A 254,501-nucleotide genomic window follows, 5' to 3' on the forward strand; every position below is an offset into this window, starting at 1 on the left:
ATCATATCAAGTTTAGGAATCGTTGCATGATAGTGATCTACGACGCTGGGTGTCCCTGTCTGCTTGCGGCTTTACCGTTTGTACTATATACAGTCCAGACAGTGAAGCTGAGGGCAGGCCGGAACACCCAGTATTACAGATCACTAGGAGTCCTGATCTCCTGACCAGGTTTGGGTCATGAAATCCCGGCCAATACACATACTGGATTTCTCAGTCCGAATTGTCACAGATTTGGTTGCAAAATCTGTGCCGAAAAAAAAAAAAGTTTTGTGAATGTGTCCTACAACAAAGCATTGGCACAGTGACTCAACATTTTATGCAGATCTAAACTGGGATCTCATATAATATGCTTTACAGCAGTGGAGGTCAAGCTACTATTTAAGGGGCTCTCTATCATGCAATTTAGGGTCTTATGTGCATGACCATGTCGATCTGTAAAAAACATGGCCATGTACATGGGGCCATAGAAAAAAATGGGTTTATATACTAGTTGTGACTTTGAATAATATTCGGAAAAGAAAGTACAGGTAGGGTGCATGGTGACTTAAAGGGGTGCTGCAACCCCATATTGATATTTCATACTCCCGAGGATAGGTCATCAGTATGTGATCTATGGGGGTCCAATAACCGGACCCTGCACAGATCAGCTGTGACAGAAGCAACTGGACCCCAGAAGTTCCAGCAGTGGTGGAGAAGGGGAGTGTGTGTAGGCCCTATTCAAGTAATCGGCATGGCGCTGGGTTTCCTCAGATTTACAACTCTGTAGTGTATGGGGCTACTGCGCTGGGCTCCCCCCTTACAGGATTATCTATCTAGTGGATAGGTAATAACCAGAAAAAAAATCAATTTGGGGATGGACAACCCCGTTAAGAGGTGCCAGAATTCAAGATGGAATTGAGAGATACATAGATAAGTGAACACACAGACTGGATTCACACTAGTGTTGGAGAATCCACCTAATATCGGCGGAGAGAAAAGCCCAACAAGGACGAATTTTCTCTCTGCCATTTTCAGTATAAAACCAGTGGACTCTGGAGCAACACGGTGGCTCAGTGGTTAGCACTGCAGCCTTGCAGCGCTGGAGTCCTGGGTTCGTATCCCGCCAGGAACAACATCTGCAAGGAGTTTGTATGTTCTCCCCGTGTTTGTGTGGGGAGAAAAAAAAATGTACATTGTGATCCCTATATATGGGGCTCCCAATCCCTATACGGCCCCGAAGGACAGAAACCTGAACGCTAGTGTGAACCTAGTGTTTCCATATGTCCTGTTCACTACACACTGTGGACACCATATCCCGGTTACTGAGATAGGCAGTAGATCAAGCAGTTTGGCTATCACAGAAAGAATATTTATGGCATTTTGTAAGGGCAGAGGTCTACAATGGTTGGCTCAGATTGGCAGTGCCATAAGTCTGAATAGTGGGGAAGCCTATATAGTAGGATATACAGATGGGGAGCCATGGGCTACCAGTTGACCACCACTGCTATAAAGCATATTGGTACACAAATACCTATGGTTGTGTACTAACATAAATTAATAACTCACTGGAAGTTATGTATTCAGGGGCTTTACCAGGGCTAAGAGGCACAGCTTCTTCATAATACCCTTCAGGAAGTGATGACGTTGGCAAAGGCGGAGGTCCATTGTCTGGAGGCTGTTGCAAAAGAAAGATATAAAACATTAAGGACTCAATGAACGCCATTGAAATGAGTTTTCCTACCCTAGAAAGTAACTGAGCTATAAAGCTCCGTTCCCACAGAGTAACGCGCCGCTCATTTAGACACGTATACACATGTCAGAGCGCGGCACTTCAAAACAGATCCCATTAATTTCAATGGGTGCCGGCTTAGGCGCGTAAAATATTGAAATCAATGGGAGTCTTTATAACCCATTGATTTCAATGCGTTACGTGTGTAAGCCGGCACCCATTGAAATCAATGGGATCTGTTTTGAAGCGCCTCGCTCTGACATGTGTATACGTGTCTAAATGAGCGGCGCGTTACTCCGTGAGAACGGAGCCTAAGAGTCTGACCAACCATCATGAGAACATTTGTAGTTTAACCAGTCACAGTGCCACTCTTGTTCATAGGCAACATCTGGTATTGCAACTGAGTACCGAATACCAATAAAATATTTCTGCCCTACCCCAGAACATTAGCCATATGCTCAATACAAGCACCGTGTAGTATTTAACTTGATGCTTTCCACCATTTTTCCAGAATTAACATATGGAAAAGGGAACCATTAGCGATGCAGGTCCTAGCCGCGTTCTTACAGTAAAGGCCCCCTACTTCTTAAGGTTTCACTTTACATAACACAAATACTTACAAAGAAAACTAAGACCTAGCGCTCGCTCCTGGACCGGGAAAGCCATTTTATAATGAATTTGTAAGTCAATATTTTAAGTAAATCTCCCCTTGTTTTCTTCTATAGGGAAGTCATACCGAACTCTAGCAATGAAGGAAATGAAACACAAATGGTTCATGTCTGAGTCAGATACCTTTACACCGATGGTTACTACAGGGCAGGGCCGAGCCGCGCTGTTTCGCCAATGTCAACACAGATGGAATCAATTTACGATTGTACTAGTTGTTCTTTCAAGCTGACTAGCAATGTTTCACTGCCTAGAGGTCTGTCATGGAAAAGTCCATATAACAAACATGGCTGTGTTATTACTAAAATATAATGAAGGAAGGGAATTGTAAGATAAACACCCGGTAGTGATAAGACTCAGATCGGTGCATGATTTAAAGGTGGTCTCCGGAATAGGAGAATCAACTTTATATACCTTGTTAGGGCATTCTGGTTTAATGGGGTGAGGGTTCTGCTCAGGATCCTCATAGAAAGTGGTTACAAAGAGTGTGTCTCACTCTGGAGGACCTGTCCTGTCCTCCAATACCGTTACAACCCAATGATTTAGATGGACATTGTGTAATGCTTCACTTCCCCTGAGGGGGTGCTGCAGGGAAATTGAGCAAGCCTAGTAGAAGACACCTTGTGATACAGCTTCTTGTCAAATATAAGGGTAAGTTCACAGGGGGTTTTTTGGTCAGGGTTTTGAGGCCGTATCCGCCTCAAAATCCTGACCAAAAAGACGGTTCCCATTGAAATCAATTAAGTAATTAATTAAGTCCCTAAAAAAAAATTCAAGACTACTCTGGCCCCATGGTTTCGTTGAGAAATAGATTACATTGGTTGGTGTTTTTTCCCAGTGGAGAGAGTGTATGCTTATTATAAAGGGATTGTTCAACTCAAAAGAAAGTCATCAAGTAGGCTGCAAAATATATAGTGTAAAAAAAACAAAAAACATGCCATTAACATACTGATTGTTGCGGTTACTGGTCCCCAATGGGTTCTTGACATGTTCCTTTTCTGTTCTGGTCACAGTTGCAACCACTCATTGACCGAGCGGTGACCTAACCAGAAAAAGAATGTCACAAAAAGTCTACGTGATGATTTTGATCGAGTTGGACAATCCCTTGAACAAACAGTCAAGTCAATGGAAAGGAAATAAACTGATCCGCTGGTTGGCCGTAACAAATTTGTCCAAAACCGAAGGATTTGCAGACAGGCATGGAGCCAACGCAGTGGCAGCAGGTGGGACATCAACGGGCTAAAGATCTACATTGGAATTTACTGTTCTGTAGTATTTGCAGTTAAAGAATGTAAAATCTCTTGACGTAAAGGGATTGTCGGCTTTGAAGAAGTATTTGGGCACAAATTCCAAGACATGTCCCATTGCTGGTCGCTCCTATTACCAGCTGTTAGTGGCAGGGAAATCAGAGCACTTTAGCTTTATCAAACAGAGGAGACCCTGGAAAAGGAATTTTAAGGCCCAAATCTATATGCATGTTCGCGGATCTTTTTATACTTATCTATCTTTTGTCTTAATTTAAGCTCACGTCCTTCCAATTTAAAGGATTATTACTTAGCAAATCTGTATCGGGGACTACATAGTTTGAGCTCGTAATAGACCTCACTTTAAGAACCCGGGATGCTGTACACATGAAGCTATCATCAAAAATGGCTCCCAGTCTAGTGTGCAAGCTCACAGGTCTTACTGTGCAAGCGGCCATTTTTCTTGTGGCCGCGGGCATGAGCAGTCAGCTCTACCCAAGGCCTAGAAGTTTGACCACCGAAGCGTGAAGAGGCCTTTCCTAAAGAAGATGGAGGCAGCTCTGGAAAGTTCTCTCACAGCATTGGAGACGCCCCCAGTGCCGTTTGAGCACTGGGGCCCACCCTCAGTGCTGCGAGAGAACTCATTTGCATACCGACGGAAAACGGGATTTATACCGAACAGCGGGGCGGAGAAGATCTAAACGTAGGAGAATAGCCTTTCTTAAGGCTATTCCTACGTGTCAACGAGAAAAAAAATGTGATTTTATTGGTAGAATCCCTCATGGCAAAAATTAAATTTTACTCATAACCCTTTATTACCTTTTCCCCATAACTATATAAACTTACCAATTCAACCGTAGCCATGGACATGACATGGAGGAATACATAAAAATAAAGGTCAGGCAAGTGTTGGAAAAATCACGTACGCCCCAGCTGGCTTAGCCTTAAACCAATTGTGTAAAGTCACACCACAAGATGAACCACATACGGTTCAGGTTATTCCAAAAATAATTTGCGTCAGGATTCCCCCTCCAAGAACCAAAAGGTCAGGTGAAATCCCTTCTACGTTCTCAGCAGCCGCCATCCTACATTCTTCACCTTTCATCCAAAAACTATAGCCCGTTTGGCTGATGGAGGTTTCTTGTCAGCAAGCTTGTGTGAAAGCCTGGATCACACTTTCTTCTTCTGGCTGCATTATTAATGAAGACAGCATAATTTGCCTACAGAGACCTCACAGAACTAGATGTTGAAAGGGACTCGAGAGCATTTGCTTCAGTTTGATGAGGGTAATGAAATGGAAGAGGAATTTTACGAGGACTGCAGAGGTGGAATATTTTGGAAAATCTGATAATCCAAAAATGAACCGTCCTTATGTTCCTCTATGGAACCCATCCTCTAGGAGTCAAAGAAGAGAGCAGAGGCTATTGTTCTGATCTGAATCCCTATTATGTAATATTATGAATCCCCTCATGTGACCACTGGCGAAAGACCAAGGAAAGAACACAATTGACGTTTAATGACGTGACCTTCGGATTGAAGCTGGACCTCCTATAGGGAAGGCAGGGATGGTTTATTAGGGTAAGTTCACACGGATATTTTTGGTCAGGATTTTGAGGCCATATCCGCCTCAAAATCCTGACCAAAATTATGGCTCCCATTGAAATCAATGGGAGTCGCTTAGGAGTTTTTTCCGGGAGACGTTTCTTCCGGCTCCTGGAAAAGAGAAGCGAGGTGCTCATTCTTCAGGCCGAGTTGCCTCGTGATTTGGCCTGAAGACACTCCCTCCTCCGGACTAGGCCCATTCATTGCAAAGTGCGCGGCTGGATGCCGATGCAGTGCGCCGGCTTTCAGTCACGGCTACCCAGCTTTTGGACCGGACCCTGAGGAGACCTCCACCTCAGGTTCCGGACCAAAAATCTCTGCGTGAACTTACCCTTACTGTCCCTGCCTTCCCAATTGCTGGTGTACACAGTGCTCAAATAGCCGCCATTAGGAGTTGCTGGGTCCTAGAGGACCCAGATCAACTCTACAATATATCGTAGGAGACTGCATTCTGCCTATAACTGGGACTAAAATCAGGACAAAAAAAAAGTAGTAATATTTAAAATATTAATATTAAAATATTGAATTAAAATAATGTATCAGATAAAATCAGAACAAAAAAAAGGAATATTAAAATATTGAATTAGAATAATGTATCAGGTAAAAGCGGGACCAAAAAAAAAGACGTAATATTTAATATATTAATATTAAAATATTGAAAGATCTATTAAGATCATATGGGAAGCAACGTGTAAAAAATAGACAGAACCAATTTAAAAAAAAAAAATTAAAATAAATAAAACACACACCACTACCACATGCAAAAATTACCATAACAAAGGGGGGAAAGTATTTAATTCTTTTTCTTTAGCACTATTTTTCAATGGAAAAAGATGTAAAAATTAGGCTACCGGTATTCAAATTAAGGAAAAAATAAACAACAAATTATAGTTCTAGCCCTCAAAACTGCCTGTCTGTTTCAGGAAAAATGCCCCAGTCGTGAACTGGTTAACCGCCATAGCTAGTTGACATTTGATAGGACGCGCCGATATTAAGAAGTCGGGTGCTGAGGAACCTAGGTCTTGCCCTCCATGTCAAAATACGAATATGCTGACCATCTCAAACAACAGCTGGAAACAAAAGCAATGTTTTTCCAAGCCTATATGCCTACTAAAGATTAAATCAGCTCGTGAAACGTTGCGCCGTCTCGCTCCCTTCTGCAAACATCAGACACCTCTGAATGGCTCGGCATTAGTGAGTATTGGAACGCAGTCCGGCTACTTTTGCTTTCCAAGAAAAAGGAACAGGACAGAGATGTGCATTGAGATAGTGCTGACGCGATTACATCTGCCCGGTTACCGTCTACACTTGATATATCCTGTGGGGATTGTACGACTTGGGTTACTCTCTAATGTACCGTGGTTATTTGCTTAATGCACAGTAGTGAGTCCTAAGATGCTAGAAGTACAGATATCTTACCAGCCACTGTTGGGGGATTTCTGGGAGAGGCATTTGAGGAGGGGCAGGTACATTGCTCGACGTCTCCACTTTGTGCACATGGTTCTTCAGCTCGAATTCTGTAGAGAACAATATGAAGGCTGGCATTAAAACAATATGTTACTGTCATCTGCAAGACTACAAGCTACAGGATAGTTTATGGGTCTCTCCAGTATTAGGACAGTGTGCTGTCCGAGGGGGGCGTCCGACGTTCAGTTCCGTTCCGATGATTATAGACCAGTTCCTATCTTGATCTCATGCAGTGTCGAGTATGCAGGCAGAGGTTTTTCCAATGGGGGGCTGGCTAATGCTCTGTTTAGTTCTGATGATTATAGAACCGTGATGGCGAACCTATGGCACGGGTGCCAGAGGTGGCACTCAGAGACCTCTCTTTGGGCACCCATCCGTGGAACAGATTATACTGTGTGGGGGCCACCGTGGAGCAAATTGTACTGTGTGGGGACCAGTGTACAGCAGATTATACTGTGTGGGGGCCACTGTGCAGCAGATTATACTGTGTGGGGGCCACTGTGGAGCAAATTGTACTATATAGGGACCAGTGTGCAGCAGTTTGTACTGTGTGGGGGCCACTGTGGAGAAGATTGTACTGTGTGGGGGCCACTGTGGAGAAGATTGTACTGTGTGGGGGCCACTTTGCAGCACATTATACTGTGTGGAGGCCACTGTGGAGCAGACTGTACTGGGTGGGGGTCACTGTGAAGCAGATTGGACTGTGTGAGGGTCACAGTGGAGCAGAAAGCTCTATAAATTCACATTTGTATGACCATATTTTGCAGGTCTGTAATTGTGTGCAATTGTAGATCCGCACATTATTAAGGTTAAACTGCTGTGTTGGCACTTTGTGATAAATTAGTGGGTTTCGGGTTGCGGTTTGGGCACTCGGTCTCTAAAAGGTTCAGTATAAAACTGTTATAGAATTATCCTGCTCGGTGACATTGGAGCCAAAAAGTACCTCCCATTTAAGTCAATGGAGGATGGAAGTCATTCAGATGTCATCTGAGTGCACTCCACTATAAAATCGGCCGTGTGCATGTAGCCTAACATACACGTTCCATTTTCGACTAGGACCATCCTGCTCCTCTGCATAAAAAAAAGAAATTAAAAAAAAAAAAATTCTGTCTGAAAGGGACACATTGCCTCTATCCCTATGGCGGAAACAATCACTGTGTAACGATACACGAGGCCCTATTCTTTGTCCACATTGTGATCGGTATTGATGAGGACGGATGAACGATTATATATATATATATATATATATATATATATATATATATATATATATTATATACACTCACCGGCCACTTTATTAGGTACACCTGTCCAACTGCTTGTTAACACTTAATTTCTAATCAGCAAATCACATGGTGGCAACTCAGTGCATTTAGGCATGTAGACATGGTCACGACAATCTCCTGCAGTTCAAACCGAGCATCAGTATGGGGAAGAAAGGTGATTTGAGTGCCTTTGAACGTGGCATGGTTGTTGGTGCCAGAAGGGCTGGTCTGAGTATTTCAGAAACTGCTGATCTACTGGGATTTTCACGCACAACCATCTCTAGGGTTTACAGAGAATGGTCCGAAAAAGAAAAAAACATCCAGTGAGCGGCAGTTCTGTGGGCGGAAATGCGTTGTTGATGCCAGAGGTCAGAGGAGAATGGCCAGACTGGTTCGAGCTGATAGAAAGGCAACAGTGACTCAAATAGCCACCCGTTACAACCAAGGTAGCCAGAAGAGCATCTCTGAACGCACAGTACGTCGAACTTCGAGGCAGATGGGCTACAGCAGCAGAAGACCACACCGGGTGCCACTCCTTTCAGCTAAGAACAGGAAACTGAGGCTACAATTTGCACAAGCTCATCGAAATTGGACAATTGAAGATTGGAAAAACGTTGCCTGGTCTGATGAGTCTCGAATTCTGCTGCGACATTCGGATGGTAGGGTCAGAATTTGGCGTCAACAACATGAAAGCATGGATCCATCCTGCCTTGTATCAACGGTTCAGGCTGGTGGTGGTGGTGTCATGGTGTGGGGAATATTTTCTTGGCACTCTTTGGGCCCCTTGGTACCAATTGAGCATCGTTGCAACGCCAAAGCCTACCTGAGTATTGTTGCTGACCATGTCCAACCCTTTATGACCACAATGTACCCAACATCTGATGGCTACTTTCAGCAGGATAATGCGCCATGTCATAAAGCTGGAATCATCTCAGACTGGTTTCTTGAACATGACAATGAGTTCACTGTACTCCAATGGCCTCCACAGTCACCAGATCTCAATCCAATAGAGCATCTTTGGGATGTGGTGGAACGGGAGATTCGCATCATGGATGTGCAGCCGACAAATCTGCGGCAACTGTGTGATGCCATCATGTCAATATGGACCAAAATCTCTGAGGAATGCTTCCAGCACCTTGTTGAATCTATGCCACGAAGAATTGAGGTAGTTCTGAAGGCAAAAGGGGGTCCAACCCGTTACTAGCATGGTGTACCTAATAAAGTGGCCGGTGAGTGTATATCAAAAAAGCTTTATTGGCACGTCCGAATAGGTATTTGGCATTGCCAAAGCTAGTAAAGTGGGCGGTGGGGGGGGAGTTGGATTCGGGTGGGTGAGTGGTGGGTATAGGGGGGTGGGGGGGTGGTTTGGGTTATAACAGTCCATGGAGTTCCATCTTCCTCTTCGTTGGTGGCCGCTATATGGGGAGGTGGGGTGGGGTGGGTGGTTTGGGGTATAACAGTCCGTGGAGTCTCATCTTCCTCTTGTTTGGTGGCAGCTGGACACTTATTGGGCAGCGATCTCCACAGTGGCCTCTTCTTCTCCCAGTAGGATGTAGAGTTTCCTCTTCTCGTCTGCAGATATGAAGTCTGGGATGTGGGCAGAGAGTCTTTGGTAGTAGACGGCCCTCACAGCTGAGTATTTGGTGCAGTGTAGCAGGAAGTGGGTCTCGTCTTCTAGGGCCCCCTGGTCACAGTGCTGGCACAGTCTGTTCTCCCGTGGCTTGTACGTCTGCCTGTGTCGCCCCGTCTCTATCTCTAGGTTGTGGGCGCTCAGTCTGTATCGGCTCAGGGTCTGTCTGTGTTTGGGTTGGCGTATTCTCTCCAGGTAGGTGGCCATGGTGTAGTCCCTTTGTAGGGATTGGTACACGGTGAGTTTCTTGGAGTTATTTATTTCGTTTCTCCATTCTTCAATGTACCGCTCTGTTTGCCTCTGTGGTCGCCTTTATTTCGGCCTTGGTTATCATCTGTTGGTGTTTTTGGTTTGGTGGTTGGCTGTTGTTTGGTTGGTGAGTGTCTGGTTTGCTCAGGTGGCTTAGCCATGCTTGGTGGTGTAGGAGTCAGAGTTGCTCCCCTGGATGTGTGCCTGGAAAGCTAGCGCCCTTTTCTGTATGGCGAGCCATAGGGGGAGTCTGCCTAGCTCTGCCCTGCAGGCCATGTTGGTGGTGTTGCGATGGACATGGAGCAGGTATTTGCAGAACTCCAGGTGGAAGTTCTCTGTTGGGCTGGAATCCCACTTTGACTGGTCTGGGTAGGTGGCTGGGCCCCAAACCTCGCTGCCATAGAGAAGGATCGGGGAGATGACTGCAACAAATATCTTCAGCCAGACCCTCACCAGTGGTTTGAGGTGGTACAGTTGTCTTCTGATGGCGTAGAAGGTTCTGCAGGCTTTTGCTTTCAGGGTTTCTATTTCTGCTTTGAAGCTTCCTGATTTGCTGAGCTCCAGCCCCAGGTAGGTGTAGCTGTTGGTTTTCTCCAGTGTGGAGTCGTTCAGTGTGAATTGTGGGGTGGTGGAGGCTTTATTCTTCTGAAATACCATGACTTTGGTCTTCTTTTGGTTGATGGGTAAGGCCCATGTGGTGCTGAATTTTTCCAGCACTGACAGGCTTTCTTGGAGGTCTTTCTCAGTGGGGGCCAGGAGTATATATAATTATTACACATATATATATATCCTTTTCATGTTTCTTATAAACCACTGACTGCTGCAAAAAAAAAAAAAAAACACTACGGATTTGGAAAGTGTCTGTATATTATTAGGCTTTGTTGCCTGAATGAAATTTGCAGGATATAGTATTTTGTTTTGACTATCGATAGTGACATGGAAATTTAAAAAAATAAATAAATAATATGTCAAAAATATTTTTATACATAAAAACTTGAGAATGCCCTTTCCTATTCATGCTTGTGTCCCCTAACCCTTGCTGGCTGTACACCAGTAGGACTGGAGACCTAATGTTCTTTCTCGGGAACCTTGGGTGTGTAAGTGTTCACAATTCGGTAGCTATAGCTATAAAAAACAAAAACCTGGAGAATAGAAAAAAATACAAAAAGGATGGAAACATTTACACAATACGGCTCTTATGTATCATTATATATGTATTAGCGCTGATTCTAGACCCACCAACCTGGACGTAACATCATAGCAATTACTAGAGAGCAAATGCAATATGTATAAAGCAGCCGGCAGCTATATGTACATTATTTAATGCACTTTGTTACTGTTGTAAACCAGAACCTAAAATAACCTAAAGTTGGAACAAATTCTCCAAATATTCTTCGTTCTTCTATTGCACAAGAACTAAGGAGAAAATTATTAAGACCAGCATTTTCCTGACAAAACCTGTGTAGGATGAGATGCGGGACTTGTCATAATGGTCCTGCATTCGGGTTTACCTGAAGGGAATACCCTTGTTTTTATAAAAGAGGTCCATAGATCATTGGCTGGTTGTGACAAATGTTTAAGGTGTGTTGGGTCATTCATCTATCCCCATTGGCAAGTATTAGGGAAAAGAAAGATCAGACATGTTGGTTTCCAACACGCCTGATCTTTTGTTCCCTCCGGAGATGAGCGACTTATTCCTCTCTACCCACTAAAAGAAACATGTAGGTTTGGTGGGGAGTCAGTCCAAGATGCTCTATCAGTAAAATTTTGCTGTATGAGCCCATATATGCGTGAATAGCCTTTATAAAGGCTATTCAGGCACCGCTAATCTTATTTTAAACCCCCGTCCCGTTTTAAAATAAAAATATAAAAACATATATGTAAATCAAACCTGAACGTGCACGGTGGGCGGTCGTGCACGATCCGACGTCATCTTCTGGCACGCCTACTCTTCTTTATTCTTCCAGCAACGCCCTCTGTTTCTAGCTCTTCCACGCCTTCAGCGTTCTCTTCTGCCAGCGTGACGGCTTCAAATCCCGCGCCTGCGTAGCAGTGCTCCCCTCCGGAGCGCTACTGCACAGGTTTCGGCGCCATTTTTAGCAATGGCAGTTTGCAAGCGTACTGCGCATGCGCAGTACGCTCGTGAAGTTGTAAGGGGAACTGAGCATCCTGAGCACCGAAGCCTGGGCAGTAGCGCTCCGGAGGGAATTACTACTACGCATCATGCCGGAAGAGGAGGACGCTGAAGGCGTGGAAGAGCCAGGACCAGCAGGCGTCGCTGCAAGAAGAAAGAAGAGGTAGGTGTGCAAGAAGATGACGTCGGATCGTGCACGGCCGCCCACCGTGCACATTCAGGTATGATTTACCTATATGTTTTTAGAATTTTATTTTAAAACGGGACGGGGCTTTAAAATAAGATTAGCAGTGCCCGAGTATCCTTTTTAAAGGCTATTCACACATATGTGGGGCTCATACAGCAAAATTTTGCTGATAGAGCCCCTTTAAGATACTTTATTTTGCACTAACCGTCCCCAATTTTCTCCAAAAATCTGATTTGTATTAATTTTCTCCTTCCATATTTCAGCATTTCAATGCGTAATAGTGACATTGTGTAATAGATGAATGGATCATGTGTCAGGCTGATAATACAGACTGTACGGAGATGTCATAACATAAGTGAATCATTGTGACATTCCCATCCTCTGCAAGGCTCGAGGCATTAAGACGTGCTGGGTTAACCACAGAGACAGCTTGACTTGGACAGCAGTCGTCTTACTGACCTTTGGATGACTGTATCCTTTGCAAAATGTTGCTTATGACAGTCTTTTTCTCCTTAACCGTCGTCGTAAGATATTCATGGTCCAGTAGTTGCAGAAACAAGCGCAGCTCCACGATCAGCTCCTCCATGTCTAGAAGACAAATGAAGACAGTCAGAAGCTATTTCATCAATACTGTCATTAGATACTTGTCATTAGAGGTAAACAGTGCTGGGGTGCAGTACCAGGAACAGCCACATCTGTATATAAGGTGCTGTGCCTCAATAAACAACCATTTATCTAATGTTGGCCATACACATTAGATAAATATTGGCTGAACCATTGGGTGGGATCATCTAAAGTTGTCCCATCTCTCCTCAGATGGCAGATATCCAGGAAAAAGGGTCCTGTTGGATTCCAACATGCACAATCCTTATGTTCTCCTGACAGAGGCCTACTTCCCCCTGGCTATTGAGCAAACATTCTTGTATGACCAAGACGAGTTTGTATAGCAAGAGAACTCCTTTAAGGATGGGCCATCTATTACAGTCTTGGACCACCCCTTTTAAAAGCAATGTCCTACTTCTTATTTCTGATACATCTTGGGTGGTCCTTTGTACTGGAATTATAATCTGCATCGGTTGGGGCCTGGCGTAGATTTCATGTGTAACTCATGCCTGTTTTTTGGAGAGAGGGTTATCGTAAATCTGAAGGGTTGAGGAGTCCCCGGTCTGCCTTGATCCCCACTCACTCTGTCTTAAAAAGTGGCAAGTGGGACGGAAAAGAGACAATGTGGCGCATCTTTGGTGCAAATCAGGACTGTGGGCCAAAGAAGTGCCACTTCTACATGTAGGTCCCTTGGTAAATGCCCCAAGGAAAGAGGTGACAAATAGAGAGGGAAGTCAAACGCTACGGGATCACAATAACAGCAGAATATGTAGTTATGTTTCCTTGTAAAGACAATGGAGGTATTTGTAAAAACTAGTTAATTTTCCCAGCATATCTATTCTGTATACGATGGTCAATAAGATCTATGACGTGTACACTGACCCAAGGACATGGTGATCTACAGAGACGGATATTACCACAGACAGGCGAGAAGTAGAAAGTTGCCGTCCTAAACAAGATCTAAAAATCAATGACCCCCTAGAAGGAAGAGTGTGGGCTCGTTCACACGGGGCAAGAGGGGGCGGATTTTGGCACTGAACCTCCTCAAAATCCGCCCCCTCACAATAGAGGTCTATGTAGACCGCTAGCGTTCTTATTTCCATTAGCGGTATGATCCCACTAGCAAAAAAAAGAAGTGAGCAGCCCTTTCTTCAGGCAGATTCAGCCGCGGCGTCCGCCTCGCGGCAGCACCCTCCGTACTAGGCCCATTCATTTGGGCCTACTCCAGAGTGGTAAGCCGCAACTGTCGGGAACCTTCCCGCATCGAAATCAGGACCAAAATATGCGGTCCCCAGCCCTAGTAAAGGCTCGGCCCCTCTCCCAGGATTTATCATTGACCATGAGAACGGGTCAAGCTTTCATGTCCTGGCAAAGTTTTGCATTTTTTACCAAGTTAATAGCAAAAAAAAATTTGTGGAAGCATAGTCTTCTAGTAAAAGTAGTGATGGAGGAAGTAGCTAGCTTCTCCTACTGCTTGGACTCAAACAGAAATATGGTTGACATCCCCACCCACCACTACCCCGACACCACCAAAATATGGTCAACTGCCTCACGTATGACTAGACGAAAGTTAGATAAGTCTAGTTTGGTATACTTGGCATTGGTCTTTGGCTGCCCCATAGGTCCATCATGGACTTCTACTGTAGGCCCTCCAGCCATCAGCTGATCATGGTTGGTGTTGAGCGTGTGGACCATCACGACCAGAAGTCCCTGGCATTTTAGCAAAAATGGAAATGCTCACCCTGTTACTAGGAAAGCAAAATATTACGGGACGAGACATCCCATTTATTATGTACTCCACATCTCCGGCTCTGAACATACAGTGCTAATAGATTGGCGCTCCTTAGTTTCGTTATTAGACGACTGCATCCAATTTTCCACACGAGACAGATGTAATAATGTTATCCAGGTGTCAGAGAATCATGAAGGCAAATTACACCGTCCATATGTTTTACATAAGGAGGATCAGCGAGAGTATTAATGGATTAGTAACTACACACGGTAAAATAAATACACAGCGTGAAGACCAAACATTTCTCTCCATGATATCAGGCCGGACATGGACCCTGCGCAGATTTAACCCCCAACAAACCCAGAGACAGATCGAAGGGCCAATAAGCATAATATTTCATTGCTCCAGTCCTTCAAAGTAAACTAAAGATTATATAATCTTTGTTCTAGAGATTGGGAGCGATCTCCAGGAGCCCCACCCATACCATCACCAAACATACTGTACCTCCATTAAAAGGGGTTGTCTGGTGTAGAAAACAAATTTTGAGATGATATACTGTATTTTCTATGGAAATTTTGATTTACTAAAGAGTGTCTCACTCTGGAGGACCCGACACGTCCTTGCATTACAGATTTCAATGGAAATTGTGTAATACCCAATTTGTCCTGCAGTGGTGCTACAGAGAAATAAATATTGGTGGAAGTATCCTCCAAAGGTTTATTTATACCATTGGGTACAACTGATTCTTGCGCACATGGCTATAAACATGGGGAACATGCCTTTGACCCCCAGAATGATTGTTTTGGTCAAGTGTACATGTATATTTCAATGGGAAGAGAGCTGCCTGGCTGCGGCTTATCTTCAATAAGAACAAAAGATCAGGTAGTTTGAGATTCGACATGTCCAATCCCTCTTTTCCCAAGACATTTGTTGCCGGGGAACAGTCAAAAGTGTTTCATACACAAAACGTTCCCAATCCTTTTGAAATCAACCAAATTTTTTATCCCACCCATACATATAAAATTCTGCAAATCCAAAATCAACTAAACTTTATGTCCCCATCAAATCTTATAATAAATATAATATTTAGGAAGAGGCACCATTTAGGACACAGTGATGTAACAGGGACGTGAAAACAAGGATACGGGCATGGCTCAGTGAATTCACCAACCAAAAAATAGGGCATTTCAAAAATTTCTGTCCCCAGTGTAAAAGTGGTGGCAACACGGACGATATTGTAGACAATGTCACCACTACTGGGCCCAGTCGTTGGCGTGGTCTGGAACAACGTTACCAATTGTGAGGTATTGTTTTAGAAGTCTCTTCGGCTTTAAGGGTGGGAAGGCCTGTTCTCCTCCATGAGAGGAGAGTTCTCTATAATTCTCCTGCTTTTTGGTGGCAAGGCTACTTTCTACACAGTGTTAAAGTGATCTCTTTATTTTGCAGCGAGTCATAAATCACAGCCATCATCTCACTTTACTGCTTTGATGTCATGTTAATCGAGATCTGAGCATTCTGGGCCCTCTGCTTCTCGGTAGAGATTAATTATGTGGTATGACCGATTTCCTCTATATCCTCTCTAGCCAAATCCCTTCACTGTACAGTAACACATCATCTAAGCTGACCTACTCCATGTAATGCAGCGTGTCAGCCCTGATAAAAACCCACCCGGACAAGGACTGCGGAGGCTTTACATGTTCCTCTAAAATACACAGACACTTCCAAAAAAAAATACAGAGATTTATGTCACAAGGAGTTAGTACAGCAGCTGAAGGAGGACAAAAGGAGCACCAGCTGTTACTTATTCCATGGCCTCAGCTAAAGAGAATATGGGACCCTATAAAAAAAAAGTACATACGAGTCCTCAAGTTATCTTCTTCCACCGCCTTAGATATATCAATTTTTGGAACATGGGTGAAAACCGATATGGCTTCTGGCCTCCCACAAGACAGACGTCACCCAGGTTTTCAAGATGCCATACTAGCTATATAGTGAGGGAGTTTTTATAATATGAATAGGGATGCGGGATCATAAAAGATCGGATTTCGATTGGCGATCGAATAAATTTCACAATTGCGATCGGAATTCCGATCCCGATCTTTTCCGGCGGGATCGAGGTCGGAGGTTATTTCCCACAATGCTTGACTACTGGCCAATCATTGTGGGAAAAGCTAACATTAGGGTTGAGCAATCAGGATCGAAAAAGATCGGATTCGCGATCGGCTGGAAAATGATCGAAAGTCAGATTTTAAAAACGATCCTGAAATCTCAAGATCGGCTCAAACCTAATTATGAACGCTAATGTCTTAGTTGCTTTTAGCCAAACCATGAGTGAACCCAAAAAAAGAAGACAAAACTACACAAGCATGTCAACTCATTTAAGACCGTATTAAAACTTAATTTTGGCAAGATCTCATGCCACTGGTCCTCTGAAAATAAGCATTGAGTATGTTAGGCTGAGGGCTTATTCGTATGACAGGGTTCCTCAGCCATGTGATAGCCCTTTTTTTAATGGCTAGCACATGGCCCCATAGACTTTTAATGGATCTATTAATACGACCATCGTACTAAAGGTCTTTGTGAATGGTCCAAGAAAAAAAAATGGAACACGTATCATTTTGGGCCAAGTTCACGGATCTCTCAATAGAGTCATGTCTATGAGTATGACCCCCGGGTGTGCACTCAGTACTTTTGAGTGAATGTAGCCTAAGGCAGTATTCATATCTGAATCAGAGGCTGATGCCAATGATATCCAATGAACCCCACTGACTAGTGATGGGGTTACAACAAATGGCTTCCACTGTAGATTCTATAACAGTTGACCTGAAGAAAAGCAATGCATGTAGGCTAATTTTCTAGTTGAGAAAGTAGACAGAACATGGAACCCAATGAACTCTACTGGGATTTGTGTGGGCACTGTTGGGCTTAGGTTCACATCTGTGCTTGGGCAAACGGAAATCTAATCCGCATAAAAAAGTGGTTACCTTAGGAAACCCACGGACTCCATAGACTATAATGGGATCCGTGTGGTTTCCACTCAGTTTCCACACAGCCTTAAATCTCTTTGATCTTTTATTTCCTTGAGAGAGCAAAGTAAGTAACCAGTTACCTGAAGAAGTTGTCTCATAAAAACAACCCCTTTCTAAATAGAGGTCGGCTTGGTGGTTAGCCGCTGGCATAGGTCCTACTTTTATAAGGCTACGACTAAGAGGAACAATCCTCGAAACGTGTCAGTTGCGTCTTTTGTAACAATGGATATGGAAACACCGTAATGGTGCTCATGTTTCTTCAATTTCAATTGGATTTTATACAGTGCAACAATAAATGTTAAGTTTTATTTAAAAAGACCTTGGAGTGGAGCTGGATTTTCTTCACCGATTTTTTGCATTTGTGTCCCAAGCCGATGGGTCGTATCCGGGCTTCCTCCAATCTCCAATACTGAAACGGCATCACCGTGGATAGATCTCTCAAGCAATTCAAAGGTCAAGTAAGTGGGCTGTGTTTTCCCCTCTCCTTTTCCCTATTTTTGGCCTACTTTTATAACCCTGAGCCGTCAGGTGTTCTATATGGACAAGACATTTCTGGCCAGACATTTTGACTCATTGTTTTGGCACAGTTGAGTTGAGTGCCAAAACAAGGTCTCCCTTCCCAACAGGACAAACAGATGGGTCGACTTCATAAGACAATCTGGCTACAGGCACGTTCCAGACAAAGACAGTGCCCTCTTGATGGGCAAAAAAATGAATCCGAGTAATTACATTTTCCCCACCAAATATTCATTACAGTTAAAATTGAATTAATGAAATAAGGCTTCATACACATGACCCTGTTTCTGGTAAGTGTATGTCCTTTTTTCTATGCTAGGTCCACGTGCACATGACCAAGTTTTTCGTGGATCTGTGTGGCGGGCCGTGAGCCCACATGTAAAACTCATGCCAGGTCCTATTCTTGTCCATTATGCAGTCTGGGCTCATTCACTAAAGTGTATGGGTCCATGGAGAACACAGATGTTACATGGACTAGTGCAGGGGACACGTGGTCGTGTAAATGTAGCCTAAGGCTGTATATGGACATCTTATGATTACATAAATTTATAGGCGGAAATCAGAAGTTTATGATCAGCCTTACATTTTATGTTCATCACAGATGCTTACACTCAAGTCAACTTCAAGGAACAAAAGGGTAACATACAATCTCCATGCAGATGGCGTCTGGTGCGCTCCACTGGACTTATCTCAATATGCTATCCCAAGCTCTTTAATTCTTATCTAAGGAAACCCATCTAAATGGCTCTCTTATCTCCGCTCTGCAGATACAGCGGCCATCAGAAAGACATGACTAATGAACCACAACAACAAACTACAACATAAATCAAATAATACACCATCCCTCCTACCAAATAATGGAGTCCTCGTGTTCATCTAGTCAATCTTCTATGGAGTCCATACATAAAAGAAAGACTAATATTAATGAATGCACCTTGCCTTAAATGTTGGCTTATCACTTGTCCTCCAATTGGGAACCAAAATGTTCCAGTAGGTAATTCATGTCTTAGCGGCAACATTGTGTGGCCATTGGCCCACCATGGATGTGTGGGGTTTCTAAGGATCACCCTAAGGGTTGTATATTGCCCATGTGCGGCTACTCCGTTCCTTTAGCCAAGCACTGTTCTCGGGTCCCATAGATTAAGAGTGGGGCACACATGATGAACTTGGCACTCAATTCAGATGGGGAAAGGGGAACCCAGCTATCATGATCAGTATGGGTAAGTTCACACAAGGTATTTTGGTCAGGATTTTGAGGCCGTATCCGCCTCAAAATCCTGACCAAAAAGAAAGCTCCCATATAAATCAGTGGGAGGCGGTCAGTTCTTTTTTCCGGCTTCCAGAAAAAGAAGCGAGGTGCTCATTCTTCAGGCCGACTCGCCTCACGATTCGGCCTGATGACACTCCCTTCTCCCGACTAGGCCTATTCATTGGGACTAATCCGGAGCGGAGTGCGCGACTGGATGCCAGTGCAGTGCAACGGCATTCAGTCGCAGCTACCCATGCTTTGGTCTGGAACCTGAGGCGGCCTCCGCCTCAGGTTCCGGACCAAAAACCCCATATGAACTTACTAAGAGTGCCCAGCTTTCTGACCTCAACCGATCCTGTGGGCCCAGAATACCCCTTTCACGGGTTTCTCTGAGACCTTAAAACAGAGTATATTCCATGACCCGCTTCTATAACCTTACAAATCTACCACCGCACTCATACAGCTCTTCGCCCCTTTCCCAGGCTGCAATAATCTGGGTTGAATTTTCTTAACAGATATTAAAATGAATCCAAATATCATATAACTTTAATTTTTTCCAGACCTCCACGAGAAAAGAAGTGTAAAACTTACACAAGAAAATGAGCTAATAAGATTATTTTTTCGTTTTTTTTCCCCTCAAACTGAGTGCACACAGATGTAGTACATATTGCTTTTACATAGGACTGCACATAAACAACTGAAAACATGCACCAACCACACAGCCTCAACCACGTGTTCAGCTCTGCTACATCTGTATAGTTTACAGGAACCGTGCTATTCTATAGACAGTCTATTCTTCAGTAAAAGACTCTTTTCTCAATAATAACTTACCCGTGAAAGACGAGATCAATGGTGTAACGTTAACCCCCTCCCTAGAAAAATGGTAAATGCAAGATCCGGGTGATACAAATCCCACTTTCACTTAATTCCACTCTTGCGGAATCTCCATAAGTTCGACAATTGCTCCTTATCAGGGGAGAATCATTGGCTTCCTCAGTTTCTAGTCTTCATCCTCCAGACAACCCGGCCTTATGTCTCACGCACTGACTGAAGTCAAATGTCCTGTGACAAGAAAGCAATATTCCCCTGGAAACTACACAGGGTTTGGATGTGTGCGGAGCGAGTCGCACATGCCCGAGGCAGACAGAGCATCCTCTGTAATAGGCCTCAAATCTCTGGTAGCAGATGGCAGCCAGCTATAGGCCCGGCCCCAAGGGACGACTAGTCAATGTTAATTTTGGTCAATTAAGGCACACACTGGGCATTATGTACAAGTATACGCCCTGCTCCAGGAATGGCCTTTTTTTTGCTGTTCAATTGTTTGACTTTCTGGTACACAATGCCTCGGTTGTAAGAGTCTGTGACAAGGAACAGGGCCGGTGGAGGTGCTATTTCTGTCATGTTTAGACATGGAAATGGCCGATGAATGAATAGGATGAAATGTGCACAGAGTGTGAAAAATTCTTAGCGGCTGAGAACATGCAAAACTTTTCCTGTTTTCTTTAGCTGAAACTAATTACGTTAAAAAGCTATCGGTACAGGAGACTGTAATATTCTGGGGGAGGACGGGGTATCCGGATGTACAGGCACAAGTCCAACCAAAATGACACAAAATTAGGGGCATTGACTCAGACGAGAATGGAAATAGGCCCATAAACAAACACTTCCCAGCTAAGAGACACCCAAAAAGTTGTGCAGTACATGATAGGGGGTATACATTTATAGGGGAAGCGGTCTTCTGACAGGCCACAGATACTAGGTAAAAGGGGTCAGGAAAATGCTGCAAAATAAGTCTACGTTCCCATCTGCGCTAGGGTTTCATTTGGAGACTCCATTGCACTGTACGCCTGAAAAACGGCAAAGGAAACAATTCCTGCGCGGAAAACTTTTTGCTCAGTTGGTCTCAGTTTTAAAACAATGAACATCCATTGTGTTACCACTACTTTAGCTGTCCGCCTCTCCATTGTTCTAGTCCTCCGTCCGACCAGAACAATAGACAGGCGACTCCAGTGTGAACCTAGCTAAGAAGGTTTTCAGAAATAGAAGGGTTAATAGTTTATTTTTGTCAATTATCAAAATGAAGTGAATAAAGAAGAAAAATGTAAATCTCGTCATTATTTGGCCTGACCTTTGCCTTTCATCAGTTCTTCAAAGTGTAAGGGCTAGTTTACACGGGGCAAAATGGTCAGGATTTTGATGCGGAATCCGCGTCAAAAACCTGCCGCCTCCCATTGAAATCAATGGGAGCCGGCCATTTCCTTTTTCCTGCAAGTGGTTTGTTCCCACTCGCGGAAAAAAGAAGCGACCCCTTTCTTCAGGCGAATTCCGCGGCTGATTCACTTTGACACCGCTCAGAGATTTCTAACAATGAAAAATCCAACACAACACTCTAAAGGTGGTCATACACCGTAGAGAAGACCCTACATAGCCATAGACAAGCACAGGGAAATGGGGAGGGGCAAACAAGATGCTGTCAGACACTTCAAGAGTGGGTTATCCACCTTGAGAATAAAGGATTGGGCATGTTGAAATTTTAACGTGCACAATTTTTCTTTTTCCCTTTTTCCATAGAGTCAGGACACCACTCGCACACAGTAGATAGTTGGTTGGGATGAAATTGATGAGTCCATCCAACGTGTATGACCACCGTAACTCTATGGCCAATTTTTTGAATTGAGACTTCACCCATGTGGCCTTCGCAAGGATCCACGACATAGAAATAAGAGGAGGATCAGTGTTCAAAACCCACTAATCAAACATGCATGTCCATTCAATGAAGATACAATAAATTTATGTGATCGGATCACCCCTTTAAGCTCCAGTCTAAGATTTCTAGTCTCTAGGAACACCTAGCTTTTAAGACTGTATGTAACCTGGTGAGATATCTGTCCATCCTTGACTAATAATGGTCAATTATGACCTTTAGCGGCATTTCCTACATCAGGTGTGGGGAGGCACAAGTTTCATGGTGGGAGATGAAGCTACCAAAACAACCAAATATAACACAAGTCTTGTGCATGGCTCCTCCAGATGATGAGAAGTGTGTCCTTTACTTTTCATTTTTCTTCCGGTCACCATAGTGGGATTTAGTAGATATACGAAAACTGGGCAAACATTGTGGTTGCCCTGTGTCGTACTATAGCCAAGTGTCTTGGATGTCATCTTCAGGGAAGTACAAGCTGTGCCAATCCAAGCTTGACCATTTCTTGGAGTTGGCTCAGCTTTTCACTGTGCCATGAGAACCTGGACCTGCCAGATCCGTCTGTGGGATTCCAGGAAAGTTTCCAGCTGAATTTCTGGGATGAGAAACCCCCTGGAAACCGAGCATGGAACAAGAGATAACACTGCCATGTACCGTGTAATGTCTTCCAATGTACAGAGGCAAATGGGGGCAGTAGAGTTGGAATTGGTATCAGCAACTTTAAGATAGTTTTAGACTCTTAGATTTCTCGTACTGGTTGGAAGTGATTCTATCACTAATGGTCTCTTCTAGAAAAAATTTATCCATGTTCACACAAAGCCTTGAAGGCGTAGGCTAGATGTATATATGCCCGTTACACATCTATTAGTAAATAAAGAGTCGTACTTTCAGACACAATACTCTAGTAGAACCAAATGGGGGGGGGGGGCTAAGACCATTGTGTATCTAGGCATAACTTCTCCCATTCATTCCCATTGGAGTGGAACAATTCACATCAACAGTATCCTGTAGGCTTTTTTTCAGTCATTTTTGCAGAAAAATAAACAAAAAGTCCCATTAATAGCCCCATTACAATGGGTTGTTTTCTAATGACTATTGCCTTAAGAGGGAAAGGAAAACACATTAGTGGGAATTGAAATGGGGTTTTCTGGGAAGTCTTATTTACTTATGGCCTGGTTCTTTAGGTGTTAAACCTCAGCCTTCCGGTGATCAGAACCAGCACCTCCTCTTCTTCCTCCTTCTGCTCCGTGTACAATGGCATGATGTGTACATGGGTGGCTGACACTACTATGGAGACTGCCAGACCCCATCTAGATATCGTACCATTAATCATGGAGTGGAGGGAGCCAGGTGCTGGTTCTGATCATAGCGTTGGGACCAGCCCAAAAGACCAAGGTCCAAACACATGAAGTACCCAGGCAGTAAGTGACTAAGACTCCTCTAAAAACCCTTTTAACATCACTGCCGTTTTCTGGTGTAAAAGAGTTAAAAAAAAATTTTGTGCAATTTTTGTGACTTTCTGCCATTTGATATCATGTATGCTACTTATCAAAAGTTGTCAAGAGTCTCCTGTAGCTGACACATGGAGGACATGAGATGCGTCTCTTAGGCCGGGTGCACATCACACAGTATTTTTGGGACCGGAAATTGACGCGGAGGCCGCCTCAGATTCCAGGCCAAGAAATGGCTAGCCACAACTGGATTCCGATGCACTGCACAGGCATCCAGTCGTGGCATTTTACTCCGGATTAGGTCCAAAGGAATGGGCGTAGTCGGGAGGGAGGTGTCGCAAGGCCTGAAGAAAGACAAGGTCACCGCTCACGGAAAAAGGAAATAACCGTCTCCCATTGATTTCAATAGGAGGCGTTTTTTTGAGTAGGATATTGACGCGGATTCTGCGTCAAAATCCTGTCCAAAAAACCCCGTGTGAACCCGGCCTTAATAGATTAGGGGCATTATATTCCGGCAATGAGGGGTCCAGTCTTGATAAATCTCTCCATAAGTTCTGTAGAAATTGTTGGGCCAACTTTTATCCTATACAAGGCTAGTGACTCGGTATTATTATTCCTATTTGGCGAATAGCCATTAATATATCTGGATTTTTAACACTCTGCAAAAAGTTTGGGCCTCATTTATCAAAGTCAGGACTAGACGGGGACCGCGACACAGGCCAAAAATGGCAGGGTAGTACTGTCTATCGCAAGTAATAATGGTAAACATGGAAGTCCGCGGCTGACATGTCACCTTAAGACTCAGGACTCTGTCAGGCAGTATATAATAGTATCTACAGTATATAATAAATCTACCTAAAAATAATAGAAACATGCTGCCGGGTAATGTCTACAGGTCTGCGGTGTCCTAATGTAAACCTTACAGATACAGACACAATTCGGCTGTATAAACTAATGACACAGTGTATATACTCTGCCCTGTATGTATGTATATACTATGCACAGATCTCAGCCCTGTGTCATTAAAGACGGCAACACTACTCCGACCACAAGAATGTTCCAAAAATCTTTATGATATTTTTAGCACTTAGTATAAATACCAGGATTCTTGAGGAATGGCACATTATACCACCAGGTGTAGGAATACAAGTGCAAGGGATGACGGATATAATTTACTACAGAATTACTTTCTAGTTAAATCCACCCAAAAACTTATTTACAGTTAGATAGTGCCTTGTGTGGTCCCTCCTGCTGGCATCCATCCTAATATAGTGTACGATCAAAGTATATACAAGTGACCCTCACCCCAATGCCATACATAGTCCAATTGTACTGTGCCCAAATTGTGGTGCAATGGCCAAATATCTAATACTACACTGTCTAAATACTACTACTACATAGTGCTACTACTGCCACACACATTATAAAAATTATGTAGCGTCCACAAGGTAACTACCGCCATATAGTGCTATAATAATACTACAATATAGTCACCAAATAACAGAGTGATCAAACTGCGGCATACAAATAGAAATCTAAAAGCTATTGGAAGTGCTCATCACGCTTCAAAAGTGAAAAAGGGGGCCCGAAGCCATGAACGGCCATCTGTCCTGGGCAGGGGGAGACTTGTATGTAGTGCAGCATGTAATATAGACATCACTAGGTGGATGTAACTGTGAGGAGCATTGATATATATGTGGGGCCACTGTGGGAGCCATTATGTTACATATGGGCACTATTATGTTTGACATGGGGCCATTATTCATGTTATACGTGCTGGTACTCTGGGGCCATCATGTTATACATGTGGGTACTATTGGGTCCATCATGTTATACGTGTGGGTACTGTGGGGGCCATCATGTCATATGTGCAGTTACTGTAGGGGCCATCATGTAATACATGCAGGTACTGTGGGGGCCATCATGTCACGCGTGCAGGTACTGTGGGGGCCATCATGTTATACATGTGGGTACTATTGGGTCCAGCATGTTATACTTGTGGGTACTGTGGGGGCCATAATGTCATACGTGCGGGTACTGTGGGGGCCATCATGTCATACATGCAGATACTTTGGGGGCCATAATGTTATACTTGGAGGTACTGTGGGGGCCATCATGTTATACGTGCGGGTACTGTGGGGGCTATCATGTTATACGTGCGGGTACTGTGGGGGCTATCATGTTATACGTGCGGGTACTGTGGGGGCCATCATGTCATACGTGCGGGTACTGTGGGGGCCATCATGTCATACGTGCGGGTACTGTGGGGGCCATCATGTCATACATGCAGGTACTGTGGGGGCCATCATGTTATACGTGCGGGTACTGTGGGGGCCATCATGTTATACGTGCAGGTACTGTGGGAGCCATCATGTTATACGTGCAGGTACTGTGGGGGCTATGACGTTAAGCTAAGCCAAGTGTGCGTGTGTATGTAAGTGTGTAAGGAATAGCTGCCAACAGACTGCCACAGCCCTGTGCAGGACCCTAATGTAGACCTCAGCCCACCCTGTACCACATTACGACAGTCTGAAATTGGCATAGGTACAGTATATTCTTACTCTACATTTCAAGGTCAACAAAAATGAACAACTTGGCTGACCTGGTATTTTCAGAAATATTCCTAATTGTTTCCTGATTCCGAGAAGAATAAAAGATGCAGCTTTGGCCCCGAACTACATTGTGTATCACAATTATCTGCGGCTTCAAGAAAACAGATGCAGAACTAGCGTCTCCATCCAAGAGCCACCCTATTAATTCTCAAGGGGTGAACAGATGGTGAGGAGGGGGATGCAGTCTCTATGCCAGGCCATTGATATCTTCTAACCTTTGTCTAATAAATCTGGGTATGCGATGGCGGAGTCGGTGGGAGGCCGATTTCACGAGGGGCTGCAGCCAGCTGGGGATCCAGAACAGGTTTTAGGTTTTTAAGGTTTAATAGCACCAAAGGAGAAAACTAGACGGTTCATGGACAAATCCTGTAAAGTGACAAGTGATGTATTAGATGGTGGAGGTGACCGCTCCGGGGGATGGCAAATTATCCCATTTTCTGAGACACTTCGCCCCCTCCCCTCAATTATCATTTACATACCATTTAATACATCTGATGCCTGAACCTAGGCCATCCTCACTGCGCTCTTCGGTTTCCTTCACTGCCAGACTATAAAAGGAGCAGTAAAGCACATACTAGACCGCTCGCCCCACTCACAATCTACCTCAGGTGGAGGCCCCACATTGCAGAAACGCAGCTTTTTTGTTGCAGATTTTGCTGCTGTTTTTTTTTTAGCCAAAGCCAGGAGTGGATTAAGCAGACCGTAGAAGTATAAGAACTTCCTATATATCTCCCATTCCTTTTGTAGCCACTCTTGACTTTGGCTCAAAAAAACCACAACAAAATCTGCAACAAAAAAAGCAGCTTTTCCACAACGTGTAAACTTAGCCTTTCTTTGGTCTTTTGGCTTGGAGGAACAGATCTTGGGTTCCAGGTTCAGCCAACCGATGGTGGATCACTGGATCTAGCATCGATCACCTATCCAGGAGACAGGTGATAAATAGATGTGAATGGAATACCTCTTTAAAGTTAAGACCCCCACGTTCCAGAAACGCAGCTTTTCTTGTTGCAGATTTTGCTGTGGTTTATTGAGCCAAAGCCAGGAATGGATGGAGCGGAAGGTAGAAGTATAAGAACTTTCTATATATTTCCCATTCCTTTTGTAGCCATTCTTGGCTTTGGTTCAAAAAATTACAACAAAAAAGGCTGCATTTCCGCAACGTGGGGCCACAGCCTAAGAGACAGCTACTTATTATTGTTCTTTTAACTCCCATGGAAGTGAATGGATGTAGCATGTTTGGAGTTGTAGTTTCATAGCAGTTGGAGTAGCAAAGGTTGCTGACGCCCACCTTAAGGAGTTGTCTGGCCATAAGTACATACTTTATACTCTCCATCCACTGCTGCTGCTTCTGTTGCTCATAGGCACCCACTTCAGCTGATCTTTATGGGGTCTGGGTGTTGGACCCCCACAGATCATATACTATCCTTTGGATAGGTCATCACCATGAAATATGTATTTGGAGCCAGACAATCCCTTTAAAGGGGTTGTGCCATTACAGACACTTATCCCCTTATCCACAATGATCAGGAAAACAGGGGCCCAAACGTTCCTCTGAAGCCTCCCCCAGAAGTGCCATTGAGCTTGCGCGACTGGCGCACCACAGCAAAAAAGTGTTGTGGCAAAAAAATTGTGTCGTCGACGTATTGCAACATTTCCATCGCAGCCAAGCCATGCTCTGTACGACACGAGGCCCGGGCTTTAAAGAGTTGACGGTTTTTGCTATTCAAGTTTTTAGATTTTTATTTATTGATACCATTTTTGCACAATAAAAACACTTATAATTATTTAATGTTTTTAGTGTCGCTGCAATCCAAAACCGACACCTTGTTTCTTGTCACTGACCCCATTTTGGGGTACAAATAACCTTTTGATTACTTTCTGGCCCTTTCTTTGGAAGGAGGAATTAACAGAAAAGGTTTTCCTGCTGTTTTTAATTTTTTTTCTTGCAGCTTTCATCATGCACAGTGAATAACGTGTTCATTTTTTAGTATGGATCCTTACGGTTGCAGCCATTTTTTGTTAGAACAAAACGTTTCTAAGGGAAACCTATGGCATTACAAGTGATTTATAGGATTTTTGCAAAAAATAATGCTTAAAAATCAAAAATGGTAACTAGAAAAACAATCCAAGCCCACCATGCAGTAAAATGTTGAAGATATGAGTTTACCAAGCCTGGATGATGTCATATTGCTCTGCCCTGTTACTTTGGAGGGGTTGCCGCTGACAGCACACGTGGGAATTCAGTATTTCAGGTCATTACATCAGTTTGCGGCACGTTCGGTGGTGAGATCACTGTTTCCCCCACAGCTGATCTGATCTCAGAAATCTGCAGCCTTCAGCATCTGGCACGGTGGATAGACCGGCACACTGAGCCATTCAGTCTTGTAGGAGTTTACGAGCATGAGGTAGTCACACTCCTGCCACCGTTTACACCGTTACCGGGACACATGTCACCTCGCCACATCACGTTAGGAAACAGAAAAGACTTAACAAGCTGCCTTGGGAATGTCTCACACTTTTTGCCCGTATTTGCAGTCATGTACAGGGTTATATAGGGAGTTGTGGTAAGAATAAATAACAGTCAGATTTGTTGTGTGAATGGTCACCAAAAGACAATATACTAAGTCTATCATAGCCCCTTAAAAGAGAACCAGTCATGAGTTTTGGGACAAGTAACCCACCAAATTACTGTGACCCGTCGCTGGAAACGAGAAGAGTCCGGGTGTCAGCATTCAACCTTCGAAATGCCAGGCAAAGACAAGATCAGGATCACAATCGTCGATGTGCATGGAATACACGGTAAAGGTCTACTGACCTCAACTTCTTTAAGCGCAATGCGTATGCGCAAATGCAACTCCGGGGCTCATCATCCAGGGAGTTATAACTTCATTTTCTCAGTGTCCCGGACTATAAAAAAAAAAAAAAAAAAAATACCTAGACGCCATTGGGCTCTAAACTGAAAACTTTAGGAGCCAAAGCAAACTTTTAGTTACCAAATCGTATAATGCTCCCCAGCAGCCCTCACACAAAGTATAATGCTCTCCCCAGTGGCTACACATACACAGTATAATGCTCTCCCCAGTGGCTTCACATACACAGTATAATGCTCTCCCCAGTGGCTACACATACACAGTATAATGCTCTCCCCAGTGGCCCCACATACACAGTATATAATGCTCTCCCCAGTGGCTACACATACACAGTATATAATGCTCTCCCCAGTGGCCCCACATACACAGTATAATGCTCTCCCCAGTGGCTACACATACACAGTATAATGCTCTCCCCAGTGGCTACACATACACAGTATAATGCTCTCCCCAGTGGCTACACATACACAGTATAATGCTCTCCCCAGTGGCCCCACATACACAGTATAATACGCTCCACAGTTAGCTCCAAATAATACAACGCTCTCCCCAGCACCCTACACAGAAATGCTTTGCCCAGTGCCCCCACAGTGTATAATGCTCCCCTGTGCCTCCCTCACAGTATAATGCTCTATTACACCTCCGTGTAAGCTTTCTCCATTGGCCCCCATACAAAGCATAACGTGTTCCCTGGTGAACCCACACACAATACAATGCTCTCCATAGTGGCCTCAGACAAAGTACAATATTCTCCTCTCTGATCTCAAACACAGTATAATGCTCTCCCTAGTGGCCTCACAAACCGCATAATGCTCTTACACACTATATAGTGCCACACACCCTACAATGTTGTCTCTAATGACCCACACACACAGTATAATGCTGCACAGTTTCTTTAGTCCAAAACAAAGGTAGAGTTTATTTTCACTCAAAAATACAGTGCAGCAACAAAAGGAAACAATACAAAAATAAATCCCTGCCCGGCTAGGCTCTAACTAAACATAGTATAGGTTACCTCACCTAGAATAGCAGAAATCAAAAAGCCAGTAGAATCATTCAGGACACAGCTCCAAAAATATGACCTCTCTGTTGGCTCTCCAGCCAAGCTCTGCCAAAGTGTTGCTGCTGGAGCTGGCTTCTTAAGCCTCCTTGACGAGGAGACTCTCTGCAGCTGAGTCACTGCCGGAACATCCCCAAAGTGTGGACTGGAGGATGGTGGAATGACAGGTCCCACTACCAACCTACCTGCCATTCCTAAAAATCCAGCCCAATACTGAGCATTTACCAAAATGCTCAGCAGACGAAAGTTGTCTGCTAAGGAACAAACATTCCTGGAGTTTTCTCATCTCACCCACCTGAGTAGTCTGGGTGAGATGTACACCCCCTCCATTACCTGACCAGCCATCGCCTTACACTAGGTACAAATATACAATGATACGGTTTATATCAAACATTGTTTTATGAATCTTATGGAGATTCACTCTCTGGTCTAATCCTCAAAAATTTTAGAAAATTCTTCTCACCCAAAGCATATCAAGCAATAAAATTCTTGTATACAGAAGAGTTTCGGAGTTTATGGGCCAAGCCACTGACTTCGACTGACTCCATAGCCCAAATTCAAGGGGAAAAAAAACAGTGATTGATTCCTATGAAAGTAAATATGTAACAACGATGCAACTAATTATAAAATATTAATAATTGTTTAATACAAAAAATAATTAAACATTTTATTTATTTATTTTTTCATTTTACCTATTGAGAGTCGGACTCCACAGCCCAGACCGGGCACCAGAGCGCTATAAGAAATGGAAGCTATAATGGTTGCTAGGATCAACAAAGACCATTTTTGTTCTAGACAGTATCACAAACACTACACTAACAAGTTGTTATTTATGTATTTCCTTAATACATTCTTCAAAGTGACTTTAAGTAATTGACTTCCGAGGCACGTACATTCAGGAAGGGCACTGACTTTAATGTCATCTCTTCCTTCCATGATATCAATCACAAAGTAGATTGCACGGGATATCTACACACAGACTGTCATACACACGCACAGTAGAGACGTCAAAAGCATCTAAAATCAGATCAAAGACGCAAACAATCAGCCTATCCTTATACCATACCATTTTATAGTTTATTTCTGTGTAAAATCTACACTAAAGTTGAGTAATCGGGCTACATTCATAATTCTGCTGGTTGCTATTGGAAACGGTCAACAATTTTGCTGACAGACACACCCCCTGGAGCTTATATAAGCTCCTATACGAAAGGGGTTACTGCTAAATTTACAAAATTGGTGCAATTTTTTTTTTCTTTTTAGAGCTGTGACAGTCAAGTCATACAGTGTTGGCCAAAAATATTGGCACCCCTACAATTCTGTCAGATAATACTCATTTTCTTCCAGAAAATGATTGCAATCACAAATTCTTTGGTATTATTATCTTCATTTAATTTGTCTTCAATGGAAAACCACAAAAAGAATTGTCAAAAACCCAAATTGGATATAATTCCACAGCAAACATAAAAAAGGGGGTGGACAAAAGTATTGGCAATGTTTGAAAAATCATGTGTTGCTTCTCTAATTTGTGTAATTAACAGCTCCTGTTACTTACCTGAGGCACCTAACAGGTGGTGGCAATAACTAAATCACACTTGATTGAAATCCAGTTGAAATGGATTAAAGTTGACTCAACCTCTGTCCGGTGTCCTTGTGTGTACCACATTGAGCATGGAGAAAAGAAAGAAGACCAAAGAACTGTCTGAGGACTTGAGAAGCAAAATTGTAATGCAACTTCAAGTCTACGGTAAAAAAAAAAAAAAGTTGCTCGCAACCTGCAACTAAAACCCAACAAGTTTGGCTATGGCTGTAGTGTTGCTGTGGCATGACGTCACCATGAGACACCATAGAGATGCACAGAAATTTTAGTCACACAACTTTGATACTACGTTTTGTCGAAAGACACGTCATCATGTAGCCCTAGCCTACAACTATATACAATAAAATACATATTTTCAATGGCCAAACTGTAGCAGAGGTCGAGCGATGTTACATGACAAGTATAAATGTGTGAACCAAGCGGCTGAAATACATTAGCTTGACCCCGGCTCTCCACTTAAAATTGTAATATGACATAGGTTATGATGGAGTATGGAGTCTTCCATGGACTAGTCACATGTGGTGGAATTAAGCCCTTAAATGGATACCTTTTGGTGCCCCGTTTTCACCTCCCTTTCATAAATCATAGAGTTTTCAACAGTACATTGTATAAAGAGGATGAAGAATGATGTGAAGAAAGTTGAGATGTCAACCCCGATAGAAAAGAGGAAGCATTACTTCACTAGTAAGCCAACACTCCGAGAGTCGCTCTACTACAAGTTACCATTACAAAGCTGTATCAAGTAACCCGAGCAGGACCAGAAAATATGTGGAAGATGTATGGACATACCAGTCAGGCCTGGGCAAGACAACATTGCTTGAAGCAATCCTCCAGGCTCTTCCTTACTACGGTTCTATTACCTTGGTATATGTGAAACAATGACCTTACATTCCTTGGTTTAGTATCTGTTCTGCTATGAGCTACATGGGAATGGCCAACCTACAAAAATTAACCAATATCTCCAATATGGCCTTTTAGCTGACAACTGAAACGATCATTGAAATGATGGATCTAAAATCCCATCCCATTCAGATGACTGAGAGGGCAAGTTGGTGACCACCAATACATATGGCTACCTGTAGATCGGTTACGGAAATTTGCAACCCACCCTGCATCAAAAGCCTCTTTCTCGCAACAATAAGGTTCTATTCACATCAGCATCCCATTGTAATATACATAAGGGCGCCATGATGTCCAAGCTGGATCCCAAAGAATCTTGAAATATCCAGTTGACTTTCAGTGGGGTCCAACACGTTTCAATAGGGGTTCTGATACTTTTGACAGCGCCTAACGCTGTGAATGAAGTTGACCTTGAAGCCGAGAGCAGACCAAAAGTGAGAAAATAGGTACAAGAGAGACCAGAAGACCAAACCTACTCATCTCCATCAGCAGACTTGCTTTTGCTATTCTGTCAGCGAGGAAAAAAAGAGGCACAAGGAAAAAGAAGGCGGAAAACGGGCCAAGTTAATAAGCCACAAGGTCATTGCAGCTAAACAATCTTTACTTTTATATTTCCCTTTAATTATGTATTAAACGTTCCAAAGTGGTATCCATCAAGTGTTCTTCTAGCAGCCCACAGACATGAGTCTTTCAAGGTCTGAAGATCACAGGCCCCGTTGCCAGCCCCTCACAGAGAAATGTCTACCCCCGAGCCAAGCGGTGTTATTTAAGCTTAAATATTGCTGCAATTTGGCATCATCTCGCTGTTCTTTTTATAGGCTGGAAAGTAGACTTTTGGCCTGAAAACTCATAATCTAGTAGAATTAGCATGGTAGCAATGCAAGTACAGAGGTTACAGAATTATTACGACTCGATATTGCAGTAATATTGCGTTGCTAACCACAACGCGTCTCGCTTACAAGTCTGTCGGTCATAATTCAATGCACATCAAAAGAAAAAGTCAAACAATAACAATAGAAAAATAATATAGGAATATAATCCATAGTAACAAAACATGAGTTTTCTTCGAGTTCGCCAAAGGGAAGAACGTAAAAATTTGCCTTAGTAATATTACTTGACGTGCTCACAAGCCAAGGAGTTGTTATCACGTGAAGGCTCCAAGTCTAACGTAGACAGGCTTCCATTTGGGTTCGAGGTCCTGTTGAGAAGGTGCAATATCCATAGTGGGACCAGGAACCCCCACATCTGAACAATGGATATCCATGGGCAAAGGGACTTTTTGGGATCCACTTCATATCAAAGGTTCCTTGTAACAAAAAGGGATTGTCCAAAATTGAGACCCCCTTTAATGACGTCATCCTATAATATGGTTCCAATTACATCCAATACTGAATCACTTCCTCGGTAACCAAGTATCTACCGATAAAGCTCTTCATACTTGATCTCTTAATATAGGTATGCTTTACTCTACGCCTAAGTTACTGGAATAATATTAAGGTCGATGAAACTAAATCTTTTCAGATTAAACACAGATGTCTCACGTTCGGTAGTTCCTTGTCTTCAATTATGATGTTCGGTTCATGTGGTTTGTATAAATCTCGTAACATGTTATCAAGGTGCAGCCAAAATAGTCTTGTTCTTTTCATACACATTTTACGAATTAGGTATAAGAAAACACTATACTTAGAAGGATTTGTTCATGGGAAATGAACCACCGAGGTCCAAGTCTTTGAAGATCTCAATTTTGCACATTCACGAGGACGATACCAAAAACCAGTGACCAGTTCCTGACTCTACTGAACCATAGTCTTGAACATGGCCCAGATATAAATCTCTCTTAGACCCGGTTCACATCTACATTTTGGGTCACACCTTTCCCCTCTCCGCAAGCAGCACTTTTCTCTGCGCATTTTTCGAGTGGAAACCGAACAGAAACCACACGGACCCCATTATAGTCTATGAGGTCTGCGGGTCTCCTAAAGTAACCACTTGTTTATGTGGATTAGGTTTACATTTGAGTGGGGTGGCCCAAGTGATCTCCCCATACGGAATCCCATACACAGATGAGAAGTGGCCCTTACTCAGTTATTGGATACTTCCATCATGGCCAAGTTACTTGCACTTGAGTCAAAATGCAGGGCGTTGCAGAAGAACCTGATCTAGTATTACGGAAAAAGCCCAGTTTGAGATGAGCAGAAAGTAGACAATATAAGAGAACAATAATATCGTTTTACGGTCACCATTTCTCAGGACCCGAAGTGGACATAGACATTAGTTTTCATTGCTCTTCCATTATCTAGAAGTTGGTTGAGATTCGTTCAATGGTGGACACAGTCCTGCATGTTCTAGTTGATATTGGCTGTTGAAGCGGATCAATGGGATCATACATGTTTAATTTTACTAGGCAATATAATACCAGGAGTAACATTTATTATAGAAGGACCAAAGATCTTTCAAAAACATTAAAAAAATACGTCCAACTGTTCCATGCAAAGTGTAGCGAGTCGGCTGAAATGATTGTTGATAAAGTGGTTGTTCCGCAAATTGACGTTATTGGTTGTTTGACAGACGTTCGACCTCTAAGGCCCGGCTTCGGTTTGGGGGTCCGCACCAAACGGAATCCTAATCCGAATAAAAAAGTAGTTACCTTAGGAAACCCTCAGACCCCATAGACTATAATAGGGTCTTTGTCGTTTTCGCTCAACTTCTGCACGAAAAACATGGAGAGAAAAGTGTTGCTTGCGGCGAGGCAAGGGGAACGTAATCCCCAAACGCATATGTGAACCGGACCTAAGGTGGATTTTGAAACAGATTCTGCCTCAAATTTAGCATCAAATTCCTACGTGTGAACATCCCCTTAACCAAATGATCAGATTTTGAAAGGATCAGCCAATGATTTCAAATGCATGAGGACCACTTGGTAGCCCTCCTATAGTAGCCACTGGGGGATTGTTGCTCAATCTGTTTCTTGAGAAGATAAGAACTTCTAGAGGCGTATGGATAATGCTTTTCCCCTAATTCTAGGTGCACGCTAGAATGCAGCTCCCCATCGTTCGGGTCCACATGGGTACCTGAAAGATGGAGGGCCTGTCCGCTAAAAAAGCAGTTACCTGAGGACACCCATGGAACCCATAGACTATAATTGGGTCCACTGGGTGTCCATTGGGTTTCCACCAGTTTTATACCGAAACCAGCAAAAACAAAAGTCCTTGCAGGACTTTTCTCTCTGTCGATTTTAGGCAGAATGTGCGTCGGAGTCTCCAACACCTTACTAAAATACTGGTATTCAGACATGTTTATTGTCAGATCAGTGGAGACATCTTAGGATGTCAAGAAAGGAAAGAGATATGGTGTATTGACAGCTGAATAGCAGGAAGGAGTGAAGAGAACGAAAAATAATTGGAGGCTGGAATGTGGATTATGTTGTCCTTCCTGGAAGATGTCCACCCGAGAGGCGGGCGCCAAATTGAAGGAACTGGACTACAACATAAACACGACTACGTTTACACAGCTCTTATCAAGTCAATTCCAAGGATATAATCAAATCAAATAAATGAACAATAAATGCAAATAAACTAAGATTCAGACAAGTCTATAACAAGACAGTAGACATAAGACTAGGTGGTCTCTCCACAAAACACCATGAGAAATAAACATCTAGAGCCCATGCTCCCAGCCCTCTAATTTTATGGTGTGCACGCTCATTATGTGAAGTGAAGCACGGCCTTAAAATCCATAGCAGATAATGAGTAGGGAAGTTACAACGTACGAGACAAATCTCTCTGTTTGTCGCAACAATGGAGAATAAAACTCGGATTAAACCCAATGAACTTCAATAAAACCGGATTTTGTAGAAACGTTCACATTTTGACCTCTGAAATAAAGCACAAATTGTGGTTTTTCGTCCTACACAATGACAGTACACAAGCCATTCCGCTTGGTTTGATATTAAGGACGTCGCAGACATCGAGAATGCTGATTAAGGAAAATCAAGTCCTGGCAGTGGTTCATCTAGGAGGTGGTCTAGAAAAGAATGTGCTGGGGTTAAAGAAGATGTGAAGAAGAAGAAAAGAAATAAATAAGCTTTATCCTAGCCCATAATGATAGCTCTGAGAGAGTATGGAGACGAACGTCTGAGATGACAGCCATTCAGGCCTCATATACACTGAGCCTCTAACAGAGTCCATTCACCGCCATATAGTGCACTGTAAGGACTAGTTCACATGAGGGCATACTTGCGGATTTGGTCCTGATTCTGACACGGGAAGCCGCGTCAGAATATGGCCAAAATCCGCCTGCCGCGACGTCCGACAGTCATGGCACTCCGGTCCAGCGTAGGTACAAATGAATGGGCCTAGTCCGGAGCGTGCTGCCACGAGGCGGACGCCGTGGCTGAATCAGCCGCGGATTCCGCCTGAAGAAAGGGCAGCACGTTTCTTTTTTCTGCTAGCAGGAACAAACCGCTAGTGGTCTACATAGACCACCATTGTGAGGGAGCGGATTATGACATGGATTCCGCACCAAGATCCGCCCCCTCTTGCCCCGTGTGAACGGGGCCTAACATGGCCTACCGTCTTCACAGACCTTGTGCCGTATTCATACAGAGGAACAACAGGCTCCTGCAGAAACTTGTGTATGCCCTAAAACTGTATGTGATTATACCAAAAATATAAAGACTACCTTTATAGAGGGTCGCCCCGGAACAGTAAGTAACAGTGGTTTCCTCACCTCCCCTGGCCCTCTGCTTATTATATTCTAGGGCTAAAGACACAGGATAATAGCAGTTTTAGTTTGGCCATGTTCGATCCAAACGGCCCTTGCAAGACGAATCTTGTGGGGCTTGCCCACACGAAATCATACTGTAAAGGGGTGTGGCTTAAAAGGGTCATAAACTAAATCGCCATTAATCGTAATTTACTACTGTAGAGTACCGAGCCCGACAGCAGTCCAAAACAGGTGATCAATGTGGGAGCATTTGACCCCCTATTTGCAAGAATAGGGGGTCAAATAAAATTCAAGGTGCCTTTCCAACCATTTCAAAAACCCCATAAGGCCCTACATTGGAGAAACACAGATTTTTTTTTTTGGTGCAGATTTTGCTGCAGTTTTCTTTTTTTTTACCAAATCCAAAATTGGCTACAAAATGAATGGGGAATATATAGGAAGTTCTTATACATCTACGTTCTGCTCAATCCACTCCTGGTTTTGGCTCGTAAAACCGCAACGGAATCTGCAACAAAGAAAGCTGCAATTCTGCAACGTGGGGCCTCAGTCTTATAATCCAGTGGCTCCCACCGTCCTATGTTGTATGGCATTCTATCGATGTGGCCCAGTGACACGACTTTTTGTTATTTCAGACCCAAAACATGTCTTCGCATACTAAAAGAAGTTCAAAGGAACAGAACAAATAGATCTTAAAAGGATCCCAACATTCCCGCTCTATCTCTTGAAGCATGCCTGAAAAAGCAGGAACAAGTTTATTAACCCATGCGAGGTGGGAAAACTCTTCACTATCCCGGCCACAATCCATCCCTAGTGCTGCATATCCATCTATAAAAGCGCCATACTGGGCTTCCTAGCCTGACGTTCTGCTCAATATTTAATATCATAATCCTATAAATAAAAGATGAAATGAAAAATTTAGAACATTTAACATTTCGAAAATGGACGTAATTCAGTTTTATACAAAAAACAGCCGTAAGTGCAAAGTTATAACGGCAAAAAAAAAAAATTGTAAAAAGGTTTTTGACGAGATTAAATGAAATTGAATGGAGTTGGCTCTGAAGAGGATTCAGAGACGTGATCATTGTGTATGGGACAGATAACCCGGCATTGGCGCCCATTGAAGAATGCAAAAAGTTGAGGTTGGTGAAAGGTTCTCTATGAGGAGTTTTCCAGCATTTTTCAATGATGGCCTACTCTTTTTGATCTTCAACGTGAGATCTGTAGAAGGTCCTACAACCAGGACTCCAACCAGAACATAGGGGACCTTCTCGTTTGCTGTAGTTTCCGATACATTTATAAGTGCATGGTTGTGTCCGGTACTGAAGTATAGCCCACTCAAAAGAACAAAGCTAAAAATGTATGGACGCCTTAATAGTCAATAACAACTTGACTGTCTATCCTAAAGATGGTCATAGATTTAAGATAGATGTTGGAGAGAGGATTCCCCTAACCCTGCGAAATGGGGAGAAGATACCTCTGGCAGAGCCTTACCTCCTCAAGAGCAAAAGGATCAGACATGTCCAAATCCAATTGCCTAATCCTTCTCTCCTCTACCCTCCATTGGTCACACATAGTGGTAATTCTAGCCAAAGCTGACCTAATATTTATGGCTATCTTAAGGCCAACCACAGTCCATCCCCATCTAATGAGATAAGATCAGAAGAAGATGGATCTCTTGTCCTTTGCCAGGCGTTATCAACAATGTCCAGGGGCTTAAAGGGATTCACCAGGAAGGACTTCACCATTTACTTTTTCAGTGGCTCTCTCCTGGATGACCCAGAAGTGATCTGAGCTGGATTTGACCCTACATCACATGATGGAACCAGCATGATGGACTCCCAAGTCACTCCACTTCCTCCCCCCTCTCCAATTCTCGTTATCTGTACTATGGCACTTGGCAGACTACATCTTTACACTAGGTAAGTGAACCCGTATAGTAAAGTATTTAGCAGGAAAAGGACATGCTGCTGGCTTAGGGGCCTCACACCTCAGGTGTTTCGAAAAAGTTCCTGCCTCATTCCAAGCCCATCCAAACACCAAACATATGCCGAGAGTCCTTTTTGCATATGCTGGGTTATATTAGCAATGTTAGCTATGCTTTTCTATGTAGAGGTATACAGTATAAAAACTTATACTGTGTTTTATGTTTTTATTTTTCCGTAAACATACGTGTGCCATATAGTACGCCAACCTGTGCCTTCCATTCAAGCTAGCCTACAAACACACAACCATGTGTACAGGCAAGAGGGGGCCATTTATATAGTGGAATACACTCTGAAGACATCTCAGCGCCTTCCGTCCCCCATTACCTTCAGTGGGGGTTCCACTCCATTTCACGGAGCAGGACGGGACTTGCTCTTTAACATGGGAATGGAGCATCGTACCGCCCACCCGAAGATCTTCGGTATACACACTCGGTCCAGTACATGAGACCTAATACATTTGGATATTCTCTCAATGTAAACCTCCATGGCAAGGCAATGATGAAGCTCCAACAAAGTCTCACATATTGGCTGGCCACTAAAAAGAAAATTATTCCGACTCCTGACAGAGTCAAATTGGTTCACGGAAAATCAGCAAAAATTCTGTAGTCTATGGCCAACCGACTAGACGTACAAGGTGATCTTCCAGTCACAATAACAAGGATATGATGTCCATTACCCTTTTTCCACAGGATTCTCGTAGACAATTTTTCGTTTCAGCCCGACCATCTATTTATCATACAGATTTCCAGGCTGACAGATGTTAGATCTTATCTATACTTTCAAAACATTTGCGCCTGTGCAGGGAAAGAGTCTTCCCAGTAACTTGGCCGAATGCCACCGACATGCACAATTTCAGTCCCTTGGGGCCCTCGAACAAGAGAAAATTTTCCAACACCCTCGTAAATGTTTTCCAGCAGATTTCTGTTGTTGAGAACTCATTTTGCTGTCATTGCCTTTGTGAAGGCCTAGACTAAAACAGGTCAGGAACCCCCGACACAGATGTAACATAAGAGTCTGAGATAAGGACAAAGCTTCTATTATATCTTCTGTACGTTCTATCGAAGACTCGGAACCCTAATTGGAGTCAGATTTGCCAGGTGCATCATGGGATACAGGCCCGTAAATCTGCGAAATGATGAAAGTCACATCTATTAATCATATAATCCCACTGGGAAGAAAGGAAGCATAAAGCACATCTTGGCCATATCTCCACCAAGGAGAGGAAAAGATAAAGATTACCATATGTAGGAAATGTAAGAAAACCTACCGAACAAAAGGAAATAGAGATAGAGAAGATATATACTTGAGACAAGCAGTAGACCAGAAATCTGGCCATGTATGACCCTTGTTTCCCTGGGAACCCATGAATATGGCCGCACTCATGTTAGGGTGATACTGACCATGCCATGTTAAGGATGAACGATCTGCATGGCCAAAGGGGCGCACACTGAATTCTTTATGGTTCAAATAGTAGATCTGTGGGAGTCCCAGGTTTTACATTTGGTCCAATATTCAATAGGTCATCCATCTTGTAAGCCAGGGAAACCCTTTACCACTTGTGATTAAAAAAGTTGCTCAGGAATTGGACAAATTATAGGAAAAGACCAGGGAAGGTGCAACTTAAAAATAAAAATCATACTAACCTGTCCCAAATGCTCTAGTGTCTGCTACTGCTTTCCATTCAGGTGCATGCCGCGCCTTCGACAATGGAAGTCTTGCACATAAGTTCCAGCGGCAATGGCACAGCACGAACCAGAACGGTGCAGCAGAAACCAGAGCACATGGTATAGGCGAGTTTGTCTAATTCCATGGACAACCCCTTTAAGCCTAAGTTTACATCAGTGTCAGAGTCTCCATTTGGAGCCTCCGATGCAGAGTATGCCAGAAATACAGAACGAAAAAGTCCTACAAGGCCAACTTCCCACCCAATGAGGTTAGTGAAAAATAAAAAGAGCACCCAATAGACCCCATTAGAGTCAATGGGGTCCCTGGTAATCATGATGGTGCCTGTCATTAGGTTACTGTTTTTCCATTCTTGTGGTCCTGTGATTTTTTACTCCTTGTGCAAAGCCCCCCATCCTCTGCAGTTCCATATAATCCTCCTACTAATATCCTCCTCCTCCTACTAATATTATTCCTACTATTACAAATGTGAAAGTTTGGATGTTTGTTCCTAAATCACGCAAAAACGGGTGAACGGATTTGAATGAAATTTGGCACATAGATAGATTGTAACCTCGATTAAAACCTAGGCTACTTTTTATCCGGTAAATCGGTAAATGACATTGCTTCACGACTGTTATGAATTTATGTTAACATACTAAATTACACTGCTCCTGCAGCAGCTTTATCTCAGGTCCCAGGACTTTTATCTCTCTGTGTAAACACACGCTAACCCTCAGTGTACACACACATGCATATTATCTGATCTGCTCCAGGCAGTGCAGACAAACTGACATGGGCAAACACCTTTAATCCAAATTGGCAGTTTGTCAATTTTAAACATGCCGGGAAAAAGAAAATCTAATTTGTCGCAAACAAAGAGAGCTATGAAGGAAGCCAGAAGTCACAGAGTTCTCCTCAAGTGGAGCTGAGAGGGATCATTGATGCCAAAAACACATGCATTATATGGCGTTCCAGCAAGCTGCTGAGATGCCGGAACAATTACAGACATGGTGCGAAGAACAACTTCAGTGCCAGGCCAACTTCAGAGCTGCCAAAACGCCGAAGCAGGCAGCTCATCAAGTTCAACAACACGCTCATTATATGGTGTCCCAGCGAGCTGCTGAGATGCCGGAACAATCCCAGGAACAAGACAGCTTAAGTGCTGCCAAAACGCCAGAGCAGGCAAACCATCGACGGCAGCAACTTACTGAATATAGGTGGACCATCCACTCCAACAACACGCAGATGAAGTCGCGGGCAGAGGCTAGTGTAGATATAGATATAGATATATATATATATATATATATATATATATATATATATATATATATATATAGATGAAGTAATGCAGATGGATTAAGGGAAGCCTAGTTATACACAGTATGAGATATTCAATATCCTTATAAGACATTCAGTGGAAATGTACATGTTCAATAAAACATATTAAAGTCTGACAAACCATGTAAGATGTATCAAGCTACAAGTCAAAAACATCCAAAAAAATAATTACAGAAAAGAGTGCCCTACATGCTGCAACTAGAGCGCCTATAAGTTTGTAATAAAGCAGAACTGAGATAACATAATCTTCATAGCCGGAATATGAGATCATCTGATTTGGCCCGTACAAATGGCAGATCTACCACACAAAAACATCACAAAGAGAGCGCTGACATTCCAAGATAAATCTTCGCCGGCTCCTCCTACACTGTGTTGTGTTTGCAGCTGCCTCTCCACTAACCCATGACTGTCATCTCAGCGCTGCCCCGGGGCAGCTGTTCCCATCTCAGCTCCTCCTGTCATCTTATATTGTATACACAGCACAATGATTTGACACGGATTCGGCAATCACATGAATAGTTTCTGTCTACACATGATCCTTATGGCACGCTTTTACTAACACAAAGTGAAGGCATCGGGAATGTACTGTCACAACATGAGGATTGTTCAGCAATTATTTCTGCCCTTTAGTCTTTGGTTCCAAAATTTTAGGCAATGACGACATTCACATTTAGGACGGCTGTGGATGATTCAACTATGAAAAGAATGGACGTCCACCAACAACAATGGCCGCCATATACCTTAACTGGAAGATAGGTATAGGGGCCCGTAGGGGCAGCTATTACCCTAGACAAGGTTCAAAATACCCTCTGCCACACACCTAAATCAAAGGTGTTTCCCCTTCAGAACCCGTACCTCTGTTGCAGTTTTTGATTCAGGTGACCTGAACCCATCTATCTGTAGGGCTGGGTTGACAAAGGAAATCTATGACCAGAACCCAGATTATGGAATCCATACAACATAGATCAGCAAAGCGTGCATGTGTTCTCAATGTGTAGAGGCCAATAAAGTTGCCCTAAAGATTAATGTTGGCCAAACCCACTGATTTCGACAGGACCCTCTAAGGCAGGGGTCCTCAAACTTTTTAAACAGTGGGCCGGAGGCAGAGCAGGTCGCACAGACATCGGGAGCGGTGCCCTCCAATACGTAAAGTGACGTGCGCTCCATGGCCTGGCCCGAGCTCCACAGGAGCTTCATTATAAATGCACGCCTGCCGGCGTTGTCGGCGGGGCCAGACAGAAGTGCTTGGCGGGCCGCAGTTTGAGGACCCCTGCTCTAAGGTATAAAGGGCTGTCCCTAGTTTCCTCGGAAGATCAGGCTGTTGGGTTTCTATATGCCCCATCCATTTGTTCTTAGGAGATATTAGTCACTGCCAGAGATGTCAGGTCTACTCCCCTCTCAGAACACAAGCAGAGCATACATGTGTATAGAGGGGGTCAGAAGGCGTAGCTGTGGAAGGAACAAGCACATAAGCAACTGCACCTTAAAGTTCATATATGCGTTTGCATCTCCATTCGGGGAGTCCGCTTGGGGACCCCCAAATGAAAATGTATCCACATAAAAAGATGGTTACCTTAGGAAACCAATAGACCTCCATCCTATCCTACTAATCTATGTGAAAGTTTGTGTGTTTGGATGTTTGTTCCTCAATCACGCCTACACCGCTGCATGGATTGTCCTGAAATTTCACACACACATAGAATGACGGCCGGAATAGATGATAGGCTACTTACCATCCTCTGTGGGTGACCGGGTGTCACGACCACGAGCACCGAAGTTCGGTTCGGAGTAAATTTGAGGACCTGAGATGACGTCATCACAGGCCCTTGAAGCGCACGCCGATTGGTGTGCGCTATGATGTGGGAAGATGCAGCCCGACACAGCGCTAAGTTAAGAAGGTGGCGCCTCATGTGCAGGATCTCCATCGCAACTCTGGCATGCTGGTATGGAGCGCCTGGCCCCATACCCTGCACTTCCCCGGTATACTCACACAGAGCCGGCTCATCCGCTCCATGCGTAGTATCCCGCAGATGGAGGCCGCTTGTCCGCTTGGGACCTGAGTGTCTGGCATCTTGTTTGGGGCGCAGACTGTCCCCAGCCGCTGGACTTGCCGAGCACTTCAATTTCCGCACGAAAAATGCAGAATGGCCCAAACGCAGATGTGAATCAGGCCTAAGCCGCTGCTAGACAACTTTGGGGGTGGATTATCTCCAACTGAAATCAATTATCAAGGGGAAGTCAGGACACCCCCCTACACATAGACGGTCCACCAGTCTTGCTAAATTGGCATTTTCGGCAGATCTCTATTGTGGTGCATAGGCACCTTTAGATTTTATCTTCTCTTATCCTTTCTTCCTAACATGTACGCTCGAACTTTGACAATTCTTGTTATTTTCTACGACACAGTTCTAGCTATCTTTGTCTCATTGTGTCTTCGTCTCCCCAGTATAAATGCTACCCTCCACTGCTGATCTCTAGGCCCTACTATTTATAGATCATAATCACAGGTTCCTTTTGTCTCCTACAGATAAAATAACTTCCTGAGGTTGTAAATCTTCGGCAGATGTGGTATTGCCAACCACAGGTCATTTCACTCCGTACTAAGGAATAATCTTCTTTCTGATTATGGTGGAAGGAACATGTAAGGAATTGATGGAAAGCAATGAAGGCATGAGAAGTCGAGGAGACAAAACCTCCCTCCACCCAACACGATTTTCAGAAGATGGGACAGAAATTTTCAACACGCCTAGTATGAACCGCAGATTTTCTGAAATGTAAGAGGTACTATAATTATATATTGGGCTGATATAATTGCATATTGCATGCCCTTTAAGCATGCTGCAAGCCCTTTAAATAGAAGTAAAGTCTGGTGACAAGGAGATTATTGTGGGTCCAGCCTCTCAAACCGTATATAGCCATACATTTCTCCTGCCTTTATATGAAACGTAGTATACATGCGTGCAGAATGGCCAACAATTTAATGCATGTACAAGCCAGGTCAACCCGGGCATTGTGATGATGTGTGGGTACCCATATGCAATGGTATATACCATTTGTACATACCTAAAAGAGTCCATGGTTTGGGTCTGATACATCTCTGGTAATCTTGACATGTATATCTGTGATTAGGTCAAGGTCGGTATACCTTGGCTTCACTACACATGCACCCAATGCTTATTGAGTGTCCATTAACAGTTATCAAAGTTGAATGGGCACCCATAGATCTTATGAACATGGCCTACATCAGAGCAGGTTCTTCTGACTGGTTATACTCACTCAGTAATCTTATTTTAGTCCTGCAAGATTCTAGGTGATCAAGGGAGACAAGCCCCTATGTTAAACTGTGGTTTTTGGATTTCCTCAATGTATTACTATACAGTATATTCTGAGGTAAACAGAATTCCAATGAAAGGTCCTTAAGGGGGTTGCCCACTATAAACAGTCATTTTGTTAGCAAGTCTAGTACCAATAAGCTGATCCTAGTCCTTGATCCTTCTGTCTGTTAGGAAATATACCGGCACTATCACAGTAGAACTGAATTATTATACAGCTCCAAATAGAAATAATGAGATGGGCACCACGACCCCAACGGGGCAAGTTACGTCAGCGGGAAGCCAACGGGGCAGACTACGTCAGCGGGAAGCCAACGGGGCAGACTACGTCAGCGGGAAGCCAACGGGGCAGACTACGTCAGCGGGAAGCCAACGGGGCAGGCTACGTCAGCGGGAAGCCAACGGGGCAGGCTACGTCAGCGGGAAGCCAACGGGGCAGGCTACGTCAGCGGGAAGCCAACGGGGCAGACTACGTCAGCGGGAAGCCAACGGGGCAGGCTACGTCAGCGGGAAGCCAACGGGGCAGGCTACGTCAGCGGGAAGCCAACGGGGCAGGCTACGTCAGCGGGAAGCCAACGGGGCAGGCTACGTCAGCGGGAAGCCAACGGGGCAGGCTACGTCAGCGGGAAGCCAACGGGGCAGGCTATGTCAGCGGGAAGCCAACGGGGCAGGCTACGTCAGCGGGAAGCCAACGGGGCAGGCTACGTCATTGGGAAGCCAAGGGAGAAGGCTATGTCAGTGGGAAGCCAACAGGGCAGGCTACGTCAGCGGGAAGCCAACGGGGCAGGCTACGTCAGCGGGAAGCCAACGGGGCAGGCTACGTCAGCGGGAAGCCAAGGGAGAAGGCTATGTCAGTGGGAAGCCAACAGGGCAGGCTACCTCAGCGGGAAGCCAACGGGGCAGGCTACGTCATTGGGAAGCCAAGGGAGAAGGCTATGTCAGTGGGAAGCCAACAGGGCAGGCTACCTCAGCGGGAAGCCAACGGGGCAGGCTACCTCAGCGGGAAGCCAACGGGGCAGGCTACATCAGCAGGAAGCCAACGGGGCTGGCTATGCCAGCGGGAAGCAAACGTGGCAGGCTACGTCAGCGGGAAGCCAATGGGGCAGGCTACGTCAGCGGGAAGCCAATGGGGCAGGCTACGTCAGCGGGAAGCCAATGGGGCAGGCTACGTCAGCGGGAAGCCAATGGGGCAGGCTATGTCAGTGGGAAGCCAACGTCAGTGGGAAACCAACGGGGCAGGCTACGAAAGCAAATGAGGCTTCTGCGGAACACCAAAGGGTCTGGCTGCATGGTGGGCCTCCTTTAAACCTGACAACCCCTTTTCTCTACTCAAGATAGGACGCTGAGGTTGTAACACCCACTAGAGAAAGGGACTACTATGATGGATTACAATCAGAGCCATGGAGTATAAATAATGGCTATTAATGTAAAAAAAAAAAAAAAATCAGTATATCAAATGGCGGATAAGACCATTTTGACTGTATTGCCACTGTGCAATACAGAACGGCTGAAACTGTCAAGTATCATGAAAGATGATCCTTCTCCAAATGCGTGTGCAATGACGTAACCCAGAATTAATTCCTTGTGGAATTCCCAGCTCAGCATAATTGCTTACTTCTGAACAAACTCTTCCAATTCTCTTTGTCACTTGGACATAAGGAATGTGTCTTATATGCATAAAAATCGACGATTTAGAAAAATCAGTCATGGTCGGGAAATATCAAGTAAAATTTAAGGAGCACACGGAACCTGGCCACCCCTTGGGGGTGTCTGTCGTTTTGAAACTAAAGGTAGCGGAGACTCTGATGCAGATGTTACACTAGTTTTTGCTAGCTCTAGAACCCACCATCGACACACCGGTTTGTGCTCCATCTGGGGATGAGTTGGGTCCTACTTATGGTAAAACCACACATTTCAAAAATTGCAGCACTATAAACAACTACCACCTTATGTGGATGTACTCTAAAAATGGTTTCCTGCGCTTATTCCCCACTAAACAATGGCCACCCACTTCCTCAGCAGGCACAACCATCTTCATATTTTTTGACAGTAGTCAATGCTGCCCCAAACACCCTTTGCACTCACAGAGACTCTACAATACACTTCACCAATTGCCAAAGCTGCGCCTATTTACCTATTAGCCTCAGAAGATACCCCACTTCACCAGTAGTGACAGATTCCACCTACAAATATAAGCATCCCCAATAGTCATAGCAGGTCCGACCTTCTTAGTATACACAACAGCCCCACTCTTCTCCCATTTTATCTTTTGTACGGCAAGTCACAATCCTCCCACCCCTTCAACCCAACCATCCTAACAGCAAAGCTGGTTCTAGATTTTTCTGCACCCAGAGCAACATCTGCAACGTTTTGCACCCAGAGCTTGTCTGCCCTACACCAACAGCTTGTTGGCATACCCTCGGCAGAGGCTCCTGTTGTCACCCCATACCTATGCCCCTACGTGCCATGCTGGCCCTGTTTTGCTTCCTCCTTCAGTGGCTGGCTGCTATTGGAGCTGAGATGGTCCTTGCTCTAACCCCTAGCTACAGCAAGGACCATCTCAGCTCCAACAGCGACCAGCCACTGAAGGAGGAAGCAAAAAAAAAAAAAAAAGGGTCAGTAGGACCAGCATGGCACCCAGGTGTTGTCCTGCCCTGGGGTGGTACATGTAAGGCCCACAAGTCTTTAATATACTTTCTTAGTGTTATGCCTTACAGGACCCTTTTGCGAACCCTGGCCATGTGCACATTGGCAATAGAGAATAAAGTATTTGAGTCAGCTGGTATTGGCCTATATTGGCTTAGCCTGGTGATGCACTGCAGGTCCGTACTGATGTAGTCCCAGCTGTAGGTCTGCTAGTTTGATGATCAAGTTTCCAATAGATCTTGGAGCTGGGAATAAAGAAGCTTTCTTCTCATTGATTCCATCTGTAACGTGATCCGGCCGCACAGAACAGCAGCAGTGAATATGCACCGACATGAATTTCCACAGTCGTACAAGAGGGTTCTGTGTTTACAGCCCTCATTTATTCCATGCCGAGATTTTCTACCTCGCACCTCGGTCACGTAAAGCAATTCTTGGAGGACATATGAACATTTGAGGCCTTCACGCCCATATTATGGATCTATAAAAGAATTATATACGCCCATACTGTATCTCCCCGTGCCAAACTACAGGACTATTCAGAACACAGTGCCTGACTATGAGAATGAATGAGTGTATTCATGTCTGAAGAAAGACCAATGACATTCATGTGGTTTTTTATTGTTTTTCTTAAGGGTCCACTAAAAAGGGTCAGAAAACGGAGGACACTCGGCGATCACGAACGGAAAGGAGGAAAAACGGATGCACAATGACTGTCGAAATCTGACCAGTTTGCACCACCGGAAACAGAACGGTCGTCTAAATGTAGCCTAGGGTAAGGCCTTGGAGGGGCGTCTCTGTAGGCCACCCCTATGGTGTACTGCAAAGGATGAAATCCATGGGAGAAACCTGCAGCAATAACGGATATGCTGTGGGACTAAAGGGGTTTTCTGAAAGTTAACTTTGTCAACATGACTGTGTGGAAAAAATGCTGCAAAGTGAGAATGCCTTCAGACATAAAAGAGTTAATAGCTTATTTCTGCCAATTTAGGAAAGCATAAAAGAGAAATAAAAATTCCATCATATTCGGTGTGACCTTTGCCCTTTGCCTTCCATCAGACCTTCTCAATACACAGTTCGGCAAGGAGGTTGTTCCCGCCATCTTGGAGAACAGATCTTCTGTGGATGTAGGCTTGTTCCAATCCGTCTATCTCTTCATGTCATCCCAGACAGACTGGATGACATTGAGATCATGGCTATATCATCACGTCCAGGACTCCTCTCCCAAACAGAAAAGGTTACACCATATATTGACTGGATTTACATTTCCCTTTTCTTCATTTTGTTAATTGCCAAAAATAAACGATTAACCCTTCTATTTCTGAAACCATTCTTCGTTTACAACATTCTTTTTCCCACCCCTTCCTGAAACTTTCAGGCAGTACTGTATGTGTATCCTAAATGGGGTCCATACGACCTAACAGAGTATATGAATAGACCTTGTGCCCAACCATATTCAGCAAATTCATGCTAATAAAATTCATCCAGTCTACATAAAAACAAACCAAATGTAAAAGTAATAGGATAGTCACATAAAAGTAAACATAAAACTGAAAAATGCTGGGGGTTTTTTGTTCCAAAGCCCACACTAATGAAGGGTTGTCTCTGGTTTTCGAGCACCTTCAATTAAGAAGACCACAATGATAGGTGGTAGAAGAAAGTAAGCGTGTCTGCCCCAAGTATATCTGCCTTCCTCAGCGTTACGCCTCACTTTTATGTGGACAGGTAATCCTTTAAAAAGAAAACTCAACCTGAACAACACCGTAGGTCCAAAATTCCCAAAGGAAGTCCTACTGAGCGGTGTGGTCAACCATATAGGTTTCTGGTCATCTTGTCTCGTCTGAGACCTGCAAACTGAGCAGAAACTTCTGACACTGACTAGTGTGGTGTCTCCGAGTATCTACCAGCTCCTCCAAGTGCCAGCTATGCACTTCAGATTGTGACATCAAGGAATACAATGTGAAAACATTGGAGATTGAGATGATCTGGGTGGTCCGCCATCATCCTTAATGAAAAAGAAAAACAAAGCTAACCTTGGATTCTTGGCTCGCCACAATCTTAGCCAGGAGACCTACGGTAAATTAAAGCTGACTTTCTTAAACTTTTTGAAGACAAAAAGTTCTGGCAGCAGCTTTTTTTCTCTCAAGAGGGATTGGATATGCTGAAAACTAACAAGCCCTAAGCTTCTTTTCCACTGTATTTGCCAAAGCGGGAGACTTAGGAGACCCCATACACATCTGATAGACAGTCAGACTTTCACCTAATGTTTACGAGCACCTTAACCTGTCATGATCCACCATTAAACATGCTCAAAAAGTTACATTACTGTTTTTTGGTCTCCTATACCTTAAGAAAGCCATACCACGCTAGAAGAACTTTGGCAGAACCCAGAGATATTGGATCTAATGTATAAGGAAATATCCACATTCCCTGAAACAGAAGAACGAAGGGTTGGGCAAGTCAGATATGAACATGCTCAATCCTTTGTTCTCAGGGGAGATGCCATAAGGGTAAATTCACACTGGGTTTTTTGGATCGGAACCTGAGGCGGAGGCCACCTCGGGTTCCGGTCCAAAAACCGAGTAGCTGTGACTGAAAGCCGATGCACTGCACCAGCATCCAGCCGCGCACTCTGCTCCAGATTAGGCCCAATGAATGGGCCTAGTCTGGAGGAGGGAGTGTCTTCAGGCTGAATCACGAGGCGACACGGCCTAAAGAATGAGCTCCTGAAAAAAAGACTTGAGCGACTCCCATTGATTTCAATGGGAGCAGTCTTTTTGGTCAGGATTTTGAGGCGGATACGGCCTGACCAAAAAACCCCGTGTGAACTTACCCTAAGGCTTCCTCAGAGGTGTCTGGGAAAATTTTTGTCCTGCCTCCGTGTTGAGAAGACATGTACACATGTCCAAGCCAAGCAACCATATGTTTAGGAAGAATCAGGAGTTATCTAAGCTTTGTGACCACCTTAAATCTAGAAGGTTGAAGTTCCACCAGAACAAAGCATACCAAGTCAATAATGTCTCAGATAAAGAAGAGTCTCAAGACATCTTGAATTGTGAGATTGGGACTGACGCTTTTTAGCCACATGGCTTACTCCATGCATTCACATCTCAATATCAAATTTTGAGACCTTTTTCTGAAGTGAGGGACTAACTATAGATAATATATCTTTACATTTCCTCTACTTTACTGTTGTGGGTGTATTTTTAGAAAACATGTTTAGTTGAATGTTATCCTAAAGGGTCATTACCCCCAAGAGCAAGTCGCATAGTCACATTACCATAAAATACAGTCAACATTCCTGGGGACATCAGTGGTGAGCAACAATAACATCCATCCTTCATGTGCCTTACCACATGTCTTGGTCAATGTCGCTCATATATTTTGAGCGCCCAATTTATGAGAGGCCAATGTCCCTTTTGTGGTTAAAAAAGTTAATTTTAAAGTTTTTAGCCAATTTTGCATTGCTCAATAGAGTAAAAAATAGTCTACTGAGGAGATAGAGCGATACATTAATAAACATGCACATGGGCAAAAAAGTGGCCATACACCAGTCTGGCCCCGGTGACTGGCTGTCTTTTTATGTGGAAGTTCTCACCGTTGGTCACAGGCAGCCCGGAGTAAACAATGGCGCTGCAGAACCAGACTGTGCACCAGAACACCGTGGATAGGCGAGTACGGTTTTTAGTTTTTAGTTTTCACCTCCTTGGACCCAATTAAAAAGGTTACCTTTAAGATGTCACCCAAAATCAGTTCTGTGGAATCGGAAGGCCAAACCAATGACAGATACTTTTTTTTTTCCCCCCCCAATTCCACCCAAAATTCTCCTGCCTCTGACTCCCCAACCCTGATACAGACAATTTTGACCATTTCAGCAGATGACTGGCCACGAATAAAGACCCGAGCGTCTGTTATGAACGGTCAACGGCAAACTCTTGCCTCCCCTAATGAAGATTGGCCATGCTGGATATTGTTCCCCTTATTGGAAAGTTTAGGTGCTATGCTTGAGGGTGAAATTCTTTATACAAATGATCCCATCATTGATGGGACGCCTGTCCAAAATCTAATGTGTAAGGCCTAATGCACAAATGCGAATATTTACTGACCCAGACTCCAAACATCATAGTCATCTACAATGCTAGGAGTAACAATCCTGTACTGTATTTGTAAAGGAGTCCTAGCATCATGGATGACTATAGTCCAGGTCCCCAGAGAGGGTCCGGGCCAGGTAATGTGGCCGATATACGAAACAGATTTTGCACAGGAGACCTAAGGGTCCTATTAGACAGCCCAACATTAGAGCAGGATGAGTACCAATCTGTACTGGAGTCCATTGACCTATTACACTGCAATTGTAAGCATTCTTCCACACTCCTGTTTATATAGGGCAAAAACAGGACTGTACGTACAATAAAGGCATGCTATATGGCTACCATGTCGAGACGGAGTACAAACACCTGGTCCTTCTGTCCCGTGTGTCAGAACCCAGCACTATAATGAGGTCCCCTCTTCTCTTCTATGTACACCACCGTCTATTTTTCTGTACGTAACTCACAAATGTCCCAATTTTTGTAAACATAAAGTCGCATTGAACGTCTGCAGATGTTTCCTCAATAAATGTCATTACTGTAAGTGCCTCATGTTTCATACAACACAATGAATGGGCTCGTCTTAGATCTGGAATACATAATGTGCCGCAACACCTAACAAAGGCAAAGAAGAGGATTTGTGACAAGAGTGTCGGGATGAGTGACAGCGGAAAGGGAAAATTCCTGTAATGATGGGGGTCTTACAAGATTAGGGTCTGTCTGCCTATTGTGCTCGGTGAATGGCAGCTAATGAGCAGCGTCTTCCATCACAAGACTGGTTGCCGTCGCTCTTCCTTTTCTTAGAGATGCTTATTATGTCTGACTGACTGGAGATACCCCGGGAGGTGACGTTTACTTCAAGACCAGTGACTCATTCTGTGTATATAGCGTTTGCCATAAAACGGCAAATAATGGCATAGTTGTGTAATGAGGGGGCATGTGGATACGTGTCCCATAGATGAACGTTATCGTGTTATAGACGTGACCCAAAAAACAAAATAACCCATTCAACGCCACAGTACCACAACATACATAAAGGGCCTTGTGGCATAATATGGGCGGAGATAATTGAATAAACTTGGCTCAAGTGGGCCACCAACAACATGGACACCAAACATACGGGAACAGTAAAGCTGGCCATAGGCATGAGAGTCGTATTATCTCCTGTGGGAACGAGATTTAGGACCAATCCTTTTTTTCCCCCTAAACATCTGCTAAAGGTAGAAACCCATACACATTAGAAAGGTGGAGAGATTACGCCAAAGTGGTCACGTTTATCTGAAGTATACAAGCTCAGTGTACAACCAAAACGTCTGCTGATATTTATACAGCATGTCCTATTCAGATCCGTTCTTGGTCCAAGCCACCCATTGAAATCAATGGAGAACGGATGGCACTCGAAGTCTTACACAGCGTTGTACACAATTGGCATTGAAAGTTTTGCCTTTGTTCTTTTAGTATCCTACCATAGTAAAAACCTCCTGAAACAAAAAAAAATAATTTTTTTTTTAGAACCATTGGGTAAACTGCGCAAGGGATTTGCCTAGATCTGTGTGGAGTCTACATTTGCCAATAGATGCCATCTAGAAACACGGTATGTGTAGATATGTACCAATGCTAGCGAAGGTTTGTGTGGTTAAACCGTTGCACTACAGCATGTGTACCCGTATGTACCCCGTGATTCCAGTGCGATTCACCAACAATCTAATATGTAAAGGGGTACCCCAAATCCATACAGTCTCTGACGCCAAATATCACCATGTCTGAATCTTTGGTTCTCAGGAAAGATAAGCTGCCACCAGAAATATCTGGAAATTGCCTATTCTGCGTATCTGTGTAATGGGGAGGAGGTGTCGGAAAGAACAGATGTCAAAAACACCTAATCTATGAAGACATTCTGAGCTACGCAGTGTTGGCAATGTCTTGAGGCAAAGTCATGGTGAAGGGGCTGAGGACAGTGTTTGGTCAAAATGGCCATGGAAGTAAAGACTATTGGGAACAAAACATACCTACAAAACATCCTCCAATAAAACGCCCATATAGTCCTCAGATAATATTCCCATTCCTAATCCCGGAAATTTTCATCTGTCTGTGGTGACCTGACAAATCCAAAATGCCTAAAATATTATTCACCCCCACAGACTTTTTCTGCACCTAGGCCCAGTTCACGTCTACGTTCGTGTTTCCTTCCGGGGAGTCCACCTGGGAACCTGTCCAAATTAAAAAGTGGTTAAATAAGGAAACCCGCGGACCCCAAAGACCATAATGGGGTCCGTGTGGTTTCAGCACAAAAAATGTGGAGAGAAAAGTTCTGCTTGCAGGACTTTCTCTCCGCATATTTCATATGGAGAGGGGTACGGAATGGCCCGAACGCAGATGTGAACTGGGCCTAACTTATATAACTTTTTTTATATATAAAAAAAAAACCACTCAAGTGCCAAGAGAACTGATCTACACTTACTTCAATTACCGTACTAACCACAAAAAATAGCTAAATGCATAAGTATTCACCCCCTCCAGTCAGGATTTAGTGGCGGTACCTTTGACAGAATTTACCGCCTTAAACCTGTGTAAACAGATCTCCCGCTTTGCACATTGCAACTTTTTGAAGTATAGCAAAAAAGGTTTATACCGTCTACAGTTCCATTAGGCACTGGCTTAGCAAAATTTATCAAAAAATAGATCTGTAGGCAGATAGTGGTCTGCTAATATCAGGCCCCCGTGCTACGATAGCTTCCACATCTCATGGTATAAGCAATGTGCAGCAGCCGGGATTCTGGGCCATGTCGGAGACTTGCACATTTTTGGATTAAGATGTTTATCATGCCTTGCAGACGGCAGTAATAACACTGGGTATTGTTTCTCGCCCCTCTTTTTGCCTTGATGGGCAGGTGATTTCTCTTCTGGGTTGAAGGTTAAATCCTTTTTCATCTCTTTGTAGTGCACAAATTAGCTTTGTATCATCGAGTTACAGAAACTGGATCCACCCCATAGTCATTAGCAGGACTGCGGGGACATGGGGAAGGAGGATGCGTTTTCCAATGGTCATGTAGTTCTACTCATATTTTGAGTGTGCAGTCCATGTTTTTAACACGGACCCACAAACACAACCATGTAATAGGGTCCATTAGCTATGGGGCAAAACTCAGTACAGGTCCTTGTCTTGTCCACTTTGCGCCCTGGGTTCACAATTGAAATATTTAAGTCCATGCAGGTCAGACGGCATACACCCGTGTACCCACGATAAGCTTCTCATGTAGACCCCTGATGGGAGGCTGAGACTTATCCATGGATACGATATAGGAAAACCGTAGGATACGACACACATAGACGACCATTACTTATTTACTGCCCCGGCAGAAGCCAAAAAGAACATTTTTACCCTCATTCAGGTGATCAGAGCCCTATAAATATCCTTTTATATACACTAGGGGCTTTTCTGGGCGTACATGACACTAAGTGTGCATCACTAAGGCCCCGTTCACATGGGGCGCAGATGGCGGATTTTGGTTCTGATTCTGACGCGGGAAGAATAGGGCCAAAATCCGCCTCCACGACTGTCACGACTTCCGACAGTCGCGGCTTCCCGTTCCGGAGTAGGCCCAAATGGGCCTAGTCCGGACAGTGCTGCCACGAGGCGGACGCCGCGGCTCAACGATCCGCAGAATCCGCCTGAAGAAAGGGCAGCCCGCTTCTTTTTCCCGTGAGTGGCAATATGCTGCTACATGGAACACCATTGTGAGGGGGCGGATTCTGACGTGGATTTCGCACCAAAATCCACCCCTCTTGCCCCATGTGAACGAGCCCTAACATGATAGGAACAGGGCCTAAGGCCTTATTCACACACATACACTTTCTCCATGATCGTCACAGACAGGACACAATCCCATTCACTTGCGGATGTTTTGCGGTCCACGGTTGATCCATTTTTCACCTCTGTGAAAATCAACTTATCACCCAGCTTTCCTCCAACACTGAACGTTAACAATATTTAGTCATGGAAAAAGACGCAGGGACGTATTACTACATCAGTGTAAATCTGCCCTGGAAATACAGGATCCATAATGGTGGCCATATTGTCTGACAGCAGCGCAGAGCTTGCGGAATAACACCCTATAATTGGTTCATTTACATGAGACCAAACACTAAATATTTAATATGGCGGACACCAACCCCCCAGTCTAGCGTATATTGTCCTCCACAACAATCCCCCCCTGGGATAACATATGTCACTGTGTGAATAATGACCCCTCCTCGATTGCCGTATGCTGAGCCCAGGAATGAACGATTCCCTCCCCATACTAACGTTATTCTGCTCTCTCATTGGGCACAGACTGACCGTAAACGCTGCAATAATTTAGCCGCTAAGACTGATAATGAGGCGACAATTAATATGGCGGTGTCTCGCCAGTATAAACCTGTCCCAACACCCACAAACTGGGAATATCTGTGATAGGAAACAAAGGTCTGAGTCTTGAAAGACGTAGAGCTGCAGTACCAGATACCGCCTGTAGACAAGAGTGGCGCTGTTTCTGAAAAGAAGTAGAACTTTGATTCTTATAATGGACAGAACTTTACATAGGGTACATAAGCCAGCCTTAGGTTGGTTGGTGACCTATACAGTACCTTCTATACTTGCCCCCTTATGGCGTATAATACAGTCCTACAGTGCACAAATAACACCGCCCTAATAACTATGTATTCTGTCAAGCTATTGGGTCACAGTTTAGGCACAAGGTCTGTCCTCAGAGTGTAAGCTCTGACATTCAACAGCCAGGGCCCCATTTACTACACCCATTTCTGCAACTACAGGAGGTTGTCACCCAGCTTTTCCAGAGTCCTGAAAGACAATTAAAGCCTAGTTATTGCAATGATGCAGGATTTAAGGTTGCGTATTCACTGTGATGAAAGCTATAATGATGGCTAGTGATCACTCAGCTTTCCAAAGTCGTGAAAGTCTAAAGCCTTTCAATACAGGAGTCTAGATTTTTGTTTCTGTACTGTGAGAAAGATGTATGACAACCCCAGTCATTGCTAGCTATATTGGTAGCCACACTGGATGTCACCCAGCTTTCCAAGGCCCTGAAAGTCTAATAAGCTTACAACCTAGAAATACAGCTACAAGGAAGGTTGAGGTAGATAACAAGACAGATTTTTGTTTTCATACTGTGAGAAAGACGTGTGATAACCGCAACCGTTACTAGCTATAATGGGGGCTGTGGATGTCACCCAGCTTTCTAAAGCCCTGAAAGTCTTCTAAGCCGTAAGCCTAGTAATTCAGTACTTTGGGGTACATAACTAGACAATCCATTGTCTCCATACTGTGAGAGTCTCCATTTCTAGCTTTAATGGGGGCTGTATTACAAATCATCCAGCTTTCCTAAATCCAGAAAGTCTAGTCAGCCTACAGCCTAGTAATACAGTGATACAAGAGATTGCAGTACATAACTAGACAGATTATGATTTCCGGACTGTAAGAAAGATGAGCCCCTGACATTATTGGCGAAACAGGAAGCCACCCAGCTTTGCAAAGTCCTGAAAGGCTAACAAGTCTAGTGACGCAGTAATGTAGGACTATGGGGTACATAACGAAGCAGATTTTCATTTCTGGACTGGGATAAAGCTTGTCAACCCCAGTGCTTGATGTCATGGCGGCCATATTGGATGTCACTCAGCTTTCCCAGAAACAAAGATGAAGCAACAGCTAAATTTTAGGTTTTTTGGGTATTTTTTTTAAGGGGAGAGGCCGCCGTATTGTTTAGGTCTACGACATAAGATCATGGCGGTTTCCAGCACGTTACCCGGAGAATAATTCGCTCCAGGCCGCAAACTCAAGGACACGAGGAAAACAGGATGAAGCACTTCATCAAACTGCAATGAGATTCCCTCCACGCAGCAATATACTGGCGAGCGGCATGTGATGAAAGAAATGAAAGGAGAGGCTGCTAATGGCATTACAATGGGGACACAAGAGGCGCAGGTCAGCTTAACCGCTTCACTGCCAGCCACAGCTGCAGCCTCCGCTTGGCACAAGACACAAGCCATTCAGTTACTTTCTCCCGCTGCAAAAGGAGGACGAAATTCCCAATGGAAGAAATTCAAATACGTCTTGGTGAGCTAAGCCTGAGTGTCCACCAATCACATCCGCACAGGAAATAAGTCTGTCAGGAGACGGAGAACCACTCACAGCCCAGAAATGCTAGTCAGTGACTATGCCAGTGCCAAGTATGCAGGGACAGGGTGGCATGGTGGGCGTTAGAGGCTGCGGGAGCATTTACTACAGGGCACAATTCACACACACAACACGGGGGAAGCAAACACAGACCCTATCCCTATACTTTATGATAACTGCATCCTGTAAGATGTTCTGCAGCAGCTCCTGCTCTTCCCAGGCATTCACAACAGCAGGTCTGTCTGTATAGGAGAGCAAGTGTGGAGCTGCTCCGAATCCCAATGAGCCCTCTGATCACAGGCGAGGTATATACCCCCTCCTCACCTGTCATGTCCATACTTACTGTATATAAGCGTATAGCCCCAATAATGCATGTAGTCCTATATTATCTAATATTTATATCCATATAATTCACATATATGATAATGTATACAAATCCATACAGCACACATAACATTATTCCAATGTCTATACATAATACTAATGCTCCCCTATGTCTATATACAGCCATATGTATATAACACACATTATATATATATATATATATATATATATATATATATATATTCTATACATACATCATATGTATGTAGTACACCACTATAAGATACACCTCCTATGGCCACACACCCCTTATATATTACACATATACTGTGATCTAACACACGCTGCTATCAGATCTGCCCCTTCATACCTCATATGTACATATTACACTCACCGCTATCAGATGCACTATATACCCCCATATATACATAATGCACATCTATGTATATACCATACACACTGCTATCTAGTTCACTTCCTATGTATATACCCCCATATGTACACAATGCCCCTATAAGTATTGCACATACTATAATCTAATGCACTCTCTATTACTATATACCTTTATATGTATCTAACAACATACTGCCATCTGATACAACCATTTCTATATACCCTATATGTACACAGTATAATACACACACTGCTATGAGATAACCCCTATGTCTATATACCCCATATGTATATAATACACACACTGCTATCTAGTGCACTTCCCTATGTCTATATACACCCCGTATGGATATACTGCACACAGGTCCAGCTAATTGACATGCCCCATATAATACACAGCTTATATAACACAATACATAAGGCACATATACTATCATGTACACATATCTACACATTATATATGGCCATGCCATGATACACACATATACAGTGCACATAGACCCATCTCATGCCCAGAAGCCCCATACAATGCCATACACAGCCGGCTCCGCTCTCCTCGTCTTACCTCTGCAAGACCTCTGCAGGACGGCCCCGGTACAGGCGGCTTTCCCAGGCATGGTGAGGAGCAGGACGGGATCCCGGAGCTGCTGTAACAATGGCAGGCGGCGGAGCACCGGAGCGGCAGCCACAGCCTGAGTGCTAGTGCACGGCCAGCATGTCCCCTCCAGCCAATGGGAGGGCGCTACAGCCGGGGGGCGGGGCCTCAGGAACAAAGAAGAGAGGCTGACAGTCAGTGACTACCGGCCGGAGCGGCTATGTGTACACATACAAAGGCTGTGCCCTCAGGGCATGTAGGGGGCAGCACTGGGCACACACTGCTCTGTGTGTGTACACATACAAAGGCTGTGCCCTCAGGGCATGTAGGGGGCAGCACTGGGCACACACTGCTCTGTGTGTGTACACATACAAAGGCTGTGCCCTCAGGGCATGTAGGGGGCAGCACTGGGCACACACTGCTCTGTGTGTGTACACATACAAAGGCTGTGCCCTCAGGGCATGTAGGGGGCAGCACTGGGCACACACTGCTCTCCTGATATTACATACTGAGCGATGGTCTGATGAACGATCACCACCGACGCCGATCTACACATTTAACTCCACATACGTGTTAAATGACGCCACCATTGCCGACTTCATTCCTTACCATGATGGTCTGTCTTTGGCCAGATTATATCAGCACTTTGCTTGAAATTATCCATTTTGTTCATGCCCAAGGAAGATCAATAACCTTTACTGACAGAATGGAATCTGTCCTAATTACGCAGCGAAACAAAGCTAAAAAATGTCGCGGAAATGTATCGTGTTTTTTTCCGTAGTGTTTTTCATTGCGATTTTAAAGAATTTTCTTTTCTGCGGACTTTCTGTTCCTATTATACCTTTACCAGAGGCCGCCTCGGGTTTCGGACCAAAAAACGGGTAGCCGCGACTGAAAGACAGTGCACTGCATCCTACCGCGCAGTCCGCTCCGGATTAAGCCCAATGAATGGACCTAGTCGGGAGGAGGGAGTTTTCAGGCCAAATCGCGAGGCAAAACAGCCTGAAGAATGAGCATGTTGCAAACAAACCAGCTCACGGAAAAAAGAACTGACTGGCTACCATTGATTTCAATGGGAGCCGTCTTTTTGGTCAGGATTTTGAAGCGAATACAACCTCAAAATCCTGACCAAAAAACCCCATGTGAACTTACCCTGTCTACTTATCATTCAGGATCCTCATAAAGCTTGGTGACTGTAATTGCAATCCAGAACTGCAAAAAAAATGCAGCAAACAAAATTTGCAACAAAAAAAAACAGATTTCCCCATCCTGGGGCCTAAGGCTTCATTCACACATGCGGGGGTTTTTTTTAGCTTGTGCCTGGAGTGAATCCAAGAGAAAGGAAAAGCATAAAAACAATAAAACTCCCCCTCTTTTAGGGATCCACTCTTGAGTTTGGCTCTAAAACTGCGCCAAAAATTTTGTGTGAACACAGCCCTAAGGCCGGGGCCCCATAGGCTGGAAATGCCGCAATTTGGCCACGTTGGTAAAAATCACGGCGTTTTACAGTACTTGAAAAGTGGATGGGATTCATGCGAATTCCATGCCCACTTTGCGGAAAAAAATTGCAGCGCGGACACCCGACGATTTCCAAAACCGTTGCAGTTTTGAAAATCGCAGCATGTCAATTATATCTACAGAAACGCTGGCAGCTTTCCCATAGATATAATTGTAACAGAACAGAGGAAAACTCCTCTTTCTTTTCAAAGCGCTGCGGGAAGAACCACAATGCGTTCATGCTGCGGTTGTTCCCGCAGCTCTTTAGTGTGGTGGTTCCAGCCTGTGCGGCCCTAGCCTAAAAGGGAAACACTTAGTTAAGCATCTGTAACGCTGGGTTCACACTAGCGCCCGGAGTCCGTTCTCAGGTTTCCGTCTTCTGCATGCAGTGCAATGAATGGGTGAGAAAGCTGTCCGGCCATGAGCGGCGGTGAGCGTTTTATGCTCCCCGCGGCTAAACCGTTTTTTTTTTTAAACCGGACACAGAGTACTGCATGTCCGACTCTGTGTCCGATTTAAAAAAAAAAACGGTTTCTCGGCGCAGAGCATAAAACGCTCACCGCCGCTCACGGCCAGACAGCTTTCTCACCCATTCATATGAATGGGTATGAAAGAATCCTGCAGGTTTCTGTCTCCTGCTCTGTTTTGTGCAGGAAACGGAAACCTGCAGAACGGGGACCGGGCGCAGATGTGAACCTGCCCTGAGGCAGAGCATGTTGTAATGGGGCTCTTGGAAAGAGGGTCCCTGCGTTGTTAGTGCTCCCCTCCTCCAGAGCTACTCCATAGTTAGCAGACAAAGGGTCCATTAACATGGAGGAAAATGGCACTTTATGGGGCCACACGGTGGCTCAGTGGTTAGCGCTGCAGCCTTGCAGTGCTGGAGTCCTGGTGTTCAAATCCCACCAAGGGCAAAAAACCATATGCAAGGAGTTACTATGTTCTACCCGTGTTTGCAAGGATTTTCATCCCATATTCCAAAGACATACTGATAGGGGAAAAAATGTACATTGTGAGCTCTATGTGGGGCTGAAATAAAAGCCTCCCATTGATTTCAATGGGTGCCGCTAGCTTCTCTATGTACACCACAGCTGGTGACCCCCAGATTGAGGGCCTGAGGCACTACCTATCCTGAAAATTTTTGGGTATATTTGCTGAACACCATCGCCCCCTCCCTCCCAAAGTAGGAACTGGTGAACGTCTAACCTCACAGGCTCCCTACTTATATTTTATCACTATCCTTAGTCTATACCTGAGGTCATGGTAAATCTATCTGTCCATGGCCCTGTTTACAGCAGAGTTCACACCATATTAAAATAATGATTAGATTCAGTAAAAAGTAAGAAGGTGTCGCAGGGGCAAACACTGAGAAGGTCATAGATCTGATCACCAGTGATTTCCTATGGGAATACCATTGACTCCTGGCACATTGAGACGCTGACCCCTCTGTTATCAGACTTGACCTCAAGTGTCAGCCATGAAGACGTTTGATTCTAGCGCACAAGTTCACTGACACTAATAGCATTATAGACCATGATAGGCGTAAGGACGGCACTATAGCACTGAGCAGTACGGCGGTCATTATATTCTTAGAAAGTAATTATGTATAATCAATAGCTGATGATTGTCAGTTGGCGCATGACCACATCATGTTTGGGGATGTGCATGTCAATTTTTTTGTCTCCACATAATCTTTTAAACATAGTAAAATTAAATTCGGGGAACAGCTCGAGACTTCCTTCTCGATCAGACATCGGAATAGCCTTAAAGGATCCTATCTATACTACTTGTTAATGTGGATGTAAGACTTTTCCTAAATACATTGCTTCAGCAAAACTGCTTTGTTTGTCCACTATCTTACTTTATTCAATTCATTGTTGACACAGCCCTGACTTATCTGCTCAAAAGTCAAGTGATGTATCTGCTGCTCTCAGGGGGGAAGGGGGGCTAAGTGCAGGGAGCGAGCCTGTGTTTCTAGCTATTCCTGTGTCTACACCACGTGACCTAGGTCCTGCACTCAGATAGAGGAGCTGCTTTCATTTCTTCTGTTCTCCCAGTTATCAGGCTAGCTAATACAATTGTGTTCATTATGGCAGAGACAGGCAGTCTCTGTATGTAACACAGAATGGAGTTGCTGCTGCCTGTACTTCATAGTCCAATATGGGTGGGCGGAGCTACACGTGAATTTGGGGCGGAGCTAAACGGCAGGGTGCATGTGAAACCCCGCCCACCAAATGATGCAAGAAACCAGGAAGAAAGAAGATTTTACAGCAGTAAAGACTGGTGAGTATGCGAGGTGGGAATACCCCTTTAAGAAAGGCTATTCTTCTCCTACCTTCAGATGTCTTCTTCGTGCCTTCATTCAGTAGAATTCCCCGTTTTCATCTGTATACAAATGAGTTCTCTCACAGCACTGGGGGCGGTCCCCGGCACTCAAACAGTAGGTGTGTCCCCAATGGTGCAAGAGAGCTCTCCAGCGCTGCCTCCATCGTTTTCAGGAACGGCCTCTCTGCGCGTCTTCTTCAGGAGCTGGGTTAAAACTTCTACGCATCCCACGGAGTAACGCGGCACTCAATCTGACACGTAAACACGTGTCAGAGTGAGCGCTTCAAAACAGAATCCCTTTGACTTCAATGGGTTCTGGCTTACGCGCGCTACACATTGAAGTCAATGGGATTCTGTTTTGAAGCGCTCACTCTGACACGTGTTTACGTGTCAGATTAAGTGCCGCATTACTCCGTGGGAACGGGGCCTCATATTGAATACTGCTTTTCTCTCTTGTGTACTTTGTGTTGCCAAATTGTAGTTTACGTCACAAAGGACACACAATGTTGTCTTATGAACCAAAACAAAATTTTTGCTCCAAAACACTATTTTACAAAATATTTTATTTTGTATTCAAAATTTTTTGTTTAAACAGAATTCAGAATTTCATACAATAAATCATGACGCACACAATAAAGCTGAGTTTGATTGGTTGCTAATGGCAACAAAGACAGTCATTTTCATGATAAATGAGGCCTAGTAGGCCATTTATCAATAGTCAGGCTGTGCTGTCCCTACCAACCAATTAGAGCTCAGCTCTAATCTCTTAAACCGCTCTGGAAAAATGAAAGCTGAGCTCTGATTGGATGTTATGGGCAACAAAGACATTATATTCCTAAATGAGGACTAGTAGGCCTCATTTATCAATAGTAAGACTGACTTGTCTCTAACAACCAATCAAAGCTCAGCTTTAATCTCTTAAACCACTCTGGTAAAATGAAAGCTGAGCTCTGATTGGTTGTTATAGGCAACAACTTTTTTTAATATAATTAAGGCCTATTGTGCCAATACATTACCGCAATATTTGATACCAATTTGTCCTCCCTCATATTTAGTCACCCAGAATACAATTTTGTGACAGATTCCATGTTTACAAGGCAGAGTTTGTCAAACAGAATTTTGTGTTGTACAATAAGGGTTTTGCACTATAAATGCTGTGTTTGCTCATGGGGTGTCCCCTGGGTGGATGTGAACATGTAGGGGAAACAAGAATAAGGCCGGTGATGAATGTTCTGAAAACAGATCTAATCTAATACAAACAGCAATTTTATATCCCATTCCCGCTACATGACCTTCCAAAATATCTAAATTTATTTTATTAAGTTACATTAGTTTTATCAGGTTCATCGAAAAACAATCAAACGTTCGACCCAAAAAGTTATAAAATCATAGAATAATAGAAGAGAACATTTCACACAAAAATAAATAAATCCCTTTCAAAACTACGATCTGTCCATTGGTTTTATTGGACATGCCAATTCTTCCAGGGCAAGCGCTGCTCTTTTTACTGAGTCTTCTGGCTAGTAGGACGTTTTAACCCTTGAAAGTATCAAAAGTCTTTTTTTCACCCATTTCTGGGATTTAGGTATAGATGACTAGCCGTAGGATTGCTCATCAATGTCAGATCTGTGCAGGTCATCTGGTGTCCCCAATAATCAGCTGAAGTCAGGAGTCTACACAGATGGGGATCAGCTGATCGATGGGGACCTAAGGATAGGTCATCACGTTCAGAAAATCCGGGATAGTTCACACGGGGACATGGACGCTGATTTTGACAGCAGATTTTGCGGCCAAATCAGCGTCCATACAATGTCCACACTATGTGAACTGCTCCCGCCGCGACCATCGCGGTCGCAGCTTTCACCTCCGCTGTCGGCTCAAATGAATGAGCCGACATGGAGGGCGCTGCGGCTGGGCGGAAGCCGCGGCTCATCGTGAGCGGCTTCCGCCCGAAAGATAGGTCATGTCGCTTCTTTTTCTGCTAGCGAGCTAGCAGAAAAAAAAAAGCGAGCAGTTCACATAGGGATACATTGTATGGACGCTGATTTGGCCGTGAAATCCGCTGTCAAAATCAGCGTCCATGTCCCCGTGTGAACTAGCCCTTACAGTGCCCATACACATAAGTGCAAAATGTCTAAACCCATCAATTTCAGCAAGACTAGCCTACTGTGACTGTCTATATATATGTTTGCGAAGCTGAACCATCCCCATGCAAATATTTGATATGCGGGAAAAGAAGAATCAAGTCACTGCTAGAGGTCTTCTGTAATGGCCGGAGAATGCATGCACAAGCCAAGCATGCATGTATACTGGAGAGCTGGGAGGAATAGCTGTTGGGCAGACAGTTGGGCAATATAGCATTCCTTCCTTTGCATACCCGTCTAAATGAACCATAAGCCCCCAATTACTCCCTGAACTTCAAAAATGAGGAAGCCACATCTTCTCCCAGCCCAACAATTTTCATAGGGTTGCTCAAAATCAGATATTGTTGACCTATCCTTAGTGTTGTACATTGTGGTAGTGATTTTGCTACTCTTAAAGGTCTCTGCATAGAGGTTGTTCCGTCTTTGGAGATGCAGTTGCCCAGTTTGGTACGCTGAACAAAAAAAAAACAGCCTTGGGTAAAATTTCTAGAAACACATAAGTATAATGATCTTTTTACTCCTAGGCCTGTGATAGAGATGAGAGATTCTTTACTGTAAGAGCAGAGAGACTATGGAGATCCCTCCTACAGGTTGTGGTGATGGTGGATTCATTGTGCAGTTTTTAAAAAGGCCTTGAAAAAAAAACTATTACAGGTTTGATCCTGGGTTTTATAATGACTGTTGGAGCTGGGGTCAAGAAAGATTTTTTTCTTCTGACTTGTGTCAATTGGCATTAGCCTCGTAGGGTTTCTTGCTTTCCTCCGGATCAACACTGTAGGGTTATAGGTTGGACTTGATGCACCTGTATCTTTATCCAACCTCATCTACAATGCTGCTATGATTTTTACAAAATTGGTGGAAGTATGGCTGATTTCATCATTGGGTTCACATCTGCACCAACTCAGATCTATCAGCAAAAAAACCATTCAGCCCGACTTTTTCATCCAGCAATATCAGCTAAACATAACAAACATCCGTCAGATCCCACCATAGCTATACTCATAGTCAGGCTCTGTTTGTGTCTTCTATTTTTGCTGCTTTTTTCCCCTATTTTTCCCTTCTTATGGTCTGCTGACCAATCAGAAGAATGGAAACCCATCTCAGATGCGACCCTAGCCCTGCACATAAACCAGGATCTCCCAGGATTGTTTGAGCATACAATATGAAGGTCTCTGACCCTGTGGTTATGAAATACATCAATCATCTGAAATATTAAAGATGACCTGTCCCTACTGAATGATCCCTTGGGTTCGATACAGTTACGGATGACGTATAAGGCCACCTTGTTTGCATTAGGACAGCGATATTGCATCAAATTACAGTAATTAGTATCTACACCCTGAGCTGTGTTCTCTACTAGGGGAGATAAGACTTATGGCCCATAAGAATTCTGAATCTGCACATCGAGAAGGTTTTCCATAATGACATCTGTGAATCATAACCCTTCGCTCCTCCTACACAAGTATCCTGGGAGAACGGCCTGAGGAGAACATCAAGCCAAGTGTTCCCCCCACTGTAAATAATTGTTCATTAATCTGCTTTCTCTTCTGACATAGATTAAGTTTCCTGCCTGCGTGGGGAGTAATCAGGAGCCCCCCGAGAAGAGGGAATAGGCAGATGTTAACAGATGTTTGGGGTGGTAAAGTCATAACACTTATGGATGAACTTAGCATTTACAGTATGTGCTCGCTCCGCATTCACTTTATCAAAGGCGAGCAATCTACATGAAAGCACGCAGAAGGCAGGAAGACAAATAGAGGGGGGCCTCGCATGTTTTACATTTTTAGCACCCTCTCAAATAATTTACTTAACGTCTAACATGACTTCCATCATGCATATTGCAAATGAAGGTAGATCATTAATAGTTAATCAGTTACTCCCTAGGGCACCCTAGCAAATGCTTCCCAGAAGCGAGAAGCTTTACAGACAGAAGTGGTCAACACACTATGATATAGCAGCCTTGAAGGGGTTCCTATTAACCCTTTGAGGACACAGGGTTGGCGATTTATCATTATTATTATTAATATTATTTATTTTTAGATCACCATTAATTCCATGATGTTGGACATCATTACATTATGATGCTGTATGACATTATATTAATCTCATGGTGTTGCACATTATTATATTAATTCCATGGTCCTGTACATTATTATTAGAGATGAGCGAACACCGTTCCATCGAATAGATATTCGATCGAATATCAGGCTGTTCGAGGTATTAGATTCCAATCGAATACCACGAGGCAAACACAGTAAAAATTCGAGTCCCCTCCCACCTTCCCTGGCGCTTTTTTTGCACCAATAACTGCGCAGGGGAGGTGGGACAGGAACTACGACAACGGAGGCATCGAAAAAAAATCGGAAAAAGGAATTGGTGGCCGAAATCAGGTGACCTCCAATTTAGACGAATGGTGTATTTAACATTCGATTAATTTGAGACTGTGAACTATGTGACTGTGAGACAGGGACAGATCTACAGGCAGGGTTAGCTAGGAATTACCTTTATTTAGGGGGGAATGTCACTCACCCAGCTCTTTGGGGCTCTATCTGGTCGGGATCCCTGTCAGCTTGCGATATGCGCAAGCTGACTTTTTCCCATAGGAATGCATTGACCAGCGTTGATTGGCCGAATGCCATACAGAATACAGCATTCGACCAATCAACGCTGGTTCTGCCGGAGGAGGCGGAGTCTAAGATCCATCCGCAGCAGTTTCCATTGTGGTCCAATCTCAGATGTAGCAGTACTGACAAAGCTCTGCTATACGGAGAAGCAGCTGAGCTCAGCACACACAGAGATGCAGCAGAGCTGAGTGTGCAGTATGGTTCAACGCACATTCAGCACTGCTACATCAGATGCAGCAAAGCTGAGTGTGCAGCAGGGTTCTCCGATGTAGCATCTTGGGAGTAGCAGAGCTGAGCGCGCGGACAGCACTGCTTCATCTCCAATGTAGCATCTTCGGAGTAGCCGAGCTGAGCACGCGGTCAGCACTACTTCATCTCCGATGTAGCATCTTCGGAGTAGCCGAGCTGAGCACGCGGTCAGCACTACTTCATCTCCGATGTAGCATCTTCGGAGTAGCAGAGCTGAGCGCGCGGCCAGCACTGCTTCATCTCCAATGTAGCATCTTCAGAGTAGCTGAGCTGAGCGCGCAGCCAGCACTGTTTCATCTCCGATTTAGCAATGCTGGCCATTTGTTCAGCTCGGCTGTATCTTCGGAGTAGTCGAGCTGAGCACGCGGCCAGCACTGCTTCATCTCCGATGTAGCATCTTTGGAGTTGCCGAGCTGAGCGCGTGGCCAGCACTGCTTCATCTCCGATGTATCATCTTCGGAGTAGTAGAGCTCAGTGCGCGGCCAGCACTGCTACATCTCGGCATAGGAATGCATTGACCAGCGTTGATTGGCCGAACGCCATACAGCATTTGGTCAATCAACGCTGGTTCTGCCAGTGAAAGCGGAGTCTAAGATCGGTCCACAGCAGTCTCCATTCTGGTCCGATATTAGACTCCGCCTCCTCCGGCAGAACCAGCGTTGATTGGCTGAATGCTGTTCTCTGTATGGCATTCAGCCAATCAACGCTGGTCAATGCATTCCTATGGGAAAAAGTCAGCTCCCACATATAGCAAGCTGACTAGGGATCCCGACGTAATACAGTGACTTGGGCTTGTTAGATGCCCCCAGACATGCTTCCCCTGCTGTCCCAGTTGCATTCCAGGGTGTTGGCATTATTTCCTGGCGTGTCATAGTGGAATTTGTGACCCTCCTGAGTCAAATGGTGGGATCCCCTGAAACGAAGTATTTTCCCCATAGACTATAATGGGGTTCGATATTCGTTCGAATAGTCGAATATTGAGGAGCTATTCGAAATGAATATTGAATATTTTACTGTTCGCTCATCTCTAATTATTATATTAATTCCATGGTTCTGTACATTATTATATTAATTCCATGGTGCTGTACATTATTATATTAATTCCATGGTGCTCTGTACATTATTATATTAATTCCATGGTGCTGTACATTATTATATTAATTCCATGGTTCTGTACATTATTATATTAATTCCATGGTGCTGTACATTATTATATTAATTCCATGGTGCTCTGTACATTATTATATTAATTCCATGGTGCTGTACATTATTATATTAATTCCATGGTTCTGTACATTATTATATTAATTCCATGGTGCTGTACATTATTATATTAATTCCATGGTTCTGTACATTATTATATTAATTCCATGGTGCTCTGTATGTAAGAGGGTGAAACAGCCCCTGTGTAGTGAATGTGCAATGTGTAATTGAGTTGGTGTTTTCATAACCTGACATTTTGTTGTTTGACCACAAGAGGTCGCTGTTGCGAGATAACAAGTAAAAGGAAAAAGGCTGTATGCCCCTGGAAGATTGATGTGGAGACCCTGATCGTTGTAGGAAGGTTCTAGGAGCCATTTTGAGTTAGAGTGTGCTGGACTCTAGAGGAGAAGAGAGAGCTGTGGAGACATCACTGTGCAGAGAGGGTCCTTGGAGGGAGAAGCCACAGCAAGAATAGCTGAGGATTTGAGACTTTCAGAGTCTGTCCAGACACCATCCTAAGGAGAAGATTACTGTCAGAGACTTGGCTGAGAAGTGAGACTGCCAGTGAGACCGCATGCTGTCCGAGGAGCTCCTCTTCAACCTGATGCTAACAGAGACTAAAAGGTACCCAACAGAAGTAAGCGTGCGCGCACCACACTGCAAGTTTGGCACCATATTGCTGGGACTGAGTAAAAAGCCTGTAGTTAGTTAGTTAGGTATAATCATCACCCCAGGCTGCAATACTGGTGAACTATCTACCTGTCTGGTAAAAGGACTAAGTCACAGAGGATTTCTACAGAGTTATATCTCCCAGAGAGGGACTTGTAAGGAAGTCTGGGAGCAACATTTAGTTTAACTTTACACTGTTTGGCTTGCAAGCTAACTAACCATTATACTTGCTTAGTTGTACTTGGTTTGGGGGAAATTTAGTAGTATTGTGATAAGATTGTAAACCCTGGTGTTACACCGCCGGTGCCTGTGTCACACACACTGAATTGTTCCTGTGTAATAGGGTAATAACAGGTAATAGGCAGCTGCATAGGCGCAGCCTGCAGGTAGGTAAAAGCTTGGAGTATATTGAAGGCCACACTAGTGGGCACCGTGCTGTATAACACCAGGGTCCCAGCCTCTAGGCTGTGTAAATGTAATACCTGGGAGTGTTCTTTTGGACAAAAGAGGTTATCTAAACTAAGTAAAGTCCTATCTTGGTTAAATTGAATTGGACTCACTTCCTTTGTTCGTGACTTCGCTGTATCCTGGGGAGCCTACCTCGGTACACGGCTTACATGTACATTATTATATTAATTCCATGGTGCTGTACATTATTATATTAATTCCATGGTTCTGTACATTATTATATTAATTCCATGGTGCTCTGTACATTATTATATTAATTCCATGGTGCTCTGTACATTATTATATTAATTCTATGGTGCTGTACATTATTATATTAATTCCATGGCGCTGTACATTATTATATTAATCCCATGGTGCTGTACATTATTATATTAATTCCATGGTGCTGTACATTATTATATTAATTCCATGGTTCTGTACATTATTATATTAATTCTATGGTGCTGTACATTATTATATTAATTCCATGGTGCTGTACATTATTATATTAATCCCATGGTGCTGTACATTATTATATTAATTCCATGGTGCTATACATTATTATATTAATTCCATGGTTCTGTACATTATTATATTAATTCCATGGTGCTCTGTACATTATTATATTAATTCTATGGTGCTGTACATTATTATATTAATTCCATGGCGCTGTACATTATTATATTAATCCCATGGTGCTGTACATTATTATATTAATTCCATGGTGCTGTACATTATTATATTAATTCCATGGTGCTCTGTACATTATTATATTAATTCTATGGTGCTGTACATTATTATATTAATTCCATGGCGCTGTACATTATTATATTAATCCCATGGTGCTGTACATTATTATATTAATTCCATGGTGCTGTACATTATTATATTAATTCCATGGTGCTCTGTACATTATTATATTAATCCCATGGTGCTGTACATTATTATATTAATTCTATGTTGCTGTACATTTGAGGGTTTACATACAGTACACAAAACAAGTACAATAATAAGGGTGAGTTCACATGAAGAAATTTGCTGCAGATTTGGAGCAGATTAAGTCCCCAAATCCATGGCAGATTCTGCCCAGATTTAAACCAATGGGAGGCGGTGATGATAGCAGGACACTGAAAATATAAGCGTTCTACTTGAACTTGCTGTGGATTCTGCAGCTCTAGACTCCCTGTGCCAAAGATCAAGGCAACTCCTGGAAACCCTACAATCTCACCATCCAAGGTGGTAAAAGTTGGGCGCTCCACCCTCCTAACCACCCAGATGCCGTGACCCGTGAGCACTATTGATCATGGCATCTGTGGAGTTAATCTGCTGGAGTCTGAGCGTTTTAAACTCCAGCAACTAGCCCTGGCTTTCAGCTGTATTATACAGATGGAACCTGGAAGCAATATAGCAGTCGCAGCTACTGTTACAGATCTGTATCATACTATTATGGCGCTGAGCATTAACTATAGGCTTTTTAATGTCCCAGGCCTGACCCAGGTGGTCATGCTAGATTATAGACAATGGCAGATACAGAGTAACTACTGAATCTGTAATGGGGCCGCTAATATGGGGCCCCCTCAGGGTTTAGGTTCGAGTAGTGCCTGCTAGAGCTGCACCTCCTATGTCCCTAGTGCCACATAATTCATTGGGGCACTCATACTTTTACCAATGTAGCCCACTACATTATAAGGTCCACAAATGTTCCATGCAACTTGACATCAGCAGAGAGATGGCCAGACTTCGGTGATCGTGCTTTATTGTATCTGTGAGCAATATAGAGTGAGCATGCTCAGTGTTTTTCACTCCGTCCCATTCATTGTAATGGAGTTAGACTGGGCATGCCTTTCCACCTCTATCAATATGCCCTAAAGTTAGCAATGAGAAGACTATGTTTTTATCATTATCCTATATGATAACTTAATGTGTTTGATTACTTATTATAAAATGTGCCAATTAGATGGGGGAGGGCAGAAGGAAAGGAGCCAGATAAGAAGAGAAAGAAGCATTTTTCTCTGATAAAAGCAAGTGGCCATAGAGATGAGCGAACACTGTTCGGATCAGCCGATCCAAACAGCACGCTCCCATAGAAATGAATGGAAGCACCTGTGACGCTGACTTTGTCGGCGGCCGGCGTCACAGGTGCTTCCATTCATTTCTATGGGAGCGTGCTGTTTGGATCGGCTGATCCGAACAGTGTTCGCTCATCTCTACGGTGCGGGCACTACTTGTAGAGGTGGGGCAAGCCTCTGTGTGTTGTAAAACATAGATTTAATTTTCCAATGTGAGTCTTATCCAACTATGTATCCTCGGGTGACAATGGAGTAATGTTTAGGTAACGTTAATTGAATTATCATATTTCCAGTAACCCCTTTCTGGCCCATCTCTATGACATTCCCATTATATCTATGACTCTCTTGCTATGTCCCACACCTAGCTGTAATCATTTGTAAAAAATATTTGCTGCCAATTTCATGAAGAATTCAATGCGAAGAAGCACAAGGGGACCATCACATGGGTGTGTAAGACACGTCAGTGAAACTCAAGCTTGCCAGTGTCATGGTGGCCACCACCCCTAAATATGACATGTACTAAACGTGTGATCTACATAGATACTACTGGTATAATATGTTTTGGGCTATTTGTGCAACACTACGGGACATGAATTGCTTTGAGATCAGTTGGTGAAAACAGAAAGTCCCATGACTCAAAGGTCCGGGAAATGTACTTCATGTGACTCTAGTTACATTGTACTCTTGTATCGGGCACCACATGCCAGGAGAGGCCACCTATAGTCAAACAATGCTGGCTCTTTAGAGGATTTTAGAGAGAGATTGGAAGGTTGACTCATATTTGCTGTAGAATTCGCTCTGCCTCTACCACCCCTTCTAAATAGGGCCATTAACTTTGGGTACTCAGTTGGAAAAACTAACCACACCCAATCTCCATATAAAAATTTAGTGCAAAATATAAGTGCCCAAAACATAGCCAAGTCGTCTGAATCTGCCAAATTTGGCAGGATCATTTCACCATGTTATGTGTATGAGAACCTTCTACTTCTCACTCGATGAGGATTTTGGGGGGATAGTGCTCTTGCTGTCCGGCGAGATAAACTACCACCAGAAGAGCGGTCACTTACTTTCCTGTCCTCATTCAGAATATGCTGTATAGAGGGACTGGGAGGAATAGCTGTGGGCCAACAAGGAATAAAGGAATATGGGCACCTTTACTGCATTTTTGTTAAAGGGGTTTTCCAGGCTGGAGGTGTTTTTTAATACGATGACCTATCCACGGGGTACATCATTCAATATGATGACTGGGGTCCAAAACCCCGACCACATAATGATCAGCTGGCTACGTCCCTGCACCTGAAGCTATTGCACAGGACAAAGTTGAAAGCAACTTGTCTCCTATTCAAGTAATAGTAGCAGAGCTGCAGTACCCCAGTGCCACTGCTATACGGTGAAAGGGCTGAAGCTTTGCTACTATTGCTTTAATAGGAGCTACGTCTGTCATCAGCAGTAGCTTCCAGCGCTGTGACGTGGCTGGATCAGCTGATAGTTGCAGGCATACTGATGACTTACCCTGAGCAGAGGTCATCAGTATCCAAACCACTTGGGGGGTCCACAAAACCCCTTCAGGCTAAGGCCCCACATTGCAGAAATGCAACTTTTTTTTGTTGCAGATGTAGTTGTGTTTTTTTGAGCCAAAGCCAAGAGTGGCTACAAAAGAATAAGAAATATATACGAAGCTCTTATAGGTCTACCTTCTGCTCAATCCTGTCCTGTCTTTGGCTCAAAAACACGCAATAAAATCTGCAACAAAAAAAGCTGTGTTTCCGTAACATGGGGCTTTAACCTTAGGGAGCCTTCACACGGAGTAAACGCTCCACTCATTCTGAACATAAACTCGTTCAGAGTGAGCGGCATTAAAACAGATCCCATTGATTTCTATGGGTGCCAGCATACGCATACTCCCCATTGAAATCAATGGGAGGCTTTTTTTTTTACCTATTCAATGTTGATATGCACGTATCACATTGAAAGCAATAGGTAAAAAAGCCTCCCATTGATTTCAATGGGTAGCGCGCGTATGCCGGCACCAATTCAAGTCAATGGGATCTATTTTTTACGCCGCTCACTCTGAACGAGTTTTAAGTTCAGAATGAGCGAGCGTAAACTTCAAGTGCAGGCTCCCTAAGGGCCCGTGCACACAGAGTTAATGCGGGCGCATTTTAGCATAATACACATGTATAGAATACACGTGTAATAAATTTCATTGAAGTCAATGGAAGTGTTATTTTTACACGTGTATTCTATACACGTGTATTCTGCTAAAATGCGCTTGCGTTAACTCCGTGTTTGGGCCCTAAGATGAGTCAAGTGTGCATGTGTATGGAGGGTCATGAGGAATAGTGGTTTAATGTTTATGGCTGGCTATATACAGGTTGACACCAGTTGAAGGCTGGCTCAGAATTTACAGCTTTCCAGAATTCCATAATACTATTTATTAGTGGCAAGACTCTTAGGGTAAGTTCACACGTAGTTTTTTGGTCAGGATTTTGAGGCCGTATCCGCCTCGAAATCCTGACCAAAAAGACGGTTCCCATTGAAATCAATGGGAGCTGCTCAGGAGTTTTTTCCGGGAGCCGTTTCTTCCAGCTCCCAGAAAAAAGAAGCGAGATGCTCATTCTTCAGGCCAAGTCACCTCACGATTTGGCCTGAAGATACTCCCTCCTCCGGACTAGGCCCATTCATTGGGCCTAATCCGGAGCGGGGTGCATGGCTTTCAGTCATGCCTACCCGTTTTTGGACTGGAACCAGCCTCTGCCTCAGGTTCTGGTCCAAAAATCTCTGTGTGAACTTACCCTAATACTCACCTCTCTTTTATGATACCGAAATCACCAGCGAAGTAGAAAACACCCAGCTCCTCTCTATAACTATGAGGACATCACCGAAATAGAAAACACCTACCTCTCCTCTATAACAAGGAGGTCACCAACAAATACAAAACACCCAACTCCTCTCTAGAAAACAAGATTAACACCGCAATACAACATACCAAGCTCCCCTCTAAAACATGGAGGTTACCACTCAACAACCACAAACAAAACATCCACCTCTCCTCTATAAAAATAATATAATAATACATTTTATTTATATAGCGCCAACATATTCCGCAGCACTGTACAATTTGTAGGGTTCAAATACAGACAGAAAAATACATTACAAAGAAAGTCATTTCACACAATGGAACTGAGGGCCCTGCTCGCAAGAGCTTACAATCTATGAGGTAGAGGGGGTGACACAAGAGGCAGCAGGGGCGGCATTGCTTATACATAAGTCAGACACTTTTGTAATAGAGGTTACTGTCATTACATAAACATAAGACTTTATGAGCCGTCGACAGTCGTGTCCTTTAACATGTGGATGGAGCTTGGACCTATGGAGTTAGCATGAGATGACATCATATAATGTGGGGAAATGTGGGAGCGGGGACAGAGGAGGGTTAAAGGTTTACGTTAGACATTGTGATAGGCCTGTCTGAAAAGATGTGTCTTTAGTTTGCGCTTGAAGCTGTAGAATTGGGAGATAATCTGATTGTCCGGGGTAGAGCATTCCAGAGAAGTGTTGCAGCTCTGGAGAAGTCTTGTATACGAGCGTGGGAGGTTCTGATAATAGAGGATGTAAGTGTTAGGTCATTGAGTGAGCGGAGAGCACGGGTTGGGCGGTAGACAGAGATGAGGGAGGAAATGTAGGGAGGTGCGGCATTATGGAGAGCGTTGTGGATGAGGGTGATAACTTTATATTTTATTCTATAATGAATAGGCAGCCAATGTAGTGACTGGCACAGACCGGAGGCATCGCTGTAGCGTCTAGCCCGATAGATGAGCCTGGCCGCTGCATTCAGAATAGATTGTAGAGGGGAGAGTTTAGTAAGGGGAAGACCGATTAGTAAGGAGTTACAGTAGTCAAGGCGAGAATGAATCAGAGAGACAATAAGTGTCTTTAGTGTATCTCTGGTAAGGAAAGGGCGTATTCTGGAGATGTTTTTGAGGTGGAGGTGACATGAACATGCGAGTGATTCAATATGAGGGGTGAAGGAAAGGTCTGCGTCAAACATGACCCCGAGGCAGTGGGCCTGCTGCCTAGGAGTTATAGTAAGGCCTGAGACTGCAATGGATATATCAGGGACAGATCTATTAGATGGTGGAAACAGTAGTAGTAAAAATAAAAGAATTAGATCACATATAATGCCTTGGCCCCATATACAGGTTTGATAAAAAGATAAATAGTAGCTTAGAACGTATAGATCCCTAAAATTCTATGAACTATGATGTCACTGGATAACTTACCACCTGACTTTGTATCTTAATTGGGTTATAACCAGTGATGACATAATAAGACTTGATAAAGCTGATTGATTCATTCACATTGACAAAATGGTGCAAAGAAGAGTAAGTAATGGTAAGCCGCTGTTCATAGTAGATACTGTCTGTAATCCTTCTAATAGTTAGGCTCCGTTTACACCGGTCAAGAGGGGGCGGATTTTGGTGCTGAATCCACTTCACAATCCGCCCCCTCACAATAGCAGTCTATGTACACCGCTAGCACTCTTTTTTGCCGTGAGCGGCAACATGCGAGCGAAAAAAGAAGCAAGCTGCCCTTTCTTCAGGTGGATTCCGCGGCTGATTCAGCCATGGCGTCCACCTCGCGACATCATCCTCTGGACTAGGCCCATTCATTTGGGCCTAATCTGGAGCGGAAAGCCGCAACGGGATGCCGTGCACTGCACTGGCATCCTGTCGCGGCAGCCGCGACGGAATATGCACTGCGGAATCCCCATGTGAACGGGGCCTTAGGACTCTCCTTTTACTGAATATAAAGTCACCCAGGATCTTGCCACACTTAGACCAGATATGGTTTTGAGCCTTCAGGCAGGAGGTATATGGCGAGAAAACATCCTATAACATATACCTCTGGTAGAAGGTTGCAACATATGAAGCTCTATAGGCAAACAGTGACATACAGCATGAATTGTCTCCCTTTGTACAAATATACTCTTAGAACAGCATAGTCTTACAGCAAGCAAAAAATATGTACATGGATATCTGCCTAGTGTATGGAAAAAGGACAGCTTTTTGGCATATGCTGGATGAATGGGCCCCTATGGACACAATTGGCATATGCGCTTGGAGTTTTCCTCATGCAGACGTCAAATGTTTTCTCATCGACAAAAAAAAAAATACCCCACCAAGAAGGAGTTGTTGGAATAGAAGGAAACTTTCTGTGTGCAAATGTAATGATGATATATAGAAGTGATCACAATACTAGAGCGAAAGGAGAAGGTTATTGGGGAAAACTGTACAATTTTGAGGAGGTTCTAGTGCCCTATCCTGGATACAAGGTGAGCATAGAAGTATACAGGTTCTATATGGTATCCTGCAGCAGATTTCCTGACAGATGTTACAGCTGGACCTATAGATCCTGCCCACTTGTAGGTTGGTGAAACTGTAGTCCCAGCTGGTCCCACAAATACTCAGCTGGTGATAAATCTGGTGACCAAAGAGGCCAAGGAAGTGTTGTAATCTGGCAGAGACATTCCTGGGAAACCCTTGCTGTGTCGGGGGAGCATTATCCCACTGAAAATTTCAGTTTGGAGCCCAGGAATGTATAATGAAGGTGTCCCGTGTCTGGGTAGTGGACAAAGAAATTGTAGAAGCTTCTCATGCTTGTTGGTATATGGCTCACATGATCCTCTCTACTGGTGGCTTGTCTGGACCATTCAGAGCCTGTTTGTCAAGTGCACATAACCAGTGCACCCAACACCTTCTAACAGCTAGGTCAGAATGGCCTAGATAACAATTTATCCAAGCAACCATCTTGTTTCTCTTAATCCAATGATGCGCCCCTTCTCAAAGTTTGTCAACTGGGCAAAATGTTTACGGCAAAATGTTTACAATGCATCATAGAGGCAAATCTAGTAGTTATCACTCTTTCACCTTGAGGTACGCTACCAAAAAGTAGACTCTGAGAGACTTTTTATAAGGCAGGCGGAAAACTGCTTTTATGTTATTTCATGACAAGACTCATTGTCTAATCAGACCTGAAATCATGAATGTGGGTCAGTATCTATGAATGGAGGCAGTTATGTATAAATATCTAGTAGGTATGGAGTATGAATGTATTGAGCCTTAGTATTACATTTCTATGATATGTGTGCTATCCATTATCAAAACTGACGCATATATGCAAACTGTCCTGAATTTGCCGGGACTGTCCTGAATTTTCATAAAAAATCCCAGGCAATTTTAAGTATGTCCTTGGTGAAAAGCGGTGAGATTACCAAAACACTGTCCCCCAAAAGGAGAGGTATTTGTTCAAGTCACACCTGAAATGGATGTTCTGGCATGGTTTGGGACAGGTTTAGGAGTGAGACTTAAAAGAGACCTTCCACTACTTTCACCAATTCCAGTTCTTAGCTTCTGTTAATAGTTGCCGCTCCACTAATTTCAACACTGTGGAAATTTTCTCCCCACCGTTCCCGAGCAACAAGCGCAGTTAGTTTTGGTGTCCAATATGCTATTTAAGTTCTGTAATGTCAGAAGGGCTTTGTCAGGCAGGGGGTGAGATTCAGAGACAGTATATCTCCCCCAGATTCCTGACATATGTGTGGTCCACGGCAGATCTTGAATAAACTGCAGCCCAGCTGTGGGCCATAGGCTCCTTACCGGGCCATAAAAGGCTGCTGAGCCTGCACTTCAGGGCAGATCCTGAGAGGAGAGGAAGTAGCTGGGTCTGTCCGGAAACTGAGAGCCCAGTGTTGTTTTGGATGATTCCTGTGGCTGGTAGTAAGCCTGACGTACAGTTAGCATTTTCTGCTTAGTCAACGCTCAGACGAGCAGGGTTTTGTTTTGCCTTTTTGCCTGAAGTTAAGACTGTATTTCAGTTTGCTTATCCTGTACCTGACATAAAGGTTTACTTATTTTGCTATTTTTTTTTTAAATAAACTGTTCTTTGCTGCAAGATTTGTGTCCCTGTCTCTGACTGTTTGGCTCCGCACCACTGCTTCTACTGAGCTACCTTCCTGCACACAGTATTATCCCCCATAGTGGCCCCTGCACACAGTATTATGTCCCTTACTGGCCCCTGCACACAGTATTATACCCTATAGTGGACACCCATAAACAATTATTATACCCTGGGGTCTTTTCAGACCCCAGAGTATAATAATCGGAAACCCGGGGGAATAAAAACATAAAAAATTACTGTTTCTTACCTGTCCCCGGCTCCTACGCGGTTTTCTCCGCTGGTGTCCTAATGAAATGACGTCAGACGTCACATGACCCGGGACGCAGGCCGGGTTCATGTGATGTCAGAGACGTCAGAAAGGACGTCAGGAATGAGGCCTGGCAGGATCGTGGAGAGGTAAGTAACACTGTTTGTTATGTTCCCTTACCTCTCCTGATCCGCCGATCATTATACTCGGGGGTCTGCAAAGACCCCAGGGTATAATAATTGTTTATGGGTGTCCACTATGGGCTATAATACTGTAATGATAGTACAGTATTTGTGGGGCCCGCGGTGTCACTTGCCGATCCCGACCCAGCCAGGATCGGCAAGTGAATAGGGCCCGTTAACAGCCTATTAAAAAAAAACAAAAAAATGCAGCGGTAGTGACTGTCACCGGGCCCCCTAATGGCCCGGGCCCTGTGGCAGCCGCCTCCACTGCCTCTATGGTAGTTACGCCCCTGCTACACTTGATCTAAGAGGAAGTTTCCCAGCTACTTTCTTCATCTCGCCCCACAACCTGCAGTAGTGACCCCTTCCCCTCACACCTTCTCCAATCTCTGTCCCCTGCTGTCACTACTTACCTTACTAAAATATTTAACCTCTCTCTCTCTTCTGGAATCTTCCCATCCTCCTTCAAGCATGCTGTTATAATCCCGCTACTGAAAAAACCCTCCCTGGACCCATCCTGTGCTGCTAACTATCGACCCGTCTCTAACCTCCCCTTCATCTCTAAACTTTTGGAACGCCTGGTTTATTCTCGGTTAATCCGTTATCTCTCTGCTAACTCTCTGCTTGACCCCTTACAATCTGGTTTCCGCGCTCTGCACTCTACTGAAACAGCTCTCACAAAAGTCTCTAATGATCTACTAAAGGCTAAATCCAATGGTGACTTCTCTCTTCTTATTCTTCTGGACCTCTCTGCAGCTTTTGACACTGTTGACCATCAACTTCTCCTCACTATGCTCCGCTCAGTTGGCCTCAATGACACTGCGCTCTCCTGGTTCTCCTCTTATCTCTCAGGCCGCACTTTCAGTGTATCATTTGCGGGCTCTGTTTCCTCTCCTCTTTCCCTTGCTGTTGGGGTTCCTCAGGGCTCGGTCCTCGGCCCCCTGCTCTTTTCTCTCTACACAGCCCCCATTGGACAAACCATCGCCAGATTTGGCTTCAGGTACCATCTTTATGCTGATGACACCCAATTATACACATCTTCCCGTGACATCACCCCTGCACTCATTCAGAACACCAGTGACTGTCTCTCTGCTGTCTCTAATATCATGTCCTCGCTCTATCTGAAACTAAATCTCTCTAAGACTGAACTACTACTGTTTCCACCATCTAACAGATCTGTCCCTGATATATCCATTGCAGTCTCAGGCCTTACTATAACTCCTAGGCAGCATGCCCGCTGCCTTGGGGTCATATTTGACGCAGACCTTTCCTTCACCCCTCATATTGAATCACTCGCACGTTCATGTCACCTCCACCTCAAAAACATCTCCAGAATACGCCCTTTCCTTACCAGAGATACACTAAAGACACTTATTGTCTCTCTGATTCATTCTCGCCTTGACTACTGTAATTCCTTACTAATCGGTCTTCCCCTCACTAAACTCTCTCCTCTACAATCTATTCTGAATGCAGCGGCCAGGCTCATCTATCAGGCTAGACGCTACAGCGATGCCTCCGGTCTGTGCCAGTCGCTACATTGGCTGCCTATTCATTATAGAATAAAATATAAAGTTATTACTCTCATCCACAAGGCTCTCCATAATGCCGCACCTCCCTACATTTCTTCCCTCATCTCTGTCTACCGCCCAACCCGTGCTCTCCGCTCACTCAATGACCTAACACTTACATCCTCTATTATCAGAACCTCCCATGCTCGTATACAAGACTTCTCCCGAGCTGCACCACTTCTCTGGAATGCTCTACCCCGGACAATCAGATTAACTCCCAACTTCTACAGTTTCAAACGCAAACTAAAGACGCATCTTTTCAGACAAGCCTATCACAATTCCTAATGCACAAAATTGTCTGAACACTGTATAAGCAATGCCGCCCCTGCTACCTCCTGTGTCACCCTCTCTACCTCATAGATTGTAAGCTCTTTTGAGCAGGGCCCTCAGTCCCATTGTGTGAAATGACGTTCTTTGTTATGTATGTCTGTATCTGAACCCTATAAATTGTACAGCGCTGCGGAGTATGTTGGCGCTATATAAATAAAATGTATTATTATTATTATTATCTTAGCCATAAGGCCGAGAAGCGAAGGAACTCTAGTGTAACAAATGATATTCAGGTAATAGATTTCCATATTGACTGGACATTGAACCACAAGTATATTTGTGCAGACATACCATTAACCTTATACACATTGTAACAGTAATCTAAGAGTCAGAGGGCGTTCCATCTTTATGTTTGGCCGTATTCCCAGAAGCCCAGCTAGGGCACACAGCAGGGAGAGGTCATCCTCCTCATCATCCTCCTCCTCCAGTCCTCAGCTGCTGCTTATCACCCCCTCTGTGCTGACTGCTTGCATCCTAGCCTTGCTGCTCACATACCTGACAACAAGCCCTTGATAAATCAAGAACTATACAAAATGTCTCAACTAGCTGCAGAGGGAATATACATTCTAATACAGTTCAATTGAGTTACAAAGTCAATGGTCGCCTTACAGATTCAGTCACGTAACAGATACGAAGGTGGCAAGTCCTAAAATATCCTCAACCCTATGGCAATTCCACCAGTCAAACCTCATAGCACATGGATGACTAGTCTCTATACCAATTTGGAGCAAGTCAGGAGTGGCTAGGGCAGGTGTAAAAAAACCCGCCATATTCACCTATGGTCCACATCCCCTTTTCCTCTTATGATGGGACCAGATCAATGGCCACAGCGGTTGCTGGACAGGGATCAGTGACATCACTCACATATGTTCCATACTAGTGACTGCTGAGGTCAATGCTTGGTCTCAGTGGTCATGTGAGCTCCTTGGCTTCTGGCGTGGCTAGTCTTGGCATAGGAGGCAAAGGAATACGGGATAGGACAATGGAAGATTAGGAATACATATGTCATTTTTTGTATTACACCCACCCCTGGGTTTGCTCCAAATCTTAGAAAACCCTTTATAGGGATCCTATCACTAAAACTCAATTTTTTGTGTGTGACTAACATGTAGGAATAGCCTTAAAGGGGCTCTATTATAGGGAAAAGTCATTTTTAACTAATTACATCCTTGCATAGCCTTTAGAAAGTCTATTCCACACCTAGCTTTAGTATGTAGATTGCCTCATTGGTTTCTGAATAAGTCCGTTTTTATTCATATGCTAATTAGACTGGTGCACGATGCATCGTGCACCCTCTTTGCTATTGTTTCCTATGGGTGTATACCGCACAGGCTGCTGCTGCTAATGACTCAGCTTCCTGTTTGCCTCACACACATAGGAGATAATAGCAGAGACCAGTGCTGCTTGGAATCTGAATAAAAACAGACTTATTCAGAGACCACTGAGGCAATCTACATACTAAAGGTAGGTGTGGAATAGACTTTCTAAAGCCTATGCAAGGATGTGATTAGTTAAAAATGACTTTTCCCAATGATAGAGCCCCTTTAAAAAAAGCTATTCTTCTCTTAACTTAGATGTCTTCTCCACATCGCCGTTCGGTAGAAATCCCGGTTTTCGTTGGTATGCAAATGAGTTCTCTTGCAGCACTGTGGGCGGACCACAGCGCTCAAACAGTATTGGGGGCGTCCCCAATGCTGCAAGAGAAAATTCCAGCGACGCCTCCATCTTCTTCAGGAACGGCCTTTCTTTGCGTCTTCTTCCGGTGCTAGCTTCAAACTTCTAGGCCTCGGGACTAGGGCAAAGCCGACTGCGCATGCCCGCTGGCCACAAGAAAATGGCCGAAGCCAGTGCAGGAAGAAGACGCAAAGAGAGGCCGTTCCAGGAGAAGATGGAGGCATCGCTGGAGATGTCTCTCGCAGCATTGGGGACGCACCCAGTATTGTAACACGTTCCGAATCAGCGGCGTTAAAACAGATCCCATACGCGTGTATCACATTGAAAGCAATAGGGAAAAAAGCAGCCCATTAATTTCTATGGGGAGCGCATGTATGCCTGCTCCCATAGAAAGCAATGGGATCTGTTTTAGCGCCGCTGATTCGGAACGTGTTACACATTCAGAATCAGTGAGCGTATACTCCGTGTAAAGGCACCCTATAAGTGTTTTTTTGTGTTAAACATTGAGGTGGAATATAATGAAGGGGGCCCATGAAACTGGGGGAAGATGGGGGGGGGGGAGGCATGACACTGGAGGCAGAGGTGGGGGACATGAAACTGGGGGCAGATGGAAGGGTGACATGAAACTGGGGACAGAGATGGGGAGACATGAAACCGGGGGAAGAGATGGGGAGATGTGAAACTGGGGGAAGAGATGGGGAGACATGAAACTGGGGCCAGAGATGGAGGGGGGACATGAATCTGTGGGCAGAGATGGGGAGACATGAAACTCTGGACAGAAATGGAGGGGGGAGGACATGAAACTGGGGGCAGATGAAGGGGTTATATGGAACTAGGGGAGAGATGGAGGGGGGATATATAATTTACGGGTGACTGTAGGAGGATTATACTCTGTGGGGGCACATGAAAAATGAATGAGAATTGGCGGACTCAACATAAAAGTGAACGGGGCTAATTCTGTTCCTTTTTCTACTCTTCTAAAGTTATTATTATTATTATTTATTTATTTATTTATATAGCACCATTAATTCCATGGTGCTTTACATTTGGGGGTTACATACAATACACAGAATATACAGGTAGATACAATGCTAACAATGACCGACTGGCACAGTGGGGTAGAGGGCCCTGCCCGCGAGGGCTTACAATCTATGAGGGAAGGGGGGTAGAGACAGAAGGAGAGGGGGAGACTGTACAGATGGCAGTGCGGTGATAGTGTTATTGGAGGTTGTAGGCCTTCCTGAATAGGTGAGTCTTCAGGGCCTTCTTGAAGCCTGTGATTGTGGGGGTCAGTCTTATGTGTCTTGGTAAGGAGTTCCAGAGTATGGGGGATGCACGGGAGAAATCTTGGAGACTGTTGTGTGAGGAGCGGATGAGAGCAGAGCGGAGTAGGAGGTCATTGGAGGATCTGAGGTTACGTGTGGGCAGGTAGCGGGAGATTAGGTCGGAGATATATGGAGGGGACAGGTTGTGGATGGAGGGGATGGCTTTGTATGTTAGCGTTAGTAGCTTGAACTCAATTCGCTGGGCTATAGGTAACCAGTGGAGGGACTGGCAGAGGGGAGCAGCCGATGAAGATCGGGGCGTGAGGTGGATTAAGCGAGCAGTGCAGTTTAAGGTGGACTGGAGGGGGGCGAGGGTGGTAGCTGGGAGTCCATGGAGAAGGGTGTTGCAGTAGTCTAGGCGGGAGATTATGAGGGCCTGGACGAGCATCTTGGTAGTTTCCTGGGTGAGGAAGGGGCGAATTCGGTGGATGTTCTTGAGCTGGAGGCGGCAGGAGGTGTTGAGGGCTTGAATATGTGGCTTGAAGGATAGGTCAGAGTCCAGGGTTATCCCGAGGCATCGGGCCTGTGGGACAGGGGTAAATGTGGTTCCATTAACTTTGATAGATGGGTCAGGTGGAGGGGCCATACAGGATGGGCTGAAGATGATAAACTCTGTTTTCTCCATGTTGAGTTTGAGAAAGCGGGAGGAGAGGAAGGAGGCTACGGCCGCTAAACAATCTGGAATTCTGGCCAGCAGGGAGGTAATGTCTGGTCCAGAGATGTAGATTTGGGTGTCATCGTCATAGCAATGGTACTGAAAGCCATGAGATTCAATGAGTTGGCCCAGGCTGAGGGTGTAGATGGAAAAGAGGAGGGGTCCTAGGACAGAGCCTTGGGGGACACCTACAGAGAGAGGGCGAGGTGAGGAGGTGGTGTGCGAGTGGGAGACGCTGAATGTGCGGTCGGTGAGATATGAGGAGATCCAGGAGTGGGCCAGATCTGAGATACCAAGGGATGAGAGAATTTCTAACAGGAGGGAGTGGTCAACTGTGTCAAAGGCAGAGGAGAGGTCGAGGAGGAGGAGGACAGAGTAATGGCGCTTGGCTTTGGCAGTTAGCAGGTCATTGGTGACTTTTGTTAGGGCAGTTTCAGTGGATGCCGGGGTCTGAAGCCTGACTGAAGTCTGTCAAAGAGCAGGTTGGATGAGAGATAGGAGGAGAGTTCGGAGTGGACATGCTGCTCAAGAAGTTTTGAGGCGTACGGGAGCAGAGAGATGGGACGATAGTTGGCAGGAGAGGATGGGTCAAGGGACGGTTTCTTAAGTATAGGAGTGACAGTGGCTTGTTGGGAGGTATGGATGGGCCAAGATCAGTGTTTTCTCCAATCTCGCATTCTATCATTCACAGACCCCTCCAGTTAATGTCACGGACACATCTTTTATCCTCATATCATCCTTTTCTATACATTTACAGCACTGATCCTTAAGAGGAGTCTTGCGCAACCAAAAACATATGCTATATAGGCCATTTGGTTAAAAAGAGCTTATTCAACAGTTGCAGTGTGTATTATACAATACAGTGAGACAGCTGCTGCGGAACATCAGGATACAAACCTTAGTTGCTACGCAACAACAAAATACAAAAACATACCTGAATCTATACAAAAATAAACCTTGAAGTGGTAAAAAAACTTGCAAAAATAGAAACACTTAACATATTTTCAGTGTAGGAGTAATTACAAGGATCTGCTCAATGACTCAGCAGCGTAACCATAAAAATACTACCGACACACTCCTCAGATACTGAGTACATGGATTCTAAGAAGAATAATGAAATCACAAGGGTATCATAAAAAGTAAAATAGCATCAGTATCAGATGTGACAACCAATTTTACAGTCCAGGATATAGAGGTTTAAAGAGATCCGTTCACCACCTCCAGCAAATCCAGGTCTTCACATCAACTAATAGCTGTTGTTCCACTGATTTTGGCACAGTTGGAATTTTTTCTCTAGCCCCCACCATTCCTGAGTAGTCAATGCTGTTAATTTTGGTGCCTGATATACTATATAGACCTTGTACTGTCAGGAGGGCGGTGTCAGGCAGGAACAGACAAGGGGTGTGACTCTGATCTCTGACACTGGCTGTCTCTAACTGGAGCTCGGAATCACGCCCCCTGCCTGACACTGCCCACCTGACATCACAGAGCTTAAATAGCACCTCAGGCACCCAAACTAACTGCGCTTGTTTCTTTCTGAATGGTGGGGGCTAGGGCGAAAATTCCAACTGTGCTGGAATCAGTGGCGCGATGACTATTAACAGATGCTAAGAACTAGAATTGGTGGAGGTCCTCTTTAAGCCTACTCTGTTTACTCTTATTTAAGCTTAAACGGGTTTTCTGGGCAAAAAAAATGTTGTTGTTTTTTTTTATTTTAAATAAGGTCTGTTAATGGGAAAATAAATGCACCCAAATACCTTTAGCAGTGTTTTGAGTGATCTCTGGGTGTGTCTGGGAGCTCCTGGTATCTTCTGCATTTGTTTACAGGGTGCAGCTTCCTGTTATGCAACTTCCACACTACCACCTTCTCACCTCACCCTTCCTCTCTACCTCCTGTACAACTCCTCCCTGTCTCTGTAGCTAGTAGCCTACTACTAGCCCTTATCAACTAACTCAGCTCACCCCCTGTCCCCATTATAAACACCTCTCTTCCGTTCAGGTTTCCTCCTGCTCACAATAGTCTCAACACTGCTCTTTGCTCTGCAGCTTACGATCCACCTCTACTGCGCAGGCGTTGTTGCTGCTCACACGCCTGTGCAGTAGAGGTGGATTATCGACTGCAGAGCACAGAGCAGTGTTAGGACTATTGCGAGCACAAAAAATCGGTGCTGTCCTGAGTTCTAGACTCAGTCCCTTCCTATAACAGACCATACACTACAGATCTCTTATGCAACTGATTCCCTCATACACAGCCCAATGGTGCGCAAGTATTGAATGGGAAGTGGGAAGAAAGTTACTGTCAGAAGAGGGGGCGTTACAAAGGTATGATGCAGGGGGGTGCACGATGGCTTTGGGAACGCCCAGGGAGCACAGAGAGGTTCATTTACATTTTGGTTTTACGGGAGCGGAGGGGGGGGGGTATGTTCAAAATCTAGTAGCAGCACCTGAATAGCTTTATTAAAGGCTATCCAGGCATATCACTATCTAAAAAATCACGATTTCCCAAATAATAGAGCCCCTTTAAAAGAATTTCCTTGTCACCGTGGCGTGGACTGATATGTGAAGGGTAGGCTCAGAACATGGCGTTGCTTCGCCCAACATCTGCATACAAACATAGGAGTTTATCCTCAAGGAGCAGGACATTCCTTACAGTTATCTTCTACAAATAAATCCCTTTATGGATATTTCTTGAAAAGTCCAATCATGTAATCCCATAAAAACCCCTATAAATAAGATAATACAGTCAGGCTTAGTTTCCAATATGTTTTTCATTACGTTGCAGAAACATTCACATGACATGTCAGCCGCCTCCTTTATGATGCTTCCATTGTGTAAATATACACTTTCTAAATCATTTATGTAGAAACGCCGCTGTTTATGGCCGTGACCGAGGAATCTCCAGTGCGATCCAAGTTAAACATACTCGTGTGGTTATACAAGCGTCGGTCCTCCTACCTGTTGTGATCCTACAATAGATAGAATGTATATAGTATGGCTGCCCCGCTGGGGTGTATTATAATATGACTGTGTATACGAAATTCCTAATCTATATAATATAGTGTACCCTATTAACTAATTATTTGGGATGTGCTATGATGTCACTGAACCCCATGAGAAAGTGAATCCCAATCACCGGCCTCCGAGACATGTGGCGCTGGTAGAGGATGGCGAGGGACGGATGGACGCTACAAGGGAGGTGAAAGAAGGTGAGTATAAGTGTTTATTATTATATGGCACCTCCACTTATTATATTCTGGGGTCTGAAGAGCAGGGCCGCCGATAGGGCATGTTGGGGTCATAATAGCCCCAGAGCTTATGTTGTTGTAGTTTCAAATTAAATAACAGGCCAAGATCGGCTAAAGCCGATCTTGGACCTGGAGAATCACACAGACACATGGTGGTCGTGTATCAAAATGGATTCTGATTTATTGTTACAGCGAGGTAGTTTAAATACAATACAGACAAAAGCAGGTTGGACTATTCTAATGACATAAGCTGTGGCACATGACTATTGGATAAGGTCTGCATATCATTATTACACTCCAACCTGGGATGACCTTTCTCATGTCATACAGAAGAATTTACAATATTTATGTGTAAACCAACATCTTACACTAATTCTAGATGTATATATCACAGCACGAGAGATAATGATCACATGCTATCTGTCCAGTCCGGTCTGTGGCTAAGGGTCAACTGGTTATAGAACCTGTTATGAGATTCTCACCACAAACAGATAAGGAGTTATAACCCAACCATCAACATTCCACACGCCTTATCCCCTAAAGGGGTCTCTTAAACTCTAAACAGACATCCTTATGAAGCTTATATAAGAAAAAGCTTACAAAATGGCTGACAGAATACAAGATGGAAGATGTGATCCTAACAGGCAGTACTACCGCTACTGGCGTCAGGGGCCCGGCCAAATTGAAAAATTGGGGGGGCCGGCCCCTGGCGCCAGCAGTCCAAGGGCTGGATTGGGGGACGGGGACCGATCGGGGCCCTGACATTTTGATTGGGCCCCCTGCAGTGCCCACTGCCCAGGTCAGAGGAGGTTGTTTAAGCCAGTGTGCCGCGGGGAAAGTTCCCCAAACGCGTGCCAAGATTGGCACGGGACACCTACTGTATATTGCAGGCACCACAGCAGCCAGTCCCCGTGTACTTGTAAATGTAGACGGAGCGTCCTTACACTGCTCTGCTAGAGCTCAGGTGTAGGACACGCCCCCTTCTCTCCCTGCCACCAATCAGAGGTGAGCCTCTCACTGCACAGGATAAGGGACCTGCTGCCACACGTGAGGAGGAGCTCCTGCCGTCTGCAGCCTGAGGAGGAGAGGAGGAGAGGAAGCTGAACAAAGTGAAAGTAAAAGAAAACACCAGGTTAGTAACTATTCTTATTAATGTCAGGCATTTGGGGTTATTAATTTAGTTTTAGTAACTCCATGTGCCTCACATTAATAGCAATTAACCCCATCATGCCCCTCATATTAACCCCTGTGTGGCTCACATAAGAGTTAATAACGTGTGACATATGGGGGTACTATATAATGAAGATATTTACTTAATTATTACCTCCATATGTCTCACATATCAGTGTCCCTTATGTAAAGCACACAGGGGGTTAATGTGAGGGACATGATGGGGTTCACTGCTATTAATATGAGGCACATTGAGTTGTAACCTGTAATATACATGACCAAACTTTTTATACACAACTGTGGATATAAATACAGACCTATACATTTCTAAGGACCCATATATACAGCCATTCTTTTTGTGGCTGTGTATCTGGGCCAAATTGAAGAGCTGAAAATTATAGAGCAGGCCCTATATCTGTCCTATACATCCCCTATATCTGTCCTATACGTACCCTGTATCTGTCCTATATATACCCTATATCTGTCTGCATTTGTGGCCCTGTCAATTAATTTTTAATGTTTATATCAGTGAAAACCACATGCGTGCCACTTGTATGCAGAAGGCGTAAGGCTGAGGCCCCACGTTGCATAAACGCAGCGTTTTTGTTGCAGATTTTGCTGCAGTTTATTTCAACCAAAGATTCAACCATTTAGAATCTATATTATTAACTATATGTATAATATGTAGTGTTTTAGTGTCATTTTGTGCCATTTTGGTTGGTGGTGTGCCCCGGGATTTTTGAAGTGTAAAAAGTGTGCCGCGGCTCAAAAAAGGTTGAAAATCACTGGTTTAATTGTCGCAAAATGAAGTAGTCTTAAAATGGTGTGTGTGTGTGTGGGGGGGGGAGGGCCCAGACATTTAGGCTGTATGGGGCCCCAAAATTCCTGATGGCGGCCCTGCTGAAGAGTATAATAGTGATTTGTGAGTGACAAACCCCAAAAGTTTCTGGTTTGTGTCAAGCCCAAAACTTTTAGAAAATTTGGGTTGAATTCCAATTGATGGGGGATGATAACACCCAGTAGTCAATGTATTCAATTCTACACTTCAAAAAGGAATAGCAATGGAATGGCAGACTAGTACAGACTTGTAAGAGCTCGTTCACATGGGGCAAGAGGGGACGGATTTTAGTGCTGAATCCACATCATAATCCGCCCCCTCACAATAGAGGTCTATGTAGACCGCTAGCTTACTTTTTTCCATGAGCGGCATGTTGCTGTTCACGGAAAAAAGAAGCGAGCTGCCCCTTCTTCAGGCATATTGTGCGGCTGATTCAGCCGCGGCGTCCGCCTCGCGGCAGCACGCTCCGGGCTAGGTCCATTCATTTGGATGAATCAGAATCATCAGAATCAAGACCAAAATCCACCATTCCACGCCCGTGTGAACGGGGACTAAGAGTAGAGGATCCAGAATTGTTTCATGGGGAATACAAATCCTTACTATAACAGATATGTCAGGAGAGCTAGCTATGAAAGCTAGGTAACAATCTATATGGACCCCATTGCAACTCACACATAGGGCATCACCAAGATTTTCTGAAAGTAGATTGGTCATTCAGGTGTGTGTGTGTGTGTGTGTGTATATATATATATATATATATATATATATATATATATATATATATATGTATATCCATACATGCGTCTGTACATGTACCCTCTGAATTCTAAAGTGTTGCAGAATAAGTATTTATATTGTGAGGAAAGTAGCTTGGTAGAGGCAATGATGCGATCCCAACCAGCCAGAGACAGGGACACAATGTCTGGTGCAAACAGGTTTATTTGAAAAATGGAAAAATAAATAAACCTTCACTTCACGTACAAAAAAGGTCAAACAAAAACCTGCTTGTCCGAGCACTAACTAAACAGGATAAGGCTATCTATATATGTGGCTTACTACCAGCCACAGGGAACAAACAAATATCACACTTAGGACTAACTGGTCTCAGGATTTCAGGACAGACTCAGGCGCCTCCTATCACTTTCAGAATCTGCTCTGAAGTGCAGGCTCCTCAGCCTTATATGGCCCAGTAACGAGCCCAGGACTGGGACTGAGGCCTACTCAAGACCTGCACTGGACCACACATAGGTCAGAAATATGGAGAAACTATACCGTGACTCCAGCACTCTGCCTGTCACCTTCTCGCAATATACATAACTCTTTCTATGCCTGTACCCCTTGAGCTAAAGAAAGAATACCCTGAGTGAAGGGTCCTAAGTCATGGTGGATGACCGTGTCCCTTTGTCTTTGTACTATGAATGTCTACAAAGCATCCTCCAAAACTGTTTGTGTCAGGACCCCATAGATCATAAGTGGAATCCTTCTACTATTACTGATTTAGGATCTGTGCTGAGATGTTCTCTCGAGTCATCTTAAGGAACTCTTCCAAAAGTTTATTGGCTTGAGATCACAATTCAAGCAGCGCAATAACTTAGATAACAAAGTCAGGAATGTAAAGTATGGTAAGACATGTCACAGAGCTATAAGGACTCACCTATCATGAGTGGGTGACAGGCACAACTTACAGGCCAAACTAGCAGTGGCCATATACCTACAATAGTTTTCAGCTGACAACTAATCCCCCAGCCCCATCTCACCAGCACCAGATCAGGGGCCCTCAAACTACGACCCACGGGCCGTCGCTTGGATTGCTCACTAACGGGGAATCCAATTCCCCATCATATAGTGGATCGCTGCTTTCAGTTGTATGTGCATTATACTCTGAAAAGACCCCAGAGTATAATGATACCAGTATTTGTAGAGTTTGCGGGCTCGCAGCCTCACTTACTGATCCTGGCTCCTGCTCAAAGCAGCATCTGCAGAAGAGGAACCGCAGGTGGCCATGAGCAGGAGTCAGGATCAGTAAGGAAATAGGGCCTGTTACCTGCTGGAGTTATATCAGCAGGTAACGACCTATTAAAAAAAAAAAAAAAAACATTAGGGGCCTGCCGGGCCCCCTAATGTCCTAGGTCCTGTGGCAGCCGCTACCCCGGTAGTTACACCCCTGGGCTCAATATTTGCAGCGTTGACCCTTATTTTTCAATACTTCTGCTACTATTCGTCCTGGCATGCTCAGTGGCAGCTGTTGGGCTAGATCCTGCCTGATGGCAAACTATTCCTGTCTAACCAGGGCTGAGAATTTATCACAGTTTCTGTGTTTTTGTTTGTCCACCTGCTTTTTGAGGATCTTTAAGATAGGCCATAAAAATATCTCATTTAGGGACAGGGCTGTTTCCAATTCCCCCTTCCCTTCCCCAGGGACAAACCGCATAAACATACACTATTATGCTCCATAGTGGGCCCTTGCACACACTATTATGCCCTATAGTGGCCCCTGCACACAGTATTATGCCCCATAGTGGCCCCTGCACACACTATTTTGCCCCATAGTGGCCCCTGCACACAGTATTATGCCTCATAGTGGCCCCTGCACACACTATTTTGCCCCATAGTGGCCCCTGCACACAGTATTATGCCTCATAGTGGCTCCTGCACACAGTATTATGTCCCATATTGGCCAATGCAAACAGTATTATGCCCCATAGTGGTCCCAGTACACAGTATTATATCCCATAGTGGTCCCTCCACACAGTATTATGCTCCATAGTGGCCCCTGCACACAGTATTATGCCCCATAGTGGCCCCTGCACACAGTATTATGCTCCATAGTGGCCCCTGCACACAGTATTATGCCGCATAGTGGCCCCTGCACACAGTATTATACCCCATAGTGGCCCTAGTACACAGTATTATACCCCATAGTGGCCCTAGTACACAGTATTAGGCCCCACAGTGGCCCCTGCACACAGTATTATGCTCCATAGTGGCCCCTGCACACAGTATTATGCTCCATAGTGGCCCCTGCACACAGTATTATGCTCCATAGTGGCCCCTGCACATAGTATTATGCCCCAAAGTGGCCCCTGTACACAGTATTATGCTCCATAGTGGCCCCTGTACACAGTATTATGCTCCATAGTGGCCCCTGCACACAGTATTCTGCGGGTGCTATTTACTGTAGCTCAGTTCCTATTGATGTCAATGCTGCTGCCCCCCCCCCCCCCCCCCCATTAATCCCAGACAACCCCTTTAACACATCAATGATTGACTATGTATACGAGGTGCTGGGAGTAATACCTGCGTTGACATCTATAGCCACCTTTTCCTTTCTGGTCCATTTTGGTCCTTGAAGTCCAGTGAAGTACAATTCAAATCCAAAAAATGCCAAAGGAATGTGAAGAGAACACCCCCAAAATATACACCTACTCCCAAGTGTACACATAGTAGCATGCAATACCAAAGGACAACACAAGAGGCAGCAGTGAGTGAAAGGTCTTTATTTTTGTAGCACATGGTCATTATCTGCACCGCAAAGTAATAGATCACAGAACCAAATATCAAATGCAGAACCTTATTGTGTTATTTACCTGTACAGTGGAAAGAAACAAAGCGCTTACATTGTATCCATAGGAAGATACGGACCTACTGCAGTAATGTGGACTCTGGGCTGTAAAATGCCATTAGTGCTATAGACTGTATATACCGTATACTGGGGTGTCATTGAGCCCATGCTCACAGAACAAGACTACAAAACAGACTGCGTACATTCAATGAGAGTAGAAAATAAAGTGTATCCAGAAATATACATTTCCTTTATATGTATGCTACCATCTCCTCGTCCAAGGCCAAAGTAACAATTCAGACGCTGATTTTCTTTACATGCTCGGGGGTGATACAGCATGAAATCTGCACACAGGACCTGGCGAAACGGCATTGCATTGCAAAAGGAAGTAGCTTCAGTCTCTTATCTTGTACATGCCGGGGGTTGCAAATGTACGATCGGCTATACACAGTGAGAACTTGGCCAATGGGTGGAGATGGCTTGGACTACTAAACCATGACAGATTTACAGCACTATAGGCCTAGCTAGGAGATTAAAGAATTTTTTTTAAATGAGAAAGATCCAAATTTGTGGCTTATTTCCAATAGGAACTCATTTCAGGGTTCAAATCCCTTATACAGATATACACTTAAAGGGAGTCTGCCACCAGAACCCAGCCCTGCAGATAGATAGGTTACAGTCACCAGAACCCACCATATCAACCCAGCCCTGCAGATAGATAGGTTAGGGCCACCAAAACCAGCCCAGCAGATAGATAGGTTAGGGCCACCAGAACCCAGTATATCAACCCAGCCCTGCAGATAGATAGGTTAGAGTTACCAGAACCATCATATCACCCCAGCCCTGCAGATAGATAGGTTACAGTCACCAGAACCCATCATATCACCCCAGCCCTGCAGATAGATAGGTTACAGTCACTAGAACCCACCATATCAACCCAGCCCTGCAGATAGATAGGTTAGGGCCACCAAAACCAGCCCAGCAGATAGATAGGTTAGGGCCACCAGAACCCAGTATATCAACCCAGCCCTACAGATAGATAGGTTAGAGTTACCAGAACCATCATATCACCCCAGCCCTGCAGATAGATAGGTTACAGTCACCAGAACCCATCATATCACCCCAGCCCTGCAGATAGGTTATGGCCACCAGAACCCACCATATCAACCCAGCCCTGCAGATAGGTTAGGGCCACAAAAACGCAGCATCAACCCAGCCCTGCAGATAGTTAGGTTAGGGCCACCAGAACCCAGCATTAAGTCAGCCCTGCAGATAGATAGGTTAGGGTGACCTCATGAATTTGCCAATAGGCAAATGCAATGAGGCCATTGTCTCTTATCCCATTGGAGACAATGACAACACCCTTGTTGCTCCAAGGAGCTCATCGACATATTGCATATCAACCAAAACAGCAATGGAGGCAGTGATTCACAGGGAGAAAACACTATTTGATTTAGGTGACCCTAGCCTATCTATCTGCAGGGCTGGGTCCTGTTGACAAACTCCCTTTAAAGGGGTATTTAAGTAATTACAAGTAATCCCCTATCAAACAATGCAAATCTAACTGCTCGGACTCCCACCTATCCTGAGAATAGGGTCCTCTGTGCCTCATCTAAATGAAGCATAACCCAACTTTCCATCTAGAACAGAGTCCAGCTACTCCTGGTAGCTCCATAGAACTGAATAGAGCACATGCTCAACTTACTGCTCTGTGCATAGGGTCACACCAGACCACCATTCTCATGATTCTTGGGGTTTTTAAAGGTTGGACCCCAATGATCAGACCCTATATTGTCATAAACACCTCCATAGAGTAATGCAGGGTATAAAAGAGAATATGAGAACTCCACAGAGTCTTCAGCTCATCCGACCTAAAGGCAATACACATTAGATTAGTGTCCACCAAACATGTTCTGATCAGGATCAGACGACCATCTACTGTGTATTGGGATGTCCAGGCTTCTCCAAATGACAGATATCAGGTCCACTGAGACGTTCCACTTTTTCCTTATAGAACAGCTGCATGCTTGGCCGAGAGTGCATGTGTATGTGTATGTTGGAAGGAATAGTATTAGAAGGATTAATATAAGTGTTTGGCCTCCACCTAACCAATGTGTATGGTCAGCTCTAGGCTATATTCAAACATAGGCCAAAAATGGCCAGGTGACGGCTGTTTTTGTCACATATCCAACTTGATTTCAATGTCTTTATTCACTTGGATTGCTAGGACATCTATATGAAACATGACGGATGAATGCAAATAAAGAAATCATAAAAACCTGACTTACAAACTTGAAGACGCAAAGATGGAGATATTCCGGAGAAATGTCATCTTGGTGGCACTGGTAGTAGTATACATGTCTGGCTTCCACGATAAAGAGTGGGGGAAGGGAAGTGACAACTATTCTTAGCACATTTCTGGATTAGAAAAATTGTCACCTTTCAAGGCCACTCAGTTAAACTGTATGTAGTATCTTGACCAACTAAATAGGGCCCCAAAGACAAGAACATTGACGGAGGAGACTATGATTGAGGAGACTATCCACATTGAGGAAAGGAGATGATTTCAACAACGATTGTACCAATGGTGACTCATACACCGATGATGCCATCCCCAGTCTGAATCACCATCGATTGCCACTGACTCAATATGTACCCACGGCCAACACACAGTGACGTCAGAGATTTTGATGGACAAACCAATATTACTCATAATTCAGTTATGTAAAATTAACACTAGAAAGAAATATTAGCTATTTTTAGCTATTGTTGAGATAGTGTTGGTTTTGTCAATAGGCAAATGTGCTCTTTGGAGCAATGAGGGAGTTACTATTGCTCCAAATAGCTCATTTACATATTGACAAAAACAGCACTATCTCGGCAACGGAGGCAGCAATTCACAAGGGGGAAACACTGTATGATTCAGGTGACACTAACCTATCTATCTGTAGGGCTGGGGTGATATACTGGTTCTGGTGACACTAACCTATCGATCTGTAGGGCTGGGGTGATATACTGGTTCTGGTGACACTAACCTATCGATCTGCAGGGCTGGGTTGATATGCTGGTTCTAGTGATCCTAACCTATCTATCTGCAGGGGATCTATCTGTAGGGGATACAAATGGTGGGATCCCCATTGATCATAAGAATGAGGGCCCTTGTAACCCCAAATGAATGGAGTGGCTGGCTGCACATGCATCTCACTTTCATGCAAATGCAAAAATAGAAGAGTTTCATACTATCTTTGGAAGTCCTATAGAGAATGAATGGAGTGGTAAGTGTGCTTGCCTATCCCGTGTGCATGGGCCTCCTGTTCGCATAACTGGTCAGCAAGCTTTCCCTATTCTGTGGATGGGGGGGGGGGGAGTAACTTGAACTATCCAAAATCCCTCTGTAGTGGTATACAACCTGTGGCTCTCCAGCTTTTGAAAAACTACAACTCCCACCATTCCTAGACAGCCATACTATATATGGAGCAATATCCTGTAAGCAATGATTAGGAAAACAAATCATTTTGTTCCTATAGTTTAACTGGAGTTTGGAGAGGACACGCAATTATTCTTCCTGGTTAAATACCACGTGAAGGGATTTAGAGATCCACTACCACATGGTAAATCTCACAAGTGCCAAGTTGTATTTGAGGAAATCCTAAAAGATCATATAGCAGCGGGTGATATAAAATTAGAATGAAATATTTTTACTTTCTTTTTTTATTTTCTACTTTTGTAGAAGTCTTAAAAGTATGGAGCAAAAGTCCAGATTGGACTTAGTAACTGATGGTTACAGAGTTTATACGCAACCATATAGCTGTTTCGAAGACCTTAGAAAAATGGCACCTACCGCTGGGTGGTCCTATATCCCTTGATACTAGGTGGCGAGAACCTGTTCAGAGAAGGTGCACTGGCAGGATACAATAAGAAAACATCACGTCATTCCATTTTGGATGGTCAAATCTGTTGACAATGAAGGGGTTTCTTCGATGTAAAAGGTTAAAAAACATGACCGCTTTCTTCCAAAAATAGTGCTCGGCTGTATCTGGTATTACATCTCAGCTTGACTAAAGAAATTAGAACAGGGCTGCAATACCATTCACAGACTGTGGACAGGTGTGGCGCAGTTTTTGGAAGAAAGCAGTCATGTAAAATCCCTTTAGTTCATAGCTTCTATTCACAGACCAATGCCATACTTGAGTAGTCCTCTCTACAGATCTGGAGTAAGGAACGTACTCACATATTCTTATGGCTAAGGTAAACTCAGGACACACAGGCAGGAATCGTCAATCGAATATTATGGAACGTATTCCAGATTCACGTGAACTTTGATGAGATAGTATAATCTGAGGAAGATATATATACGTGGTTTTTGGAAACGAGCTAGGCTTATTTGGCTTTGTCTTCACGTTCTTATTTACTGGTCCCTTCGAGGCAGGTAATAAGATTCTGCTGAAACATTCAGAAGACTTGTCTACGTTTCTATCTATAATAGAAAAATCTTTTAAGGTTATTACTTCCCATTACACATATGGTCAATGGCCAGCAATCCAATCCAAATTTTTCAATATCAACGGCACATAGAGCATGGACAAGACCAATTTCTATAATGGTGCTTCCCAATATCTGGGATGGGGAAAGCAGTGCATGGGCAAGGCCATTCCCCATGATGGCGCTTCCCAATCTCTGGGAGAACAGTGTACAGGCAAGGCCAATCCCGATATTGATGTTTCCCCATGTTTGGGAGACTAGTACACAGGAGAAGCCATTCCCCAAACTGGTGCTTCCCCTCGTCTGAGAGAACAGTGCACAGGGCGAGGCTATTCCCCATACTGGTGTTTTCAAACCCCTTTGGAATGTGGCATGCCCCCATTTTGAGTATGTCTCAGGGCTGTGGAGACGGTAGGCCAAACCAACGTCTCCTCTATTTTTCCAACTCCTTCACACATGGTTGTAATGTGGGCATGTTAATGTGTCGGTCGTGCTCCTTTTCCATGGCCTGACTGCCATATAATGTGCCCATATGACATATTAAATGACAGAAACCCCTGTGGAGGCAGGAGCATTTTGCCAGGCCTGGGGAATATGGGAGTTTGGCAGGTCACCCCCATTATCGGGAGCCTACCGGACATTCCAACAGAGTTGGCTAAACCCAAGACTGGCCTAATCTTTTTGTTCTCACGGAAGATAAGCTGCTCTCAGAGATGACTGGCAGTGGCTTCCTCCCCTCTCCCTACTGAGAACACCTTCATGCTCGACAAAGCCAAGTGTCCATATATATGGAGGGGTCGGAAGGCTGTAGGCTAACCAAGCATTGGTCCGACATCTATTGAACATGTATCCCATAATGTGGTTTCTAAAAGACCATCAACTTCACCCCAACCCTGAAACTTTTACATGAATATTAGGACCCTTCACCATAATTTATTATGTATTCCACAGATTATATAGCGTCAACATATTCTGTAGCACTGTACAGAGACTGTCATCAGATCCCCTAATCCCAATCACCCAAATTCATATCAAAACAACCTAAGTTTTTGGAGTGTAGTAGAAAACAGAGGAAACTCACCCACATATGGGGAACCTTTTACGAAATTTATGGTACCAGTTTAGCGCCCCATTAAGAGCGTAGCGGGACAGGCTTCTATTAGGGCAAGGGAGAGAATCACAAGGACCCTCATCAGTCATTACAGATTTCCACACGAGGGTCATTATTGATTTTTTTGTCAGACTAGAACCCACCCCTCCTTTAAGGGTTAACCAAGGCGGGGATAAAAGCCATGACGGCATTGGCAAATTAACGCCATTAAGGGAGTTAAATCCATATCTGATGGTCTTGTGCTTTTTGGGCAACACTCAGTAACATGCTTATTCCTTCCTCTCAGCACTTTCTTAGAAAACAGATTAAGCGTCTCCAGATGTGGTTCATCCCGCAGCTCCAGTCCCCCAGGTTATCTCATTAATATCCTTGTAACTTTATCCCGCTAGTTTCTTAAAGGGAATCTATCACATTACTTTACACGGCTGATAATTCTTATTATTTGTACTCATTTCTATACAGAGATTGTATGGTTATGCAAGGTAGGCAAATTAGGGTTTAGGTGACTAATATTTTATTATATTCAATACCGCATGTACTAACTCAAGTCAGGATATAATTTTAAAGGGGTTGTCTACTTTGGGCAACTCCTAATTACTAGAAGGACTCCTTGACAATAAGTTTTTACAAAGCGCCTCCTGCTGAGTCCCTCAGCATGAAACTGTAATCTATGGGAAACCTGATAATAAGTCATTTTTCCTACAGTGCCCCCACAGGGGAAATGAAGTATTACACAATATCCTTATAAATGAATGGATTGTATAAAGCAGGACAGGTTAGGTCCTCCAGAGTGAGAGATTCTCTTAGTAAATTTGGGAAGTACCTAATAGGGTGCAATTGATAGGGGGTACATATTGTATCTTATACGAATCACGACTGAATGGTTTAGGGGGTCACATGAATGAGTTTTTTGCACATTTCATAGGGGACTCTTTCATCTTACAATGAATGTAAATGAATATATATTATGAAGGACGCCTTATACACTTACAGAAGTCACATGGGTATCTTTTATATAATAGACATCGTACAATATGTGTGTATAGTACATATATATATATATATATATATATCTAGTATATTATATACACACTGGCTATTAAACTACATTTTGTTTCCTTTGACCACAGGCAAATACCATGGGGGATGCAAAACTTTTTCGGACTGCCCTTTAATATATAGACTCTAATATAGAAACCCAAATACACAGACCCTCAAAATGCCCTTCAATCATGACTAGCCCATGTGACTACTCATCCCCATGACGGTGGAAGCCACATTGCCCCCATAAAAGTGATAGGTACAGTGCCATCCACTGCTATCATGCTATTGTCAATTCCTTGATGGTCGCTGGGACTGCTGTCTGTCCTTGCTGCCTGCACCATAGATGGTCCTTGACGCCACCACTGAACCATCAGTCTCGGGGTAATCTGGGAGTCTAGTAAACTTCTTCAGGACCTTTCCTTTTCCCCAGAAGTCTCCTAGAAAGTCTGAAAAGTAGGGATGTCTAACAAACTATAACTGCCCTGCAAAAAGTAGTCACAGATAAAATTTCTAAAGCTGGCGCCAATATTTGACAGCTGACGTCCTCTATATATAAACTCAACATTAAGCATTTCTATCCCATTAAAGTATACATTGGAGGTAAACCCAATATTCAGTCTTACAGCATATAAATAGTTAATAATCATATTTCATTGTAAGAATTTTGTTTAAATTTTATTCATATTTTATACATTATTTTTCCTCTAAGAACATAAATTCTATAATAATAAATAAAATGATGATTGTGCGTCAGACAATATTCTGTATATATATATTAGTTGTATATCACACTATACTTTATATGTATATATAATAATTTAATTTATATATTTAGCCTTATAGGTTTAGTTCTATAGAATATTTCATTATTATAAATATAATAATATATGTATAAAGTATATATTATTATATATATATATATATATATATATATATATATATATATGATATAATATATATTTCAGGGTGGGTATCCATGGCACCTGTTCTCTGGTTGTTCCTACCCTATTGCTGTACGTAATACTGTATTATGGCCAGGGCACTTTCCATATTAATGTGGATTGTCCAGGCTGCAAAGTTGAGGTCATGCATATGAACTCAACTCCTAATGTCGTACTCGCCCACCAGGGTCCCAAAGGATCCTCCATTGGATCCAACCTCTAATACAATAATGGTCCAGCAGAAGACTCCAAATCCAAGGGGTACTATGGTCTATTTCCTAGGAGTTATTGGAGGGTGGGACCCCAGAATCATGTTATCTGGTGGGCCCATGAAACCCTAGTGTGACACCACCAAGTTCTACAGACTCTACAGTCTGAATCTGTCCTTCACAAAGAACATTCAGGATGCTTATACCCCTACCGATTATACTGGTGACACAACTGGCGACTGTGCTATAAACCAACTATAGCTGTGCCATCCATCTACTATGAGGCAGCGCCACCATGGCACCATTGGGCGACCGTAATGGCATTGTTACGATTGTCAAACTATATTTAACCCTCAAGGGTTGCACGATGTTGCAATTTTAGCGCAACTCATGGGCAACCAAAAACTCAATTTCTGAAAGGTTTACACTATGATATACTGGAGTATGATTCCAGACAGTAAAAGGTGGGTTTTCCATGCCCCTCTCCAAAATGTTAGGTTCTATTCACACAAATGTCCAAAATTTATAGGTAACAGTCATTTTTGCAACATGGCCATTCTTAAAATACATTGGGGCTTACGCATCAAATGCCAAAATTAATAGAGGCCGTGACTGGCACAGGGAATGAGAAATTTTATGAAGCGGCTGCGGAAATCTACACCAGATAGGGACAAAGGAGTCTGAATATGTAGGGGCGAGGTGTCCCTGTCTATCCACATTCGCACAATATGGTGAGCAAAGCGTGGAACAGGGGTTGTAGTGAAAGGGCCTTGCGCCACCATATTATTTGGTAGCACCAGTTTCCTGGCATAGCGGGATTGAGAAATTTGTACCGTTGCTTTCAATAGAATTATTCACATGTTCAATTACTGACAATGTGTTCTAATGGACATGTCCTATATCAGGCTGTTTTTCATGGATCCCTTCTAGACTCAAAGCATTTCATCCATTTATAGGCCTAGTCAGGAGGGAATCTTGAGCTGCGGATTCCTCCAAGATCGAGTAGGACGCTTCTTTTTTCTGCGTCTTGCTGCAATCTCAGCCTCCCATTGAAAGCAATGTGAGACGGATTCAAGAGGAATCTGCTCCGGATTCGGGGTTGAATCCACCGCCAAATCTGTGGCGAATTCCTGCGTGTGAACTGACCCTAACAATGCAACACTCCAGCGGGTAAACTAGGGAAAACTACTTACATAACATCCTTTGGCACACTGGGAGTTGTAGTTTGACAACAGCTGGAGACCTGACCCCATCATTATAATATAGATTGTAGTAAAAATAACCCCAAAAAGTAATAATGGGAGGTAAGATACAGTAGATAGAATAGAGGTAAGATATTATTTTTTTTTAACTATGTTGGAAATTGTGGCAGAAAAAGTTGTTGAATTTGTGTAAGAATCATACTTCCCCCTAGAGGATTTATAGGTGAATTGCACTCGTATTTGTGACTTATACCATGAAGCGCCTCAACCTATCCCTGTTGTACGTATTCCACTATCACATATGGACGAAAGGCTGAACTTGGTCTCATACAGTCCAAAACTGACTCAAATAGGAGTAATCTGACCTCTCGCCGCCCCAGAAGAGTGGGCAAATCTCCTGAACCCAGTGTCATCCCCCTCCCCAATATTGGATGAAATATCTACTGTGTGTAGGCCATGAGTACACCTTGTGAAAAATTCCTTTACAATGACCGATGCCACCCTTACACTGCCAACCTTTGTCCCTGTTTATAGACACTACGTAACTCCGCCTCTTCCCTCCCCCCAGTCAGAAACCTAAGCCCCACCCACTGTGGTGAGATTAAATGACGGGCCCCATGATGCATCATTTCAGACCTAACAACAAAACTAAAAACGCGTTAGCACATTTCAGTTCTGTAATTATTAACCCTATCCTATAAATGTTCCAATAACGGTGTCATGAATGTACGGTTACCTGGCGACTGGAGTGACTATTAAATTAGATTTGAGTTGCTTTGCGGTCACCGGACAAGCCAAAATGATGGAACCGAGCGGATTTCCAAGCCATATAGACTATAAAATAAATAATTATGGCCGCTAAGATGCCTGAGATAGCTTCTATAAAAAAGTTGGTTATGACATAATAATGGCGGTCTTAGTGTTAGTGGATACATGGGTGTAGCAAGCACAGGCTTATTTTGGTACATACTGTATGGATAGTTTTGTTATCGGGTTAGTCAAGCGTTCAGCTCCATAAGAAACCACATAGAAAAGATTGCAAACATGGCTTACATGCGAGTCTTTGGCCTCCGCGTCACTTGATTTGGATGAGAATTATGGATACATGGGCTATACATACTGTTGTACCCCTGACATACAGCGGTCGGTGTTACGGTGTTCCAGGGCACCTAGAAATACTGTAAATAAAGCAACACAGGCAGACATTGGCATGGTAGAAGATGAAGAGAGTACTGGCTGGCCCCATGGAACAGTCTTGCCTCGCTCTTCCCGGAGAAGAGTGTGAAGAAGTGGATAACACTACAGATGGCAGTTCTGTATAGCAGGTGGCCTAGACTAGAAAAGCAACGCCTTCTTCTTCATGTCATTCCTCTTCCATAACGCCAAGCGGTCAAATTCTTCGATGGTCATCCCAAAGACTTGGTGGAACTCCTCTGTTGACAGGTGTCTCTTCATTGTGGTCATGAAAGGAAGAAACAATGACAGAAGTCTTGTTAGGCATCACTTAGATCTAGAGAAATATAATATTCCTTCAAGGAAATCTTTCATCTTGATTTAACTTCTCCATCGGAACCTCACGGGGTTTCTCATGTATTGTCCAGGAATGTTTTTATAATGCCAAGCACGGACTCCACCCACCAAAAATTTCTATTATTCCTTGCGAATGAGGTCTTTCAAGTCAGGGAGGTGAAGAACTAACAGAAGAGGTCAAGTCTTTTATACACCAGCTCGGTCCCCCTGCCCTAGTCCAGCACTTGAGCTGATGTTAGCAAGGAACTTCAATAACCATTGAGGAACAATGTTGGGACATAAAAAGCTTGACTTCTTTGGTTCTTCCATTATTTCACCAATCCCCTGACATAAAAGAGCTCATTCATAAAGAATCAAAGTAATTTTTTGGAGAAAGGAAATAGAGTTTGGGTATTTTAAAGGGTTTTTTTTTACTGATGACCGATCCACAGGATCAGTCAACAGTATCTGATCGATGAGGGTCCAATAGCGAGATCCCACCCAATCAGCTGCCTCCCAGCACTAGAAGTTACAGCACTGACCTGGTAGCAGCTCTGCTCCTATTCAAGTCATAGGTTTCATAACTGCAGCACCATCCACAGTATAGTGGTGGTGCCAGGTTACTGCAGCTCTAATCCTATTACCTAAAAAGCACTAGGCCCCATCCAGTGCAGTAGTCTCTGGAATCAGGAGGTAGCCGGATCTGACACATTTCAGACCCCCTCTGATCTGATAAAAAGCCACCCTGGAGCCAACACACCTTTAAGGACACTGCTGGACAACGCATGAGGTGCCCTGTGAGGTTCTGTTGGTGGTTACCATTAAGGTATCTGATTTCTAAATCACATTTAAAATTTCTCATATTTGGAAGGGAAAGGCGAGGGGGACGTCCGCTGTTTCAGACTCTCCTATATTAGCCAGAGAAAAAAGCAGCTACAAAGAACGTCTCTCACTGTAGAGGCCCCACAATGTCCAAACATTACATGGGCAGCCCATTGATTGTAAATAGGAAATGTGTAATACTTTATTTCTCCTGTGGGGGCACTGCAGGGAATCTACTGTGGAATATGTTGGTGCTATATAAACAAAAATGTATTATTATTATTAGGAGTTGCTTGGTTGTTTCAGATATTAAAGTTAATTCCTGGGAATCTTTGCACCAGGGTAAGTTATATTCATTTTATCGTCAGGGATTGTCTATAATGGAGAAAATCCTTAAAAGAGCCTTCATGAATCAGTGCTGCAGTGAGATCATTGCAGAAGTAACCGGATCGTATGGTCTTTATTTCCTTTAAAAATTTGGCAAATATTCTCTGTGTCCCGTCCTGAGGAGAGCTTAGGTCAACTCAGAGGAATGGGATTTGGTTATGACCCATTGCTTGTGTGGTCACTTAAATAGTAAATATGGTGGAAGGAAGGACAAGGGGTATGCACGAGAGGCAGCCATCTAGGGTTCGGGTGTCTCAACCTGATTGGCACTCACTATCCAGAAAGATACGGCTGTCAATCTGCAACATTCTCATTTTGATCAGGGTGATGGCACTTGACAGCAGCCATTATCACTGTCATCCACTGATCACTGAGATCAGCGTAAGAGTGATTAGTTACATATGAGCGCCCTCTGGTGGCTCCTGGCATGTAACTTCCTGTATGTCCATGACAGATCATCACAGGAGCTGGTACTTCTCTTTAAGAAGGGAACATGTAAGGAGTACACCTATGGATGGTTTGGAGCCCATGTCTGTATTATATTAAGGAATAATATAGGGATATTATCAGAATCACTCACAGTCTGGAGCAATTCCAGAGATTGGGCAGGGCAGACCTCGCAACACCTCCGCAGCACCTTCTTAGACTATATAGACTAAACAGATGACATTCAGCATAAGATGGCTGATCATCACTCAGGACACACAACAATAATAATGGAGGCTGGGTTGTGGATAGTGTGTCCTGAAAATGTGTGGGTGGATGCTCATTACTGGCAATCTAACCCAGAACAAGTAGTGGATGGAAAACTCACTCAACATGTAAAACGTATTAATATGTGGGGAATGCTGCTGCGGTGAGATCATACTTGCAAAAGTAACCACATCGTATGGTCTTTATTTCCTTTAAAACAAAACTTTGGCAAATATCCTCGGTATCCTGTGAAATGAGGAGAGCTTAGGTCAATTCCGAGGAATGGGATTTAATCAGTAAAGTAATTAGGAGTGAGGTAAATAGTGAGGTAAATGTAACATCCCTCTCTCCGGGGTATCATAAGAAGTGTAAGGTTCATAGTTGAAGAGTGGAGATTAGAAGTGATAGAACCCCGGGGAGCATCCGGGCCACCTTCTTTGGTAGAAACACAGTTCCACGCGTTTCAGGGGCCTTTGCATTTTCGCACCGTGCAGCAGCTTTTAGACTGAAATAATCTTCAGAATGTCAGGAGACAAATAATAGTCTGAGGTGGAATGTGTGACAAGTTATAGTGCCAGGAGGGATACATAACACTAGATGGCTAGATGATGATTGACTGTAGGAAAAGTGGCATTTCTAAAGGTACAAGGTCACATGACGGAGAGGAAGGGTATTTAGGGTATTATGAGTTACGTGAAGGAATTACATGGGGTGGTGTTTATTGGACGTAATTTTGCTTTGGGTTCTTTCCACTTCAGAGTAAAGTCCTTTCTTCACCCAGAAATTTGTTCTATGACTCAACTACTTCTTCTTTGACCTTATCCCAAAACTCCTATATCTGCATACCCATCCAACGGTGGCATACACAGTAGATAAGAGGCACCATAGTCATTATCAAACTAGGTCCCACATGACGTGGCCAGGTTTGTCATGGAAAAGCCTTCTAATTCTTTCCCCCTTTCTATAATTCCTGGACCAAATACCTAAGCCTTTGCCAGAGCAGGTTCTTGCAACGTGGTTGGACCTTCTGCCTCGAGGCAGGGCAGGTTTTATAGAAAATGGGGCCAACAAGCAAAATAGGTACTTTTGCTTGCTGTTTTTAGAAATTTTTTCTGGTAATTTCAGAATCTTTGGTGGTGCAGGTAAATGAAAGGTTTAGTTACAAATTCCCTGGATGAGGGTAGTAAAAGGGTCAAAGGAAAATTCTGGTTGTCTCTTCATGGTCACCTAAGGAATCAGGGGGCATGGGCAACCGCTCATCATTTTTAGACCTTTTATCTCTTGTGCTCTAGGGAGGTGAAGAGCCTTATTTTAAAGGGGGCATGGGCAACCGCTCAACATTTTTAGACCTTTTATTTCTTGTGGTCTAGGGAGGTGAGGAGCCTTATTTTAAAGGGGTAAAATGATTGACACCTGCCTCCCCTCCTTCCCCGATACACAGAGAATGGAACGGGAAGCACACAGCTCCATTCTTTGGTGGTTTGGGGCACTAAAAGGGTCAATTCAGACCGTGCCTACATTGTAAAGTTCCATCCTTTGGGATCATCCTTGGGCAACAGTTCATCACCTCCTCAAATCAGCCTTGTTCCAAGGGCCCCTAGAAGTCTCTTGGTCTCGGTGGTATATACACTTTTGCCATTCAGAGATATTTGACAGATGGTCTAGAACCTCTCCAGGTGTATTATATTACAAGCAGCAGCTCAGCATGAAGATCTCAGCCCTCCGAGGCCACTTTGCTGATCCCTTTATAGTCCATCTTTGGGCAGTATATTGATTCAGGTGTTCAGCATTACGATGTGCCTCACACAAATACCCCGCATTAACGTTCCCGTCACACACGGCTGTGGTATTATTTATTATTTATCCCCCCTGAACTCCAGGACATCCTTAAGTCTTTGATCTTTTCTCAACAGCATAAGCCAAGGCCACACCTGCTCCAAGACAAGTAGATCAAAACCCGCACTGAATAAACATCAACGAGGCTAAGGATTCTTAAGTAGCTACACATCTTATTAAGAAAAGGAGCCAAGGGGTCTCGTATCTGTCCAAAACAAACCAAATGTCCCCAAACATAAGTTCTGATTAAAGGGACGCTTTTAACCAAAGTGGACGGCTGCTGTCAACAACCCCCCCACCCCCCGTTATCGTATAATGAGATATCTCCATTCATGACTTCCAGATGTACAAGATTTTCTCACATTCCCTGTACTTGTGAGATGTCTTTTTTTTAATAATCCTGGCTTAAAAAAGAAATGAGGCTGCGAAAGCAAAAATCGCTTGCTGAGTAATCAGGAGAGGAACACATTGAAGTGTTTAAGGAAAAAGTACCAATCTGAATAAACAAGGTTCTTTGTGAGTGATGTCCAAAATCCTCAGAGGCCGCTCGGCATGCTGGGGATATTATGGAGAGGACAAAGGAGAAAATAGGATTTTCTGGTTTTATGGCCATCAATATAGGTCTCTGAATTCAGGTTATATACAATGAACCTGGGGAGAATGTGTGCTTAAATTTAAAAATATTCAAAATAAAATACAAAAAAATTCAAAAATTAATTTAAAAAAGATCCGATTTTTCTGCTAACCCTTTAAGGTACATAATTGAAGAGGACTTTTCACCACCTGAACCAAGTCCAGTTCTTAGCATCTGTTGGTGCTGCGCCACTGATTTTAATACAATTTGAATTTTTTCTCTTGACCCCACCATTCCTGAACAATCAGTGCTGTTAATTTTGGTGCTCCCTATTTAGGCTCCCTACTGTCAGCTGAATGGTGTCAGGCAGGAGCAGGCAAGGGAGAATAATTTAGAGCTCCAATCTTTCCTTACCACCCACTTGACAGTACAGAAACATCTGAGCCACCAAAACTGAAAGCACTTATTGCTCAGGAATTGCGGGGCTAGAGAAATCATTTCAACTGTAGTGAAATCAGTGGGGAGGGATCTGTTTAATAATGCAAAGTGCTTGACCTGGTGAAACAACACCATTAAAGTGTTTCTAATACCATGAACATGAGCACACCAAGCTGCTTTACCTCCAGTCTGGTCCGATCTATATCTTTGGGGAGCTTCACCCGCACTTGGTTTGTTACAATCAGCATTTCATAGGGATAGATCTAGGATAGAAAAACCAAGGAGAGAAGTCAGATATGTCTCACCCGTATCTTCTGATGACAGGAACCGTAGACTTTACGTACTTGAATCCATAATGTCACATACAATGGTATGGACATAAGAAAGGCAAAGACAGTTTAACCTTGTGCGGGAGAGGTGAATAGGTGGTATCTATTTGCCCCGGCATCATGGCTCTTACCTTGTATTCTGTGGGAAAACAAACACATAAGATATAATGGAGTTATAAACTTACTTCTATAATTTTATTCATATAAAGAATGTCAATTATGGACACCCTTACTGGGCCGGCAGTGCAAGTGCTAACACTGTGGTTCCTCTGGGGCGGGTTCTCAGTGTCGTCTATGTCATGCAGTGTTACCGCCCACTGGACTAGTAGACGCAGATATGCATCAACACTAAAAGGGCTTATATCTTTGGAATGGCTGAACAGATTTGGATAAACAAAACACCAAAATACTCAGAATGACAAGACCTATCAGATGTGCTATGGCATTGGACTTTTCAGGTCTAGTGAAAGGCCCCCATTAAGACAAGACATGAATAACCTGATACCGGATGTATAGCAACTCTATTCAAAAGACTGTACATTAGTTGTTAGGCACTATATCCATAGCCACCATGCTCAGCTCAATACTGTGCTGACTTGGCAGTAAAGAAGGCATGAGATTTTAGATTTTTTGGAAACCAATATGGCCACTGCTACAGCTCACACAAGTCATCACTCAGCTATCCAAGACAGCAAAAATCTGCCTAGTATAGACTAAAATATAGCTCAATGGAATTACAACAGCTTGACAGAACAGCATTGCCATGTATTACATTATTAGGCTAGGTTCACACCTGCACCTGGATTCCGTTTGGGGTTTCCTTCCCAGAATCTGCTTAAAAATTGCGGACAGAAAAGTTATACAAGCTGGTCTTTTCTCTCCTCATTTTTTGGCTTTTCTCAGGTGGAAACCCAGCGGTCCGCAGGTAACCGGTTGTTTAAGCAGATTAGGTTTCCGTTCGTCTGGTCCCCATGCGGACCCGACAGATGGTAAACCGAACGCAGGTGTGAACATAACATTATTATATATAATGTATATTATATTACTTTTTCATATTTATCTACTTTCGTATGTTAGGGTGCATTTTCTATAGCTCTCCCATGTGTCATGATGTCACTGCACATACTGGTCTATCTCGTGTCTATGGAAAGTCTTCATTACGTTATTATTTACATCTGTATCTGCTCTCACTGTATAACAAACTCATATAACGTAAACCCCACATGAGCGAGATGGACCTGCGCACCATATTTGTCGCTGAACCGTACTAGTTTATGTACCTTGTAGATGATATTTATGTTACTTGATTAGAAGACGTCCATTTACAATGAAATGATCACAATCTGATCTGTATGTATACGAAACCGGATGATACTACATGTGGCGAGATTTGGTTACGGATTCAGGTACTTCTAGAGTTCAGACCTTAGTCAACAGTAAACTACTATTCACAGTGACATGGCAGATTGGTGGGGGTCTGGGTGCCAATCACTTAGGGGACAAAATGGTTTGCCTGTTGGACAATTCACGAAGATTCAATAACCAGATTTTCTCCTAGTTTTTACTTCTTCGAAGTAAGAAGGAAGGGCAGAAACCCCCTAAACTGACTTTTTAGGGAGTCGTACCCTATTACAGCACCATGTTTCAAGTCGCAAGGCTCTTTGGTACAACCCATTCCGCTGCTAATAGTCCAAGAACATTGGGAAGAGTTTATAAAGACTGGCGTTTGCTTGACCAGACCTATAATATTTCAGTTTCTGGTGTAAATTATAACTAAACTGCTCAGCTGCAGATGCCATGCTCCCTTGACTAAGCCCTGACAGCAGCGCCGCACCTCTAATGAGGCAAGGTGAGGTGCCCGCCTCGGGCGGCGCATGGGAGGGGGGCGGCAGCCCAGGCAATTTTTTTTTTTAAACTATTTTTTCTTTGAACCAGCGCAAACGAACTGCCACTCTCCTTGTGCTGTTTCAGACATCTACGTATCAGCGTAGGCGGTGTCATCACACTGATACGCAGACGTCTGACTGCCGAGAGAAGAGGATCGCGGAGGCAGCGGGAGCAGCAGCAGCGAGATCGGTAAGTATAATAACTTTTTTTTTTGTTTTATAATAGGCCGCTACCTGCTGGAGTATCTCTACCTATCGGTACCGCTACTTTAGCTCTTCACAGTCAGAAGGGCGTTCCTGACAGTCTGTCAGGAACGTCCTTCTTCCCAGCAGTGCCTATAGCGCTGTACTGTGTGAGCGGGGAGGAACGCCCCCTCCCCTCCTGATAATACTCGTCTATGGATGAGTACTGTGAGCAGAAGGAGGGGGCGTTCCTCCCCGCTCATACAGCACAGTGCTATAGGCACTGCTGGGAAGAAGGACGTTCCTGACAGACTGTCAGGAACACCCTTCTGACTGTGAAGAGCTACGGTACCGGCACCAATAGCTCTTCACCCGGGGCACAAATCGTGAAAGCTGACAGTGCGTTGAATACAGCGCACTGTCAGCTTTCCAGCGGTTTATAAAACTGCCTTTGCCTAAACCCATGAAAGGTCCTCTTTAACATCCGATCCTGGAGAGGTGACTAACAGTGTTTATTATGTTCCCTCATCTCCCCTGGGGCTCCGATTATTATAGTCTGAAAAGACCCTTGAGTATAATAATAGTTCATGGGTGTGCAACTGTGGGGCATAATAGAGCTTGAAGGGTCCACTATGGCCCCTGCAACCTCTATTATGCCCCACATTGGCCCCCCTGCAACCTCTATTATGCCCCACAGTCTATTGTGCCACTGTGTGACATAATATAGGCTGCAGGGGCCGCTGTGGGATATATATATATATATATATATATATATATATATATATATATATATGTATATATAAGTTGGGTGCGTGGAGAAGTGAGGAGTCAAAGATGTCTGTGTTTCAAACTTTACAGAGTCAAGTCACAGTTGAAAGAGGTGGTCATGGCGGTCAAAAGGGAAGAGACGGGAAATGTGGGGAGACGTCTCCTGTGAGTATTACTGCATTGTATTCATTGTAATGTTCCCCCCCCCCCCCCCCCGCGCTGTCTGAGGCGGACTATCAACAGATGAACAACGCCCCCCCCTCACCCCTGACACAATGCGGGGGTGGGGGGGTGGGGGGGCGTCCACCTCAGGCAGCAGAGAGGCTAGGTTCACCACTGCCTGACAAGCCCACTTTTTGGAGAGAAAAAATGTTTACATATTGGTAAATGACTTGGTACCAGATTTATCGGTGCTGTTAGTTTTGGCACCGATATCTCTTCACTGTCACAAGGGTGGGCCTTAAAGCCTAGCATCATCACCGGGGCTGGGAGGAACTCCCCCCTGACAGTATTTTTGGCTGTTGAAGAGTACTGCCAGGGGGCGTTCATCTTCACTCAGCGATGACGCTAGTCTGTAAGGGCCGCCCTTCTGGCAGTAAAGGGATATTGGTGTCGAAATTATCAGCACTGATCTCTCTGGTACCTGGCACAAATTCAATGTGCTGTCATCTTTCTAGTGGTATATAATAACACCAAGGTCAAAGGACGTGAAAGGTCCTCTTTAAGAACACTTAGTGGCACAACCCCTTTAAGTCTCTTTGTATACATGTGGCAGAAATGGCGAAATTTACAGTCATAAGAGATATCTATACAATTATGGTACAAATATGTTAAAATAAAATGAATTGGGTGAACCTGTACCTTTCATGCCCCAGCTGGAATCATCATCCAAATGGTACTGACCAAAGTTGGCAGCCTGGAGAAATAAACAGAATATCAGTAAAGCTGGAAAATCATTGTATTTTATTTATTTCTGATGGACAATCCACAGTCATGTGATATATACAGTCCATGGTCATGTGATATACAGTCCATGGTCATGTGATATATACAATCCACGGTCATGTGATATACAGTCCATGGTCATGTGATATATACAGTCCATAGTCATGTGATATACAGTCCATGGTCATGTGATATACAGTCCATGGTCATGTGATATATACAATCCACGGTCATGTGATATACAGTCCATGGTCATGTGATATATACAGTCCATAGTCATGTGATATACAGTCCATGGTCATGTGATATATACAGTCCATAGTCATGTGATATACAGTCCATGGTCATGTGATATACAGTCCATAGTCAAATGATGGACACACAGGGGCACAGCTCGTTACTACATAGAAATCTGATCACTGTGCAGTGACTGGAACGACCTGTGCCCCTGTGAGTTCATCACATGACCATGGATTGTATATCACATGACCATGGACTGTATATCACACTGGAAGTAAACAATGAATGACAACAAGCAGAGATCTAGAAAACCATGAGGAATTGATGCAGAAAGTATATTGGAAAATTGTATAACTTTTTATAAATTTAATCTTTTTACAAAACATAACATTTGTTTCTCAATATTTGTCTGAAACTGGACAACCCCTTTAAAAAAAAGACTGGCATTTACTACACCAGTCTTGATATTTCTTACACTACCAGAGGATGCTCCTTATTTGAGACCAGGTACATGGCTCATCATAAATTAAAGAGATTCTACCTAGGAGAAGGATAGCCTTTTTTAAGGCTATTCCTATGTGTCAACGACAAAAAATTCGATTTTAATGGTAGAATCCCTTTAAGTGCATGATCAGGCAATGTGCAGCTGGTGTAGATTTTAGACATCATGTCGGTGTACATGATGATAAATCTGCTGATGGCAATGCCTACACTCTGTTTTTTAGTAAACAGTAGGGTGGTATACAAACACCATTTGTGAAAAATTTGGTTGGTGACGTTTTTACATCAGTTTTCTGGCTTAAGTGTTGATAAGGAATTCAGAAGTTTGACTCACTCGATTTAGTCCATTTTTACCATACCCAGGTAAAGATGCAGACTTGGAGTAAGGTAATCCTATGTATAAAAACAAAAGGAATCAGGTTATCTGCTTATCTAAAAATAATACATAACAACCATCATTTTATATACTGTATATTTAGGTTCTTTAACAAATCAAAAACAATCTATAGATCCTGCTGCTAGGTTATACTTTAGAGTATTGTGCTACCTACTTTAATTAGAGTGCTTTATGTTTTTATATGGTCATAACATCATTTTAACCGCACACCCTGTGGTCAGACATGGTACTGCAAGCAAAAATCTTCAAGTTTTATAGTTTTTATGTGAATAAAATATCATTAATATGGTGCATACGTCCTCTGTAAGTCCATTTCACGTTACTGAGGTATTCCTCACCATTATCTAAAGTCCATCCACTGCAAGAACTATACTTGTACAGTATATACACTATCACTTATGTCTATTTTTGTATAGGATAATAAGATTCTTAGCACCAGGAACTGAAATACTATAAATTATTCACGATTTAAAATATTAGGCTGTGTATACCAGTACACACTGTAATACAAAGAGATGTTTTAGATATATTAGTAGAATATAAAGCAACTTACGAGAGTAAGACTCTCCCGGATTCCTCTGCGAAGAATCTCTGTAGGTTCCAGAACTTAGGCAAAGCGATCGCGTGTCTGATTCTGGTGAGTTACTTTGGCCATCCATGTCTCCCTTGAGATTCAGCCAGCTAGATTTGATCTAAGGGGACAAGCCAGATCAATTAGAATTGGATATTAATTAAATTAACTAGAAATAGCTGTAGAGCTGGCCAAATACTTTGGACATCTTCTTCCTTCCCAATCCCAACATATATATGCTTGCTCAGCTTGGCACACATGCATGCACATTAGATGGTTGGAATATCCTATCAAAATTGCCCACTTACAGGTTGGGTGCAGCTACAGGTTACTGTGGATGATGGAAAGGTGTCCACAAAGTAGACCAAAAATAGAGTGAAGACCAAAATACAGTAGCCATAACCACTTCACGTCTAGAAGTTGCTGTTGTAGGTGGTTGAGATGGAGCTAGTTCCCATTCCAAGGCTCCGTGATCACTTCCTACACTTCTGATAACATTTAAGACTTTCCTATGGATTATTGTATAGTTCTACAGGAGATATGGAAGGGTTGAGGTGAATATCTCAACACTATAACAACAATGGGTGATCATGGGTCTGGTTCAGAGCTTCTTCATGTTTCTTCAAGTTCCAAAACTTTTGACAGACAGACACAACATGACACTTAGATCGTGGAGATCACCCTTCATCATTTAGAAAGGGTCCCAAATCCTCACATGGGATTCAGCGTCAGGACACCACTACTAAACCTAATAATACCTGAGTACTGGTACAAGTTTACCTTTCTGTTGTCTGGGTCTAAGTTGAGCTCCTCTCCCACAGATCTCCTTGAAGCTGAAACAAAAAGATAAGGACAATAAATGATAAACCTCAAGTGCTTTACTGAGTCGGACTGCAGTTTTAGGTCCCCTTTGACACTTGCTAAATGATATCATATTTGCCGCCGTGGTTTTTCTCACAGGACTTTTTGCCTACGGCTCACTACATGGGGTCTTACCACTGGGAAAACGGTGAATCCTCCGGTGGGCCCCGAGCCCTGACTATTAGTCATCATTTTGCAAATGCCAATGCATTGGTCAGGAACCCGATTGGGATGGTCAGGGGCCATCCCGATCGGACCCCTAACCAAAGCATTTGAATACACTGCTGAATGAAGCAGGAGCTGTCATGTTATTTCCTTTAGCCACCCTGCCTCAGTACCGCTGGTCTGCAGGGGTCCTGATGGTGGACCCCTAGAAACAATTCCACTGGTGGGCTATAGACATCCCAGTCCAACACTGGGTTTTAGCCTAAAATGGTCATAAATTTAAGGGGTTTTTCTCTGAATGACAAACACTGTCCATATGTCCTGGGAGCACGGATGTCGTAGAGGGGGATACCTGTATATACAAGGACAGATGGCTTTACTCTAGTGTATCCATGCATTACATAGACGGACGGTCATTCACACGGCTACCATGTAATGCCTAGACACATATTACTGCTATATAATCTACACGGTATATTTTCTCTGTGTCAGACAAGATTGTTCTCTTCTATGTCCTGACGTAACTTTGCCTTTTGCAATGAGTAACCACAACAGATAGGATGTGGGTGAAATATTAGCGATGTATGGAAAGTCACATCATATGTATTATATAGAAAACAGAAAACACGGCGAGCGCTGCTGGAGTCTAGTCTATATTTCATGGTTTAGTAACAGACATAGTGGGAGATTTATCAAAACGAGTAGAAATGTTGAGCAGTTGCCCAATCAGCTCCCAGCTTTCATTTCTCATAAGCCCTTTTGAAAATGTAAGCTGTGCTGTGATTGGTTGCTGTGGCCAGCTGCTCCATTTATCTATTTTGATGACTCTCCATAGTGTAATGATATAAAATGGTTTTATATCCAGACTCTATAAGAGTAAAGTAATGGCAGCAGAGAACAGCCTGGCATGGGTATTGCTGTGCCTCAAGGTCTGCGCTAATTCTGACTAGAACCGAAAATCTTGAAAATGGTTGCTAGGGACGTGCTGACTGACTGAAAGCCTACAGTTGTTAGGCAGTGTATCCATAGCAAATGGAACTGACAGATATCATTTGTGAGGTGGTATATATATATATATATATATATATATATATATATATATATATATATATATGTGTATGAGGCAGAATATATATATATAACAATACGATTCGGGGCACCATATTACGATACTATGTTTTGCTGCCCTATTTATCATGGCACTTTTTCAGATCACGTTGGGGCAGATTATTATTAGGTTAATGGAAGTTGCAACAAAAATTCACATGGAGGGCAGATACACATTAAATATAACTCAAGCCAGTTTACTGGCGTAAAAGATCATTGACCTCTACATGAGTTACAAGTAGGCATAGATTACGCACGGTCTGGCGCCACATTTATCAAGCAACATGCCTCATCTGTTCCGCCAATGCAGGATATATGAAGACTGGAGCTGAACACGGCCATCTTGATAAATATCCCTCCGCATTTATAAAACCATTTTTTGGGGGCATCTTATGTAGGGCGCCATTTCAAATACAATGGGTATGACGCTGTTTTTGATGGCACTTTTTTAGTTGGCACTAAGTATGTGGCTTATTTTGGCCCCGTTCACATGGATTTTGGCACGGAATCCACGTCTTAATCCGCCCCCCTCACAATGGTGGTCTATGTAGACCGCCAGCGTTCCTTTTTCCGCCGCAGTGTCCGCCTCGCGACAGCACCCTCCGGACTAGGGCCATTCATTTGAGCCTAATCCGGAGCGGAAAGACGCGACGGAATATGCACACGTGTATTTGCGTATGAACTTAGCCTAGCGGGCCACTATATATATGTACAGCTATATTTCCAGATGCACTTTGCATATGTATTACAAATATATTTTACAGGGGCCTTACATGTACGGTACTAGTTTCAGTGGCACTATATTTATGCTACTATTTCAAGGTGCATATTTTGGCACTGTGCTGAGAGCAGAGAAGGGCACCAGAATATTACACCACAACATTCATTACCTTACCCCTATATTCACTTGATCGTCATAATTATCCATCACGCGGCTGCATTAAAATTTATTCCTATGTATGGAGGCTATTCACACGTTGTAACGGACCATCAAAATATAAGTCATGTTCTATTTTTGTTCTTCATACACAAATGAAACAGGAGCCCCTCAGTGCAAGATGGCCATGAGATGTCCATTTTTCACGGGCATTTTGCACAACGTTCATGTGAATTAGATGAGAAGCTCTTTAGAAAAAAAAAATAATCTAACTTTAATGGAGAATTTCTGCATCTCAACCTCAAAGAAATGGAAATTTCTGCTCAAACATACAAGAAATTCCACTGAAATATCATGTCATCAAAATGTCTCATTTCTCGGCAATTTGTCTGGACTAAAGATTATTTTAACAAGCAATTCCAGTTACAGTTAATACTATCATCTATTTGTACTGCAAACATTACTTCTCTGTGCTCATTGACGCCCCCTGTTGAGCTAGGAACTGCTCTAACATGGAAAGTGTAGGCCGCCTGCTCAGGGTACATTTAAGATAAGATAAGATAATCATTTAATAGTCCAACTATGGGAAAATTACAGCAGCATGGATAATACATAATATATAACTATATTATAGACTATTTGGAAAAAGTGGCTGAAGCTAAATACCTTAAAGGGGTTTTTTGGAAGTTAAAGGGATTGTACCTTGTTTCTCTTTTAGCTCAGTCCCATTCAAGAAAATGGGCTTCACTATTTAAGGTATGGCTTTGGTATACAATGAAGAAGCCACATTACTTTCTTGAGCTCCACGGCATTGGGAGTCAGATTCCTACTGATCTGGTACAAAAATCTCAGAAAACTTTTTAAAAACCAAGAGGACGGTAATGTCTGACCAATTGGGGTCTGATCCCCAGGACCATTGCAGTTCAGAACAATAAAGGGACTTGTGAACAGGGCTCAGTTCAAGTGCAGTACCAGGTACAACCACCTAAATGGATGAGATGTTGTGTCTGTGTAAACAATGAAAGGACTTGTGAACCTTTGTAAGGGTAAGTTCAGACAGAGTTTTTTGGTCCAGAACCTGAGGTGGAGGCCGCCTCAGGTTCCGGACCAAAAACCGGGTAGCCGCGATTGAATGGGCCTAGTCCGGAGGAGGGAGTGAATAGGCCTAGTCCGGAGGAGGGAGTGAATGGGCCTAGTCTGGATGAGGGAATGAATGGGCCTAGTCTGGAGGAGGGAATGAATGGGCCTAGTCCGGAGGAGGGAGTGAATGGGCCTAGTCCGGAGGAGGGAGTGAATGGGCCTAGTCCGGAGGAGGGAGTGAATGGGCCTAGTCCGGAGGAGGGAGTGAATGGGCCTAGTCCGGAGGAGGGAGTGAATGGGCCTAGTCCGGAGGAGGGAGTGAATGGGCCTAGTCTGGAGGAGGGAGTGAATGGGCCTAGTCTGGAGGAGGGAGTGAATGGGCCTAGTCTGGAGGAGGGAGTGTCACCAGGCCAAATCGTGAGGCAAAACGGCCTGAAAAATGAGCACCCTGTTTCTTTTTCCAGGTGCTGGAAAAAACTGATTCCCGGAAAAAAAACCTGAGCCACTCCCATTGATTTCAATGGGAGTCGTCTTTTTGGTCAGGATTTTGAGGCGGATACGGCCTCAAAATCCTGACCAAAATACTCAGTGTGAACTTAGCCTAAGGTTATGTTCACATGGCAGAATTTGGCACTGTAAATTCCACCTGAAACTGGCCTCCACTGATTTCATTGGCAGTCCGAAGCTGAATTTTACCTCTAGCGAATTTTTTCAACCAGTGTAAAAAATAATCATCATGCTTGATCTTCAGACTATTTCAGTAGAATCTTTCAACTAGGAAAAATTCGACGGTGTGAACATACCCTAAGTCTCTCAGCAGTAACAACTAGAGTGGTGCACTTGGAGACCAAATTACGAATCTGAACAAGCCCAAACAAATGTCATTTGCAATTTTTAAGAACGGATGACTGCCACCTATAATCAAGAGCACCTATATATTAGCAATAGGAGCTAATTCTGACCCTATAATTGTGCGCCTCTGATTATGGAGGGTGCCAACAACCGTCAGGGGAATCACATTTCCTTCCGCTGCAAGACCATCATCAGAGTACGGGCAACACTTGGTGACAGTCTGTATTCAGAAAAACACTGGCAACCATAAAACAGCCACTGTCTGCTGCAGTTCTCCTGTTCTATTACCACTCATACATAATAGTTAGGAGTTATTGTAAGGTCACATGACGGATTTTGCAGACTCTCTACTTTTTTTACTTCAATGGGAGCTTCAGACCTAATGTCAATCGAATGAAGGTTATATAAGTGCACCATCCCTGTAAAATTACATAGGTGATACACAGCGGATGAGTCAGACCTTCATCATCTTCACATTGTTTTCCACTGGGTGGCCGATGATTCAGTATCTGCTTGTTTTACACGTACGGATAACTAGAAGCAGCTTTTACTGGCAAACTCCCACACTGTCAGCATCTGAGTCTTCTGGAAAGCAGAAGATTTAATATTCTCCATAAACATCTTAGAATTTCCCTGCAGAGCTCAATATAGAGATCAGCGGTGCATTATATAAGTGGGCCGTTGCTCTGATTCGTCACAGGACATTAAATGACCGATGCAGACAGAGTCTCCTCTGTTGGGTGTCCATCTGCATTCACCCCAGTGCAGAAATAGCGTTTGTCATGTTGTTTGCATTAGAATCAATGGGAACAGATACAGACAGAGGGGGCTCCATGTGTGTCAGTGTGACAGCAACGGACATTAATAACGGTAGATTGAGCGTAGCCTAACTGCGATCTATAACTAGAATACAGACTCAAACAAGGACAGCATGCTAACTATAGGTGGCACTAGAGACAGACATCTGCTAGTACAAATATTAGATGTCCCACAGTGTGATATTCTTTATTTAGATTCCAAGAAACTGTCCATAGATTTTTGCTAATTTATTACGGAAAATTATTTTCTGCAAATACAATAAGCTAAAAAATTAGGCTCAAACTTAAAATTCTAAACCTATTTATAGAAGACTGAAAGAGCTACTTATTTGGGGTCTGTTAAGGAGTCAACCTCTTAGGCCACAAAGCTCAGAGATCCTATAATCGTATAAATCACAGAGCTCAACTTCTCTCCTTTATCATATAACCCTATATATCACAGAGCTCAGCTTCTCTCCTCTATTATATAACCCTATATATCACAGCTCAGCTTCTCTCCTCTATCATATAACCCTATATATCACAGAGCTCAGCTTCTCTCTTCTATCATATAACCTATATATCACAGAGCTCAGCTTCTCTCCTCTATCATATAACCCTATATATCACAGAGCTCAGCTTCTCTCCTCTATCATATAACCCTATATATCACAGAGCTCAGCTTCTCTCCTCTATCATATAACCCTATATATCACAGAGCTCAGCTTCTCTCCTCTATCATATAACCCTATATATCACAGAGCTCAGCTTCTCTCCTCTATCATATAACCCTATATATCACAGCTCAGCTTCTCTCCTCTATCATATAACCCTATATATCACAGAGCTCAGCTTCTCTCTTCTATCATATAACCTATATATCACAGAGCTCAGCTTCTCTCCTCTATCATATAACCCTATATATCACAGAGCTCAGCTTCTCTCCTCTATCATATAACCCTATATATCACAGAGCTCAGCTTCTCTCTTCTATCATATAACCTATATATCACATAGCTCAGCTTCTCTCCTCTATCATATAACCCTATATATCACAGAGCTCAGCTTCTCTCCTCTATCATATAACCTATATATCACAGAGCTCAGCTTCTCTCCTCTATCATATAACCCTATATATCACCGAGCTCAGCTTCTCTCCTCTATCATATAACCCTATATATCACAGAACTCAGCTTCTCTCCTCTATTATATAATCCTATATATCACAGAGCTCAGCTTCTCTCTTCTATCATATAACCTATATATCACAGAGCTCAGCTTCTCTCCTCTATCATATAACCCTATATATCATAGAGCTCAGCTTCTCTCCTCTATCATATAACCCTATATATCACAGAGCTCAGCTTCTCTCCTCTATCGTATAACCCTATATATCATAGAGCTCAGCTTCTCTCCTCTATCATATAACCCTATATATCACAGAGCTCAGCTTCTCTCCCTCTATCATATAACCCTATATATCACAGAGCTCAGCTTCTCTCCCTCTATCGTATAACCCTATATATCACAGAGCTCAGCTTCTCTCCCTCTATCATATAACCCTATATATCACAGAGCCCAGCTTCTCTCCCTCTATTATATATAAGGGTGCATGCACACTACGTAACGCCGGGCGTGTATGAGAGCCGTACACGCCGGCGTTACAGCAGGGCTGCCGAACACTTCCCATTCACTTCAATGGGAGCGCTCGTAAACGCCGCTGTTACGAGCGCTCCCATTGAAGTGAATGGGAAGTGTTCGGCAGTCTGCCGTAATGCCAGCGTGTACGGCTCTCATACACGCCCGGCGTTACGTAGTGTGCATGCACCCTAACCCTATATATCACAGAGCTCAGCTTCTCTCCTCTATCATATAACCATATATATCACAGAGCTCAGCTTCTCTCCTCTATAACATAACCCTATATATCACAGAGCTCAGCTTCTCTCTTCTATCATATAACCCTATATATCACAGAGCTCAGCTTCTCTCCCTCTGTCATATAACCCTACATATCACAGAGCTCAGCTTCTCTCCTCTATCATATAACCCTATATATCACAGAGCTCAGCTTCTCTCTTCTATCATATAACCCTATATATCACAGAGCTCAGCTTCTCTCCTCTATCATATAACCCTATATATCACAGAGCTCAGCTTCTTTCCTCTATCATATAACCCTATATATCACAGAGCTCAGCTTCTCTCCTCTATCATATAACCCTATATATCACAGAGCTCAGCTTCTCTCCTCTATCATATAACCCTATATATCACAGAGCTCAGCTTCTCTCCTCTATCATATAACCCTATATATCACAGAGCTCAGCTTCTCTCCCTCTGTCATATAACCCTACATATCACAGAGCTCAGCTTCTCTCCTCTATCATATAACCCTATATATCACAGAGCTCAGCTTCTCTCCTCTATCATATAACCCTATATATCACAGAGCTCTTCTTCTCTCTATCATATAACCCTATATATCACAGAGCTCAGCTTCTTCTCCTGTATCATATACAGTTCTATGAAAAAGTTTGGGCACCCCTATTAATCTTAATCATTTTTAGTTCTAAATATTTTGGTATTTGCAACAGCCATTTCAGTTTGATATATCTAATAACTGATGGACACAGTAATATTTCAGGATTGAAATGAGGTTTATTGTACTAACAGAAAATGCGCAATATGCATTAAACCAAAATTTGACCGGTGCTCTCACAGAGTATAATAACCCCTTAGTGGCCCCCACACAGAAGCTGCACCTATAAACAGTATTATTCACATAGGCCTCAGTCTACAAGTCTTCTGTGGTCTGTGTTATCTCTGGTTTGGTGCATCTTATACTGACAGACAAATGTGGGAAGTGAAACAGATAAATTACTAAAGTAACTATAACTACCATAGTGGATCTGTAGTGAATACAGTACATAAATGTGTAACATAAAATGTATTCCTGCCAGCAGAGGGCAGCAATATGTTCTCGTTTCTAAATCGTTCTTTCTTCTTTTTTTTCCCCTCTTTCTTTACTAATTTATTTCACATCTATCTATCTATCTATCTATCTATCTATCTATCTATCCATCCATCCATCCATCCATCCATCTAACTCATATCTATCTAGAAAGAAAGACTAGCCACACTATCATACACATTTGTTATATCCAAGTCAAGGACCTATCCACAGAAAAATCCCCCAAAATGGCCCCCATGTGGTTTAGAGGGCTGTAATATTTTTTCTTTGGTTTTATTCAAATAATTTATGCGCCTTTTTTTTATGATAAATAGGGCCTTATCAGTGGCATAACTACCGTGGTAGCAGTGGCAGTAGCTGGCTCAGGGCCCGTGACATTAGGGGCCCGGCGACAGCCACTACTGCTGTGTTTTTTAAAAATTTTTTAATGGGCCCTACTTACGGTACTTACCGATCCGGTCAGTAAGTGACGCCATGGGCCCTGCAAGTACTGTTATACTCGGGGGTCTTTTTGGACCCCCAAGTATAACGATGGGAGGCCCAGGAGAGGTAAGGGAACACAAAAAACTGTGTTACTTACCTCTCCAGGCTCCGGGCAGGCTTTGGCCTGCTTGCGTGACATCATATGACCAGCGATGCAGGCTCCCAGCCGACAGCGATGGAGAATGCAGCAGAGCCGGGAGATAGGTAAGTAAAATTAGTTTTTTATGTTTGTATCCATCTGGGTATCTGATTATTATAATAATTGTTCATGAGTGTCCACTATGGGACATAATACTGTGTACTGGGGCCAGTATGGGGACATAATACTGTGTGCAGGGGCCACTATGGGACATAATACTGTGTACTGGGGCCACTATGGGACATAATACTGTGTACTGGGGCCACTATGGGGACATAATACTGTGTACTGGGGACATAATACTGTGTACTGGGGCTACTATGGGACATAATACTGTGTACTGGGGCCAGTATGGGGACATAATACTGTGTGCAGGGGCCACTATGGGACATAATACTGTGTACTGGGGCCACTATGGGGACATAATACTGTGTACTGGGGCCACTATGGGGACATAATACTGTGTACTGGGGACATAATACTGTGTACTGGGGCCAGTATGGGACATAATACTGTGTACTGGGGCCAGTATGGGGACATAATACTGTGTACTGGGGCCACTATGGGACATAATACTGTGTACTGGGGCCAGTATGGGGACATAATAATGTGTACTGGGGCCAGTATGGGGACATAATACTGTGTACTGGGGCCAGTATGGGGACATAATAATGTGTACTGGGGCCAGTATGGGGACATAATACTGTGCACTGGGGCCAGTATGGGGACATAATAATGTGTACTGGGGCCAGTATGGGGACATAATACTGTGTACTGGGGCCTCTATGGGGACATAATACTGTGTACTGGGGCCAGTATGGGGACATAATACTGTGTACTGGGGCCAGTATGGGGACATAATACTGTGTACTGGGGCCAGTATGGGACATAATACTGTGTACTGGGGCCACTATGGGACATAATACTGTGTACTGGGGCCAGTATGGGGACATAATACTGTGTACTGGGGCCACTATGGGGACATAATACTGTGTACTGGGGACATAATACTGTGTACTGGGGCCACTATGGGACATAATACTGTGTACTGGGGCCAGTATGGGGACATAATACTGTGTACTGGGGCCAGTATGGGGACATAATACTGTGTACTGGGGCCACTATGGGACATAATACTGTGCACTGGGGCCAGTATGGGGACATAATAATGTGTACCGGGGCCAGTATGGGGACATAATACTGTGTACTGGGGCCTCTATGGGGACATAATACTGTGTACTGGGGCCAGTATGGGGACATAATACTGTGTACTGGGGCCAGTATGGGGACATAATACTGTGTACTGGGGCCAGTATGGGACATAATACTGTGTACTGGGGCCAGTATGGGACATAATACTGTGTACTGGGGCCAGTATGGGGACATAATACTGTGTACTGGGGCCAGTATGGGGACATAATACTGTGTACTGGGGCCAGTATGGGGACATAATACTGTGTACTGGGGCCAGTATGGGGACATAATACTGTGTACTGGGGCCACTATGGGACATAATACTGTGTACTGGGGCCAGTATGGGACATAATACTGTGTACTGGGGCCAGTATGGGGAGATAATACTGTGTAATGGGGCCACTATAGGGACATAATACTGTGTACTGGGGCCAGTATGGGGACATAATACTGTGTACTGGGGCCAGTATGGGGACATAATACTGTGTACTGGGGCCACTATGGGACATAATACTGTGTACTGGGGCCAGTATGGGGACATAATACTGTGTACTGGGGCCAGTATGGGGACATAATAATGTGTACTGGGGCCACTATGGGGACATAATACTGTGTACTGGGGCCAGTATGGGGACATAATACTGTGTACTGGGGCCACTATGGGACATAATACTGTGTACTGGGGCCAGTATGGGGACATAATACTGTGTACTGGGGCCAGTATGGGGACATAATACTGTGTACTGGGGCCAGTATGGGGACATAATAATGTGTACTGGGGCCAGTATGGGGACATAATACTGTGTAATGGGGCCACTATAGGGACATAATACTGTGTACTGGGGCCAGTATGGGGACATAATACTGTGTACTGGGGCCAGTATGGGACATAATACCATACCTCCCAACCGTCCCGATTTCCGCGGGACAGTCACGATTTGGGTGACATGTCCCGTGGTCCCGGTTGGAGGGAGGTATGTCCCGATTTCAACTCAGATCTGCGTCCAGAGGACGCAGATCTGAGTTGAACACATATGCGGCTGAAGCAAGGAGCTGACACAGGTCAGCTCCTCGCTTCGCCGCTGCCCGCCTCTCTCCCTGACACATGCGGCTGAAGCTGCTCGCATGCTCGCTTCGCCGCTGCGTCTCTCTCTCGCTGACACATGCGGCTGAAGCGAGGAGCTGACCTGTGTCAGCTCCTCGCTTCGCTGCTGCCGCCGGCCCCTGGCTTGTAGACGCGATGTACAAGCCAGGAGCTGGCGGCAGCGGTGAAGCGAGGAGCTGACACAGGTCAGCTCCTCGCTTCAGCCGCATGTGTCAGCGAGAGAGTGACGCAGCGGCGAAGCGAGCACGCGAGCAGCTTCAGCCGCATGTGTCAGGGAGAGAGGCGGGCAGCGGCGAGGGAGCGGAGGAGAAGGTAAGTTTAATGTGGAGGTGGAACGTGAATCTGGGGGCAGATGAAGGAGAGGACGGCATGACACTGGGTTGCAGAGATGGAGAGGACGGCATGACACTGGGGGCAGAGATGGAGAGGACATGAATCTAGGGGCAGAGATGTGGGACATGAATCTGGGGGCAGAGATGTGGGGACATGAATCTGGGGCAGATATGGAGGAACATGAATCTGGGGGCAGAGATGGAGTAGACATGAATCTGGGGGCAGAGATGGAGGGACATGAATCTGGGGGCAGAGATGGAGAGGACATGAATCTGGGGGCAGAGATGGAGAGGACATGAATCTGAGGGCAGAGATGGAGAGACATGAATCTGGGGGCAGAGATGGAGAGGACATGAATCTGAGGGCAGAGATGGAGGGACATGAATCTGGGGGCAGAGATGGAAGAGGGACATGAATCTGGGGGCAGATGAAGGGTATATATGAAACTGGGGGAGAGATAGAGGGGGGACATATAATTTACGGGTGACTGTAGGAGGATTATACTGTGTGCGGGCACATGAAAAATTAACGAGTGGGCGGAGTCAACACAAAAGTGGGCGGGACTAAATTTGCCGCACATTTTGTCCCTCTTTCAGTTCTTCAAAAGTTGGGAGGTATGTAATACTGTGTACTGGGGCCAGTATGGGGACATAATACTGTGTACTGGGGCCAGTATGGGGACATAATACTGTGTACTGGGGCCACTATGGGGACATAATACTGTGTACTGGGGCCACTATGGGACATAATACTGTGTACTGGGGCCACTATGGGGACATAATACTGTGTACTGGGGCCAGTATGGGGACATAAGACTGTGTACTGGGGCCAGTATGGAGACATAATACTGTGTACTGGGGCCAGTATGGGGACATAATACTGTGTACTGGGGCCAGTATGGGGACATAATACTGTGTACTGGGGCCACTATGGGGACATAATACTGTGTACTGGGGCCAGTATGGGACATAATACTGTGTACTGGGGCCAGTATGGGGACATAATACTGTGTACTGGGGCCAGTATGGGGACATAATACTGTGTAATGGGGCCACTATAGGGACATAATACTGTGTACTGGGGCCAGTATGGGGACATAATACTGTGTACTGGGGCCAGTATGGGGACATAATACTGTGTACTGGGGCCACTATGGGGACATAATACTGTGTACTGGGGCCAGTATGGGACATAATACTGTGTACTGGGGCCACTATGGGACATAATACTGTGTACTGGGGCCAGTATGGGGACATAATACTGTGTACTGGGGCCAGTATGGGGACATAATACTGTGTACTGGGGCCACTATAGGGACATAATACTGTGTACTGGGGCCACTATGGGACATAATACTGTGTACTGGGGCCACTATGGGACATAATACTGTGTACTGGGGCCAGTATGGGGACATAATACTGTGTAATGGGGCCACTATAGGGACATAATACTGTGTACTGGGGCCACTATGGTACATAATACTGTGTACTGGGGCCAGTATGCATACCACCCAACCGTCCCGATTTCCGCGGGACATTCATGAATTCGGTGTCCTGTCCCACGGTCCCGGTCGGCGGGAGGTATGTCCCGGACTTCCGAAGGAGGCCGATGAGTTGAACACATATGTGAGTAAAGCAGGAGCTATCACAGCTCAGCTCCTGCCTTACTGCTGCACACCGGCTTCGGCGTGTGTAGGCGCGATGTGATGATGTCACATCGGGCCTACAACTATGTGAGTGGAGTGAGAGAGCGGCAGGGGAGCGTTGGAAAGTTAGTATAAGTATTTGTGTTAAACATTGAGGGGAACGTAATGTAGAGGGCCTATGAAACTTGGGGCATATGAGGGGGGGGGGGGGGGAGAACAGCATGACACTGGGGCAGATGAAGGGGGGGAGAATGGCATGGCACTGGGGCAGATGAAGGGGGAGAACGGCATGACACTGGGGCAGATGAAGGGGGGAGAACGGCATGGCACTGGGGCAGATGAAGGGGGGAGGGAGAACCGCATGACACTGGGGCAGATAAAGGGGGGGGGGGAGAATGGCATGACACTGCGGCAGATGAAGGGGGGAGAATGGCATGACATTGAGGCAGATAAAGGGGGAGAACGGCATGACATTGGGGCAGATAAAGGGGGAGAACGGCATGACACTGGGGAAGATGAAGGGGGGGAGAATGGCATGGCACTGGGGCAGATGAAGGGGGAGAACGGCATGACACTGGGGCAGATGAAGGGGGAGAACGGCATGGCACTGGGGCAGATGAAGGGGGGAGGGAGAACCGCATGACACTGGGGCAGATAAAGGGGGGGGAGAACAGCAAGACACTGGGGCAGATGAAGGGGGGAGAACGGCATGACACTGGGGCAGATGAAGGGGAGAACGGCATGACACTGGGGCAGATAAAGGGAGGGAGAACGGCATGACACTGGGGCAGATGAATCTGGGGCAGAAATGGTGGGGACATGAATCTGGGGGCAGAGATGGTGGGGACATGAATCTGGGGGCAGAGATGGAGGGGGGGAACATGAAACTGCGGGCAGATAAAGGGGTTATATGAAACTGGGAGAGATGGAGGGGGGAATATAATTTACAGGTGACTATAGGGGGATTATAATGTGTGGGGGCACATGAAAAATGAATGAGAATGGGCAGAGTCAACATAAAAGTGGGCGGAGCGAAGTTGCTATAGATTTTTTTTGTGCAAAAAAAAAAAAAAGGCAACCTTTTCTTTTTTTGCAGCAAACTCACCACTTTCTCAAAAAGGGAGCATGTGAGGGCGTGTAGATTTATTATCATTTATGGCAGAAATCTGGCGGACACTGAAAATCTACATCCGCTATGGGCTGGCGCGGAACATGGTCCGTCAGAAGGTGCGCCTCCCATGCCCACTTTGCGGAAAAAAATCACAGTGTGGACAGACTGTGATTTCCAAAACTGTTGCAGTTTTGAAAATCGCAGCATGTCATTTATATCTACGGAAACTCCGGCGGATTCCCCATAGATGTAATTGTAACAGAAAGTCAGTGGAGGAAAACTCTGTGAACTTTCTGTTCAAAGAGCTGCGGGAAGAACCGCAATGTATTCACGCCGCGCTTGTTCCGCAGCACTTTAGCGCGGCCGTTCCAGGTTTTCACCACATCATATATGAGGTGCAGCCTTCACCGTTGATGGTGTTCATAACAACAGTGTGATATATTTCCCCCATTGAGCACTGTATATACAGCAATCGGTAAGTATACAGCGATCTGGGGTATAACAGCCGCCTCCCTGCTTTTACAACTGTACAATCTGTACAAGAATATACAGGAACATCCTTATGTATAGAGTCAATGGCCGGTCAGCATCTGGTAAAATGACAACTCTGGGGCATCTTTTCTTATAACTCTGCCCGATGCTGTTTCTCTGTTATTCCCCCTGGAAATGTATGAAAAAATTGACAACTGGGTGTTACCATTTCCCTTGTCAAAGAGGTGTGTCCCTACACACATAGCACTGATTGAATGGTCTCAGACTGTACAGGGACATTCCCATAAGTGGAAGCATCCAGTAGTCAAGAGGAATAACAGAGGAACATATATTTCCCAAAAAACAGACATGTCATGAGAGATGACGTGTCCTTGTAAAAAAAAAAAAAAAAAAAAAAAAAAAAGAGCATTAGTATAAAAATATTAAAAAGGGCAAATAATGATGCAAATACTATTTAGGCAGACTAACAAATAAAACAGGCCCGTCACAAGTAAACCCATGACTTGCTAAATCGGTAAATGATGGCGGGCTACTGAGGACCAAAACACACTGGATATTAAAGGGTTGCGTGCCAGGCATAGTATAGTCGGTAGATGTTGTACCTCGTAAGGTCCTTATTCAGGACACACTTGCCAGCTATAGACAGTGCCACTTTGGCTGACTATATCTTCTCACCCCCATGTACGACTACTCATCACTGCCATTACTGTCCTATGACGTACTAATGAATGTCTACGACCAACAAATGACCACAAAGAAAACAGGATTAGTCATCATGCAGAAGACAAAAAGTAGCAGCAGGCTGAACGCAAGACTGTACCATGCTGTCTGTAGATAGGGGGTTTCCTATAGATGTTATCTTTAGCTCCAGTGTCTACAGAAGAGAAAAGGAAAGAATAAAGGAATGAAAAGACACAGCCTGCAAATCATATATCTTTAAAGGGATTGCCCAGAATTAGAAAAAAAAAAGATCTGTACACAGCGCCACTCTTATATACAGGATATATCTGGTATTACAACTCAGTACATTCACACGACCAGGAATGAGCTGCAATACCACACACAGCCAGCGGACAAGAGTGGTGGCGTTCTGGAGAAAAACACTCAAATATTTTCTCACCCTGAACAACCCCTTTAACTCAACAAAAGAAAGCGTGATACCAGTCATATGCTACATTTCATATTAAAGGGGAATCCCACCTAAAGTCATTGCATGACTTTTTATGTAGAAATGTAAAAAATTAAATAATCCTCAGCAGGTACCCATATAGTGGGGAGGGCAGATGCCAAGGACCACTGGGTCTGGGGAGCCCCATGTCATACAGGTCCTAATCTTGTAACAGGGCCTACAAGCACCCAGGACTGGCAATGCCCAATACACTACCAGAGCTGATATTAATGCCCGGCGGCCCCTCCACAAGTTTGGGAAACTGATTTTGGCTTAAAGACCCTGCTGAGTTTAGATGGAGTCCCCTTTAACGCTTAAAAGTCTAGTGTGCAGGGCGCTAGCAGCCATTTTGTGGTTCTGAAGACTATATAGGAGAATGTCACATAAGATTTTACTAAGAGAAAAATAACAAAATGGCTGCCCTCGCAGATAGTGGGAGACAGATTGGCTATAGGAATAAGTTAGTACATGAAGCAAGCATGAGAAGTCAAGAAAGAGCAGGAGGAATAAAGATATCTGTAAAGGAAAGCTATTATCAAAAAAAGGTTTAGCTCTATTGGAACATGTTCACACAGCAAATGTCATTGGCAAATCCATGAGGAATTTAGAAAACGCACAACAGAAACACACGGGTGAAACTTAGATGTCTGCCCCATATTGGCCATCTGATTTACACACGGAATAATACTACGCAGATGTAGTCATAAAGTAACCATATGAATTGGAGGCAGAATGTGCACAAATTCTGTCAGGATTTAGGTGAGGAAGCCACACCGAAAAACAGACAGAATTATTAGGGTAAGTTCACACAGAGTTTTTTGGTCAGGGTTTTGAGGTTGTATTCGCCTAAAAACCCTGACCAAAAAGATGGCTCCCATTGAAATCAATGGGAGCCGCTCAGATGTTTTTTCCGGGAGACATTTCTTCCGGCTCCCGGAAAAAAGAAGCGAGGTGCTCATTCTTCAGGCCGTGTCGCCTCACGATTCGGCCTGAAGACTCTCCCTCCTCCGGACTAGGCCCATTCATTGGGCCTAATCTGGAGCGGAGTGCGCGGCTGGATGCTGGTGCAGTGCACCGGCTTTCAGTCGCAGCTACCTGGTTTTTGAATTGGAACCTGAGGCGGCCTCCGTCTAGGTTCCGATCCAAAAAAAACCATGTGAACTTACCCTCAGGGTAATACTAGGTTCACACCTGCGCAGGGCCCTTCCTCAGTGGACTCAAACAACAGAGTCAGTTACACATGGACACCACTGGACTCCATTGACTATAATGGGGTCTGTCTGGTGTCCACCATTTTTATACTGAAAGTGACAGAGGGAAAAGTCCTCCATGCAGGCGGTTTTGGTTGTTTCTGTGTCGGAGTCTCCAAAAGAACTTAGTCTTAGTTCATACAGAGTTTTTTGCAGATGGATTTTTGAGGTGGAATCCATCTGAAAAAAACACATCCCTCAACTCTCCCATTCATTTCAATGACTGTCAGGCAGAATTTTAACTCTATTTTCCGACAGATTCTGCATTGCAAAGCCCATTGTAATGAAAGGGAGGGAGAAAAACAAACAAAAAGCTCTGAAAAAAAAATACTGGAAATTAAGGGTCCATTCACACGGAGGAAAATATCGCTTTATTTGGCGCTGAATTTTCAGCACTGAAAAAAAAGCCTTTTTTTTTCCACTAACGAAATTTTCCCGCTGAAAATTAAGCACCAGATAAAGCGCCATTGTCCTCTGTGTGAATGGACCTCAATGAGTTCCTTTTTCTGGTAGCAGTAAAAGGAACCCATTGAGGTTAAGTTCACACTGGGTTTTTTGGTCAGGATTTTGAGGCCGTATCCGCCTCAAAATCCTAACCAAAAAGACGGCTCCCATTGATTTCAGAAGCGAGATGCTCATTCTTCAGGCCATTTCCCCTCACGATTTGGCCTGAAAACACTCCCTCCTCCTGACTAGGCCCATTCATTGGGCCTAATCTAGAGCGGAGTGCTCGACTGGATGCTGATGCAATGCACAGGTATTCAGTTGCAGCTACCCGTTTTTTGCTCCGAAACCTGAGGCGACCTCCGCCTCAGATTCCGGACCAAAAAACCCCATGTGAACTTACCCTGAGGCTGAGTTCACGCAGAGTTTTTTTTGGTTAGGAATCTGCCTCAAAATCAGCCTCCAAAAAAAGTCTAGAGTTCTATTGGGAGGCTGACCAAAAAACTGTGTGAACTCAGCCTAAAGTCAACGGGAGGCTTTTTTTTCAGCGCTGAAATTCCACACCAAATTCCTCACCATTTTCCTTTGTGACTGGACCCTTAGGGGGCATTCACACGGAGTAACGCGGCGCAGATTCTGGCACGATAACTCGCGTAAGAATCAGCACTGCATAACAGAATCCATTGACTTCAATGGGTTTCGTTTAACAGCGTAACACATAGAAATCAATGGGTTAAAAAGCCTCCCTTTGATTTCAAGGTGTTACGCGCGTTAAACGGAACCCATTGAAGTCAATGGGATTCTGTTTTGCAGCTTTGATTCTTACATGAGTTATCGTGCCAGAATCAGCGCCGTGTTACTCCGTGTGAATGCCCTCTTAGATTGTGAACATTGCTGAATAAAAGAGCAGTATGTGCTAGGCCCCCAAAACCTCTTGCTACTAGTGAACTTTAAATTTAAGGGGGATGTCCAGCAGACAAGGGATGGCATAAAAATTTTAAAAATGATACTCACTTTACCGCTCCTATGCCACTCCCATTGCAATGTCTGTTGGATTCTGGTCCCACTTGACCTGAGGAAGTGCCCACTTTTTTTTATTTTGGTACATCACACTGATTTTTTTTATTATGTACCAGACAACCCTTCAGGGGGACCCTTCATGTCCTCTGAGATGGGAAACACCAATATATCCGCCATTGGGGCGCATATTGGCAAAGCTGACAGTGCGCTGAATTTAGTGTCAGCATTCTAGTGGCATTCTACTGCCCATCTCTGAGGACATGAAAGGTCCTCTTTAAAGGTGTTCTCCAGGAAGCCTGTGAATATTTACTTCCTCTTGAGCTTTAAGGAGGCAAACCAAGGAGTTTGGCGTTGATTTGGGGTATAACAGTCCATGGAGTCTCATCTCTTGGGTTCCTTTTTCCGCAATGGTATGTCGCAGCCCCCAGAAAAAAGAAGCGACATGTTCTTTTTTCAGGCGGATTCCGTGGCCGGACGTCCACCTGAAGACACTCCCTTCCGACTAGGCCCATTCATTTGGAGCTACCGGTTTTTTGAACCGGAATCTGAGGCAACCTCCACATCAAATTCCAGTCCAAAATACCCCGTGTGAACTCAGCCGAGGGAAAGTTCACACAGGGTTTTTTGGTCCGGAACCTGAGGCGGCCTCCGGTTTTGGACCAAAACACGGGTGCACTGCACTGGCATCCAGTTACGCACTCCACTCCGGATTAGGCCCAATAAATGGGCCTAGTCGGGAGGAGTGAGTGTCTTCAGGCCGAATCGCGAGGCGAATCGGCTTTCAATGGGAGCCGTCTTTTTGGTCAGGATTTTGAGGATACAGCCTCAAAATCCTGACCAAAAAACCCTGTGTGAACTTACCCTTAAAGTTCCCAAATGCCTTGTATTAGGCTGGTCTTACACGACCGTAATTTAAGTCCGCAAATGGTCCGCAATTGAGAGTTTTCAATTGCGGACCATTTGCAGACACATTATATTCAGTGCGGCCTCTTACACCACCGGATATTTTATCTGTGTGATGTGTGATGTGATGTGTGATGTGGAGTCTCATCTTCCTCTTGTTTGGTGACAGCTGGACACCTATGGAGCAGCGATTCGCTAGAATCCTAGCCACTTTGCCTGTACTGTAAAACACCGTTTCTGCCGCGGGCAAATCACAGCGTTTCCAGCCCATGGGGCCCCAACCTGAAACCCGGTGGAAGTATTCACAGGATCCTAGGAGAACCCCTTTAAACTTTATAAGGGATTTGGAGTTCTGTATCAGAAAAAACTAAGCTCCAGCGTTCTGTGAAATTCTTGGTACCTTTCATTCTAAAAAAGAGAAATTTTCACCAAAATACTTCACACTCCCATCCATACAGGTTTTTTTTTGATAATAGCTTTACATAACTGGAAAGGCTTATATCGAGGAAGAAATAAAAAATAAAATTTACATTACATATTTTTTTCCGGTTTGCTTGTATGTATAGTAGAAATAAAAAATGAAAACAGCGGCAATAAAACAATCATACAAAACGAAACATAAAATAACAAAAAGAATTCATTTTAGTAGCAATTGCTAATCTTATAGAATTTCTATTGTGTTACAAAACTTCTGACTTGTGGTGACATGTCCAAAGATTTCATAGGTGGAAGTCTGTATACTAAGACCTTCACCGATCTCTGGAACGAAGAGGCAGAAACCCTCAGCTAAGGTCGGCCATTGCTTGGATCCATCTGGAAAGGTGAGGTTAGCTTTGTACAGGCTCACAGATAGGGTTGAGCGATCTTAAGATTTCAGGATTGTTTTTAAAATCCGATTTTCGATAATTTTGCAGCCGATCCGATCGTGAAATTTGTTCGATCGCATTCGGGATCTGATCTTTCCCGATCCCGATTGCTCAACCCTGCTCACAGACTTTCTATGAGCTCAAAGAACATTCTTCTTGGCTAGTCTTCTGCCCGTTCTTTCTGGAGATCACTGGGGATCTTAGCACCTGGACCTCCACCGATCAAAATCGTTGACATGTGAGAGTATACAGTGGCATAGATCTGAATTCCTTGTTAGTGTTCACAGGGTAAACCCGTGCATGAGCCTACCTGGGACATGGAAATGTCTAGGCGCCTGTTGATAAGAAGAAGAAGATGTAGATTTGGTGTCTGAGCACATGGATAAGCTTGGAGTGCTCCGCCCACTTTCACTGCCTCCAATGGGAAAAGCAAAGAAAGTAAATAAAACTGAAGTTCGAGAAGTTTTCAAGTCATTGAGATATTGTCTTCATGACACAGAATGGATGGAAACCCAAGACAAACACAAACTCTAGACTTCAGACTAAGTTTTGGGTTATGAAACAAACAAGCAAACAAAAAGAAATCCAAGATTAGATCAATGGTATTTTTTGAAACAGTTCTTTTTAGCCAAAAATATAAAATATAAAAAATACCAAGTCTTAAATAAAAATATTACATAAAAAGTTGCGCTCACAGATGTTCTTGTCATTGATTCCTCTCTGATCATTGCTCTTACAGAATATACAGTCAGTAACCGACTGATGGTCCATTAGGTTCGACCTCTAATCTTACCCTGTGGATCAAGAAAACGGCAAAAACCCCTAAGGGTCCATTCACACAGAGGAAAATGGCACTTTATTTGGCGCTGAATTTTCCACGCTGAAAAAAAGGTCTCCCATTGAAGTCAATGGGAGGCTTTTTTTCAGCGCCGAAAATTCAGCGTCAAATGAACAGCCATTTTCCGCCGTGTGAATGGACCCTAAAGGCTGAGTTGACACAGGGTTTTTTGGGCCGGATTTTGACATGGAATCCGTCTCAAAAAACCGCCACCCATTGAAATCAATGGGTTCCTTTTTCCGCAATGGTATGTCGCAGCCCCCAGAAAAAAGAAGCGACATGTTCTTTTTTCAGGCGGATTCCGTGGCCGGACGTCCACCTGAAGACACTCCCTTCCGACTAGGCCCATTCATTTGGAGCTACCGGTTTTTTGAACCGGAATCTGAGGCAACCTCCACATCAAATTCCAGTCCAAAATACCCCGTGTGAACTCAGCCGAGGGAAAGTTCACACAGGGTTTTTTGGTCCGGAACCTGAGGCGGCCTCCGGTTTTGGACCAAAACACGGGTGCACTGCACTGGCATCCAGTTACGCACTCCACTCCGGATTAGGCCCAATAAATGGGCCTAGTCGGGAGGAGTGAGTGTCTTCAGGCCGAATCGCGAGGCGAATCGGCTTTCAATGGGAGCCGTCTTTTTGGTCAGGATTTTGAGGATACAGCCTCAAAATCCTGACCAAAAAACCCTGTGTGAACTTACCCTTAAAGTTCCCAAATGCCTTGTATTAGGCTGGTCTTACACGACCGTAATTTAAGTCCGCAAATGGTCCGCAATTGAGAGTTTTCAATTGCGGACCATTTGCAGACACATTATATTCAGTGCGGCCTCTTACACCACCGGATATTTTATCTGTGGTGTGGCCGGGCCGCAACCAAGGTCCGCACTGAATAGAGCAGGTCCGCAAAGGCTGTGAATTCACGGCACTGCACGGACTCGCCCATAGAACTCTATGGGTGTGGCAGGACACGGGCGTCTGCAATGTCTATGTTGCTGATCAGCAACTTGCGGAGCGTAAAATCAATACGGTCGTGTAAGATCAGCCTTAGAGGGAAATAATTTCTTCCTGACTCCTAGTACAGTAATGAATAAAACATTTCTTGTTTCCACTATTCTTGTACCCATAATCGAGGCTTCTCTAGAAGTCTTTCAAGAAAGTAACATGTTGTGTCCAAAAATGAATTTAATATATTATTATGATACTATTATTATTGTTATTATATATAATGAAGTTAGTCAGCAAAGATCGTTGGAACTATTAGGTTAACAAAAAACATGATGGCTTTCCAGACTGGACATTCACTTTAAAGTAGGGCCCAACTACACAACTTATTCCAAAACAGCTCAAATCAAGCAACTATGTGTTTCTATGGTACCAGACTACAAACCAGGCCAGTGTAGTCTGATCTTGCCATCATACTCTCTATGAAGTGGAAGCAGTGTTGATAAGAGCATCATGGCCTCTTCAAAAGGTTAATTGTCAGGCCTGAAGACACTCCCTCTTCCTGACAAGGCCAATACATTGGGCCTAATCCGGAGTGGAGTGCGCAACTAGATGCCGATGCAGTGCACCCGTATTCTGGTCCAAAACCGGAGGCCAACTCCTACCCATCTGATATAGTGACCTAGCCTAAATAGGTTATAATATTACAATAACAAAAACTCTTTAACCCCTTTCCACTCAGTGCTGTAACTATTATGGAGTATTGATCGTATAGTTAATGATCAGTATGGCACTGCCACTCCACATGCACAGGAGCTGTGTCTGCTACATAACTTCCAGGGCCTAGTCCGGAGGAGGGAGTGTCTTAAGGCCGAAACGCGAGGCGAAACGGCCTGAAGAATGAGCATGTCGCTACTTTTTTCCGGGAGTCGGAAGAAACGGCTCCCGGAAAAAAGACCTGAGCGGCTCCCATTTCAATGGGAGCCGTCTTTTTGGTCAGGATTTTGAGGCGGCTACGGCCTCAAAATCCTGACCAAAAATCTCCGTATGAACTCAGATTCCCCACCATCAATGGCCCCATGGATCCTTTCCCCAATTGCACATAGGGAGTCTATCAGCAACATACTGCAACACAGAAGTATTGCACTACATTGCAGAGATTCCAGGTTTAAGTTCTATTGTGGTACAGTAAAAATTAAAAAAAAAAAAAAAGTTTAAAAAAAAGGTATAAACAATAAAAAACCCCTTCAGAATTAAAAAAAATTATTCACATAAACAAATAAAAAACAACATATTTTGTGTCACCATGTGCGTAGGAGTCTAGACTATCCAAAAATAACTTTATTTATATGGTATGGTGAATACCATTAAAAAATACCGCAATGCGCAAATCAATTTCTTTGGGTCACCTTTCCTCCCCCAAAAATAGCAATAAAAAGTAATAAAAAAAATCAGATATACCAGAAATGGTAACATTTAAAACTACATAAAAAGAGCCCTGACACATCTCTGTCAACAAAACAGTAAGGCCGGGTTCACAAGGGGATTTTTAGTCCGGAACCTGAGGCGGAGGCCGCCTCAGGTTCTGGTCCAAAATACGGGTAGCTGTGACGGGATGCTGTTACACTGCACCGGCATCCAGTCGCGCACCCTGCTCCAGATTAGACCCAAATGAATGGGCCTAGTCCTGAGGAGGGAGTGTCTTCAGGCGGATGTCGCCTCGCGACTCCCGGAAAAGAGAACTGACCGGCTCCCATTGATTTAAATGGGAGCCGTCTGACCAAAATACACCGAGTGAACTCAGCCTAAGAAGTTATAGACGTCAGAATACAGTGACCCCAGGAAATTGTTTATTTTTGAAAAATGATGTTTTATTTAGTAAAAGTGGCAAAACTTAATAAACCCAATACAAATATGATATCACCATAATTGTTGCCATGTAGAGTGAACACTGTGCGAAAAATATAGATAGATATGTACCCCAAAACGGTGCCAACATGGGTATGTCGGTAGAAGAAAAAGTTATAAATTTTGCGGCGATGGAAAATATGAAAAAAGTCGCCGCGCATTAACGCCCAAACTACCCTGCATCCTTAAGAGGTTAAAGTAGAGGTTCAATATACGAAGTATTTGTTGCTGAAGTCTACACACAACCTGGTCTGCTACCCCCAGATACTCCAAGTATTGGGGTATAGATATTCATAAGTTGCATGTAGAGAAGAAACCTGGACCAGAGCTGCCATGTAGGAGCATGTGCTGATTCCCCTATAGTCCTAGCCTTGACGGAGTACGGCTCGTCTCGTAGCTGCCTACACATTACTATGGATTACACTGCATGTGTAGGAATAGTAACTAATAACTATGCACGCTTACGGAATTCACAAATCACCTAGGAAACAATGGAAGATAATATGGTGGGATGGCTGAGATTCCATAATAATATTGTACATACTGCGCTAAATTACTGTATAAATAACATTCATTTTACCCTCTAGGGAAGGTTAAGGTATGCGGCCTGTGTGCCTTCATCATTGACTTCATTGTTTGTTTTGTATTTTACGTTCTCAAAAAACCTTTAATAAAAACTGATTATACATAAAAATATTAATGAATAAGGCAGGATCAGCTTTAAAGAGGTTCTCCGAGGAGCCTTTTTTTCTTAATTCCTCTGTAGGGGTTTTAGACGCTGTGCCTAAGGGTTCCGCCATGGTTCTGACCCTGGATCATCTGATCGGAAACCAGAATCCAGGCTGCTCTGCCTCTTTCTTCCTGTGCAATGGGGGTTGGCAGACTATAGTAAAGCCAGTCCCAATAACACAACTATTGGTGAATGTGGGCCGAGTGCTGGTTCTGATCATGTGATCCATACTCAGAACCGACGTAGCATGCTGAAGCCAAAGGGTAAGTTCACACAGGGTTTTTTGGTCAGGATTTTGAGGCCGTATCTGCCTCAAAATCCTGACCAAAAAGACGGCTCCCATTGAAATCAAACCTTTCCGGCTCCCGGAAAAAGAAGCGAGATGCTCATTCTTCACGCCATTTTGCCTCGCGATTCGGCCTGAAGACACTCCCTCCTCCTGACTAGGCGCATTCATTGGGCCTAATCTGCAGCGGAGTGCGCGACTGGATGCCAATGCAGCGCACCGCTACCCTGTATGAACTTACCCAAAAAGTAATGCAGGAAAAACTGCGGTGGAAATGCATTACGGTTTCTTACGGCAGGCAAATTGCGGCATTGAGGCTACATGGGGCTCTGGACTTAATGGGATTACTGGGCCTATCATATTTATTCACTAGTTACCAAGAATATCGCCATACATTGCATGGTGGCTGCACTTGGTATTGCACCTTAGCCACTTTAATTTGAATGGGACTGTGAGCACAGAGGCCATGTGACCAATGGATATGATGTAACTGGCCTGAGAAGAGAAAATGGAGTTGAACATTCTAGTCCCCGACAGCCATTTTAAGACTACTCATTCTTCCCTATTAATATCTCAAAATAGGGCTTGTTGGAGGAATCAGCCAAAAGATGGCCATGGATTTATTTGTTCTTGGGGACCCCCTTTTCTCTTTGTACACCCCTATCCATCAAAGACACGCAGTGAGCTAGCCAAAGATTCATGTGAAAAAGTATTCACATAAAAATTAGATAAACATGGCTGCTTTCTTTCAAAAACACCTCCATTATTCTTCATGGGCTGTATCTGATATTACAGCTTAGCCCGATTCAAGTGAACGGGGCTGAGCTGCATTACCTGACACAACCTATAGACAAATATGGAGCTGTTTCTGAAATAAAGCATGTTTTTTATTCTCATAGAACCCCTTTCATTTTATTGTAGACGAATAACACGCATGTTAATCACATGTTCATGGAGGCTTTCAATGTTTAGTCATTAGAGACAATGGTAGAGACTTCCTTGGACACATGAGATGTGGGTTCAGATGGAACGGGGGGATATTTTATGGTTACAATCAACATGTAAGACACATAAAAGGATGATGAAACGAATGGAAACGGGAAAACAAAAACCCCTTCCTCATGCATCCACCACAAGACAAAACAAAATGGCCGCCCAAACAATGCCCATTAACTACAGGAATCACGTCACAATGGCATTCCTGTCCTTACCTTTGAAGAAAGGGATGTAATGATGCCTGAATGTAGATGTGGGGCTTGTATGTTGGGACAGGGAGATGCAGCTACTGGTACCGAAAGGATCAGTACCAGCTGATAAGGCAACAAAAAAGGAAATTAATAGAATGGTTTAGCTCCATGGTGGAACTCATGCAGAATCGACAGCAAAGATACATTGCAAGGCATTGAAAATAATAGAAGCAAATGTTTGGCAGCTTTCTCGTTGCATGAGATCATGCGGCGGTATCTGCTCCAATGCCCTGAATGGAACTGAATGTTGTATCTTCAAAGAAACTCAAAGCCACCCATGAGACACTAGATACTGATTTCTAACCAGTGAAGAATCTCATTGGTTAATCCATCTTACAGCATCCACATGAATTATAACATGCTATTATATATGACCAGAAACATCCTTCGGACAACCAAATTGAATCATGCGACCGCCATGTCCTCAGGTGATGGCGGAACATTTTTTGGAGCATGTGGAAATGTTCCATGAAATCATCCATGGCGATCTAATGGATGAACTACTTGGTGTCCAAGGGTTAAGGTCCTCAGTTCTCGTCGAGGTTTAGTTGCTCGGTTCTTGAGGAAGTTGTGGTTTTTGTGTCGTAGTCCCTCACCTTCAGAATATAGTTTCAGATTTCAGGGTCCAGTTCCTAACATGAAATGGTTTAATTTCTAGTCTTCTATGTCCACTACTGATATCCTTCTAAGGCTAGCCATACACATTAGATAGCTCTTGGTCAACAACTTTTCCTGCTGATCCTCTTAAAGGGATTCTACCATTAAAACAACTTTTTTACTAATTACCACGTCGGAATAGCCTTAAGAAAGTGAACTCATCCAGGCATCGGAGGGCTGTACGGACCTTACTGAGCATGCGCAGTCGGCTCTAACAGGGTTTCTGCTGTTAGAGCCGACTGCGCAGGTGTCAGACATGACGAAGAAAGAAGACGACAGACAAGGGGAGGAGGCAGATGAAGAAGAAGGACGCCCCCATTGCTGCCGAGACCTCATTAGCATACTGGTAAGTACCGGTATTTCTAAGGAATGGCGCGATGGAGACCATATCTAAAGGTAGGAGACGAATAGCCTTTCTTAAGGCTATTCCGACGTGGTAATTAGAAAAAAAGTAGTTTTAATGGTAGAATCCCTTTAAATACAACTTGTCAGAGGGGAGTACGCTGATGCCATGAAGACTTATTCTGTGCACACCAGCTTCCCATCCCGTCAGTGCCCCCCACATAGCAATCATTCCCCCTTTTGTGCCACAACCTTCCCCACAGAATCTTTGAGTATATGTTGCTGACTAACTACAATTTTTGCCTTTAAAGCTTGGTATCATAAATCTTCTCACTCCAGGGAACCAGAGGGCAGGGGGAATAAATTTACGATGCATAGACTACCAACCATCAAAGAAAATCAGAAAGGAGATCAAAGTTGTTTATTCAGCCCTATTGTGGAGAGTGACTTGTGTCCTTCTGGATTCTGGACCCTATCATATCGGTGACCAGATCAACCCATATAGTTATGCCAGTGGCAGCAGCTTATCAAGAATAAAAGGATCGGACATGTTGAAATCCACCTCCCTAATCCTTCTCTCCCCAACACCTGCTGTTGGAGAGTCAGGAAGTCACTGTACATATCAGATGGTCATCCAGTCCTACCAAAATCTGAGCGTTAGTCAACATTGATCTAGTGTGTATGGTCAGCTCCAGAAAAGAACTGCTACTATCTTACAGATATTTCCTTCTCTATAACCCATGTGCATGCCCCTATCAGTTACATTACAAGGTGACACTTTGTTCATTCCTTGCCCCATTCTTGTGGTCATCTAGCGATTCAGATGGCCATGACATTAAAGTGACACTGTGGGCTTCTTTACAGTACTGCTGCAAAGAAAATACTGCTTTCTGGTTCTCTCTGGATCACATCATGGTGAATGAGGAAAGCTGAAAAGATCAATCCATTGATACATTCCAATGACAAATAATAAATAGGTTTATTATTTATGGAAATATCTCAATAAAAAATGTTTTAGACCTATAGGGAAAAGATGGAATCCGGGATTACAAAAATCATGGCTGACTGCCTAAAACAGCACCACGACTGTCCACGGGTTGACGGTGGAATCACAACCCTGCTCAATAGAGCTCATAATGCAGTGGAGCTGAGCTGCAATACCAGACACAACCAGGACAATACAGGAAATGAAAATAGAGAAGACTCTCAAGGTACTTTTTCTGTACATGAACCCCCTCCCCTAAATCTGGCATTGGCTTCTGCACCAAGTGACATATACCAAAGCATAAAAACAAAAAACGTTAACTTTATCCTCTATACGAGGATTGTTAATATATAGGGTTCATGTATATTTTTGTACATTTTTTCACATTGATAGTCTAGATTATAATTGTGCACCAAATGTATTACAATATTAACAGCAGCACTGAGGATTTCAGCTCCTTAAGCCCTCACACAGGCTCAGGGCCTAGTCAATGAAATCATCACATAGACCGTACCGATATTGAGGTTTTTTATCAAACTGGTTCAAATACTTCATTTTTGCTGAGATTTGTGCTATGAGAGGGGACCAATATAAATTTCAGAAGATCGGCCTGATCCTCATGGGTGGGGTTAGCATGCACCACCTGACTCCTCCCTCCTTTCCAGATTCATTGCAAGTTTAGCATTGATTTAAGATTCACAATTCTCTTCTCTTCCTTACTGGAAATGTAGGCTGAAAGAAGAGTGGACCTTTGAACCAACAATGGTGAGGTTGGGGAGATAAAATACAGGAATGGGGTCCAAACATCACAGGCGACTGTATTTACCTGTCCGGCTGTAGTGCTGGGGAGAGTGGGATGTTGGTGTGTATCGTCCATAGCCAATAGAACCGGTAGAGCTTGGGCTGGACGCCCTGTACTGTTTTAATGACCGGTCATCTAGATCTCCCTTAAAAATAAAATGAGGACCCAATATTACTATGTTATACAGTATACTTAAAAAAATCTGTGTTCTATACAAAACAACACTTCAAACAAACATACGGACAAGCCACAGCACAAAGTATATACTATACTGAGCAAAGTGCTACAACTATACAGTCAGCTTCCCATTTGAGAACATCCCATGTACCCGCTGAAGCATGACAACTTTGCACCTGGAAATTGATTTGCGGCCAACTTTATGAGTTATATTTTAAATGTATATATTTGTAGCACCAAAAAATTAAATATATACCATGTCATAAAATTTTGACAAGTCATAGCGATATATCAGAGGTCCGGATCTGAAACTAAGGAGCTCAACCAAGTGCTTGGCTGTGATTGTCTCTCTTAGGCATGGTGGGAGTGGCCAAAGATGGGTTCATAGATTTCTACAAGGTTGCCTCAGCAAGCCCCGCCTCTTCAAAAAGACTCGATCACAGCTAAAGGGGTATGAGCAATTCTGCTCCTTTGTTTCAGCCGGACCCTTATCAGTCTACACTTGTCAAAAGTTTTCTGAACTTCAGTTTCTCTTTAATGGTAATAAAAATTACAATAATGATTTATGAATTGAAGACAGACTTTTGTTTTAGAAAAATACTTTTTATATACCTTTTCAAGAATGTTATGTGAGTTGAGGGGGTTCAAATGTCTACAAATAATATCTCTCCATCTGGAGGACCTGTCCTGTCCGGCATTATGGAGGCAACACATTGATTTATTTGGACACTGTGTAATACTTCCTCTTTCCTGTGGGGGTGCTCCACGAAAAAGGAGCACTCGCTGCCATATTTTTCCACAGACTACAGCTGATCCAGCAGGAGGACACTATGTGATCTAATAACTGTCAAGGGAAACTTCTAACAAGTAGGTACTGTCGAAGGAAGAAAACCCATTTAAGAGAAAATGTCATAAGGACAGGTTCCCTTTAAATGTGAATTTGACCATTAAATGGCCTTCAAAGACAAAGGTTTTGTTGCTGTGATTTCTAAAGGGAGTCTGTCACCAGAATCTGGCATATCAACCCACCTAGAAGATAGATAGGTTAGGGTCACCAGAACCAGCATATCACCCCAGCCCTGCAGGTAGATAGGTTACAGTCACCAGAACCAGCATATCACCCCAGCCCTGCAGATAGATAGGTTAGGTCACCAGAACTCAGTATATCAACTCAACCAGCAGATAGATAGGTTAGGGCCACTTGAATCAAACAGTGTCTATCCCTTGTGAATTGCTGCCTCTATTGCCAAGATATATGCTTTTATCTCTAAATGCAAATGATCTCTTTGGAGCATTGGGGGTATTACCATTGCTCCATTATTAGTGCTTATTTGCATTTGACAAAAACAGCGATATTAGCAATGGAGGCAGCGATTCACAAGGGAAAGAAACCATTTGATTTGGTGACCCTAACCTATCTATCGGGCTGGGTTGATAAGCCAGGTTCTGGTGCCAGACACCCTTAAATGCATTATGAGCAATTCCCTAATATCTCTCCAGTCCCTCTCATCCACCCAGTAGAAGAAGGTGGTTTATGGGGGTGTATCTTCTAAAAATCTTGCGTATAAAGCTATTGTGACAGAGAGACTAACGCCTACGGCTTAGCACAAAGTAAATTTCCATTGCTGTCTATTTCTATAAGTTGTATTACTATATACCGGTGCATAAAGGGTGTAGATCATCTAATACAGCTATGTAATCCTTCACGTCCCTTCATATTATTTTTCTCCAAAAACACACACATGAAATAAGGAATATGATGGCTTGGTAATGAGATGTATGAAAATAATAATGCAAAAAATAACATAAAAATAACAAAAAATTACTGTTTACAAATAAAACATGTATACATGGCCAATTACCTCTGTAGGTGTTGGGGAGAGCAACTGAGGTGACTGCAAACAGCAACATAAAATAGGAAATTAGTGAGAAGAGTCAATGCAAGTGACAAAAATGGAAATATAAGAGTGGTTAGCATCTATGTATTTGTGAACCATCTACAGGCAATGCATGTTATAACCAAGTCAGTCCAATAATAAAAAAAATTATTTGGTTGTAATGTCATGATTGTATCACTCTGACCCTCTTATAATGAATGGAAGTATGGTGGAGGTATGGGAGGAGATGACAACCAGAGCTTCTAGGAGGCCACATAAAGTTCCACCTGTGGCAAGTTAAAGGGGCTACCTGGGATTAGAAAAATATAGGGCTGTGGAGTCTAAGGGTAAGTTCACATGGGGTTCCGCCTCAGGTTCCGATCCAAAAACTGGTAGCCGCGACTGTAAGCCGGTGCACTGCACCAGCATCCAGCCGCGCACTCCACTCCAATGAATGGGCCTAGTCCGGAAGAGGGTGTGTCTGTACCTGAGTGTCTCCCATTGATTTCAATGGGAGCCATCTTTTCGGTCAGGGTTTTCAGGCGGATACGGCCTCAAAACCCTGACCAAAAAAACTCAGTATGAACTTACCCTAATTTCGACTTCGACCCCAACTCCAACTCCTACATAAATGGTTACCATCCAAATGCAGTAAAGCTCCTCTAATGCATGAAAAACTATACATTAGTATACAAACTATACTAATTCATTATACACTATTAATAATTGTATAATGTAATTAAAAATAATAATCTTATATTAAAGCCAGAGTCAGTGCCGGTAACTTTTTTCTTACTCCACTCAAAACTGGCCCCATCTCTGACTCCATGACTCCGATTCCGACTTCACAGCCTTGGAAATAAAGAACTTTCCAAGAAGTCCTACTTTAGTACATGGGCTGTTTCTGGTATTGCATCTCATGGTAAAAAGATTGTATATGGTAAATTTAGGGTATGTTCACATGGCATAACTTTCAAAGGAATGTGAGGCGGTCTTCCAGCAAAAAATCTACTGCAAAACATGGATCAGCTTTGCATTTTTTTTTAATGGAACGAAGTGATGGGCGCTTCTATTTTCAGGGCTCTGTTCAATCTCACTGAGGTTACAAGGGCTCAATAATTGCAGAAACTATGGCATGAGTCTCACACTTGAGTAGTCCCATTGTATATTTGGTTAAAGGGTTGGTACAGGACTTTAAAAACACTTTCTTCTTCTCAGGGAGTGACATCATGGCCATGGTACAGCTCTGTCCCAATCATTATAATGAAATGGAGATGTGGCATTGCCATGTGACCAATGGACGTGATATCACTTCCTGAGAAGAAGAAGGCAGCCATGTTTTCGAAGCCCTGCTTAAGCCCTTTAACCACACGGGCCAACCTCTAGCAGAATGCTAAGACTTGACTTCAGCCCTCCACAATGCTTTTTGGAGAGAATTTTCAGGTGGAAGACCACCTTATAATCCTCTCCAAATGCCACTGTGTGAACATACAGTTACTCGACAGAAATTGCACACAGATTTTGATATGTATTCAATACTGAAATCTCATTGTTAATAGAGATGAGCGAGTAGTATTTGATCGAGTAGGTATTCGATAGAATACTACGGTATTCAAAATACTCATACTCGTTCGAATACTACTCCTATTCGCAGTAAAGATTCGATTCAGAACCAGCAATGATTGGCCAAATGCTATACAGTGTATAGCATTCGGCAAATCAACGCTGGTTCTGCAGCAGGCTCATCCTTACTAGTCGGGAGAGCTGGCAGCTTGCGGTTATGTGGGAGCTGACTTTTTCTCATAGGAATGCATTGACCAGCGTTGATTGGCCGAATGTTATACAGTGTACAGCATTCGGCCAATCAACGCTGGTTCTGCAGGACGAGTAAGTTCACATTAGCGCTTGCCTCCTGTCCAGAAGGAGTCCGCAGGAGGACCCCCCGAATGGAATATCAGCGCAACTGCAAGCGCTGTGCACTTAAAGCACACGGACCCGTTATAGTCTATGGGGTCCGTGCGCTTTAACTGCACTTCGCTCCTCCTAAACACTCTCCTCCTGCTATTCATGGACTTGGTGACTCTCCTTTAGTCGAATAGTGGTTTCCCCTGAAACAAGCATTTTTTCCCATAGACTATATTGGGATTCGATATTCGATTGAGTAGTCAAATATTGAGGCTCTACTCGAAACGAATATCGAATCTCGAATATTTTACTACTTGCTCATCTCTAATTGTTAACAATGTAACATCTACCTTAATGGTAATCCACATTAACTTAAAAAATCCACCATGTGAACAGGCCTTAGGGTAAGTTCGAACGGCGATTTTTGGTCCAGGACCTACGGCAGCCTCCGCCAAAAGCCGGGTAACCGCGACTGAAAGCCGGTGCACTGCACCGGCATCCAGCCTCACACTCTGCTCCAGATTAGGCCCAATGAGTGGGCCTAGTCCGGAGGAGGGAGGTCTTCAGGCTGAGTCGCCTCGCGATTCGGCCTGAAGAATGAGAACCTCGCTCCTGAGCAGCTCCTATTGATTTCAATGGGAGCCGTCTTTTTGGTCAGGATTTTAAGGTGGATACGTCCAAAAATCGCTGTGCGAACTTACCCTTAGGCTGCATTCACACAGAGTAACGCCAGGCGTCATTTGTGTGTAATTTGTGTGTCTTTTACGGCCGTCATAAAACGTTTACATAGAGTTCTATAGGAAAAAACGTCCGTCATTTACGTCCGTCATTTACGGCCGTCATTGTAATGACGGCTGTAAATGACGGCCGTAAATGACAGCCGTCTTTTCCTATAGAACTCTATGTAAACGTTTTATGACGGCCGTAAAAGACACACAAATTACACACAAATGACGCCTGGCGTTACTCTGTGTGAATGCAGCCTTAGTGTTATACCAGAACATAATAGAAACCACCGCTCATCTCTATTACAATAATCTGCATTAAAATCAATAGACGTGAGCTGCAAGACCAGACGCAGGCCACGGACTAAGATGTCATTGTGGAGCCAAGATACAATACCTGACACATGAAACGGGGCTGTGGAGTAGGAGTCATGAAGTTGGAGTCAGGGCCAGTAACCGACTCCGGCTCAGACTCCTGCTTCGACTCTGACTCCTTCATAAATGGCTTTCAACAGGGTGGAAATAAAGAGGAGTCAGAGTTGGTGTTTTGGCCTACTGACTCCACAGCCCTGCCCGCCTGCAATACCAAACACATAACCAATCAGATCAAAGCTTTTACTTTTTTTCCGTGCACATAGACATGTAAATTGCAATCTGATTGGACGATCTACTTTTTGCATTTTTTTTTTTCACCTGTCAAAATAAATCTACATGATAAAGATAAGAAAATGAATAAAATGCTGTAACAATAAAACAATGTCAGGGGATACATCGTTTTATGAAAGCATTTTATTTTTTTGCATTACAATGGTGGTTTCTGGACAGAATGAAAGATCAACTGTGAAAAATAATAATTTCTATGCAGTTCGATTTGCTTTCTAGATCATTTTTTAGACGTGTGGTTTGTGGCCAGTTGCTGCAGGACATGCTCAGATGTTCATGTTTCGATTGTTGCATTTGGCTGCCTGTCTATATGGCATAAAAACATGGTGCTGACTACAAATCTTCCTGGCCTGAGAGCCCTGAAACACATATATCATGGCTGTCACAGCTGTGAGTATTGATTTAAAAAGACATAACTCAATAAAGTTGTTCTGGGAAACCACGGCACTGCAAAAAATGGGATTAATACACATGTGCGTTTCCTCCTGTACACACTAAAGCAAAAAATATCTGAAAATACATCCACAGCAGTGCTAAATCCTCACTGTTCTCTTGTGCACCCTTTGCTTGGCTTTATTTTACTTGCTGCTCCTTGTATCACTGTTATTTACATGCAATGAATGTGGACAAACTATATTTCCCATGATTCATCTGTCTGCTCTCGTTCTATGTCTACCCCTCCCTTCTCCACTCTCCCCTGCAATGAAATCACAGGTAATGAATCAATTTCCACATCCAAGGTCACCTGCTAGATATTTCATTTGCTGGCTGAACTGCTCACAGGGAGGGGTAGTGAGCTTGTAAACAAAATGTCACAGCTGAGGTCAATGACCTGAAAATAAATCAAATAAACGGTGCTGAATTTATACAGGGTGTATATTAGGAAGTGTTTTGTATTGCTGCATCCTGTTATTTGGCCCATATAACCCCTTTAAGAATCTACACTGATTTAACTTTCCCCAGGGTTTATACTGCTGGTTGTTTTTTAGGTTGTCTAGAGACCACCTAACTTCCTGTCTAGGTGACCACCATTTGAGTACATGTAGCTTCACTGAGTGACGTGGTCACTGGAAGATCTATATAATCTATATATGGTACAATAACCTGCCTCTCCATGGTATATAGAGAGCTATTTAAGTCCCTCATTTTAGGAAGCATGAAAAGATTGCAGGAAATATCACATAGCTTTAGCAGATACTACATGAAAGAGAAGAGGGAAGAATTTAAGTTATATAATGTGGACCAATCTGAAAGATTGAAGAAGAGATGTCAACACAATTCACTCACAATATGCAGAGAGAGTGCAAAAAATATGATATATTATTCGCAAATTATGAAAAAAAGATGCTAAACTTTCTATTTTAACAGCTTATATTTTTAGTGACTGCTCTCACGTTATCTATAATGGGTGAGGAAAAACATTAAACAAAAATTAAAATTTTGGGAAGGACTTTAATAACCATGACAGACTGGACATATAGAACGCAGAGGTTGGCCTAAAGAGGGTCCGCCCATGAGGAGCAAAGACTTCCTACAAGCGTGGCAAAGTCTTAGTACTCAGGCTAAACGTGTGGTGTAAAATGGCGCAGAGCAACAGACAACACATTCCTATCTGGCCCATCGACTTTTTTTTTAATTGTACAGTTGGCCAATGCGGATGTTAAAGTGTTTTTACGGCCCCCAAACAAAAAATAGTGAAGGGCAGGGAGGGGTTAAAATTTAAAAAAAAGCCATACTCATCTGTCACGCCATCCCAGCTGCAGCTCCCTGGTCTGCAGTGCCGGTTTTTCGGTTCCGTAACTCTAGTGATGACGTCAATTGCCCCAATTGTAGAGGTTCCTAATTTTTGTTTGGGAGCCAGAAAAACCCCTTATATGGTTTACTGGTGTGAACATGTATGTAAAGTAGTAATGCTATTTTCCCTAAATGGGAATTGTAGCCAGTCATCCTGCATATTGTAGGAAAATTTCACAATGGGGAAATGTCACTGCATAATTTTGTATATTTTTGGTGTACATTATTTGTGAAGTTTTGCCTGATGTGGTATGTTCTGTCTAAGGTTGAATTATAGAGGTATTTTACCCTAGAAGTATTGGGGGAATAAAACGCGTTATGAAGGACTCGCACAGAGTGCTTATGACACTGGGACTCCGTGGGCTAGCATGTACATGTCAAAGCATATATGCACGAGGCCTTAAAGGCCATTTAGCCATTAATATTAGATAAACAGGGGTCCAACACCCAGGACCCTCGCTGATCACCAGTACTGAGACAGTACTTGCCATACAAACTGTAGATTTCAATGGGACAGTGCTGAGGACCCACACACGCTGCTACAGTTTGTACGTTGAATGAGCATCTTGGCTAAGGTATGTAAACAATATCAAGTGCTGGACTGTCTGGGTCCAACACCCGGGACCGCTGCAGATCTAATATTGTTGGCCTATTCTAAGGATAACCCCTTTAAATTAAAATATAGTTCTGGGGGAAATTAAGCTCCAATTAAATTTTTTAAGTTCTTGGAAGTTCCCCTGAATGCAAATGACATGATCCTTTCTATTCTCTGCACATATAACTCCTCCGCTATAGGGCACACTTATTTATGGGAAGTGGTAAGGTTTTCCCATACACTTTATCAACTCTATTATTCATCGCTCATGACATAGTGTAAAGACCAGTTCCAGTACCTCCCCATAACTATGCCTGTCATCTGCTGAGTAACTGATGTATGGCGAATAGGAGATCATGTCAGGACGGTCAATATTATAGATGGCTTTATTTTTGGGAAGAGCCGCCAAATCCTTGTAGTCAATAATCTCGTCTCCAAGTTTTGCCTAAGAAAGAAAGAAAAGAAAGAGACGAAAGATAGGTAAAAGTGGAAAAAAGAGCAAGTAAAAACAGAGGCAAGGTGATAATTTAAAGTGAACCTACCAAGTGACTTCTGAGAGCAGGATATGAGAGAGGGAGAGAAGCTGAGCTCTGTGATATATAGGTTTAGGGGACTTGTAGCAAGATTTCTGAGTAAAAGCTAGAATAATTCCTGATAGGACTCCTAGGACATACAGTAAGAGTCCTGATTACCCCGCCCACACACAGTGATTGACAGTGAGAGTCCTGATTACCCCGCCCCCACATAGTGATTGACAGTGAGAGTCCTGATTCCCCCGCCCACACACAGTGATTGGCAGTGAGAGTCCTGATTACCCCGCCCACACATAGTGATTGACAGTGAGAGTCCTGATTACCCCGCCCAAACACAGTGATTGACAGTGAGAGTCCTGATTACCCCGCCCACACACAGTGATTGACACTGAGAATTCTGATTACCCCACCCACACACACTGATTGACAGTGAGAGTCCTGATTACCCCGCCCACACAGAGTGATTGACAGTGAGAGTCCTGATTCCCCCGCCCACACACAGTGATTGGCAGTGAGAGTCCTGATTACCCCGCCCACACATAGTGATTGACAGTGAGAGTCCTGATTACCCCGCCCACACACAGTGATTGACAGTGAGAGTCCTGATTACCCCGCCCACACACAGTGATTGACACTGAGAATTCTGATTACCCCACCCACACACACTGATTGACAGTGAGAGTCCTGATTACCCCGCCCACACAGAGTGTTTGACACTGAGAGTCCTGGTTACCTCGCCCACATATAGTGATTGACAGCTTATGCAATCACTGTGTGTGTGGGCAGGGTAAAGGGAGGAGTACAGTTTTGAGGCCCAATCACTCCACCCCATGTCTATATCTTTATGTGCCCTTCTGTGCCATGGAGTATCATTCAGACTGAAGACTCTTGGATATCTATCCACTACATAGCCCAATTCTCATCCAGTTACCATCTTGTACCAATAAAGCATGCTAATGTACCTAACCTGAGATGCCATAAAGTGAGAACCGGCTGTTGAAAATTCTTATTGTACAGATGCAATATATGGTAACTACAGCAGTTATCTGACAGTATATTGAATAGTAATGTTTTTATCATTGATAACATAATTTATGATGTCATCAGTAAAAGCTTACATATATGACTCTGCTTGGGGATCCAGAAGTGTTTGAGGTCGGTACTGATATGATACTTTCCGAAGACGTTCTTGTTTCCTAGAAAGTGAAGAATATAATGATCAGATTATGAATCAAATATAACAGTAAAAAAATTCACTCTGGCCATTTTTGTAGCGTAAAAAGTGGTAGCGTGTCTGAAGAAAGGGTCAGGGCTTCAGACAGTCACATTTGTCTAGGTGGGACGGCCATGACATCATAAGTGAGTTTAAGTCAGGTAAGCTGCTGTGAAACAATAACTGGATATCCTTGAGGTAACTGTTAGGAGGGACCAGAGCCTGTGCTGTGTGGAGGCCCCGGCCCACTCCGTGTCCAGTGCCGGGATGGCTGCTGGTTCCGGCGCGGGGTAGGCTGGACGCCTCCGCTGAGGATCGCGGAGATTCCGGTAGTCCCCTGGCGCCAGAGCCAGCACTTCCGGGATCAGCGACGGGCCTGAGGCTATTTAGGCCTCATTCTGCTCCTGGTTATTCGAGTATCTTCGGTATCCCCTCCCTAGCGACTTCTCTCCCCTGTCTCTTATCTCCTACCTCCTATTCCCTGCCTCCTTACCCTGTGCCTGATTCTGTGGATATGTATGACCCGGCTTGCTTTACAGACGTCTCCTCCGTGATCCTCCTCCACCTTCCTGACCTCCTGTGTATGACCTTTGGCTCTCTCTTCTGACCTCTCTTTTGGATCCTGATTCGGCTTCTCCATTTACCTCCTGTGTATGACCCAACTGCCCTGAGTACGCTTCTGCCTCTGCCTTCTGCTACCACGTGACCTCCAGTTATCGACTCGGGCTTGCTTGACCACGAAATTGATCCCTGGATTTCCCTCCTACGCATCTGCAACTCCAGTCCATTCTGCTCTCACTTGGACTTCACTCTCAGGTTCGTGTCTGGGTCCTCCTACTTGGGTTTCGCTGAGTGTGCGTCGCTCTCTGGGCAGTTGCAGATCTGGGCCTCGGACTTTACCAAGTTCAATTCCACCATCAGGAGCTCTGGTGAAGAACTCCAGGACCTGATTCTGCTCTGGCTGGGAGAGCGTAGGACACCCAGGACTGTTTTTGCCTCAGCACTTGGGGATTCTAGTTGGCCAGGACTTACAGAGTTATTTGTTGCACCAGGTTCCTAACAGTAACTCTGTGGTGACATCACAGTTGTGTATAAAGTAACTGGTGTGACATCACGATTTTGTAAAAGGTAATTGCTGTGACATCACAACTGTGTATGAGGTAACTGATGTGACATCAAAATTGTGAATGAGGTCACTGCTGTATCATCACAATTGCATATTAGGTACAGTAACTGAGGTAAATGAGGTAAAGATAAACCATAGACATAAAAGTAATAATGAATCACTGGATACATCAGCCTGGCAAAAAGCTTAAAACTCAACATTTAATAATATTCCTAAAAAAAAGCCTCCAAAATACAAGTCAAGTATAATATAAAGTAGAACAGAAGACTTGGGGTACGATGGTTCCCCCAGTGATCCAGAGGACAGGGGACCCTAGGGTATTAAGAGTCCCTATTGGCACAACCCCTTTAGATGGAGGTTAAAGTTATCTGAAGGTGTAAATGCCACTGACTGACAGAACCAAGTGGTCTGGAATCTGGAAAACTGGTGAATGGGATAGGCAGGAGCTCAGAGAGCCAACAAGATGAAGGGAACCTCATATTTTGTGTTGAGAAATTCCTTGCTCTTGCTTGTGGGTTGGCGGTTTGCTTACCTGCACTTGTCTTGGCTCCTGCAGGTATTACTAGTGAGTCAGTTCCTCATATATTACTAGATTATGTATTCCCTACTTACCTTGTTTCTTTCTTCTGTTTTGGCAGCTTGTCTGCAAATCGGATGCCATATTGAATTCCCTATGGAAAAATAAAACATATCGGGTTAGGTCCATCCTGCCCTTTTTGTAGCAAAGGATCAGACACTTTGAAATTCCATATACATATATATATATATATATATATATACTGTATATATATATATACACAGTATATATGGCTACGGTCAGAGTAATCAATACTTTTTTCCAGATCCATCTATATAAATTGACTATGGTTTGGAAAATGATCTCACGGTTCAATTTCCGGGCAGTATTACTGAAACCCTTTATGTTTCTTGTCACCGGTTTTGATGTCAGGAGCTATGGATATAATAAGACAAGGTCTTGTAATTCAGGACATTGCAGTAATACGTTTCTAAATACAGCATCTGTCTTTTACAATTACATTGGCTATACACAGTTCTGGGACTATTTATAGCTAGGACGGAGCACAGCCAACTCCAGGGTATTGTTAAACACTGTCCTGATTCACCGCTCTTAAAGTTTGTGTTCACCTTTAGATAAGTTGTGGCCAATGGCTATAAAATATTCAATTCTATCACTTTGTATTATATAGGCATTATCTATTTTGTCTCCACAGACTTTGTTTCACTGTTGGGTGTATTGGCTGCAGGTGCAAATAATTCCAGGATCTATTGGAATCTGACTACAAAGTCTTGTCTATCAGTGGAAGATTCCTATTAAAGGGGTATTCCCATCACGCTTGTTCACCAACCTGCTTGCTGCGTGCTCTCGTCACTTCCTGGTTTTCTCAGCACATTGGTGGGCGGGGTTTCACTTGCTCTGCTATCTGCTATGTTTGCAGTCAGTAATAAGGGATTGGTTGTAAATGAATTACCACAGTATGAAGCTGATGTAAAGGCTGATGTAGCAGAGCTGGATTTGAGTCAGCATACATTACATACAGAGGTAACGGACTCCCTATCTCAACCCTTATCAGCCAAATTCAATTAAACTGACTGATAAGTGGAAGAGCACGAGATAAGAGCTCAGAAATCCTGGAGCTCTCACCTCCCCCCTCCCCTATCTGAGGAGCTCCGTTGCTTGTCTGTGGCAGAGACATACACAGCTCAGAGCTGCTCCCAGCACTCAGCCCCTCCCTCTCCCCCTGAGAGCAGGCAGCTACGTCACTTGGGGACTGAGCAGATAAGCCTGTGGTCCAAGGCCGTGGTCATAGAAACGCATGTAAACAATGAAGTGAATAAATTATGATAGCAGCCAAACAAAGCAGTTTTGATAAAGCAATGTATTTAGAAAAAGTCTTATATCCACATAAACTAGCAGTATAGATAGGATCCTTGTTATGGGACAACCCCTTTAAGTGACCATTTACATTAGTCATATCATAAACCTGATGATTCTGGCAAGACCCGGTATGGGTTTGTCCCAACTCTAACCAAACAATAGATTTCAGGGAAAAGGGTATGCTGGGTTTCAACATGCCTGATTCTTATATTTTCATGGGAAAATAAGCCCATTTTTTGTCTCTGCTATATATTTAGATTTATATATTTTCCCACTTTTCCTTGGTCTACCACTGCCCCTTTCCATAATTTTTGCACCTCAACAGTATGTGAAGATGGGTCCCCTTGTTTGCATTGCTCCATAGCAACGCCTAGTCTTGCTAGCCCCGTAGTAACTTCCATGTTAGGGTAAGTTCACGCAGAGTTTTTTGGTCAAGGTTTTGAGGCCTCAAAACCCTGACCAAAAAGATGGCTCCCATTGAAATCAATGGAAGCCGCTCAGGTCTTTTTTCCGGGAGCCATTCATTGGGCCTAATCCGGAGCAGAGCGCGTGGCTGGATGCTGGTACAGTGAACCGGCTTTCAGTTGTGGCGACACGGTTTTTGGATCGGAACCTGAGATGGCCTGTGAACTTACCCTTAGGTTGACCATACACTCAAGATAACCGAACTGCAGGGCCAACTGATCTAAAGTGTATGGCGACATCCCAACTTTCCTTCAATGAAAGATGTTGGGGGGAAAGAAGAATCAGGCAGATCTTTTTGCTCTCAAAGAACAAAGTCCATGGCAAAAATATATCTGGCATTACCTACTGAGAATAAATCTACAGTGCCTACAAGTAGTATTCAACCCCCTGCAGATTTAGCAGGTTTACACATTCGGAATTAACTTGGCATTGTGACATTTGGACTGTAGATCAGCCTGGAAGTGTGAAATGCACTGCAGCAAAAAAGAATGTTATTTCTTTGTTTAATTTTTTTTTTAAATTGTGAAAAGTTTATTCAGAAGGTCATTTATTATTCAACCCCTCAAACCACCAGAATTCTGTTTGGTTCCCCTAAAGTATTAAGAAGTAGTTCAGGCACAAAGAACAATGAGCTTCACATGTTTGGATTAATTATCTCTTTTTCCAGCCTTTTCTGACTATTTAAGACCCTCTCCAAACTTGTGAACAGCACTCATACATGGTCAACATGGGAAAGACAAAGGAGCATTCCAAGGCCATCAGAGACAAGATCGTGGAGGGTCACAAGGCTGGCAAGGGGTACAAAACCCTTTCCAAGGAGTTGGGCCTACCTGTCTCCACTGTTGGGAGCATCATCCGGAAGTGGCAGGCTTATGGAACTACTGTTAGGCTGCATTCACACAGAGTAACGCCAGGCGTCATTTGTGTGTAATTTGTGTGTCTTTTACGGCCGTCATAAAACGTTTACATAGAGTTCTATAGGAAAAGACGGCCGTAATTTACTGCCGTCATTTACGGCCGTCATTACAATGACGGCCGTAAATGACGGCCGTCTTTTCCTATAGAACTCTATGTAAACGTTTTATGACGGCCGTAAAAGACACACAAATTACACACAAATGACGCCTGGCGTTACTCTGTGTGAATGCAGCCTTAGCCTTCCACGGCCTGGACAGCCTTTGAAAGTTTCCTCCCGTGCCGAGGCCAGGCTTGTCCGAAGAGTCAAGGCTAACCCAAGGACAACAAGGAAGGAGCTCCAGGAAGATCTCATGGCAGTGAGGACATTGGTTTCAGTCAATACCATAAGTAACGTACTCCACCGCAATGGTCTCCGTTCCAGACGAGCCCGTAAGGTACCTTTACTTTCAAAGCGTCATGTCAAGGCTCATCTACAGTTTGCTCATGATCACTTGGAGGACTCTGAGACAGATTGGTTCAAGGTTCTCTGGTCTGATGAGACCAAGATCGAGATCTTTGGTGCCAACCACACACGTGACGTTTGGAGACTGGATGGCACTGCATACGACCCCAAGAATACCATCCCTACAGTCAAGCATGGTGGTGGCAGCATCATGCTGTGGGGCTGCTTCTCAGCCAAGGGGCCTGGCCATCTGGTCCACATCCATGGGAAGATGGATAGCACGGCCTACCTGGAGATTTTGGCCAAGAACCTCCGCTCCTCCATCAAGGATCTTAAGATGGGTCGTCATTTCATCTTCCAACAAGACAATGACCCAAAGCACACAGCCAAGAAAACCAAGGCCTGGTTCAAGAGGGAAAAAATCAAGGTGTTGCAGTGGCCTAGTCAGTCTCCTGACCTTAACCCAATTGAAAACTTGTGGAAGGAGCTCAAGATTAAAGTCCACATGAGACACCCAAAGAACCTAGATAACTTGGAGAAGATCTGCATGGAGGAGTGGGCCAAGATAACTCCCGAGACCTGTGCCGGCCTGATCAGGTCTTATAAAAGACGATTATTAGCTCTAATTGCAAACAAGGGTTATTCCACTAAATATTAAACCCAGGGGTTGAATAATAATTGACCCACACTTTTATGTTTAAAATTTATTAAAATTTAACTGAGCAACATAACTTTTTGGTTTGTAAGATTTATGCATCTGTTAATAAATCCTGCTCTTATTTGAAGTTTGAAGGCTCTAACTTATTTGCATCTTATCAAACCTGCTAAATCGGCAGGGGGTTGAATACTACTTGTAGGCACTGTATGGTTGGCTTAATCCAAGCATGACTGTGTATGGGGCAAGTGGATGAAATAGTTCTTGGCCAAAGGCGCATTCATCTGAGAGCTATCTCAGTTGTATGGTCACCTTTGAGGAGAACCATCTCAGCAAGATCATGGAGAAAAGGGATCATGGAAAAGACATGACAACCCAGAGTAGGTGGGAAGACATGGCTGCCTCAAACTGCTGAATGAAGTTGCACATTTTACATGGCTGTTCTTCAAAATGTCTCCACCATAGGACTATGGGGCCTTATTACAGTCCATGAACCCGTGTTGATCTACAAGTATCTCATGCATGGTGGTACGTGGGAGGATAACACAATGCTCACCTTGCAGGTACATCTCTTCCCCCTCGGCAAACATCTGGTTGCAGCGGACACATCGCGCACAGGTTGGGTGGTAATGTTTCTCTCCGGCCTACAAGGAACCAGTTTGATTTGTAAGAATTGGTTCTGGAGATCTCTTTTTACACATTAGTTATATGTTTAATGGATTCTCCACAACTCAATCGACCAGACGTCCATGTGTTTGCTAAGGACCACTTGGAGGCCCCCCAAAAGACTTCAAGAACAAGTTTCTGTAGACTAATGAGTTAAAAATGTTTATTGCTATTCACTGTCTCACAGTCCTATATGCCTATACTGTAAATTCGGGTCATGAGACCCACCGTTGGGCACGAGACATGTGTTGCCGTAATAGGGACGCTAAAATGCAGTCACGCTATAGTTGTCTGCGGTAAACACAAGCACAAAAATCTGTTTTCTGTTTTGGAAATCACAAATCCGACCATCAAGAATTCATTAGCCGACAGTGCGCAGGGCGAGGATCCTGTCATTTACCGCAGTAACCACATCTTACAAACTAATTACTCAATAATTAATTCTTAGCGTGCGCTGCAGTGTGTACATGGTCACAACCAGGATGGAACAGCAGTCCGTGTCTAACTCTTTCTACGTCAAGGAATCTTGTGAAAAGTAAATGAATTCTGAATTCTGTGACTTCCCACCAGGTCTGGAGGATGAAAGGGGCTCAGACAAGTGGTGGGGAGATGTTTTGTGACATCTGAAAGAACAGAAGAAGGATATTTTTGGCTACAGAATTTTATAGACACGGAAAAAGTCTTCAAACTGTTCACAATAAAACAAAAAAATTGTATTGTAATTGGTGAAGGCCAAATACTGAGGAGGAGTCTGGTTGACCCTGAAGGGCTTGTTGTTGCTTGACCGTAATATGGAATCTGGATCCTGACATATTACTTTGGGCTCTGGTCTCCATTTCAGAAGGTGTTATCTTCTTCTGGACCTCCTGGTTCCTGTTGTGGCTGGACCATCATTTGTCACCAAAATCCAGATCCTTTGACAGGTCATTCTAACTTATATCTTCCTACTAGAGATGAGCGAACACTGTTTGGATCAGCCGATCCGAACAGCACACTCCCATAGAAATGAATGGAAGCACCTGTGACGCTGACTTTGCCGGTGGCCGGCCGGCGTCACAGGTGCTTCCATTCATTTCTATGGGAGCGCGCTGTTCGGATCGGCTGATCCGAACAGTGTTCACTCATCTCTACTTCCTACTAATAAGGTCATCCTTTAATAGACCTCCTGGAGCCTGCCATTACTGGTCCTTAATATGGTACCAGAACCTAGATGACACACATTGTCCGAACTAAGTGGCAGCCACAGGGGTCATCGCCTTAGGTCGCCTCATGGAATAAACTGAGGGAGGGAGAACAGCTGCTGATAATTTTTACTCACCTGTCCAAGCTCCTGTCCTGGCCTCCTCTGCGGCCTACTCTAGGTGGCGCTATGCAATGACACCGACGAACGCCAGGACCCTACATACACCGTCCTGGCGTTCTTCAGTGTTGACTACAGTGCAGCCTGGACGAGGCAGTGGAGGGCAGCCAGGAATGAAGTGTGGACAGGTGAGTAAAAATTATCACCGGCTATTCTGTGTAGGGGCAGGGAAAAAAAGAGGGTCATATACTGTGTGTGGGTGGGGTGTAAAAGGGTGTGATACATAGGGGGATCATATGCTGTGGGGGTGTAAAAAAAAAAGAAGGTCATTATACTATGTGGGGGGCCATAAAAAGTGTTCAGATACTGTGTGGGAGCCATAAAAAGATGTGACACGGCACCCGAGTTTGACACACTGGGCTCAAAAGGTTAGCCATCACTGACCTAGAGAGAACCTAGACCTTGGGTCATTGTGACTTACTCTCAATAGGTTATCCTACTGTGGCTCCCATGGGGCCAGTTGGGACTGGGCCATGCTATAGCACCACACATTGGACCCTCTTATGGGTGCATTTGGGACAGAACCCAGCTGCACTTGGGGCTATTCTCTGGTGGACCCTTGGGGCCTGTCATAGCTGGGCAATGATATGACTCAGCTCCTAGATTCTCTGAGAGTCAGATTGGTAAGATAAGATAAGATAAGATTAGGATTATCTATTAAAGATCGGCAAGAGTGACGGAGTACCTGCTCCACTTCTATCTCAACTAGCATTCATAAATGACCCCACAAACTGTATACAATTTTATGGGAATCCAATAACTCTATTAGTACCCTGTGGTTCAAAACGTATATGGGGTGCAGAAGCAACAAGTAGACCAGGGCTCTTATGGGGAACAATGGCACCCCTTCGACATGGATACCAGTATTATGGAGTCAGTAGCTGCTAGTTATGCCTCTATGTTTTTGGATTGTGATTGAAAAAAGAACTTGGTCAACTGGAGAACATAAGAACTAAAATCGGACACGCCTTGATTTGAACCCTAGTTCAATATGGCGACATTATTATTGTACCAATTGGCATTATACAGCCCACTTCTTTAGATCCCTTTTAGATGATTCATGGATGCAGAGTAAATTCTGTATCAATATGGGCAGGCAACATTCACCTGGGGCCATCAATAACAATGTACAACCAATCCATTCAGGAGACACAACATTTCTAGCTTGGCTTGGTTACCTCCAGTACCCGACCCGTGATGAACTTCTCACAGTGATCGCATTTTAGGCCAAACTTGGCGTGGTAGTCCATTTCACAATAAGGAATCCCATCTCTGCAAGAAAGACAAAACGCCAATGGTTAATATAATGGATAGATGCCAAATACATTCCTATATGATGCCTATAGGATTATATCTCCCAGCTGTGATCATTCAATATAGTACAGAAATATGCCAAGTAATGGGTTACAATAATAGTAATAAAAGGTTAAGGAGTGAGAAATTTTGGATGTAATTTTGGATTATTTCTAAATATATTATTTCTATTTTCTTTATTAGGCTCTTGTACACATTGGTCTCTGATACTTACTTGCTAATATATTCCGCCTTCAAATGGACACCACAAATCTTGCATTTGAAACAGTCCAAGTGCCAGTGTTTTTCCAGGGCAACCAATGACTGCCCGTTTTTGATTTCCAAGCCACAGCCCCCGCAGTCTGTAAATGGTGGAAAATATCACATCATGAGCCCAAAGGCATAGTACTATTATCACTGCAGGATAACTAATGTAATAGTGAGTGCAGCTCTGAAGTATAACACAGGATGACATAATATAACACAGTAACTTCACCAGCAGAAAAATGAGTGCAGCTCTGGAGTATAACACAGGATGTAACTCAGGATCAGTACAGGATAAGTAATGTAATGTATGTACACAGTGACTGCACCAGCAGAATAGTGAGTGCAGCTCTGGAGTATAATACAGGATGTAACTCAGAATCAGTACAGGATAAGTAATGTAATGTATGTACACAGTGACTGTACCAGCAGAATAGTGAGCGCAACTCTGGAGTATAATACAGGATATAACTCAGGATCAGTACAGGATAAGTAATGTAATGTATGTACACAGTGACTGCACCAGCAGAATAGTGAGCGCAGCTCTGGAGTATAATACAGGATGTAACTCAGGATCAGTACAGGATAAATAATGTATGTACACAGTGACTGTACAAGCAGAATAGTGAGTGCAGCTCTGGGGTATAATACAGGATGTAACTCAGGATCAGTACAGGATAAGTAATGTAATGTATGTACACAGTGACTGCACCAGCAGAATAGTGAGTGCAGCTCTGGGGTATAATACAGGATGTATCTCAGGATCAGTACAGGATAAGTAATGTAATGTAAGTACACAGTGACTGCACCAGCAGAATAGTGAGTGCAGCTCTGGAGTATAATACAGGATGTATCTCAGGATCAGTACAGGATAAGTAATGTAATGTATGTACACAGTGATTGTACCAGGAGAATAGTGAGCACAGCTCTGGAGTATAATACAGGATGTAACTCAGGATCAGTACAGGATAAGTAATGTAATGTATGTACACAGTGATTGTACCAGGAGAATAGTGAGCACAGCTCTGGAGTATAATACAGGATGTAACTCAGGATCAGTACAGGATAAGTAATATATGTACACAGTGACTGTACCAGCAGAATAGTGAGTGCAGCTCTGGAGTATAATACAGGATGTAACTCAGGATCAGTACAGGTTAAGTAATGTAATGTATGTACACAGTGACTTTGCCAGCAGAATTGTGAATACAGCTCTGGAGAAACTGCTGAAAAATGTGTCACACTGTGTTCAGTACATATCTTTCCCCCTACGCCCAACAGCAGCACAACTGGGGTAATCCTGCCCCTATGAGCTGTTAGGACAGGTGGAATATTTAATTACCTAACAGCAATCAACCCCTATAAGAGGTCAGAGGACTAACTCCCCTTTGTGTTTTTTTCTGTCCTGTGGGACAGGACAGGTGGATGGGGGAGAGGTGCTCTGGCCTCTTACAGGGGTCCCCTCTCCCCCCCCCTAAGTTTTTTACCTTGCTGCGTGGTCCGGATGAGTCTCTCCCCCTGCTCCGGTCCGGGTCCCCGCTGGAGCGTGTGCGGCGGCATCGCGGACGTCGGATACTGCAGGTGCCGGCAGGTAGGAACTTTCGTCGGCCGGCAGGGCCTGGGAACTAGTTTTTTGGTTCCCGGGTTCCGCCCGAGCCAGGGACCGTTTCCGGGGAAACCACGCATGCGCAGACCGTGCGGCCAGAGTTACATGCCGCGGCTGTCGGATGACAGTGAAGATCAGCAGGTAAGCCACTGCTGGTGAGGTAACCCCCCCCCCCCCCCAGTGCTCAGGGAGGGGGGGTGAATAACTTTAAGGCTAATAGGAGGAAGTAGCTCGGACCCAGGTGGCGGGGGCGTGGCTCCGCCCACTGTCCCTCCCCCAGCCGGCCTATTTAAACCCCCCTCCACCACAAGATGGTACCTGTCGCTCCGGTTACAGGTACTTCTGAAGCATTGCTGCCTCAGGATTCAAAGCTCAAGAGCTGGAACTGCTAGTTCGTGCTATCAAGGTTGGTGGAGGGGAGAGTGGGCTGGGGCTGTAACTGTGGTCCGGATTTTTTATATAGTGCTCCTTGGGTTCTTGTCGCTTTCTTTCCTCCCTTTAGTATGTCCTCCTCATCATCCTCGACCCTCCCTCGGAGGAAGACCATGGCGAAGAGGAGACATTTGTCTTGTGCCCAATGTAAAATTCCCCTCCCTGATGCCTGTGAATACAGGTACTGCCAGGGATGCAGAGCGCCTCCCTCTGAGGCTACCCCGATCAGAGAGATGGTCTCCTTGGTTAAGGACTTCGTTTCCCCGTCCATGAGAAAGGTGGACAAGACCATTTCCCACCTCGCCAAGAGGTCCCGGCTGGAGGCTTCGGAGCCCTCCCTCCCGCCTCTTGAGAGGCTTCACATCGGGGAGGTTGAGTCCTCTGAGGAGGACCCGGTGGTGGTGGAGAAGGAGGTGTTTCCCCTCGACAAGATGGGCAGACTTTTCAAAGTCCTCAGATCATGTGATCGGGAGGCAGGGGAAGGGCCAAGCAGGAGGGCTAAGTCCTTTAAGGCTAATACTGACCTGGTCCAGGTAATGGAGGGCGAGTGGAAGCGACCCGAGAAAGCATTTACACCTTCCGCTAGATTCAGGGCACTCTTCCCTATGTCAGAGTCCCAGCAGGGTGTCTGGGGACCACCGCCTAAAGTTGACGTGGCAGTGGCCAAACTATCCCGCCGGACAGTCCTGCCAGCCGAGGACGGCTCAAGCCTGCAGGACCCATTGGACCGCCGCGTAGAGGGGTCCCTGAGGCGGGCATACTCTGTCGCCTCGTCACAGGCCTCCGTGGCCATATCGGCTAATGAGGTGGTCTCTGCCCTACAGGCCGAACTAGCTTCCCTTGCTAGGGACATAGACACGGGGGTCCACCGGGACGACCTCCTATCGGCTATGACCGATATTAATTTACTGGTGGACCACTTGGCTGAATCCTCCAGGTCGCAACTAAAACTCGCCTCCAAATCTATGGCCCTCACCACTGTGGCCAGGCGACCGTTGTGGGTTAAACCATGGAGGGTGGACAACGCCTCCAGACTAGGGCTTTGTACCCTGCCCTTTGAGCCAGGTAGGCTTTTTGGTAAAGCCCTGGACAAAATCATGGAGGATCTGGCGGACACTAAAACCAAAAATCTGCCGCAGCCGCCTGAAAGGAGAAGAACTGCCTTTCGGGGCCGAGGATCCTCCACCAGAGGCTTCAGGGGGCGTGGACGCTCCACTCCCCAGGGCAGAGGTAGAGGACGCGGCACTTTCCGCTATCGTAAGAAGGATCCCTGACCCATCAGTGGTCTGCCATCCTGGGAGAAATCGGGCCCGTCCATCTAGGGCCCCGACGCAAAGGTCCCAGGGTCATTTGCTACATCAAGGCTCCACCGGCCGAGAGAACATCTTGCCCTTTTTAGGGCCCCAAACAACTTCATCTTTGAATACCCGTCCAGAAGGATCTCTCTCCAGGCTTCTTGGTTTCCAGAATCCTAGGCGAAGGACTCAGGTTCATCTTCGACCTAGACCGCTCCCGCCACGGGATGCGGTTTCCTTAAGGGACCTTCAGGCCAGGTATACTCGCAGGTTCTCTCATAGCTCGGCCCAGGACCTTAGATCAAAGGGACGAACACCCAGATGGAAAACCTTGTCCTCAAATTTCCACCCTCCCAGACGGCAGAACTTCAGCCCCCCCTATTTCCAGGGGAGTAGTATCCACGGGTCTTCCCCCAGCCCCCTAGTAAGGCTGGGGAGCCCTTTAATGGGACAGAGGGCTTCTCTAAGCCAGGATCAAGGAAGACCCGTTAGGATTTTTTACGATTCCATCAAATCTAATCCAGTTCCGGGGATTCACCAGGGACTCTCCTACCTGGAGGCACCTTCTCTATGTCAAGAAGCTGCGAGTCCGGAATCGCTGTCCCTAGGGACTAAAAAAGCCTATCCAGTGAACCATCAGTGCCCGGCCATGATTGGCCCGGCAGACCCATCTTCGCGATGGCAGGTCCTCGGTCAGGTTTACCTAGACCCTGTTGACCACAGATGCCTCCCTGTCCAGGGGAGCTCATCTGGGGGAGACCCTGGTACAGAGCACCTGGCGTTACCTGAAGAGAACGCGCTTACCCAGCTGGCGAGAGATTACCAGAGCTCAAGTGAAGCTTCTGACGTGGACTGTACAGTTTCGGGCGTAAAGGACCAGGACGGACAGCCTGATCATAGCCAATTACGGTCATTCCAGACGGAAGATGAGAGCCCTCTCCACGTTACCAGACGCCAGGATCCTCATCTATTCGGATCTATGAATCTCCCAGCGGCCAGCGGTTCAGATTCCAGGTTACAGTCTGCGGGACTGACTCACCAGAATGTGGATGACCTTAGCCAGGTCATCCCCCGACCAGGGTGCTCTCCACTTTCCTACCAAAGGATGAGGTCTCCCCGAGGTGGATCTGATGGCCACCTCAAATAGCGCCGCAATAGAGGAACGTTGCTCCCCAGTTCGGGAAGACAATCCTCCGGCGCTGTATGCCCTGTCAATACCGGGGAGGTTCAGACGGAAGTGCGTCTACCCTCATCAACTGAGGATTCGGAAGGTATTGACAAAACGCAGGCAGAACCAGAGCTTGGCAAGGAGCTCGCCATTCTGGTTAGAAAGGGCATGGTTCACCGTCTTCACTCTCATGAGACGGAGGAACACCTGGAGGCTTCCACCAGTGTAAACTCTGGTAATCCGGAACAGTCGGCCCTATCAAGGCCTGAACAGATGCAACCTCACTGCCTGGAGGGTAGCCAGCCTTTAGCTGGCAAAAGAGGATTATCCCAGGGAGTGCTAAGAACTTTGGCGCACTCAAGAGCGGAGTCAACTAACCAGAGCTACCGGAGGGTCGCCCGAATCTTTCAGAACTGGTGTTCGAGTAACCAGCGCGACCCTGATAGGAATACAGTCTTGGAGTTCCTACAAGACGGCCTGGAGAAGGGGCTAGCACCTGCTACCTTGAAAGTCCAAGTCTCAGCTCTGTCCGCTCTCCTGGAGACCCGGCTAGCACTAGATCCTCTGATTAAACAATTTCTAAGAGGGGCTAGTAGACTTCGTCCTCAGGTGCAGTCTCCGGTCCCGAGCTGGGACCTGGCCGCAGTTCTGCAGGGGCTCTGTGCGCCCCCCTTCGAGCCCCTAGCTGAAGTGGATTTGAAGTACCTAGCATACAAGATAACTTTCCTGTTGGCAATAACCTCTGCCAAGAGGTTACGGTGAGCTACAAGCCCTAGCGGCTTCTGAGCCATTTATAACCTTCTTTCCAGACAGAGTGCAACTAAGGTTCGTCCCAGGATTCTTGCCAAAGGTACCCACACCTCAGAACATTAACCAGGCAATCGTCTTACCAGCGTTTTTCCCCTCTCCCACCTCTGAGTGGGAAGAAAGGATGCACAAGTTGGACTTGGTGAGAGCATTGCAGATTTATCTTGAGCGGACTGCGTCCTTTCGGAAGTCGGAGAATTTGCTGATCAATGTGTTTGGCCACACCAAGGGGACCAAAGCATCCAAACCAACTCTATCAAGATGGATTAGAGAAGCCATTATCTGCTCCCTACGTGCTCAGGACCTCCCGGTACCAGACCTTATCCGTGCCCATGCCACCCGAGCAGTGGCGACATCATGGGCCGAGAGACGTTTTCTTTCCTTGGAACAGATATGTGCAGCGGCTTCTTGGAGTTCTCAGCTAACTTTCGCCAAACATTATAGACTTGAGTGGCGAACAAGGGAGTCCACAGCATTTAGACATTCAGTATTGGCATCAGCTTGCCAGGATCACCCGCCCTAGGGTAAAGCGATACTTGCTAAATCCCCAGTTGTGCTGCTGTTGGGCGTAGGGGGAACGAAAGATTGTGAATGACAATCTGTTTTCCCTTAGCCCAAACAGCAGCACAAGGCTCCCTCCCTATGCTGTAATTGTACTATTTGTTTGTACTATGTCATATTACTCCTGTTAAATAGATGTCTAAAACTTTTTACTTGCTACTAACACAAAGGGGAGTTGGTCCTCTGACCTCTTATAGGGGTTGATTGCTGTTAGGTAATTAAATATTCCACCTGTCCTAACAGCTCATAGGGGCAGGATTACCCCAGTTGTGCTGCTGTTTGGGCTAAGGGAAAACAGATTGTCATTCACAATCTTTCGTTCTCTAGGTTTTACATATTTCCCGGGACGTGTAGTCATCCCTCTGCTTCTCTGGTCTTTGCATGTGAGATTTAATGACTTATTTTGTGAACCTCCCACTGTGCTCCCAATTCATCCCACATCTGCTTCCCAGCACGCACCAAACATTTGTTCCCTGTATCCATTTACTGAAGCTCCATAAACTTCATCAAGATAAAGATACATAGAATCCTAAAGTAAGGATGTGCTATAAATAACATATAGGAGATTTTTTTTTTGCTTTCTGGCATGAAGATAAAGGTTATCTGTGGAATCTTGGACCCAAAAATAGTCAAATTCTAATCCTGTCTATCAAAATGAATAATAGTATAGGTATATTTCCCAGTGTCTGGCCCCTTATTTCTAGCCATGGGTAATATTAATTTTCTAGCCTACAAATATTTTACCCTAGTCACTTCCATCTTTGTGCCAAGAAATGGGAAGGCCCCTTCCTATGACTGTGCCCTAGTGTACAAAGAGAGTTTGGTATGCAGAGACTCAAGTGGCCTCACAAAGCCCTAATTTCATCCCCATGGAACCCCTTTAGGCAAAAGTTCTTTTGACTGAATTCCTACAGACACAATCCCAAATCTTGCAGCAATCTTTCCAAGATCATGGTATGAAAATGTAATTCGTTTCAGCTCTGAAGCCTACAGTATTATGAATACAGCTCTGGAGTACATATAATACAGTACAGGCTGTGAGTCAAGAGCAACACAAGATAAGTAGTGAAGTGTATTTACAATGTTACTCATCCTTATATGTAGATTATATCTACTGTATGTATAACCTGTAAAACTTATGCTTAGCAGCGACCAACTCTCTTACTTCTCAGGGACTGGATTGAGAAATTGCTGTTGCCAACAGTCGGAGAGACAGTACATTTTTGGCATATGCACTCCTTGCCGTTGAAAGTAACACGATCTCCAGGAGGGAATGGGTTTCTGAAACACAAGAAATGTATATTAGGCTGTATAATAAGCACTACGTAAGTCACACTGCTACTTGTGTAGAACTTGTACGGACCATAACAGTATTAACCTATCGTATGTAGGATTGATGGACCAGTGTCACTATCTCCTCCCTACGTTAATATACAAAATCTTTAAGGACACCATATAGGCCAAACCTGGGCAATGTACAGCCCGTGGGCCACAACCGGCCCTCTGACTGGTTCTGTCCAGCCCGCATAGCATGTGGAATAAAAGAAGAGGCTGAATGGGAAGTCCACGAAAGGACCTGTGATGACGTCATCACAGGTCCTTTAGCTCACTAGGATAGGCTAAAACTCGTTAGTGGGTGGAGCCACAAGGGACAGTGTGGTTGATGTTACACAGAAAGAGTAAGTTGCCGGGAATGGAGACTGAAGGACGATAAAGAGGGAAGAGACAGTATGTGTGAGTAAGAGGAGGGAACTGGGGGCAGATGTAGGGAGAAGTTACACTGAAGGCAGATGGAGGGGGGGCATTAAACTAGGGGGCAGATAGAGGGGGACATTAAACTGGAGCAACAGGAGAGGGACTTAATACTGTGGGACATTTGGAGGGAAACGTTATAATGTGGGAGTGTATAATGTTAGGGTGATACTTTTATACTTTTTGGGGGCACATGGAAAAATGATTGAGAATGGGCGGAGTCAGTATAGAAGTGGGTGGAGCTAACTTTGCCACAGCGCACATAGCCCTCTAGAACAGTTTCATTTTCTCATGCAGCCCCATGGGAAAATGAATTGCCCACCCCTGATATAGGCCCACTTACCTGCATACAGCGCACACAAAGCAGCAGGGGTGGTAGGTTTTCCCGAGGGCAGACACCACCTCCCCCTCTATGAACTCATCGCAACTGAAGCATCTAGTTCCATAGAGTTTCTGATAATCCAGAGTACATATGTAATCTCCCTGCCGTACAAAAAATCCACCCTGGGCCAGGTCACAGCTGCAGACTAGAAGAAGGAGAGAAAATGGTTACTAGTAATGGCGATAAACCGAATCCAAGAACACGCCAAGAGTCAGGGTGGTGGAGTCGAAAAAGTTACCAACTCTGACTCCAGATTTAAAATAGAATAGGATTGGAGCACGTAGAATGTAGCTGTTTCTTGTCACAGTCAATAGACCAATGCACCAAGTAATCTATTTTTCAACAGCTCCAAGTTCTGCTCCAACTCTAACGGCCATGGTCAGTCATAAGCAGTAAAGATCCTCCATTTCACTATAAAGTTAATGACTTCTTATTAAAGTAAGACAACGTCTAAGCATGACATTTTCACCTGGTGATTTTAGGAAGAAATCAATGGATACCCAACAGACCCCATTATAGTCAAAGGGTCCCTCACGATCTCCTGTGCCTCATTTGATGGTCCATTTTTCTGTTATTCTAACCAAAAGAATGGATAGGACAACACAGGGGTCAAACACTGATGTCTTCAGTATAGTTATAATAGGGGCCGAAAGTCCATAGAGGAAAGTGTTTCTGTCGCAGTTTTTCCCACAGTGTCTTTTTTTTTGCTGCGGCTCAGTTTATGGGGCCTTATTAGCGCTGATTATGGCACGATAACTCGTGTAAGAATCAGCGCTGAAAAACAGAATCCCATTGACTTTAATGGGTTCCGTTTAATGCGCGTAACACATTGAAATCAATGGGAGGCTTTTTAACCCATTTATTTCAATGTGTTACATGGAATCTATTGAAGTCAATGGGATTCTGTTTTGCAGCGCAGATTCTTACGCGAGTTATCGTGCCAGTGCCGCGTTACCCCATGTGAATGCCCCCTTAGCCTAAAGCTCATTATACTTCAGAAATTCTGCAGATTTTCAATGTGGATTTTGCTGTGCCACTATAAAGTGTGATCTCTGCTGCAAAATCAGCATGTAATAAAACACAGATCAGCTGTCGGCTTTTTCCACTATGTGTGGTTTGTCATTCCTGCTTTAGGCTAAGGCCCCATGTTGCAGCTTTTATGTTGCAGATTTTGTAGCAGTTTTTTGAGCCGAAGCCAGGAGTGAATTGAATAGAAGGGAAAAGTATATGAACTTTTTTTTTAGAGTACCCATTCCTTTTTTGGCCATTCTTGGCTTTGGCAGCAAAATCTGCAACAACAAAAGCTGCGTTTCCGCAACGTGGGGCCTAACCCTTAATGGGGTTGTCCAGGATAAACATTTTTTAGCAAGGATTCCGAGGAAGGTAAAAAAAAAAAAAAAACAGCCCTTCTGCCCTGGGGTCTTGTTTTGCCGGGAGTCCCTGCCACACGTCCAAAGGAAAGGACCGGACCACGGTGGGAGACAATGGAGCACAGGTGAGTATGGTTTGTTGGGGGTTTTTTTCCACCTTCCCTGGCCTCTTTGCCAAAAAACCTGGATAACCCCTTTAAGACTGAAGCCCCACAGAGCGGAAACGTAGCTTCTTTTGTTGCAGTTTTTTGAGCCAAAGCCAGGAGTGGATTGAGCAGAAGGTAGAAGTATAAGAACTTCTTATATATTTCCAATTTCTTTTGTAACCATTGTTGGCTTTGGCTGCAACAAAAAAAGCTGCGTTTCTGCAATGGGCCTAAGGGATGCTTGTTTTACAGTTTTGACATTTTTCTGCTTATTCCATAGCCTGTGAAGTATATTAGTACGACATTATTATTAACAAGAACATCACTTTTGCTGCTATAAAGTATTACAAGATTATTATTCCATTATTAGCAATCTGTATTTCCTGGCTATAGCGCTAGAACATTCACACGCGGCTGCACTGATGGCTGCAGGGAGTTCAGTGAATATGAGCAATTATCACCGTATGCTTTCCCTTAACTCACCTTATGCCTCGTGTCCCCTGAGCTATTTCTGCTCTGTATGGATTGTGCGGTGAGACTATACTGTATCTCCCAGGAGCAGAGGTGGAACTAAAGGCTCACAGGCCCGGGTGCAAAGCTTGGGCGTCTCTGTCCAACTTAGCTACGTCCCATCTGTACATTTTTGCTTCTCTATTTGCGGCTAGACCGCCATGAAGACTTGTTCACAGCATGTCTGTACACTCAAGCCTCCCTTCATTCCCAAGCCCCCAATATAGTAAATTGTGCCGCAGCCTCCCCCACACAAAACCTACTCCACTATATACCGAACAGCTGATCCTTCGTAATACACTTAGGATGCACAGACTGCCAGGTATTAATGGAGATCAGAATAGAGATCAAAGAAGTTTTATGTGCCCTAGTGTGTTGAGGGTGACCTGTGGGCCCCCCTAGATTATGGGCCAGTTGCCACCACTATAGCTAATGCTATAGGTTCACACTAGTGTTCGAGTCTCCGTCCCAGATTCCACTTAAAATCGGTGGAGAGAAATGTCTGGCAAGGAGGACTTTCTCTCCGCCGGTACCAGTATAAAATTGTTGTAAGCTCGGCGGACCCCATTTTAGTTTATGGGGTCCACGGGTTTCCACGTGTAACTGCTTTTTTTTTTTTTTTTTTTTTGTACATTGTGAGCCCACTTAGGGCTCACAATGTACATTTTTCCCTATCAGTATGTCTTTTGAAGTATGGGATGGAAATCCATGCAAACACGGGGAGAACATACAAACTCCTTGCAGATGGTTTTTTGCCCTTGGCGGGATTCGAACCAAGGACTCCAGCGCTGCAGGGCTGCAGTGCTAACCACTGAGCCACCGTGTGGCCCCAATGTAACTGCTTTTTAAGCAAATAGGGTTTCTGTTTTTTCGACAGGACCAAGGTGGGCCAGGGGGTGAGTTATAGTTATAGTTTCCCCCATGTGGGTTCCATAAGAATAGCTTATGGAGATTAAGTTTAGACGGAGGACCACTTAAAATTCCTCTACAAACTTCTCAATGTGAACTTGCCCTAATAATCCTAGCGCATCTCACGCTAGCGGAGGAATTAAGACTGAGGTAGGAAACACGGGTCCCCCAATAAATATTAGAAAGTTGCAAAGACCTCTTGTGCTGAGAGGAGCAGAACCTGTAACCCCTGTACGAGGGAGTAACGGCCTCTTCTCTCCTAATACATTATATTCTGGATTTGTACATGTTGGATGGTTATTTGGATGATAAGGGGAGATAGCCGACCACCTCCTCCTCCTCTACGCCTGACCACAGGCTAAATATTACTCACGTTCACATGGCAACAACATTTCAGATTTGTTAATATCAGACAATATTTGATTCCTTGTTACGGTATATTTGGCTGGTTGTGCAGAGAACGTTCCGTCGCTGCATTGACTATGACATGACCCCGTACATGAGACGACCGGACAGAAGCCTCTATTAGACGTACAATACCTCGCTTTATCTGAAAGGTCACTCAGTCTGTTGTGGATCTGCACAGATGGATCCTGTTTTGGAGAAATTCAGTAACCTGCCCCTGTCCACATCTAGCCGTGACATGTAATCTACGTATACAGTGTGGAACAACTTGGGATAGGAAAGATCTATTCAATAAATTGTTTTTTTCTTCTTTTTTTTACATTCAATTTCAGCAATACAATGATGTCAAAGACTAAAAACAGACCCAGGCGCCGCTTATCTTTTTGTACAGAAACTCTCTGACACTGTTTTTGTAAGAACTTTCTTCTCCTCCCTCCTATTCAATTACCTGAACCTCAAAAACATCTCCAGTCTCAACTCAGCCCTCTTCTTAGTTGGGAAATAGCCAAAGCTCTTATAGTCGCCCGATTCATTCTTTCGTGTCTGGGACTACTGTAACTCCCTACTAATCCGTCTTCACTTTAACGAACTCTCCCCCCATATCCTAAATGTATCAGCAAGGCTCATCTTTCTCTCCCAATACACAGTGACCTCCCTTTACTGCACTGGTTACCAATTCAGCTCAGAATACATTTTAGACTTAACACTTTCAACCACAAAGCTCTCCACCTTGCTGTACCTACATCTCTTCCCTTACCTACCACCCTACCTGTGCTCCCTGTTCTGCCTATGATCTAAGATTAACATCCACCATAACCTGACTCCATCTCTAAGACTCTTCTTGAGCTGCACCAGTTCTCTGGAATGCGCTACCCCAGACATTCATTCCAATATACTGCAGTGGATACTGCAGCACTGCTCCATTGAAGTCTATGGGATAGTGCAGCAGTACTTACACCCACCATGTGAGAAGAATGGCTTCTGACATACCAATACCAGGAACCAGGCGGCCTTGGTATAGAGTTAATATTGATGGCCTATCTTAAGTATAGGCTATTGATGACCTCTTTAAGTGTGTCCAAAATTCATCTTCTTAAGAAAGCCTATCACATCTTACTCATCTCCGTTCACCACCCCCACCTTCTACATTATGCTTTGATCCCTACAGTCAACTTGAATCAACAAGTACCTCCCTAAGACTCCTCCCTACTACTATCTACCATCTTATATATACTCTCTGCTCTGCCTGTGAACTAAGATGAACCTCCACCATGATCCAAATCTAACATTCCCAACTAAAAGACTTTTCTGGAGCTGTACTAATTCTCTGGAATGCGCTACCCTAGAAAATCAGGTTAATTTTCATTATCTACAGTATTATGTTTGTCCATAATGAATTTTTTAGGCCAGTTTATCATACTGACTAATCTAACTCTTCTCCATTTACCACCACCATCTTCTACGTTATTCCTTAGAACCTGATCCCTTCATTCAACATGTACCTTCCTATAACTCCTCCTTTATCACTATCTACCACCCTACTGTACTCTCTGTATCACCAGTGATCTAAGATTAACATCTGCCATAAGCCGAACCTCCCATTACTATCTATAAGACTCTTCTGGAGCTGTACCAGTTCTCTGGAATGCATTACTCTAGCCAATAAGGTTAACTCTCAATACATACTATATTAATTTTCCCAAAAACGTATTTTTCTAAGAAAGTCTGTCATATTGGCCAATCTAACGCTTCTTTGTTTACCACTCCCATCTCCTGCATTATTTTTTAGAACCTCATGCCTTCATCCAACTCTAACCTCTAGAGTTCATGAACTCAAATGCACTTCATGACTGTATACAGATACTGGCTGGTGATGGACTCGCACAACCTACAGTATATAGAAGGGTATTCTTCATTAAAGGGGTTGTCCCATCTCAAAGATCCTATTTATACTGGTAGCTTATATAAATTATAGCCTTTTCCTAAATATATTTCTTTAGAAATTCTGCTTTGTTTGCCTGGCATGTGAATTTATTCCTCACATTGTTTACACAGCATTACTATAACCATGGACCTATAGGACGAGTGATGTCACTTACCGGCAGGACAATCCGTTCAGCTAATTGCAGTTTGTTGATCGAGCTGAGTCTGTTATCTCTCTATGTAAACAGACAGATAGCACTGAGCAGCGCCGCACCTCTAATGAGGCGAAGTGAGGTGACCAGCTCGGGCAGCCCTCCGGAAGGAGGCGGAAGCCCGGGCGATTTTTTTTTTTTAACTTTTTTTTTTTACCTATACTAACGCCGGAGAGCAGACGCTCTTAAAACAAAGCAGCCCCTCTCCTGCGCTGACCTCTATTTCTCAGCCCAGGCGGCGTCATTACGCCGCCTATGCTGATACGCAGACATCTTACTGTGCCGGGAGAAGAAGAGGATGCGGCGGTAGCAGGAGAAGCAGCGAGGTTGGTAAGTATAAGAACTTTATGTTTGTTTGTTTTATAATAGGCAGCTACCTGCTGGAGTATTACTCCTAGGAGGCTTCGGGCCCATATGGTTATGCCCAGACGTCACATGGTCTGGTATATTACCATATAGGCCAAAGCCTGTGCTACCAGGCCCGAAGCCTATGCTCGTAGTAATAGCCTGTTACTGCTAGCACAGGCTTTGGGCCAGTATTGTACTGCTAGCACAGGCTTTGGGCCTATATGGTAATATCCCAGACCACGTGACGTCTGACACATTACCATACAGGCCCAAAGCCTGCTAGGATTAACATTGGATCCCGGAGAGGTAACAGTGTTTATTATGTTCCCCCCCTTCCCCTGGGGCTCCGATTATTATACTCGGGGATCTGAAAAGACCCCTTAGTATAATAATGGTTCATGGGTGTGCAACTGTGGGACATAATAGAGCTTTGTAAGGTCCACTGTGGCCCCTGTAACCTCTATTATGCCCCACAGCGGGCCCCCGACAACCTCTATTATGCCCCACAGCCTATTGTGCCACTGTGCGGAATAATATAGGCTGCAGCGGCCGCTGTGGGATGTATAGGGGTTGGGTGCGTGGAGAAGTGAGGAGTCAAAGATGTCTGTGTTTCAAACCTAACAGAGTCAAGTCACAGCTGGAAGAACTGGCCATGGCGGTTCAAAGGGAAGAGACGGGAAATGTGGGAAGACGTCTCCTGTGAGTATTACTGCACAAAATGTTACCGCTAGCACCCCCTCCCCCCGTCGTCCGCCTCAGGCAGCAGAGAGGCTAAGTTCACCACTGGCACTGAGTCCATACTGTACAAGCATCTGCATATTATCTGATCTGCATAAGTTCAGGAAGAGGGAGGAGGGGGAAGAGAAATACAGGAAATGAGCAGAAGACACTGCAGGCAGAATGCTGAGACACTGAGATGGGAGAACCCCTTTAATCTGATGGCTATTAGACTAAACCTACTAGTGTCACCCATGAAGCATTCCTGCCATCATACACATGCAATAGAGGGTCCTACCTTTACATGTGAAGCATTTGATGTGGAAATATTTATTCTGCACCCGGAGGACCTCTCCTTTACATGGACTGCTGCAGTTGTTGCACAGGATTGCATTTCCAGCTGGCTTCTCTAGGTGGCTCTGCAGAGCCTGGTGCTGAGATACTGAGGAGCAGAAAAGAACAGAAGCTTTAGGATTTACCAAATTTTTACAGAGTTTTTTCTACACTATATTAAAAAAAATAAAATACTATTGGTACATATATATAGTCATACGTCTACAGGATGGTCACTGCTGGTCCACAGTTGTCCAGGAATGTACATTTCATAAAAGAGCGCACTGACGCTCACTATTTAAGTGAATAGTGCTGAGCTGCAGTATAAAGCAATCTGCAAGGAGCAAAAGAGATGCAATCCTTTAAGGAAAAACTAGAAGGAAGTCTGGGACTGTTACCCTCCGGTATAGCAAAGCCTCTATGAAGTATTACTAGATTTACTGACAGCTGCTATCAGAGGGCAAAGAAAATTTACTGCACAATAGGGGAAATTTATTAAGATTAGCGTTTCCTCCGTCAGTTTTAATCAAGTCGCCAACTGGCGTGCAGCACCTGAATTATTAAAAGCCTCCAGCGTAAATGGGTCAATGAATTCCTCTCAGTGAGTGTTGGCCCAGCAGGGACACTACCAATGAGCCAATTCACTAGGCAATTGGGTGACCACCTAGCAGGGTGGAACTAGCAGAAGGAAGATAGATTTCTCTTAAAAAACTAATTTTTTTTTTTTTTAAAAAAAGGGGTTTCCAGCCCCAAATGAATTTTCATACTGATGACCTATCCACAGGATAGGTCATCAGTATGTGATCTGTTAGGGTCTGTGTCCTTACAGAGTAATCACTCCTCCCGATCTCTACAAGGGCAATGGCAACATCCAGATTTCCAGGAGCAACAACAGAGGGATAGCACAATGCACAGATCTTCAATAAGAGTCTAGTTATTACAAAGTTCAGCTAATATTATGGTGTTACAATCGAGCAGGCAGTTTCACAGGAAGAAATATGAATATCAGCATTGGCTTTTGCAGTCCAGAAGTGTTACTGCAAGGATCGAGACATCCATTATGAATAATACATCTCAGAAGTCCACTGCAGACAGTCTCTAAGAAGCAGATTAAAAACACTTCATTAATTCTTCCGTCAGGGCAGAGAAATCATTTTGCTAGATGTAAAATAACTGGTTTAGATTGAGTACAATGGCGGCTTGCGGAGGCTCAGCGTGATCAAGGCGGGTCATTTACAAATAAAAATGAAGTGGATTCAATTACTGAATGCGCAGTGTGAATAATACACACCTGTTTGTAGTGCGCTGCCACTCATATCACAAACCTGAAATGTGAGAACACGCTCCTAAATCTGCTGCATTTAGGAAAACACAAATGGTACTGGGTCTGCTTGACCCCATGGCCAACTCCCTGCCCGACATTGAATACTGGCGTGGGTGGTGAGACATATGTGGATAACGTCTAATGTATATTCCTGCTCACTACATTCATTAAATTCTGTATATGTCTATAGGGGGTATCTTAAAGGAGCACCCTCACAACATTTTTTGTCTCTCTTGACCGTTAAAAGGTACGTAAAGTGGACCTGTCATGTCCCCGAAGATGTGCAGCATTACATCCCACTAGAAAACTGACGCGGTCAGTTTTACCAGCATCTACCAGGGTGCCGGAGATATTGACGCACTGATATCCCGCCACTGTCAGAAAGGCGGGCCTCACAGCTCAGCTTCATTGCTGGACTTTGAGGAACACCCCCCTGACAGTACAAGTCTATGGAAGATTACTGTTGGGGAAGGGGAGCGTTCTTCACCGCTCAATGATGACATTAGGCTGTAAGTCCTGCCTTTCTGACAGTGGGGGGGGGACATGAAGCGTGCTGCCGCGAGGTGATCGCCGTGGCTGAATCAGCCACGGATTCCGCCTGAAGAAAGGGCAGCTCGCTATGTTCTTTTTTTCCGCTAGCGGTCTCTATAGACCACCATTGTGAAGGGCGGATTATGACATGGATTCCGCACCATAATCCACCCCCTCTGTGCCCGTGTGAATGGGCCCTAAAGGTATGTTCACACAGTGAATAATGAAGAGGAATTCCTCTTCATTTTCTGCCGCTGGCATTTTCGCCTGCAACCAGTATTCTGTCGCGGCTCTCTGCTGCTGATTAGGCCCAGATGAATGTACCTAAACAGCAGGAGGTCTCGAACCACAGACCCCGCGGCTGAATCAGCCACAGAATCCACCGCAAGATCGAGCAGGACGCTTCTTTTATCTGCATCTTGCTGCGATCTCTGCCTCCCATTGAAAACAATCGGATGTGGATTCCAAGCGGAATCTGCCACGGATTTGGGGACAAAATCTGCACCAATTCCATGGCATTTTCTGCCGTGTGACCATACCCTACGTCATATATACAGCTGCGGACACGCGGACCTCTAAAACAGCGGACACCAGTAATCTATAATGGGGTCCATCAGGAATCACTGCTATACAGCTGAACAATAGGGTATACTGACATGACATACAGTGGACAACCCCTATAATTGCATAATACTATAATATAACGTTATATCATCCTAGATCACAGGCCACATACAATTTCTAGCATTGTCTATTATTTTAGAGCTGTTTCGGGGACATTTCTCATCCTTTAGGCCATTTTCCTCTTCTCTAAAGCTATTTCACCTTATTACTGAAATGAGCGGTTGCGGCGCTGCGCAGGTGTGTCGTGACAATTGCAGCTTTCCTCCCTCCGTGACTCACTCAGTGTGAGTTGTTTTTCACAGTGATAGTTAAGTGATCCACACTTACTCCCCCACACTCGTATATCTCACATTATCATTGCCTTCCTAGTGCAGACAAGTAAAATCTTTTCCTGGAGAGAGGGGCTTCTCTGCAAAACTCACACAAATGTAAAAACATTAACCCTGTAGATTAGATTTATAACACATTTTAAGGCAAAATGGGCCCTAATGCAAAACTACACCAGCTAGAATTCAGTTTCTGGCAAACTCCAACTAAGGCTCCTTGCAGACGACCCTGGTGTATTTCATGGATAGCACACTGACCCACTATTCTCTATGGGCCCGTACACACAACAGTGATTTTCACGGACCTGTGTCCGGGCTGCATCAGATAGAACAAGTCTTATTCCTGTCCTATTTTGCGGCCTGTTCTTCCGTGGCTCCTATTCATTTAATGAGAGGAGCCACAGAACCACAGCCCGTGCATGAGTGGAGCAGGGGGTCATCCATGTGTCCTCCATGTACAGCCTGTGCTTTTAATTCCCGTCACGTCTGCAACCGGCCTAAGGAGTTGTCCAGGACCTGAGGTTAATTGATCCACGGGATAGGTCATTATTATCAGAATGGTCAGGGTTTGATACCTGGACCCCATACCAAATAGCTGTTTTAGTCGCCAGAAGCCATACACTAGGTACATAGCCGAAGGCAGTTTTGTTCCCTTTCAAGTGTATGAGAGCAGAGCTGCAATTCCAGCCACCACCACTACACTGTATGGCGCTCCGTGTACTGTGTACAGTATCCGACTACACACATTGGCATCTTGTACTTCAGTTCCACTTCCTTTCACTTGTATAAAAGCAAAGCTCCTTCCACCCCAAACCTGCTTCCGGCAGCCGAAACAGCTGATCGGGACGGGTCCCTGACTGAAATGGTTTTGATGACTATGACACATGCCTGTGACCTGAGCAGCGCAGCTGCCTTCATCAGCTGATCTTTAGGGGTCCTTGGTGTCAGATTCCTGCTGATCTATCTGACTGTCAACAGCAACCACGGCATCTAAGGGTTTTTTTTTTATTACTATTGTGACCCCCTCATCAGCTCCCCCCCTCCCCCAAGCGACTTTACCATCAGCTCACAGCCTTCTCCTCTCCTTCCCCTCTCCATAGACTTCTGTGTGATGTGAATATGGAGACAGACTATGTAAACAAACAAACTGAGTGAAGATAAGAAGGAGAAGGAAACAGATTTTCTTAATAAGATATATGATAAAGTTTCTTATATTCACACGTGCTATTGATTTATGTAAGGTTGTTTTATAACTCAAGGAACACTTGAAGATGTCTGTCAAAAATATGAAAAGGATCGCTCCTTTAATTTCTCAATGCCACAACATTCTTCAGTTGGAGAAGGAGAAGCCTTATCGCTTTGCCGGAAGGATTCCTTAATATTTCATTATGTATTATCACACATACATTCTTTATTATTGTGACTAATAACGAGTGATAGGAAGAGAAGACAAATGGCCGATTTATTCTCATTTACATAGAACTTGAATATAAATTAAATGGAGAATATACAGTATAGCCACATCACTGTTATATGTTTCTCTAATACATGGCGGTGCTCCAGTTACTAGCGTGCTACCCTGCACTTTGATGGACAACACCCCTTAGCAAATCAGTCAGCAAGCAGGCTGAAATATAGGCTTTGTTTCCACTACAGAGTTGTATCTCAAGGAGAATGACAGCCTGTTAAGTGTGGATTCCTTCCATGTAGAATCCAAGGAATTCCATCAAAAAATCATTTTCACAAGGAACCTATTTCCATACAAGACCATATGGCAAACGTACGGTAGATGTAGAAGCAGAAGAAATGCACAGCTGTGCAGGAACCGACCAAGGAAAAAATAAGGACGGCTCTGACTCTAGAACCTATAGAGGGTATAGCAGTGGTTCTTAATCTGCCGTATGTGTACCCCTGGTAATATAACCTGCTTTCCCTGGGGAACATGTAATGGTGAGAGCCACATTCTGCCCCACCAAGGTGGAACTTTCGTGGACAGTCATTATTTTACAAGTGCAATGCTCCCTTACAGATACATGCTGGCAAAGTTAACCCCCCACTGCCCAAATATATAAAGGCAATGGGTGATCAAAGGGGTTAAAGGGTCATGCAGTTAAAGGAGTAGTAGTCCAGGGATAAGCACTGAATGGCATGACGTCACTGATAGGCAGTGATAGGCACTGAGTGGCATGACGGCACTGAACGGGCCAGATGTGAAGTGGCCCATGTGATCACTGCAACCAATCACTGGCCTCGCTGGGCGCCAGTGATGTCATATGACTGGCTGGGCTCACACTAGCGCTTGGTTTCCGTTTGGGGATTCCGTCCTCCATTCCACTTGAAAAATGTGGAGAGAATAGTCCTTTTCGGGTCCATTCACACATAGGAAAATGTTGAGGAATTTGATGTGGAATTTCAGCGCTGAAAAAAAAGCCATTGACTTTAATGGGTTCCTAGCAGAAAAAGGAAGCCATGGAAGTCAATGGGAGGCTTTTTTTTTCAGCGCTGAAATTCCACACCAAATTCCTCACCGTTTTCCTACGTGAATGCACCCTTCCTCTCTGCATTTTTCGTCTGGAAACCCGGTGGACCCTACCCTGTTTTTTAATTGGATTCTGTTTCCATGTTTCGGGTCCCCAAAAACGTAAACCCAGCATCATTCACTTCTGACTGCACAGCATGGAATGGGGAACCAGACACCACAAAGGAGAACCAGGGATCGGTCCATATTATTTCTTTTTTTTATTTTATCCCACCCCCTCCAGTGTGTCTGGAGCCCCCTTTAAATGTCATATATAACTATTACTATAGCTTGATGAGTGACAATCTTCACTGTACACTGAAGAGCTTATATAAGAGCCAAACAGGAAATCCTTCGTCGGATCAGCGCGTCGTTACTTCCCAATGCCTAAAGGGCAAAGTAATAACATAAAAGTCTGTTATGTAAACCATATAATTGAATAATGTCTTCCCCAGACGCTGCGTCTATGAAATGTGGAAACACAATACGCCGCGCTCCCATCTTGAGACTGTGTCCCATCTCCGGCTATAGCGCTTCATTGTGTCGGAGAATTTATTTAGCTGAATTTACTCCCAATAACTGCTGCGGTAAGTAGGACTGGCGGCGAGTGACTCACGTAGGTAGATATGTTATTTGTCATACAATGAACACTCCGTGCCAAAGAAAATTGTTCATTTCCATGGATACCTGGGGTTCCCTTACATGGCTAGCAATACTGCTCATACTAAATGGCAGAGGATTATTCCGCTTATTTCTCTTTTATTATGTTGTTAACCCCGTAATGACTGCCTTTTTACGGCAACAGTTCGGAAGACGAGAAAAGTTGGTCTCTGATCGTTTTAACCATTGGATGCCACGGTTAATATGGTGTACAGGGAGGGGGTTCCCTCCTTATTATGACAGCCAAGGTCTAGGCAGTACAGGCAATAATGCATTAAAGGGATTCTACCATTGAAATCGAATTTTTTGTCGTTGACACTTAGGAATAGCCTTAAGAAAGTCTATTCTTCTATCTTTAGATGTCTTCTCTGCGCCGCCGTTTGGTAGAAATCCCGGGTTTTCGTCGGTATGCAAATGAGTTCTCTCGCAGCACTGGGGGCGGGCCCCAATGCTCAAACAGCACTCGAGGCGTACCCAATGCTGTGAGAGAAATCTCCAGCGCCACCTCCATCTTCTTCAGGAACGGCCTCTTCACGCATCTTCATCCGGCGCTGGGGGTCAAACTTCTAGCGCCGACTGCACATGCCGGCGGCCACAAGAAAATGGCCGTTTACTCATTGTGTAAGCGGCCATTTTTCTTGTGGCCGCGGGCATGCCGGATGAAGACGTGTGAAAAGGCCGTTCGTGAAGAAGATGGAGGCAGTGCTGGAGATTTCTCTCGGAGCATTGGGGACACCTCCAGTGCTGTTTGAGCGATGGGGCCCTCCCCCAGTGCTGCGAGAGAACTCATTTCATACCGACGAAACCCGGGATTTCTACCGAACGGGGGTGCAGAGAAGACATCTAAAGGTAGGAGAAGAATAGCCTTTCTTAAGGCTATTCCTACATGTTAACGACAAAAAAATTGATTTTAATGGTAGAATCCCTTTAAAAATACTATGTAAGGACGGGGTCCCACGTTGCACAAACACCACGATTTGGCCTCAGCGGAAACGCAGGAAACGCAAGCGTTTTTGCAAATCGCAACATGTCAATTATACATATATAAATGTACCTACAGAAATGTTGGTGGTTTCCCTACAGGTATAATACAGTCAGAAAGGCCTAAAGGGTTTTTTTCAAAATCTATAAGAAGGGTCATCAATATCGGATCGGCAAAGGTCCGACAACTAGGATCCTCGATAATCACTTGTTCTCAGTTGCCGCTTACTGCAGATCAGCTCCTGAACAAGTCAATGTAACTCACTGCAGCCACTACGCAGAGAACAGCGCTATCTGCTTCCAGCTCTGTTGCCCATATAGTGGACAGCTCACGAGAATAGCTCATCAGCAGGGGTCCCGGGTGTTGGGCACCCACTGATCCAACACTGATGACGTATCCTAAAGATGGGTCTTCAATGTCATTTGCCCAAAAAACCCCTTTAATAAAAAGCATTAATAAAGCAATGAATAAAGTCACCTAGGACAACAAAAAAATAGGACAATAAATTGGATTTTTTTTTTTTTTTTATTTTAAAAAGTCCTCCTCCCCCCCAAAAAAAACCCCTAATTCTACTTGTGTTATTTTTTTAATAGTTCACCCTACACAAGAATCCACATATTTGGTAACTTTCTAATCTAAGGGTGCATGCACACTACGTAACGCCGGGCGTGTATGAGAGCCGTACACGCCGGCGTTACAGCAGGGCTGCCGAACACTTCCCATTCACTTCAATGGGAGCGCTCGTAAACGCCGCTGTTACAAGCGCTCCCATTGAAGTAAATGGGAAGTGTTCGGCAGTCTGCTGTAATGCCGGCGTGTACGGCTCTCATACACGCCCGGCGTTACGTAGTGTGCATGCACCCTTAGGCCTGGTTTTCATCTGCGTTCAGTATTCTGTTCGGGGAGTCTCCACTTGGGGACCCCCCAAAAGGAATACCGAACACATTAAAAAGTGGTGAGCAATGAAAGCACACGGTCCCAAAGCAGACTCCCCGAACGGAATACCGTATGCAGATGTGAACTAGGCCTTACTGAAACATATTCACTGACTACACAAAAACTAGAAGGATTAGCAGTTGTGAATAGTGATAGTTGCTGACACTAATCCCTCACTCCCTATAATCATAAGTATGTCCACCAACTCACACTGGATGTCCGAACAAGTTAGCGTGCGCCCACTTAGGAGCAAATGGAGAGCCCTAGACCACCTATCCTGAGGCTACTGGTCTAACGCCACACCAATGGTATTCAGTGATCTAAGGTGTCTCTCCTGGGCAGCACCGGACTTAACACAGTGAGGCTGCATGAGGACATACGCTAAATAGACTGTTCTGTTGGCAAACGCAATCCCAACGCGTTTCTTCTACAAAAAGAATCATCAGGGGCTGATAAGGTAAGTAGATATGAAAAGCACTAGCAGTGGTTGCCAGTAAAAATATAGCATATAGCATGACCACTTACTGAAACATACAATAAAGCTGAGGTTAATGTTATTTTCACTGCATGGTGACAACGAGAAAAAAAAAAAAAGCAGTCTTGTTTTTTTGCAACTTCTCCCAACAAAAATTATATAATGCAATCAAAAAATTATATGTACCGCAAACAGTAAGGGTAAGTTCATACAGGGTTTTTTGGTCCGCAGGTTCCGGACCAAAAACTGGGTAGCCGCGACTGAAGGCCGGTGTACTTCACTGGCATCCAGCCACGCACTCTGCTCCGGATTAGGCCCAATAAATGGGCCTAGTCCGGAGGAGGGAGTGTCTTCAGGTTGAATCGCGAGGCGAAACAGCCTGAAGAATGAGCATCTCACTTCTTTTTCCGGGAGCCGGCTTTTTCCGGCTCCCGGAAAAAACTCCCGAGCGGCTCCCATTAATTTCAATCAGAGCTGTCTTTTCGGTCAGGATTTTGAGGGGGATATGGCCTCAAAATCCTGACCAAAAATCTCAGTGTGAACGTTCCCTAAAATATAAAAGTTAGGTTCCAAATACGGCGACAGACAGAGAAACCTGTATGCATTTGTACTGACCCATAAAATAATAACAAATAATGGTGAGGGTTTTTTTCTTTATTATTATTATTTTACCATGTAAAAAATGTGATGAAAGCTAAGCCAGTATATTATACATAGAAAAAAATATTGCCACTGAAAAATACAACTCATCTAGAAAAAGCAAGTCCTCATAAGGCTACAATGATGTAATAAAGTCATGGGGACTTGGCTTACTCCCAGTGGATAAAACTCAGTCCATGGTCATGTGGTATACAGCCAATGGTCTATAGAAGTGTACCTAAGCACTCAGCGATGACTGTGAGATGTGAGGCCGTCTCCTCTGAGAGAGTAGTGTATATTGGCCAGAACCAATATGTCCGGCACGGGGGAACATCCCTGCAAAACCGACACTGAATTTAGCACAGTATTGAAGCAGTATATATGTCACATCATCGAGAACAAGAAAGGAGTATTTTCATCTCTGACACATATGGCATATCGTAAATGTCCAATATCTCAAGAACAAGGGTCCCATCCCCCTGCTGTCTCCAAGCAGCTGTGACTGGAGAAGTCACCATATATAAGGAGCTCCTTCCATTCGCTTTTATAGGCTCCACAAAAATAGCCAAGCCAGTGTGATTCTCATGACAATGCCCCTAGCTCCCATATAGCGGGCTCCATTAAACTGTCACTATGTTTTTGGAGCGAGAAAGGCAAAGTCCCATTTTAGATGGCTCCTTGGGTCGGATTCAATCCCAGGTTCCCGATGGCTCATCACAATAGCGTACCACCCCTGCTCAGGATAGGACTACGCACAAAAACACTCATTATGGGTTGCCTATGTATAAGCGCCCAGACTATTTGAGGTCCATTTCATGAGGCTGTCCTGTAGAAAATGGGACGGTTGGGAGGTAAAGGAGGCACCCTTCAATTTTCAGAAAATTAATAAAAATAGAATTTCCCTTTAAGCAAATGAAAAAAAAAATCTATTTGTATCTCAATGGAATATTTTTTTTTTCTGGGAATGACTTGCAAATATAACTACAGATGGTGAACTAGGCAGTGGAAATGAGCTTATTAAGTCATCTTTCAGGATACATCAATGATGTCTTGTGCTATGCTAGCAAAACTTGAGAAACCATGAAAGTGTGACGAGATTAATAATTCAGGGAGAGCTGCTGCAGTAGTAAGTCAGCGCGGTATGCGTATTTCCTGGTATCTCCCTGTATGGTGCACTCAGAGGACGGCCCGAAGGAAATCCTCTGATCTTTAGTGTCTCCATAAGTGGCCCATAAGTGCCTCACCATCCAGAGGAGACATACAGACCAGAACCATAACTGCTGCTATTTTTACTGACCATTTGGACATCCAATATCATGTAAACATCCTTAATGTACAATATGCATTAAAGCCTGGACAGCTAAATTTTTAAAGAGGTATTTAGACATAGGATAAGCAATAAAAGTCTGATACGAATCATCCTATCCAACACTGGAGAATGAAAAGCATGACAAATAAGCCCCGCCTCATCCCGCCCCTGAGGAACATCCCAGTCCCTTTTAAGAGAAGATTTTCATATCCCCTTTGTTGCAATCTGGTTGGTATAAACATGTGCTGATAAAGTTTATTCATACAATATAATAAATTATTTTATATAGATTCTCTCCCTGGTCAAATTCTCAAACATCTGAGAAAACCAAAAAACAAGTATCCATCAGAATTTTGGGATTGGGCACAACTATATAATCATAAACGTGTCATAACAGTATTGATGGTGGTGGCCAACAAGGCATATAGCAAACCGTAGACAAAACTTATGTGTATAACACTTCGGTCACAACCTGTACAACTCGAAAAGCCACTCAGGCTGCCCAAATAAAAGCTATAAGACCATATCTGATAATACATCGTATCTTGGGCAAAAATACTTCAATGGCAAATCCAGTAAAAAGTCTTCATGAAATCCAATACATGCAAAAAAAGATTTTTTAATGAAATAAAAAGTAAAATATAACCAATAAAATTCTTGTATCAGTGCTGTATAGTGAAACAGAAGTGTCAGTCATGATGACATCATAAGACATTACAGACATCACTTGAAATTTCATGACATCACAAGACAGGGCCCATTCGCTCATAACTAGTGCAAGATACATGAAGATCACAAACTGAATTAGCTTCTTCCTGACAGCCTGCATACAGTATGTTCATGGAATATACACCTGGGTTTAATGCACCATAATTTCAGGAAAAACATGTTTGGCATATTTAATCAATAGGGGTTGTAGTAAATTTTACTAAATATATTTGCATTTCACCAGAAATTGATTGTAAAAAAAAATTTGGGACAAGGTTAAAGGGGTTGTCCCATCTCAAGGATCCTATCTATACTGGTAGCTTATGTAAATTGTAGACTTTTCCTAAATATATTGCTTTAGAAATGCTGCTTTGTTTGCCTGCTATGTGAACTTATTCCTCCCATTGTTTACACAGTGTTACCTTAATCAAGGACCTGTAGGGCAAGTGACGTTACTTACTGATCTACCTGTAGGACAATCAGTTCAGCTAATTGCAGTTTGCCTGTTATCTCTATATGTAAACACACAGATAACACTAAGTCTATTCTCTACAAGCATCTGCATATTCTCTGATCTGCATAAGTATTGTGATAATTGTGATACTTCAGTGTCCCTTTCAGCAAGGGGGGTGGGGAGAAATACAGGAAGTGAGAAGAAGAGACATCAGGCAAACTGCTGAAACAGTGTGAAAACCCCTGTAAATAATAGTCAGGGAGAGGTGAGTATGAATTTTTTTTTCTGTTCCACCTATGCTCCTCTTTGTTTTCTTTAATTACACTCAGGGAGAGGTGAGTATGATTTTTTTTTTTTTTATGTTCCACCTATGCTCCTCTTTGTTTTCTTTAATTATACTCAGGGAGAGGTGAGTATGATTTTTTTTTATGTTCCAACTATGCTCCTCTGTGTTTTCTTTAATTATACTCAGGGACAGGTGCGTATGATTTTTTTTTATGTTCCAACTATGCTCCTCTGTGTTTTCTCTAACTCCTGGACAACCAGTCCATCCATGTGTATACAAAGAGCATGTTAGAGAGGCAGAGTCTCTCAGAAGCAAAGATGGTCAGACCCATCTGTAAAAAAAAGTTACAAATTGTGGAACGATTTCAGAAAAATGTTCCTCATGGCAAAATTGGAAATATTGTCCCACCATCTACAGTACATAACAAAAGATTCAGAAAATCTGAAGAAATTCATGTGTACAAGGAAAGTTCATGATCTACGGGTTCTTATGCCGCACAGTATTAAAAACAGGCATGGATCGGTAATGCAAATCACTTCATGAGCTCAGGAATCCTTCAGAAATCACAGTGAATGCAGTTCTCCATGCAATCCACAAATGTAAGTTAAAGCTGTATCAGAAGAAGAAGAAGAAGCCATATATCCACACAATCCAGAAATGCCACCATCTGCTCTAGGCCGAATAGACTGAGGCAAAATAGAAAACTGTTCTGTGGTCAGATGAATCAAAATGTGAAATTCTTTATGGAAAGCATTGACACCTTGAGCTGTAGACTCAAGAAGAGATGTATTGTGACTTTTTTGGGAATCGGAGTTGTAGAAGAAACCAGGAATAATGTGTGAAGAGAGCCTAGTTAAAATAATAGTGCCCTCTATGGGCAAGAATGTAGACATGAAGGTATCAGAATACTGTAAGATACATTTTGTCTACAATTTACAGTGTATGTTATCTAATCTGGAGCCAAAATCTGATGCCATGATGCTCTGACCATGTACCTCTAGGACTCCCTTTGTTATGAAGCAATACATTAACCTTATATTCGGAGCTCAGATATCTTAGGACTGTACATCAAGTCTTGCCCTGTGGACAGTATATATAATACAGAGAATATTTTCATGTGAGTTATTAATAATTCATGGAATGGATTGTGTATGAGCCAGTGTAAAGGTCACATATATGGGATAAATGTATGTGTCATTGGACCGCCCATTATTATATGGTTGTAAATCATATGCAGTTCTCATTACACTGTTTCCCAGAGTTCATTTCTGCATAAACTCTGAATTAAAGGGATTATCTCATCTAAAATTAAAAAATAATTAAAATAAAAATTCATTTTGTATAAATTACCGTATATACTCGAGTATAAGTCGACCCGAATATAAGCCAACCCCCCTAATTTTACCCCAAAAAACAGGGAAAACTTATTGACTCGAGTATAAGCCGAGGGGGGAAAATGCATGACATTCTGTTTGTGCTCATGTTAATCCTAGCTGGCTTCAGGCCTATATGGTAATATCCCAGACGTCACGTGGTCTGGGATATTACCATATAGGCCCAAAGCTTGTGCTAGTAGTAATAGCCTGTTACTGGTAGCACAGGCTTTGGGCCTGTATGGCAACAGTTTGCTACTGCTACCATAAGGCCAAGGGCCTGTATAATAATGCCCCAGCCTGTTGCCATACAGGCCCAAAGTCTGTGCTAGCAGTAACAGGCTATTACTACTAGCACAGGCATTGGGCCTATATGGTATTGCTAGCAAAGGTTTTTGGCCTATATGGTAATATCCCAGACCACGTGACGTCTGAGCATTACCATATAGGCCCAAAGCCGGCTAGGATTAACATTGGATCCTGGAGAGGTGAGTAAAACTGTTTATTATTTTCTCTCATCTCCCCTGGGGCTCCGATTATTATGCTCGGGGGTCTGAAAAGACCCCCGAGTATAATAATAGCGGCAGTGGGATCACGGCCGGGGCTCGGGTCTACTCACTGCCGGCCTTCGTGGCCTATAGTACAAGGTGAAGCGGGGGTGGCAGTGAGCAGGTCCGGGGAGGTTGGTAAATAGGCCGCTACCTGCTGGGAATACTTCAGCAGGTAGCGGCCTATTATAAAACAAACAAACATTAAGCTCTCATACTTACCGACCTCGCACTGCTGCTCCCGCCGCTGCTCGTCTTCTGCCGCCACTGCTCATCTTCTCCCGCCGCTGCTCCTCTTCTCCCGCCGCTGCTCCTCTTCTCCCGCAGCTGCTCCTGCGTTTCAGCGTAGGGGGCGTGATGACGCCGCCTGTGCTAAGACGCAGTAGAACGTCATCGACACACACCTGAGCTAACGTGGCCACATCACCCGGCGTGTGTTGTAGCCGGGGGAGGGGGCTGGGACTAGAGCGGAGGCCCAAGGAGTGAGTCAATATGGTGGAGTCAATTATCGTATTGACTCAAGTGGTAATTGAACTGGTCCGCAGTGAAAGACATCTGTGGGAGGCCGCTGGAGCAGCGCTGCTGCCGATAGGTGAGTGGTGAGGCAGCGCTGTCTCCAGGGCCGCCTTAAGATGTTTCCAAGGCAGAGAAGATGCTCTGGAAACATCTTGGGGCGGTCCTGGAAGCAGCACTGCCTCACCACTCACCAGCGGCCTCCCACAGATGTCTTTCGCTGCGGACCAGTCATGTGACATTTTCAATTACCATATTGATGCGAGTATAAGCAGAGGCGCATTTTTTCAGCACAAAAACTGTGCTGAAAAACTCGGCTTATACTTGAGTATACACGGTATTAGGGAATTTTAAGATAACACATAATGTGTATGGCCAGCTTTACAGGCCGGAATTGTAAATCTACCTAGTTGGGCCGCAATACAGATGTGAGGGATGGAGAAGCATGCAGACTAGATGTTGTCAGAACAACAACAGCGACCCTATTGGTTGTCAGCCTGCTTGACCATTACAGATATAAGACATAGATGAGAACAGGTGCAGTACTGGAGTGACATAACAGGGCGCACTTCTATATCCCAGTTTGGTGCACATGTGCAGGATTTTACTTTTGGCTTATTATTAAGATTGAGCGATCGGGGTCGGGAAAGATCGGATCGAGCAAATTTCATGATCGGGATTGGCTTGAAAATGATCGAAAATCGGATTTTAAAAACAATCCTGAAATCTCAAGATCGGCTCAGCCCTACTTATTATACTCCATTCCAGCTGTATTTTGGGCTGGGCACATGTTCCAGTGACAGCTCTGTGCTCTCCGCCTGTCTGATCAGCAGCTCCCACAGCCGTCATCTCTGCACTTCCCTCGCCTCTCCTTCCATGGTAACAGACAGCGGTATTCCTATAGCAATATCACACAACCAGGTTTGCCTTTGTCAGTGCTCGGGGGAATACCATACAGTACATATAAAATATCTATTACATAAAGGAAACCTATCAGTTCATAAAGAAGCAACAGCAAGGACAATGCATCATTTACTACTGTACTTCGGCAAGGGCATTCATCAGGGTGTGTTCACACACAGTTTTTTGCACACAGAGTTTGAGGGGGAATTGGCCTCAAAAAATGTCTCCTATGCATTTTTATTCGAATCAGTAGCAAATTTTTTTCAGCTAGAAGAAAAAACAGAAAAGTCATGACCTATCTTCAGATAGATTTTTCAGGCCCATCCCTAAACAGTATAGTGGGATAAAACACATCAAAATCTGTGCCAAAATACCTTATATACTCGAGTATAAGCCGACCCAAATATAAGCCGAGGCCCCTAATTTTACCACAAAAAATTGGGAAAACTTATTGACTCAAGTATAAGCCAAGGGATGGGGGGGGGGGGGGGGGGAAGCTACTGGAAAATTTCAAAAATTAAAATGGCCGGAATTTTTGGGTGCAGTAGTTGCTGTCGGCTGGGAAAGGGAAGGGGGTGTTTTTGTTGTCTGTCTGCCCATTTCCTGAGCTTGAGGACTGGGTTTTTTTTTTCCCCCACTTGGAACTCAGCCTGGCTGAATATAGGGTATCTGCAGTGCTCCTATTAACCCCTTTCCGACGGAACAGGAGCACTGTAAAATAACGGACGTAAAATTACGGATGTAAAAATACAGGCGTATTTTACTATAGAACTCAATGGAAACGTCTTTTTACGGCCGTAAAAATAAGCACAAAATAAGCACAAAAAACGCCTCGCGTTACTCCGTGTGAATGGACCCTAAGGGTATGTTCACATGGAGGAAAAGGTGGAAACCTGTTCTGCCGTGTGAACTTTCCGCGCATGGCTTGCCGTGACGGGATGCAGGTGTAGCATCGACACTTTGTCGTGGCATTCTGCTCCTGATTAGACCCGAATGAATGGGCCTAAACAGGAGCGTGTCTTGAGCCGCGGAATCCGCGAAAAGATCGGGCATCTCGCTTCTTTTTTCCGCTAGTGGATTTTGCAGGCGGATTTTGAGGTGGATTCCGCGTCAAAATACGCCTGCAAAAAAACTCTGTGTGAACTAGCCCCACGACTGCTGCCACCTCCAGGAGGCGCTGCATAGAGCTCCTATTTACATAACACCAAACTTTTCAGAGGATTGAAAAAGGGACAAAATCTGCGGCAAATTTAAGAATCATAAACCATGCCTACAGCCCCATCTATTATGGCTCCACTTCTTCTCAGCCATGCTCCTTTGTGCCCCCACACAGTGCAAAGTCCCTTAAGTGGCCCCAACATGGTGTCATGCTCCTTGTGGTCCCCACACAGAATATTGTCCTCTTGTAGTCCCTACAGTATAATGTCCCCCTCCATGTAGCCCCACAGTATGATGTTCCCCATAATATGGCCTTCACAAGTTAATCTCTTCTGGGGGCAACACGGTGGCTCAGTGGTTAGCACTGCAGCCTTGCAGTGCTGGAGTTCTGGGTTCAAATCCCGCCAGGAACAACATCTGCAAGGAGTTTGTATGTTCGCCCCATGTTTGTGTGGATTTCCTCCCATTCTACAAAGACATACTGATAGGTGAAAAAAAATGTACATTATGATCCCTGTATGGGGCTCACAATCTACAAAAAAAAAAAAAATCTCTCCCGTAATGTGTCCCAACTTCCAGAAGCAGAGACAGGGGCAGAATGATAAAGTAGGGAGCGGACGGTTCCCTATTTCAACAGTATACGCAACCCATCTCTGTCCTCTGAGACAGACCTCCTACTACCCAGGACAGTATCTGAAATTTGGGATGTTTGAGAGGGGCCAAATACAACTCTAGACCCTACACTGGCAACAAGGCGTAGCAATGATCATTAAATGGGTATTACCACCTTGAAAAAGTCACAGTATATTATTAGGATATGCCATTACTAGGATCAGCGGGAGGTCTGACCTCGACGAGACAGTTGCTTGAAAGAGGACATGCCCTTTAACCCTTGTCTTAAAGAGGATCTGTCACCAAGTACAAAATACTAAATCCTATACACCATTTACTGCTCCAGAAATTTTCTTTTTCTTTTTAAAATCCATTCACCCTTTTACAATATTATATGTAAACTAACTCTTATTCTCCAAGTGGGTGGTAACCCTTTTATTTTCCACACCCACTTGGAAAATAAGGCATAGTTTAAGGGGCCTAATCTATTGAACGGGTGGACGGATTTTAAGAATAAAAATGCCAAATGGATCAGGGGGACGGGGGCCTAGTAAATGACGTTTGGCACCCAGTATTATGTACTTGGTGACAGTGACAGATACTTTAAATACCACTATGACTGTGACAATGATGGGTTTACAATCCAGAAAGAGTTGCCCTAGACCAGTGATGGCGAACCTTTTTGAGACCGAGTGCCTAAACTGCAACCCAAAACCAAATAAATTATCACGGAGTGCCAACACGGCAATTTAACCTTAAAACTCTGTGGGTCCACAATTGCGGACCCACAAATTACAGTCATGTGACTGGGGCTTTACAGATCTTGTACTGAAAGGTAAAGCTCTCTGCATTCTGTACTTTTAAACAATTAATTTTCACTATTTACATCGCACAGGATCTGTTTTATAGTTACCGTGCAATGTTATTACATCCTGTACTAATTTCACGTCTGCTATAAAACAAATACTGTGTGATATACATAGTGAGGGGACCCCACACAGTACAATCTGCCCCTCAGTGGCCCCCCACACAGTACAATCTGCCCCTCAGTGGCCCCCCACAAAGTACAATCTGGCCCACAGTGGCCCCCACACAGGATTATACCTGTATACTCCACAGTAGCCCCCTCCCTTCACAGCATGAACTGGTCCACAGTAGCCCCCTCCCACACAGCATGAACTGGTCCACAGTAGCCCCCTCCCACACAGCATGAACTGGTCCACAGTAGCCCCCTCCCACACAGCATGAACTGGTCCACAGTAGCCCCCTCCCACACAACATGAACTGGTCCACAGTAGCCCCCTCCCACACAACATGAACTGGTCCACAGTAGCCCCCTCCCACACAACATGAAATGGTCTACAATAGCCCCCTCCCACACAACATGAAATGGTCCACAGTAGCCCCCTCCCACAGAGCATGAAAGATCCACAGTAGCCCCCTCCTACACAACATGAAATGGTCCACAGTAGCCCCCTCCCACACAACATGAAATGGTCCACAGTAGCCCCCTCCCACACAACATGAACTGGTCCACAGTAGCCCCCTCCCACACAGCATGAAATGGTCCAGAGTAGCCCCCTCCCACAGAGCATGAAAGATCCACAGTAGCCCCCTCCTACACAACATGAAATGGTCCACAGTAGCCCCCTCCCACACAACATGAAATGGTCCACAGTAGCCCCCTCCCACACAGCATGAAATGGTCCAGAGTAGCCCCCTCCCACACAACATGAACTGGTCCACAGTAGCCCCCTCCCACAGAGCATGAAAGATCCACAGTAGCAGCATAAAATGGTCCACAGTAGCCCCCTACCCGCACAGCATGAAAGTCTACAGTAGCCCCCTCCCACACAACATGAAAGGTCCACAGTAGCCCCCTCCCATACAGCATAAAATGGTCCACAGTAGCCCCCTACCCACACAGCATGAAAGTCTACAGTAGCCCCCTCCTACACAACATGAAATGTCCACCGTTGCCCCCCTCCCCTGACAGTGCAAACAAACACAATATAGTTACCTGAAGAGCTGCCGGGTGTTCTCTCTTCTGTTCACTGCGCGCGCTGATGACTTACGTCATCACGCCCGCGCTTGTTCAGAGGTCACACTCTGTAGTCAGTGTAGGCCGCGTAGTACGCGTGGCCTACACTGAGCTACACTGACAGCTTTCAGCTGGATGCGCATTTGCACAACCAGCTGAAGGCAGCGATCGCTCACTAACGGGGAATCCTGCATCGGATTCGCCGTTAGTGAGCGATCAGGGCGACAGCACGCGTGCCAGCAGAGGGGGCTCTGCGTGCCCTCTCTGGCACGCGTGCCATAGGTTCGCCATCACTGCCCTAGACCATAATAGTGTTGTGGCCTCTTCTTCACTTACCAAGCACAGCGCCGCTCACTGTATAGTGGTTGTGCTTGGTACTGCGAGTCAGTCCCTTTTTATTAGAATGGGACTGAGCTGTGTCCATGATGTTACTGGTTTGAGAAAAGGACGTGGAGCTCAATATCGTCGTCTCAGATAACCCTTAATAATTCACTACATGATATAAAGATAACGTAGCCCTTGTATTGTCCTCTAGTGCCCCCTATAGGTTACACAGATATGTCGACATGAACGCCATTTTACAATTTAGATATAAATATAATTTACGCATAAAATAGGGCTGTCAGGTCGGTCAGCCAAATCTCCGACCCGACTACAACTCGGACTCCATAAAGATCCTCTAATTCATTAAAACACCAGTGATTGATTCCTATGAAAGTAAATATGTAACAAACTATACATCTAATTATAAAATATTAATAATTCTATGATATAATTAAACATCATTAGAGACTAGCATCGGAGTCAGTAACTTTTTTGACTCTGACTTCACCCATTACTGGCCCTGACCATAACTTCACCGGCCTGGTAAAAAGTTGGGCTATCTACATTCCCTACACTATCTAATACTGATCCTTAATTCTAACATGTATCATACTCCAGAGCTGTATTCATCATTCTGCTCATTGCTCTTTAGAAACATTCCGTAAACTTAGGAATTGTTTGCAGCTAAGGTTCTATAACACACCAATGCATTCATGGAGAGTTTGTACCTTCCAGCATGTATAGGTGATGCCATCCGAAGACTGTGTGGGAGGTGACAACTTGTACGACCCCTTTAAGCGGTCTGTATACATAAATATTTGTCAGTGGATCCCAGAGATTTCAACGTGATCCATAGACAATCTACTGCTTGCTTTGGAGATAAGCGGTGCCAGGTATGTCCACACGTAGTATTGAAGTTGAACAGATTACTTGACGAGAATGAGATATTAGGTCACGTGTCTGACATCTTGTAGAGGTTTCTAAGATAACAAGGGGGTTGTTCCCAGTTTTGGACCCCAACCCCCCCCCCCCTCCCATGTGAAAGGAGTAGAAGTCACACATGTACAGTGTAAGGGTGCATTCACACTGAGTAAACGCTAGCTTATTCTGAACGTAAAACACGTTCAGAATAAGCGGCGTCTAAAGCAGCTCCATTCATTTCTATGGGAGCGGGGATACGAGCGCTCCCCATAGAAATGAATGGGCTGCTTCTTTCACTCCGTGCAGTCCCATTGAAGTGAATGGGGAGTGCCGGCGTATACGGCAAGCTCTGCTCATGCCGGAGCGTACACGCCGGCACTCCCCATTCACTTCAATGGGACTGCACGGAGTGAAAGAAGCAGCCCATTCATTTCTATGGGGAGCGCTTGTATCCCCGCTCCCATAGAAATGAATGGAGCTGCTTTAGACGCCGCTTATTCTGAACGTGTTTTACGTTCAGAATAAGCTAGCGTTTACTCAGTGTGAATTCACCCTAACATCAATGGGACTGACAAGGGTAGTCAAGAATATAATCGACTATCTCAGTCAGTCCTATAGACTTTGTATGGAGCTTTACCAATAAAAGGGGGGACATAGGACCCCCCATGCTCATAGTCAGTAAGGGTCCCGGTGGAGGCGATCATATACTTATTCTTAGGTTAGGTGATAAGTGTCAATCATTGGACAATCCCTTTAAATTACAAGCCTCTGATATCCTAGTGGGCCAGTCCAAACCTAGTACTACTATTAACCCTGTATGAACAAGGCCTTACTGAACTGACAGTATTTTTGTTATCACTTATTATTCTCTTTCATTACAGTCATACAGCTCCACCATATTCCATAGCGCTGTACAGGGAATGCACTAGTGATATCTTCTTACATGCACTATCTCCATTATCAAATACATGATACAAGAACTGTACATGTGATGTATAATATTAGCCATGGGTGTTATGTGACACATATATATATATATATATATATATATATATATATATATATATATATATATATATATATATATATAGCGTACAATACACATGCAGAAGACACAACTCTACCTATATCTTCCGGCATCAGACAAGCCCAGGGGGTTGTAATCCCAGTACGTGCTGGCAAGCTGCTGGATCTGCACTTGCCAATGCTCGGCACCCAGTCAGTACTCCAGGGCACTAAGCAAGTCACTTGGAAGGTCACCGTGCAGGGACTAATAACGTGACTCGGGCTGAGCTGCTGGTTCTTGCCTCACAGCAGATGGTTATTTGACTCCATCATCTCCCACACACAAGGACAGACTTAGCCAAGTTGTCGGTGCTCACTTCTAAAATTAGAGACTTTCAGCTTCTGTGAAGACTCCCACGCTAACATTTGGGAAATACCTATCCTTACTGACATGTCTGAGAGTCACTTACAACGAAGACTAGACATGGGACCCCTTGGAAAGTAAGGCCGTCTCCAAAGTGCAAAGATCATGGGCATAAATACCAGGCATAGCATCTGTTTTGGAGAGCCTTAGAGGGGAGTGAGAACACTGTGTGCAGGAAATAAAGTATGGAGGACACAGACCAATGACCATATTAAAGGCATTGGATCAGAGCACCCCTTTAATATACAACCCCCAGCAAACTGTTAATTTTTGCCAATGAGTGATTGCTGTCAGCTCACTTCTCCTACAGTGGCCACTAGAGGGGAAAATGTGCATGTCAGTCCGATAAAGCAAGATCTGCTGCTTCATAGCGCCATCTAACTGGCTATAAGGGGGCACGCTAAGGGTAAGTTCATATGTCGTAACTCTGAGCTGATTTTGAGGTGGCCTCAAAATCAGCTCCAAATTTTATCTGAAATCTGCCTCCTATTGTTTTCAGTGAAGGGAAGCACTGGATCCTTAAAAAATAAGCCGCGGATTCAGCACCCAATTCAACCCCAGAAGTCGCAGTGTCAGACTATGGGTGATTAGTCTGATTTTATTGAGGTTAGTAAGGAAGTAAAAGATGTGGCGGACAGCAAGAAGCCCAGAGGAGGAAAGTGGAGCGCAATCTGTGGTGGAAGACTGTCTCCTGCAAAGGGGTTGTCAAGACAATACGTCTCCTTTATGGTGGTTTTCTGGGATTTTTTATGGGCCAGAATCATTAGGATACGCCATTAATATCTGATCAGTGGGGGACCAACACCAGGCTCCCACACTGATCAGCTGTTCAGAAGCTAGGTGTTGGACTTCCCCCCGCCCACTTATCAGATAGTGATAGACTTCATAATAAATCCTAGAAAACCCCTTTAAATCACAGTTCACATGTACTTCTAATTCACTTCCTTCAAATGGCTATTCTCCATCATATGCTTATCCACATTTGGGACCTGGGGCGTAGCTATAGGGGGTTCAGTGGTAGCAGTGACTACTAGGCCCAGGACCCCATGGAGGCCCCAATGGTCCCTCTGCCACATAAAATATACCACTATTCTAAATGGTACAAGGTAGGTCGGGGGCCCAATTCCAAATTTTGGATTGGGGCCCATGAGCTTCCAGCTATGCCTTTGTCTTGGCCCTCATTTGTCTAGCCAACCAGGGTTCTATAACTTAATTTTGCTCATTTATGGCGGCGGCATTCTCCATAGACTGCAATAGATTTTTTTAATGGAGGGAATCATTGCAGACACCTCTTTATTCAGTCTATCAGTAGTGCTGCCACTATGAACCCCATTTTCTTGATAGGTGAGGACCATGATAGTGATGATTTATAGGATATTCTCTACATGACGGTGAAACCACTTTAATGTGTATCTAAGATTTCAACAAATTTTCCATAAATCAACAGTGCTCTTTGCATCCATGGGGAATAACACTCTTTCAGACCATTATATGACTTGTATTCTGTATTTTTAGTGTTTTTCCCTCTGCAGGCTCTGATCTTCAGTTCTCCCTGATCTGATGAGTGGAGACTAGTCACTATGGCGTCTGCCATACACGTCACACAAAAATAGGACGAATTTGCTCCATCCCTCTGTCACTTAGCAGTAATGCCATCATAAAGGAGCATACAGAGAAGTTCTGACCCACACTGATCAGGGTAAAGCACTTGGTATGAGATAGAAACTTCCTATTAGCTGCAGCAGCTGCAATCACTTCCCGCTTACTCCTCCCTGCCCCCTCTTGATAGTTCTATGAGCTGCAGTCCATCTTGCTCTAGCAAGACAGATTTGAGAGACACTTCAGAATGAAAGTCACTTTAGCAGGGAGAGAGGAGGAAGTAAAAACAGAGATAAGTGGAGAAAGAAGCATTTTTCTCTGATAAGCCATATTACAAAGTTTCTTATATTGGCTTGTGCTATTGAATTATGCATAATGTGTTGAAAAGTTAGCGCCCAATTAAGTATTTCAGGGTTTTTTTTATGTATTTTATGGTATTTTTTTTCCTAATGAGCTAGAAATCCCGAACTACACACAGTGAGGCTTTACAGCTAAGGGTGATAAATGGACAAGAGTATACAGAACGGAGAGGTTACCGGCCATGGTGTCAGGGGGAATACAGAGAGATTAATAAAGCTATGCATGGAAGATAATGAATGAGTGACATATGCTCACAAGGACGCATCATTTATCTCCTGCTGCCAGGGTCTTATTATTAATATTAATGGAATATTCACTGTGGGATCCTCAGTAAGGTATCTGTTACACTGCAATGCAGTGACCAAAATAGATGAGTTATGGTCGACCCGTCACCATCTGCGTGGAATGGCTGGCCAGGCCATAGAATGACTACAATAGGCAAATAGATGAGACTTATAGATGATATACATCAAAGTGGTAAAGGAAAGTAAAGGTATACTAATGCAGGGGACCGGTCACAATGTAGGAGAAATATAATCGTCCCCCAAAGCTGAATAAGACCACTAGAGATATCACCTTGGTCGGGATCGGGGCTTTAACATCTCCCTGTACAAAAAACTGTAGACTGGGACAAAGTTAACAGAGGGTGGAAGACAATGGCAGCCCTGTTGTACTGCTGGGGGTCTGGATAAGACGGGATAGTATACACTATCTACAGTCCTATGAAAAAGTTTGGGCACCCCTATTAATCTTAATCATTTTTAGTTCTAAATATTTTGGTGTTTGCAGCAGCCATTTCAGTTTGATATATCTAATAACTGATGGACACAGTAATATTTCAGGAGTGAAATGAGGTTTATTGTACTAACAGAAAATGTGCAACATGCATTAAACCAAAATTTGACCGGTGCAAAAGTATGGGCACCCTTATCATTTTATTGATTTGAATACTCCTAACTACTTTTTACTGACTTACTGAAGCACAAAATTGTTTTTGTAACCTCACTGAGCTTTGAACTTCATAGCCAGATCTATCCAATCATGAGAAAAGGTATTTAAGGTGGCCAATTGCAAGTTGTTCTCCTATTTGAATCTCCTCTGAAGAGTGGCATCATGGGCTACTCAAAACAACTCTCAAATGATCTGAAAACAAAGATTGTTCAACATAGTTGTTCAGGGGAAGGATACAAAAAGTTGTCTCAGAGATTTAACCTGTCAGCTTCCACTGTGAGGAACATAGTAAGGAAATGGAAGACCAAGAAAATATCAGAAAGGCAGAGAAGGAGAATGGTGAGAACAGTCAAGGACAATCCACAGACCACCTCCAAAGAGCTGCAGCATCATCTTGCTGCAGATGGTGTCACTGTGCATCGGCCAACAATACAGCGCACTTTGCACAAGGAGAAGCTGTATGGGAGAGTGATGAGAAAGAAGCCGTTTCTGCAAGCACGCCACAAACAGAGTCGCCTGAGGTATGCAAAAGCACATTTGGATAAGCCAGCTTCATTTTGGAAGAAGGTCCCGTGGACTGATGAAAGATTGAGTTGTTTGGTCATACAAAAAGGCGTTATGCATGGAGTCCAAAAAAAAACAGCATTCCAAGAAAAACACTTGCTACCCACTGTAATATTTGGTGGAGGTTCCATCACGCTTTGGGGCTGTGTGGCCAATGCCGGCACCGGGAATCTTTTTAAAGTTGAGGGTCACATGGATTCCACTCAGTATCAGCAGATTCTTGAGAATAATGTTCAAGAATCAGTGACGAAGTTCAAGTTACGCCGGAGATGGATATGTCAGCAAGACAATAATCCAAAACACCACTCCAAATCCTCAGGCATTCATGCAGAGGAACAATTACAATGTTCTGGAATGGCCATCCCAGTCCCCAGACCTGAATATCATTGAACATCTGTGGGATGATTTGAAGCGGGCTGTCCATGCTCGGCGACCATCTAACTTAACTGAACTTGAATTGTTTTGTAAAGAGGAATGGTCCAAAATCCCTTCATGCAGGATCCAGGAACTGATTAAAAGCTACAGGAAGCGACTAGAGGCTGTTATCTTTGCAAAAGGAAGATCTACTAAATATTGTCACTTTTCTGTTGAGGTGCCCATACTTTTGCACTGGTCAAATTTTGGTTTATTGCATAGTGCACATTTTCTGTTAGTACAATAAACCTCATTTCAATCCTGAAATATTACTGTGTCCATCAGTTATTACATATATCAAACTGAAATGGCTGCTGCAAACACCAAAATATTTAGAACTAAAAATGATTAATAGGGGTGCCCAAACTTTTTCATAGGACTGTATACACACAGCAAAGCTTCTATATAAAGCCCCCATATCACTTCCTGAGGGAGGTCTGCGCCCCTGGAGACAGTAATAGCAATGACATTGACACCAATTGATTCATTCATTCCAGCTGCCATAAAGCACACACACACCCTGCTGCGATGACTATACAGGAAGTGGAGGAAGGAAATGTGTACCTCCAATATGGCCGCCCCCAGGGAGGGATTTAAAAATAAAAAACGAATAGCTAAAAATATAAGAAATAACAGTCACATTATTTCTCTTCTATAGACTTCCATATTAAATACGTAAAATTCATTTTAGTAATTTCTGTAAAGCTATTGCATCAGCATAAAATTCATGCAAGCAATTCAAGGATATTACATTTACTACTATATGTCAATTAGCTATTATGAGCCCACTTGGGGCATCCTAGAGCCGGAGGGGCTTATTTGGAGGCTTCCTACAGCTTCATCAACTCACGAAATGAAAAAAATAGGACAAAAAATTGCAAGACTATTACATTTTCGAGTGATGCGAGAAATCTTTTGGCTCCTTTTGGCTCCTTCCTAATGTCCGCCCCCACCCCCCACCAACCCCCAGTTTTATATGACCAGCGCTGACCCCCACCAGTATTATATGCTCAGGGGCTATTATTATACTCTGGGGTCTCCTCAGACTCCAGAGTTTAATAATCGGAGGCCGAGGGAAGATGAATAAAAATAACAAACACTAATACTCACCTCGCCTCATCTTTCCTGGACATTCTGGCTCCGGCTATCTTCAGCATATTCGGCCATCTTCCCGAAAGTCCCTGCTAAGGCCTGTTATTGGTCCTCAGCGGTCACGTGGGGGCGCACTGATGTCATTAAGCCACTGCACCCCATGTGACTGCTGGGACCTAATCAGAGGCCTCAGTTACATGACGGTAGAGTGTCAGAGAGGATGCTGAGCCCAGGAGAGGTGAGTATAACTATTTATTATTTTAAGTCACCTGGGCTAGCATTGATTGAAAAGAGGGCCGGCGACATACCAGGGGCCCTTTTCACTTACAATATGTATAGCAGTCAGGGAAGCAGGCTTTCCCTGACAGCATACATTGTGATCTGGGGCCCTGGCCATCTCCAGCTTGCCAGACCAGGTCGTGGTCCCACTCCCTATGATCATGATCATTACGCCACTGGTCATATCATATTCATTGGTTGCGACATCACATTGGCATAAGTGTGCAACTTTGCTCACATGGACTTGGTGGCAAACTCTATATGGTGGCCCTTTCAACCAATATCTGAGTTTGCTGCCATGCTGTGAATGCCCTGTGATTATAAAAAGAGGAAGGTGGCTGAGGTTGGAAGTATGGGTGACCAGTCTGCACCGTTGATACCATGGACATTCATCCTGGGTGTGAAATCAGAGGTGGCCTCAGTATGTCTTGCAAGTCTTATGAAAGATCTTCTAAATCTGTCAACCACCAATAATCCTACAGCATGGAAGAACCATTGGCCTACCTCCATATAATTACATTTGGCACACCACATGGAGACATTACCACTGCCTATTTGGGCCACACTGTCCAAAGAACTGCTCAGTAATATCAAGAACTACATTCTAATTGAGAAACCTTGAAGCTTGTGTCCTCGAGAACGTGGAAGAGTTGTGGACACTCCATGGGGCTGGTCTTGCTATGATTTTCCAGCACTTCTATTCTACTCCTGTGACTCTACCTAAAGCTAACCAAATTTCCGCATCCTGACATTACACATTCAAGCAAAAAAGGAATATTATGTCCCTACACCCTCCAACATCTTGAACAGAACCCTTCTCTTGTTCACGTTGGCCACCAATCTTACTGCACAGAAAAGCACATTGTCCAGTGCAGGAATCCATCCAGTGAACAGGGTAGACTCTGGTCTCTGTAGTCTTACTAGGTTACTACTAGGAATTACAAGAGCCAACTTCAAAGAGCAACTACAACAAAAAGACTGGGAAAAGTACACCGTCACTGTGACAAGAACCATGACCGCCGGAGGACAGGCATGTCTGAGGCTACAGAAATGGGACAAAAGCTGTTTTGTCATCCATTCTGTGGCCCAGGTAAACAGTTTATCGCGCTGGTGCATTTAACATTGTAGGTCACTCATGCGAGAATGTCTTCGCTAGTACTGTGGTGGTGTATACACAATAATACTCGTATTATTTTACTGGATACAACAGCGGATAACAAGCCTGCCATTCAGTACATGGGTATGATATCATACACAATATACCAATACCAAAAAATGTATTTGCCAAATTTCAGCTGCCCACTGCTATGGTGTCTTTGTTACACTGGATGTTTTCTTATAATTTTAGACAAAGAAGACCGGCTCCTCAATTATTACAGCATTCTCTTAAAGAAGATTGCAAGCCTATACCGCCCAAGTGAAAAAGTAATTGCCCCCTTCAAGCCCCCTAAAATAATTGATATATACAATGGATTAAACATAGCCTAACAATGAATATAAAGGTGTTTTCTCATGAAGGCAACCCTGGATCCTTCTTGCCCGTGACATTTTCCTTTAGCTTGAGTCAGGACAACCCCTTACACATGGTTGGGCACTCATGGTAGGTTTGGCTGACATTCATCTAAATCAAATATGATTGATTTCCAAATTCAAGACATAGGTGTATGTTTTTTTACTGGTACACAAAATGAACTGTGCACATGGCCTATGGTTCGCTCGAACCCTGGTTGAGAACCACTGATCTGGAGTATGTGACCAACTTAACATCTAAACCAACATGTTCTCCAAAAAGTTGTTGGTTCCATCCTGTGGATATGCCAAATATATCAGTCATCCTAACCAATACTAAATCCTCTCCAATAATGTATTCTGTAATCTGCCTCTTTGTACACTTCACTAATTCTATTAACACCCCAACGTAATGAATTATAAAAGGAGAACATTTATCTTTATAAGGTCATCGTCTCACAGTTATGGTGTGGACTGGATGTTGCCTGTACTATCTGGAACAATCTCGGACACCGACCGACCCAAGATCTTGACTACCAGCATCATAGTCCACTATACAGTCCCTGCTAACCCAAAGGACTACTGTCTCATACCGAAAACATGATTACAGTAAAGGATGATAGTCCCACGGTCAAACAGGGACTACGGGTATCATAGATGACTATAAAGCTGGGGGGTCCGGGTCCTTTCTCAGATATTCGGCCCAGGAAATATGGCCAAATTGTGGGTTTATTTTGATGACCTCAACAAAAATATTAGGTAGCTGTTTATCCACATTTCCTCTTAGTAAAATAACACACATATATCACTAGTACTATGTGCCCCATAGCAGTCATGTGCCCAACTTCTGTGGTGTCTCTGACAAGGCTCACAGTTAATCTGACCACATGATGCAGTGTGTCTCCATGTTACTGTAACACATGTAGTTGCTGTGTGCAAGAAGGGGATCATGGGAAAGTTAAAAGTTGGGACCAAGAGAGAAAGGGAGCCAGCTGCAACGGGGGCAGATCGGATTCCTGAAACAGTGATGTCTGTGTCAACCAGCTGAACTGTACATGTGCCCCGTGTGTAGAGTAGAGTTCAATGAGGAGATCTAAAGGGAACCTTTGTGACAGTTTTGGGGCCCTTATGTCAGCAGCATGTCCTTGTGGCTCCAAACCTGGTGACCTCAGTCCTGTCCATTCTGCAGTTTTAGATTTTTTTTTGACAACCACACAGTGAAAAAAATCCATAACTTAAGTGCAAGTGCGCCATGCATTATGACCGGTCTTCCCACCGGTACTATAAAAATTCTTCTTTGCTGGGCCATAAGGCTGGACATATAAGGATGTGTGCTCATAAACTGTGGAAGAGGAGGTGCAGTGCAGCGTGCCACACAGAGTAGGATCCCATCACCAATGAGTTCAGGCACCCTAGAGTCACCACTCCTTGGGCACTTCAGCTCCTCAAGCTTTCCAGCTACATGTCATCCTGGCATCGATCGATGGACTCATTTGCATAGTCTATTCCCTCTACATACGTTATAGTAATAGAATTACATAAGATTGAGATGAAATTTAGCTTGGCCTACAAGAGTACTAAAGGAGCCAAGGGTGGCTTCTACACAATAACTGGCCTCAGAAGTCCAGTAGAAGACAACCAAATTTAGAGGTGACTTTGGAGTCACTATGGTCTCCACAAATATCCTATTAGACCTTACTGATGATGCGTGTACAATGATAGCTAAAAAGATTATAATATAATCATGAGACATGTTCTATATAGATGGAAAGTGGACCTCCGACCACCTCTTCTCTAGAGCTTAAAAAATCCTAGTAAGATTGGTCTGCAGAATGAAAAAGAGATCTTCAAATCTGATCAGTGACCTTCAACCAAGTAATTCTCCACCATATGGACATTTTTATGGCTTCACTGTTCCCAGTTCTTGTGTCCTTTGGCCTTTTGTAATTGATGGTCATATTCTATAAAGGTCAAATTGGAGACGATGTCCATGGGACGGTTGTAGTCCACCAATAGGAACATCTGAGTTTCGTCATCAGAAGCATGTAGGTCAATTAAGTTATGGTAATTGGCCATCCCAAGATGTTCTCCATCCCCATAACAAGATTTCACAGGACTGAAGCAAGAAACGAGAACTATTTCTTATGCGGCTTCCCATTTACTAACACGCTGAAATGCAATAAAGCCCATGTTGTTTGGTTTGTTCCTGCAGCTTGTTGTCAGATTTTTTTTTCCTTTTCCCTCTCGTTCATAAGACTATAATTATCTTCATTAGAATGTAGAACTAAATCTCTTTAACTCCTGCTGGCCCAGCGTAACATATTATATTGGTCCACTGCTTTCTGGAGGCTTGCTGTGTCTGGAATCTTACACAACATTTCCAAGAAATTCAATTTTAAAATGAGTCTTCCCAGAACATTGTAAGGAGAACGACATGAGAAATAGCACCATCCTCAGTCACCTGAAAGTCAATGTCCACACCTCTAAAATTCTCTGCCGAATTATTTTCTAATAGATTTTTATAGAGGTTGGAGCTCTGTATTTTGATGGAAAGCTGACAGTCCCTTGTCTAGACATAAAGTTTAATGATAAAATCCTGACTACCCGCAGCCACCACTAGAGGGGGCTAAGGACTGTTTTATTTTTAAGATCAAAGTATACACAGTATGCAGTAGGTCTCTTAGCTCCCTCTAGTGGCAGCTGAATGCAACCAAATATTAACAATTAACTCTTTACTTATGTTCTGTATCATAAAAATGGAGCTTTAAAGGAATTACATTCTATAAAGCCCATAGGATCTAGCAGACCATATAGTTGTGTTTTATTTTTATCATGAGACAATCCCTTTAAATGAGAGTCTGTCAACAGAACCCAGGCCTGCCGATAGATAGGTCAGGTCAGCTGAATCAAACAGTGTTTTCCTCTTGTAATTTGCTGCTCCCTAAATATTGGGTCACCAGTGATTAATGGTTTTACCATTGCAGCTCATGTATACAAAAAGTTCCATGAACAGTCCACATCAAGATGCTAAATTCATGCTCAACCGCACGTTGTGTCACAACCCAAGAGACACACGTAACTATTGTGCTAATACAAAATATGGACAAACAATTAGATCTCCGTATACGGATGCGACCACCCTAAACTTAGCACAAAGTTAGTTAAGGACTCCGCTTTCTCATGAAACTAATTCAATACAATGTCACAACTTACTAGCAAAACCCTTGACAGGTTGCAATTCAGCAAATATAACACTTGGCCACACATAGAGATGTGTAGCATATCACTTCGTGACATAATATCGCAAAACAATACTGAGGGAAATTTAACAATTCCTCTACGCAGTTTTTTGGTGTAGAGGGATGATAATAAAGAGCAAATTTGGTGCAAGGCCCTTGTTGTGCCAAACCCCCCATTCTGCGCCTCGCTCGCCATGTTGTGGAAGGACCGGGCGGGGGTCCATGGTAGTTTGCTGACGTGAGTTAGAATGGAAATATTTGCCAGTTTCTTACTGATATAGAGCTGCATTCAGGTGCACGGGCTTGTGACTGGTTTATGTAGAGGCTGGAGCATCTTTCATAAATCAGTTGCACCCCTGTGCCAGTTGGGGCCTTTATTAAGAGTGGTGTATAAAATGTCAGTCTTAGACGGGGTTTCCATTTTTTGGTCGTTCCTTGTAAACACTACTAAGAACCGCACTGTCTTGGTACATCAATATTAGATTGGGATGTCTAGGATCCATCAGTGGAACTGATTGTAGGGGACACCGCCCACAGTCAGGACCGTTGCAGATCAGCAGTACTGAGACAGTGCAGCTAAACGTAAACCATGCTGCCATCCCACTATATGATGTGCACAACTGCACTACCTAAACCCACACACTGTATGGCGAGCGAGCAGAGTGACTCCAGGAATTGTTAACATTACCTGTAGCTGAACTATGCTGGAAAAGCTGATCTACAGCGGTCCTGGCTGTCAGACCCCTGCAAGATGTAATATTAATACCAAGATGTAATATTAATGGACTATCCTGGATATCCCCATTGATAAACCTTACCCACTGTCTTTAAAACCTGATCATCTCCGAATACCCATATCTGGACATGTCCTGCTAAGGGCTCATTCACAAGGGGCAAGAGGGGGCGGATTTTGGTTCTGAATCCACATCAGAATCCACCCGATCACAATAGAGGTCTATGTAGACCGCTAGCTGCTAGAGGTGAGCTGATTCAGCACCGGCGTCCACCTCACGGCACCACCCTCCGGACTAGGCCTATTCATTTGGGCCTAATTCGGAGCGAAAAGCTGTGACTGTTGGAAGACGTGACAGTCGTAGCAGGCGCATTTCGGCCCTATTCTGACGTGGCTTCCCGCGTCAAAATCAGGACCAAAATAGGCCTAACCGGGCCCCGTGTAAACTAAGCCTAAGAAGAGAGTTAAGGAAGGACACATCTGTAGTACAGAGCAGTATCAATGGGGATGAACTTCAGTACAAGACATATAACGACAATAATGGCTCTATTTCTGGATTAAAACAAAAACAGAATTTTTTATTGATCCTGGACAACCCCCCAAATCCCTGAAATATGTTCTTATATTGCACAGCCACATTATGAGTTAATGACGCATCTTATATTCAGCCGTCCATAAACACAGAGCGAGAAATGATCAAAAATGTCAAATGTGTAAAGGGCGAAACCTTTGTAACAAATTACTCTGCAAAACAAGAGCTTGTCTCCTAAAATCTGATTATTTCCCTTGTCAGCTCTCTTTGCGGCTGCAGAATCCAGTGCATGCTAGGAAATCGCCATTAGGGATTGTATGGGAGATGAGCAAAGCCTTTGAAGTACAATTCAGGAAATGCTTCGATGTGTTTGTCAACCCTGTCCAAGTGTTCACTTAGCAGGTGGAAAAAAGAGGATTACAGCGCAAATGGCCTAGAAAATTATTATATCACTGCCAAGACATTACTGTGCAGATAGCTCAAGAGATCAATACATATGGAGACAGAACGATAGACAAATACAGTATCGTGCAAAAGCTTTAGGCAGGTGTGAGGAAAATGCTGCAAAGTGAGAATGCTTTCAGCAATAGAAGGGTTAATAGATTATTTTTCTCAATTAACAAAATGAAGTGAATGAAGAAAATAGAAATGTAATCCCATCCATATTTGGTGTAACCTTTGCTCTTTGGGGGAGGAGTCCTGGAAGTGATGATATGGCCCCCACAGAGCCCTGATCTCAACATTATCCAGTCTGTCTGGGATAACATGAAGAGACAGACCGATTGGAGCAAGCCTACATCCATAGAAGATCTGTGCTTAGTTTTCCAAGATGGTGGGAACAACCTTCCTGCCGCGTCAGTGATCCCAGGGCAAAACTCAGGACTAGGGTTGAGCTGATCTTCAGATTTCAGGATCGTTTTTAAAATCTGATTTCCAATCATTTTCCATCCGAACCCGATCCTGATCCCAATTCCGATCCTAATGCAAGTCAAGCGGATTTTTTAATGATCGAAAATCAGATTTAAAAAACGGTCCTATTCACTACACAGCGTGGAGTCCAAAAATTGAAGGCTTCAATTTTTGGACTCCACGCTGTGTAGTGATTAAAAAATCCGCCGGTTACTTAGTCCACCCCTGATGTCCGGTTACCTGTACAGAACCGCTGCCGCCTCCCCTCCCGATGTGTACGCCACTCCCCAGAGCTCCGACCTGTTGTTCTCTGTCCGTTTCTCTCCTCTCTCATTCAAATGCTGGCAGAGCGCCGTACGCTCCCCGCCTCCCCAGTAAATCACGCACATCTCCCCACCCATACTCTCCTAAGCCACAATAAGCCCCGCCTACTCCCAGCATCAGTAACACTAGCCTAGGAAGGTGGGGACAAGAATGAGGAGAGGACAGAGAACAACGGACTGGAGCTCCAGGGAGCAGCAGCGCTTCTGTGCAGGTAAGTTACAGTTAAGTTAAGTTGCAGGTAAAGGTTTTTTTTTGTTTGTTTTTTTTTCTTTTTTAAATGTAGATTGTGAGCCCCACATAGAGCTCACAATGTACATTTTTCCCTATCAGTATGTCTTTGAAATATGGGATGGAAATCCATAAGTTGCAGGTAAAGGTTGAGCAATCAGGATCGGAATTCCATTCCCATCTTTTTTAGGCGGGATCGGAACCAGATTGCGATCGTGAAATTTACTCGATCGCCGATCAGGATCCGATCTTTTCCGATCTCGATCGCTCAAGCCTACTCAGGACAGGTCCTATAGCAGTCCATCTTGCAGTACAGAGTAGGGAATAGGCAGGGGCAGCACATGGATGTCATCCATTTGCCATCCATGTTGTTCAATCAAGGCCTGGCCATGTTCATGTAGCCTTAGGTTGGGTTCACATCTGTGTCAGACTCTCTGTTGGAAATTGGCTTGAACAGAGGACTTTTTTTATCCTGCTGCTAAAATGGCGGACACTGGTGGACCCCATTATAGTCAATGGGGTCTGCAGTGTCTGCACGTAACATAACTGTTGCAGTAGTCCCCTAGTGGACTCAAACAACAGAGACCATGGCGCTAGTGTGATCCTAGCAAGGTGTTCTTCTTTGTACATACTCTACATTTCTGGCCACGCCACTACTGATACTATAGCTAGCTGCTGCAGCTCCTCTCCTGGTTTCATCCATCATTTGCTTCCTCTTCAATCCATAAATTGTGACTTTCCATGCTAATGATGCCCTAGGCAACTGCCTATTCTGCCTGTCCCCTGTCTCTTCCTCCATACAGTACATAAAGTCATGAACGCAGACACTTTCGGCCAGAACATGTGCTCTTTTTTTCTAATTCTGTAATTTATTTTGTGATTCATTATACACTCAGGAAAATTATTAAAAGATTCCGACCCTCTACGACTGCCAGGGTAGGATATCCTGTCAGGAAAGACTTAAGGACCCAGCTGAGTGTATTTTGGAGGCTTGAGGGCTGGACATTATAGGAACATTGCCATACACTTGGGAGTTTCATAGAAGATAATATTGTTTCAGAGAAAAATAACAGTGTTAACAAAAGCTCGTGAATCTGAAGACTGGGAAGGCCGGGGAAAACGGGAGGAAAGAATCAGACAGGGTGTAGATATCATGGAACTGTCATCAAAAGGGCAGACCATCATAGTGACTAATAACAGACACGGACAAAGTCCATACTAAAGTATTCACTGATATCATGTAAAAGGATTTCTCTGCTTGTTAGAGGGATCTCTTAAAACAAAGTGTCCCCCATAACCGAGACCCCAGTGATCAGTGCTTCAGCAGATCACAAAACTATTCCTTTCTGATATGTAACCAATACATTTTTTGGCATAATAAACTGTTTTCATTTTGAGACCACCAAGTGCACACAAAATCTAGGAACCTATCTATAAAACATAGTGTAGAACACTGTCAGGGCTCCTAGGAACCTATCTATAAAACATAGTGTAGAACACTGTCAGGGCTCCTAGGAATCTATCTATAAAACATAGTGTAGAACACTGTCAGGGCTCCTAGGAACCTATCTATAAAACATAGTGTAGAACACTGTCAGGGCTACTAGGAACCAATCTATAATACATAGTGTATAACACTGTCAGGGCTACTAGGAACCTATCTATAAAACATAGTGTAGAACACTGTCAGGGCTCCTAGGAACCTATCTATAAAACATAGTGTAGGACACTGTCAGGACTCCTAGGAATCTATCTATAAAACATAGTGTAGAACACTGTCAGGGCTCCTAGGAACCTATCTATAAAACATAGTGTAGAACACTGTCAGGGCTCCTAGGAACCTATCTATAAAACATAGAGTAGAACACTGTCAGGGCTCCTAGGAACCTATCTATAAAACATAGGGTAGAACACTGTCAGGGCTCCTAGGAACCTATCTACAGGAACACCTCCTGCCGCCTCCAGCTCAAGAACATCCACCGAATTCGCCCCTTCCTCACCCAGGAAACTACCAAGATGCTTGTCCAGGCCCTCATAATCTCCCGCCTAGACTACTGCAACACCCTTCTCCATGGACTCCCAGCAAACACCCTCGCCCCCCTCCAGTCCACCTTAAACTGCGCTGCTCGCTTAATCCACCTCACACCCCGATCTTCATCGGCTGCTCCCCTCTGCCAGTCCCTCCACTGGTTACCAATAGCCCAGCGAATTGAGTTCAAGCTACTAACACTAACATACAAAGCCATCCACATCCTGTCCCCTCCATATATCTCCGACCTCATCTCCCGCTACCTGCCCACACGTAACCTCAGATCCTCCAATGATCTCCTACTCCGCTCTGCTCTCATCCGCTCCTCACACAACCGTCTCCAAGATTTCTCCCGTGCATCCCCCATACTCTGGAACTCCTTACCAAGACACATAAGACTGACCCCCACAATCACAGGCTTCAAGAAGGCCCTGAAGACTCACCTATTCAGGAAGGCCTACAACCTCCAATAACACTATCACCGCACCCCCATCTGTACAGTCTCCCCCTCTCCTTCTGTCTCTACCCCCCTTCCCTCATAGATTGTAAGCCCTCGCGGGCAGGGCCCTCTACCCCACTGTGCCAGTCGGTCATTGTTAGCATTATATCTACCTGTATATTCTGTGTATTGTATGTAACTCCCAAATGTAAAGCACCATGGAATTAATGGTGCTATATAAATAAATAATAATAATAATAATAATAATCTATAAAACATAGTGTAGAACACTGTCAGGGCTCCTAGGAATCTATCTATAAAACATAGTGTAGAACACTGTCAGGGCTCCTAGGAACCTATCTATAAAACATAGTGTAGAACACTGTCAGGGCTCCTAGGAACCTATCTATAAAACATAGTGTAGAACACTGTCAGGGCTCCTAGGGACCTATCTATAAAACATAGGGTAGAACACTGTCAGGACTCCTAGGAATCTATCTATAAAACATAGTGTAGAATAGTGTCAGGGCTAGTAAGAACCCATGTATAAAACATAGTGCAAAACATTCTTAGAGCTCCTAGGAACGATTTATAAAACATAGTGTAGAACACAGACTCCAGAGTATAACTGGTGAAAAATCAGGGGAGGTGAAAAAAATAAAAAAACATTTACGCTCACTCACCCTTACCTCTTTTGGTCCTTACCTCTTTCTCCTGTTGATATCATGACGCTCGGTGTGCCCATGTCACCCGTGACTGAATCACAGGCATCAGCAGTGAACCTGGGCACATGATGTCACCAGGAGAGGCCTGGACAAGACTAATTTCCATTCTTGGTTTTCGTTAAAAAAAAACCCTAACAATTTGGAATATCTGGGTCCAACATGGCCTTCACCCATCTATAGACGCCATCTGCTATGTGCCGATGCAGTACAATTGTACAATCTGTGAAAATAATACAAAACATGACATTTATGTTAATTTAGAGCATATGAAAGGGCCCGTTCACACGAAGCACGGGATGGCGTATTTTGGTCCTGATTTTGTCACGGAAAGCCTAGTCCGGAGGGTGCTGCCGCGAGGCGGACGCAGCGGCTGCATTAGCTGCGGAATCCACCTGAAGAAAGGGCAGCTCGCTTCTTTTTTTTCGCTAGCGGGAACAAACTGCTACCAGAAAAAAAGAACACTAGCGGTCTGCATAGACCTCTATGGTGAGGGGGCAGATTTTGAGGAGGATTCAAAATCCACACCCTCTTGCCCCTTGTGAACGAGCCCTTAGGGCTTGTTCCAGGTAAAGGCAATTGTCTACTCTCAAGTTATATTGGTATATAATAATGTAAAACTGATACATGGTGTATAAGAATAAGGGGGCGTTCACACTACCGTCGGTGTCCGACATGTAGTGTCCGCTCCTAGTGTCCGCTCAAAATCTGTCACGGACACTAGGAGCGGACACTAGATGTGTCCGTGACACCTGTCATTCACTTGAATGGGCATCGGGTGCGTTCTTTTGCACTCCGTGCCCGTCCTTCCCTGTCCGCAAGAGAAGATGTCCGACTTCTCAAGCGGACAGAAAAACCCTGCATGCATGCATGCATCTAGTGTCCGCTCCTAGTGTCCGTGACAGATTTTGAGCGGACACTAGGAGCAGACACTGCATGTCGGACACCGACGGTAGTGTGAACGCTCCCTAAGTAGAAAGTATGTCGAACAATACTTTGTATGACTCAAAGGGATATCATTGAGTAAAAGCGCCTTCAGACATCTTATAGGAACGTGATGATATTGGCCTTAATGATCCCAAAGATCTGGTCACTGAGGAGTCCCGAGTCTAGATAAGAGCTCGGACCTCAGGAGCCCAGGGGAGGGATAAGTTAGAATAGGGAATCGCACCATGGTTTTCAATGCCAGTCTTCATATGAAGATTGACAGCAATGGACATTAATAACTGTAAGTGTACACATAACCTTTATAACTGAAAGCAAACAATCCAGTGTCCCAAATCTATAAAGAAACTTAGTACAGTATATATGAATCATTATTTTAGATTTGTGGGTGAAATTTATAGGATTATAGCCTTTATAAAGCTGAAATATTCTACAGAACCTCAATCACCCCAATTATCCAATTCGCAGGTCTATGGGAGGCAGGAACATGAGCGCTAATAATAATGAATCTGATATCCCTGGAGAAACACATCTGACCTTGCAAATCGCTGCACTTATTCTTCAACAAATCTATCTCCTTTTGTATGGGAAAGCTCTATTGAATGCATTGCAAAGGCTAAAGACAAAGGAGAACCTGTAGATAATGGGGATAAGAGTAAAGTTAGGGCAGCTTCAGTCTTTGAGATATGTTGCATAAGCGGGATCCTGACTAGAGAATATGAACAACTGGATACTACTGTCTATCTGAGCTTTATGACCACCATTCTCAAAATCAGGAGACCTGCTGAAGTGTCTACAAGGTCCCACGACTTCCATTCCAAGGTTTACCAATTCCTGCTGGTCTCTACTTCTTGGTTGCGTCTCAGCAAAGAGGAAATGCCTGCTCAGTGAATCACTGCAACAGCAGTGACCGGCATCAATCAGTGACTAGCCGAGTGGGACCAAAAAGTAGAGACCAGCGAGAGAATTGGGTTGAGTATTACTTTTTTTTCTTTTACTCTAAATTTTCTGCCACCATTTTCCTCACTGGACAACCCCTTTAATGTTTCTTAAAGGGATCCTATCATTAAAATGCAATTTTTTTTGTGACTAACACGTAGGAATAGCCTTAAAGAGGACCTTTCATCAGATCGGGCACATGCAGTTTTATATACTGCTGGAAAGCTGACGGGGCATTCCTCCCCGCTCACACAGTACAGCGCGATAGGCGCTGCTGGGCAGAAGGGCGTCCCTGGCTAAGTGTCAGAAACGCCCTTCTGACACTAAAGCGCTATGGTCCCGGGACCGATAGCGCTTTACACCGGGCACAGATCAGGAAAGCCGACAGTGTGCTGAATTCAGCGCACTATCAGCTTTCCAGCAGTATATAAAACTGCATGTGCCCGATCTGATGAAAGGTCCTCTTTAAGAAAGGCTATTCTTTTTCTACCTTTAGATGTCTTCGGTAGAAATCCCGGTTTTGTTGGTATGCAAATTAGTTCTCTCGCAGCACTGGGGGTGTTCCCAGCGGTCAAACAGCACTGGGGGCGTCCCCAATGCTGTGAGAGAGATCTCCGGCACCGCCTCCTTCTTATTCAGGAACGGCCTCCTCACATGTCTTCTTCCAGCACTAGGGGTCAAACTTCTAGGCCTCGGGCAGAGCCGACTACAATTGCTCACAGGCCACAAGACAATGGCCGCTTACTTACTGTGTAAGCGGCCATTTTTCTTGTGGCTTCGGGCAGAGCCGACTGTGCATGCCCACAGGCCACAAGAAAATGGCCGCTTACTTACTGTGTAAGTGGCTATTTTTCTTGTGGCCGTGGGCATGCGCAGTCAGCTCTGTCTGAGGCCTAAAAGGTTGACCCCAGCACCGGAAGAAGAAGCGTGAAGAGGCCGTTCCTGAAGATGGAGGCGGCACTGGAGAGTTCTCTTGCAGCATTGAGGATGCCCCCAGTGCTGTTTGAGTGCTGGGGCTCGCCCCCAGTGCTACGAGAGAACTCATTTGCATACTGACGAAAACTGGGATTTCTACCAAACGGCAGCGCAGAGAAGACATCTAAAAGTAAGAGAAGAATAGCCTTTCTTAAGGCTTTCTTAAGGCTATTCCTACGTGTTAGGGACACAAAATCCCTTTAAATAGGGGGTCCAGCAATAAGGACCCTCTCTTAGCATAAGCTTGACCTGTACTCTGTTCACATCTCCACCATGGTTGATCAGAAGCTCTTGTGTTGCTTCTCACTGTGTATCAATACCGATGGTCTATCCGTCCAGAAGAAAACTTCCTTAAGTCTTTGGTTCTACTTAGATACAGCCTTGTTAACTCATGCTATATTGTCATGTTTTTCTAAGGAAAAGGACTTTTTCCTGCACAGCTTTCCATGAAAAACAAACCCATCAGTCTTTTTCTCACAATACTGTGGATTTCTTTGTGCATTTTGAGGTCATGAAAAGTGTAGAATTTTTTGCCAAAAAAATGTCGTCAACACTGTACATCCATAGACTTTGCACTTGCTGTATAAACCAATAGATAGGTTTCTGATGCACGAATCATTGACATGATGATTAGCTCTTGGTTATAACATGTCCTTGACTATTATAGAGGTTGTATTGTTATGCATATAAATCCATCCATGACGTCTTCTTACATAATTTTACAAACATAATGTTAAATTCACACTTAGTTGGCCAGACCTCAATAATGCGGAATCTGCACGTGGCAAGAACCCTACCTACATGGGATGACCAATGGTTGCACAATGTGGTTAACACCAGTGGCGTAACTACCGAGGTAGCAGGGGTAGCGGCTGTCACCGGGCCTCTAATGTCCTGGGCCCTGTGGCAGCCGCTACCGCTGCATTTTTTTTCTTTTCATAATAGGCCGTTACCGGCTGGAGTAACTCCAGCCACTAACGGGCCCTATTTACTTACCGATCCTGGCAGGGGCCGGGATCGGTAAATGACGCCACGGGCCCCGCAAACATGATTATTATACTCAGGGGTCTTTTCAGACCCCGAGTATAATGATCGGAGGTCCAAGAGAGGTAAGGTAACATAACATAAAAAATTGTGTTACTTACCTCTCCGGGCAGGCTTTGGGCCTACTTCTGTGACTCTCCCTGACATCACATGACCAGGGCCTGCGTCCCAGGTCATGTGATGTCCCGGACGTAATTGAAGATGGCCGACACCACCGAGAACTGCAGTGGATTCGGGGATAGGTAAGTAACATTGTTTTTTATGTTGGTACCCCCCTTCGGTCTCCGATTATTATACTTAGTGGTCTGAAAAGACCCCAGAGCATAATAATTGTTCATGGGTGTAAACAGTGGGGCATAATACCGTGTGCAGGGGCCACTCTGGGACATAATACTGTGTATAGAAGCCACCATGTCAAAAGTTCGCTACGGGACCCCGCTGTTCCTAGTTACATCACTGGTTAACACTGAGGCATTACCTTCAAAATTGTGTAGCAATTGGCCACCACATGTAGGAGGAATCATCTGTTGCAGGTTGGAAATATGGCCTTACAGAGGACCTTTCATGCCCTCTGACATCAGTGATGAACACCCCCCTGACAATACTCTTCCATAGCCTTGTACTGTCAGGGGGAGTTCCTGATAGCCAAGCAATGGCACTAGACTATAAGGCCCTGCCTTCTAACAGTGGAGGGATATTGGTGCCAAATCTAACGGCACCGATATCTCTAGCACCGGGACACATATCGGCAAAGCTGACTAAATTCAGCACACTGCTACCTTTCTAGCGGTATATAATACTGCCACAGCCAGAGGAAGTGAAGGTTCTCTGTAATGATCATTGGTCACTTGGGACTAGAAATAATTGAGATCTAAGCCCATAACTCTTAAACTACCCATAGACATTCATGAGTCAATACTTTTCGAGACGACTCCATGACTCATGAGCTCAAGAGAAGAATTTTTTCATGTTGGAAGCTTTGGGACCATTCATCTTCGCTGTAGAGTTCTCTCGCAGCATTGGGGACGCCCCCAGTGCTGTTTGAGCGTTGGGGCCAGTCCCAGTGCTGCGAGAGAACTCATTTGCATACCGAAGAAAACCCGGATTTCTACTGAACGGCGGCGTGGAGAGGACATCTAAAGGTTAGAGAAGAATAGCCTTTATTAAGGCTATTCCTACATAGTAGGAAGAAAAAAAGGGTATCCAATGCTAGGATCCCTTTAATTTTGTTAATAGAGAAAAATAGACTATTAACCCTTCTATTTCTGAAAGCATTCTTACTTTTCAGCATTTCTTTCCCCACACCTGCCTGAAACTTTTGCACAGCTCTATACAGCACCATTACAGTTAATGAAGGTTACATTATCTGCGCCGAGGAAAAGTGAACAGATTGAACTTCCATTAGATCAACTTGGTCGATACTGTTCTGACGAAGATCTCTCAATGTATTTACAGGAATTACGTTGAGTGAGATTAGCTTATATACAATGACAGGGCTGAACAGTATAGAGATATAGACAGTATAGAGATATAGACAGTATAGAGATATGGACAGTATAGATATACAGTATACACATTATAGAGATATAGACAGTATAGAGATATGGACAGTATAGAGATATAGACAGTATAGAGATATAGACAGTATAGAGATTGGCCTTTCTATGTCACACTGCAAGTACATAGTTGGCAAGTGTCCTGAATTTGCTGGCACAGTCTCTAATTTTCACCAACAGTCCCAGCAAATTCAGATAGCCCTGATCTGTACAAGAGACTTGTACAAGGGGTTTATGGGCTCCCCTAAGACTCCTTGGCCTTGATTCCGCTGCACCCATTGCACCTCCTAAAGTTACACCCCTTATGATGCCCTTTTGCCACTTTTTCCATCATACACAAATGTGCATGCGCAGTTTCAGATTCTCTCCAAGTTCTGACACTTTTCCTAACTAGAAAACAGTCTGACAACAATGGCCTGTTGATACATATGGGGCAAGTTGCAATGGATGGCAAAATGGCGCAATATTCGTATGCCGAATTGGTAATAATAAACTTCTAAAAAAAAAAATCCATTCCCGATTGATTTCTGCTCTGGGTAAATATTATAATCCAAATAAAATAAGTGACACTAAAAAGAACATCAAGTGGAAAAGAACAAAGAATTGTAATTTAGTCATTTCCCGCATCGCTGAACATATTTTAACTGCATTTCGGATTTATATTGTGATTTAAAATGAAAATGTTAAATAAATTGAGATGAAAATGTCTCATGTTACTATGTCATAGTATACTATTATATAGACATATTTCTGCAGGGGTTATGGAAATCAAGGGCAGACAAAATACTTCAAGGGGATGTCCAGTTTGGTCAGACCCTTTTCAAACCTCATCATAGAATGACCACCAGTGATCTACTGTGGAAAGCAAGTAAAATAAGGCATGACACAGTATCTATTGATGTCAGGGACTGTCTATGGATATGTTAGGTCTTCCAAAACCCGAGGGAGGGACCACCATCAAGTAAATCAGAATTCATCTTTGGCCGACAGCTATTTTTCCATCCTCCCAACTATATGACCTGTAATCTCAACCAGTCAATGGACAGTGGCTACAAGCAACAACGGACAAACAATACAAACCAAAAAGTTCCGAAAGTAAAGTATTGAGGTCGGCAGATTCTATTGGAGAAATTACGGTCAACCACCAAAGTATGGAGAAGTATGGATCTGGTTTACCACCACAATGTGACAGATTTATTATACCAGTCTTAATAGAGGCCCCGAGAATCACAAGACATGATAAACTCCAGCCTCTTAAGAAATGAGATGCAAGCCCATGGACCTGAACACAAATCCAAATTTCACCATCACGAAAGATGGGTTTAGGACTCAACGGTCTCAATATCAATAACCTTTATTATCATCTTCCCATTCCTAAACCCAAAAATGTAAGCATAGGGTTAACCACTGCACCATTAGAACGTCTCCTTCTCGTTGTGGAACTGGTGAGAAGTGAGGTCCCTCATGCTAGTGATGGGTGGAAGTCCAAGTGGTCAAGCCTACATTGCACTATAAACTCCAACTCCAATGTTTTTGGCTGGTATACCGCTGCAAACCACAATTTGTAACACAATAGTTACCAATCTGTGGTCCTCTATGTTGGAGACCACCATGAGGTATCACATCTCTGCCCATCAGGACACAGATTTAGCAGAAAATGAAGCCAACAGCACCTATATGACCTACAGAAACAACCTCCAGCTCATAGTCGTCCCATTCCAAGGTCCAACCTTTTCACAGACATTGAAACCAAAGCAAGCGAACAAGCTTTGGGCTATTTTACCCCAATAAGGAGCAGTTGTGATGTATGTGTGGACCCATACCAGTAGGACACCATTTGGAAGCTACCCTGTGCACCAAAAATTGTAACAATAACCACCTGTTCTCAAAGGAAACCCCGTCATCCTATGTACCATTGATTCCCTCCAGTCTTTGATTAAAAACCCCAAATAACTATGTGAGCTTTACCGCTCACCCATCACGGACCCACATCATGGCCGAAGGGGCTCTAATCAGACAGACAATCATGGGGTTGTGGCTCTGGCTCAACAGATCAAAACCATGTGTCCTCTATACCGCCAACGATGAAAGAAACCCGTACAATGCGTGCAAGAGTTTTAGTTTATTTTACCAGGAAACATTTGGTTTAGTAAATATCTATTCAATCATAACCAAAATTAAAGGCAACTTTTAAAAAAAAAAAAAAAAATTTGTCCATGTCTTGCTATTGACTTCCACCTACATTTGAGTCGTATCCAACTAAGATGTTGATGTCTCTATTCTTAGCCCAGGGATCATCTGGCTCTTGAAATATTTACCCCCCTAGCAATTGAAAGCATGACAACAAAATTCCCGTCAATGTACTGTACGCTCCCGGACCCTGATCCTTCCCATTATCCTGCAGAATGACAGGAGCAGGAATATAACAGCTCGGTGCTAATGTATGCGCTGATCCACACTGTACTCCACGGAGGAGACGAACACCATGACACATTCACACATTAAATAATTCAGTGAATTGTCACCCCCGTCTTCCCAATTACAAATCGCAACACCTTCTAATTCCCACCACTGATGCTGAACCCCATGTCAGACGGACTCCATGTATATCATCAGTATTTAACCATACAGCATATTGTCTATGTATATAGAGGACCCCTACTAAGCAATGACCTTAGAAGTCAGTGGACGTTGCAATTTTCTGACATTTCTGCTCCAATATCTTCAGACAATGTCCGAGCAAGAAGTAGAACATCAAAAACGTAAAATGCAAAAAAACACTAAAAAAAAACCCACAGCATTTCCTCCCTTTATATCCACCATTACATTGACTTGATTTTGTCTTATATTACAATGAAAGGGGTTCTACAAAGTACATCAAAAGATAAGTGTAGGGTTTATAATAAAGGACGTCCCTCCGTTCCGGCGCCGATGCTCCAGTCCCTTTGATTTTTGGCCACTGCCAGACTGGAAATGGTGGGATCCTGTTTCTCATCAGGGGTATAACTTAAGAGGGTGCTAGTGAATCTGGGCCGAGGAGACTTAGGGGGGCTCATGTGTGGGAGACATGTGTAATTTATTCTTGGCAAGGGCCCTAGTGATGGATTTGGGTTTCGGGTGGTATGGTCATGGGGCAACTGAGTTGGAGCTTGTCGTCTTGTTAGCTACATTGCTCTTATAAAACAAGATCGCAAAGGGATGGAGGAGAATTTGCTGCAGTTTTTTGAGCCAAAGCCAAAGAGTTTCCTATAGATTTCTTATTCCTCTTGTAACCGTATATATCTTGGACTTGGCTCCAAAACCGCAGCGAAATCTGCAACAAAAAAGCTGCGTTACCACAACGTGGGGCTTCAGCTTTAGGCTGGCCTTACACGAATGTAAGTTAAATCCACAATTGTGGGTTCTCAATTGCAGACCATTTACGGACACGTGTTCAGTGCGGCCTCTTACACCACAGGATATTTTATCCGTGGTGTGTGGTGCTGTGCCCAGGGTCCGCACTGAAAACCGCTGGTCCGCAAAGTCACGGACATCACGGCATGGTACTTTGCAGATGGACACGGATGTCTGCGGAATGACTTAAAAGTGTTGGTGGTCAGCAAATTGTGGACCACAAAAAACACTACTGTCGTGTAAGACCAACCAGGGTTCTCTTTTCCAGACTGGTGTTCCAGCTGTTAAGATGGTGGCTTGCAACGGAGTGAGGCCTCTTAATAATCAATATCAAGCTTTTCAGAGGAACTGGAGTAGCCTGTATGGTGGCAGGAGGTGGTATAAAAAAAACAAAACGCAGACTACTCACCTTCCCTGACATTCTGTTGTCTGACACTGGTGTCCATTTAGGATCGTGTCGGGGGTCCGTTGCTGGAAGTCCTACACCCTACATAAACAATGAGACTGAGCAGTGGCCTCAGCGGAGATATAGGGTGCAGGACTCCTGGCAATGAGGCCGCAGCACGATCCTGAACAGACATCGGTGGTGGACAACAAAACACCAGGACAGGTTAGTAACACCAGGACAGGTTAGTAACACCAGGACAGGTTAGTAAAACCAGGACAGGTTAGTAACACCAGGACAGGTTAGTAAAACCAGAACAGGTTAGTAACACCAGGACAGGTTAGTAAAACCAGGACAGGTTAGTAACACTAGGACAGGTTAGTAACACCAGGACAGGTTAGTAAAACCAGGACAGGTTAGTAACACCAGGACAGGTTAGTAACACCAGGACAGGATAGTAAGAGCAGGACAGGTTAGTAACACTAGGACAGGTTAGTAACACCAGGACAGGATAGTAAGAGCAGGACAGGTTAGTAACACCAGGACATATTAGTAACACCAGGACAGGTTAGTAACACCAGGACAAGTTAGTAACACCAGGACAAGTTAGTAAAACCAGGACAGGTTAGTAAAACCAGGACAGGTTAGTAACACCAGGACAGGATAGTAACAGCAGGACAGGTTAGTAACAACAGAACAGGTTAGTAACACCAGGACAGGTTAGTAACACCAGGACATATTAGTAACACCAGTACAGGTTGGTAACACCAGGACAGGTTAGTAACACCAGGACATATTACTAAAACCAGGACAGGTTAGTAATACCAGAACAGGTTAGTAACACCAGGACAGGTTAGTAACACCAGGACATATGAGTAACACCGGGACAGGTTAGTATGTATGCATTTTTATACTTTTTTTTTGTTTTGTTTTACACCTCCTCCAACCACACACGTGTTGCTTCAATTCCTGCACAACCCCTTTATCAGATCCACTTTTGGCTAAACCCCATTTTGTGGCTGAAAACGGAACAGATTAACCCCTTTATCCCCTGTTTCTTTCAGGAATACTAACAAACACCGGTTGCACATTCCTTCTGTTTACTTGTACCATTCATTTCTAGATTCAGAGTTCCTATAAAGGGGCCCTCCGGCCATACTCCTCCAGTTAATTTAATACACAAACATAGTGGGACGTTGCTGAAGAACCTGCCAATGTACATGGAGTCTCAGGCATGGATCTCACTAGGCAGTGTGACAACATACGACTTTACAGGTTTACTGGTCTGAACATCAGAGAAAGCCTGTAAGTCGTCTTCTTCTCCCCACACGCAGAGACTGACATGACATGCCTGTACGTTCATATAAAGAGAGCTGTCAATCTATGTGCGTGGGTGCGGGCTGACAATCCACAGACTGCTATGTAAGTCTAGCCTGCCTTCATAGGGTTCACTGCTGCCTTGTCTGGGCGCAGCATAGGGCGCCAAGTCAGCTTCAAGGTGCCCAGTAAGACAGATTTGGGAGAAGTGCCCTAAGGGGTGCATGGTACAATAGCCTAATAAAGGGAGACAATTAAAGGGAACGTAATTTTTTTAAAATTAAAACTAGGTATTAAAATATATCACTCTATTTTAATTGTAGATTTTTTATTCTATTTTCTGTACGTTATTATAAGGGCGGCCATTTTGCCTGAGCTTTTCCTCTGCTTTCTTAACAACATTTAGTGATCTGCTTTACAACACAGGCAACAATAGTCTGGAGCTGACTCATTGTGGTCTATGGAGAGTCTTCTAGACATGTTCTGTAGAGGAGATAATCTGTGACACCATCTATTGTTAATAGTGAATGTAATGATGGGTCAGTGGGCTTATCTATAGCGGTGTTATCTTCTATTGTATTCCTGTCTTTGATGTTGTAAATGAGGAGACAGCTGCAAAGAAAACCTGTACAGAGTTGAAAGCGTCAGTCTATTATTAAGCTTTGTGGTCAGAGTGAAAATTGCAGGATTTTGTATGAAACTGAAAAACAAAATTAGCAATTCTATAAAAAGAGACTGAATGTAAAAACGTTATTATTACTTGTACATTTTTATTTGTTTTGGAGCTTAGAAAGTAATGTTTTGGGGCAGAAAGATAAACCTGCAAAATACAGGTCACATTTAGCGTAGATGACAGTCTATAGGGCTTCTCTAGTTTTCCCATTCACAGGATACAGGCTACCACAAACTGCACCTGTGTTCTGCAGATGGCACCTGTAAACCCGCCCCTACTGTCCTGCCGTGGCATAGACTGGACTTACATAATGTGACCGTAGACAAGTGGCGGGTGCATGCTGCCCATTAAGGGACATATGTGACAATGAATACGTCCAGTGTTTGCAGCAGAGGAGCAGACACAAGTCCTCTCATGGTGAATGTGCTGTGTGTGTGATGTCTGCCGGCTGAGCCGCTCACATGATGGAGTCATTTAGCTCCTCTGATCTAATTATTGCACATACGCCAGTAACTAGGAGCGGTCAGCTCGAGCCCAAGTGTCAAAATCCAGCACATACTAGGGATGCCCGGCATACATCACAACTACGTGCTTAACCCCATGGGGTTCAATGGGTCAACAGGACTATAGGGCTAATTGGCCGCTTGTGGTGTGAGTTATACAACCTGATGACTTCCACATGGCAGGAAATGTAATACTGACCATATCATTGCAAATGACAGATATCTAAGTACAAGAGATACAAGCGACCATGACCCTACTATGCGGCCCTAGATGGGCCCCAGTTCTGCATGGTCACATTCCCTTACTTATTGGGGGGCAAGTATCGAAAATCCACGAAAAGAGCATGGATAGTAAAAGAAACATCAGGACCTTGTTTAGTTTGACCTTTGCTATAGATCCCCTTCTCTACTTCATACCCCCCTAACCTAAGTATGGTAGAAATAGGATCAAAGCCCAACACACGTGTGATGGCAGATCACTCGGCATCCCAAGGACAGAACCATACCTAAATTTGTAGACAATTAAAAGTAAAACATTGTAGAAACATCAATAATGAAAAAATTTGCAGAATTTGAAAGAGTTTCCCTAAACATGTAAGTTCTGTTGTCTTGTTCAGTTTCCAATGGATATGACCATGAATGCAGGAACTTTCAAGATTCCAAATCCCAGCCATGATGTCCTTATTGTGTCCTGGTTATCTTCTCATACATGTAGTGTCCTCCTGATAACCAGCCATGATGTCCTTATTGTGTCCTGGTTATCTTCTCATACATGTAGTGTCCTCCTGATAACCAGCCATGATCTCCTTATTGTGTCCGGGTTATCTTCTCATACATGTAGTGCCCTGACTGATAACCTGTCCACAATAAGGACATCATGGCTGGTTATCAGGAGGACACTACATGTATGAGAAGATAACCCGGACACAATAAGGACATCATGGCTGGTTATCAGGAGGACACTACATATATGAGAAGATAACCCGGACACAATAAGGACATCATGGCTGGTTATCAGGAGGACACTACATATATGAGAAGATAACCCGGACACAATAAGGACATCATGGCTGGTTATCAGGAGGACACTACAAGTATGAGAAGATAACCCGACCACAATAAGGACATCATGGCTGGTTATCAGGAAGGGACACTACATGTATGAGAAGATAACCCGGACACAATAAGGACATCATGGCTGGTTATCAGGAGGACACTACATGTATGAGAAGATAACCTGACCACAATAAGGACATCATGGCTGGTTATCAGGAGGACACTACATGTATGAGAAGATATCCCGGACACAATAAGGACATCATGGCTGGTTATCCGGAGGACACTACATGTATGAGAAGATAACCCGGACACAATAAGGACATCATGGCTGGTTATCAGGAGGACACTACATGTATGAGAAGATAATCCGGACACAATAAGGACATCATGGCTGGTTATCAGGAAGACACTACATGTATGAGAAGATAACCCGACCACAATAACGACAGCATGGCTGGTTATCAGGAGGTCACTACATGTATGAGAAGATAACCCGGACACAATAAGGACATCATGGCTGGTTATCAGGAGGTCACTACATGTATGAGAAGATACCCCGGACACAATAAGGACATCATGGCTGGTTATCAGGAGGACACTACATGTATGAGAAGATAATCCGGACACAATAAGGACATCATGGCTGGTTATCAGGAAGACACTACATGTATGAGAAGATAACCCGACCACAATAAGGACAGCATGGCTGGTTATCAGGAGGTCACTACATGTATGAGAAGATAACCCGGACACAATAAGGACATCATGGCTGGTTATCAGGAGGACACTACATGTATGAGAAGATAACCCGGACACAATAAGGACATCATGGCTGGTTATCAGGAGGACATTACATGAATGAGAAGATAACCCGGACACAATAAGGACATCATGGCTGGTTATCAGGAGGACACTACATGTATGAGAAGATAACCCGGACACAATAAGGACATCATGGCTGGTTATCAGGATGGGACACTACATGTATGAGAAGATAACCCGACCACAATAAGGACATCATGGCTGGTTATCAGGAGGTCACTACATGTATGAGAAGATAACCCGGACACAATAAGGACATCATGGCTGGTTATCAGGAGGACACTACATATATGAGAAGATAACCCGGACACAATAAGGACATCATGGCTGGTTATCAGGAGGACACTACATATATGAGAAGATAACCCGGACACAATAAGGACATCATGGCTGGTTATCAGGAGGACACTACAAGTATGAGAAGATAACCCGACCACAATAAGGACATCATGGCTGGTTATCAGGAAGGGACACTACATGTATGAGAAGATAACCCGGACACAATAAGGACATCATGGCTGGTTATCAGGAGGACACTACATGTATGAGAAGATAACCTGACCACAATAAGGACATCATGGCTGGTTATCAGGAGGACACTACATGTATGAGAAGATATCCCGGACACAATAAGGACATCATGGCTGGTTATCCGGAGGACACTACATGTATGAGAAGATAACCCGGACACAATAAGGACATCATGGCTGGTTATCAGGAGGACACTACATGTATGAGAAGATAATCCGGACACAATAAGGACATCATGGCTGGTTATCAGGAAGACACTACATGTATGAGAAGATAACCCGACCACAATAAGGACAGCATGGCTGGTTATCAGGAGGTCACTACATGTATGAGAAGATAACCCGGACACAATAAGGACATCATGGCTGGTTATCAGGAGGTCACTACATGTATGAGAAGATACCCCGGACACAATAAGGACATCATGGCTGGTTATCAGGAGGACACTACATGTATGAGAAGATAATCCGGACACAATAAGGACATCATGGCTGGTTATCAGGAAGACACTACATGTATGAGAAGATAACCCGACCACAATAAGGACAGCATGGCTGGTTATCAGGAGGTCACTACATGTATGAGAAGATAACCCGGACACAATAAGGACATCATGGCTGGTTATCAGGAGGACACTACATGTATGAGAAGATAACCCGGACACAATAAGGACATCATGGCTGGTTATCAGGAGGACATTACATGAATGAGAAGATAACCCGGACACAATAAGGACATCATGGCTGGTTAAAAGGAGGACACTACATGTATGAGAAGATAACCCGGACACAATAAGGACATCATGGCTGGTTATCAGGATGGGACACTACATGTATGAGACGATAACCCGACCACAATAAGGACATCATGGCTGGTTATCAGGAGGTCACTACATGTATGAGAAGATAACCCGGACACAATAAGGACATCATGGCTGGTTATCAGGAGGACACTACATGTATGAGAAGATAACCCGGACACAATAAGGACATCATGGCTGGTTAAAAGGAGGACACTACATGTATGAGAAGATAACCCGGGACACAATAAGGACATCATGGCTGGTTATCAGGAGGACACTACATGTATGAGAAGATAACCCGGGACACAATAAGGACATCATGGCTGGTTATCAGGAGGACACTACATGTATGAGAAGATAACCCGGACACAATAAGGACATCATGGCTGGTTATCAGGAGGTCACTACATGTATGAGAAGATAACCCGGACACAATAAGGACATCATGGCTGGTTAAAAGGAGGACACTACATGTATGAGAAGATAACCCGACCACAATAAGGACAGCATGGCTTGTTAAAAGGAGGACACTACATGTATGAGAAGATAACCCAGGACACAATAAGGACATCATGGCTGGTTATCAGGAGGTCACTACATGTATGAGAAGATAACCCGGACACAATAAGGACATCATGGCTGGTTAAAAGGAGGACACTACATGTATGAGAAGATAACCCGACCACAATAAGGACAGCATGGCTTGTTAAAAGGAGGACACTACATGTATGAGAAGATAACCCAGGACACAATAAGGACATCATGGCTGGGTTTTCCTGAGTAGAGAAAGTACAAAATGTGAAACAAGGGCCCTGAGCTATCACCAGACATGTAAGATACTGGAACCATATGGACCCTATAGGCTCCAGCATCAATCACAAGCTAGAAACAGAAAGGGTAAGTTCACACAGAGTTTTTTGGCCAGGGTTTTGAGGCCGTATCCACCTCAAAATCCTGACCAAAAAGATGGCTCCCTTTGAAGAGCCGCTCAGGAGTTTTTTCCAGGAGCCGTTTCTTCCGGCTCCCAGAAAAAAGAAGCAAGTTGCTCATTCTTCTTCTTCGCCTCACGATTCGGCCTGAAGACACTCCCTCCTCCGGACTAGGTCCATTCATTGGGCCTAATCTGGAGCGGAGTGCGCGGCTGGATGCTGGTGCAGTGCACTGGCTTTCAGTCGCGGCTACCCGGCCTCAGGTTCCGGACAAAAAATCGCCATGTGAACTTACCCTAACAAAGAATCTGAATCAGGGGCCAAGTCAAATCCAACCTCTTAGCATTATCCTGAACTACTACTATTATGGCTCCCTAAGAAGTTGTCACCCAGCTTTACCAGATTCATGAAGGGCAAATTTTCCTAGCTATGCAGTGATATGAGAGCATGGGCTATATCAATGACAAACTATAGGGTAGGTCTGTGGATCAGCACTGGAGTATTATAGCATCCAGCTAATAGACTGCTGGAAAACCAAGCATTTATCTATAGGGAGCTACCTTTCTAAAGGTGGCGCTGGAGGAAGTTCTCCTTTTTCCACCAATGAGGACTTATTTACATATTCTTTACCAAGAATCCTTGCAGGGCATGTATGAATGCGACCTAGGAAGAAATAGTACCCCATCTGACCCATATGCAGAGATATGAGCGCAGGGTACATGTCACTCCATCAAGTGTCTTGGAGAGATGAGTGACAACATAGAGGGGTCGGATAAGTCGCGTACCCAACTTGCCTAGGAACAGATCCAACTAAGAAATGGCTATATAGAATTTGTAACAATATTGCACAAAAACTACTACCCAAAGGGGTTGTCACCCAGCTTTTCCAGACTCTTGAAGGACAAAACCACCTAGCAAAAACTCTATGCAGCTGCCAAAATGGCTTGACACCCAGCTTTGCCACACTCCAGAAAGACAAATCTTCTAGATATAAGAGCACAGGGGCTGTATCAAATCTTAACATGTTCAGGGATCTGTAAAGCTGGGTGAAAACACACCGGAGCTGTAATGTTAACCTCATTGGTTGTAACCCAACTTTCCTAGAAGCAGATCTACTATAATTATGAAATGGCAGTACAAAATTTTGACAACATTAGCCTCCCCTGTGCCAAAGGGGCTGTCACCCAGCTTTTCCATGCACTATAAAGGAAAATCTACCTAATCATGCAGAGACAAGGGCTATATCAGTCTATAACTATGCTCAGGACAGGAGCCTGGAAAAGCTGAGTGACCACACTGAATAGGTTACAACCACATTAACTTATAAAATGGATTTCTACACCCGCCATAGGCCAGAAATGTAGTATATTCAGTATATCAGTGTAAAATCCCACTCGGCAGACAAATGTCACGGCCAGATAATTGGATTTCCTCTGTTCTGCAATGGGTGGTGCTGTGTAAAGTGGGCCATGTATTCCTGGCCGCTGCTCGAGAGCATGGCCAGAGTTACAATAAGCCTGCAATCTCCACCTGCCGCTTGTCATTTAGGGATTCCTCGGCTACTATGTATCACTAATGTGTATAAATATATATACCATGTATCCGCCTTATATCCCTCTGTGATACATGATAAGGAGGGGGAGGATGGGCACGGCTCTCTGGCTAGGATTCTCATTCCCTGCTCTCCAGGACCAGCTAGCCATTGACTGACGGGAGCAGCATCCTCCTATACAAGGCGTTTACCCACATGGCGAACTAACCCTTTCACAACCACAGAGGGATTAGCTAATAACATTGAACACAATACCAGGGAATAAAGCAAGAGGTTCAGTGGTATTCATCATAAAGGTGGGCACTAAGTCATAGGCAGTGAATGTATATACCATATATTCCTGGTACTGGGGTAGGTGGCATGTCTCATGTCTAGAATCTATAGTGAAAATGTATAAGGTATACAATGACTTAATATTATATATCATAAGTATGGCACTGGAGAAGGTGGCATATGGCATGCCCAGCATCTATAGTGATATTACAGATTGTATATATTCTAAGCATTGTAATGTCTTAGGACCAGCTGTCACCTCCTCCCCCATCTATGGTAGAGGGATAGGTGGCATGTCTTATCACTAGCTACCCCTCATGTATGGTATAGGGGTAGGTGTCATGTCTTGTGCCCAGACTACATAATGATATTGCAAAACACATGCAATGAATTTCATATAAGGTACTGAGGTAGGTGAAATATCTTATAACTAGCTGCCCCCTATGCACAGTACTAGGGTAGTTGAGTTATCTTATGACCATGTGCCCCCTATGCATTGTTTGGGGGTAGGTGCAATATCTTATGACCAGCTGCCCCCCTATGTATGGTATTGGCGTAGGTGAGAGATCATATGACCAACTGCCCCCCTATGCATGGTACTGGGGTAGGTGAGATATCACATGAACATCTGCACCCCTTTGCATGGTATTGGGGTAGGTGAGATATTCTATTGCCAGCTGTCCCTATAGGCATGGTGCTGGGGTAGGTAAGTTATCTTATCTGGGGTATATTGCATGTCTTATTACAAGCTCCCCCTATGTATGGTGCTGGGGTAGATGGCATTTTATGACTACCTACCCCCCCATAAGCCCAGCACACAGATGACTAGGAGATGATGGCACCCAACTGCACTCATGCTGTAGCTGCCCCCTATGTATAGTACTGGGGTCTATTGCATACCTTATTACCAGCTCCCCCCATGCATGGTGCTGGGGTAGGTGACATCTTATGACTAGTTGCCCCCTTATGCATGGTGCTGGGGTAGATGGCATGTTATAATGCCAGCACACAGATGACTAGGACATGATGGCACTCACCTGCACTCATGCTGTAGCTGCTAGCCCTTGGCTTCCATCCAGTGTAGACAATCTGTAGCTTCTGCCTTTACCTGTTACACATCAGCCCAGCAATGCCACCCCATCCACATGTATGAAGATGACCATTGCCCTGTGCTGTCCTCCTCCTAGTCCATGCAGGCAGCAGTCCCCAGCGCAGAGGCAGCAATGAGCCCCCGGGCAGATGCTCCAGTCCTCCACTCTTCTCCTCACTATCCCCTCCTCCTTATCTTCAGCACCGAGCTGATAAATGTTTCTGGGACAGCTATAGCGCAGGCAAGAAAGTCCCCCAGGCATGCTGGGTAGTGTAGTCCTCTGTCATCACAGCACTGGGGCTTGTAAGCTGAAGAGTCAGCGCAGGAAACTACATAGACCGTGATGCTTTGCAGGGAATGTGTCATAGTCAGAATGAGCGCTAGATGGCGCTGCGCAGATACTGCAAGGAAATCACTTTACCTCTGACTTTGCAAAGCAATTAATACAGTCCTGGAAATGGTAGCATGTAAGTGTGAGGGAAGGTGTGCCAGGCTGGAGGGGGGTATAGCAGGGTGACAGGGGGTAAGGGTATACAGCACAGGCTCAGGAGGTATATAGTGACTAATAATGTAAGTGTGAGGGAAGGTGTGCCAGGCTGGAGGGGGTATAGCAGGGTGACAGGGGGTAAGGGTATACAGCACAGGCTCAGGGAGTATATAGTGACTAATAATGTAAGTGTGAGGGAAGGTGTGCCAGGCTGTAGGGGGGTATAGCAGGGTGACAGGGGGTAAGGGTATACAGCACAGGCTCAGGGGGGTATATAGTGCTAATAATGTAAGTGTGAGGGAAGGTGTGCCAGGCTGGAGGGGGGTATAGCAGGGTGACAGGGGGTAAGGGTATACAGCACAGGCTCAGGGGGTATATAGTGCTAATAATGTAAGTGTGAGGGAAGGTGTGCCAGGCTGGAGGGGGGTATAGCAGGGTGACAGGGGGTAAGGGTATACAGCATAGACTCAGGGGGTATATAGTGACTAATAATGTAAGTGTGAGGGAAGGTGTGCCAGGCTGGAGGGGGGTATAGCAGGGTGACAGAGGATAAGGGTATACAGCACAGACTCAGGGAGTATATAGTGACTAATAATGTAAGTGTGAGGGAAGGTGTGCCAGGCTGGAGGGGGGTATAGCAGGGTGACAGGAGTGTAAGGGTATACAGCACAGGCTCAGGGGGTATATAGTGACTAATAATGTAAGTGTGAGGGAAGGTGTGCCAGGCTGGAGGGGGGTATAGCAGGGTGACAGGGGGTAAGGGTATACAGCACAGGCTCAGGGGGTATATAGTGACTAATAATGTAAGTGTGAGGGAAGGTGTGCCAGGCTGGAGGGGGTATAGCAGGGTGACAGGGGGTAAGGGTATACAGCACAGACTCAGGGAGTATATAGTGACTAATAATGTAAGTGTGAGGGAAGGTGTGCCAGGCTGGAGGGGGGTATAGCAGGGTGACAGGGGGTAAGGGTATACAGCACAGGCTCAGGAGGTATATAGTGACTAATAATGTAAGTGTGAGGGAAGGTGTGCCAGGCTGGAGGGGGTATAGCAGGGTGACAGGGGGTAAGGGTATACAGCACAGGCTCAGGAGGTATATAGTGACTAATAATGTAAGTGTGAGGGAAGGTGTGCCAGGCTGGAGGGGGGTATAGCAGGGTAACAGGAGGGTAAGGGTATACAGCACAGGCTCAGGGGTATATAGTGACTAATAATGTAAGTGTGAGGGAAGGTGTGCTAGGCTGGAGGGGGTATAGCAGGGTGACAGGGGGTAAGGGTATACAGCACAGGCTCAGGAGGTATATAGTGACTAATAATGTAAGTGTGAGGGAAGGTGTGCCAGGCTGGAGGGGGTATAGCAGGGTGACAGGGGTTAAGGGTATACAGCACAGGCTCAGGGGGTATATAGTGACTAATAATGTAAGTATGAGGGAAGGTGTGCCAGGCTGGAGGGGGTATAGCAGGGTGACAGGGGGTAAGGGTATACAGCACAGGCTCAGGGAGTATATAGTGACTAAATAATGTAAGTGTGAGGGAAGGTGTGCCAGGCTGGATGGGGTATAGCAGGGTGACAGAGGATAAGGGTATACAGCACAGACTCAGGGAGTATATAGTGACTAATAATGTAAGTATGAGGGAAGGTGTGCCAGGCTGGAGGGGGTATAGCAGGGTAACAGGAGGGTAAGGGTATACAGCACAGGCTCAGGGGGTATATAGTGACTAATAATGTAAGTGTGAGGGAAGGTGTGCCAGGCTGGAGGGGGTATAGCAGGGTGACAGGGGGTAAGGGTATACAGCACAGGCTCAGGGGGTATATAGTGACTAATAATGTAAGTGTGAGGGAAGGTGTGCCAGGCTGGAGGGGGTATAGCAGGGTGACAGGGGGTAAGGGTATACAGCACAGGCTCAGGAGGTATATAGTGACTAATAATGTAAGTATGAGGGAAGGTGTGCCAGGCTGGAGGGGGTATAGCAGGGTGACAGGGGGTAAGGGTATACAGCACAGGCTCAGGGAGTATATAGTGACTAATAATGTAAGTGTGAGGGAAGGTGTGCCAGGCTGGAGGGGGTATAGCAGGGTAACAGGAGGGTAAGGGTATACAGCACAGGCTCAGGGGGGTATATAGTGACTGGAATGTTACTAATAATGAGGTGTGGCTGCAGCTGCCCCCATCACCCCCAGCCCCATGTCACCCTCATAGTAGTCTAGGACTATGAGACTTTATTATTTAGTATATCATCCAGTATATGAAAGAATGATCCAGCATGAGTAGCCTGTTGTATCCTAAAATAATAGCATTTACTATGAAGCTTTGTGTTTTGTTACCATTTCCAGTTTTAAGGTGACACAGACCCTCCCCATATTGATCTAAAGTCACCTGATCATAGTAAGGCTGAATTCACACTGAGTTTTTTGGTCAGGATTTTCAGGCCGTATCTGCATCAAAATCCTGACCAAAAAGACGACTCCCATTGAAATTAATGGGAAACGCTCAGGTCTTTTTTCTGAGAGCCATTTGTTCTGGCTCCCGGAATAAAGAATGGACATGCTCATTCTTCAGATGTGATTCGGCCTGAAGACACTCCCTCCTCTGGACTAGTCCCATTCATTGAGCCTAATCTGGGGCTGAGTGCACGGCTGGGTGCCAATGCACTGCATCAAGTCGCGGCTACCCAGTTTTTGGTCCAGAAATTGAGGTGGCCTCCTCCTCAGTTTGCGGACCGAAAATCCCTTGTGCACTCAGCCTAACCCATCACCCCCTGTCACTGGACCTCACTGGGAATGACGGCGTATCCTGGCATGAGGTCAGCAATGGTTTCATGGCCATGTAATACCATCATATAGTACCAGTATAATGCTGTCATATACACCTCATGTAATACTACCATATAGTGCCAGGATAATGCTGTCATATACAGCCCATCTAATTCCATCATTTATATTGCCAGGGTAATGCTGTCATATACAAACCATATGATACCACCATTACCAGGGTAATAATGTCATATACAGCCCATATAATACCACCATATAGTGCCAGGATAATGCTGTCATATACAGCCCATATAATACCTCCATATAGTGCCAGCATGATGCTGTCATATACAAACCATATAATACCGCTATATAGTGCCAGGGTAATGCTGTGATATACAGCCTTTGTAATACCACCATATAGTGCCAGGGTAATGCTGATATACACAGCCTTTGTAATACCACTATAAAGTGCCAGGGTAATGCTGAAAAATGCAGCCCCAGCACTAACCTATTAGTGCTGTCATACACAGCCCAAGTAATATCATCATATATTATATAGTGCCAGGATAATGATGTCATACACTCACCGGCCACTTTATTAGGTACACCTGTCCAACTGCTCGTTAACACTTAATTTCTAATCAGCCAATCACATGGCGGCAACTCAGTGCATTTAGGCATGTAGACATGGTCAAGACAATCTCCTGCAGTTCAAACCGAGCATCAGTATGGGGAAGAAAGGTGATTTGAGTGCCTTTGAACGTGGCATGGTTGTTGGTGCCAGAAGGGCTGGTCTGAGTATTTCAGAAACTGCTGATCTACTGGGATTTTCACGCACAACCATCTCTAGGGTTTACAGAGAATGGTCCGAAAAAGAAAAAACATCCAGTGAGCGGCAGTTCTGTGGGCGGAAATGCGTTGTTGATGCCAGAGGTCAGAGGAGAATGGCCAGACTGGTTCGAGCTGATAAAAAGGCAACAGTGACTCAAATAGCCACCCGTTACAACCAAGGTAGCCAGAAGAGCATCTCTGAACGCACAGTACGTCCAACTTTGAGGCAGATGGGCTACAGCAGCAGAAGACCACACCGGGTGCCACTCCTTTCAGCTAAGAACAGGAAACTGAGGCTACAATTTGCACAAGCTCATCGAAATTGGACAATTGAAGATTGGAAAAACGTTGCCTGGTCTGATGAGTCTCGATTTCTGCTGCGACATTCGGATGGTAGGGTCAGAATTTGGCGTCAACAACATGAAAGCATGGATCCATCCTGCCTTGTATCAACGGTTCAGGCTGGTGGTGGTGGTGTCATGGTGTGGGGAATATTTTCTTGGCACTCTTTGGGCCCCTTGGTACCAATTGAGCATCGTTGCAACGCCAAAGCCTACCTGAGTATTGTTGCTGACCATGTCCATCCCTTTATGACCACAATGTACCCAACATCTGATGGCTACTTTCAGCAGGATAATGCACCATGTCATAAAGCTGGAATCATCTCAGACTGGTTTCTTGAACATGACAATGAGTTCACTGTACTCCAATGGCCTCCACAGTCACCAGATCTCAATCCAATAGAGGAGCATCTGTGGGATGTGGTGGAAAGGGAGATTCGCATCATGGATGTGCAGCCGACAAATCTGCGGCAACTGTGTTACGCCATCATGTCAATATGGACCAAAATCTCTGAGGAATGCTTCCAGCACCTTGTTGAATCTATGCCACGAAGAATTGAGACAGTTCTGAAGGCAAAAGGGGGTCCAACCCGTTACTAGCATGGTGTACCTAATAAAGTGGCCGGTGAGTGTATACAACCAATGTAATACCACCATATAGTGCCAGGGTAATGCCGATATATGCAGCCCATGCAATACCATCATATATTGCTGTCGTACACAGCCCATATAATACCATCACATATTATATAGTGCCAGAATAATGATGTCATATGCAACCCATGTATTACCGCCATATAGTGCCAGGATAATGCTGTTCTATACAAGCCCACATAATACTAGTATATAGTAGCATCCAATAAATCTCCTTTTAAGGGGTATATCTATGTTTAACATTTATATGTAGCAGTATATGTCGTGTATTGTATGTCAGGCGTTTATGTAAAACCCTGCGTATACGCCATACATGTCTCAGCTGGGAATACCCCTTTAAGACTGGATCCATGCCCATGGCTGCTGGACACATATCACAGACGGGTATGATGTCAGGGATATGCCGCAGCGTAGTTCCCGTTAATGCTGATATACTTGGTATTTGTAAGCTGATGCCGGTCTTAACACTAGACCTAAGTTGAGTCGATTCAGTGATCTATTTTAAGCCTGTGGTAAAAATATCTTCAGTATATTTAGCGTTGTCAGTGACAGGCGAACCGCAGCGTGGAGGAAAGTGAGGAGCTGTCAGGTGGAAGGCGCTGCAATGGCAGCCTGACTAGTGACAGGCCCAAGACTAGATACTGATAGCCTAACCTTAGGATAGGTCACCCATATCAGACTGGCTGCACCCCTACCAATAATCTGATGGAGAGGCATACCAAACACAGCGCCATACACTATATAGTGGTCGTACTCGGTACTGAAGGAGACTTACAGCAAGGTCATGTGACCAGTGAATGTGCCATGAGAAGAGGAAACAGCACCTGCTGTGTGTGAACATAGCCCAAAGAGGAAAGCTGCAGCCGTATTCTGCAATATTTACTTCTGTAATGGATGGAAATTTGGATGACAAATAAAAGATTTTTTTAAGTTTATTTTGCACATAAGATGTTCACTGTATTGTACAGGCTGGGGATATCACATATGTCTTGTCTATAGTTAGGATAGGCCATCAGTATCAGATTTTCAGGGGTCTGACAGCTGGTACCCCCACAGATCAGCTGCTTCTTGAACTGTGCGATTCCTGGTATACCATACAAAGGAACATGGTGGGATTAGGTACTGCGGTGTTGTCATATAGAGGTTAATGGGGCAGCTCTGCAGTACCTAAACCCGCCACTACGTCGTGTAGACTACACAGGAGAAAACCATAATGCGGCCCTCTTCATTATAGGTTATGTAAGTTCCTTAAAGGACTTATCTACCTTTGGAATATAGATTGCCTATGTTTAGGATAGGTCATCAATATTATATCTGTGGGGATCCGAAGGCTGGAACACGTGCAGATCAGCTCCCCATAGTGTTTAGTTGTACTGTCCTATTCAAGTCTATGGGCCAACACTGCAGTACCTAAGGACATATATTTACAGTATCTATCTATCTATCTATCATCTATCTACAGTATCTATCTATCTGTCTACATTATCTATCTACAGTATCTATCAATCACCTATCGGTCTGTCTATCTATCTATCTATCTATCTATCTATCTATCTATCTATCTATCTATCTATCTGTCTAGCTGCAGTATCTATCTATTTATCTATATCTATCTATCTCATATCTATCATCTATCTATCTATCTATCTATCTATCTATCTATCTATCTATCTATCTATCTATGTGTCTGTCTGTCTATCTATCCATCCATTGTTCTCACATCTTATCTCTGTTTCTCTTTGTACACCATATACATGATAACATACATGTGGTATGTATTTGTAGCTCTCAGCACTTCACGTCATTGTGGCTATTCATTTCATGCAGTAAATGTGTCGGCCCTTGCCAAGTATTTCAGACAGCGAGCTGTAAGATGCCACAGCGGGGCCGGGCACTTGTGCTGTATCACAAATAACTTCACTCACTGAAGTAAAAATAATTTCTCTTATGCAACATAACAACCTGGGGAAACACAATGTGCGGTAACACCTAGGCGCAGACAGGGACGGACTGAGGTGTTTAGGGCCCACCAGTGGAATTGTTTCTAGGGGCCCACTGCCAGGAACCTGCACATCAGCGGTACCGAGACACGACGGCTAAAGGTAACATGTCGGGAGTCATGCTGATCACCCACTATACCATGTGCACTACTGCACTACCTAAACCTGCTGCTACACCTTGTATGGCAAGTGAACAGCGCGGCTCCTAGAAATGTTATCAGAGGTCCAGGCTGTTGTATCATCGCAGATGTAATATTGATGGCCTATCCTAAGGACAGACCACCAATATTAGAAACACGGATAAACCCTTTAAAATGGTTGTCCAGGAATAGGAGCAACTCATGTGCCGGGCGGGAGGTGTAAAATAAAAAACAAATAAAAAAAGAATACGCATCTATCCCTGGCACTCCATTGTGCGCTGCCAGTGTCCATTCAGTCTTGTGCTGATGCCTCCTGGCTGGGAGTCCTGCACCCCATGTATTCGCAGAGACCAATTAGGTACAGGATTTCCAGAAATGAGGCCATAAGACTGAACAGACACAGTCAGGGGACAACGGGGTGCTGGGACAGGTGAGTATGCTTTTTTTTTTTATTATTATTTAGTTTTTTTCTATTTTCACACCTCCCTGGCGGCCACCACAGTGATCACTCCAGTTTATAGACAACCTCTTTTAAGGGGTTGTCTGGGCCAATTTTTTTATGGCCACTTCACTGGTCCCCCATACTTGTAAGGAGAACAGTGATGGGGCCATTATATTGTGTGGGAGCAGTGATGGGGTAACATCCTGTGCGGAAGGGGGACATTAAAATGTGTGGTCATATTAAAGGGGTTGTCCAGGGTTAATCTTTTTTATGGCCTATACTCAGGATAGGCCATAAATACCTGAAACCCCACATTGTAGAAACACAACGTCCTCGGCTACTACAGAAAAAAAAAATGTGTTTTACAGAACCAGCAAAGTGAATGAAATTTAATCAAATTGACCTGATCCACACATTGCAGGAAAAAAAGATGTGGAACAGCCACAAACTCTAAAATGTGTGCGCTTCTAAAAACATGGCAGCTGCGCAACCAGGAGAAAATAGCCGGGAAAATGCATGAAAACCGCAATGGAAAAAATACATTGGGATTCACCGCTATTTATTCCACAGGGTTTTTGAGCTGCGTCTTGTTGTTGGGCCTAATCCTTGTTATCTCAATATACTGTGTACTACACTACAAGGATAAGGCCCCATGGAGCAAGCCGCAGCAAAAAGTGCTGGGGGGAAAAACCCCAGCAGCAACGCATCGGTATTTCCCCCAGCGCTTATTGCAGAAACTCCACAGAGGTTTCCTCTGACGACTTTGTCTCCTTTATACCTATAGGGAAACCGCTGATGTTCCTGTAGGTAAGTGACATGCTGCGATTTCCAAAATCACAACAGTTTTGGAAATTGCAGTGTGTCCGCTGCATATATTTTTCTGCAATGTGTGGTGGATGGGACTACACTCACTATATACCTGCACACTCAGGCCTGGTTCACATCTGCATTCGGTAATCCGTATGGGGAGTCCTCATGCCCCCCCCCCAAACAGACTACTTAACGCATTAGCAAGCAGTGTGCAGTAAAAGCACACAGACCCCATAGACTATAATGGGGTCCGTGTGCTTAACGTGCGGTGTCTGCACGGAACATGTGGACAGAAAAGTACTTCACAATCTACTTTCCTGTCCGCATGACTCATGTGGACACCGTGCAGAAAACACATGGACCCCATTATAGTCTATGGGGTCCGTGTGCTTTCACTGCACAACGCTTGCTAATGCTTTTGGTAGTCCATGCGGCGGGGGGGCCCCATGCGAACTCCCCTAACGGATTACCGAGTTGCAGATGTGAACCAGGCCTTATACATCTACCATTGCTCACACATACATTATTATAGCATATATACTCCCACATGTACATTTATATACATTCATATACCATATGTAAGTCATATATAAGTCATATACTGTATATACGTATATGAATGTATGAATACTATATATACTCACATATATACATACTGTCACACATATACATTATTATAGCATACTGTATATACTCACACATACTTTTATACAAACATACAGTACTCACATAATATACAACACACATACTTTACACAAATGTACACATATATACATATTAAACATACATATTTTACCAAAATAATTTACTCACATATTCCAGCAGTGACCCATTCCAGCAGACGGCTCCCTGTCTTTCCCACATGCTACGACGTGAGATGACAACTCACTGTGAGGAGAAGGAGGGGGAGGGAGGAAGTCCGGGCAGCAGGGACGAGACTTCATAGGAAAGCAGCGATAGCTGCTGCAGGTAAGTGAATGGATTACAAGCAGCCATTAACTGATGCTGAAGCAGCACATGGTGTCCTCCGGTATGTACTTTCCCTATATATCGGGAGGACACCCTGTACAGCTTCAGCATCAGCTAATGGGGACCCTGTTTGTGCAGGCAAATGCATTGGCCAGGTGCCTGATTGGGGGCCCCAATCTTGATCGGGCTCCGACCAATGCATCTGCATTGGTGAAATGAGAACTTTCAGCAAGAGCTTGTGGCCCTCCAGGGGAACCACCGGCTCCCCGGAGGGCCAGTCCGACCCTGGGTGCAGACATGGCGGAGTCAGCGGTCAGTCATGGCTAGCTCTCTGGATTTGGTAAATTTACTATTCAGGAATGTGAGACACCCCAGCAACCCCCATATTGGTTATTACAAAACTTCTCAGATACGTGGTCTAATGGAGTGACACAAGAACTGGTGATTTTTTGGGTTCATCTATCTCTTGGAGTTTTACCATAAACTATTGCAAATGAAAATAGAAGAAATGAACAAAAGATCTGAGATCTGTCATCTGACTTTAATCCCTTCCTGCTGCAGCCATTTTTCAAGTTTTTGACTCCCCATCTTCAAAAAGCCATAACTTTTTTTTAATTTTTCTGTTTCACAGACTCATATGAGGGCTTAAGTTTTGCAAAATATTTTGTCACACAGTATTATGTCCCATAGTTGTCCCTGCACACAGTATTATGTCCCTTAGAGGCCCCTGCACACAGTATTATGTCCCATAGTGGCCCCTACAGGACTAAATACTGTCACGTCACCGCTATACCAGGACAATTGTGGATAAAAAATCTGGTCATGTGCATTACAATTTAGTAACTCCATGTGCCTCATATTAATAGCAGTTAACCCCATCATGTCCCTCACATTAACCCCTGTGTGCCTCACATAAGAGTTACTGATATGTGAGAGACATGGAGGTAATAATAAAGTATCTTCGTTATTATTACCCCCATATGTCTAACATATCAGTAACTCTTATAGTGAGGCACACAGGGGTTAATGTGAGGGACATGATAGGGTTAACTGCTATTAATATGAGGCACATGGAGTTACTAAAACAAAAGTAATCACCCCAAATGCCTGATATTAATAAGTAACCCCAGTATGTACCTGTTTTCTTTCTTTAGTTTCATTTTCCTTCTTCCTTTCTTCTTCCTCTTCTTCTCTTGCAGGACGGCAGGAGCTCGGTAGAGATAAGCCCCGCCTCCTGGGCTCTCCTCAGCCCTCTCATTGGTGGGCTGAGGACAGGCAGAGAAAGGGAGGGGGGGAGAGTGGGGGAGCGTCCTGAAGCGCTGAGAGGAGCCAGACCTGCAGCTCCTGTGTGTCAGCCGTTGCTGCAGCTTCGGGGCCCTGTGTTGGAAAGTATTCCACCAACAGGGGGCCCCAATCATTATACTCGGGGGTCCGAAAAGACCTCCAAGAATAATGATAGCAGCGGTAGCAGCTGTCACCGGGCCCCTAATGTCACGGGCCCTGTGGCAGCTGCCTCTGCTGCCTCCGTGGTAGTTACGCCCAGGGTCGGACTGGCCCACCGGGGAACCGGGGAATCCCCCGGTAGGCCCCGAGCCTTGACTGTCAGTGCTCATTTCCTCAATGCAGAAGCACTGGTCAGGGGCCCGATCGGGATGTCAGGGGCTGGTTCGGGCCCCTGTCCAGTGCATTTGCATTGATAAACTGAGCACTGCTAGTGGCAGGGGCTGGAACAGTAAGTTCGGGGCCCCAGGCTGCTGGCAGCGCTGTAATGAATAAAGAAGCACGGCTACCGGCAGTTTCCCAGGGCCCCGACACTTACACAGAGGGGCCTCTTGCCAGTGCAATCTTAGGAAGCGATCTCTCTGCAAGCCGGGACTTTCCCCCCTCCCCCTCCTCTTCAGAGTGAGTCATCGCTTACATCGGCCCGTGTGGGGACAGAGGAGTCTGCTGCTGCTGCTGCTTCACAAATGTGAGTATATTTTTTTCTTTTTTTGTGGTAAAATGTAATGTTTAATATGTATATGTGTACATTTGTTTAACCCTTAAGTCCTATCATGGTCTCTATCATACACCACTACCATACACATATCATTATGATAGACACCATGATAGTACTTAAGGGTTAAAGCATGTGTCTTGTATACTGTGTGAGGACTGTATGATTGTATACAGGTATGAGTGTGTGTATATACAGTATGCTATAATAATGTGTGAGTGTATGTATATATGTGAGTATATATGGTATATGAATGTATATAAATGTGTATATGCTAGATATATATATATATATATATATATATATATATATATATATATATATATATAATATGTGCGTGTGAGTATATATGAATGTATATGTATGAGTGTGTAGGTAACTGTTGCAGTTTTTGGAAATCGCAGCACTTATACCTACAGAAACACCTACAGTGTCCCTATAGGTATAATGGAAGCAGAAAGTCCTCAGAGGAAACCTCTGTGGAGATTCTGCAAAAAGCGCTGCAAGAAAACTGATGCTTTGCCGCCGGGGGTTTTCCTGCAGCGCTTTTTTGCTGCGGGACGCTGTGTTAGGGGGCGTTCACACTACCGTCGGTGTCCGACAGGTAGTGTCCGCTCCTAGTGTCCGCTCAAAATCTGTCACGGACATTAGGAGCGGACACTAGCTGTGTCCGTGACACCTGTCATTCATTTCAATGGGCATCGGGTGCGTTGTTTTGCACTCCGTGCCCGTCCTTCCCTGTCCGCAAGTGAAGATGTCCGACTTCTCAAGCAGACAGAAGAACCCTGCATGCAAATAACGCAGCGTATACGCTCCTAACTCCCATTGAAATGAATGGGAGCATTTTGAGCGCGTCATCTGCTGGCACGTGTATACGTGCCAGATCACACTCCACGTTACATCGTGTGAACGCACCCTAATGCGCCCTTTATTGCCCCTACATAAGATATAGCCCCTCTTACTGGGAAACATAGTATAATGCTCCCTTTACTTGCCCCCATTCAATATAATGCCCCCATTTACTGGCTCATACATGGTATAATGCTCTGTTAGAGGCCATAAACAGTATAAGGCCCCCTTAGCACTCACTCACAGTATAATGCCCCTTAGTGTAATGCCCCCTTGACTAGCCCCCCACACACAGTATAATGCCCCCTTTACTGCCCCCACATAATATAATGCCCCCTTTACTGTTCTGTATTTACCGTACCAGTATCTTGTTGCTGTAGAAGTAAATACATAATATCCTTAGCCAGTGGCGTAACTAGGAATGGCAGGGCCCCATGGCGAACTTTTGACATGCCCCCCCCCCCCAAACCGACGCCAAAGACCTCGACCGACCCCCTCCTTCTCACTCTATTATGTCCCTTAGTAAGCCCTGCACACAGTATTATGTCCATTAGTGGCCCCTGCACACAGTATTATCCCCAATAGCGTCTCCTGCACACAGTATTATCCCCAATAGCGTCCCCTGCACACAGTATTATCCCCCATAGTGTCCCTTGCACACACAGTATTATCCCCCATAGTGTCCCCTGCACACACAGTATTATCCCCCCATAGTGTCCCCTACACACACAGTATTATCCCCAATAGTGTCCCCTGCACACACAGTATTATCCCCAATAGTGTCCCCTGCACACACAGTATTATCCCCCATAGTGTCCCCTGCACACAGTATTATCCCCCCATAGTGTCCCCTGCACACACAGTATTATCCCCCCATAGTGTCCCTTGCACACACAGTATTATCCCCAATAGTGTCCCCTGCACACAGTATTATCCCCCATAGTGTCCCCTGCACACACAGTATTATCCCCAATAGTGTCCCCTGCACACAGTATTATCCCCAATAGTGTCCCCTGCACACAGTATTATCCCCCATAGTGTCCCTTGCACACACAGTATTATCCCCCATAGTGTCCCCTGCACACACAGTATTATCCCCCCATAGTGTCCCCTACACACACAGTATTATCCCCAATAGTGTCCCCTGCACACAGTATTATCCCCAATAGTGTCCCCTGCACACACAGTATTATCCCCAATAGTGTCCCCTGCACACACAGTATTATCCCCCATAGTGTCCCCTGCACACACAGTATTATCCCCCCATAGTGTCCCCTACACACACAGTATTATCCCCCATAGTGTCCCTTGCACACACAGTATTATCCCCCATAGTGTCCCCTGCACACACAGTATTATCCCCCCATAGTGTCCCCTACACACACAGTATTATCCCCAATAGTGTCCCCTGCACACAGTATTATCCCCAATAGTGTCCCCTGCACACACAGTATTATCCCCTATAGTGTCCCCTGCACACACAGTATTATCCCCCATAGTGTCCCCTGCACACACAGTATTATCCCCCCATAGTGTCTCCTGCACACACAGTATTATCCCCCCATAGTGTCCCCTACACACACAGTATTATCCCCAATAGTGTCCCCTGCACACAGTATTATCCCCCATAGTGTCCCCTGCACACACAGTATTATCCCCAATAGTGTCCCCTGCACACAGTATTATCCCCAATAGTGTCCCCTGCACACAGTATTATCCCCCATTGTGGCCCCTGTACACAGTATTAACCCCAATAGTGTCCCCTGCACACAGTATTATCCCCAATAGTGTCCCCTGCACACACAGTATTATCTCCAATAGTGTCCCCTGCACACAGTATTATCCACCATAGTGTCCCCTGCACACAGTATTATGTCCCACTTTGGACACCCATAATCAATTACTATACTATGGGGTCTTTTCAGACCCCAGAGTATAATAATCGGAGACCCGGGGGAATAAAAACATTAAAATTACAGAAACAGTTGCTTACCTGTTCCCCGGCTCCTAGGCTGTCGGCCGCTGCTCTTGTCCTGCTTTAATGACGTCGGACGTCACATGACCCGGGAAGCAGGCCTGGGTCATGTGACGTTAGAGACGTCAGACACGAATGACGGAGGCCTGGCAGGATCGTGGAGAGGTAAGTAACACTGTTTGTTATGTTCTCTTACCTCTCCTGGTCCGCCGATCATTATACTCGGGGGTCTACAAAGTATTTGTGGGGCCCGCGGTGTCACTTGCCGATCCCAGCCCAGCCAGGATCGGCAAGTGAATAGGGCCCGTAACTGCCTATTGAAAAAAAAACAAAAACGCAGCGGTAGCGGCTGTCACCGGGCCCCCTAAAGGCCCGGGCCATGTGGCAGCCGCCTCCGCTGCCTCTATGGCAGTTACGCCACTGTCCTTAGCATGGGTAAGTGTTTAATACATATACCGAATGTTTCCAAAATTATCAAAAATCCTGGTAAACTAGGGAATAACACATAGTATAGTATCCCATATGATATAGGAGTTAATACATAGTATCCCTTGAGGTCAAGCTGGTTCATGAATGTATTATTATATACCAGGCTGGCCAACCATCTGTAAGTCATAGACAGGCCAAAAAAAAATTGGACTTTAGTGTAGTAAAATATGTCAGTTTATAAAGTTGGGGTTTTTGTCCAAGTTATAATTGCCATTATTGTAATTTGTGGTTGTGTTCCCTTTATCATATATTCCCCTACATATACTGTAGTATAATCCATTTCATTCCTTTTCAGTTTTCCAAATTATTCAGGAACGTTCTTCGATCAGTTGTCCAGGACCTGTCAGATTATCGGATCACGTTCCACCTCGCCATGCTCTCTGTCCCAGGCCAGTATTAGGGATAGCAGCCGTCTCCTTTGTAGTAATAATGGTAGGTGAATGTTATATATATATATATTTCTGGACACCAGAGCACGTCTGGAATGGAGATCTATGTAGTCACATGACCTGTTATTTCTGAGAATTGTCAAGGATTCTGCGCAAAGATTTCCCACTGAAAGAAGTTGACTGCCATCTTGCTTTGAAATAAGAGAATTACAAGTATGGAAAGTGCAGCTACCACTGTAATGTACAGTATGTATACAGATATCTGTGATACTGGAATGTAATACATAAAACTAAGACGTGTGGTTGTGTATCATACATCTGTACTGGAATAACCGATGACATCATCTGTACATAAGCAATAGATCACAGCAATTATGTAGAAGAAGATGAAGGTAGAAGTATAGAACCATTGTGTATTCCTCCAATATACCAACTGAATGTCAGTGCTATATAAAGCATTATATATGGTGCCCGTACCAGTGTGTACGAGCTGACATCCGGACACTTACCTGGCAATGCTGAAATAATTTGTTGAATTGGGTTCAGTTGAATTCCAAATTTTTGGGGTGTCACCCACAAACCACTATTATACTCTGGGGCCTCAACAACCCAGGGGGGTGTATGGAAACATAATATAGCATCTAACTCATATCTGGTCCCCATCCTCTTTGGGAGACCTGAATGATGTCAGTGCCCGGAGAGTATGGACCTAGATACGGTGGCAATTGTGACTCTAGTAGACTGCAGGAACTGACTAAAAGGTAGATAGAAAAGACACTCAAATAATTTCTGTTTCTTCACTCTGTTTTCTGAACTCTTTTAACGCTGCTAAGTTGTAGTTAAGAGGCTCCTAATGCACAGAATGAGCCAATATATCAATTAACCAGCCAGCAGGAGAATTCTACTCCGCTCCACCCTTACATCCCATAACCTGACAGCCATTTTTTGAATACCCATATGGCAAAATAACGTGACTCATTGGGAGAAGAACGGTGAGAGTTTTTTATTAACTTTATTTAGCAAATGTAACAAAAACAATAAACACCTTTGGCATAATATCATACAAAATAAACTGTTGTGTCATGTTCTGGCAATTGCTGGGAGGCAGCCAGCAAGTAGGCTACACCGCTGACTTCTTCCAGATAAAAGGGGGGTAGTTTAATATAACATTAGCAATGACTGAATGGCCTTTTTAAAGGCTATTCTTGCATATGTGGGGCTCTATCAGCATCATTTTGCTGATAGAGCCCCTTTAAGGCAAAGCCATGTACTATTCAGTGCAATCACTTTAAAGTGTACCTCAAGTTCTTAATAATTTTTGAGAAATGAATAGTGTACCTCACTGTAAGAAACTTTGTAATATATCTTATTAAACAGATCTGTTTCCTTCTCCACTTATTAAGCTGTTCTCCTGCTCCTTATCTTCAATCTGACTGTGTCTTTACTTTATATTAGTTTCTGTATTCAGACTCATACATTGAGCTCTATGGAGAAAGGAGGGGTGGAGTAGAATTCTTCTGCTGGCTGGTTAATTGGTTTATTGGCTCACTCTGTGCACTAGGAGCCTCTTATCTACAACCAGTGGCGTAACTACTGAGGTAGCAGAGGTAGCGGCTGTTGCCGGGCCCCTAATGTCCCGGGCCCTGTGGCAGCCGCTACCCCTGCGGGTTTTTTTCGCTTAACAGGCTGTTATTGGCTGGAGTCCAGCCGGTAACAGCATAGCTCCCTGCATGTCCCGCATTTATACTGTTGTCCCGCGCAGCTCCCTGTGGTGTTTTACTTAAAGGGATTGTCCCACGTCGCATACTCACCAGTCTTCGTTGTTGAAAAATCTTCTGTCTTCCGGCTTTGTTGCGTCATTGATGGGCGGGGTCACATATGCAAAGCCAAGCAGTGAGATGCCGCTGGCCCTGCGTGCGTGCTCATACACCAGTCTAGCCTTCACAATGCGAATACAGACCCGACATCCGCCTCTCTCTATTACAGCGGATACCGGGTCTGTATTCACATTGTGAAGGCTACACTGGTCTATGAGTGTGCACGCAGGGCCAGCGGCATCTCGCCGCTGGCTGTGCATATGTGAATTCAAACCCGGCATCCGCTGTAATAGAGAGGCGGATGCCGGGGAGGGTTAGACGCTGGCACAGATGCACAGACGCCGGCACAGGTGCCTGCAACATCGCTATGCTTCTACCCTGCATGAAGCCAGCAGCGGCAGAAGCGATGCTGTTATTCCGCTCCTGCCGCTGCTGGCTTCATGCAGGGCAGAAGCATAGCGATGTTGCAGGCACCTGTGCCGGCGTCTAACCCTCCCAGCATCCGCCACTCTATTATAGCGGATGCCGGTCTGCATTAGCGGCCCCTTCCCCCCAAAGGGTAAACTACACCCCCCCCCTTCCAGGCTCGCTCCCGTGCACTTAGCCCCTCCTCTCTCCCCCCTCAGAGCAGCAGATACATCACTTAACTTATGAGCAGATAAGTCAAGGGATGTGTCAACAGAGAAATGAATAAAGTGATATAGCGGCCAAACAAAGCAGTTTTGCTGAAGCAGTGTATTTAGGAAAAGTCTTACATTCACATTAACAAACAGTATAGATAGGATCCTAGTGATGGGACAACCCCTTTAATAAAAAAAAACTTGCTTGTAGTACCTGTAGCTGAAGGACCTTTGTGTGATGTCAGCAGTCACATGACTAGGTGGACGTGTCTTTATAGCCCATGCAGTCCTGGAAGAGATAAAGAGAAGGAGAGATGTGGTGCTAGGTACTGAAGGGGAGGGGGTTGTGAGATGCAGGATGGAGAGTGTGTGTCTGTGTGAGTGTGTATGTATGTGTGGTGTGAAGCAATTGAGGAGCAACAGTAAACTAGGGGCAGAGATGGAGGGGGAACATTATACTGGGGGCAGAGATGGAGGGAGGACATGAAAATGGGGGTAGAGATGAGGGGTGCATGAAAGTGGGGGCAGATGGAGGGAGGACATGAAAATGGGGGTAGAGATGAGGGGTGCATGAAAGTGGGGGCAGATGGAGGGAGGGTATGAAACTGGGGGCAGATGGAGGGAGGGCATGAAAATGGGGGTAGAGATGAGGGGTGCATGAAAGTGGGGGCAGATGGAGGGAGGACATGAAAATGGGGGTAGAGATGAGGGGTGCATGAAAGTGGGGGCAGATGGAGGGAGGACATGAAAATGGGGGTAGAGATGAGGGGTGCATGAAAGTGGGGGCAGATGGAGGGAGGACATGAAAATGGGGGTAGAGATGAGGGGTACATGAAACTGGGGACAGATGGAGGGAGGGTATGAAACTGGGGGCAGAGGGAGGGCATGAAATGTCATGTGACATCTGTGCGTTATTAAAGATAGCCAACACCACCAAAGACTGCAATGGAGCAAGAGACAGGTAAGTAACTTTTTTTTAATGTATGTATCTCCTCTGGTTCTCCAATTATTATACTCTGGGGTCTGAAAAGACCCCAAAGTATAATAATCGTTCATTGGTGTTCATTATGGGGCATAATCCCGTGTGCAGGGGCCACAATGGGGCATAATACTGTGTGCAGGAGCCACTATGGGACATAATAGAGCGCACAGGAATGCGGGGGGGGGGGGGGGGGGTGTTGGTCGATCAAGGTCTACAGTGTCAGAAAGGGGGGCCCCATGTCAAATGTTCGCCACGGGGCCCCACCATTCCTAGTTACACCACTGTCTACAACCTAACAGGGTTAAAAGAGTTCAGAAGATCGGAGTGAAGAAACAGAAATTATTTGAGTGTCTGTTCTATCTCCCTCCCCTCTTCATGGACTAATATGTATTAAGTAACTGGCTGAAAAGTGGGAAGGAAACATATTTACTTAATAAGATATTACAAAGTTTCTTATATTAACCTGTACTATTCATTTATGCAAGGTTGTATGTAACTGGGGATACATTTTAACTCCTTAGCTACTGTACCTCCCCACTCTCCTGCAGTCCCAGGCACTAAGAACTTAACATAATGCCAGACATTATCCGTTCTCTACCTTTATTTGGGGTCTCACCTTCAGTACTTCTTCCCTGCCCTGTGTGTCTTGTACTAGTTGCAAAGTCAAGTTTGAGTTTGGGGTCTGATTGAATTTTGGGTACAGTATCAGGGATCTGTAGTCTGAATACATTTTGGGTTATACTGGTGGGTGGGTGATAATAACCCACTTATGACCTAACTTTGCTTTTAGCAAGAAGGAAATGATAATGGATTCCCCATATA

At 44.2% G+C, this 254,501-nt stretch overlaps 2 protein-coding genes across 9 annotated transcripts in view; both read right to left on the minus strand.

Annotated features, from left to right (window-relative positions):
* AFAP1 (actin filament associated protein 1) overlaps positions 1-59,825 on the minus strand; it is a 94,053-nt gene extending 34,228 nt beyond the window's left edge. For 2 of the 3 annotated variants that reach the window (XM_075260453.1, XM_075260438.1), the window contains exons 1-4: positions 59,706-59,825; positions 12,612-12,740; positions 6,640-6,737; positions 1,546-1,654 (exon numbers count right to left, since the gene is read on the minus strand). In XM_075260453.1, the coding sequence (XP_075116554.1) occupies positions 1,546-1,654; positions 6,640-6,737; positions 12,612-12,740; positions 59,706-59,757 (388 nt within the window). In that variant the 5' untranslated portion in view covers positions 59,758-59,825. The remainder of the gene's footprint in view (positions 1-1,545; positions 1,655-6,639; positions 6,738-12,611; positions 12,741-59,705) is intronic. The other variant, XM_075260445.1, reaches the window with a different exon arrangement.
* A 34,810-nt stretch (positions 59,826-94,635) lies between these two features.
* On the minus strand, positions 94,636-235,356 carry ABLIM2 (actin binding LIM protein family member 2). Of its 6 annotated transcripts, XM_075260687.1 has the most exons (22): positions 235,080-235,356; positions 178,793-178,936; positions 171,916-172,099; positions 170,986-171,101; positions 163,923-164,049; positions 163,573-163,666; positions 160,925-161,012; positions 156,604-156,662; positions 154,771-154,848; positions 153,418-153,564; positions 147,423-147,455; positions 145,408-145,528; positions 142,562-142,660; positions 136,960-137,064; positions 131,819-131,872; positions 116,564-116,616; positions 115,766-115,904; positions 115,150-115,208; positions 113,991-114,045; positions 110,424-110,431; positions 110,146-110,226; positions 94,636-105,153 (listed from the first exon to the last, which is right to left on the minus strand). In XM_075260687.1, the coding sequence occupies exons 1-22, from the start codon at positions 235,087-235,089 to the stop codon at positions 105,040-105,042; spliced, it is 1,968 nt and encodes a 655-aa protein (XP_075116788.1). In that variant the 5' UTR covers positions 235,090-235,356; the 3' UTR covers positions 94,636-105,039. The 6 variants fall into 6 exon arrangements, with proteins under 6 accessions (XP_075116788.1, XP_075116770.1, XP_075116751.1 ...); XM_075260650.1 differs by lacking the exons at positions 94,636-105,153; positions 110,146-110,226; positions 142,562-142,660 and having other exon boundaries at positions 110,275-110,431; XM_075260660.1 differs by lacking the exons at positions 94,636-105,153; positions 110,146-110,226; positions 153,418-153,564 and having other exon boundaries at positions 110,276-110,431.
* Between the last annotated feature and the right edge of the window lie 19,145 nt (positions 235,357-254,501).

Source organism: Leptodactylus fuscus, chromosome 1 (genome assembly GCF_031893055.1).
Source record: "Leptodactylus fuscus isolate aLepFus1 chromosome 1, aLepFus1.hap2, whole genome shotgun sequence".
NCBI lineage: Eukaryota > Metazoa > Chordata > Amphibia > Anura > Leptodactylidae > Leptodactylus > Leptodactylus fuscus.

What these genes read in the sequence shown, in the direction of transcription:
- ABLIM2 (XM_075260687.1), bottom strand. An exon ending in AAACAGAAGAAAGAAACAAG is followed by an intron (nt 154,849 to 156,603) that starts GTAAGTAGGGAA and finishes TTCACTTTCTAG; the next exon opens with GAAACAAGAACGTCTTCGGA. An exon ending in TAGACATTTCCATGTCCCAG is followed by an intron (nt 131,873 to 136,959) that starts GTAGGCTCATGC and finishes TCTCTTCTGTAG; the next exon opens with ACACTGGAGCTAAAGATAAC.